At 43.6% G+C, this 286,543-nt stretch overlaps 4 protein-coding genes and 2 long non-coding RNA genes across 13 annotated transcripts; 4 read left to right on the top strand and 2 right to left on the bottom strand.

The window, feature by feature from the left end:
* The first annotated feature begins 41,914 nt into the window (after positions 1-41,914).
* PXDC1 (PX domain containing 1) lies at positions 41,915-66,284 on the top strand. The gene is made up of 5 exons (XM_040080889.1): positions 41,915-42,253; positions 55,202-55,293; positions 55,580-55,697; positions 58,437-58,548; positions 64,632-66,284. Exons 1-5 carry the CDS (start codon positions 41,998-42,000, stop codon positions 64,747-64,749), a joined length of 696 nt encoding a protein of 231 aa, XP_039936823.1. The 5' UTR covers positions 41,915-41,997; the 3' UTR covers positions 64,750-66,284.
* Positions 66,285-70,744: 4,460 nt separating this feature from the next.
* LOC120763779 (uncharacterized) lies at positions 70,745-96,103 on the top strand. Of its 3 annotated transcripts, XR_005704129.2 has the most exons (4): positions 70,745-70,887; positions 77,857-77,926; positions 79,971-80,611; positions 91,162-95,440. It is a non-coding gene; the product is annotated as an uncharacterized LOC120763779 (long non-coding RNA). The 3 variants fall into 3 exon arrangements; XR_005704130.2 differs by lacking the exon at positions 79,971-80,611 and having other exon boundaries at positions 91,162-96,103; XR_005704126.2 differs by lacking the exon at positions 91,162-95,440 and having other exon boundaries at positions 79,971-81,414.
* Positions 96,104-133,683: 37,580 nt separating this feature from the next.
* On the bottom strand, positions 133,684-137,149 carry LOC120755666 (uncharacterized). The gene is made up of 3 exons (XR_005701854.2): positions 137,037-137,149; positions 136,244-136,379; positions 133,684-136,157 (listed from the first exon to the last, which is right to left on the bottom strand). It is a non-coding gene; the product is annotated as an uncharacterized LOC120755666 (long non-coding RNA).
* An 11,921-nt stretch (positions 137,150-149,070) lies between these two features.
* Positions 149,071-259,165, top strand: SLC22A23 (solute carrier family 22 member 23). 6 transcript variants are annotated; one of them, XM_040090525.2, is made up of 11 exons: positions 149,071-149,112; positions 167,072-167,175; positions 172,933-173,087; positions 223,875-224,043; positions 229,398-229,525; positions 235,947-236,036; positions 241,539-241,641; positions 244,561-244,793; positions 247,425-247,457; positions 249,246-249,369; positions 254,762-259,165. In XM_040090525.2, the coding sequence occupies exons 3-11, from the start codon at positions 173,018-173,020 to the stop codon at positions 255,117-255,119; spliced, it is 1,308 nt and encodes a 435-aa protein (XP_039946459.1). In that variant the 5' UTR covers positions 149,071-149,112; positions 167,072-167,175; positions 172,933-173,017; the 3' UTR covers positions 255,120-259,165. The 6 variants fall into 6 exon arrangements, with proteins under 6 accessions (XP_039946459.1, XP_039946619.1, XP_039946291.1 ...); XM_040090357.2 differs by lacking the exon at positions 149,071-149,112 and adding an exon at positions 149,130-150,371; XM_040090442.2 differs by lacking the exons at positions 149,071-149,112; positions 235,947-236,036 and adding an exon at positions 149,132-150,371.
* Positions 259,166-260,145: 980 nt separating this feature from the next.
* On the bottom strand, positions 260,146-266,006 carry PSMG4 (proteasome assembly chaperone 4). The gene is made up of 3 exons (XM_040086474.2): positions 265,778-266,006; positions 265,608-265,683; positions 260,146-260,709 (listed from the first exon to the last, which is right to left on the bottom strand). Exons 1-3 carry the CDS (start codon positions 265,952-265,954, stop codon positions 260,588-260,590), a joined length of 375 nt encoding a protein of 124 aa, XP_039942408.1. The 5' UTR covers positions 265,955-266,006; the 3' UTR covers positions 260,146-260,587.
* A 13,805-nt stretch (positions 266,007-279,811) lies between these two features.
* On the top strand, positions 279,812-282,445 carry LOC120750287 (tubulin beta-2 chain). Its single transcript, XM_040058769.1, has 4 exons — positions 279,812-279,943; positions 280,449-280,557; positions 280,822-280,932; positions 281,153-282,445. The coding sequence occupies exons 1-4, from the start codon at positions 279,887-279,889 to the stop codon at positions 282,211-282,213; spliced, it is 1,338 nt and encodes a 445-aa protein (XP_039914703.1). The 5' UTR covers positions 279,812-279,886; the 3' UTR covers positions 282,214-282,445.
* The last annotated feature ends 4,098 nt before the right edge of the window (positions 282,446-286,543 follow it).

Genomic DNA, 286,543 nt, shown 5'->3' with positions numbered 1-286,543 from the left:
CACTTGCAAAATAGCACGCTATTAAAACCATATGTATAGCAGCTTTTCAGTGACAATTTGATTTGACTTTGTAATTTTGTTTAAAGGATGTGGGCTGGGTTTGTATCACTTATTAAACGTGCCTGGGAATGGTCCCAGCCAGTGAGGCCAGCTGGTGTGGAACAGCCTGCATCTACACTGGTGGACTGGCTCGGCCTGTGCTAGGTGCCTGCAAGCAAATTGCTGCTTGGGTGTGGTTTCTGGCAGAATCCCACTACCAAAACAGGTCCAGAAGCTGCTTGGGAAAGTTGGAGAAGGCTACATTCATGCCAAGGAACTCTCTCACAGTTTATTAGCATAGGTAACAGTGCTGGAACACATAAGCCCAGTGTAGGCATGCTTGAATTTACTTTATACTTGAAGGTAGATGAGTTTTTTTGCTGCAAACAATTTGTATATTTCAGATAGCTCCAAAGCAAAAGACCTGAAAAGAAACATTTCTTGTTGCTATTGTCATATGTACCAAACTGAGCATGAATCACAGAACTTAGAAAGGCTGAAAAGTACAATAGCAAAATCCATGGATGTTGTTCATCTTTGCAGTGCCTGAGTAGGGCAGTAACATATTTGTGCATAAATCTAAACTACAAACTATGTACAATGGGAATTAACCTTATCCAGTGAGGACAGTGACTATTCTTAAGGACTGCAGAACAGGAAATGCTGAAGTGAAGCAATTGCTTGAGTAAGCCATGAGGCATTTTTCTGTTCTGCACTGTATTTTTGTTACAAATAGGGAAGAATTCTGTTTCTGATGGCTTAAAAAAAGCCTACAGAGAAGATCTGGCCAATAGTCAGAGGATATTGCTGTGGTGTAAAGGACAAAAATCAGATGACGGGGGAAATCTCTTGGCTTTTCCTTCTTCCAGCTTGGAGAATACATCCATGCAAAACAGAATGTCATCAGGAGAAGACAAGCTTTTATCCTGGAAGGACTCCTAATATGGCAAATTGAGAGTGTCTGCTGTAGTTGCATTGTGCTACGTTCAAAATTGACGGAATCCTTCCTGGGGCTGTGGGAACAAAGTCACTGAAATTATTGCCAAGTAGACCCATTTTGCTTTTTGTTATGAGGTTGTTTCTACATCTGGACTGAAAAAATGTGTCCATGGTCTTTCACTGTCTTTGAGAGCTTCCATGCGTGTCCAAGGACTATTGAAGGACTGTACAAACTCTGCTCCAGGGAAACACTCTGTGGCCAGAAGGCTACAGAAAACAGTCTTGGCTGCTTGCAGGGGGTGCATCAGGGCTAATGTAGAATGCATCCTGGTCAGTGACAAACACCGGGGCTGCAAGGATGTACGGCCTGTTGTTTGGCAGGCCACACACCATACTCTGTTCCTGCCTAAAGAAGGGAAATTCTATGGACTTGCAAAGGTTGATTGTTTCTGAAATATGAAAATAACTCCTCTTGAGCTGTGAAAATAACTCCTCTGGAGCTGTTTTTCTGCCTGCTGAAATCAGTGCATAGGCTTTCATCTGAGATCTCCATCTTTGCCTCAAGCCCTTAATCCCAGGTTCAGGGTCAGAAGCTACGATACAATGGAAATCCCGAGAACCCTATAATTTGTTTTCTATCAAGCTCTTTATGAGACTGGTATCAAATTATGTTATATATAAGTTATACAAGATATAACTTGGACAGGAGAGCCACATAGTGCTGTTCTGAAAGTCTTTTTTCCTTTGACAAAAAGAGACACTTTAGTTACAATGTATACTATAACTCTTGTGGGTATCTTTACAAGTTTTAAGCTGGTCCTCAAAAGTGATCCTTTTTCTCTCTGTTTTGAAGTAGTTAAATTTGATTCCAATACCACATATAGTTGTGACTCCTGTCTCTGCAGAATGGTGAATTGAAGCTGGCAGATGCAGAAAAGGGCAGAGAAAGATCAGCAGAACAGGGATCCTGCTTTACAGTAGGAACTTGAAGGGAATGATTTGTTTAACCTTGCAAAACAAAAGCAGAAATGGGATATGTTTGCTGTCTGGAAATGTATCAGATGGGTAAATACCAGAGAGGAGAAAAGGAGCCATGGATGCCTTAGAATAAAGATGACCAGGAATAAATTTAAGCAAGAAATTACCAAATGGGTTTTAGGCATTTGAACAGGAGCTCCACAAGTGGGATTCATTACTGTTTTTAAGATGGATGTTGCTGAGGTGATGAATGGGAGAGGATGATGTGGGCATGTGTATTACCAGTGGCCTGGACTGAATGTCCTGGTAGGCGCCCGCTCGTTCTGACCTCCTGCCATTACTGCGCTGAAAAGTTGTCTTGGGGTGGCAGTGAGATAGGCATTCAGCAGATTTCTTCCTTCTTCATCTCGAGTTTCTCTTGCCAATTTTATATTCTCTTTTGAAATGCGTTGCAACATTTCCTGGTTTGAATGTTTGCCTTAGGGAAAATATCCTAATACTTCTAGAGATGGGCCTGATATGTTTTGGGTACAGCACATACCTGCTCCAGGGCAAGAAAAGCAGCAAGGACAAGCTGGGAAGGATTTCTTTTTGGCCCTGGCCCAGCTCAGTCATCCCACTGAAGTCAGATCCAGGACTTGCATCCCATAAAGAATTTTGGGGAAGAGAAACCCACAAAACTTTTCAGTTTACATTGCTTGTGTTAGATTTGCAGGAGCAGAGAATCTTCTCTTCCAAGGTGGTGGGCACTGTTCTAAAGAGAACTTCAGAATGTGAAGAATTCATGAATATTTGAACAGCTATTCCTACCTGCTCTAATGCTGATATTTGCCTGCCAGGTTTTCAGCAAGCAGAATTGCTAGAGGCAGTGGCATCTTCATGAGAGCAACTCTTCTGAAGACTTCCACACAAAAGAAGTCTGGGGCGGCTTTTTCCCCTCAGATTAAGCCATACTGGTGAAGGCCAAAGCAGATTATTTTATGCTGTGGAAGTAAAACAGAGCTGAAAGAGTAGGTTGACATAGGCTGAAAGAAGTGAGAACAAAAGAGACACACTACACTGGAGACTTAGGCTTCCCTAAAAGCCAGAAGAATGGGATCTGGTAAGTGACAGTCCAATTTCACTTCACATTCCCAGAAGATGGGGGAAGAAATTATTCTCCTACGCCAGAGTTGAGGTTCATTGAAGGGGAAGAGAAAATTGGCTCAATCGCAGCCAGAGGGTGTGAGTGCCACATGGCCACTTGGCCATGTTGGCAGAAAAACTAGCTTAGAAGAAGAAAAGGGTAGTGCCTTTGTGTAGGGAATGGAGCTGGTCTAACTCACTAGTGATGACCAAGCCATGAGCAGCTGAGGCACTAGAAAACTGCATGACAGATCCCCTGACCTATGAGGGGCTGGAAGGGAATGAGATGCCTTAGAACACTCAGGGGCAAAATAAATTAAAAAGAGCCCTCAGTGGTAAATGAACAGAAAGTGTAGAGAATTTTTACTTTTTTTTTTACTTGCTTCTTTATTATTTTGATATACATCTCTTTTTTTATTTTAACCACTTCAAGGAGAGGTCTTTGCTAGCAGACATTTTTTAGAAATACTCTTGACATCAACCCATTTTGTTTCAGAACCTGTAGCAATGGGCAGCAGAGCTGCAATCATGGATGAGTTAACAATCTTCAGGGTGACTTGAAGGTATTCAAAAGGAAATTTGTAGCTCAGGCACAGCCCTCCACATGCAGAGCTTCTTGGCACAGCATGCTCCCACTGTGACAATTCTGCTGTACAAATGGAGGCCTGCCAGTCTTTGAACTGTTTTCTGGGTTGCACATATCATAAACGTGCTATGGGTCAGCTAATCCAATTTGGCAACACAGACACTGGTAAGAGACCAGAGATTTAGAACAGCTTGTGTGAGATATCCAGAGGTGAATTCTCCAGAAGATACAGTGATCAGATGAATCTAAAATGCCCCAAGAAACCAGTACTGGCTCTGCATGTAACATCACTAATAAAACCTTCATGTTGTAAATGAATTGGAGGTTGGTTACGGCATGGGACAACTCAGAGCTCCCAGCTTGCCCCAAATACGTAGTAACTTCACATCTGTGCTCATATCTGCTGTGTCAATAGAGTCAGTCAAGTAGAGTAGGAAGTAAGCAGGCTAAATCTCTCCCACAGACTAAATGATTCTTGGTTTGGAGTGCAGCTTCCTATGTGGTTGGTGAGAAATTTGGCCCAGAATTCCACTTCTTTCCTTGCTCATTTGCTTCCTTGCTCATTTGCTTCCTTGCAATATTATTCCCACACTTTTTTATAGTCAAAACCCTGTGATACCTCTTCCTGCCCCTGGGGCTTAGATAACACAGTTTTGTGTGTAGTTGGTCCAACCCAACTAACCTATTCAGTTGAATATACATCATATGACAGATAAGAAAATGTACCATTACATTCTACTCATGTTTTGAGTGCAGATTTCTTGGCCATGTTGCGGTTAATATCTATTCTTGCCCTTGTCTTTTGTCTTCTTTTTAAAACAGAGAAAAATAGACAAAGTTTTGTAATGGTTTTAATTTAATAAAACCAGGCAGAAACACCAATTAATGTAGGGGTTTTAGTATTAATTTTTGTGGGAGGGAGAGATTAGGAGAAAAATACAAACAAAGCAGGCTTAAGCTTAAAAAAAAATGAACTAAAACAGTTTTATTAACATATATTAAAAGAATGAGGAGGAAAGAAAAAAATTGAGAAAAAGAAAACTTAAACTAAAACAGAATGATACTTTAAAACACACTTCTTACTCTTACAAGCTATTAACGTTCTTATTGAACAACATAGAAAGACATAACTTGGGATTTTCAGTCAGTTTCAGTATTTAGACATAACCACTCATTACTTTTAGGAGAAGAGTCTTTCTAAGATCTTTTATGAAGACGTTTGCCACAAGACAAAATAGTCCAGTGCTCCCAATGTCACACATCTGCTGCCGCCTGGAGTTTTCACAGAGTGTGATGTTCTATCAGCAAAGCTTCTCAGTGTATCTGGGGTACTATTTACGAATATTTCTTCTAGTCTAAAATCATATTTGTCTCAAAGGCTGAGACCTCTTTTTAACCCAAGAGCAGGGGCTTCAAAGTTCCTAAATACATCTCAATTACATTAGTCCTTAATTCTGATTAGAATAGCATTCTACCCAAATAATACTAAGATGCTGCAAAGAACAGTTCATTTCATCATAATTTACCTTAGAAAAGTCCAGTTAAAAATGTCCACTTCCTCTATCCTATTCTAATATTATTAGTTCTTTCACTTCTCATCTAACTGACTTCATGCAGTGTCTGTTCCAGTATTCTTTGTTTTCTGTAATAAATGATCAAGCCCAATTTCGTGAATCAAAATATAGAGTTTTATTTCAAGACTTAAACACAGTCTCTAACAGCCACAATTAAAAGGAACAGCGTCAAACCCGGGTTTCGGCACTGGGTGAACACAGAAACGGACTCTATTGCTCTGAACCTACCCTGTTCACGAAGTGTGTCTCGAGCTGCTGGTTTTTATACAGTCTTTCGCTAAGGATGAGGAGTTACTTTACTCCTCGTGTCCCTTCTGCTTCATCAGATATTCATGTCCATGTCTCCGCTCAGTTGAATAGATTTCCTGGGGTGGAACAACGTCTTGATTGCTTTCTCCCGAGTGGGGTTTAGAGATGTAAAACTCAGCTGGAGCAGATAAGATACCTATCTGGTGTTGATCACTGCATCATTAGCAGGTTCATCTCCAGGGGGGACACATCTTATCTGGTCACTCCTTCCATTCACTGGGTAAACGAGTGTTCTGATGGTTTCCCGGCAGAAACCCCCCCATTTCTCAATCCTCCGTGTCCCCCTCACATTCTGCTTTTTAAATCCCAAGTACATTTTATATTTTACAAAGTTTAATTCGGACTGAACGCGAATTAACTTTATATTACATATCACATTTTCTTTCTTTTTCTCTCAAGGAAGAATTGTGCTTTAAAAGTTCCGTGTTGCTAAGAAAGGATTACATCCACCCAGGCTTGCAAGGGCCACGTGCACACGCCGGGCTGCAGGGCTGAAGAAAAATGCAAGGCCATGCTGATGGAGGAAGCTGGTAGATGTCCTTTTTTCCACCCCTCGGTCTTATCCAGGGCAGTCCAGCTCAGAGCTACCACAGGCTGTAAAAGGGCTTCACCCAGGCCACTCCTATGCAGGCAGCAGCTCTCAGAGGCTCGGCCGGGCCCGGCCTGGGCGCCCAGAGGGCAGCAGGGCCCAGCCTGGGCCTCCCCCGCGCTGCGTGCGGGCAGCAGTTCTCAAAGGCCTGGCCGGGCCCGGCCCAGCCGCCCAGCCGGCAATGGGGGGCCCGACCTGGGCTCCCCCCGCTCTCTGTGCAGGCAGCAGCTTCTAGAGGCCTGGCCCAGCCGTCCAGAGGGGCAGCAGAGCCCGACCCGGGCCCGGCCCGGCCCGACCACGATGTTACCTCATGGCAGATCACCGAAGCAAGAGAGAGAGAGAGAGAGACTGATCTCCCGCAGTTAGTTTTTAAATGTCCCCTCCAAAGTCGCATCGACATTTTCCATTGGTTAACTTAGCTGCTAATATCCTGGCTAGCTTTTTGATAGGTCCTTGTTCTCCTCCTTGAACCACTCCATGGTTAGGGGCAGGGAAAAAAAAAAAAATCTCACATTTTCCCATAACTAGAAAACAAAATTGTGCCAACCCATGATGAGTTTCTACTTCATAGGATTTGGGATTGTGTGAAGGTTAATTAATTAATATTTGTTAAGTATTAATGGGAAGATGCATGGGGATTATTCTGTTCCAAGTGAAGTATTTGAATGAATACCTACAACAGTCTAACATGAAGCAATCAGAGCAACTTTATTTGTCTGGCTTGCATTCAGTCAAACCAGCATAGAATCCTCTCATCCCAACTTCAGTATAAGGTTTTGAAGAATATATGAAACTGGTGACATAAGCTTGGCCCACTGCAGGAAGCAAAGCATGCCCTTCTAACTCCTGCTAAATAAAATGGATAACTTTTCTTTTTTCCTTTGTAAAGAGTGGATTTCTTTATGGAAAATTTAAAAAAAAAGAACCAACAAAACCCCAAGGTAACCGATCTCATTGCAGGGCTCTCAGTTGTGTTTTTATTGCTCTTGGGTCCTTCCTGCTTCCAATTATTTATGGAAGCTGTCACATGGTGGAGCTGGAATGATTCAGGAGTTTGTTAAGTGAAGAGAAACAGGAAAAGAAGGGCCTGGCAGTTCAGGCAAATGACATCAGTGCTTCAGCATCTTGTCCCAGGCCTTGGAAAATGCCATGTCTCCCCGAGAAGGATTGCAGGGTGATGCTCAGCGCCAGGAGTGGTTTGGTTTCTTGGCCAGCATGCAAAATAGCACTAGTCATAGTCTGTTAAGATTTATGGGTAACAACAAGTCAAGTGGGAGATACAGCTGTGTAAATTGTAGCAAGGAAAATAGCTTATAGTAGTGAAAAAGAAGTTCATCCAAAAGGGTGATTGTGCATCTGCAGAAAGTAGAGAAACTGTAAGGAGTAGCTAATTTTCTTTATGTGTCTTAGCTGACTTCCGGTGCAGGTTTGCTTGGCTGGATTTTCTTTTTTTTTCACTTCTTAAAAATAGGAATTATACCTCTGTGATAATTCCTGTGGACTCCGCAAGCACAAAGCTAGCAAAGAAATTATCTGTTTCCTGGGATAATGAAAAGGAAGCTGCCAAGCACTGATCACAACCCAATATGCTTTAGCCATGGGTTCTTGAGACTGGGGTTCTGGTACCTCATGAGAGATTACCTGGAAAATCTTGAGATGCTAAGGCAGCATATTTGCATTGACATTTTTCCCTTTCGAAGTGGGGCTTTGGCTTAAGGACCACTCAACACAGAGCTGATAGGAGTCTCTGAAATCCTGCACATTTCCACAGCTCAGGAGACAGTGCCAAGGACAACGGTTGTCCCTTCAGGTACTACAAAACAAGAATAAAACAAAAACCAGCAAGAAGCATGAGCCAATGTAAAAGTGGCTGAAGTACACCAGTGAGGAAAAAAGTCAAGTACCTGCTGATTTCAGTTTTGTTTTTTAAACTTGATTTGTACTGTTACCCCTGTCCATTGTGTCCTCTTTTAAGGAATGTACATTCTTAATGTTAGTAATGACATTTTACTGACATAATATAGTGATCTGAAAAGTCACACCTTGTGGCAAGCTGGTAAAAAAAAATAAATTCTACATCAATAGGCTTGAAATATAGAAAATCATTGGCAGAATCACATTGCTGCCACTTGCTGCATTGTGGTATTCTTGCTGAAAGGACTGAAAAAGCCCAGCTGTAGCCTCTGCAGAGTGCCCCAGGTGTTCAGCTCCAGTCTAGAGAGGGAATCCAAAGCACAGACATTGTGCCAGTGCTGGGCAGAGGGGTTGTGTGCTCCCAGTGGCTGCTGCACCACGTCTGCTGTAATTCCTGTCCCTCTTCCAGCCTCTCTATAATGAGCTGGAAGAACATGGTGTAGGAAAAGCTACAGAAAAAGGAGGTGCAGGCAGTTAGGCTGCTCCTCTGGCACATTTCTCCCTAACTGCGCAGTAGGCACAAGCAGTGCTGGAAGTGAAGCAGCAGCAGGGCCAGGCAGGTCAGTGCGCAATGTCACCGGCAGAGCCCTGGGACTGAGCCAGCTGGAAGGCGAGAAGGTGGAAGCAGGCAGTGACAATCACAGCACAGGTGAAAAAAGCTCAGCAGCAGGAAAGTGCCAGCATTCCAGCCTGCTGGGAGATGTGTGTTTTGGGGTGAGGCTGTGACAGCTGGTGGATGGCACGCAGCAGCCGTGGTTTGCTAAAGTGAGCTTCCCTGGCAGCCGTGGTGGGCAGCAGGGCTTTGGTCACTGTCAGCAAACGGGAAGCTGGTTGTTGCTGGGCACCTTCTGCAGGTGCTCTCACAGAAGGAAACCCCAATGGGAAGTGACTGTTTTCCTCCTTTGCTTCCCACAGTTCCCTCATAGACCAACAGTGGTTTACAGAGGAGCTTTTTGCCAGAGAGCAGCCCCTGTGGTCTATTCAAAGCCACGACCAAGGGACCCTCTCTGCTCAGTGCCAGCCAGCAGCCCCAGGCTTCGCATTTCCTTTTTTCACCTTCAAGATGTGGTTCAGCAAGAGAAAAGGTGTGGCACAAAGAGGATAATGAATGTCATCTCTTTTGGAGGAGAGGTGACAATCCCCATGAATCCCTTTCCTGCTAGCAGATCCAGTGCCACTGCAGCAGGCATGGCTGGCAAGGGAATGAAAATAAACTCATGAAGCATGGGAGGAACCCTCAGGAATGAGAGTTTAAAATGTTTTAAACCAGCTTAATTAAAGCCTTATCTTGTGGCACTATAGACACATGTTCAGATTACAACAGTAGTGTTAGTGCAAGTCTAAGGCTGAGGGAAATGCTGCAACAATGGAGGGCTTTATGGGTGGGTGGAAAGTTATATTTTCCCTTAGGAGTTCAGGGAGTTAGCAGTGGGAACTAGTGAGCACTGTCATTGCAGCAGCAGCCAGTAAGAAACCACTAGACCTTATGTGAGTTAGTCATGTCAAGTCACAAGATGTGACATTGACTGGTGACTCCGGAACATGCTGCAAATTGCTTCTTTTCATTTGCTGAAAGCACAAATAGAAGCAATTAATTTCTTTTTTTCTTGGTAAAATAAATGGAGGAAACAAAACTGTTTTGACTGGATAAAATATTTTGGCAGCAACCAAGTTTTGTTAAGGCATTTACATTTCTTCAAAACTCATTTAATTCCTCGTTTAAATTATATTCAGGCAATTTTAAAAATAAAAAAAAAAATGCACATTTGAGGATGTAAACATAATTGTTTTGGCTACCCTAGCTTTTCCCCTGTTGGTTTTAACTTAAACTTAAGTTTTAAACTTTAACTTAAGTTTTAAACTTTAACTTAATCTTATTTGAAATTTGTAGGTCACTTTCCCCTTCCACAAAAGTTCATTTTCAGTGAAGTTTTATAGGATATTATTTTACATTTATTTATCTTAATATACTTTGGCTATTTTACCCCTGAAGCATGCCCAGATCCAGTGTGACCAAGCAGCATTGTTATTACCCTACTTTGGTCACTCTTTCCCAAAAAGGAATTCAGATTGCTATACATGCTTTTCTGCATAATTTGTCTTTACCAAAATCATCCATTCTGAAATTGTCAGGAACACCTGTCTTGCTTATTAATTTTAAAAGTTTGACACTGTGCCAACAAATGTCCACAGTCCTAGGCCTTTTTACTTCTCCATGAAGCGTAGTAAATAAGACTATTTCTAATTACGCCTGTGAGCTGGTACTGATACCAAATTTGGATCTGTCTTTAAAATCTGTTTCAAAGGAAGGGCTTCAAAAGCAAAGTGATGGCAATTATTGCTACTATGAAATTCATATGAACGCTTTGTTCTCACATGAGTTGAAAGTCCAACCTGTATTTAAGACCATGGGATGATGTAGATTCTGGACATTTTGAGTGGTGTTACATGTTACAGCTTTAAGGGGTTTGTCTAACAGCACTTTGTAAGGAGAGCCATAACTACAGGGAGAAAAAAAAGAGAAGCAAATAATTATTTTGCATTTGAATCTTGCCATCTGAAAGGAACGGGATTTTGCCTTGAATGCATACATTATTGGAGAAAGTCTGCTCTGAGTTAAAAGACTAAAATATCTTATGAAAACTGAAGAATATGTAGAATATTCTACATACTGTAGAATTTTCATACTGTCTACCACAGTATGAAAGAGAAGGATAGAAAATTAATAGTTCCTGTGTTTTCAGTCAGGGTTCTAATAGCTCAGAAAATAAATGGCTGATCTAGTGAAGGTGAGGCTGGTTGCAATGGGATAATAATTGCAATTACCGGTAGAACACAGAGTTTTCACACAATTAGAGATGTCTCATAGCACCACAACTATTTTTAATTAGCCATGTATGCGGGAGAGATAAAAAAATCTTCTATTTAGGTACATTGTCTGGCAGGAAAAATTCAAGACAAATTAGCTACATAGCCTTTAAGACAGATGAGTTGTTTTGATCCTTTCCCTCAGACAGCAGTAGGCTGTAATGAATTTCCTCTGGTCTGGGTTTTTACTTTGTAAAGGCATTATTGATTTTTTTCTTAGTGTCAGCTATTGGTAACTTCAGCTTCATCTCAACACATCCACATCCTTTAGGCATCCTCTGTGTTCCTGAAAAGCCCATATTTGCCTCTGATGGATGATGTGCAGCACCTGGTTGAACCTGGAAAGTGGACAACCAGCTCAGAACACCCCAGACACAAGATTCTTCCCTCTAATGAAAATGCCCACGTGAGAGCCTGGGGAAATTTTGTATTGGCAATCACTCAGAGGTATTTTTCTTTCTCATTTCATTGGTTCATGCTGCTTCTGCAACCTGCTCCTAGGAGTATTCAGGTGCCAATTTTACTGTCTTGTATGCCTATGCTGTAATGCTGTCAAAAGACACAATCAGGGCCATGAATAAAAACTATAGAGTATTATGGGTGTCAAAATAGCTTTGCCTGAAACAGTGGCCATTTAATGGTCTACATCAAGATCTGTCCACAACATTTTATCTTTCCTGACTGGCTTGAATTTATACATCCTTTTTGAACAGCTACATGAATATAGAGAAGCAGATGTTAAGAGCGTTTGAAGTCTTGTTTTAGGACGATTCCCAAGAAGTGAAAAGATGAATGCAACAAAATAATGCTCCAACCATTCTACTTGCAAAGTATTCCATAAACACTAGCTTGTTCTCCAAACACTTTGGTCAATTAGAGAAACTTCATCCACAGTTTACAAAAGAGGAATTTGGAAAGCAATGAGCTGGAAATTTCAGTGAAGCTTCCATACGAGTTCCTTGGCTCAATACAACCTAATTCCTTTCCAGGCACCAAAAGGTTTGGTGCTTCCTATGAAAACTACACTGTAGGCCTTTTGAGCCCATAAAACTGGTGTCTCCTCTGCAGCCTTGACCATTGTAACAATACTGACCTTTTATCAGGTGCTTGGCAGCTGCTTCAGAAATTACTCTTTACCATGTAGTGGTGCTTGATAGACTCTCTGCAAACAAGAAATATGTCATCTTTGCCATGTTGAAGATTCCCCCCGAATCTTTTTTGCCAGATGCAGAAATAACCTCTACACGGGCAGGGGCTTTCTGGGTCGATTATCTCCATCCCTTCTTGCCCAGTACTTATTGCCCAGTTCCCACCAAAGATCTTACTTTCCCTTGCATGCACTGGTATCCTTCAGCCTGTGATCATAAGCCTCTTGTCAAGTGAAAATGCATTTCATTTAAGTTACTGACATGGTTGGAGTTGGATTTCTGTTGTGAGACAGCCTTATCTGAGCCCTAGAAACGTGTGGGGTTTGCAAATGGAGCCATCTGCGAGTGGTAGGCCTCTATGGGAAAGTAGACATCCAGATTAATTTTGCCAGATCTGTTCAGGACCAGAGCAAAATTATGTGACTGCTTATTTTGGTCTGGCCCATGTGCCATATGGAAAATAACTGCTGTGGGTCTGGGAAAACACCTGGAACTTTCTAAGCATTCATGAAAAGTTCATTTCCTTGGGAAATGAAATATATTCTGGCAGCTTCCGATTTTATGGATATTGCGTGTTTTTTGTTATCGACTTCCTGATAAAATTACACTTTTCCAAGGCATACAGGACCTTTCTCATGTCACTGCCATTACCAGGGCCTGCATCATTGCCCCAGGTGGCCTTTATTTAGGGCTTCAGGCACGTGCTTAAAGAAGCAGGGTGCTTTGAAAAGGACCTGAGCCTTTATACCTGAAGCCGAAGCCAAATCATGTTGTCTGGCTCTTGTACTTCCCTGCAGTCCTGCCCTGTGTTTTCTCCGCTTATGGCCCTGTTAGGAAAATTAATCCACGAACACCAGAGGTTTATGTCCAAAAAGGAGACAGAGGAGTCCTTTTACTTTATTCAAATAAAGGGAGAGGCCATGGGGCATTTCCCTTGGGGTCTCTCAGATTTTTGGAGGATGCAGCCTCCTTTTTATCCTAATTTCCTGGCCACATTTCCCTCTCTCTTACCCCATTGGCTGAGGTACTTGAGAGGTACAGACTTCCCGAAATGCCTAAGACCTAAGATTCCCCTTTTAATGCATAACCCCCCCCTAATTTTTAATTCTTATGGGATTTATGGGTTTTCCCCATTGTTGCTTTCATCTTTCAATATTCAATTTCATTTACAAACAAACCTGTGGTTTGTTTGTAAAGGCAAGTATCTTCTTTTCCATTCATCAATCAATAGAATCCTTCCCATTGTTTTTCTTATCTCTCAGTGCTAGTTTAATCTACCAGCAGACGCAGGGCTTGTTTGTAAAGACAAATCTTGTCATTCCGCTCAGCCCCATCCTATTCCCTGTTGCATGACCTTGATTGGGGTGTTCCTCTTCGGCAACAGCCTGCATATCTCTGGGACTGACCTTTTGCAAAGGATATCTGTTCTAGCAGGGGCTTCATACAAAAGGCTTTCAGGGAGTCTGGCCTTCCTTCTACTGGAAAGCTATGTGCAGTTCTCCAACATTTCATGGTGTAATAAATATGATAGACCAAATTCAATACGATAGACCAAAATCAAAATTTCGAATTTTATTTTGAGAAAAAATAACAGTCTCTGATAGCCACAATTAAAAGGACAGTGTCGAACCCCAGGGTTTCGGCACTGGGTGAACACGGTAACCCCCTCTGTCAGTATGTCACCCCCCAAGTTCACATTTTTGGTCTGAGGCGGTCAATTTTTATACACTGGTTTGCTGAGGGAAAATCGGGACTCCAAGACTTCCCCTTCCGAGGCAGCTTCATTAGATATTCATGTTCGGGTTCTGGTGGGTTGAATGGATTTGTGCTGGAGAACAATGTCTTAATTGCTGTGTCCAGATACGGTGTAGAGATGTTCATGTCGGGCGGGGACGGATAAGATATCGATCTGATGTAATCATTCGGTTCTCCGGGTTCTCCTCTCCCTTTTCCGTCATTTTTGTTCTCTTCTAACGATTCCCAGCAGAAGTTTTCTCGTGTCCCTTTTCGTGTAATTCTTGGCATAGTTTTCTCATGTCCCTCCAGTGCAATCTTTTAGCAAAAGAATTCCTCGTGTCCCCCTTTGTGCTGTTTCAGTCCCAGTTAACCCGTTGTATACTCTATTAGAAATAAAACTTACATCTTACAGAGAATGAATTACATATTATAACATTTAACACGAATTAACTTTAGGACATATATGACAGTGGCATTGTTGTGAATCTTGAGGGATGCTGAGGAATCATTCCATCTTACTTCTTGCTCCTTATACATGACCCACAGTAGAAAACCCATGAAACTGCAACTCTTTTAAGATTCTCTTACTACAAATCTCGTATTATGGTCATATTTTGATGTTCCTATGACTGTTTTTTGATCTACAATCACTTTGTTAAAAGAGTCATGCTGTATGCTGCAGAGCTCTCCTGACATTAGTGAGGAGTTCACGTTCTATTGAATAACCTTATTGCCTGAGTGACTATGTTATTTCTCATGTACCCCATTTTTCCTTTGATCCAGACACACACAGGCATGCCCTCGAAGGGACCTTAGGAGATTACAGGGATATTTGAAAATACTTGAAGGTTATACAAAAATAAATTGCATTTCCTTCCCAAATAGTTTCAGCTCCAAGGTAAATACTTTGTATCATTACCAGTTGGCTCACTGTTTGGAAAGACCACTCTGCCTTTGTATTTTGAAACAGATCATTGGGCAATTAACAACAAGTTTATCTGAAGTACTGCCTGTACCCTCCTGCACCTAATCAGCTCTTTGCTCCCTCAGCTCTGGAAGAATAAAGAGGTGAATCCCTTGGGGGGAAAAAAAAAAAAAAAAAAAAAAAGAAAAAAAAAAAAAAAAAAAAAAAAAAAAAAAAAAAAAAAAAAAAAAGGCAGATTGCTAAATTTGGTAGTGCTGACATTGAATGGGGGCCCTGGCTCAGATTTTACAGGTTATTGTGTGTCCTCTCACTATTTGCATATGCTGCGTATTATGGAGGTCTGAAATTCACCTCAGGCTGTGACTTAACTGAAATCCCCTCACACATCATTGACATGTCACTTCACAGGCCTAAGATACTTTTGGAAATGCTTTTACTGCCCTCAGTGCAATGGAAATATCACGTAACTAACTTTAAAAATTTGAATTGTGATGCTTTTCTCTGCTTTGTGCTCAGCACTCCCTCCTGTAACTGTATCCACTAGAACTTAATTAAGTTCTCTGTGTAAGTCATGAAGCTACCTCAGAGTTTGTATTAGGCTCACAAATAGCAGCTGGAATAGGTAACATTTACTGATGACTCCTTTCTGCCAGAGGGAAAGTTGTGTTTACTACACCCTGGGAAGGCAGCTGAAGCCCCTCCAGGAGATAATGTCACTCAGCACTGCTCACCGAACTTGGCTCTCCCACCTCTCCCAAACAATTCCTGCGGTTACCTGTGCAGGCTCTCTCACTGTGTGCTTGCTTTGATGCTAAGAGACAGTGATAATTGCAGCATTATGAAATACTCAAAAGATTGGTTTGGCTGAAGGACATAAATCCAGGAGGGGAAATGCTGGGATGATGGATGAATTCACAGACCAAAGGATTCCCATGTTGATGTGGTAGCAATAAAACTTCTTAATTCTGAGCCCTGCAATCTCAAGTGAAAGGAAACCCTGGCAGTCCTCCATGAATGATGTGTTCAGACCACGTTGTTTTCCCTTTGCTTTGTGATCAGTGCAGAGGATGGAAACTGGGACTAACCCTCTTCCACATGAGTCAAAACAAGATCTTGTGGGGTGGCTAAACCAGTGAGATCACAGAAGGGCACAGGAGAAGCTTGGGGTTATTTTTTCACCCAGCTGGCAGATGCCATAAAGATGACATGATACAATTATCCCAGCCTCCAGGAAAGATGCAGACACCTTGACTCCCTGCTCTTGACTGTGTAGAAGTAACACTGGAGACAGTCTTCTCTAATTTCTTTTTTTTAATTATTCCTAAGAATTATGGTGTGAGTTCTGCATCCTGATGAAACTTCTGGACTAATTATTTCACACCGAGTTACTAAAGTTGATTGAAAACAGTGGGCAGAGAAAAATACCTATAGAACAGAAGATGTTCTTAACTTGAGAGCTACTTACCAAAATAGAGCAGCACGGTTTTCTGCTCACCTGCAAGCCTCAAGTGGGACTTGAGGTTCTTTGAAACTTGCATGAGCTGCTGAGACACAAGGCAAGCACCAAAAAAATTCACAGAGAAGATTTTAAGTGATCAGGTTAAAAAAATTGACCGTGCATCCTGTGGGTTTTCCAGCAGCTGTTGGCAGTGTAGCTAACTCCACAGAATCATAGAATGGTTTGGAAGGGACCTCAAACATCATCCAGTTCCATCCCCTCTGCCATGGGCAGAGATACCTTCCACTAGACCAGGTTGCTCAAGGCACTACCCAACCTGGCCTTGAATACTTCCAGGGATGGGGCATCCACAACTTCTCTTGGCAACATGTTACAGTGCCTCACCACCCTCTGAGTACAGAATTTCTTACTAATCTCTAATCTAAACTCACCCTCTTTCAGTGTAAAAAGCCACCACCCCTTGTCCTATCACTACATGTCCTTGTAAAAAGTCCCTCTCCATCTCTCTTGTAAGCTCCCTTTAGGTACTTCTGGGCAATGTGTAGAGAAGTTAAATTCAAATACACCCCAAAATTCTTCCTGGAGTGTATTCTGAAGTCCTTATAAGGTGAAAAAGTACAGTTTAGGCAATCCAGGAGTCTGTGCTGCCAGTTTTTATTATAGTTGTCCCTGGTGACTCTTTCAATTACAGGATTGCTGTTGCTACTCTAGCATTGTATTTATCACCATGATAGGGTGCTCTGTAGACATTGTACTAAATAATATAATGGTTGCCAACAAACTTCTTTTCCCAGAGGGTCAGTGGTTTTGAAAAAACAAACAAATTGGTTAAAGTGGGAAAAAAAATCAGCATATATAAAGATTAAGCCAAGGCAACTGTCCCAAACATCAGTCTTTCTCTCCCTTTCTATAGTGCAAACAAGTGATTCACATGTCTTCTGAGAAATGCAGGGCATGGTTAATCATATATTTTGTGTAGGAGAGAACAATTCTTATCAATGAACCATTCAAAGGAAGTGGCTGTGAGAACCTTTTCTACACTGGTGTGCCTGATTTAGGAAGCTGTGGGTGGCAGAATGAGAGGCTTCTTTTAGATTTCATTTAATTTGAGAAAAACTTTGGATGCTTTTTGTTCCTGGTACCCTTAAGTAGTAGTCAAAGTATGAATATAGACAATTATTTTTCCTCCCCTGTGGAAATACCAATCGATCTGTGTTGGAAAAGCAATGTTCAGGTTCTTGCAAACTATTCAGGAGCAGGAAATGGTTGTTCTTCTCCTATGAAGAAAGCATGGGATTTAGTGCTTCTATCTGGAACTGCACAGGAAGGGTCCTCAGAAGTTTAAAACGTTAGAAGTGGAGAAACAATAAAAACTCGGGACTGCCACACCTCACTTTTCCCCTGTGCAGATCACTCACTATAGAGAGCACAGCTCAAAACCAGTGTGGCTGTACAGAGCTGTGACTATGCAAGATGTCATTGCCAGCCCTACCCTGTGGGGTTCACTTTGGGCTGAGTCACTTCTGAAATTACAGTGGCCTCTGGACTGCCGGAGGAAGCACCTCCCTCTCACCACCCACGCTGGCTCTGCAAAACAGAAAAAACCATGAGGCTGGAGGGCAGGAGTCCAGGGTGAGAATGTTTCCATGAAATAAGAAAGAGTGTTGAAACCACACAGATCAAGAGAAAAAGCAGAGCATAATACAGGGGGAAAAAATGAAATCAAGGTTTCCCCTGAGTTTAGTTCTCAAGTATTTATTTCTAGATTTTTTTTTTTTTTTTTTTTTTTTTAGTTCTGAAATGTCATGTGAACAAGTTTGTATTGCCTGAATGTTAACTGTATTGATTTGAATGTGCTTATATAAATCATGAAGATATCAGCGTGCTGGTGTTTGGCTCTTATAGAGGAGTCCACAAGAGAAGAACCACCGCAGCAGGCCCAGAGCAAACAATCTGAGAAGGGTATAATCTTGACTGCCTCATCAGAGGTTCATGACAGAGGGTGTATGCCAAAGGCTGTTGGTTGCATGACTGTGTGATGAATGTTTCTTTTGGCTTTCTCTGTGGAACTTGATGAAGAGACATGTTGTAGCTCATGATCCAAGAGTTGATAACAGTGGAAGTATCCAAGTCAACTGGCTGCAAACCAGAGGAGGAGGGGAAAGGAAAAGATCCTGTAGTGATGTAAAACCTTCTCTTGGTTTTGGCTGGGATAGAATTAATTTTCTCCTAGACACAGTACCGTGGCTTGGATTTAGGATGAGAATAACGTTATTAACACACTGATTTTTAGTTGTTGGTGAGTAGATTTTACACTAAGTCAAGGAATCTTCAGCTTCTCAGCTGACACACACTGGCCAAAGAGATAATCCACACCATATAAAGTTGGGCTTGGTGTATACAAACAGAGAAAAACCAGTACAAGGTAGACAGCAAATGCTGTTTCACTGGCTTCAAACCAAGATTTCGAGCAAATGTAGAAGTTTTTCTTTCCTTTTCTGCCTCTGCAGGAAAGGTTCAGGGGAGCTATGCAAGAAATGTTTTTCAGATGGAGGTTTGTTCAAGAGATTACATTGCCTGGGATGGGATGAAAGAAATAAAATGAAATAAAGATATTTTAGACCATGGAGGACCGAAGTGAAATTGGCTGCAGAGACAGAGGGAAGCTTGTGGACCTTGCAGGTTGTCTTGAACAGCCCTTTTGGGTTGGATGTATGAACACATATGAGAGAAATGGGGTACTTGCTGTGGGTGAGAAGGCACAGCAGCAAAGAGAGTTTCAGAAGGGCAGTGGGACCAACCCAGTGGATGCTCCTTCCTTTTTTGTAAGATTCCTTCCTGAAGTGTAATGAATTAGACATAAGAGATGTCTGGAAATCAAACTTCAGCAGAGACCTGAGATTTCCAGGTAATACATTGCAGAAGAAACGAACTCTGTGAGGAACTGCCAACACAAGTGAGACATCCACTGAGGATATCAAGCCAAAGTTTACCCTGGTGTGCACACTGTTCCAGCAGATGCAGGGGAAGTTACACAAAAGCTGTGATTTACCCTGGCATATGCAAAGTCCTCATTGTGCCTTATTCAGTAAACTTAAAATGTCTCAGGGGAGAGGAAAGAGGAAATTCCACGCCTTACTTTGCAGTTCAAGGAAGTTACCATAGCTTGCCCTAAAGAAACCTGCAGCAGAGGCTTGGCTGCTCTGAAATTAGTGGCAAAACTGACGTGATTTTGTGCTGCTTCACATCTGATGATTTTTTCTTGGCAATTTACCTCTCTGACTTCTGCCACACCTTGAATCTTGCTCATGACTATGTCTGTTGCCTCCACACTGGAAAGTGTTTTTCATAGGCCAATACATTCATTGCAACCACCTCCTTCCTTCTCTCTTACTTATTCTTCTTGCCTCCTGTTACTTCCTTTTTCCCAGAGAGAAATTATAGTTGCACATTGTGCTTTTCCCCTTTTGCTTATATGCTTGTGTTTTCCAGATGAAAATCCCCAGGTGCACATGGTAGTTCTAGGTGGGATCTGAAACTTTAAGAAGGTGGTCCACCTCTTCTTGGAGTTGAGAGGTCTGACCTAAAAGAAGCCTTGAGGCAGCTCTGGGAGCCATTGTAGAGTGGCTGTTGCTGTCATGGAAGAATTTTCTGGAAGTTTTTGTAAAAGATGATCTAGAGCCACATTCAGATTTACTCCTTGGTTTCCAGCTCTACAGCTCTCTGGCCTTTGTGAGATGGGATGTAGTGCAAAAGCTCACCCTAAAAACCTGGTAATCTAAACCTCATCTGAAATAAATGCATTATTTTGAAAAGGCTTGTCATTTTACATCCAGTCACTGGTGCTGGCTCTTCCTTTGCACACAACTGTCTCATCTTGTTATGCATATATTCAAGAGGTCACCTACTAAGAAGTGGCATAATTTGGTTTTGCATTTGACCTACAAGGTTACATGCTTCGTTGCTCCCATAGGCTGTATTTCCTGGGATTTGGGAGGAATTTTGCAATAAAGTACTCATTGCAACTACAAACTTTCTGTTTTGTCTTACCATCTTCCTTTCCTGAGTGCCTGTCCCCCAGCTGCCTGGCAGGTGCTGCCCTTTGCCCTGCAGCACTTTTTCTCTGCCCTCACTCCAGGGACGCCTGTCTCACTGCTCCTTTTCTCCCTTCCCTCTTCTATTTTGCCAAGGAGGTCTGATGTGCTCCAAACGGTCCAGTTCTCCCCTATTCCAGTGGGTCTTTCAGGGTGCTTTTAAGGCTTGCCAGGAGACAAGTAGAACTCTGGTAGGTTGAGGAGATGAGGCAGACTGGAGTACTAAGGCCTGCTGTCGTGTGATCTCCAGGCTGCCAAAAAGGTACTGGCCATTCTTTATCTCACTGTCTTGTCAGGAGAGGACATCAAACCCACTCCAACTCAAATCAACAGATATCTCTGGCTTTTCTTACTGTGTTTGAACTCATTACACTCAGCAGTGATGGAAGTTACAGAGTGCCCAAGAACATCAGCTTGATCCTGGGAAAATTGTCTGTGAGCCTTTCTGCTTCAATAGTTCTCAGTCAGTCTCCATTACTTATGGTATCCAGGGCCTTCCCAGAGACCCTTTTGGTTTTAAAGAAGCAGTAAGAGCTCAATGCATATGGATGATAGGTCTCAAAAGGACATGCTGGATGTATCAGAATAAATACTTTCTGTTAGCAAAGTTTTCAGAGAAGGAATTCCTATGGTCTTCCTCTTGTATCCTACAACTAGACTGACCTATTTATGTTTGCAACAAAAGTGTAGGATGTTCAAGCACTAAGAATGCTTTTTCATTGGATTTGTTAACCTTCCATGTCTTGTTTCTAGGAGTCATCTTTTTCCTACATTTTAAGTTCTGATGCTTGCTGGCATTACTAAATTCACCAAGGCCAGGTTTGCAGTTGATGGGTTTGCCATTCTGCAGCTTGCAGAACTTCCCGAAAGCAGTAAGTCCATATACAGCAGTACAAAGGGATCCTTCTTATCTCTCCTCCTTGTTCCAATTCCCAAAAATATGCACCAGCAAGCCCGGTGCACATTGTCTGATATTTCCTAATAAAAAACCAGCTTAGGCTTATAACTGCAAATGGTCTTTACATGATGGTAATAGTCCTGGTATCCCCTTCCAAGCGGTAGTGTCTCCTACCATTAGACTTAGACTTTCAGAAGAGCTGACCTGTAAATAAGCTCTTTTATGGATGAGGTGTCCAGAGCTGAAAGCTAAGTCTGCCCCCCTTGTAAGCCCCAGAGCACCAAGTGTCTTTGGTGGCAGCAAGCTCAAGCTGAAATACTAAAAGTTGTTCTTAAAACCTCCAAACTTTCCGCATTATTTTATTATTATGCTGGTTTAAATTGTATGTTATGTGATGGCTGGCTAGGGATTATCTGAGTTGTGAGTATGAGTTTGTCAAAATGCATCAATTCATCTTTTGCTAGACAAGAAGGAAGTGACATAGCAGCTATCAAAAAAACTCATAAATCTGTCCTTGCAGAGTGTCCTTAAAAGAACCTTTTTCAAAATATAAAAATGAGGTTTGTATGCATGTGAAGAATTTCCTTTTTCTTTCCTCCTCACAGAGGTGTTCATTATGTTTCAGTGCACCCAGGTTGATTCTGTGCTGGGTTCATCTTGTACCCAAATACCTCTCTTGTAACCTCTCTTGTAACCAAGATGAAATTTGAGACTATTTTTATTGATGTACATGGACCAAATCCCATCACCCTACATGGGATGGTAATGTGATTACAGGGTTACATGGATTTTCTCTGTATTTGCATTCATGAAGTAAAGGCTGAGCCTGACTTGGAAGACACTCCAGATTAATTTCTGATGGCAACCACCACGGTTGGCGAGAGTGAAATTACTTCCTTGTTGATGAAGGCAGGTACCACCCACTAAACTTGAGGTATCACCCACTAATCTTGACTGAACACATACCAACCCATGAAATGTGACCCCTTCAGTAAATTTCATTGAAGAAAGAAACAAGGGAAAAAGTTGGATTTTTCTTTTCTTATGGATCTTCTTCAGAAGAGGGCTACACTGTGACTGAGAATGCCATGTCTAGCTCCTGTGGACAGGAGCAACTTCTCATAGTGTTCTGCCAAACAAACTCTTATAATGCTTTTGCTCTTTTAGAGTGCTGTCTGAAAATAGACTTAATTTTCTGCAAACATGAATAAAATCATGAAAGGAAATGAATGGGATAATGAGATGCTCTCAAAAGTCCCAGATTTCTAATGGAGAAGATAAAAGAGTCAGTGTATATATGGGTGTAAGGAGATCATAAAAGAGACCATTATTTAATTTTTTCCCCCCATATCTGTTATATTTCATGCTATTTTTATTCTGGAAAATATTTTGAATATGAAATTGAGGAGAAAAACTTTTGTCTAGTTTCAGAACAACCAGCCAAAAAGAGAAGCTTGTTTTTCTGCTTCTTTTTGTAACACATCTCAAAATGAAAATGTAAACAAATGAAAGTGAGAGAAGTTTAAACAAAAATTAATTTTTAAACATCTTCCTTTGGACCTACAAAGAGAGGGGAGGCTGCTTCTCTGTAAGGCAAATGCTGCTTTTATCCTCCTTTCAGTTTTTGAAGGGGAAGGTCTTTGTAGCATTTACCACACAGGAGGGATTTATTGCCCAGAGCTGAGCACAACTGAGAAAATAATTCTGACCTGGTACATAGAAGTAATGTCTAGACAGAGAGCATTGAAGTGCCCCAGGGGAAACTCAGAGTGGGAACCACTTATGACAAATTGAGCTTTTGAAGTGACAAATAGAAGCAAACATGTAAAAACCTACGGATTTCATAAAGTAAATGTGAGATTTGCTGCTGACCTAAATGAGACTGGAAGAGAGGACAAGCTAAATGAGAGAGTATTTGTTTCTGCTGCCCTCTTCTTCCAAACAGGAGCCAGAGCAATTGCTGGTGGGGCCATGCTATGCAACCAGAAAGGTGAAACCACCTTTTTCATTTGGGTTGGGTTTCTAAACAAAGCCAATGCTTTCTTTTACCTGGTCCAGTTGGAGGTCTGAATTGATCTCGTAAGAATTTTCGTTAGGATGACCTAGAGGTTAAGGAACTGCTTTGTGTGGGCAAGGATTGTAATTAACTAGACTGAGCTCTGTAGGCAGCTGAAGGAAGCTGCATTTATGAGGTCCTGAATATGTCATTTTTGGGGGCATTTTGCCTTAACAAAGGTAAATGCTTATTTGATTGTATTATGAGTTGTAAAGACACCAAGATAAGTGTCACCTGCTTCTGCAGGAACTGAACTGAAGAGTGATTACAGATTATCTGTACTTCTGAAATGTTAGAAGTAGAAATCTGATATTGGGATGAGAATTTTGATTGCAGAAAGAATTATTGAAGGGAAAGACCTACAGGGCAATTGTCTTTGCACCCCCCACAAAATATCCTGAGTTTTTGATCTGTGTCAAAGCATTCAGCCTTTCTCTCTGCTAATTCACTAAGGAGTCTGTGACATTGGAATTGACTCCAGAGTCACAAACTAAGGAAAGTTACTTAAGTAGTGGAGTTTTCTTGACTGGGAGAACATAAAAAATGAGGAAAGAGCAGGGGGTTGTTTATATTTAAATAAGCACATCAAATAAGAACTTTCTTTTCTTTCTTTCCCTAGATTCTCAGATTTTGTTGGTTTTTATTTTACTGGAACATCTGAATGTTTACCAAGGCAAATAATACATCCTCACAATCTTAATTAAAATGGCAACAAGAAGCATGCAATAGATGCTGTTCTTCTCTGATTTCTTTGATACCACATTTTTCCTGCTGCTGTGTGGTATAAAAACTGTTTAATTTTGAATGGCAATAAATTATTGAAGCTCTTGGGTTCTGATGTGTTCTCAGATACCAGCTTTAAGACTATGTGGATGTATTCTACATGGTGGAATATCTTGCACCTAACATTTTTGGTCCCTTTCCTTTGGAGGGAACTGGAGCAGCAAAGGGAGAGCATGTGTCTGGAAGTGTTAGGTGATCCAGTGCAACATCCTGTAATAATATCCTATTATGCTTGTCTGAAATTATTTGATCTCTCTTTTGGGGGGGAGGTGGGCGGAGTGAAATGGATGTCAAGAAATGATCTTCCTTCATTTATTAGGCCAAATGACTCTGGAAGAGTTAGCCTAGTCCAAAACCTGGATTGACTGACACTTAATGACTGCTTTGTTGCTCACAGTCGATGATCGTAAGAGTTACACTTCACTTAAAGCATGGCAATAGTTTTTACAGAACTTGTTTCCTGCTGATACTGTCCCATGCTGACTTTCAAGAGAATGACTCCATCATGTATCACAGGACAGGAAATGGCCACAAACATGGCAGAAGAGAAGATGATGTTATTGCAGGCTTTACATTTCTGATATGATTAATTTTCTTTGGCTGCAAGAAGGACATTTTAGGTCTAATCCATGAAAGTAGGTTAATAGAAAGTAGAAAATGGAGGTAATTTATGGGGCATGAGAACTACACAAGGGCAATGTCTGAGAATAAATCTAAAATGGAAATGTTTGCAATGGCTTGCTTAGGGCACAATCAACATAACCAGGACATGGTATTATTGTGTGTTGCAAGAGTACGTAAATTACTTGGCAAGTGCAATGCACTCTATTGATGTATTGGTGTCCTTGGGTTGTAGCTGGAGTCCTGTATCAGAAGTAACGAGGGATAAGAAGGAGTGATGTGAGAGACTTCTAAAAAGGCTTTTCTTAAAGTGTGTTACTTTTGGACAGGTCTAGGTAACAATCCATGTCAGATGATCTGATCCAACCAGAATTACAGGATTACAGGCATGATAAAACCACAATTTGTAACAAAGGTATGAATGCCTAACAAAATATATGTGATAAGGCTTGATAGCAGTTGAATTTATGTATTCCTTGCTTCCTTTTGAGCCAAGTGGTAAGTATTTATCATGTCTGGGCCGTATCACTGATCTTTATTGTACCACAGAGCATGCCCACACAGCCACATGATGCTGTGTAGGCATGACAATCCGTTGTCAGGAGGCATTGCTCGGGAAGTGTTCACTTCAAGTATAATGAAAGTGAAATTGCTCATAAATGCAGTTGTGAGCTGTTAGTACATCACTCTTTGTACTGTATGCAAGGGGTTGCCAGCAAATACACTGTAGGTTTTCTGCTTTCCACCAGGACAAGTAAACCATCACCTTTTTTGATTTGCTTTGTCCTCCTTTGTATGCAATATGGGGGTTTTGCAGAGAAACAAGATTTCACTTTTAAAATGTTCTTCTTTTTTTTCCTGTTGCTGATTGTTAGTAAGAACACCAAAAATTCACACCAAAAACATTACAAGAAAGGGAAAAATTAAGTTCTGCAAGCGCTAATAGTTCCTTCTTACATTTGTGAGGATGTATATACAATGTAAAAATACTGGGTTTAATTTTTGTCTTAGACAATTGTTCGTGATCATTTGCCTTCTTTCCCATTATAAACACTAGATTTGTTTCCGGCACATCTCTATTTCTTGCCACATCTTTCTCTGTCTAGAAGGATAAGTTGGAGACACACAGCACTCTCCTCAAAAGCATGCAGTACATATATGTAATAAATTCTTCATTAGCCCTATTTGTAACTTTAGTTATAGTGAATAATATCACATTCGCTCTGAAGCAAAAAGTTTAATTATCCTTCTGTTTGACAAGGAAAGCTTTGTAAACCTCTTGTAATTACAGGCTGCTAAATATTATCTAATGTTGAAATTTATTCTACTTGAACGTACAAAAATTATTTTCTCTTTATTGAAAAAATCTTGAATTATTTACTTAACTAAAGACTTGAATGCTTAAATATGAGTGAAGCAAAGGAAAAGAAGATTTTTTTCTACCCGAGATTTTCCTTTTAAATGTGGGAATTGTGTATAAATTCACACCAACATTAAAACAATGCCTAAACTAATATAAAGCCAGGTTCAAGCCCATGGAGTAGAATTCTAAGTGTGAAACCTTATAGTAGAGCCCTTGACAAATTCAGAAAAGCTGGAATTTCATCCTGAGACTTTACCATCTCCTTCATGGTCATGACTATTTCAGCTTTAAAACTCACAGAAGCTTGAGCTTTTTATTCCCCCTTATTTTGAATGATGGAGCATAATTACAGTCCCTATGCTGCACATTCAATTTTTTCTGTTTTGCAAAAATGCTAAGACTTCAAAGCAGAGAAGACTCATGGGCAGGTCTTTTTATTACAGAACTGCTGAAGAAAATGCCAATTTTTGAAAGGCTGGTTTCAGAAAAGGCATTCTAATACTTTAATATTTTGTTCTGCATTTTGGAGTTAAAGCTCTAATCCTCCTACAAATTCCCCAAAGCCTTTTTCTTGCAGGGTAGAGGGGGTTCATTCTGAAATGCTTTGTAAAATACAGATGTGTATGAAGGAGTGTTTAAACTTGCATGACCCAAGCAGGAATGGGAGTTAATTTGAAAACAGAGTGTAGCATTTCAAAGCATGGAATGAGGTAAGTTTCCAGCACTGAGCTTACTCATCAACCCTGTAAGTTGCCATATAGATGATCTTTCCAGATCCAAAACCTTTTGATGAGCCTAGGATCTAGTTAAAACTCTTCTTAATGTGGCTGTTGGTCCTGCACATCTTTCACAGGTCAGTGGTCAGCAGTCTGGGCCATTATGAAGAATAAAGCCAGGCCCATGGGTTTGGATGTTAAAGGAGCTAATGGAACAGTATGAGCTGCACGTGTTTTTCGACTCCATTCATTTAGGCAGGAAGGTGGTACCGTGTTTGGCTCTTTGAAGGGACATGGAGCAAGCACTCTGGATAGCTAATGCACATCTCCATACAGCTCAGAGGACTTTACGAGTCCTTCTGTAGGTGATGGAGAACAGCCTTCCCTGCTCAGGTTTCACAGCCCCCCTTGGTCACCTTACAGGACACATAAATCTAGGAGCTGAGAGTGTTATGCAGCTTCCCACAGATGCCAACAAAGGATGATTATACACAACCTGTCTTCTTTAGATGCCTTTTCTTTCTTCTTAGGCTATACCTAAGTTGACTGTTTGTTTTCCTCGTACAGTTGTTTAGGCAGAGATTCAGCTGGGCATGCATTTCTCAGCCCCTATAGTGTAGACTCAGAAGAATTTCTTTCTTGGGGAGTTGTTCAAACTTGGGCCAGTGTAAACAGGGTAAGAATCTCCCTGGATGACACTAGTGGATATAGTCTGGTTTTATATTTGTAGAGCAGATGTTTCCTTGTAAGAATTGGGCAAAAGTTCTATTTCAAAAGCTTCAACAGCAGTTAAGCTTCGATAATACACTCCCTTCTTTGTTATGAATACCTGCTGGAAAAGTAAAGGGTTTCTTTCCTCTGATTCCCAAGTATATTAATCTCTGAAGTGACTGGTCAGGACAAAGTTGAAGTATCAGATAATGATATCTGAAGTAGATTTTAGTGTAATTGCTCAATATTACATGTTGTTGAAGAAGAGGGGGGAGGGTTGGTTTTGGTTTTGTACGTGACGTCTGAAAAATTCTGCTCCCTAAACTTTTTCAGCTCTTCTGTGGCAAGGGGTGTGTTGGTTATTTTAAGCTTTTTTGGGGTGCATACCTTGCAAATGTTATTGCTTATTAATTTATTGCAAAAACCATTTGGCTTAGAAGGGATCTCAGGAGGTCTGTAGTTCAGCCTCCTGCCCAAAGCAGGATTAGCAATGAGATCAGACCACGTTGCCCAGGGCTTTATGCAGCCCAGGTCCTGAAATCCTCCAAGGATGGAGATTGCACAACCTTTTGGCAACTGAGCCACTGCCTGACTGTCCCAATGGGGGGTTTCCCCCTTCTATCCTTGTTTCAGTTTGTGGCCATTGCCTGCCTGCTATTCTTATCTCTTCTCAAAAGTGCAGGATGTCTACTCTCAGGTACCCAGAGCCACCCCTTCTTGAGCCTGAACAAGCCATGGTTCACCAAGGTCTCCTCACAGACCTGTGTGACAACCTTTGGACTCCTGGACTTGTCCTATCTGACTCTACATGTTCCCAACCTGGAGCCAGAACTGGATGCCATACTCTAGGTCCAGTCTCATGAATGCCAGGTAAAAGGAAAAAATTGGTGATCTTCTTCCCATGATGCTGCTGGCCACCTTAGTTATCAGGCAGGCTGTAGCTTGTGCCCAGGTCATTGTTCACCACCACTCCAAGGTTCTTCTCAGCAGCACTGCTCCCCAGCCAGCACTGAAATCAGGGATTTCTGCTCAGACTCTTCCTCCCTGGTGCAGAAGCAAGACCTTGAGCTTTCTGAAGATCATCTCCTAATGAATCAAAAGCTCAGGGACCCTTTCTGAGCACAAGAAACCTGTGAACTAATAACTGTGATGAATTCCTTCCTGTGGTGTTTCCTCTCCTTGGGAACAGAAAGTTTGTGATGATGCTTCTTTTAAGCTCATGTACCCTGGTAATTATCTCTGTGCAAGATGGACGTGCACAACAGGGGTTTCTACACCCCACTGTGTTTCTTGGATCCCATTAGGGAAAGCAAAGCAAAGCATTGCTTCTATTTCTAAAATCATCATTAGTTGTTAGAGCCACTGTTACTTTTCAGAAATACCATGGTGCTATTAATAAGGTAACAAGTACAGCAAAAAATGTCCTTTAATTAGTTACACAGATATGAACTCTTAATTCTATAACTGCTGTCTGTGCTTTACTTTGAAGGAGGAGGAAGGCTGCCTGAAAAGGAATAAAGAAGAATGAAAGTCTGAATTCTCAGTTTTGCCAGCTAGTATGCAGGATCCAAATCTGTTTTAGGAAGGACTTTAAGATTTAGCTTGTTAAATCTGTACAAAATGAATTACTGCAACAAAGGAAGAAAGCAAGCCTTGTGGTGGTAGGACAAAAAGGGTTTTATTCCTGTTTCTTCACAGAATTTCCTTGGTGATCTTGACATCTTTAGGCTGTGAGACTTGGTCAAGCTTGAGTGCCTGTGGGTGGGCACCAGACATCTGTATGCAGGGATGCTTCCAGTATGCAACCTGATTTTGAGATAATTTGGTAATCAAACCTTCTAGTTTGATGTGCTCTGCTTGGCCTCCCAATTTATCTGATGTGCTGTGGTCTGACTGGATGTCCTCAAGTAAGCAGCTGATGCTTTCACAACCACATCTGTGCTTCACGCTCTCTTGCAGGAAAAAAGGATTGATTCAGTGCATGGTTCTGCCTTAAATCCAGCCAAATGGGATTTGTGCCTCCAGTCCTGTTTGCTGTTTTCCAAATTGTTTTTTTTCAGTTTCTGAATCAGTGGACACAGCTGATATCTTGGATTATCCAAGTCCTGAGTGGGAGACTCAACTGCGTGTCAGCAATCTGAGAGAAAATAAAAGATGAGACTTTATATTTTCAAAGAGTTCGGCCTCAAATCTACTAATTTTTTTTTTAATGTCCTTTGGCATCTGAGGAAACTGAGCATGATTTGAAGAGGAAAACCTTTTTAGGGAAGGTCTGATCACATGAAAAGGAGCAGTCAGAAAAGCATTGTCTATTTTTAATAGTTTTATACTGACAGTGGTGGGAAGTAAGCTGGAGGCAGTGGCAATTTTATATGTTTTATGTATTCTGGTGTTTGTTTCCCTCAGTCATGTGTTGGGGTCTCTTGTTTGGTAGTGGCAACCGTGTGCCAGGGCAGATACTCGGGTTCAGTCGTTCATGCTGGACAACTTTGTCACTGCTCCTGTAGGCAAAGAGGTGTTGCTTTTTCTGGGAAAATTAAGCCAACTCATTAGAGTACCAAATATGGCTTTGGGAAACTACTTTGGGATAGATAGCTTTTGGGCTTACACTGGAAGAAACTGCTTATCAATTTTGAAGGTTGTGATAAGGCATTGAGAGGTATGTTAAGAGTCATTACTCTAGGGCCAGACAGTTTTACCCTCTTGGGTGTTACAGCATCACCAACCCTTGGAACTAAAAGGAGGATGAAAAAATGCAGTAGGAGAAAAATGAGTTCTTCTGTTTTAAAATGCACTGTTCTTGAGTTGTACTGCGGTAAATTTCTTTGTAGACCTTCTATCCATCTGGTTTGCTTTTAAAAGGAAGGTAAATCCTGCTAGCAGTTGTCAGAGAAGCTAAAAGATAAATTAGTGTGTGATTTTCAGCACTTAGCCTTACTAATACTACTCTGCTATAACTGTTGTGTGGCTGTTACATACTGGCACTTCTCAGTAGAAGACAGCAATGCCAACACGTATTTTAACAAGTCTCTGCTGCAGCACCATTGATTGTAGCCAGCTATTGTTCTCCTGAATCCTGCCTAGGACAGGGAGTGAGAAGTTTCCTGGGATTTTATGCCCAGACCTTTTTGATGGTGAAGTCGGGGGAAAATTAAGACGCATTGAGTCTCTTACCCTCCCCACATGCACTTTTTAAAATTGAAAACTGTGGAGAACAGGGTGCCAAAGGAGTTTCTCTTGTTTTACTTAGGTGCTGTGCAAGGAGCTGGATATCTATAACATATTTATATTCTGAACTGCTTTGCAGATAACGTTTTTTCTGGCATGGGGTGGTACCAAGCCACTCTAAAGGGAGAAGTTGCTCAACTTCTCACTCAAAAAAAGGTGACATTTGTAAGCTGTAGCAAGGCAGGAACAAAAACTTTCTGCTGCCCCACCTGCCGGGACAGGCTTAAATCCATCCATCACCTATTGGAAACCACAGGACAGGCAGCTCCCCACAGGCAGATGGCTGATACTTACGCTGTTTCGCCTTTGTGCTCTTTGCTTCCTTTCAGGACTGGAGGATACAAGGCCCTAGTATTGATTTTTCTGTGCAGCTAAAAAGACATGAAAGTTGCTGTGCTTTTGAGGGCTTAGACTGTCAGGTTTTTGTATTCCCGGTAGGTCTTCCCAAGGTCTCTCATCTCTTTTTCATCTCTGTAGATGCCTCTGTCTTCACTAGATCCTTCCTGGTGACTCCTTTTAGGGAGGAAGAGAAAGCTGAAATTCTGGTCCCATTGAAACATTTTGCTATAAAGCTCCAATAGTGTGCCTAATTCTGCAAGGGCATAATTGTCATCTGTGTTTAATTGTGCTGACACATAGTTGTACATGGGAGTGATGAGAGTTCCCTGGTGATTTGCACCAGTGAATCTGTGCTTGTGGAGCTACAGCACTCCAAAATTTTCAGAAAAACCTTCAAGTTTGTGGGGAATATCTTCAGGGATGAGTGAGAAGGTGTCCCCCATTGTCTTTAGTCCTCACAAAGACTGTTACCCCTCTATTCCCATCCAGCTCCCCAAGCTGAATTATTAGAAATTTCTTGGAGCAACCAACAAATCTTGCTTTGCATTTGGGACCCTGTCAACAGACAGTATCCATATAATATTAATAGTGCCTTTAATTACAGATCTTTTTGTTCATTGCACAACCACTATTATGAGGTTTTGATCACAAATGTTAAGAGAAAACAATTTAAAAACAAACAAACAAACAAATCCCCAAAACAGATCTTCACAAAACCATTACCTGTTTTATTTTTTTTAATAAACAGAAGATGCACTGGCAATATACATTGGCAAATGAGTTTCCAAAAACAAATACAAAGAAAATTGTGCATAATAATGGTATTTAGATAACTGTGCATACCTCCCATTTAATCTGAACTTATTTTTAGTAGCTCTAGCTGCAGTAGTTACTGTAAGATGACATACGATTGGGATTTAGATGGAGACCTTTTTGATGGAAAGGATAGGATCACCGTAACATAGGAAGTTCATTGAAGATTAGAGGAAAAAAAATAGTACTACTTTAGCAGTTACAAGTAACTATTTTAGGCAATTTTTGTCTCCTCATCTTGAGCTAGAGTGATAGGAAATAAGAAAACTGAGAAATCTAAGTGGTTGGAGTGGAAAAACAAGCCTTAATATTTGACAGGCAACAACTGAAGAGAAGTAGCTTGATCAACAAGCTGGTTCACAGATGCATATTTTACTATATGTTTAAGATAAGATTGTATTATCTTATCTCTTTGCCTTATATAATTAAATCATCGGATGTTAGTGATGGCACTGTTAAGTCTGGCATAAAAGAAGAGTTTGGCACCAAGACGGTGTTCCCACCACAAAGAACCCCTTGTTCATGCAGAGGTTCCCATCTGCAGAGTTTGTGAGAATATCTTTGATAATTAGGCCCTGAATTGAAGTAAAGTCAGGTTTTGAACCCTCATTGGCAAATTCCTTACTAACCTTCTTCAGAAACCCTTTTTTTTATATATTTAGATTCTTTCATCTTTTATTAAATTTTTATTCCAGTCAGATAATATTTATTTTCCATCACAAGTCTGTATTTCATAATTTGTTGCTTACTCATTGCATTGAATCTTCAATTTATGTATGTTAAATTGTTTTAAACTACTCCCATTAAAACTTAGTTCTCCTCCAGGAGGGCTCCTTGAACTCTCTTAATGTCCACTTGTTTTCTGGGATCACTGACTGTGTGTACAGCCGTCAACTTCTAATACAATTAATCTCTATTTGCAGAAGTTTCACTGAAGCAGCAGAAGAGATGGTCTTGGACTAAGATTGGTTGGGATCGTATAGTGATGACAAGGGGTAAATCTTTGCTGGGAAGGCCTAAAGAAAACATGCATTGCATTTACAGTGATCCTGTGATAGGATATGGCAGCACTTCCTGTCGTATAGCCTTTGCTTTCAGCAGAAATTGAGGATTTGTACTTTTGACATTTACGGTAAAGCCCCTCCCTCTCTCACAAGATAAGTTGGGTTGGTGCCCCGTGTTGCATTGTTTGTTGGCTCTGACCCATGGGATATCACAGCATTCTGAGCTGAAAACTGCAGGCTTCTGTAGATTTGTTTGTTTGTTTGTTTAATTTGGAGCCCACTGCACTTGAAAAGTAAGTTGGTGTCCAGGGGGATTAGCACTGGAATACGAGCTTTTACCTGCATGGTATGGAAACAAGAACAGGCATTGGCTTTGCATTCCATCTTTTCTCAAATAAAACAAAAAACATATCATTAATGCTGAACCTGATAGGCTTTTGTACCTGAAGCATCTATGCAGTCAAGTCCAGAGTCTTTTAAACATGCGTAGAAGTTGGTTTTCCAGCAATTTACACTACAACCACCTTTTGACTTTTGCTTCATTCTTTATGTTTATCTGAGGCTTCACAGTGGGTTCAGTTCAAAGTCCTTAGTTGATGTTACAGGAAGACTATCACTGTCCTATGCAAACACAAAAATTTTGTAGATGTTTTTATTAACCTCATTATATTGAATGTGACAGGAGTTGTCCATCAGATGTTGTCTTTATAAAGAGAAGGTGCTGTGCTACCTTTCATTACCTTTATCAGTGTGTGTTAAGTGTATGTGAACCCAAACCACATGAGTGTTTAAGGTCTCTGGCCTCTATACAGTGACAAATAGTAATAAGGACTTTAGGGAAAATATCTCTCATATGTCTGCTTGGAAGGGAAAAAAAACCCATAAGGCCAACACAGTAATTGACTTAGAATGCTATAAAGGGAAATATCTTTTCTCATAGAGATAAAAAGCCTCGATTCACACATGAGCTGCACCAAGTAGAACTGATGAATATAGCACAATAGTCCTAACAGATTCACTACAAGCCCTGTCCTGAATGATGAAAAAAAGAAACAAAGAGGAAGGGGGCAGGGAAATGGTTACCTTCTTGCTCTTGGGAAGAGTTAAAAAAAATAGAGTGCTAAGCAATATAAGGAAAAAAGGAAAAATAGTCACATACTATTCATGCTTCACTTGTGTTTGGTACATTCACACAGGCATATTAAGCATGAAAAGAACTCAAATGTAAATAGAGACATTCATTGTGTAGTTTTACTTTATTTTTTAAGGAGGAAGGGAACAGAACAAATGGACTCCCCATTCTGCTCTTTCTCAGAAGAAATCTCTTCTGAAGCCATTATGATGGTAGCATAATTAACCTTGTTTTCATTAATGGGTCTTTCCTTTGTGGCTCAGATGACAAAAAATGAGAGAAAGCATGGGCCTCCCTTGGTGATCAAGGAAACATCATAAAAATTAAGGTTGAGGTTGTTGAGCACAAACTGAACTATCAAAGGTATGATGGGTTTGAATTCAGTTCCTGTAATTATACTAATGATGCAGAACGTAGCCAGGCCAAAATAACTCAGGCAATCACTTAGCATATTGCTCTAGTTTCTGCAGTGGTAGTTATTGTTTACATCTCTAATTATGCTGTGTAGACACATCACATCACTCACACTTGTTTTGACTTGAAGTATTTGAAGCAGCAAACACCGATGAGCCATATCTTACGGATGCTGCTGTGTGAATGAATGCAGTTCAGCAATACTTGTTCATCAGGCTCAGGGTCCAATCCTGCGTGTCTGTCATACTCAGAATTCCTGTTGCTCTGACTCCCTTATGTATTTCTTTCATTGAGAACTTCTCCTTGCCTTAAGCAGACGTTGAAGGGCTCCTTGTTCACATAGCTGAGCGCTTTGTGTGCCCTTAATTTTAAGAGCATGAATAGCCTATTGCAGGTCAGCAGGACTGATGGGAGAGTTACCACTGGTTAAAATACAGAGTCTTCATGTAAAACAAGGGCAGTTTCTTCTCCTGGGGTAGTGTAGCAAGAGCAAAGAAAGAACTCATTTCAATTACTAACAACAGCAGAAGAAAAATACTCCATTTGAAGTTGTTATCCATTTTTAAAGTAAGGGATTTTTCTTCACAAGAGTGAGGAAAAAAAAATGAAAGAACATTAGAACAGTTTGTCCTTAAAAAACAAAACAAAACAAAACAAAACAAAACAAAAGATTTGTTAGTATGTGCGAATACCTCTGTTGGACATTTACACCTCTAGCAGTCATATGTAATGTGATTGGTTTCTTTCCCCTGCGAAACAGTATGTCCTCTAAGAGTTGTATACAAGTTCACATGCCAAATGCTACAAATACTTAAAACTTTGGGATGACCTCTTTCTGCAGTCCTAAGCAATCTGCATTCTCTGTTCTCTGTCTCAGTCTCCCCTTCTGCAGACACAGAATAATAATGCTCGTCTATTTTAACACTTTAGGGCTTCCTATTTCCAATGTAAATCTGCAGTCTTAGGCCATTCAGAGGATCATTACAAACCATACTGAATCAGGCCAGCTCTGTGGACTTTTTATTGCCCAGATGGCTGATTGCACTAGGCTAAGAGTCTGAAAACACAAATAAATTTTGTCTTGCATATTTTTATGTCAATGGTTTTCTTAGCAACCTGCAGGTAATATTTAATTTATTTTGCTCTGCTAAAAACATAGTGAAGATATACTTCTTACGTTGTCTTTGGGAAAAAGGCTCATAAAAGGTAAATTGTCCCACTAGAAATATTCTCCCGTTAGATCAAGTTAGTTTACCCTTTGGCAGGAATATACCTAGCTTTCAACTGCAGTTACAGCTCCTTGAGCATTTATAATACACTTTTCAATGGAAAGAATTTCAGGCTTTTCCATTAAATCCAATTCAATGTCGACTCTGAGGGAGAAGAAGGGGTCTTTCAAGCATTTTTTTACACAGAAAGCATGTCACAGGTTCTAAAAATAGGCTGTGCATACATTAATGTCTATATTATGATGTAGCCAAAACTGGAAAGATGTTGAGGACTTTTTAAACTCCTGTTGGCTCCAGGAGGGCTCTGTACTTCACAGAATCCGCCTGAGGGAGAGGGAAGGAGAACAAAGTGAGAATACACAGTCCCAAGCAGTGCTCTGGCTATGCATGCAAACTTTTTGCAGTCAAAACTCCCCACAGGAGCATGAAAGGATGTTTCAGTCTGTAGCTCCTTTAATCAAGGGCTCCCCCTCAACAGAGGTGTTCAGAAGGAATGGGTCTTATCATGTGAACTAGAGGCTAAAACAGGAGAGGCTGCTTTGACTTTGGCTTGTACATCAAAAAAAAGCCTTTTAGCAGAATAGTGCAGGGGGGGAGACGACAGAAAAAGAACAAACCATGTCCTCCCCATATCCCCATATTGTTTGCAGGTATTACAGAGGAGAGGGCTGCTTTGTAAAGCCCATTATTTCCTTCCACTGCTTGAGTAAGTGTATAAAGTTTGAATCCCTCTCACTTTAAAAATTATTTTGTTGAGCAGTTGATGAAGATTTTCGTTATTCCAACACTGCCCTGCCAACAGAGCCAAATGAGCTAACTGAGCTCCTTTGGAAAGACTCCAGTCCTGTGTTTCCAAATCTGATAGCTGAGGGAATGTTACCCTGTTCTTCACTGGAGTGTCCAGACTCATCCATATTCTCATGATAGAAGGATTCTAAAGAGGCAGCAGACAAGAGCTGACAGATGACTCCAGATCTGGGTGTTGTGGTGGCCTTTTGACTTAAGTGACTTCAGTTATTGAATAGTAAGGAGCAATTATTAATGGAGACAGGCACCCTGGATACAATTTTTGCTTCCTTGTGCAAAGGAAGCCTTACACAACCAGAGAGCCTCTCAGCCCATGGAAGGCATTGTCTCCTGCTGCTGGTGGACTCTTTCTAGGGTGATGCACCAAAGCTATTTATACTGAGTTTTTAGACCAGCATTTTCCAACCCTTGAGTTTTGATGGCAATATCAGCTAAGGTAAGTACTCCCTTGTTGGCCCCTGTCAGATTATTCCTGCTCTGTACCTCAGTAATGCGGTTTTAAGCCTGATCAACTGGCAAGGGTAATCACTGTGGTGCAGAAAACATAACTCTTGACAGTGCTGCCAGAGCCAGAATGCCTGCAGTTCACAGTCTGCCTCCATCCTCGAGTTCAAACATGGCTTTTCCATGAGAAGCCTCACCTTTAGGTGTCCCTGTCCCAGATACCCTCACCTTGGTTTCAGGTGGAAATGCATGTTGGCAGGTTAGTGGCTGCTGTTACAATAATCTGTTTCCTTTAAAGAGGTTAATGATCTAAACTGAAGTAGTGAAACCTGCCAGGTCATGCTCACAAAAGATACAGCTCATTTACTCTTCATGGTGAAAATTTTCTTTACCCCTTGTTTGCAGTGGTCACACTCTTTATTACTTAATATAAAGCCTACGGCCAAAAATGAGGACTTCAATTACAAAAACAGTAGAAAAGCCTCTTCCTCCTCTGAGAAGTATATAGTTCATGGATGTGGACAGAAAGAGGGTGAATCATAATGCCTCTGTGCCAAGGGTGTTGAAGCCACAATGGTAAAAGGAGTCCTAAAATTACTTTGAAACAATGACAGGGAGAGACCGTAGATATTTAGATGAAGTTCTTCCTAAATGTAGATGCTGTTTGGAAGACAGTAAATGTTGGGGACTATAACTGGTCAGGGAAGAAGAATGCGCTGCAGTAGACTGTAGGCTGTAGGACGTGTGAAGAAAAATGTAGATAGTATGGAAATAGGCTTTAGAAGTCTTCATAGCCTACTTTTACATGACAGAAGGCAAGTATCCCTATAATTTCCACTACACTGATGAAGAAACCTGAAAAAGCAGGGCTGACATGTCACAGCACAAGGTTAGAGCTACAAGCTCATTTGACTTAATTTGTGTTTCTAGCCACAGTTCATAACACAAATATAAGAGCCAAGACTTACCTGCCCTTGAGCTTCTTAAGCACTGTGATTTGGCCCTGGCCTCTTTTCAAATTCAGGCAATTTTGCTGCATCACTTTGATTGTGTCTGCTTCGGTTTGGCCAGAGCAACCTTCACATGGCCTGAGTCCTTTCAGCGAGGTTACTAACAGTATGTGGTAGGTACCCTGTGTGTATTTTAAATGAATTCAATCCGTTACAAGTTTGTGAAAGTAAAATGCAAGACCATAAAACTGATAGGTTAAAATCAATCTAATAAATGGCCAAGCAAATGCATTCATTCCCATAACATTTTATGACTCCAGTGAGACAGTAAGATCACAAAAATGCAAGTGGATAAAACATAGGCTGTTGGCATTTTTATTCTCTAAAATGCAATTGCCAGTAATGGCTTTTGTCGCAAAACTTAAATATGGAAAATAGTAAAACTGAATGTTACACAAGAAGGAATAAAATGTATTTTAATAAAGCACATCTTTCTACTTCAAATAAAGTCAAATACATTTTCCCATTTTCTGCTGAAGAGCAACAGTGGCACAGTGCCCCTGCCCATGCTGCATGCATGTAAAAAAACCTGTCAAATGTAAAGGCCCAGCCTCTCAGGATTTTTAAAAGCATATGAGAGATACAAGTTGTACTCTGACAATAAAAAGAGCTAATAATCATAGATATTTTCATCTGGAAGATGCGTCTGTCCTTTGGGACAATCTGGCCTTCCCAAACATCCATTTTACATTCCACGAAGCAGATAAGCTTGTGGATTCCAGTACACTTTTTAGCACACCACTAGCCTAAAACAAACTTTTCTGTGTGTAAGCATTTTCCAGGAAAACTTTTCGGGAGCCACACAGTAATAGATGTTTATTACTAACCCAACTTTCATGAATAGCCATTGCGCCCGTATTTAATGTCTGGTCAACATTAGAGTGCTTTAATAGGGGCTCTTCTGAGCCAGGGGGAGAGAGGACATATGTGTGTGTGTGTGTGTGTGTGTGTGTGTGTGTGTGTGTGTATATATATATATATATATATATATGCATGTCCTACCACCTGAGCTGAGAATGAGATTAGGTTGTGGTGAGCTACCAACTTGGCCCCAAACAATGGGTGCCAGAAGTGCTCAGTGGCAGGATTAAAGCTGTGCACAGTTCTACTTTTCACTCCAAAAAGAGGATGTTCTTCTGGACTTACTGGATTAAGGTTTTTCTGAAACAGGATCCTATTCATGGGGGAATAACAAACTGACCCTGCATGTTCAGCATTAGGCATAGAAGTACTTCTACCTTTCATACTCATAAAATTCAGCAGGATCTGGCATCATATTGGCAGTTTCAAGCCCTTTAGGTATAGAATTTTCAGTTTAGGTCCATTTCCCATGAGCATGCAGTGAGAGGCACACAGGGGTTTGTGTGATTTGAATACTTTAAGTAAGTTGGAAGCATGGCACCAGTCAGCCAGACTTAAAGAAGAAAATAGAACTAAATACTTAATGCTTAAACCTACAGGATGACACGCACCAACCTGAGGCCAAATTGAGAACCCTCAGGTAAGACTTTGCGGAGTCCAGCTGAAGCCAGAGCTCCTACTTGGCGCTGATAGCCTCAGAAGTTTATTCAGTGACACACAGGTCATGGGAAGGCCAACAACAGCAAAAATCATTCTATTGCAAAGGCAGAAAATGCCAGTCAGAATGAGTAGAAGTCAAGTGCTTTCATTGCTTCAACAGAGCAGTGCAAGGCTGACACCTTTTAAAAAGGGGGGTTACACTCGCAGTTCTCTTCCTAGAAGTTTCACTTCCTTAGGGCGTGTGGTTATTTCAGGTTTGCACAGCAAGTGCCAGAAGAGAAGGCATTTTATTTGTTTGTTTGTTTTTTTTGTATTGGAGAATGGGCAACACCACCACGTGCTGGAACAAGAGGAGAGATTACAGAAACCTACCTTGAACAAAAGCAGCTGTGTGGAGATCTTTCTACAATACAAATGTTCACAGTAATTCCTGTCCTGCGAAGCCACACTGAACTCTCTGAACAGCTAATATGTGGTACTTGGGACATGTCTAGCCCAATAGTGATGTGAAGACTTTTTGTGGTGATCCAAGGTGATTCTCTGTCACATGCTTTGCTCTGTGAAAGGCTACACACCTCTTCATGGGAAGGAAGTGCCTTCCAGTTGTTTGCTTTTTCTGGTTTTGTATCACAGCTCTGGACCTGGCACTGTTCTCTGTGAAGTTGGTTTAGCAGGAATAGAATCTGCTCTGTCATCTTGGGTATGGCCCACCTGTTCTCAAAACCACAGATTTCTCTAAAGAAAAGTCTGCAGGTGCTATAGAGCAAGGCTGCAGCAAAGCATCACGTGCCTTTCTGTTTGGATAGATGAGGCTCAGTTGTTTGTTTACATTCTTTATATAAGATTGTGCTTCAGAGAGAGCTAAACTCAATTTTATGATATAGAAGCAAAATAGAGAAAATATACAATTGGGACATCATTGTAGTTGTTGGAGTTGCTTTAACATAGAGGCACGAGGAACCTGAATGATGTAGGCAGCTACTTGCAATGTTATCTATTGAAAAGAGTATGGTTTAGTTTTTAAATTATGCATTTACAAAATACTATTATCTTTCACCTGTGTGCCACCCCATCATGCTTATTTGTGCTACCCCAATTGGATCCAGCCGTGATGCTCTTCAAGCACTGCTTTTTGGCTGATCCTTGTAACGGTGGTCTTGCCTATGGGCTCTACTGGTTTTTCTGAGAGGTTAAACAGCACCTGATTTTTTACCATGTGAATCGCTGGCCTCCTGAGCCACAGATGTCACTCTGGCAGAAACTGGCTTAAATTTTCTAAAACCTAGTGTGAGTGTAATGACCTCTGACCTCCCCAAATTGTACAAACAGGAAGGGTCTCTCCTGCCCCGGGCCATGGCATGACCCAGGGAAGTCACTCACTGCCTCCCTTAGCCCTGCCGAGCCCTTCTGCCTCAGAAAGCCTGGTGCCGGAGGCCACTGCCTTCCAGCAGGATCCCATTTTGGATGATGCATCCTACATCACTGCGCTGTCATTTGCTTCACCTTCAGTATGTATATCTTAACCCCGCAGCTCCAAGGCATTTGCAGGCATCCAGGCATCTCCCACACCCTTCCTTGCTCTACAGTGCTGCTCCGGTTTTGCCAGATGCCCGCTGCCGCCAGCTCTCCCGGTGCCCCGCTCTCTGGGCGTTCGGGCACAGCACGGAATGGGGTCCCGGTGGGAAGGAGGGGCTGTATTTGCAGCGCAGACCTCTCCATCTCCCTCCCGCAAGCGACGCTGCTGGAGGCTCGTTCAGGGGTGCCGTCCCGCCAGACTATTATTAAAAGGCCGAAGGAGTCCCAGGCACCAGATGGGTACTCCCTTCCTCCTGTTTTTCCTCTCTGCGCTGGCTCCCCTCCCCGCCGGAGGTGCAGGCTCTGTTGCCGGGGGTTCCATCGAGGTTTCCCTGGGCACAGCGGGGGCGCTGCTGGCACTGACAGCCTGGCAGCCTCGCTCTTCCTCCCCCAGCTGGCCGGGACGGAGCTTTAACGGGAAAAAAAAAAAAAAAACCCAAAACCCAAAAAAAACCCAAACACACCCCTCCCCCCCCCCCCCCAAAAAAAAAAAAAAAAAAAAAACACACAAAACCTTCTGGGGTCACTGGGGGGAGGGGAAAAAAAAAATCCTCGTCATGTCTGCGGTGTCTACGAAAACGTCCCGAGAAGGAAGAGGAGGATCCCGCCCCGCGGGGACCGCAGGGTTCGGCGGAGGGGCTGGGCGCTGGCTGCGGGGCCGGGGCGTCCCCCCGCCTTTGGACGGGAGGGGCTCTGCCTTCCTACGGAGCCGAGCAGAAGGGGCCGAGCCACCCTGCTCCCCGCCCCGGAGGGGGTCAGAGCCGCCCCGCTCGGCGCCGGGGGCTCGGCGGGGCAGGGTGCCCGGGCCGTCCCCTCGCTGCGGCCGCCGTCTATGAGGCACTAGCGAGCCTCCCTCCAGCGCCGGGAGGCGACACAGCCCCGGCGGGCAGGGCCAGGCGGGGGGGGGGGGGCGTGCGGCGGGTGGCACCCCCCTTCCCTCTTCCTCCTCCTCCTCTTCTTCCTCCTCCTCCTCTTAAGTTGGCCACGGCGGCGCGGGGCGGTGCGCTTCGCCCTGCGCCGGCGGCGGGGGATGTGCGGGCGGCGGCGGGATGGCTTCGGCCGTGTTTGAGGGCACCTCGCTGGTGAACATGTACGTGCGGGGCTGCTGGGTGAACGGCATCCGGCGGCTCATCATCAGCCGGCGGGGCGACGAGGAGGAGTTCTACGAGATCCGCACCGAGTGGTCGGACCGCAACATCCTCTACCTGCACCGCAGCTACTCCGACCTCGGCCGTCTCTTCAAGCGGCTCCTCGACTCCTTTCCCGAGGACCGGCCCGAGCTGTCCCGCTCCCCCTTGCTCCAAGGTTTGAGCAGCCTCCGCGGCCCTGGCGCTCTCCGCTCGGCGGCCGGGCGGGTTTCGGCCACCGCTTCCCCGGGGGTGGCGGTGGCCGGGGAGGACGGGCGGGCGGGCGAGCGGTCCCTCTCGGCGGGGGGAAGGGGGTGAGGAGCTGCAGCCGCTCAGAACCGGACGGGGCGGGGGGGCAGAGAAACTGCGGGGGCGTTTTGCGGTCGGAAACTCCTCCCGGGATGTTGGTTTGTGTTTCTCTTTTTTTTTTTTTTTTTTTTTTTTTTTTTTTTTTTTTTTCTTTGACTATACGCTTGGAGCCGAGGGCTCCCCGCACCAGTATCGTTGCCGCTGCCTCCAGCTGCGCGGCTCCGGGCTAGACTGAGCTGGGGAAACAGAGGGATCCCGGTTGGTGCTGCCCCTCTCCGGTGCCTCCGGGCTCACCGAGGAAGGGCTGGGGGAGGATGGTTGGGTTGGCTGGAAAAAGGGTGTAGCTGAAAAATCTCCGCATGTTGGTATGTTGTTTGCCACAAGGAGAGGGCATTAAAAAAAGGGCTGCGGCACTTGCCAGGGGATGGAGTAACTCTGGGAGCTGGCATAATTCCTCGCATAACTTCTGTGAAACGGGAATTGCAGCAGCGGTTAGTAGAGACGTCTGTTCTCTTCCAGTTTCTGAAGTGGATTAACCAAACTCAAGGGTTGTTGTCCGTGCCCAGGCCTTGCTGTGGAGAAGCAGGATGCACCCGAGCTGTCTTGCGGGTTGGGTTTAACTTGTTTAATGTTTGGGGTATTTTTTAGATAGAGTTAAGTACTCTACTCTGACGTATTTCAAGTATGTACAGTGGTGAGGAGAATCCAGTCATCTGAAAAATGGGTGGATGCCTAGCACTTCCAGTCTCCCCACTTATTTGAGTTACAGAGTAAATTATTTGATTGAACAGGAACGGGGAGGGAAACCGATATTCTCTGCATGCTTTTCTCTGCGAGAGGATGGGAAAGTTTTCTTCAGCTCTCACGTAGCCTCTCGCCTTGCTAGTGGGATCCCCTTGCAGAGGGTCTGCCTTTTGCTGTTCTTGGAACCGGATCTCCACCGCTCATACAGGTGTAAACCCACCGGACTTCATTCCTGGGCTGCCCTGTGTGACAGCGAGCTCTGTGCCCTGCCAGTGGCGATCTCCCCCGGGCTGCCTCCCCAGGGATGTTTTCTGACAAGTGTTTGTAGCGAGACAGGTCTTTTTCCACGTTCCTGCCGGATCCCTAACCAGTGGTGGTGGGGTAGGTTTGGGTTTTTTATGTGCCTCACATTAAAAGGCTCGTACCTTTCCCTCTCCGAGCTCCCTTGTGCCGCGGGAGCCGCAGCCCTGTCCCCGGCCTGTGTCCGCCGGCGCTGGGCTTTCCCGTGCCCGCTGCCGGGAGGCGGCAGCTCGGCCCCGCCGGCCCCGGGAGCTCCGCTCCGCTGGCGGGCCCCGAGTGCCCTCTGCAGACGGCGGGGATGGGAGCAAGGCGGCCCCGCCGCCCCTCCTCGCTCCGGGGTGCGAGCGGGAGATGCTCGCAGAGCCGGGTGCCGGAGCGGGGCTGTCTCCTCCCGCTTGGGTGCCGGCCGGGAATTGGGCTGTTCCTGCGGATGCCAGACCGCACCTCCGAGCCCTGGTGTGTGCCGGCACTAACAGTGCCTCAGTATCGGAAGTACTGCAAAAGCTTCTTGCCCACCCTGTGTGTCCTACCTAAAGAACTGCGGTGTGATTTTTACTAGTGCTGAGTGGCAGTAAATTCTCAGTACCATGGCCTTCAAGTGTATGGGGCAGGTGGGCCACGGCTTTTGAGGGTATTGGGTAGATTTGGAGCGAGCATGCCTGTGGTCTGCGTGGCACAGCACCTGCCAGAGTCACCATGACTGAAAATTGACGTCCCAGGGTGCCAGCAGTCCTTCTTGTTGGCTTTATGGGGCTCTGAAGAGTAGCTTGGCAGCTGGACTGGTGTGTGTGTTGTGCCTGTCTGCAAATGGACTCGATCCTTGGCCTCCTGCCCCTCCCAGTGCTCTTCCGTGTTGGTTGTGTGCAGGAGCTGCTGCTTCTCCTAAAGCTCTTCTCATTCCTCAGCTCCTGTCTCAAGTGAGCATGGTTCCTTTCCTGTCTCAGGGCCTGCCAGGGCTTTTGCAAAGTATTCAACTCTTTTCACTCCTCTCCAAAGCATTATTTGTGTGGTTTGAGCCAGATGGGATTATAGTCCCTTGCACTGGTTTTGCTTGACAGTCCCAGCTGGATACACCATTCATGCATGAACAACTGGGAAAGATTAACCATCCTCAGCCTGTGTTGCTCAATCTCTGCCTAAAACCTAGAGCCAACAACTTTGACTTACCTTTATCTCAGGAACAGGCGCACTGACTTCAGTAGAATGGGGAATGAGCAAAGAATCAGCTCAGGATTTGAAAAATCGAAACCTAATATAAGTTGATTGTGATCTGTTTAGCTTGTTGAGGGGATGAGGGTTAACTTTGCAGTAGAGACAGAATAAAAATCAGGAGTAGTTTCTAAGCAATTACAGCATGCGTCACAATTTCAGCAATACTCTGTTTAAAATTATGCTGCTCCTGCTCTAAAGAAAATTACTTTGCAGAGTATGCTTCTGTGCCTTAAGAACACTTCATCTACCATCATTTTAAATTGGCTGGCCACAGCCTCTGATAAGTTGACAAAGTTGAAACATGAAAATTTCATTTAACTAAGTGACAGTGTTGCAAAGCTTTGTATATAAGAAGAGATTGCATGGGGCATGTCCAGTCTCTACAAGATTCATGGGGTAAGCATGGTTTCTTAATGTCCTGTTTAAAAGCTGATGTCCTGCTGTCCACAGTGAAGCTCAATGTACTTAACCCAACAAAAACACCTGACAAAAGCCAATTCCTGTGTGTATTAGCATTTAGTTGTATACATTTGTGTGTATTTTTATATATATATATATACACAAATGTATGTGAGCTTGTATGTGTGTGTGTGTGTGTGTTTATCTTGGGCTTCCTGAAAGGTGAGTATCAGCTTGCCTTTTATCTGGAGGAAGTGATAAAGTGTTGCAAGCCAAATTTGCATTGCATTGAAGGACTCCAAAGTCCCTACAGATTTGCCTAGGCAGCATTAAAAGGACTAGCATTATCCTACAGCTCAGTCAAGCTGCAGTGTGTTACATTTAAGGAATACGACTGAGAGTGGAAGCTTGAGCTGTTTGATGTTATTAACTTTTTGAATGAAGGTTGTGATTATTTTAAAAACATCAGCAATTTTGGAAAGAGTTGGTTGTCACCTTTATTGCTGGCTTCAGCAGACAGTTCATGCTGTGCAAGAGTGTGCTCCTTTTCCTGCTCAGCACGAGGAAACCATCCTCTCCATTCCTTTCTTGACCCCTCATCCTCACGGACTGACTTCTTCAATGCTCTTCCCTTCCTTATTTGTTAGAGCTGTTGAGTTCTTCAAAGATTGCAGAGGAGAGGATGGGAGGTGTAGCTGTCTGAAGCGGCTGTTCATCTTACCCGTTCTTTGATATGAGAGAAGGGAGGTCCCGGGGGAGAGTAGGGCATTCCCACAGTTTGGCCTTGTCTTTGGTAACTGATAAGAACATGTGGCAGAGTGCACTCTCTGCATCTGGAGTGTACAATGATGCTAAAGGCCAAGGATGTTCAGCAACACAAGGCATCTCACTAGGAAGCTGGTAAACAAGGTTAGATATGTGCATACCTGCAGAGTGACTAAGTATGATTCACCAGCAATTTGCTAGTGTTTTATATGTCTTTGAAATCTGCCTGTCCCTTGCTCTAAGCAAATGTACAAAAGAGGATCACAGGGAAACGCAGGTTCATCCACTCCTGCAATGAGCACAGCCTAATGTTACTAAACTGTCTGTTTCTCTATGCAAAGTCTACTTTTGAATTTAATCAGTTTTCTTGAGAAAGGCAGAGCTGTGCACTTTGAAGCTGACTTAAAATTGATAGAAACAGAAATAGTTGCAACAGACCAAATAGACACCAAAACTGAGGCATAAATCTGGAAATGGACTCTTCTGTCCCCCCTCCCCGTGCCCCCCTCCCCCCCCAATTTTCTCTAAATACTACTTGTGAGGAGGTGTCATCTAAGATTTATTCTAGAACTTGAGCCAGCTTCAGTGCAGTCAGCAGTCACACACCTCCCTCGCCTCCGACTTCAGTTCGGGCAGAATCAACCCCTTAAGGAAGCCAAAAGAGCACATTAGCAGCCTTTCAAAACAGGGATTTGTTTTGCCTTTGGAGTGGCAGGGTGGTTTCTGGCAATCCTCTGCACTAGTTTGTTGCTTTTGTTGTCAGAACAGAGGCTCAGATGCTCATCCAGTGTAACTGCTCACATTGTATCTAAGCGTAGTGTCCCGGTCCTGCACTGGTACTCTGAGCTGCTAAATCAGAAACTCTCTGACAGATTTATTTTATTACTAGATGGGCCTCTCTTCCCAAAGTTCTCATTTTCCTCCTTTCCGTGCCTCATCTGAATCATTCTGCTTCGTCGTGGTCTTTTTTTTCCCCTTGCTCTTCTTTCTGTTATTTCCTCTCTGCTTCTCCAAGTTATTTTCCCTGAGCCGCTTTCTGTTCCTTTTCTTTGCCTCCAGATTTCCCTCACCGGTACGCTGCCATCCATGGTTATTTATGGCTCTGCAGGACTTCTCTGTGCGCTTCCACCTTGCAGGTGCTCAACCATCCATAGAAGTTTTCTAGTGGCGGTGGAGATTTCCTGTAGAAACCTTGCACCTTTATTTTGCCTCGTAGCGTAGAAGCAGTCGCTCCACCTGCGGCAGACCTGAGCAGCCCCTCACAGGGACTAGGCTGAGCTCCAGCTCCAAGCCTTGTGCCTGTCCCTGGGTGGCATCCTCCTGCAGGAAGGGGGTGATCAGCTGTTTTCCATGTCCAAGTGGCTGTGCAGCGGGAAGCTCCTCCAGGGCTGCCATTGGAAGGATGTGCACAACAGAGAAGGCAGTTCCCGAAGAGCCAGCCCAGGAACGTCGTTTGCTCGCAAATGCCGCGTTCATAACTTAGTTTTCTATATGCTGCGTTAGAGCATTGTTGTTGTTTACAAGACCATCTGGGTGTGTGATTTATGAGAAGAGGGAGCTCTACAGGAGCAGCATAGTGGTTTCCACAGACAGCAGCTGTTTCTCGGTGCTGTGACAATACAGATAAATACACTGCGTCTATTGTGCTCTTTTCATTGTTGACATTGTCAACAGTTCATTAGTGGAGCTTGCTCAGAGCTTCTGTCTGGCAGACAAAAGATGCAGCTCTTGGTTATCAGACTCTAGCAGAACTGTATAACCAAAATTAAGTTTGTGGCTTCTGGGTTTGTTTTTTTATCAGCTGAATTTCATGGTTCGTTTGTAATGATGGAGATAAATGGAGCTGACTGTGTTGTTATAAAGCTAGACACAAGTTGCCTTTTTGTGGTGAACCAAGGCAACGTGTCAGGCAATTTTTTGGTTGAAAGGAATGGAAATGAGGTGTGTTTTCCATGACAGTTCTCAACTGATAAGAAATCAGCACTAAAAAAAGTGGTAGGAGCTTGCATTTTTCATCAGGTTTTGACTGCTTTGTTCACTCCTGTCTCATGCTTCTTTGACATCTTTTTCTTTCTTGTGGCTCATCAGGCATCAAGACAGGCAACTGTGTGGGGAAAGCCTGTCTGCTGTGTTCTGCCACCAAAATGTGCCTTCTTCATTCCAGAGATCCTGGGAGATCCCATAACTAATCATACAATGTGTGGAAAACCCATCATCTTGATGGTCTGGGTTTCTCAGCTTTTAATTTGCCTCCTTTCTTTGCATGGGTATTTGAGTGTGCCAGGGTCCTCATGGTCACTTTTGCTCTGGGGGATTTCAGCCAGACAGTTGTTTGGACAGGACTTTTCCCCATCCTGCATCTACTTCAAATGAACTTCAGAAGAAGAAAGGTGTGGACAGGGTTTCAAAAGCTCTCTCACTTTCTGCATCAAACAGATTTATCTCAGTATCTTCAATATATTTGCTCCTACCTAGTGTATCTTCTGAAAATATGGAGTGACTCACATGCACTTTGTGTACTGATACCTCTTTAAAAATTTTTGGCCCTTGTCATCAAGTTTAAGAAGGGCAGTACAATGTGATAAATGTCAAAAGTCCAGCTCTCTACACCCACCCCTCTTCTCAGATCTGCTGTGTCCTTTTAGTTGCTCCCTCAGTAATGCCAGCAAGAGGGATCTTGTCAGTGATATTGCATCAATAGCAAATCATTTGTAAAGGCTGTAGTGACTCCTGGCACATGAGGGGGATGAACTTCCCCACAAGGGGAACGAGCAAGTGTGTCTGCCTCAAGAGAGAGGGGTTGTAGAATTAATCAAGAGGCATCAAAGAGGAGTTGCTATAGCTGCCAGACTTAAGTCAGACCAGTGCTGTAGCTAGCTCTAGGATCCTGTCTCTAGTGATGAGAACCAGATGCTGCAGAAGACAGCATAAATAACAGGCAGAGAACAGAAAAGTGACAGTCCTGGTCTCTAATAATTGAAGATCTGATATCCCTGATTGCCTGTAATTATCTGCCCTTCTCTGGGTCTTATCAAGTCTTTGGACTTAAGGAATCCCTGTGGTGTTTTTTTTGCAGTTATTAAAGAAAAGTTGTGTGAAACAAGCTTTCCCCTCAGCTGTTTTTTTTTTTTTTTTTTTTTTTTTTTTTTTTTCTTTTCTTTTTGACTCCTGCCTTTACATACTCCTGAGTATTCATTTGCCCTTCTAGCAATCTTTTATCCTCCTCTCCATCAGAGAGGAGGCAGCTGTTAATGAGAGCTGGCTCGGCCTTTTCAAAATCCAATCTGAGGTGGATAATTTCATTATTCCCAGGCATCAAAGTTAAGGAAACACATATTTGCAGTGAGGAGGGATCCTACCTGGGCAGCTGCTAGGAGGAGCGAGGTATAGTGGCCATGAAGCAGGGGAAAGTGACAGCTGAAATGGTATTGAGAAGACCCAGTTCAGCAGAGGGAGGAAGTAGGAAGCAGTGCAAAGGAGCAAAATGGCAGAAAAATGGGGCTGAGTTGTCTGCTATCTTCCAGCCCTGATCCATGTGCCAGCTGAGTAGCTTCAGTTTCTGCATGTTTCTGTGGAATATCTGTCTGTAGGTCTGTTGAGAAGTCAACTGGATATGGTCCCTAGCAGCCTGATCTGACTTTGGACCTGGCCCTTCTTCAGATGAACCAAATTAAACTCTTTTATTTAACATTATTCTCTAATGACTAGGAGCTTCCTTTTATTGTTCCGTCTACATCCTGGATTGTGTGTGTGCACAAGGCTTAGAACATATCTGAGAGAAAGGAGGAATGAGGGAAAAGGATAAAAAAGTTTCAGCACTGCAGTGATAATGAAGACTGGAACTGGGGAAAAGGGACACATCTCCCGTTGCAATCTGGTCAGGAGAGAGGGCAGAGTAGCAGTCTACCATGCAAGGCAACTTATATGTCTTCCCTAAGGGCCTGAAATCCCTAACTGCTGCTTGGGATCTTGTGCAAAGAGAGAAGGATGTATTCATGATTTAAATCTATAAGCTTCAAATCTTTCTTGCCCTGTAGATTAGCAGAACACAGTAGGATTTCTCTCTGGATTTATTTGTTAGTCCTTTTTTTTCCCTTTTGATACCTACTCCGCAGTCTTCCTGTAGGGAATGGAGAGAGAATTAGATAAGAGGGGCTCAATACAACTTTAATCTTCATGTGCATACTGAAGCACACAGCATTTAGGACTATTGGCGCTCCACCTTTCACGTATCTTCAGAAATGACACCTTGGCTTCTGCTCTTGCTCGTCTTCCTGTATGTATAAAACTGATTTTGAGATAGTAGGGTATTTCTTGGACATTCTTTACTCCTGTCCTGACCACAAAGGCGAAGCATAGTCCTTCAGATTGGAGAGACGGAGTTTGCCCACGGTTTGGTGCCGTGTGTACATAGTGACTTGTACATAGCAACACAACTCCAGAAAAACAGGCTTCTGCGTGTCATCATTGACATGACATTACAGTTGCATACTTGACTTGGGCATGAACTTACTCTTCCCTGGAAGGCACTAGAGGATTTTTGAGACAATGCTTATTGTGTACTCTGACTGTCAGGACTGCTGTGTGATTTCATTATGAGCCATGGAGCACATGCTGCAATTCCCGTCCCGCTTCCTGTGGGAGAAATGCGGGGTGCATTATCTGCGGTTTTCAGAATGCCATTAGTTGCAGATTTGGTGGCTCACGTAGCAGTAACAGGACAGCCCTACCAAGGCTTGTGTGTTTACATCAGGAATTGGCTCTCCGTTCGCTCTCCTCTGGCGCTGAGCTCGTTTCCTGCCTGTGTGCAGCTCCGGGCCCCTCTCCCACGCCGTGAGCCAGCGTGCCAGGTACGCAGCTGCTGGTCTGCTCTCCCAGCTCCTGCAGCTGCCCCGGCACCAGGGACCCAGGGCAGGAAGAAAGCTGCAGCCTTCTGGTGCTGCTTGTGCCGTACTTTTCTAGACACATGCTGCTCTGCCGAGTTGCTACCTACACTTGGTCTCAGGCTGAAAGCTTTTCAGTCCTAAGGACTCTGCCTGGGGCTCTTGGTCTGGAAAGGGGCAGAGAAAATGTCAGAAGGATTGAATGAAGTCACTGACAATGTAATAAAAATAATCTCCCAGGCACAGGTGAGTGCCACGCTGGGTTAGGCAGTATCCTCCCTCCTGTGACCCAGCCTCTTGGCTCCCCTGTGAGCAGAATGAAGGAATCTTAGAAGTTTGTGGTATTTGGGAGCAGGGTTTGTGGCAAAAAAAAAAAAAAAAAGGGGGGGGGAGCCAGCGGGACTCCAGTTTACCTCAAACCCTATAAACATAGAGGTTTATAGCATTTAAATCATTTGAAATAATAGCCGATTGTCCAAGTACAGGACAGGTAACAAGAAAAGAGAGCAAAGTTTTCCTGGGAGAAGTTTGTGCATGTTTTCCATTAGCAGTCCAGACAAGGGCCAGAGCTGAGAAAAAGGCATGAGAGCAGCCTTTCACCATGACCTCACTAATAAATTTCCCAGCTCTGAGTTTAGCTCTGTTGCATGACTGAACGACTGAAGAAAACATAACTGGTTCCAGGATACTGGTGGCTTTACTGGTATCTTATTTTTTATTTTATAGCAAATAGAGTAAAGGTTCTTGGGTAGTAAAAGCCCCAGAAGAAAATATAGGATGGACATGTATTTATGGCCCATGGGCACAGACAACAGCCTCGGGATATGTTGTACTTTCTGTATGGATGCTTCATATGTGGCCAGAGGGTCCCACATGCTCCAGATGCATTTTGGTTCATTTGTGTCAGGATTAATGAATGGTGGGAATTCTGGGCTCTGTCTGCAGTGTCAGCTGGCATGTCTGTGTGTCTGTTTGTTCAGGCATTTCCAGCATCTGGAGATCCTACATCAGTCTTTGGCTTTTTTTTTTCTCTTTCTTTCTGCCTTGATGAATCTTCCAAACAGGAGAAAGAAGACAGGCAAAGGAGAAACCCCCACGAAGTGAAGAACAGGCCTGGGAACTTGAGTGTGGTTCTGTGACCCTTCTTTATGCAAATTCTCATTCCTCCTCAAATTTAATATAGTGTCTGGGTGAGAAAGGAGCTTCGATGGGTCATCCTCACCTGCAGTCTCTTGCTTCTTGCATGGAGTCTGGGGTTTCCTGAGGTGAAGCTTTTGACAGGAGTGGTTTGAGGTATTTCCTGCTGCTCACCTAATTGTGCTGGCAAAGCAGAAGCAGCTCTGTGTTGTGGCGTGGCAGAGGAAATGAGGTGCAGGGGAGGCTGGGAGCACCTTAAGCCACTGTTGACACCAGAGACTTGACCTTGTGAAACCCCAGAGTTCCTCACGCACGTAGGTGCTGTGGTTGATGACAGCAGCCAGTTAGAGAGTGCCAAAAGGGATGGAAAGGAAGGACCAGGACCTCACTCCTCCAGGCTGCTTGGGCAGGCGGTGCCTCGCTCTGGTTAGCTTGGCTGTGGGGTTGGGAGCAGTCTCTCAGGCTGTGGGATCATGGTCTATGACTAACTGAAAACCACAAGAGCATCTGTTAACCTTTAAACACAGAGACTTGTAGAATTAAGGTAAATGAGGTCCTTACAAACTTCATGAAAATTGCAGAAGAAATTACAGGTTTAAATATATGTATATAATAAGGCCAGTGGTATTTGTCTGTTTGGGTTGCAGATCTATGAAAAGAAGGGCTTTAGCCTGGCCAAATTGAACTCCCTGTATGGGGAATTCATTTAAGGTGAGCAGCTTTAAGCCCCAAAGCTGTGCATCTGCAATCATTAAGCACGTACATAGGAAGCTGTCCAGGCTGATGCAGCACTCTCCTTCCTACACAGTCTGCTTTTTGGTTTTGATATTACTGAAAGCTTCAGTAAGAAACAGTTTTTATGGTGTCAGATGTTATGAGATTTCTGTGCCAGTTTCCAAGTTGGAATGTGGGTTTTCATGGCTGGTGTCTTTCCAAGAGGTGGAAGAAGATCATATACCAAGGCTGGAAATTCCATGTGAGTGCAAGAAGCTGTAAAACCTCCCACAGGGTGATCTGTGAGAGTGCAACAGGCTGACAGCCTTGTCTGACTTCTTGGTGAAGCATAAAAAGGCCGTGTGGAGCTGCAGATGCTTTCCCTGATTACTAATGAGTGAAATCCTGACCACTTGGCTGGTTTTCCTCATGGGATGAATGCTCAGGGTTGTTGCCGAGGTGGTTTCTTTTTTCTTTTTTTTTTTTTTTTTCCCTCCCAGTCTGAATATCTTCGTTTGTTTGAAAGTATCACTCTTCCTGGTAAAATGCTAGTTCCAACAGTGCATGCTTATCTGGGAAAGGGTCCGAGATTGGGGGCAGATTTGAGAGGAAGCAGTTGAATACTGAATCCCTGGTGGATCGGCAATGAGGTGGGAGCCACAGCTGGGCAGCCTCTGCTCTGACTGTATCAGTGTTTATGTAGAGTGGATCAAGACCAGCAGGAGAAGTGGAGGCACCCCAGGGCAGCTGACACCAGGGTGGCTGGCTCTCTTTTCTCTCTCTTTTCTGCAGCAGGGCCAGCAGCTTGTTTCTAACATCGTGGATGGGTGTCTGAGCTGTGGGGCCATTGGCAGCTTTTTCTTTCTCGTAGGGAAGATGAAAGCCTTTTCATTGAAAAATTTGAATTCGTTCCAAATGTGGGATGGGAACATATTTGTGGAGGGGCAAAGCAGATCCACCCAGGCTTGCACCCTGTAGTTAGCATGATGAAGGGTGCTGGTGTGCAATTCAGGTCTGTAATGACGAGCACAACCCAGCTAGTTTGCAGTCTGTGGACCCATGCAGATGAGTTTATTCACATTTACAGCCTTTCAGAGAACTTCCAAGCAAAGCTACCTGACTGTAGTGTACACCAGCCAAAGCAAGGCGCACGCCAGCTCCCTTATGTTCCTGCTGTCAGGAGATGGAGCGAGTTGTACTGGGGTGAGGTGATAGCCGTGCTGAGAAAAGAGCCCAAATGAAGGACTGTTGGGCAAGAGAAAAGCTTGGACAAACAGGGGACTTTTGTGGGACAGCTGTCAAGTAAACCCGGTTGCTTTGGAAACAATCTCTGTTTTAATTAGAACTGTAACTGGAGGAGAGCTGACAGTTTCCAAGTCACACTTTTGTCTGGAAAGTTTCTGTGGGATTGTATCTCGTTGGTAGCAAACAACGAGGACTGGTGCAGACTGAAACTGCGGGTGCTGTTCCCACACTCTGAGTGTTGGATGGCTTTACGTTTGTCTTTTGAATAGGAAGATGGAGATACACTTACTTTAACACAGTTGTAGTATACTGAAGTGCTTTCTCACAGACTGCTTTGCAGATTTTTAATTTTGGTGGTTTTGATTTATTGTGTCTTTTCCTGTTCCAGTTTTTGTTCAGTTTTTCATTTGCTTGTTTGTCTATTGTGGCTTGTTATATTTAATAATTTCTCTTATGTATTTCATTTTTGTGCATGTCTCCTGCTCTTTGGAGAAGATGTGCAACTACAGAAGTTAAATGATGACTTGATTAGTAAAAGTAGGTTGCAAATATCAGCAATAAAAGGCCCACTAGAGTGACGTGAGATTTTGAGGTTTACTTCTCCTCATATGCCCTGTACATGCATCTAACCTGTGTTGTATTTCCTTCAGTCTGCTAGAGGAAGGGAAAGTTACAGATGTCCTGCAGGTTAAACATACGAAATACGGTATCAGTGTTTAAGATGGCCAAACTGAGCAATTCAATATTGCATTGTAATGCATCATCATGGATATTGGGCTGTAAAATTTCTGTCTTAATCCCTTCTGCAGCACTGTGATAATTCAGTGACTAAATAGATTTAAAAAAACCCCAAACCTAACAGTTATCTTGCACTTGAAAAGCATGATACTGAGAAATTTTCTTTGGACCACTCAGTGAGGCTTACAGTCAGAGAAATACAAAATTGCTCTCAAAGCCTTTTGTTTGGCTTGTGGTTTGGTTTTTTTTTGTTTTTTTTTTACCCTCTTATCTGTAGGATGTGTCTTTTGGTATTCTTGGGTTTTCTTTTGCTTTTTATTTACAGGAAAAGAAAAAAAAAAGGATGAATAGTAGTTCTTGGAAGCAGAAAGTGGGCTATTTAACTATCAGTGCTGGGAATGCTGTGTAGTGGAACTGTGGGTGAGGGAGTAGGTGGTTCTACTTCTGCTTGTCTTGCAATTCCTACATATGGTCATAAACAGCTGAGTTTGTGTCAGGCTTGCAACTCTGCTTGTAAACTACACCCACCTCAGTTTGGGGTGCACACTTTATCATCTGTTAGTTTAAAATACATTTCTGGAAGGCATATTTGAAGTTGTTCCAATTCTTCCTGAGGGGCTGCTAAAATGTGTGTAAGTGTGCTTTTGTTTATGCTTGTGATGTGTTTACTTTGTTTCTAGGGCTCATCACAATAAAAGAAGCCCATGATATAGAAGCCAGACTTAATGAAGTGGAAAAGCTTCTGAAGACTATTATAAACATGCCCTGGAAGGTGAGTGAGCCAAGTTCCAATTTAGCCCAGCTTGACTCCTCCTTCATGGTGACATGCACTCTCATGCAGATTAGAATGTGATGGGCTTTGCCAAGCTCTAAAAGAAGCAGCAATTTATTGAGTAACTTGGAGAAATGCTGAGTGCCAGAACTGGGTAATGATGCCTCCAAGCTGTCACTTGTAATAAGTCTTTCTGTCATACTGTGAAGGGGTGGAAGTGGAGAAGAGGGACAGAGCAAACTACTGATTAAAAATCGATGTCTGTTTTTATTTCTCTCTCTTAAAGTATTCAAGGTCTGAAGTTGTCCTCACATTCTTTGAGAGATCTCCTTTGGACCAAGTTCTAAAAAATGACAATGTCCATAAAATTCAGCCAAGCTTTCAAAGTCCAGTTAAAATATCAGGTAAGTAAGAATTGTTAACTTCCTGCTGTTGACACAAGAACTGAAGAATAAAAATTACTTCATTTGCTGCTCCCATTATTATTGGTCTATCAACAATTCAAAATTTAGTACTCAGTAGTGCCTTATGGTGTATACATATAATTTTCCTTGATATACTGTGCAACAAGCATTCAGGCAATAAAGTGGCAGGTGAAATGGGAGGGTGACAAATGCAAAGCAGTGAATGTGAGGAAAATGCAGTCCTTACTGCATATCACCACGTATGATAGTGCTGGTACCACTTAGAAAGGAGATTTTCAGGCTATTGATACATACGGTGAAGATGTAAGCTTGGTGCCAAGCAATGGGCAATATCAGCAGGAGAATATTAGATATTATTAGAAAAGGAGGGGGAAATAGAGGAGAGGAGCATAATCCCGTCTTGAATACAATATGCACAATTTTGATTTCTCCAGCTCAGAATTTAAAACTATACAGATAAAGGGTGAGGATTCAAGTTGTTGAATAGCTTCTCTAAGTAAGGGGTTAATTAAAGAAGGAAACTTCACTTGTGGGAAGAGATGATGGACTGCTATGATGGAAGTCTACAAAGCTGTGAATAGAAGGAGGTCAATTACTCTGCATTTCTTACAAAACAAGAGCTATAGGTTATCCAGTGTCATTGACAGAAAACCGGCTTTAAACTAACAAAAGAAAAGTTATAGTATTGTTTTGTTTCCATACAAAGCATAGTTGAGTGGAGCTCACTGTCATAGGATATGGTGAAACTGAAAGCAGAAGTGACTTCATAAGGGAATTAAACAAGGAAGTGGAGGAAAAGTACATTGAAACCTGTCACAGGTGAAGACATAGGAAGTCCCTAAACCACAGATTGTTAGTGGGTAAAGTGGAGAGCCTATCCTTACCTATTCTTTTAGCCTTTCCCCTGTTCATCTGCTAGTGACCACCATCAAAAGATCAGTGAGCTTCTGGTGTGCCTGGTTTTGTATTTCGATACTGAAACACTTTGTTTCAGCCTAATGGCAACTCCTGGTTTTGTGTCACCAGAAGACCTTATTTACAGTTAATTGAAGTGAAATACTACATAGTCCTCCTAAGTTTATAGTGTCTGGCGAGGAACTGGTATCAATTTTCTTTGGCACTAACAAAACTATCTTGGCTGAATAATAGCATGTTTTGATTCTAAATTATTGTTGGTAGAGACGAGTCACACCTAATTAACTGGAGGAGGATTCTCCTACCTATGCAGCTATCCAAAAGCATCTTGTGGTAATTAAATTTTATCATTCAAGTGATTGCTGCCATTAATGCTAAGAACATAGGTGGAAATTTGATGTTAATCGATATTTGCCTCATCTGGATGTTGCACAATGGAAATGCTTCAGCGTTTGGAGGCTGTCAGTAGATGGCAGTAAACGATAATGGGTAAAGCAGCTCATGCAGCAGTGAAATGCTTGCTGGAACTCTTAGGTCAAGTCAAGGACACTAGGAAAATACTGACATTTCTGTTAGTCATAGTACAGCTTTCTACCTGCCTCTCAGTCTTGGAAAAGCAGGCAAAAATGTTTTTTATTCTCTGAGAAAGCAAACTGTCCCCCTCATGATCCTGCTCAGAGTGGTAGGTGATGGAGAAGAGAGAAAGGGTCACCCTCTAAGATGAAAGCTGAATTTGAATTTATGCTGTAAATCTTATTTTGCAATCATACAATGCCTGCTCAAGATGAGTCATGTGAAGTGTGATTCTGCTGGGGTTCAGTGTTTTTGCAACCCCCAAATGTATTCTGCTAGAATGAGTTGCAGTAAAATATCGAATGAAAGTCAAATTTGACTTTCAAGAAAAATATGGAAGTGAGTTTTGGTTTTACCTTAATGCAGAAGCATGTAATGTTAAACAAAATTATCTCTTCTATCCTGTCTCATCTCCTGTTCATTTCTTGAACTGTATATATAGCTGATATTTGTTGGTGCGTTTTCTGCCTAACATATTTTCTGGCACAGATTAATATTTTTTGTTGTGCTGATAACTCAAGGATGTCATAACACAGGGTCATGGTGTCTTGAGGCAGATCAAGAGTTATCCTACTTAAATCAGTGATGATTTTTTTTGACATGTGCATTTATTTTGTGTTGGTCCTAGCTTCATCTAAAATTGTGTGACCGAAAGAAATCCTTGTGACTTGCCTAGTTTGACTTTCCATAGAGCACAAGATGTGGATTAACTTCTCATTCACATCAAATATTGTTCTTTAGTTATCAATTCTCCCCATGGTAGCAAGTCAGTGGAATTAGTTGTAAGTTTTAGACATTCTGTATTGGAGGTTTCTAACACAGTTAGAAACTACTAAGCAGTATCAAGGGCAGTGTAAAACATAGTATTTCTTTACACAACTTAGAGTTGGTGGTTGAATTAACTTATAAGGTCACTTTTCATTTCCCTTTTTATGTCTTTTTTATTTTTGCTTGAGCCTAGGACTGCCTAAGAAAAATACAATTATGATTTGGTAGTGGTAGTTGCTTCAGATGCTCTGTGTCATGAATTGGTTAGGTGAATAAAATTCCTTGAGCACGGTCAGTGTGCATCAGATGTAAGAAGCTGTGAAACCAACTTTTCATTCCTGTTTTCCTGTGCAGATTTCCAATGTCATGGACACATCTCAGTTCATAGCCATGTCAATTACATATGATACACAGTTGTTTTCCAGCTTTTTTTAAAAAATCTTATCTTTCTTCTCCCAACAGAAATCATGCGATCAAATGGATTCTGTTTAGCTAACACTGAAACAATAGTCATTGACCACAGTATACCTAATGGAAAAGAGAAGCACCTGGATGTAGATTCAGCAGAACATTTGTAAGTGGAATTTGAGCAAGAGCAATGCTGTCACTGTCACTGTAGCTTTCCCACCCCCCTTGCAAAATGTTATTGTCTGTCGAAGAGCGAGACTGGTACAGCTGTTATCCTGACTGGTTAAAGGTTACTGGATCTGATTTCTAACACTCCACAGTAATTTCCTGTTAGAGTGGGTAAAATGGGGGAATGATTGACCCCAAAGTGATCAATTCTCTGTGTATGAAAAGAGAACTGAGGTTGTCGTAGAGGTGCTGCAAAGGGAGAACAGAATTATTTCTTTCTCTCATGCCTGTGATGAGAGTTGGTTTGAGCCCAAACTTGGGAACTCAAACAGCCTAACAAATGGCCTATCCTGCCACAAAGGGTAGTAGAATGCTTGGGAAGCAAAACACTGCCCTCAGAGGGGAGCACATCCCTGAATGTACTTGAACAAAGGTCAACATCTGCACAGCTGGAACTTGGTGCAGCATGTGTTTATCCTTAGGGAAAAGGCAAGTTAGACCAGTTTCATTGGAAAGGTCTGCTTCCTAATGCTTTTAGGTATTCTGGGGTCAGAAACCTGGTAGCAGGAGGGCTTCTGTGGCCATAATCTAAAGCACAAGCAGTTCCATCTCAACACGAGGAAGAACTTCTTTATGTTGAGGGCAGCAGAGCGCTGGAACAGGCTGCCCAGGGAGGTCGTGGGGTCTCCCTCTCCAGAGGCATTCCAAACCCTCCCGGACACGTTCCTGTGTCACCTGCTCTGGGTGACACTGCCTTGTCAGAGGGTTGGAGTGAATGATTTCCAGAGGTCTATTCCATTCCCCAACCATTCTGTGATTCCACGATTCATGTAGTTCTTACATCAGTGCATGTATTCACAGATGGGTATTGATGGAAATATGCTCCTACAGATTTCTTTCATACCAAGTGATTGATATTTCAATGAGCTTCAGGTAGTGAATAATTTAAATATTTTAGATGAGAAATATTGACCTACTTTTTCATTAGATCAGTCGAATGAAGGAAAGAGAATGCCAGAAGACTTACGGAGCCCTTTTCTTCAAATGCAGTGATTTGTCTTGTCATACTTGAAATGCCAGTCTGTAACAGGGTTTAGAGCTTGGCAACATTTTATCAGGGGCTCAAGAGTGTCTAGCTCTGGTGTAATTTCCTGAAGTCTTTTTATTAAGTTATCACTCGGTGTTTTAAACCTTGACCTCGCTAACAGCGTTTAAGCTTATAAGCTTGTAATAATGAAGCTGAAATGTCACACTAGAGGTAATTCTGTAAGGCCAATACCTGGAAATTAAAATTGTTACAGTTCACAGTGGATCACTCTTTGTACTGAGAGTGACAAATTATAGGAGGTAATTACCAAAGAAAGCTTTTTCCTGCCTTACTTTCATTATTAAAAATATATAAAGAATTAAATTTACAGATAGTTTTGTTTTTAAAAATGTGCTCCAGCCCGAGCAAAACTTACCAGCCTGGGATCAGAATCATCTAATTGTCATCCCATTGAAGTCAGAGATTGTTAAGGTCAGAAAATATTAATGTGATAAAAACTGAACGGTAGGCATAGTTTCCCATAAACTGTGGTGGAAGAAATGAATCTAGGGTAACAACCTGACTTTTTGCAGCCTGACTTAGTTTAACTTTCCAAAGGGCGTGAAGTCAAGAGTCAAGAAGTTAATAAATTTCAAATGTGTGTTTTATACAGTGCCCTAAATTTTCCCATCATGCAGCTGTATTTTATAGCCAAGACATAATAGCCAGGAGATAATGGAACCAGTGCAGCACAGCTGTTTTGTAAAAATTGAACCTTTTGCAAAAGCAGAGATTTTCTATACTGATGGTTTAAATGTATGTTATTAGCCCAGAAAGGAAACTTTAAAATTGTTCAAATCCTATTCTGTTCCATTTTGGTCTCTGTAAAATTTGATTTATGGTGTGTTCTACCCTGAAATCAGAGTTAATTCCTTGTGGACTTGGTATCCTCAGATGGGAATTTTTTCCTTTCATCTGCATTAAACACTTTATGACTTTTGGGCTTTGGCTGCTGATGGACTTGAATGAGACATTTTGCAGAGCAAACCTGTATTTTTTGGGAAAAAGTGCTTGAAGCTTCAGCAGGAAGTGCTCATTCCCTGTACTGGTTAGCTGGGTAGCCTGCAGTGCTACCTGCCCATCAGCTTCTTGTTGCAAAAGAAAACGCAGCACTTTTCCAAGCTGGAGTTGCTTATTCTGTTGTTCTGAAGTAGGTCTTTTCTGCTTCCTTCATTTTCTCTCTGATTTTAGCTGGCCGCACACCACACTGTTGCAAACTGTGGTGAAGCCAGTGTGCTCAGTATCCATGTGGTGTAACTAGGCCTTTTATTTGTGGTTCTTGGAGAGTAGTCTGAAGTCCTTTTGGAAGAAAAAGGGGGATAACAAATGCATTTGAAATTATGCTTTGATTTTGTCACAGAGGTACCTTTCTCTGCGAAGACTGATTGCACTTCTGCCTTCTAGGCCAGCAGCAGAGTCTGTGGCATTGGATAAGCTGCCTTTTGTCAAATTCACTCCAGTACCTGAAGAAGGCCTGCAAGAGAGATATAGAGGGGAATTTTTATGGGGGCATGTGATAGGATGAGGGGAGTGGCCCTGACATGAGAGAGAGTAGGTTTAGATTAGCTATTAGGAAGAAAATCTTAGATAAGGGTTGTGAGATACTGGAAAAAGTTCCCCAGGTTGCGGATTCCCCATCCATGGAGGCATTCAGAACCGGGCTAGATGGGGCTCTGAGTAAACTGACCTAGTGGAAGGTGTCCCTGCCCATGGCACGGGGGTTGGAACAAGATGATCTTTAAGGTTCCTTCCAAATCAAACCATTCTATGATTCTAGGACATGTACATCTTTTAAATACTTCCAGTGGTGGTGACAACCACTTCCCTGGGCAGCTTGTTCCAATGTTTAATAACCCTTTCAGTCAAGAAATTTTTCCTAATATCTAATCTAAACTTTCCCCAGTAGAACTTGAGGCCCTTACTTCTTGCGCTGCTACTTGTTACCTGGAGAAGGGTCCAACCTTGCGCCTGGGTCCCCTCCTTTCAGGCAATTGTACAGTGATAAGGTCTCCCCTGAGCCTCCTCTTCTCCAGGCTAAGCAACCTCAGCTCCCTCAGCTGCTTCTCATCAAGACTTGTGCTGCAGACTCCTCACCAGCCCTTCTCCAGACAGGCTCCAGCACGTCAATGTCCTTCTGGCTGTGAGGGGCCCAGAACTGGACACACGATTTGAAGTGTAGCCTCACCAGTGCTGAATAGAGGGGGTGTGGTTCTGGTCCTGCTGGCCACTATTTCTGATACAGGCCAGGATGCCATTGGCCTTCTTGGCCACCTGGCACACGCTGGTTGATGTTTAGCCACTGCTGACCAGCACCTCCTGTTCCTTTTCTGCCAAGCAATTTTACAGCCACTCTGCCCCAAGCCTGTAGCTTTGCATGGCGTCACTGGTGACGCAAGTGCAGGACCCGGCATTTGGGCTTGTTGAAGCTCATGCAATTGGCTTCAGCCAATCAATCCAGCCTGTCCAGATCCCTCTGGGAAAGCCTTCCTTACTCCAGCACATTGGCACTCCCTCTCAGCTCGGTGTCATCTGCAAATTGACAGAGGTTGCACTTGATGTCCGCGTTCAGACCATCAGTAAAGATATTCGACAGGACTGGCCCCAAAACCGAGCCCAGAAAAACATTACTTATGAAAGGCTGCCAAATAGATGTGACTCCATTCACCATCCATCATTCTGTGGGCCCAACCACCAATTTTTTACCTAGCAAGCCTGTCCAAACCATAAGCTTCTATGTTGTTCTCTCTTCTTCCTGGTGAATCTGACTAGCAAATCTAATGCATTAACAGAGATTAAAATGATAAAGAATTTTTTCTTACAACACAAGAAGTAGGCTCTTGTAAAAGACAGTGTGTCTGTCAAGGTACTTTGAGGGGAAAAGAAATTAAAGGCAGCAGTTTGGGCATTTAGGGAAGGTCCACAGCAGAGTTGCAGAATTTATTTTGGGAGAAAGACTTGTTGGTAACAGCCCAAAAGCATTTTCACTGTTGGTGTTCTACACTGCTGCTGACTTTGGTAAACAGTTCTGGTTTATTGAGTTTGGTTTTTTGTGAGTGCTCTAGAGCAGTGCTTTGCAGACTGCTGTGCACACACACCCTTTTTGGTGGCAAAGAAATCTGTCTGCTTAACCACAGCATCTGACTTCCACTGCTTTGCACCTCACATTCTGCTTGTAGTAACCTATCAGTGGGGCTGGAGAACCACAAAATCTGTAGAGCCTTTCAGATGTAATAATGTAGCTTTATGCTGATAAGAGAAAGAGCAGAATCTGAATAGCCTTCTTGACTCCTCTTCTGCTTTCTTCACTCTGTCTGCTCCACTGGTATTTCATAATCTGTTGTTTCTGGATCACTTGCAGTCCATAAGACAGCACAGTGTGATCTGTGAAGTGTTTGCAACAAACCAAGTCAACTCCCTTGTGCAGACGTTCCCACAAACTCAGGCAAGTAAACAGCCTGGAGGGACTAGAGGAATGAGGGTAATAAACATTCAAAGTTCAGTCTCATTGCTCTTTCCTTTAAGTTAAGAGCAAAGCAACAGCACCACGGGAGAAAATCCATGAGTTTCTGCTCAAAATAAAGCTCTCTATCTTGGCTCTCATAGTTTAAAAAAAAGAGATGAGAAGGACCAGGAAGGAGTATGGAAAAGACAGAACTGTGGCCATACATTACAGGATGTATAGACCCGGCTATCCAATAACCAATGACACTTCCAAATAAAGTTTTGGGAAGAGATGGGAGTGGGGGACTTATATGTTTGTTTATGCTACCACTCTTCTTCAAGTCTTCTGAAAGACCGAACTCTTAGGTCGTCCTCTAGGGTGAGGTTAGAGGGATGTCTGCAGTTGTTTTACTTATCTAAAGAGTCTAACTAGTTCATGTGTAGATGAGATGCAGTTTTAAATATTAATTATTTTAAAGCTCATCTGTTTATCTGCCATTCAGAGAGCTGCAGCAGGCCAGCTAGGTGCTGATAAAGGCATTAGAGACAAATGCTAAAAGTGGGAGCTAGGTTAGAATTTCTTTTTCCACCTTGTGCAATTTTTCCATTTTTACTTCCTTTTCTTTCTCACTCTGTCATAGTGAATGAAGTTTCTTTCAAAATATTAAAGAGAGAGTTTGAGAAAAAGAAACTTTACGGTTCTTCAAACCCCTTTTAGAACTGAGGTGAAATTTAGTCCTTGGCCTGCAGTGACTGCCTTTAACTGCTAGGTTATCCAGGAAGAAGATAATGTTTCTTAACGCAGAAATTCAAGCCTTCTTGGAACAGGAATGTGTGTAACTGAGAGAAGTGTAGGTTTTCACAGCTTGATGCCTTCTGGTTGAGAGTTGGTATGGAACAGTAGGTAATTCTTGCTAAAGTTCAGGTTACGAAACAGGTGTTGGAAAGTGGGGAGGAAAATACCAAAACAAGTGAAGCTGAATTGGGAATCTTTTTATATTTGGAGATTCTTTGATTGTCTAAATCTTGTACCACAGGAAGAACAGCCAGACTCTGGAGGAAGGACACTGTAGTCAACATTTTCCTACCTACGTTAGACACTTGGCCTTTTACAAAAGCCAAACCCAAAGAACGTGTCTGTGAAGTGAAACGCTGAGAGTCCAAGTTCAGATGGGAAACAAAGGCAGTTTCTTTTTCACTTTTATGTGAGAACTGAGGTGTTTTGTGTTGTTGACACATGCTGTGGGAACAAAATAGAAAGATGTGGACTTCAACTGTGTGATTCACTCTTCCAAGACTCACTTGCTGCTTTCTTTCTTCCTTCCTCACTAGTAGCTCTGAAAGTCAAGAGTGCCAAGATTACTTGCTTGCATGCACTATGGTTCTCATCGGCCCATGGCTAAATCATAATCACATGAGTATAGGAGAAGGAGGTGTGGATGAAATCTGCTCCAAGCGCTTCTCCCACTCCCTTAGTACTTTTTTCCCAATTCCTTTGATTTCTAAATGACTTAATGCCTTTTGGTGGTTTTTTTTTTTTCATCTCTCCTTAGGTTTGAAAGTGTTAGTGACTTTACCTCAGAGCTGGAAGACAGTGATGATCCAACAGCTTATGTCACCAATTTGACATACTATCACCTGGTCCCATTTGAGACTGACATTCTGGACTGAGGCTGCTCAGGGGCGCAGTCAGCCAGCATCCAGCCAACCTCTTCGTCCATAGGTTCTGCTATCTCCGCATTGCATCTCTGTGAATAAGGCTGCGCAGACAAGACCAACAGCAGGGAAGCTGCTGCAAGAGCACCACAAAGCTGGTTTTATAAGTGTGGTCCTCTGTTGTGCGTTATGGGGACATCTTGTAAGGAGGTGTCTGCTTTGCTGCTGACAACAAACTCACTTTCTGTGAAAGCAAGGCAGCAGAGGCTTCCTGGGGACCAAGGAAATCTCTGCTATGTCTGTGGGAATTGCCACCCCGACGCAGCTGTCAGAAGCTTGTGCTGTAGCAGGCACAAGTCACCCGTGCTCCTTGTGGCGCAAGCTGAGTTCCACTTTTAGGATACCACCGGAAACTTCCTCAGATGGCGTGACCACACTTTTTATGCTTTGTAAGCAAGAAGACAAGCAAACCAGCTGAACTTTGTCAGTTCCCTCTGCAGTTGCTTAATGGAGGTCTCGTGGGTCGCGTTTTGCTCGGCTACCGGATGATTGGTGCCTTACACGAGATGTCAGAAATACCACTGAGTGCCTCCAGGAAACAAGAACACATGAGCTGACAGCTTTACTTCTTTTAATCGTGGGCTTTTGTATAATCACTGAAAGGGCGACTGCTCTTTCCTGGAATAGTAAAGCAGACAGGAGCTGGCATTGCAATGAACTGTGCACGATGTTTGGTACCCGGATGGTTTCAGAAGTCTGGAAAGCCAATGGGAAAGCTGAGCTGCCCCACTAAGAAGGGTCCAGGCTATGGCAGGCACTTTGATAACATTTTTCCTTTTCTTGTGGACCAGCATATGTGAATGGTGCTTACAGATGTTTACATCAGAGAGACAGATAATTCCCTATGCATATTTCTTCCCAGAGGATGGGAAGGAAGACACTGAGATTTATGTTGTGCTTGGACTGAGAAAGAACGATAAGCTGCAGTGTGCCTACAGCAGTAGGAAAAACAGTCTCTCCACTGCCACCCTGTCTCAAGGAGTTTGTCCAGTTATTCCGAGATCTGCCTGGAGCAGTCAGGTGCAGGCCTCCTTGTGTAATGCCACGGATTTCAGCAGAGATAGGACAGTGGGAGCAAGAGTGGGATTGGACCCTGCAGCCTATTGACAATTGAGTAGTGCAATGTTGAAGTCTCCTCGGGGTCTCTCCCTTGCAAAGCACCCCGAAGTTCCAGCTCTCACCGTGAGTGCTCAACGCTTACCAACATGACCTTTCATTGAGCTTTTTGCCATCTGTTTGCAAATATTAATTTGAAAGGGACTGAAATGGAAAGAAATGCATTTTTGGACGTGTTTCTTGGAAAAGAGTCTTGCATGTCCTGAAGAAGCTGATACAACTCCCTTCTGCAGACTTTTCGTTTCTATCTATAGAATAACAGTCAAACAGAATTTGTTAATGTAAATAATAAATTATTGAGAATCCTAATTCTTTTACACAGTATGTTTTTAAAATATATTTTAATGAAATAAAATATAACTCACCTTCAGTACACTTCTGCAGCCTCAAACAGTGACTTCTTTTGTTTTTTGGTCTTGTTTTGAGTACACTTTCCCACTTTCCCATATCAAATCCTTTTTCTTTCCCCATAGTTTTTGAAACATGATGAGTAATAGCAATTTCTGAGCTCCACGTGTTACTCATACTGTAGACATGGCATGTATCCACAAGAAACCTCTGCCTAGCTGATGGTCTTGGGTCTAGGTGTATGTGATTTAATGCCACTCAGCTTAGTGGAGGATTTCTGTATTTTCACTATCATCAGTTAAATCAAATTTGGCCATTATTGTTTTTGAAGATGAAGCAGATTCTTACAAGGTAAACTTCTGCAGTAGAAGGGAACATGTTACCACTCACTCAAAACCTTCTGAGCAACCTTTTGAATTAGAATTATGAAGATTTTTTATTTTATTTGTTTTACTCTTGGTAGTTTTAATTCTTCTGCTAGTATTCTTAGTTAACCAAGGTGAAGTCGAAATTGGATCTGATAGACATCTGTGTTGGACTGGGTATTGGAATATTTTATTTCAATTCCTGACCTTGCTGTCAGCCTATCATGTTGCTTTGGGAAATTCTACTTCATCTCCCTATCACTGAGTTTTCCTTGACTGATAATTTGGAAAGCAGTGTCATTGGCTTTTGATGCAATGTTGTCCCCTAATTAATCTGAATTTCCCTATGAAGTATTGACCACATGGTAACTACTTATCTTTTAAAGCACTTTATAGATAAGTATTGCTAATTGTTTTTTAAATGTACAGCCACATTCCTCCAATGAAAGCCAACTAAGCCATGTGCATTTCCAGTTTTTCAAGCTGAATATCAGGGCCCCATGAGGGTCAGTGGAGCAGGGGCTCCCGTGGGGCTGTCAGAGCAGACCTGGGCAGCTGGGCCTTTTCACATCAGCCTGCCAGGAGCAGGATGCCAGGCACCAGGGTGGCACCAGGCACCTCCCTGAGGATGAGGGTGGGCCAAGGGCAGGCTAGGATGTGGCTCTGAAGAGCAGGAAAGCAGCCCAGCTATGGTGTTGCTGGGGCAGGTGCTGATGGGCTGTGGGACTGACATAGGATCCTGGGCCATGAGCAAGTGGCAGAAATCCAAGAGTCAGTAGGGACAGCCAGACCTGTGACTGCCCTTGTGGCCCAGAGACTGGATGGACAGGATTTTTGTCATGCATGGTTTGGAAGTACATTTATTTTTGCCAGGTACCCTGGTATTCTGGGGACATGAAATGGTGCAGACTTCAATTCTTGCTGCATTATTGTATTAAAAAAATCCCACATAAAACTAACCAACCAACAAACAAATTTTAAACAAACAAACAAAAAAAAAAAAAACACAAAACCAAACAAACAACAACAACAAAAAACCCTGAACACCAGTCTTTCATCATTTAAGGAAAATGTATCTGAAATAAAATTCCATGTTTTAGATTTCTTAACTGGACCTCTCCACTGTAGCTGGTAAAATCCCCCATACCCACATCTGCAGAACCCTGTGAGAAGTGTCTCAGGGGATGAAAAGTGCTACCAACCAGATGGGTGCTGTGTGTGGTCTTCCAGGAATGTAAAAAATTCAGCATCATTATTCATTAGTAAACCTATTGATGATTATAAAGGAGGTGAGTGGCGCAAGAATTTTATCCCCAAAAGCCTCTCCACACAATGCCAAGACACTTCCTATGTAAGGCTCATCCTTGAAAGGCTGGTCTGTGTTTTCTCTGCAACTTTGGCTTCTGCTCTTGGCACACAGCGTGGGGATCGTGTGTACCAGTCCTTGCTATGAGCTGCCTGAGCAGAGCAGAGCTGAAGTGTGCTGGTATCTAGGGAAGGAGCAGGAGGTATGTGTCTCTTGGCAGGCGCAGCAATGACAAAATCATTTGGTTTTTATTTCGAGAGTCATGAAATATGCTGACATTATAGAGTTGCCAAATCTTAGGAGAGTTAGGGAAGACAAAGAGTATCCCACTAGGCTGTGCTTTGTCCACCAGTCTCTTTTCTTTGTTTACATCAACTACTTTTTAAAAACTCGGTCTTGGATTCCAAATCCATTCTTCATAGCAGCAATAATCAATCTGTAGCTCAGTATCAAACTAAAACAAAAAAGGAGAAAAAAAAGGACTTTTTCTAATTGCTTCCTGCAATATCCATTCCTGCTCCAGTCAACTATCGCTGAACTCCCTTCCCCACACAGACACAAATTATATCTATTCAGGCTGTTTTACTGACCAGCTTTCATCAATGTAATTGCTTTCCTGTGGAAATATTCACACCCTGAAGTGCAGTTCTCAAGTTTTATAGCACACAGACCATTCCCATTATCAGTGCTGTCAGATAATTTCTTCTTGCTCTAAACATATTCTCATTCTAATTAACTCTGTTAGTAATACATACATTGGGGGATTTAGGTAAGGGCAAAATACCAAGGTAATAAGCATAATATATCTAGATCTAAGAAATGGAGAATTCCTATTTACCTAAAAGCAGCAGTGAAGATTGGTGGGATGCATTTACGATTGAGCTGCATGAATTCAGACTTTCCTGGGCTTTCTCAAACCCTGTTATCAAGCCTGTGTTTCTTACAATTAATGCATATAACCCTACTGTGCCCTGTTGAGAGAAAGAACAGCTTGAACTCTGGTATCACAGAAGGGAAGACGGAACACCAAGAGTTGGCTGAGACAGAATTTTGCATTGTTTAGGTTTTGTCCTAGCAGGACATCTAGCATGCGGATGCCTTGCACTGCAGGATAAGGAATAACTGCAGAGGCTTGGGTTGCCATTCTTCACAGACTGCTATAAAGGGAACCTTCTCAGGTAAGGATTTAGAGAAAAGCTCCTTATTTTCTGAAGAAGCTTTGTCTAGATTTTCAGAGTAGTAAAGTTAATTTTTTGTTGTCCTGTGAGGCTACCTACATGACTGAACTGAAGAACTGGCTGGTAGGAAATAATTTCTCAGCTGCACAAGTGCCCACTTCTGCCAGAAAGTACTGGATTAGAGCTCTAGCCCTGGCCCGGGCTGTGGAGAAGCCTTTAACCATCCTTTTAGTCCTCAAATTCTCCTAAACTATTTTCAGAAATTTTTAAAAAGAAACGACAGCTGCTATACTGGTGAGAAGAACACTCAAATGTGAACAGGGAATCTTGATTAAAAGCATCCCAGCTCTGTGTATGTGTTTCCAGTGAACTTCAAAAACTAGAAGGTTCTTCACTGAAATGTTTTACAGCACCTGTTGGCCTTGCATGTCCCTCTGGTACAGCTGTTGCTGACAACCTGGCAAAAATCGATGCTTGGCCACAGTTGCAGCGTGTGTGTTTGTAAGGTTTGTGAGGTACTGACCTTCCTTTGAATCTCCTGGCAAACTCACAGGAGGGTCCCAGTTCCTTGGAGGCACTGGTCCTCTCGACAAATCTGTGCAGTCACATTAAAATTCCTCCAGCATTCTGGGGGTTCCAAGCAGCTTTGATAATTTCCGTTAGTAAGTTAGCTCCATTTAGCATTGCTGTTCAGTTTAGATCTGCAAGTAATCTTGTTTAGCTGTATCACCTTGTACTGGACAGGCTGAAAATAGAAATAATTACATGCACCAGAAGCCAACTTTGTTATGTAAAATGGAAAAAAAAAGACACCATCAACACCACCACTAGCAAAACAGCCATTGCCCATTATTTTCCCTTGTAGCCATTAAAATTAAGTTGAACAGATTCCATGAGTTTTGAAAGAACATGGGCTAATTTCAGAAGAGAAATGTCCCAAATTTTGCCAAGTTTCCCTTTGTCTTGTGGGAGCTGGCTTGGGTGGTTGAGCACACTGGTAGCACATGGTGCATCCAGCCATCTCCAAGTGACCTTCAGACTGGAAAACAAGCAGTGGGTGTATGTCAAAGGGAGGGCAGGAGGCACAGGGATGACTTGGAACGAGAGGGAATGAGAAATAAGCAAAGCATTGCAATGCAAACAGAGATCTCCAGGGATAGTTTCAGTCTTGAAACTGAAATTAGTCATCTTTGTCAGAGAGCTCTGGTCTGGCGGTGTCAGGGTGCTGAATCATATGGGTCTTCATCTGGTATCCTGCAAGGAATGTTACCAGCCCTGGGTGGTTTTGTTGAAAGAAGGAGATGTCTGTGTCTGACCAGGTGCCTTTGTATAAAGTGAATATGCTGAACTTTCTGGAAACAGATATTTTGCAGCAACAAAATTGATTGTGGTTGCCACTTTAAAACTCCGCACGGCTCGTGTAAATGGTTTAGGAATTCAGCTTCTGTTTCAGTTATTCCCACATGTGCCTTACTCTGCATGTTTCATGCCCTTATGTGCAGGATTAAAAATGCAGATGGCTGCAGGTGATGGCCATGAGGGCTCTCACAGGCTTGGATTGCCCTGATCATCCACCCCACCTGGGACCTAACCAACACCCTCCAACCAGGGGCTCTTCTTCAGCTCCATCCAGGACCTTTAGCATTTTTGAGGTGGGCTGTAAAAGTGGCTGCCTGCAGTCCTGCTCCTGAGTTGTGGGGATTCCCTGGGCTGACTTCTGACATGAGATACGTTGTGCCTGGTGCTCCTTTGGGGGACTGACGACCCTGCTTCATTCACAGTGAGTCCCCCTGTTTTGCTTATCATGATAACCCTCAGCTTGACAAGCATTTCCTCATATTAGCATGATTTTTCCTGTTTTATAAAAAAGCTTTCCAGAAATGTGTAGAGAGACTATATGCCTGGGGATGTATTATTTGTATTATTTGTATTATGTGTGATTTAGGAGTATAGTTAGATTGTTCTGGAAAGTATAACTGCTTGATGACTCAGCTGCTAGAAAACACTGACGTGACCTTGGTATTTATGATAAATTCTTGTTGCCCTGGGTTTTAGAATGAAAAACCAACATTTTAATAACTACTATTTGCATGTATCTTCCAAAAATAATCAAGTTACAGGCTTTGATGGCTGGGGGATTTCCTTGTGTTTCTTCCCTGATTCCAACCATTTTGAGAAAGCAATAGGCAGTTCACTTGAAATGACTGGTTGGCACCCTCTCTCCATAGAGTCGGTAAATATCTAATCCAAGAAACAAGATAAAATTATAATAATCACAAATCTGAACCTATATTGGTCATATAACCTGTGGTTCTAGGTGGCAAATATGTTCATTGCCAGAGGAAGAGTGCAGATGTTCCCTGGGGGAGACCCAGAGAGGACATGGGTTTGATAGGTGTGGCATTACCCTGGAGCCTGCACAGTTGAATGTGCAAGTAATAAGTTTCTCAGAAAGAACACTTTTTATCTCCTTTCTACTTAATATCATAATATCCTTGGGTTTAGTTGTGGAGAGGTTAAGAGGGTTGGCACTCCCATTCCTCAAGCTGAGGAGACAACAGGGACATTTACCCAACCCGCACTGGAATGTGCAGAGCTGCAGCTTCTGAGCTGTGAGAAGACTTGCAATTCAATTTGTCTCCTTCGTGCTTAACAACCTGAGAAATGATGAACGTGGCAGGCCAGCTGTGGAGGATGGGTGATTAGATGACTGAGGGGAGAGAAGGCTGGCTGCTAATGGGCGCAAGCAGATACCAGAGCAACAGGAGCAAGAATGCCCGTCAAGGGATACAGTAACAGGTACTGCGGCAATATATTGTGAACCTACGGGGCTTTGGCTTAAGACATCTGAGGCATTTAAGTGGAAAACAGACATTATTTTCCATAGGGCTGCAGTGCCAGACAGGATTTTTATGGAGCATGGAACAGGGCAGAGAATGGTATGTGTCAATGAGTCAGAGGAAAGGTGCAAAGCAGTTACGTGGACATGATAAATAGAAAAGATGGAATTACCACTTTAGGCAGCTCTGAGACTGCAGATACAGACTTAGGTGTTTAGCCTGATCAGGGAGTATCAGGCACTGTAGTGCCTAGTAGAAGAATAGGTTTTCTTCACTAATAGAGTAGTTCAGGTTAATGAAGGAAGCAGGATGCTATTAGAATTTAATGTGCAAATGTATTAGGCATCTAAATGGTGATTCATTAATAGCTGCAAAGGAAGATATTCATCCTTCATTTTATATGCAGTTAGATGCTCTCACTTGGAAGCCTCCCCTAACACACTTAATTAGCCTGAAGAGGGAAATTATGCTCCCTGCCTGCAGTCCTGTTATTCTGGTCACTGAAGCAGCCTCCAACCTAACACACATCCTATGGGACTGCTGTGCTAAAAATAGCTGCCCACTGCTTAGAGCTGCAGCAGAGGGCATGGCTGCAGATTAGACACACAGACACCTACAGCACCCGTGGATGCCAAATTCCTGGTTAAAGCAGATGTGCACGGCACGCATCTCGAAGAAGTGTTAAACAATTAACAGTTGTACAATTAAAACCTGTAGCGAACTGTCTAGAGCATAGGAATGTTTTCCCCAGGTGGGAAAAGCAGCTTCCCACCTGACTGTTGCCACACTTCAGGAAGTGGTAAAATTGGATTTCTGCCTAGATCAGGACTCGAGATGACTCTGCTCTGCACAGTCCTGTGTGGTATTTATACACCAAGCTATTCCCAAGTAACCCACCTCTAAATTAGTGTCAGCACAAGCCCTGTAGTGGGATCACCCAATGTAAATGCATTGCCTTGCACGCCCCAGCCTGCAGATTTAAGGTGAGGATTTTGTATCACTCTTTGTATCCAGCACAACAATTTAAACCTTTTGAACGGCAGGGACCTGGGGAAAAGGATATGACTTGCAATGAAAAATACTGACTCCTTAGGCCCCCTTCATCTGACTGACTATGGCCTGGGTCCTAGGCTTATGTAGTCGGAGGCATTTATGTGGAAAAAGCCCTTTCTAGGAACCTTTTAGACCAGGACTCCAAATCCTTACTCCATTTAATATTCAGAGCTAAGGAGTGTCTTGTGATCCATTGTAATAATTATTATCAATAACCTTTCCCATACACTGGGTGGATACTCTATAAAATTCCCTGTTCAGAAGCCAAGTCAGGACATTCAAATATAGGATGAACACTAAAAGGTGAAAGTGAGACAATAACTATGTTTGTTTTCATTTTACCCTGTTAATACCAGTGCTGCTTAATCTTAGAGATGTCACTGGAATCTGATTTGGAGATAAATATTTTAGGCAACTGAGCTAAACAGTAGGCATGTCAACTTTTTTTAAGAGCCAAAAGTTGTAGAGGCTTAGGTTATATTAATAGGAAATTTTATGGATGGGAGGGAGAAAAGCAGAAACTTTCAGATACAGTCTTTCTTCATAAGATTTACTGTTCCTAAAATCATTACCAACATAATTTTTGTAAAACAAAACAAGCCACAAATATTGTTTCCGTCTCCAGGCCTGGTTTTCAATATATTTCTATACAGGCCATTATGGCAAGGCTTTTCTTAGGGCAAATTTTACCCTGAATAGTTTCATTATAAGAAGGCATCTTCTGATTTTTGTTTTCTTCCCCTCTGATGTTTGTATCACTGGTTTTTTCTCCCTGCTCCTTTTTTCTCCCTGCTCCTCTCTTGTCACTTTACCACCAAGAGGGCTGCAACAAAGGAGAGAGGAAGGTGAGAAGGGGAAGAAAACAAAATCTAAAATGCAGAGCACCATAAAACTGCATTAGTTTTCTTAAATAGAATCAGGAGAAATGATATTAAAATATCACAGGTGGATTTTATGCCAAAAAGGCCTGGTATTTTGAAAACCTGTCTTTCTAAGGTGCTCTTCTGCTTCTGCTCCCCTTGCTGTCCACTTATGTCTTGCTGAGACATGACTATGGGACTTAGATTGACTTTTAGTTTTTAACTTTTTATACTTCAGTTTGTGTTTTAACACAGTTATCAATACTGCATTAGCATTCTTTTTGAAGGCTATTTAGTAATTAGTATTGTAGAAGAGACTTTTCTAAAGCATAGTCAGCGAAAGACTATACGCCATCTCATTTGTCGGTTGGCATAGTAAAATTGTTGCCAAAATACAGATTTTCAAAAGGAAGATGCGCTAGCTGAGGCTGCAAGCCTGCTACAATGACACAATGTAATGTATTCTATGCATGAGTAAGTTTTAAGCGCTTCAGCATGAAAAACTGTTTTCTTCAAGTCTGAGTGTAACTTGGGAAGGCTTAGGGATATCTGATGCCCAACTATGTGCTAATTTGTTTATACATGTTGAACACAGAGGAGGACTATTATCTTTTCTGTAGATTTTCTGCAGAAAAGCTCATCGTGTTCCTGCTCTGTAAATGAAACCTCTTTCTTGACTCGCTAAAGTTAATGGCAACCTTCCAAGTTTTCCTAGCTCTAGTCAGGGCTGTTGCTGTTGACATTTGTTACAGGGAGGGAGGGAGGAAGGAGCATTCTTTTGTTCTCAGGAGAAAAGTTTAATCCGTTTTAAGAGCAAGAGGAACTGACAGCGAGCATTTAACCAGATCAAGGTCACACACAGGGATTGTGTGTGGTGCATGCAGCAGCTGAGCCTCCTCTGCTAACACCAGAGTAAACTGGAGGTCCCTTTTTTCTCCTCCCCCCCATCCCTTTCCTAACACATTCCTCAGCTTTGGTCATCATGGGTTTGAAATTTATGATGATAACATAAGACAAATATGACAATCAGATCGGAAAAGGACTTGGTCATCCTTCCAGCCCGTCTGTCAAGCAGTAATGGGGCTCAGGCTGCGTCATGGGGGATGGGAAACCAGGAGTGAAGGTGAAGCAGAGTAGGTAGGACAGTGCCCTCATGGTGGCTCCCAGGCAGAGGGAGCAGAGTGGGCAGGGTGATGGTGACCTGGAGCAGCCAGAAGTCCAGCTGGACATGAGTCTGTTGTGACAAGGAGGTCCAGGGTTGGGAAGTTGAACTGTTGGGTCAGACTTGGGTTTTTGACAGACAAGGCTGGGCTCAGGGCCACCTACATCACAGCTTGGGCTGGGACCAAGAGCAAGGGCTTGAGCTTAATACACCGGAAGATGCCAAGAGCCCCAGCAAGGCTTCTCCCAGCTCTGCTTCCAGCAGTCAGGTCACACTGTTGCACCATCTCAGAGCCAGCCTTGAGCAGTGGCCCTCGGAGGGGGAGGAGCAGCTGCAGGACCTAATACCAAGAACAAAACTTCCCCCAGAAGGTTGGTAGGGCCATCTGTTTGCCATGTGGATAAGGCTGCTGCAGCGGTGGTAATTATTTGTGTCTGCTTGCTGTAGAAGAAGCTGGGGAGATTCCCCATGCCATTCTTTTTAGCAATGATTCAGCAAAAGCTCAGCCTAAAATTTGAAGTGATTCTGGAACAGGTTGAGGTACAAGTAAACAATGTGAAAATTAGCAGATTGCTGGGGCTGGTACTAATCACCCAAGTGTTCTGGAGGAGCTCAAGGGAAGACTGAAGAATGATCTCCTGAATGTGAAAGATGGATAGTAAAATAGCAGATGGAATTCAGTGCATGTAAATGTAACTCCTGGCAAAATTTATCCCAACTTCATATATGATATTCTGAGCTAACATTTTTTTATTCTTATGTAAGTGTGAAACTGTGGGTTTGTAATAATTCCATGAAACCATCAGCTAGTACTCAGTAGCAATGGAATAAAAGAGTAAATACTATTCCTTTATGGAAAGAGAACAGGGATAAAAAAATGTGACTCCAAGGATTACCCTCCCTGCCCCGCCCCAGCCTGCATGCAGTTCTGGTCCTCTCTTCTGTAACAAATCGCAGTGGGAAGAAGTCTGAAGAAAAGTAATTCATTTGAGCACAGGTATGAGATTATCTCTTTCAAGAAACAGTTAAGTAGGCTGAAATTTACATTTTCCCTTTCCAAGGGTGGACTGATGGTGTGATAGAGATCTCCAAAATCATGAGTGACACAGAAGAGGGGACTAGAAATTGACTTCTTGTTATTTCTTCTTGCATGAGAACAGTGGTCCATCAAGCAACACTAGCAGGAGGCAGGCTCAATGCAAACAGGAGGTAGTTGTTCCTGTGGGGTGAATGAGGCTTATTGTACTGCCTGATAAAGGATGGTTTGGAAAGGAGACGGGAAAAGTGTTTGGAATAGAGCTTCTTTGAGTCTTACTATCTAGATAAATCACAAGAGGCTCAAGGAGTCCCTTAAGGTTGGGGAGAGTATTAGTGTGAAAGTGCCTTCCAAGTGGATCTTGTTTTTTTACTTCATTTACAGACTCTGTTGAAGGCGGAAAACTGAGCTAGGTGAGGTCTGCTCAGATATAACTCTACCTTTTGTGATTTTACTCATATCTTTGTTTTTTACTTTTGAAGACAAAAGTCTAAATTGATATTTTGAATTCAAAGTACAGCTGTCCTAGGCATGATGCAAGGTTGCCATATGCTGCCATGAAAATTCACTGTGGCGTCCTCTGATCTGTCAGAGCTTCAGAAAATCTTTGGCACTGTGCAAGTCTTCACAGAGTACAACATCAGTGCTAAAGGTGAAACAGAGCACTTTGTCTAATGCCGGCTGCCCAGTGAGGAAGGTCACAAATCCAATGACAAGCCCTCCAGCATGAGGATACTGTGGTTTTATCCTGTCTTGCATCTATGAAGACAGGATGCTGTCTTCCTCTTCATGTGCAGCCTTCTTAAAATATTTGTTCCTTTCCATCCTTCTGCTTTTGTGTTTTGAGGGAATTTGCCATGAGTGGTTTCCATGGTTACGAGGATACGGCTGCTCTTGGAGTGGGAAATCTGCAGAGAGCAAATAGAAAAACCATTGCATCTGGGACAGGGTAAATGTGCTTTGTATCCATAATGGTCATTCTGCCCCAGTTAGAAGCTGATATGTAATCGGAAAAAAGATTTTTATTCTTAACCCCCTTGTCTTACTGTGAAATGTAGCACTCTCCTTTACCATTAAGTCTCCTTAGATCGCTGAAAACTCTGATTTCTGTGGTCCCTTGAGCATTAAAGGGCAGGAAACAGGCTATGTTGCAAAATAAGCTACTAAACCAAGTTGTGCAATTTCCTTGTGTAAGAAGGAAAATGTGGGGTTTTTTCTTTCTTATTTAGTTGTACACTTCCATTTTGTACTTTCCTCCAAATAAAATGGAGGAAAAGAGAGGAGCAATGGTTCTCTCCTTGCCTTTGCACTCTTTGGTAGCATTGTCAGATACTTGTGCCTCCAAGCAGCTCTGCAGAGCGCTTGGTTGAACCCAGGAGTAATGCTGGGCACATCTTCAGTGGTGCAGGGCACGCACAAAAATATTTTTATTAAGTCGCTTCATTGAAACAAAGTTTGTCATGAACCTTGTACCATGATTGTCTCTGAACAGTCCACTGCCTCTGCTACAAAATTTGGGGAAGCCTTCACCACAAATGCAGAGTATGAATTAGCATGCCTTTCTGAAAAGGTCGGCACAGAGCCACTGCACATGGTTGTAGCCTGGTGGGAGGCGCTAAGGAGGTAACTGAGCCGCTCTTTACAGGAACTTTTTATTCTGGAGTGGTAGCTACCAATCAAGTAACCTTGGTTAAGGCTCTCCTGCAAGTCCTGACTGTAGGGGAGAGAAAAAGCAAAAAAGCAAAATCCTGTATTAGAAATTGAACTTGATGGCTTCTCTTGCTCTCTTCCTCCACAGATTTTAACTGTAGTTCTTTGCTACTTTAATGCAGAATCACTTATCTGAGCAAGCATCAACACATTTCAAGGTGAGTGCAGTTGCATCTTGTAGATGCTGATAGGAACACTCAGGACTAGCTGAAGTTCCAGGCAATACTATCAAAGGATTTATTCTCATTTGGTTTGTTTTCATTAATTGTTACAAATCCTTCAGTTAACGGCAGTAAAAAATGAGCCTTTTGGCTAAATACACAAAAAATCCACCCCATTTTTAAAATGTATTTTTTTCTTATAAAGCTCAAGTTGCAGATGTCTTTTTGTTTGTAACTTCTACAATAGATTTCTGCAGTACTTGAGGAAAATAAAATGTGTTTGTGATAGAAGAAGCAGCTAACCATTTAGGGAAGCTTACTAAGTAGTAGAACATTGCAAATGGCAACAAATATTCAAATCCCAGAACAAGATATTTCCAGGCTTCCATATTCCAATAAAATGATTAAGATGAATGCCTTGCTATTTATAGAGGGTGGCAGCTTAGCACCGTAAGATATTCATATTTAATAGCATGCTCTTGTACTGCTGCCAGCGCTGAAGAGTTGAGGGACTGCTTGTTGTGATGGATGGGTTTCAGCCAGGCAGAGCCTACTGCTGATGCTCGACCACCGCAACATCCACCTGCCAGCCACAAGGTTCTTCTGACAGGGCAGCAGCCCCTTGATGGGGGCAATTTGTGACTGATATTTACTGGTGTTCTTAATCACCTGACAGATATGCCTATGGTGTCACTTTTTAATGCAGCTGGCAGTCCTAGGGCACAACTGTAGCCACACCAAATTTGGAGCAAATTTTGAGATATGCAGTAATAATTGTGCGTGTGCCTCTGTCAGCTAGCATTTGCCTGGCTCTGTGGTGTTCTAACCCTTTTACTTCACAAAAGTAATCTCTTGCAGCTTTGCCTTCTTCTTTGATAGTCATGCAGCAGTCCTAGAAAAATGTGGGGCTCTTCTAGTTCCACAAAAATTAAGATGGACCTTCAGGAATTGGTGGTGGATGGTACAAAAAAAGAGAAAAAGAAACCCACAAAGAAAGAAACCAGCAAGCCAGAAACGCTTTTGCAAAGCCGAGTTTATTGTAGCTGGGGTTTTTTTTTTTCACCATAGTACTCTGTGAGGAGTTCTGCCAGCTGTGTGAGATGAGAATGAGTAACATCTGGCACATGCTCATTAAACATCACATATGATACCCTCTGCTGAATCTAGTGCTAATTATGATCTGTAATGAGAGTTATTCTCCTTTTAATTAATGTGAGCAGGGTAGATTTTCAGTAATATCTACGTAAGGAGCTTACATCTGCTTTTCCAAAAGCAGCTTGGAGAAGCGTTTCACTGGACTGAAATGTCATGCAAACAGCAGGAGCAGTGGCTACTTCTTTAAACTGAGCCACAGGCCTGGCTGCACTGGAACTGTTGACTTGCTTAAGTCTGGTAATTCTGCAGTAGGGAGTTTGGTTATCAATGGGCTGATGTGATGGAATTCTGTCACTTTCCTTCCTTTCTTCTGGCTTGCTTTTTCCCCTGAAACACAGGTCTTGGACAAAAGCCAAGGTCTTGATCCAGCTCTTAGTGCAGCAAGTGGAAAGATGTTCATTTATGTGAGAAAAGATTAAGATGGCCCATGACAAAAGATTTAATTGAACCTTTTTTAGTAGTTAGGTTTGCTCTGATTTCTTTGTCTGTGTAATAACTTACCTTCTAATGTGTCCAGTTCGGAGTCTGACACCAATGCCCTTTTGCAGGGGAAAGGAAAGAGGTGTTTTTAAAATAAATACAAATATGTGGAGATCAAGACTTCTGTACAACTCATAACAAACAGTCTTTAGGAGAAGTAGTAGAGACAGGCCTTCTAAAGGCAGCTCAAATGCAGGCTCACGGAGCAGTTATTAAATAATGAGAAAAAATTGCTCCATTAGAGCCACTAAGGATCTGTACCATCCATGTGGCAATCTATGGCCAAGGATGCAGCTCAGCATTGGGAAATACAAAGGTCTGTCTTTGCCAGTCAGAAACTTGCCCCCACTCCTCTGCCAAACACATCCCAGAACTCCATTTCTAATGCACATCCTCCTTGTCACAGGAGCTGGGGAGAATGCATGTGTTCTGGAAGCTGGGGACCCCCATGAGGTGTGACTTAGATCACTTAACTGTGAGCCAGGGAAGCAAAGACAAGCTCTAAGTCATAGCTGAGAAGCAAGATTGCATTTCTTGCCAGAGGTTGGCATCAGCAGGAAGAAAGATCCCAGCTCCTGCTGAACCCCTGCAAGAAGACATTCTCTTGCCTTACCCTGCTGCAAGCTTCTCCCGGGATCCTGCTGCTGCTGTGGATCAGGCTGCCTCCTCTGCACACCACTGCTCCAGGCAGCAGCACCTTGTCCCTGGGCAGGATGGTCAGAACCTGCTCCTGCAGCTCTCCTGAGTGCTCAGCAGCTCTCCTGCAGTGAGGGGGAGCCCAGCACATGAGCCTCACCTCAAAGTGCTCTGCTGGGGCTGCCTGATGGGAAGAACTCCTGGTCATCCCAGGATTGACACAGGTGGATACACTGTGTAGGCTATGGGCTGCTGCTGGGCAGTGGAAGCAAATAATCTTTTGCAATAGGTTAAAGGGCCAGAAGACTTTGAGCTGAAACCAGGTGCTGAAGCAGAGCTGAGCGTGTCTGGTGCTGAGCTGATTGGAGAAATCGCAAAGGCATTTCCTCCCTCTGGCTTCAGTTTTATCATGTAAGTTACTACATTTGGTGAGGCTTCAGGAGCAGCAAGCAAATCCACAAAGGTAGAGCAGGGGGTCAAATGTGTCAAAAATCAAATCTGCAGAGCTATTCCTATCTGCCTTTTACTCAGTATTGTGCAACATGTGGCTATTGTGTAAGAGATAGCAATTCAATTACTAGTAGAGATGCTCCAGCCTGTTTTGAGGAAAATAATGAGCTTTTGGTGCTGTATTAAGGATAACTAATTCTTAGTTTAAGGTAGGCTTAAACTAGCCTGGTGAAACAGATCTAGTGTTTCCATTTAGAAATAAATGCCAGCATAATCCCTGATGTGTTATGTTTCAAATGAAAAAGATGTATCTTTGTTTAAAGGAATCACATTTTGAGTTTTGATTTGATCTACCAGCATTAGCTGAGTCTACGTTCTCTAGAAAATAGGTCACAGCAAGAAAGGCAGTTAAATTTAAAGAAAAGAAATACGAGCAGAAGTGACTAGGGAGATTAAGGTGTTCAGTAGAGGAATGACACTAAGTGACAAACAGCCCTCTTTCAGTTGGGCATAAATATTAATGCCTTCCACATTCATGCTAGACAGAGCCTTTTATTAAAACCTACTAAATAAGAAAATTGCAATCTGCATTTCTTACGTTGGAGACCTTGAGCCTACTGTGACTGCCTTGTAGGAAAAATGCAAAGCTGCTCTTGTAAATGGTCACTCTTTTATCACATGTGAGGGTGGGGAATTCCAAATCTGATTTGACACAAGGCTTTTCAGGACAGTAGCTTATTAAATAAATATAAAATAAATGCTAACATAATTTCCTTGTTGCAGGTGTCGATTTTTTCAGTAATTGTATTCCCCAGTCCAGCTTGCTCTCCAGCTATGTTTCTGTGCCCATGTTGTGAGAGTAGCCAGGGCTCTTGCTTGAATGTTCCCCTTTCCTAGCTACAGTATCTCAGCTGCTTGAGAAATAGAGTTTTGAATGTTTTAGGTGAGGTACTCAACATCGTGATTACACATTGTTCTTGTTTGCTATTATACCATCATTTTTACAAAATGGCAGCCTGGAAAAAAAATCCACCATGTCATTCTTAGTGGTGTAGTGCTGTCACTAGGGGAATTTTGTTTAAGATTGTCCTTTTCTAGTGTGATTAAAGGGATTAAATTCTTCATAAAATCAGATACAAATATTTGAGTTAAATATATGTACACATGTGTACATTTGTGTGCGTGTACATACATACATTTATATACATATCTATGTGAATATTCACCAACATTCCCATATGCCGAAGAAGCTTTACACTTTAAATGAAGATTTTGAAAATTTGGATGTAATTTCTGGGCCAGGACTAAAATCGGCTGATTTCATTAACTCTGTCCCTGTTTGTTTCTTGGCTGCTTCTCACTTTTCCTTAACTTAAGTTTTTTCAAACGTGAGGCATATGGAGGCATGGGCCTGATGGAATTTCTCAAAGGTATTGCTTTTGCTGAGGTTGCTTGTGCTCTTAGATGAAGCGAGAGCAGTGTGCACTAGGGAACTTCACACGAGAGCTAGCCTGGAATTTAACAGGCAAATTTAAAGAAAAAATGTAACCTTTGATCAAGAAACAAGCCTGTTTCTGTAGTTTTCTGCTGGCTGATGGCTCTTTATTAGTTTAGATTGGTAATGTTGTTATTATGAAAGGAATTGGTCTTTGTGATAGCTTTAAGAGGCTGTGACTCTAATGGGAGTTGTAGGAGGAAAAGCAATGACCTCATTGATTGAAGAAATCAGTGAAATCATCTCATTCATTCCAGCTGTTTCATTGATAAATGTGACATTATTCTCTCCACGATCTACCAGAAACAGGTGTTTTTTGTGAGCATTACTCAGTCAGAGGCTTTGCAGTAGGTTATACTTCAGTGTTGATTACTGGTGCACTCCAAATTCTGGTGTGTCCGTGCAATAGCTGATCTGGCATGGCAAGGTACAGCCATGAGGAAATGCTTGCAGAAGGTTCCTGTTTACTCTGAGCGGGACAAGAGCTTTGGTGTTGAAAGTAATTTGAATAACAATGAACGTCAGTGTCAAACCAAGTGATGAAAAGGGGTTTACAGCCTCCAATAAGCATGATGGCCTCAGGATGAAGCAAAAAAGGAGACATGTCATGGGAAGCCTGCTTCCAGCTCTCCAGGCAGAGAAGTCAGTGGTAACCTCTGTATACCAGAATCTGGCCAACTGCTTGTCCCCAAAGCAGCTGTCCTGAAGGTGAGAGCAGGAATGGTGGTTTGGTATTCTGGTTTGCATCCAGCAGACAAGTGCTTTGTAAGGAAGGCATAGGAGTGCTACAAGAAATTGCTGTCTTCTTTCTCCAAAAATGCAAAGAAACCCCAGCAGATTCTGGAGATAAGCCACCCTCCTATAGTCATTGGATCATGTCAGAACAGTCCTTTAAGAACAGTCCTTTAGAAACAGTTTTCTCTCTTAATCTTGCCAGAATTTTAATTCATGCAGGCAAAAGAGTTGGCATTTGTTATTAATGTTAACAAGATATTTCCCATTTATTACACTGATTCTCAAAAGCAAAACCAAATAAGTCCCTTTCTTTGTGGCTTGGAGGTTTTGTTGTTATGGGGTTTATTTTGGTTTTCTTGGTAGCCTGTCCAACAATTTAATGTCTCATTAAGCCTCTTGGAGGCAGAAACCATCATATTGTACTAAAGCTAATACAAGTCAGTCCTTCCTCTTGGCCAGGATATCATAAAAACTGCAAAATGTATCATTTGGAATATGAGTTTCCAAAGAACAACTCTGACATTTTCTATATCCTCAGAATGACTCTTTTGTGCTAAGCAAAATGTTACAAACACTGAAATTGTCATTTCCTGACACCCACTTCTGAATGCTCTAAATACTTTCTCAGCTGTCCCTTCCACTTAGTTGTTCTTGTTTGCTGTTCCCTACTGAGTGGCAGGTTAACAATAGGAGAAATAAGATAAATTGTCATAGGCTATTGTCCAGAGAGTGTTTTTGAACAAAGCTCTGCTCAGAATTAAAATCCTCATATATCATGTCCACAGCTAGAGACTGTGTCCAGAAGGGCCGCTGCTGTAGTCTCTGAGGCCACTTGAATCTTTTGGACATAGGTAAAGTTGAAAACCACCTTTCAATCAATAGAACCTTCTCTTATTATGAGGAACCTGGATTCTTGAAGGATATGTTAAACTGCCAGTTTTGGGTGTCTTACAAGACAATGGAGAGACCAAAGTCAGATACTTCAAAATGCCAGTGGTTTTGAAATGGGGTAGTTTTCATGGAGTAAGTTAAACACCTGTGGCATCTTCTTGTTTTTTCCAAACTAAGATATGTGTGGGTTGTGTTTCACTGCTTTGCTGCCTTAGAAAACATTCCATTGATGCATTTAATGATGTTACCTGTACCTCTTGTTCCAAGATCAGTGCATAGAGTTAGAGACAGAGCTGAGGCATATGCTCACACTTACTGGGGCAGGCTTTTGCCATTTCAAACATGTTTCTAGATCATGAGGAAGAAAAGTTTTGAAAATAGAAGCTTCTAACTTTTTATGGCTATAAACAAATGATCATAGACCTAGGGTCTGAGTATGATGAAAAGTTATTGATGGTTTGGGGGGGGAAGGGTATTTGTAAATAAAAAGCTCCTAAAATGAGCTTGGCCTTCACCTATAGTTTCATTTTAATGTGGTTGACACTGAGCAAAAATAAGGATGTAGTAGCACTGTGCAGGTGAGCTTTCTGGTTGACAGCAGTCTGCTGAGAATTGTAATTGCTTGAGACTTGAAGCAGCTTTATTTTGACTAACTTCTAGCTGTTATAGAAATCAGTTTGGAAACCCCCCTCTCCTTCTGACCATTAACCCTGTATTTTTCACTTCGGAATGGCTGTGTTTGGAGTACTCTCAGCCACCACCAGGGTAAGGAGCTCACCGGGATCCAGGTGTGAATGGGAAGATAGGCTGAGGGGTGGGGAGGGTCCCTGAGACCCATGCAGCATGTTCTTCTTGCTGCACGGAGCAGATCAGACCTGCAGGTCCGAAAGGAATGCCCTCAGAGTGGGTTTAGCTAACAGAGCCCTGGCCAGAGGATATGAGGGGTAGTTTTCTTGAGGTGTCCTGATCCCTCAGTTCTGGTTTGGGAATAAACGTTTTTAACAGCAGCCGCTGCAGCGACTCTTCCCAATAGACCAAGCTGAACAGGAGGCATCCCTTCATACTGAAGAGGCTTGATCTTGTGGATTTCTTGGGCCAAATGAAACTCATGTATGCAGTCTGCTGTCTGCATGTCCAGCTGTCTAGTCAGAGCATGATGGTGTCTTGCCTGTCAAGGCCTGTTTAGAGAGAGGACGAGCCCACCAGCCCAGCTGTGTGTCTTATATGGCTCCGGGGTGAAGGCTGATGTCAATTTAGCAGCTTATGTGCCTGGACATGTTGTCCAGCATTACATGACTGGCTAGCAGAGTACATTCTCTGGATTTAATTTACAGTGAAACCAGAGCAACAGATTAAATAACAAAAATAGTTGGGTAAATATGGCTTTTATTTACCCAGATTTCCTTTCCCCCTCCCTCCAGGTTGTTTCCCCACACACTGAACCTTGGTGCTTTCATGGAGGTTTTTCTGCTTGGACTTGTATGTACCTAGATCTGGCTGCATGAGGCTCCCCATATTTCAGACCTCAGCTCATTCCCTTCATCTTCCTCATCAGGGTCATTTTGTCTCTCATCACTGAAGTCAGTCAGCCACTGATTTGCACCAGTTGTGGTTTTGATGCAATGGTGCATGTGGTTAAGTAGGCAACACCAAGGCAGGCTTGTTGCTGCTGCACATTCCATTCAGGGATTTACTTTTTTTATGGAAACTGTTTTAAAATTCTCTCACACAGCACTAGGAAGTGTCTTTTCTTCCAGAGGTATGATGAAAAGTTAAGTAGGTCATTTTTTATCTTGAAGATATAAGGCTTGCAAATGAAATCTTCTGAAATAGTATCCACTCGGTAAATCTAGCAAGGGGTATTTTCGTCATAGCTTGATGGTGCTATCAAACAGAGATAATGCTACTGCAATTTGGGATTACTCTGTGGCACTGGATCACTGTTGGCTCTTAGTTTGAAGTAGGTTTTCAGGGATGTGAGCTTTCAGTAGCAAAGTGAAAATATTGTGGAAGTACAGTTGGTGTTCAGTAACTTTGGGGAAGAGCTGAACATGTGTGTTCACCTCCTTCTCAGTGTTTGCTTCACCTTTCCTTATAAAAGTAGTAAAGGCAGGGCAAATTGGAAAGTGAGTTGAAAAGTAAACCTCTCATGTGACTAGGAATAGCCTGAGTTGCTGGCTGCTGAGGAGTCTCCCTTGAATCCTTTAAATCCCAAAGGTCACTTTTTATGTGCTACCTAGATCTGGATGCCTAGAAGATGTGTTTTGCAAATCCAGCTATTTAAGGAGAAAGTTAAAAGCTTATAGAAGTTGGGGTTTTTTTCTTACTGATGATTATCTTCTGCTGAGTACCCTTCAGGAGCATAGCAGAAGGCATGAAGCATTCCTCTTCTGAAAAACAACTTGTTTATATGTTTATCCTGACATTGTAATCTAGGTCACAGAAGACTGGGCTGTACTTGTTTTCTCAGAATCTCTGTCTCTTGTAAATATGACATTATTCGTAATCTTTCAAGCAACATACACACACACACATATATATATATATATGCAAAAGTGTATGCATGCATACACTTTGTCTTTAGAAATAAATGCCTCCTTCTTCCTTTACCTATTTCTTGGGGCCTTCCATACATCCCAGGGTATGGCATTTACCATCTCTCATCCCTGCTATGACAGAGCTGCAGCTCAGGGCTGTGTACCCTGCCTAGGAAGGGGAAGAAACATTCCAGCTACTCCTAATTTTCTTTCACTGAAATAATTCATAGAAACTTAAAGCTGATGTTAATTGTGGATGGGCAGAAGAGGGATTGTTGGACACCAGGACTCCCACAAGACCTGACAGGTGTCATGTTCCCCTTGCATGTAAGGTGGTCATAGCCTAACACAAGGATAATTTCTGTCTGCATTTTTTTTAGGACTGTGCCTGCCTCTGTGTAGCACTTCCTCTTTGTTCATAGTACCTCTGGCTTTCTGGCTGACTATTTATTTCCAGGAGCTGCACCTCCAGCTGTACAGACAGCTCTTTCACCTCTTACATCCTACCATGTGCCAAGGTTGCTGTTGCAATAACCAGAGCATGCTCTCCTAGAGTGAAAGATAACTCATGACAGCTTGCACAATCCCTGCAGACATCTCTTAAACCAGACTACTTGCTCATTTTAGTTTAAGCAAACACAAAAGAGCACAAAGAGAAGGGAACTGGTTGTCTATGTTAAAAGTGACAGGTTCAATCCCACCTCCAACTTCTACCATGTATTTGTCTCTTCCCCTTGCTAGACACTGTTGCCTCTGCTTCAAATCATGAACCCACAGGATCAGCAGCTGATGATCAGCCACATTTAGGACATCATCATGAAAGGCATGGTCTATCCCCAGCTTTGTTTCTGGCCTGCAGCATAACCAGGAAGATCACTTGGCTCTTGTGCCTCAGCTTCTCTTGTGCGAAATGGAAATGCTGATGTTTCTCTGAAGTGCTACGTGAATCTATGGACAGGAAACACTGCAGACAAATCAAGTCTTATTTTTGGTCACCAAAATCTTGTACACAAGCGATGAGGCAACAGTAGGAGCCGCTGGAATAATGCAGAGATTTCTAATTCCACTGGGTGGCAGCTGAGACTGGGCTTAGGTGAGGATTAATGCTTTCTCCTTTGGGTTGAATGTAGTGATTTTTTCTAGAAGAGAATAGATACAGAACCAAGTCTACTGCAAGATCCTGATGCCGTAACCCCCTAAGATGGCAATTTTCTTTTTTGCTTACATTATTTGAACCCCCTATTTAATACAGACAATAAAATCAAGATTTTTTGAACCAAAAACCCCATCAAACCTCCTGGGTTTGGATTGCCAGTCATTTACAGTACTTTTAAAGTCTTACAAACAAAAGTCGTATCAGCAGAAGTCCACCCATTTTTCATTTGATGTATGTCCCAATGCAATCTTGGTTTGAAAACCAGGCCATGAGAAATCATGTCTCAAAACTGCATTTGTTGAGAAGGCAGATAACCAAACATCTTCTGCTGTGCGGAGTGGCTCGTGTTGCCTACAGCCACCTTCCCCCAGCTGTGTCAGGCCCTGGCAGAAACCAACACTTGTATAAAGAGCCACTGGGCCTGAAATGGCATTTTGGCAATTCTGTAGTGCTGCTAACAGGGAGATGTGGTGGGCACAAGCTTGAAGGCACAACTCAAAGCGGTGTGCTGTAAGGGAAGGCGCTGTACTTCATCGTGTGGCATCTGGCGTTATCTACACCCTCCACCACTGCTGCCCCCATTGTGAAACAATCTTTCAGTGGCATCTCCCACTGCCCATCTCTGTGCTGGACCCCTGGGATGTAGCTCTTTGGTGTCTGTTTCTTTCTTGGTGCTTTATATTGTTTGGACCTAACAAATGGACACCAAGCAATGCAGGGGATTGAACCATTTAGTAGTTGGGTCTTGTTTTTCTGTTTAAAGAAAAGCGTCCTGTGAATGATGGCAGCCTTAACAATTAGGCTACAAAGCTTTTGCAAGAACTGGTTAAATGCTATATTAGCACTTCAGGAAGAACTGCTGTATCTCCAAAAGAAAATAAGTCTTATTATCCTTGCTTGCTGGCTTTCCTCCTATTTCTTGAGTACCTTGTCCTTTCAAGGAATTCTTCCACAAGCCCAAGAGTTCTTTGCATTTGGGCTTTTGGAAGAAAAAGAATCCTTTCCCTCTTTCTTTGTGCTGCCCCAAAGTGAATTACACCATGGACTTTGACATAGAGTTTCTCATTTTTTATTGTACACTTATCTGCAAGTGCCACACTTAAAGATTTTTCTATTCTTTCTTCTGTTCTTACCTCTCCAGTTCATTCTGGGAATGCTGTTAGTGGATAGAAACAGGACTGCAGAAGTGCTCCAGGAGGACTCCCTGTACAGCTGTGCAAGGCTGGCAAAGGCAGCTTTCATAGGAATTGCCTTCAGGGTGGGCAGAAGGCATGTCAGGAACAGTAAGGCCGTGTTTCACCTGCCCCTGGAGTATTACTTATTTATTCTTCTGCCATAGAAGAACCATTCTCAGCCTAGTCTTAACATCAGAGAGATCTGACACCTGGGTTCTTCTTTGTCCAGCAGATTTGAGCTGCAGAGGAGAAGCAGGCTGCTCTCAGCATGGATGCAGGAAGTCTCTGCAAAGCTGTGTAAGGCTGGCCTGGGTGTCAGTGCTAACCAACACGGGAGGGTTTGGATGTGAGAGGGGGCATGCCATGTATAATTAGAGAATGAGAGAGCATGGAGGCTCATTCTTGGGGATTGAGTGTTAATAAGGTTTGGCAAGAGTCACAGATGAAAGAAGAAATAGTTGCGAAGCTAAAACAAGGCTGGCTTCAACCCTGAGACATCTTGCACGTTCCTGCTAAGATATGCCAATGAGCATGCAAAATGAGGGCCCTCCTTGTTTGTGTCTGAATTGATTTTTGAAAGGCATTTGATGGCCAGTAAGGATGAGCACGGGACAGTCGATCAGGCCTCCAGCAGTGCAGCCACAAGAGCGTGGAGCTGTGGAGCGCAGTGCAGGAGCAGGTGCCCGAGAAAGGAGTGGCTTCAGCTGTAGTATCTCTCTCTTTACTGCTGTACATCATTAGCAAGAAGCAATGCAGGCTCCAGCAGCGCAGGCTGACATGGTGCAGGAGACAATGAGGACGGTTTTACGTTTAAACTTTATAGATCACTTATTGCTGCTAAGTGGCACACTAAAAGCTAAAGAGCAACAAAAGCAAGGTTGTTGGATTTGCATCTGTTGCACTCATGGAATTGTTGTGCCAAGCAGTACTAATACACTGGAAAGCAAACAATGAAACTGAATTCTCTGCCTGGACAGCATAGATTATCTGAAGGGAGCCCCAGAAAAAGGAATTAATCCAGGAAAATCTGAGACTAACTTCAGCTCTGTAAAGAAATCTAGCTGAAACAAAATAATTTGACGTCGCTTGGCATATAGTTCTGACACTTGATGCCTTCCCAAAATAGTAGAGGACTTTAAAAGCTTTTGTCTATCAAATGGAAAAATATCCTCTACTTGTGATGAAATTGAGAAAGAACCTTGTCACCTTGGTTTTTCTGAGTTTTTTATAGCCTTTTGAATTTTCATAAAATGGAGTCAGATCTTTAGTTACTGTACAATATTAGAAGCAGTTCTACCTTTTTCCCACATATGTAACATAAACAAATCCTTTGTTTTTCATTTTCTGTCCTTTGTTTGCATATTTCTAACTTGAAAACAATTGTAACTGAGAGTTCGTCTGGCCACTGAGGCTGAAGGGTGTTTAACCCCAGAAGCCAATCTTTAGCCAGACCCACAAATGTATAAGAAGTAAGAAATAAACAAAGTGGTCTCTCTCCGCCCTGAATCAGCCTTGAGCTGGCACGGAGGAACCTCTGCCCTGCGAAATTTCTCATCTACATGTGATTGCTTTGCGTGTCTCAGTGACAGAACCTACCACATGTTCACTGAGCTGAAATACAACAGAAGCACAGTATACAAACTCCCTCCAAGAAGCTGTCAAATCCAGCCCAGTGCCCCATGAGGAATAGAAAAAGCATGAAAACCTTTACAGGGAGAAGCAGAGCAGGTTGCAGTGGACAACAGGAGGAGACTTCACCCTGCCCAGCAGTGCTGGCCTAGGGCAGGTGCAATTTAAGTGTGATAGAAAAAGTGTGAGCAGAGCTATTCATGCCTTGAGAAGCTACTCAGTTTTCTTCTGAATGTCAGCATCTCCTGAGACTACAGACTGTCCCCTGCTTGGTGCAGCATCATGCCCTCTCTCAGCCCAGCTCAGACCCCTCCTCCTTGGTTTTTCCCTCTGCTAGCTAAGAACTGAGCAGTAAAGGAAAGCAGCTCAAAAAGGTCTTTGGCTCCCTGCCCTGACCCTGGCAACAGCTGTGCAGTGTCAGGAGCCCGAGGTGTACCAGCAGCAAGCTCTGCTCTGCCACCCTGGCAGCACAAGTTTGCCTGTCCCATGCACCCCAGCTTGACCTGAGGGCATCCTCCTCCCCAAACTGGTTTGGCAGTGAGTTCCAGGCTGCTTCCTGCTGCTGCTGATCTGATTAAACAATAGGTAGAGAGATAAGCAAAAGGGTTTGATGCCACCTGTTTTTACACTGGCAGAACTACCAGGTAAGAGCATAGGGTCTGTCTTCCCTGGTGCTCCTCTCCCATCTTAGAAATCTGAGAAGAAATATTTTTTCTTTAATTTTATTTAATTTTATTAAAATGAATTTTACTGGCTTATTAACTAGGTTTTCTATCTAATTAATTTCAAGTTTCTGGTTAGAAGTAAAACTAGTTTTACTAGTGAGATGATCATGCTACTAGAAGCACTAGTACATCTGAACTGTTTCTTTTTTTTTTTCAACTTGTTTTCAGCAATGCCAGCTCAAAGATTCTGGGAACAAGAACCTATTCCCTTGTGTGTCATAAGAGTAGCCACACCACACAGAAAAGGCATAATTAGTATCTGGAACAACCACAAGAGAGAAATATGTACATGAAACCCAAGACTTGGCAAATGCTCTGGACTTAAGCTGGGGGTCTTTGAGGAGCTGTGGGACGATGGACTGCAAGGCGTCGAATCCTTCACTGCTGTCATTTCACTCTGACTCCTCAACACATTTTCTGCCTGTTGAGCTGTTTGAAAAACAGGGTCAAGTACTGCCTGCCTTACCCTTTTGTTTACCACAGCAACAGATGGATCATTCACTTGTGCATTGCTCAACATTTGAAACCAAAACCCATGTAATTGGAGCAGGGGACTTTGGGCTGATCTGCACAAATAGTTGAACTGAACTTGACTGTGATCAGTTATGGAAAACATCACTTGGAAACACAGTGTTTTGACTGATAGCAATTGTGTCTTAGCTTGGTAGTTTATGAACCCAAAACAAAGTTTTAAATCGATATGACAACTTACCAACTGTAAATTGCTCTAAGTCATAACAGATATAAGTTATTACAACTGTGTCCCCAAAGGAGTTTCTGAGGGATTCACAGAATTAGTTTAATAACTGATTGTAGTTAAACTGGTGGGAACAATTTTGTGTAAACCAGTCCTTGGGGCTGGGAGGTTTCATGGTGAATCAGGTGAAGAGTGGCACAGCAGCGCCTGAGGAGAAACATCAAGGACTGTTTGGAGCTTCACACATAGGTCTGCTTTGCAAGGAGGTCAGTGTGTGTCAGCAAAGCACCTTTTCTTTTGCTGTTGTTGGAAAGACACAAAGATCTTCCAAAAACTAAATCAAGAATGCTTATAACCAAGTGACACAAACTGCTAGTACAGTGCAGTTAAATTATGTTGCTTCCAGTTTTCTAAAAATGTATTAGCGTGATACCTAATTTTCAGCAGGCTCTGGTAGAGCAATTATTGCTTATCTTTGTCATCTGGCAAGATGCTTCTGGATCTAGTTATCCTGCCAAGTGTATAAATTCTGCATTGTGTGCACCATCTCCTTCTGACAGAAATTTGTTTCTGTGAGCGTGTCTAATCTCTATCAGACTTGCTCTGGGCATGGATCAGTATTAATGATTTTTATTTCCTAGCTTAAGAAATAGCAGCCAGGGTATGCATTATACTATTCCACTGTCCCCTGACTGAGGTTGTGTAGACTGGGCCACACACATACTGTGGTGTGGTATAGTTTCCTTGGAAAGATAACAGGATATCAAAGGAAGATTTGAGTCAGTGATGTGGGAGAGAAAAATGCTCAGTGCTCCTGCTGTGTATGGGCAGGAAAAGTCAGCAAATATTTTAAGGTAGCGGCAGTGAGAGCACTGATCACACAATTTGCAGCATCTTTGGAGAGTATAGCTCAGATATCATTCCCTTAGGCATCCAGATGGATAGGGTTCAAAACTTCATCTTGAATATTGATGGCAATGGGAACAGCTGTTCACCACCATGTTAAGGTGTAAACAAGGTGTGGTTTAATGGGTGCAAAAGCATCTGTTTGCAAAGATCAACCCAACCTTCCCCACTAGATGCAAGCTCTTAGGGCGGGCTCCAGCTGAGCCTGTCCTGTGGGCCAGACCCAGACTCACCCTGACCCTGCACCCAGCCCTGTGCTTGGGAGGACCCAAAATGTGGCTCCAATGGGCCTGACTTCCATACCACAGGCTTGGGCTCTACAGCGCTGTCTGTGCACCTGAAGATGAGTTTACCATCACCTCAGCTAACACAAAGTGCCATAACCTCTTTTAGATCATGAAAGACAGATCATACACTGATCAGTGATATCTGCCACCTTTGACAGTCCTCTTGGCAGAGAGCTTTGTGAGGGATTCAACGTAAAGATTAATTTCTGTTGAGTCAGGGAAGGAGTAAGTGAGAATCTGGCTAACCCACACTCATTCTGTCTATGGTGAAAGGGTTTGGGCTCTTCTGGCCTTTTTTTGGTGTCATTGTTTTGGTGGTTGGTTGGGGTTTTTTTATACAGTTAGACAATTTCAATGAGCAGGATTAACTTCACTACAGTAAGTAAAAGACACCGTGCCCTTATTAACAGTCTGTCAGCCTGGACTTACTTCCTAAATTAATGTATGACAGGATGGGTGTCAGTTTCTGAGGAGTCAGTAATAGAGGGTGGGAAGCAGCGTGATGTACTCCCAGCTCACCCTCAGTAAATTCACTGAGCTGTGTACACATTGCACAGATAGAAACTGTTTGTTCAAGGATGGCATCAGGCTCCACTCTCACCACAGAACCAAGCTCATTAGGAGCTTGCAAGCCTCAAAAGATAGATCTTTATCTTCTCTACTTTAGGTATGAAATGCACAGGAAATACAAAACAATCCCTGGCTACAGAACACTGTCAGCATCTGGTGTTTCTGGGGGAAATGCCCTGGGTTTTTCTCCTGTCCCACTCGTGGTACTGCAAAGTTAATAATCTGAAGTAGTGTGCTCATGATGGCACAGAACAAAGAATTTTAATGACATCCTATTTATATCATAAAAGGCTCTGTGCATGTGTCACCCTTGTATTTTGATGTAGCTGTCTCTCAAATATCTTCTGATAGACATCTCTGCCAGTCATTGCGAGGCAGCAGTAGGAGTAAAATATGCTAGGGCATTTAACACAATACTGGGTATTTTTATTGGACCTGTATTCCTGGCTGTGTAGTACTCCAAGCTACACTTGGTTTGGAAGGGTTTTTCCTTGTAAAGAAAGGGCAGTGAGATTCTTATAGTTGTGTATTATCATGTGATGTGCTACAGCCCAGAGACCCCCACCCACATGCAGAATACCATTGTAGTCTGCTTGGACCAGGCATGACAAAGAAATACTAAAAATATGAGTGAGAGCTGGGGCAGAAGGACAAGGGTAAGAACAGCAAGGGAAAGGGGTGCTTGGCTGTGAACCCCTGCAGGGATATATGCTGCATGGGTCACCTCAAGCTGTCCTGTGGCTAATCTCAGCAGCTCCCACCGTGATTCAGGGCTTAGGAATGAGGATGCAAATGCAGGCAGCCAGTGTAGGCCCTGGTGGCTAGTGAGCAGTTATGTTCTCAAATCATCAAAACAGAGGAGAGACCTAGCCCTGCCATTAGTCTTTTGTTCCAGCTTCTAACCCAAACATAAATGAGGACAGGAGATGGTTGCTCTCAGCAGATCCCACCAAACTGGGAAAGCAGCAGATGAAATAGCTGCACAGGTATCCAGGATCTAAAAAGATAGTTCCTATCCCAGCAATTTTTAAGAAGGCCTCACTTTCCTCTTCCATATCTTGAGATTTCTTTCAGTGACCTCTCTCAGAGTATGAAATTAATTCTGGTGGATACAGACAATAGTTTAGTTTGCTGGTGCTGTAAATAATTTAATTTAAGAATTATATATTATATTTACGCTGAAACTTCCAGGATCAAAGTGACCTTGCTGTGATATGGAGATTCTACTTACAATAACCATCATCACACAGATGGAGAAATTACAGCTAACCCAGTATCACACAAAATCTCTCCATCACAGCTGAGAAGAAAATAACAATCTGTTGGTCCTTGGTTCCCAAAAAGAAGTATTTTTATAACTCTTACATGGCTAATAACCTTTGTACATCTTTGTGCATTAGTAGCTGTCTTCTACGCTGTATTTTTTTATAAATGAGCTTGTATCAGATGATGGATAATTGAGACTCTATCAGGTGCACTGTACTCTGACACAGTTTTCATTACTTTCATTACTGCCTTGTCCCAGCCTTCATTTTCATCACACTTTGGGTTTTTTTAGGTTTTATAAGAATGTGTGATCTGCCCTGGGAAGAAAAGACACAAATTAATCCAAATCTTCACTGTGCAAATAGTCTGAAATATCCCATCCAGTGTCCAGAAAGATAGTAATTTTAAAGAAAGGTATCTCTTTTCCTAACCCTTGGGTTTTTTTCAGTTTTTAATTGCAGCTAATGCTCTTTATTTTACATCTCAGTGGAGGCATTTAAAGCTGTGCAAAGTGAGCGTGTTTTTTTAAAAGCCTCCTATTTCACCCTGACAAAAATGACCATACACAGTGTGGAGCGATACAGAACTTTTTTTCTCCGAGCTGACTGGATCTATCAGTGTGGACGATTGAACACACTGGCATTCAGTTCTGTCAAAAGCAAAACCCCATAATGTGCCCTGTTCCAGCAAATACTGATCTCCTTTGTTGCAAGGCTTTCTGTATGCATCATTAGTCACTTGACATTCGGTGTACCCTAGAAACCCAGAAACAGCAGCATCAATGCTTATTTGTTTATATATTTTAAGAAACTTCATTTATGGTTTCACTTCAGTCACATCACTTCACAAATAATCTTTCATGAGCCTGTCTCATCAGAAAATAACTGGAGACTGGCCAACATGCCCATGGCCTTACCATTTTTATTCCTTACTCCAATGACTCAACTCACCCACCCACCCCACTAGGACCTCTGTAGTACTCCTGACCTCCCCGAGGGCTGCTAAAACTATTCATAGCTCAAATTCACGGACTGACTGACACAGAAGACCACATTCACGAGACATGGGTAGAGCTAAGCTGCTTTAGCTGTAGGCTTAATCCAGCAGATGGAGCAGCTGCCTGACACTGTGGAAACAGCCTGTATTTTTGTCCAGGGCAGAATGAGCTGGTGGCTTGCTGCACCTGGTAATTTTTAACTAAAATGTGGTCATTATTTTTTGCAAGCATCCACAGGTTCTTCCCCGCTGGATATTTTGGAAAACTTTTACTACTTCCTGTGCTTGTGTGCTCCCATTAAAATAGTTTCCAACTTCAGAGTTTGTCATTAGGCTCTTAGAGCTGGCAAGGCAAGTGGTGATCTCTGCTGTAAATCTAGAATGTCATCTGACACTGGCTTGACTGATGGAAACCTACCTTACATATAGCCTGCTGTAGGGCTCAAGAGAAACATGTTCATGCTCTGTAACTATTAGTGACTGCAATCAAAGGGAGCCTGATGCACCTCGTGGAGTTAAGGACCCCCAAGTAGCAATGGCGTGACATGTGGGTGCCCTTTAGCTTGCAAATAAGCTGTTCCACATCATCCTGTGGGAATGGGAGCACAAGACAAACCTAGCATTCCCAAGGTTTTGCGTGCTGCTATTACATTTCCCCTACTCCATCCTGGAACACTTTTCAGCCTTACCTATTTTTTCAGTCAACTTCTTTAGCTGGTGTCATGTTCTGTCAGCAGGGTAAAGTGCTGATACATTTATTTCAATCTTGACATTGTGACACGTACTTTAGAGATAATGACAACTTTAGACAAATCGTGGCATGACAGGGCCTCATTCTCATGCTGTTTAAATGTGGGCTTCTGTAGGAAGCCACAGAGGAGTAGATAATGATGCCATCTGTACCCCAACAATGAATCTGGGCCTCTGAATGCAAAACCTGTATCTGCCCTGAATGTGGGAGCTACTTTTTGTCGTGTCAGAGCTCCAGGCATGGGGACTGCCTCCTCACACGTAGCAGAAGGGACATAATCTTTGCATGCTTTCAAGCCCTGCTCAAGAAGCCCAAGCAGAGCTCGCGGGGCAGCTCAGGTGCTGAAGGCAATGTGCTGCCTTTCTCCACAGAGGCAAACTTGGACTACCCACTAATGTCTTGCCCACTCGTGGTGGTTAAAGCTGTTCCATAGACATGGAGGGTTGCTGCCAGGGCAGTAACCCCTTGCAGAGAGGCAAAATTACTCATTGTTTCTCCTTTATAGGGAGTTCTACCAGACAAACCATTCTGTTGTGGCATCTTTTCTACAAGCATTTGCCAATGCATTTATACCTCTGTCAGACATAAAGGTCACAGAGACATGGATTAGTTTTCAGTTACAAGTGATTGGTTGTAAATCTCCTCCTAACCTGGAAACTGCTTTTGGCAGAATCCTGGACCCATTTTCCACTTGGTTTTCTTGCCATGAATTAGTGAATGCTGTGGGATTGGTTGATCCTTCACCCACAGTATCCTTGCAGGAGTTCAGGCTAATGTCAGAAATGAGAGCACCTCCTGGGCTGCTTTTGCTCTTTCCAGGTTTGGACTTGAGATTTCCAATTTACCTGGAGGTGATGCCCATTTTCTCCTGCACAGAGCAGAGCTCTGCTTCCAGAGGCAGTCTGGCCCTTTGTGATTAATTCTTTGGTTAAAGTCTAGGTGCCTTTGATTTCGTTTTTTTTGCTTCTAAGACGTCTTCTCATGTTGCACTATTAAATATCTAAACCCCTCAGGGATTAATTAGCAATAAGTGTTACAGGATGTGGTATGAAAGCTGGGAAAGAGATCTATATTGACAATACACAGAAACTATGCTTGAGACAAGAGGCCAGTGTTTGATGGAGCCCTGGCTCCTACTTGGCATTCCTGAACATCAGGATAAATTCTTCTTTAAGCATGTCCTCCTTTCTGATTTTTTGTGGTCTTGCTGTACCTTGTCCTGACTGGTCATAATAGAGAGTCAGCTTATGTGCTGGCTTGAAGGCAAAACCAGCAAGACTCTCCAAGTCAGAAAAAACAATTTAATAGGAGAGAAAAAAAACCCAAAATAAAATAAAACACATGCGATGGTACAAAAGATCACTGTCAGAGTCAGAATACAACCTGACACCGTGGTGGTAGCAGTCCAGATGAAGTGGTCTTGTTGAAGCAGTGTTCCTGCAGAAAGGTCTGATAGCTCTTGTCCTCTGGGAATCCAGTGGGTAAGGCTGCTTGTGCTATCCCAAATCCCAGATTATATCCAGCTGGGAATGCTTGGCTCCTCCCCCAGGGTGGAGCATCTCACAATGGATTTATATCATTTTTTTCAGTCTTGCAATGGGTCCTTGATTGCCCATTAAACATAGATAGCTCCTGGAGGGAGTTATCTATGAGTCATGCAGCAGGGCATTGATGGGCCATTAACAGAAGATAGTCTGGAGGGAGGGGGCAAGGGAAACAGTGCACAACTTAGTTTCAACAGCTCATGTCGATGGTGATAAAATACATACTTTGGGCATATTTTACATTGTAACCTAGGACAGCTTTAAATCCTGATTTTCAAATCTCTTTAGTCTTCATAGAGTAATATCTTAGAAAAGCAAAACTGAAGGCTATATTCAAAACAAGTATTGTGCTTTGGCTGCATAACTTCTGTTCTGGTAATCTCAAAAAAATAAATTAATAGTAGATCTAATTTCTTGATTTTTATGATTAGCTACCTTCCTTGCATTTGGCAAAAGGAGTCTATCCCTAGTGGATATATCAGTGACGTTTCTCTGTGACTCTCTAAAATCTAAGCTTTAGTATGATAGCAGTGCAAGCAGTACTAAAATCCACTCTCGGAATTTTTTGGCCAGCTATTGTCTAAGATGCAGGGTCACGTTCAATACAGTGCACCGGAGTTCTCAGGGGGAGCCTGTCCTGCCTCTTCATGTCTTTACTCACTTTTCTGACCAGCCAAAGTACCAGTTAGTGCCAGCTGCCATTGGATGTTATGGGAACTTACCCAACCAGAACCAGATGGAGACTAGACCGCCATGAGGTGACACTGATTGCTTTAGTGAGCCAAGCAACCCCAGGAAAAGCTGTGTCAACCAGGCATGCATGTGTCTCCCAGCCTTTCTGTGTGGGTTCCCTCTTAAAACAGCTTTTCTTTTTGACTTCTGTCAAGTTAAGGAACCTGACTTTTCCCCACAGCCAAGGTGTAAAAGCATCAACTGTTTGTTTTCTTAAGACAACAACACTGACAAATGTCTTGTCTCCCCTTCTCCCAAATGATGCTCATAACATTAAAATTAGCCTCTGAGGTGCAGAGTGTTTGTGCCCAAGAGAAAGAGTGAAACCCTTCCCAAGTTGACAAGCCCTGACAAGCTCCATCTGACATTTTATATTGCTGTTTCTCTGTCCCTGTGCCAGGGTAAGCAGATACCTAGTGGATATTCCTGGGAAATGAGCCTGTCAAGCTGCACTGGAACTGCTTCAGAGAAGTTTGAGTAAACAGAGGAGATCGATGCCTTTTCCTACCCAAGTTGTGGCCTGGCAAAGTGAGCTGACTCATTGCAAGAGCAGTGTGATATATGACCTAAAGTTAATTCGCGCTGTGATGTGTAATTAATCCACGATAAAATGTAATAATATGCAATGTAAAATTGATCTGCATTCAGTCTAAGTTGATATCAGCAAACCTAAAAGTATGTTTAGGGTTCACTAAGACTAAAACTGCACGGAGGGACACGAGGGTTGGGGGACAGAAGGAATTTCTGCCAGGAACTGCTTCGGGATAACCCTACAGAAAGGCACAAAGAACGGAAAATGGGAGATGGGCGTGCTAACGATCGAATTATTAGATCAGATCGATATCTTATCTGTTCCAGCCCAATTTAACATTTCCAAACCTCCTCCAGACACAGCAGTCATGGCATTGTTCCACTTTGAGAATCCATTCAACAGACCCCGGACCTGAACATGAATACCTAATAAAGCTACCACGGAGGGGGAGTCCTACAGTCTCGGTCCACTCTCAGTGAAAGACTGTATAAAAACCAGCAGTATTGGACTCAATTTGTGAACAGAGTGGGTAACAGGCTGACAGAGTCCGTTACCACGTTCACCCAGTGCCGAAACCCCGGGATTCGACGCTGTCCCTTTTAATTGTGGCTATCGGAGACTGTGTTTAAGTCTCAAAATAAAATCCTAAAATTCGATTGACTGAATTTGGCTTGGCGATTTTATTACAGCAGGATGGCTAATTCTTTTGGAATGAGAAACAGGCATGCAGGTTTTCCCTCAGGATGAATGAGAGCGCTGTGGTGTATAGACAGATGTTTAGGATGAGCTAATTTCCAGCCTGGTTTTATAATCTCGTAGCGTACTTTGACACGCATCTGCCTGTGCAGTGGATTGTTGTATTTCACTGGTGAGTAGGCATTTCTGAGACCCTGATCCTTGCCAGCTGAGATGGCTGCTTACTGTGAGACATGAGTCTTGTCCTTTCTTCTGGGAAGGACATATCATTTTAATTCTGATTTCTTTTTGATTTAACATAAAGAAGACAAAACACTCCAACTTAATATAAAGGGTTTCCATAGCAGAAATTGCAAACAGTTTGGCTGGATAGTTTTGTTGTTGGAGGCTTTTTGGGGTTTGGCTTGCTGGGTTTTGGTTGTTTGGGGGTTTTTTTGGTACAATCCAAGCAGTGACATCTAGGTCTAGAAATACCAGGTTATGGAAAGCAGAAAGGCACATGGAGAGGTTCATTGGCTTAAATTCTGCGGTGACTTAATTCTGATACAGTTCTGCTGGCTTTTCTGGAGCTCTCCCATTAGGGCAGAATTTCTGATCACCCAAGACTTCTTCCATTCTCTGCAGGGGGTGGAAAAGTTACACAAAGGCACAGCGGAAACCAGGAGCTGGGGTGGACTATTTTTTGTGGTACCATGCATCTCTATGAGCTTCATGGCTATATTTATAAGTAACTCTCTATGTCAAGAGCCATTTTGTCTTTTGCATGTGACTTGAACCCAAAACTTCCACGGAGAAGAACAAATTCCAGGTGGATACTCTTTTGTACGTGCAGCAAGCTCAGATCAGACTGTGCTGTCTGTGAATAAGCTGAAGAAAAACCTATAGGGTAGAAAATAAAAAGGTTATTAAAAGCCTTGGCAGGAGTTTACAAGTTCACAGCTCAGGAAGGAAGCTGTTGAGAGAAGAGCCAGGACACACAAGCGGTAGAGCTTTTCTCCTGAAAGAAGGTGTAAGGCAGGAATGAAAGAGAACCATTTGCTCATGGAAGAGCTCTAAAGAGGAGGTGAACACGCTGACTGCTCCTTCAGCCACCCTTGATCTCTTGCAGTCAAGTGAAACCAGGTTAGAAGTGATCCTGAGGGAAAATCTGATGCCTTGTAATGCTTCACCAGCTAAGTCTTTGCTAGGCAGCTGATCGTGGTTGTTCATGATCAGGCAGATCTCTCAGCTGGGGAGAAAAGCCCCTGCTGCTGATTCTCACACTAATGGATGCTGTGCTTGTGGTGCCTGCCCTTTGACTTGGTGTTTGGAGAGAGTTTAGACTTGGTCAGTGGACTGACCTTCCTGCTGTGTTAGAGCCTGATGGATGGAGAGATGAGGTAGCTCCTGGGCGGACAGGAGCTGTGTCCTCTCCAGGGGTCTACTGACCTGCAGGCAAACTTTTATTAGATTTGATTAAGAGCTCTTCCTTTCTTGGATGATGAGCAGCAAATCTCTGAGTCCAGAGTCCCCTTTTAAATCAGTGTGTTCCAAATGCTCATAGACCAACAGAAGCCTCAGAAATAATGCCATCTTCCATTAAATATGGCTGAAGTTAAAGCAGGTGCTGGTTTGGGTCTATGATAGTAAACACATCCTTAATCAAAAAAATTGAAAGGAATCTTTCAGTTTAGGAGGAAAATGCTGATGGAAAGCAGCTAAGGTGAACAGCCAGAAACACGCCCTGTTTCCAGAAGGAAAATATTTTAGTCTTCTGCTGATTTTGAAGAACGTATTATCCAGATTGTTAGCATTACAGTAGTGGTCTTCAGATATACTTGCACACGCCATCAAGTTGGAAATTACTTTTCCTTGATACAAATGTGTCTACATGTAGGGCCTAGCCATAATCTGCTTCTTAAAAATCACTATTGCCTTACAGTAAACTGAAAATTAGATAAGTGAGTCTGGCTTTACAGTTTGAGCAAAGGCTCTTCCTGACTTCCCTATAATATAATGAACTATTAAGTACCTGGATCAATTTCACTGAACTAGTAAGTTCTGAAATATTTTCGTTTTATTGTGCTGCCTTAGAAACCTCTTGCTCCTGCATGAAACTCAAAGATGCTTTAATTTTCTGGGGTATCTTTAAGAGATACAGGCAGAGCAGATGGTAAAATATTTGTGTGCTTGACAGTGTTGTCAGCACTCTAAGAATGGTTGAATATCTAATACTCTATTAGGGCCTGCGAGAAATTACTCTCCAAGTAAATCTTAAATATGCAACTTTCTGTGTGAAAAAACCAAAATACATAATTAAGTTTTGGGATGTCCAAGGGCCAACCAATCATAGTTATCTTTTCCTTTCCGTTCTAGGTTTCTTTTCCAAAAGCTTTTGCTATACGTATTCCTTTGTAATTGCTTAAGAGATTTGCTGATAAGGAAGGGCAGCTGGTTTGAATCTTCCTGACCACTTCTTAGTTATTTTTCTTATCTTTGTAATACTGTGTGGCCAAGTGACATTCTTGACTCCTGGTGCAAAAAAACCACCAACATGTTTGGTTTTTTCCCTTCAGGTTTAGTTTCTAGTTTGATCAGTTATGGTGCCACTTGAATGTAGTTGTATATAATTAAATCTCTGTGTGTGTTTTTGATTTGTGTATTATGTGTAAGACCAGTGGATTTCTTTACTATGGTTTGGCTACACTGGTTCAGCAGCTTTGTAGCAGAACCCTGAGAGCCACTGACTCTGAGAAGAGGAAAAAGAAACCATGGAATTTGCAGTGTACCACACTACACGTGCTGTTAGAATCCTGCAACATCTTTCAGAACAAGGTAGCATCTAGAAGCCTTTCCCAGGATTAGCTGGCAATGTGAGAGTGGTCTAATGTGCCTAACACAGTGCAGTGATGATAGAAGCAAGTCAGGAATGAGGATGATGAAGTCTGGCTGTGATTATTGCCTTGGTTAGTGAGACAGTCTCTCAAGCAGAATCTGCTAGTTCAGGACTTAGCCTATGGCTTGAAGTCAAGGCTGCACAGAAAGCCTTGAGGTGCAGAAATCTCAGTCAAATGTGTAACAACACTGAAAAGATTTGTTTCCTTTTTGTTAGATTGGTCCCGAGAAAAGAAGTAATGCTGCAGCTGAGGTAAGCTATGAAGATGCTTGCAAGCTGTAGTGAGAGGCTGGAACATGCCATACTCCATACTAACACTTTTAATGGAAACTATTATAGGTTGATTTAAAAATTCTAAAATTGTTTATCAGAACAGATTGGAGTGGAACATTTTTCCAGGTAAAAAGAAAGTAACCGTCACTGAAAAAAGAAGGTGAAAAAGCTTCTCTGGATTGTAACTGAATAAGAATGGTCCAAGATCTGGATCTCAGCAAAGGAGTTGCTGTTGAAATGGTTAGTGTCAGACTGTAGTACAAGCAATTGCAGGGAGCTTGCTTGCTTGTTAGCTTTTACTGCTCTCCTGTCACTGGTTTGTAGGAATGGTGTTTTACTTATTTATGCCCAAGGTGATATAAGTGAATGAGAGCTGGCAGCAGCTGCTAAATAATGGATGAAATACCCGAATTCTGCTGGTGGCAATTTCCACAGAATGGGGAGTTGTGCTGAGGACTTGATGTTCAATGGCAATGGCAAGAAACTTCCAGCAAGTCCTGAGGTGTCTCAGTGAAGAATGTCTTTCTGCAGAGTGTACCTTGACATCTTACCTCACGGTCTGTTTCATTTTCTAGCTGATTGCTCCCATTTCTAATGAAGAGTCTGACTTGCACTGGTCTGCAAGAATAGCAATCTCTCCTTTCCACTACCTTTTGCAGAGCTTTCAAAGTGCATCTTTAAAGCCTTTATGCACAATTCCAAATGAATATGCTTTGCTAAGAAAGACAGCAGAAATATTCTAATTAGAGTAACCTAATTGGCTGACTGAGCTCTGAATACAACAGTGGCAGGAGATCATTGAAAAGCTTCTGCCCTTATCTGGCCTTGATCATATACCTTGGTTTCCAGGGCACTTGAAGGCTTTATTTTGAATGCTTCACAGATTACACTGACTAATATGAGAACAGGGTCATTAGTGTAATAAATCTCAGGCAAGTGTAGAGCTAACCTTAGGAAACCTTTCTATATTTGGCCTCTGATAGCTATTGTCGTAGAGGTCTATAAAAAATAAGTGTTGACACATGGTGTAGGGTACTGGTACACGTGGGTCAAACACCAATGCTGCCATTTTTCCAGCAAAATGAGGCCAGGCAGTCTTAGCTTTGACAACATGGCTCTGTAACACGCCTTGCTTGCCCTGGAGGATGCCAACTCCGCCTTGCCGGGCACTTGTCTATACAAGAGAGACAACACTGAAGGTCTGATTACAGTTCAGTGACTTGCTCACAAAATGCTGGATTTTTCTCTCCATTAACCTAAGGAACTTGAATCTATAGCACAGCTGACAAAACAGGTATTTATAACCTCATTTGTAGCAGGGACAGGAGTTGGTTGAGCTACAATAGCCTGGTTAAAAACATCTGACCATTGCACAAGCTGGGGTCAAGGATTCACCCTGCTTCCTGTTTTAGACAGGCAGGGCTTGGCTTCAGTGGGACTTCATTTGCCTCACCCATTCGATGACCCCTCGGCTTGCAGGGTGTGGGAGGGGTGCTGGCTGGCTCCTCTATCTGTGCTTTTCTCTTCAGTCCTGAGGGCTTATCTCAAAGTCCACACCGGACCGGAGGGGCTGGAAAATGTGTGGAGAGGAAGAAGAGGAACCAGCCTGTGGTGAGACTATCAAAGGCTCAACCCAGTGACATTTGCAGTAACCCAGCTGCCCTCTATCTGCAGCTGCTGTGCTAGGAGAACTGGTAGGAAGGGATTTTAATCCTTACCTGCCTAATCCCAAACTGCTGGCAATATCCTGTAGTACAACAATGATGGAGAAAGAGCTACTCTGCCTCAAATAAAACTATTAAATAATGCCCAAGGATGTCTGAAAGCACACCAGGAAGATTATTTAGTGGGCCTGTCCTTGAGCAGTGTGGTTAAACTGCATCTTAATGATTTTCTTGTTAATTCTACCCTGGTTTCCTCTGCTGCTGTAAACTGATGGCGATATCTCTGCTGGCTCCCTTGCTCTGGCACAAAAAGGCTTTTCTATGTATGTCCACAACAGTGTCACTATTCTTCTTCTTCTTCTTCTTCTTCTTCTTCTTTTTTTTTTTTTTTTTTTTTTTTTTTTTTTTTTTTTTTTAAATCTTTCACTCCCAAATGATTCTGGGCAGATTGTTTTCCCCTCTGTATAGCTTTGTAAGGATAATAAAGTGGCAGAAGCAGCAGGGGGCTGTGGGGGGAGAGAATTAACACTCTGTTCCTAGCTTTAGAATGACCAGATCCATGAGGGGGACCTGACTCAGGTTCCTGACCTGTTCCCCCTGCAGTCCCAGCTCCTGCTCTTAGGCTGGGACAGAGCTCTGCTTTGCCTAAAAACCAGAATGGCTAAAAAAAGCTGAAAAAGGGTGAAAGAGGCAGTGCTAAATTGTGCATGTGTACCATTGGGTAATCTCACAGGGACAAATTGACAAAATCCAGCACAATGATCCTACGACACAAGTGTTACCTGTTTATGGCTCTGTGTCTGTCACCTTTCACTTTACTTTTCATGGGTCTGGAGAAGTGACTAAGTTCATCTCTGGGTTTTGACTGCAGCTGCTCCCTTTTTTGGCTCTCTGGCACATGCCCAGCAGCTGAGGGGGATGAAGACAGTGGGGGTAGATCCTGTACGGAGTAGCAGCACCACACGGGTGCAGGGGGGTTCAGCACTGTGGCAGAAGGGTGGGGCCTTGGGAAGGCTTTCTGTAGGACAAGATGTAAAGGAGGGCATCAAAGGGACTGGGGAAAATATTAATTTTCTGCAGACCTGTGGTGATACCCCTCTGACCTGCGTAGCACTGCTGGGCAGGCAGGCAGTTTTGGTAGTGCAAAGTCATCTTCTGTGAAGGGGAAATGGGGCATAGGGTTTGGGGAGGGGTTCTCTGAGAAAATTGGCTTCCTTCTCCATTAAATTATAGCGTGAATGAGGAAGGTAAATGATGTTTGGTGACCTGGAACAAAACCTTTGGTGCTACAAATACCAGCTTCCTCAGAGCTTCCAGAGGCTTTCATTTGGTTGCAAAGATGTGTCTTTCTTACTTACTGTCTGAAATTTCTTAATGAATTTCTGACAGTTTTCAGAGCATCACAGACCCACTCTCTTCCCCCCTGCTGAGGAAAATTAGACTTCAGTGTCTTCTAGTCAAGACAAAACTAGTCAAAAGTTATAGGGAATAAAGCCTGCTTTCTAGTTCCTCTCTTGCATGTTGGATTTACTCTTCAAAACGTCTGCCTCTAATTATGCTCATCCTTCCTGTGGAGAAGGTGGTCGACCACCAGCCCCGGTGGAAGAGGCTGCTGTGCTCTAGAGAAGGAAGCTGGCTGCTCACAGATACCTGGCTCACACTAATAGGGCTGCTAGCAAATGCTGAGAAAAAAAAAAAAAATCTTTAAGTAAATATTTAGCAAAAGTCCAGTGCTACCAGGGAGAAGAAAGATATTCCTGAAGCAGTTTAAACTGTTTGGATGCATTACAAGGTAATGGTTGTAGGGGCTGGGGATATGTTCCAGCTCCTCCATTACAAAGTAATGCTTTCATTGTCATGCATTTTTCAGCAATATCCCGCCCTGTGTGGCTTTCCTCTACCTTTAAAATTGTCCTGCTCACCTTCAACCCACAGTGGAAGTACTGATTCAGCATGTGATATGTGTTGTGGTGTACCTTGCCCCCTTAAACGCAATTAGAGAATGAAGAGCTCTTTGGTGAGCTTTACCTTCTTAATCTCCCCAAACAATAATGTTGCCTTAATCTGGCTTTTCCTGTTACCCGAAACACTGACTTTTAACAGGAATTGGAGACTCCTACTTCTGAGTAAGAAGCTAGTTTTATTTATATTAAACATGATTGGAGTTTTATATTTTTGTATATATTTTTTGGCTTTTGTGTTTACTTCTGCTTGTACCCACTTGCTTCAGCTTTCTGGAGGGAACTAGACCACTTGTCCAGCAAGCAGTTTTCTGCAAAGCCCAGCTGCAGGCTTGTCAGGATGCATTTCTGTGGGACTTTCCTCCGTGGACTCCTTCCAAGTCTGCCCTTGCTGTTCTTCCCCAGTCTCATGTGTTTCACTGCAGAGTTTGCTTTTTATCTTTAGTATAAATGGTCATTGTTCAGCAGTAGAAAATAATCCGGCCAGAAAACCTGGCTTTGTTCCATCAAGTCAGGTGCTTTTTTTATCCTGCTTGGGAGTGGAGGAGGGGGGGTGAAAATGAACCCCTCTAGCTCTGTGTTCCAAACAGCTTTTTCAGCCTCTGTGGTGGTTCTTTTGCCTTATGGATGCTGATAGTTGCTGCTGGAGGAGAAAAACACCTTATCAGTGCTTCTCAGGGCTGCTCTGAGGGAGAGATGAGGCCAACCATGCTGGCAGCTGCCTGTGCACAAAGGTACAAAAATCTGCTGCAGCACTGTACACGTGCCACACCAACAAAGGATGGTTACATTTTCCCTTTGGGTAAGACACAGAAATGTTATTTCTGAAGTGAAGCGGGGGAGCTATGGCTATGGGGAAGGGTGATGTTTTCAAAAAAACAAACAGAACTAAATGCACTTACTTTTCTCCCTCCACCCTATTTGCTAATAATTACTTCTCCTAAGCTGTAAACAATATTTGAAAGTCTTCCAGCCTCTTAGCTTGAAAATGTCAAGAAAAAAAAAAAAAGGGGGGGGGGGAGGGGGACAGTTTGGCAGGAATTCTGTGGAGCTCTTCCCTTACTCTCTGAAAGAAGTTCAGGCAGCCCCAGGACACTCATGTTATAGTTATTAGTCACCCCGTGTGCCCAGTCTGTCAGAGGTTGTTTGCTCTTGGTAAGAAAGGGGAAAGTCCAGCAACAGTAAATCTGGAAACATGAACACACGCTTTCATTTTTGCTCGGGGTTTTATTCCTGGATTTGGCTTTTCTGATGACATAATAATTAGAATGAAGTGCTCTGCATAGTTAATCTCCTATTGTTTACTGATAGATAAGACCTTATTTATCAGAGATATTATTTTCTTCTTCCTTGTCCCTACAAGTATTTACCCTTTCCCTAGTTTCTTAAGTGCCTAGGGTTGTTTCCTAACAAAAAAGAGGTCTGAAAATCAGCATTTAGAACATAACAGAAACAAGGGAATTAGCAGTTGTTCTCATCAGAATTAGCTGCTGCTTTTTCAGTGTTCTCTTTCCCTTCTTTATTTAAAATTTAAATATTTGTTCATAATGTCTGTTTAATTGCCTAAACTACACAGGTGTCTGGAGGAGTGATACAGGTCTGAAGGAGTGATAGTCCCCCCTGTGGGACAAAAACTAATGCAAGCAAGGCAGGCACTGATGCCTCCCAGGGTTAGTCCTCTGGTGAGGGTTACTAGAGTACAGCTAAAAGCCCACTGAAAAGGAGCCAAGATCTTGACCCTGTCACTTCAGTGTCATGCCCAAGAGGAAGGTGCCGAGAGGATTGAGCTGTCCTTAAAATAGACGGTATCAGTATTTTTAGAGGATGAGGCTTTAGAGTTGTATCTGTTTTGCACATAAACTGACTTTGGTCTGATATTGGAGAAGCTTGACAGTAAATTTTCCCACAAAGCCACTCTGAACCTCTTCACCTTGTAAGGTTTTAAAGCATTGCTATGTTTGGACATGTAGTTCATGTCTGGGGCCAAGCTGAAGTCATGTTTCAGGCCGGATGAGTTTGACTATCCTGAAAGTCCAGAAGATGGGGTAAACAGGTGTCAGACTTGTATCGCCCTGATTCGGGATTTTCAGTAGCAATAAGGAGTTAATGGCAAAATGTGAAAGTTCGGACCTTTCAAATGCTTGTTTTAGCAATTCATTGATACTGTGTGGAAAATGCACAGTGAGCATTGCAGCTGCTAGGCTTTGTTTAAGTCTGTGCAACTGAGTTATCCAGCTGACAGGGAGAATGTCTTTTAGTGTAGTCCTTTATTTGTGCTTTGTAAGATACTAGCAGATGAATATTCAAATGAAGAGGAGGTAAAAACCAAGACCAGATCCTCACATGTCTCATTAGTCATGTGAGCAAACAAGTTACATTGAGGAGTAGGACTGGAACAAAAGCAGTAACTGAACACTAATGTTAACCTTGCTTTTATATGGTTGTTACTGAAAACAGTGTGATCCTTGCTATGTAAGACTTTTTCCAGATCCTTAAATTCTTCCACTTAAAAAAAAAAAAAAAAAAAGTTAGGAAATGCTGACCTAGCTTGTATCTATGAATAGTCTTCTCAGTAAGCATTCCAACTTGTGAGCAAAGGCTTTGAAATCTTCCCCGGCTTGTAATGGAGCTGAATGAGTTCAGCAGTAAATATGCAACAAGTGTAATGCCCGTTTCCGCTCTTTGTTCCCCCGAGAGTCATTTAAACCAAACAAATTCAGTGCACACTAATAAAGTGGGTAGGTAGCTATTGCAGCTTAATAGCTTGTGCTCGACCATTTTCCTTGGCAAAGAGCTTAAGGAATATTTCCAGCAAGGTCATGATATCTTCATCATGGACTGTTATCAGGAATTGCATTTCCTGGTGTCAAGTCCCTGTGCTGGAGATACACTGCCCTTTGGAGCCTTGGACTGCCCAGGAGACAGAGTTAAACACACAGCGTTTCCGCTGCTCCCAGCAGACCATTGTTATTGCTGCCGCCTTCTTCACTTACATTCAAAATGTTGTCCAAACAGAATATTTATAGGGAATTTTGCTGGGGTTTTTTGTGGCTTGGGAATTTTTGGTTGTGGGGGGGTTTTTTTGTTGTTTGGTTTTGGGTTTGGTTTTTTTGTTTGTTTGTTTTTGTGAGAGTTTTTTTGTGGGTTTTGTTTGATTTTTTTTTTTTTTTTTTTTTTTTTGGGGGGGGGTTGTGTTGTTGTGGGGGGTTTTTTTGTTGTTTTTTTTTTTTTTTAATTATAAGTGGCAGTTTCTTGCATCTTGCTAGACAATATTTTGGCATTTCTACCTCCTTTTTTCAGCTTCATTTTAATGAGGTGTAGGGTACAAATGTTCTGCTCATGGTACCTCCTGAATCTAGTGCTCCATCATGTCCAATGCAGCTACCTGAATAACATACCTGAGTGTTGAACAAATTTGCTGAGCTACAAAGAATGATGTTCCTTTGGGTCATCTCCTGCTCACTGGAACTTGCCCAGTGCTTCTGTAGGAAACCAGATCAGCAATGGGGATGTGGGAGTGGGGTAATGCAGGAAGGTCTAAAAGTCGTTCCTCACTGTCTGTAGGTAAAATAAGTGGGGACAGATTAGTGGGGGAAAAAATTGACAATACAATACTTGCATTGTATTCATGCACCTTGAGCCATGAGCCAGCTGGATGCTCCTCTGCAGAAGAGGAGCTGGACCACGTTTTGGCCTGACCTTGAGCCAGTGCTGCCCCAGCTGATCTGGGTATCCCCCCGGCCTAGAATTGCCATGTCCCCTGCACTGCTGAGGGACTCTTTGGTGGAAGGTCCCTGTGTGGGCAGGAGGTAGGGACAGCAACTCTCTGAGCCAGAAATTCTGCTGGGATTTACTCAGTGAGCTGTGCTCTGAGTTCCCCTACCCACCCCCTGAGCAGATCTTATGCTGAGTAAGTGTTAACAGTGTGAACCTCCTAAAAAAGGGAACAGAGCCATCCTTCATCTACAAATGCATGACTGCATGTTGTCTTTTTGGTCTTCTAGGGACTTCTGGCAAGTGGTGAAATAAACTAGAAATAAATACTGTGGACTAAGGAGCTGATAGTACTTTACCTTCTGGAGGATTTTCATTCATAGCTTGGCATCTCTGAGGTTTGTCCTCCTTTTGATGGTTCTCCATCCTCTACAAAAGTGGGAGTCTGCATGGCACCATTCTCCATGGTCAGGACATTCATGTGGGTCTGCTTAGGGCATCTCCACCAGTTTGGACCCTTACTCTGGTGTTATAAGTATAATAAGCATATTGAAATTATCTCAAGGAGTCCCTAACTACCAGAGGTTGAAAAGGAGATTAGATAATGTGACAATATATGCCCCTTGCTTAGGAAAACTATAATGCTGATAATTTGCTTAGTGTTCTCTGATGCTCTCTGTTTAGTTCTGCGTGATTTTCTTTCTAGCTTGGTATGAATGCATGCTCCTTCTCTAGAAGATTGATTATCTAGAAATCATGCCTGAAAGACTTTTAAAATTTAGCTTCAGCATCTAAAGGGAACTCAAGTTCAGACGCACTATATGATTAAGTGCAGTCCAGTTTCAATCAGAACCTGTCATTCTTGCCAGACAAACTCTAAAGTGAACAGGACCAGGGCATTTCTGATGAGCAGCAAACTAATTGAAAAATTTAGAACACAGTTATTTAGTACCCTGAGTCAAAGTCAGTCAAAGGCTGATCTGAATAAAAGGGTCTTGAACACTTATATTTAGAATATATTTTAGTGCTTAATTGCTTATTTTAGAAAGCTTCTAAAAATTGCTTAAGCTTAAGGAAATCAAGTTAAACCAATATAAAACTGGAATTTCTCCATTACTTTGCTCTTGGTTTTTGTTAAGAAAGAAACATTTACATCTGCAAGTTTGGGCACAGAGATCAAGCTGACAGGCCTGTAGTTCCCCAGATTTTCCTTCCAGCCCTTCTTGTGGATGGAAAATAATTAGCAAATAATTGTGCCTCTGATTAACCTCGTGGGGTATGACTCTGACCCCATGTTGTCCAATGCTGCTACTAGTAACCTGTTCAAATTTTTAGGCATGAGTGGCTATTATTTGTAAGAGTTTCTATAGCAGAACTCTCAAGAGGTACTTTTTTTGCCTCCCAGAACAACAGTATCTAAAATGCTCTGCATCAAATTCTGCTTTGGAGGTTGGTATTATGTGCCCTACCTTTAGGAGAAGACCGCTGATTAAGGAGTTCTGCCCAGTCCTTGCAGCTCCTGAAAACCTGTCCATTTTCATCAATGCTCACCTGTGGATGCAGGGCCTGATTTTTTTTAGCCAGATAACTTAAGTGCCAGCATCACATCTTACAGCATGTTTTGCATCAGCCCTGTACATCTGATGCATTCTCCAGGCCAACACATTCATTCTCTGGGCAAACACCGAGAGCCACCAAGTTCATAGTTAATGGTCTTCAGCCACCTCAGAGCCATGACAAGGGTTTCCCACTCTCTACATTTGCCCTGTAGGTAGCAAAGTACTGCCTCTGGAATGGCTGTCCACAGAAAGGGCTGTTTTTCCATCAGTGGGTGTACTGTGCTCCCTTTGTGGACCAGCTGGTCCCACCAAATTGTAGCAGAGCCAGAAGCGGTAGCGGGGTGTGGATCTGTGTGCTGCGCCCTAAGACCACACGTGGTCTGGGGTGAGCTAGGAGGAAACAGAAATGGGTACCCATGGTCTCAGCAGAGAAAAATGCTTCAGAGGTCTGTAGCACCTCCTGCAAGTTGCTGCAGTTGCCAGGACTCGCTGCAGTTGTGGGGCCTGCTGCCTGGTGGTCTTCTGTCCTGATAATGCAGGCATCAATGGGCTGCCTATTCCACGCTCATAAAGGAAGCCTGTTTTGTAGAGGACATGATGCAAAGAGCCTGCAAGCTTGAAATGTCTGGATGTCTTCCAGCTTCTATTCCCAGAAGTCTTGTTCTAGCAAATGCTGATGAATATACACACAGTACAAGGGGGTGCAGGGAGAGGCTCAGCAGGAGATGGGATCATACAAGACATCATCAGTCTTGGGCTGTAACAATTAAATTGTCTGCACTAGATGTTTTTAAGTCAAGCTGGAGTGATTCATTGTTTGTGGGATCCCATTACCTGACAAAGGTTCCAACCTGACTCAAATACACGATCAGCTACACTTCTGTATTTAGGGGCTTATTTTCCAGTCTTGCATTTGGATTTCAGGATGCACCTAAGCAGAAATACTCAACTTGTGTGACAGCTACTGGCAAAAATCCAGATGTTGGGAGAATCCTCACCCATTCCAGCAGATGGGTAGTCTTCATTTGTCAGTCTAGCACAAGGGAAAATGAACAAAACTTTCCCCCTTTCTCAAAAACCCAAAATTTCTGCTTCCACTAAGTTCACAGCAGTTGATAGTCCCTAGATTGTCCATGACTGTAATTGTTTCCTGTTTATTTAGACATTATTAGACATTATAGACATTCACAGACCCAGTTTGAAAAGTTACTGTACCAGAGCCAAGTAAAGAAGTTTGCTAAAGGAAGTCTTGTTGTCAAAGAAGAAACTGGAAAAAAATTTCCCTCTGCTTTCACCAGCCGGGGGTGAACCGTTGACAAGTACAACAGAGCCAGGCTCTCTCCAGCCACGTTTAATCTCGTTAAACCTTAACATGCAGAGCTAGGCTCCTTACCCATATGCTCCTGGGAACATGGGAACAAAAGCAAGTGTGAGGTACACCCGAGGAAGAGTTAATGAACTACCTTGAAAAGCAGGTAACTTGGAAAAAATAAACCACTGCAATATAAACGAGCAAAGGAAGAAGAGCAAAAATGTATTAGTCATGTTTTAACTGCTCTCAGAACTCAGATGCTGAACAGTTTGAGATAGAAACCCCAGCATTTCAGTTCTGAACATTAGCAATTTAAAAAGAAATGAAGTGAGGTCTCCTGAGAATGAAATCACATATATCTATTCATGGGTCAAACAAGTATTTTTCCTGCTTGCAGCCTCTCAGTTTACTCCTTCATGCTTTATTTTGTTCAACACTTCTAGGCAAATTCTTTTTCAGAACAGTGGAAAGTTTTGTCTGGGTTTCAAGAAAGCTTATTTCATAGTGCTTGACCTGAGTGTGCCAACATGTTTTTAATTTACAGAAACTTCTGAGTGAATAAACTTGAGAGCTGAAAAAGAGCTCTCAGGCTTGAATATTTTCTTGCTCCAAGAAGCCATACATCAGAGCTGAAGACACCTAGAGAGCCATTCAATCCAGCAAAGCCACCAGGTGTCCATCAACAGTTGGACTCTCATGTTGAAAGCATTTTCATTTCTCAGCTGTCAACAAAATCTGTAATTTTTCATGTCATCTCTTCACCACTTATCATCTCAACTCCCTTTCTCCCCACTATGCAGTAAACGTAAAGGAAATAGTCAGAGACTGTGTGGTTTGCATTTAATAGGTGTTGTGATCTGACCACGGGACCCCATTGTTCTCATTCCTTTGGCATATTGACCGTGCCAAAAAACATCATCCTCTGCTAACAAAGGACATTTCCTCCTCCCTTTCCTTCCTCCCACCAACTTCCTTTTTCTCTCATTCCTGCATTATGCTCTGGTAGTGTTTCAGCTTTCAGGAGTCTTCGATAGAATTTCTGGGCATCCACTTTGATGTGCTCATTCTTTGCGTCCAGCTCTGACTTGGAGACATCAGATCCCTTGTGTGCGATGTGCTGGGGCTTTTTTTTTTTTTTTGTGGTAGTCCTTTTAAAATTTATATCTGTGTGTATTAATTGCAGGCACAGTGACGACTGCAATTAATGCTGTGGGATCACAGGTGACCTTTAATTTTGCTCAGTGTTGCTTGCCTCACAGCCTGCAATTCTAATCAAGCAGGTTCACTGCCTTTGCTATGTTTCCTGTGAGGTGTTGCTTGCAATATTTTGATGATGGAGAAAGTTGGGGAAAACCTTTAGTGGTTTTAAATACACGGCTGAATTAAATGGTACTGCATGAGCAGCAGTTGCTATATGAAAATGACCAATAATGTTTTAAACTGAAGTGACATTTCTAACTATTCTCTTTGAAATTAATGGCTAGCACCTTATTTAGTTATTTCATTAAGAATGTGTGGAAGAAGGCATTTCTGTGAATTTTAAAAGTACTTTTTAGCAGTAGATTAAAATGTTATTCAAAAAGGGGCCAGAGTGATTGCCAAACCTTTCCGGTTCTGAATCACAAGTCTAGTCCTTCTGACAGTTGTTCAAGAGTCTCTCAAAGAGGAAAAAAATAGGTTTAGAATAAAATCTAAACTCAGAACTCGGTGACTGGCAATCTGAAATTGGCTTTGGGAGGTCAGACTGATATTTTGGTCAGAATCCAAGCTGTCCAGTGTCAGCACCACATTACCATCACAGATATCAATGTAGCTCATGATTTCAAGTGCTTGAACCAGCAGAACCTGAAGGAGATGTTCAGCCTCAGAAGTAGTGGTCTACGACCCAAAAAGCTTTCAAGTGAAGTGAACAAAACCAGTGAGAAGGTGGTCTAAAGGAAAGACAGAGACTTGTCAGCACTGGAAGCAGAGACCTTGAGACACGTGAACTCAGTTGTGCGAGTGCAGTGTAGTCCACATGGCAGAGGAGATAAGGAAGGGGATGAGATGGATCCATGCCGGCTGTATAGAGTTGGGTCTAGTTATGTGGAGCAACACGTGGAGAAGGCATGAAGATGCTTGTTCTACTCTCTAATTAAGAGGACTGTGAAGTGGCCTTTGCCGATAGGAAGCAGAAATTCAGACTGATATGCTCTTGTAAAGAGGCTGGTGTCTGCCAAAGACTAGTGGATTTGTCTCTGTACATTAATCACAGCTTGGAGAAAGCTTGAGTGAACAGTATGTTTTGCTATACTAATTCCAGAATGAAGCATAATTTCCTTCTGCAATGCTCCCAGTCTCAGTGCACTTCATCAGAGCCACCAGTCTCTCAGATGAGCTCAGTGGGAGCAGTGGCATTTCCAGCATCTGTTGAGCTGACTTTCAGCACTCTGCTGCCAGCAGATTCTGTAGGTAACAGCGGAGACAGCAGAAATATCAGCATCAAAGGGAAGAAATTCAAAGAAAAAGTATTTGAAATGAGGTTTTTAAATACAATTGGTTTCCATGTCTATACTATAATCCTGTGTTGTTGAGAGCTAACACTTAAACCAAGGGTCACAGAAGCAGAATAATGCGCAAAAAGTTTTTGAGCAACACCTGAAGAATAGAATCCCCACTCTCAACTTTGTTCAGTGGGACCAAAGGAAATTACTTGTGTGTAGCTGGTACTGTGGCCTGCAGTCCAGGCGCCTCTCATTGTTATGCCAGAGCATCGGCTCTCAAGTTTAGCTGGGAGCAAGGGAAGCTGGGGAAAAAATGTTTCTTTTAGAAACACAGTCCACAATGTGTTGGACTTGACTTCTAATCTTGGGACACGGTATTGGCAGCACCGACAAGCTACAGCTATGGGGAGGGAGTTTTGGCCTTTCCTCAGTAAGGGGAGAGGTGGGCAGAGCATCACAGGTAGGAGCATAAAAACATCCATTGGGCTTGAAAGGCTGAGATCTACGATCACTCTGAGCAAAGCTCCAGGCCCACGTAACATAAACTCTGTTTCGCAGTCAGTGACTGTGGAAAGCTTATGGGGTTTGGGTGGCTTTGGTGATTACCTGTGCCTCTTGAATGGCTCTGAAGCTGAATGACAAGACCACAGGACAAGCTAGCAGGGGAGAAAACTGACATTATTTCTGGTGGAATATCATGCTGAGACCCTGGCTTCATGTTGCAAAAACAGGAATTTATTTTTTCCTTTTCTGGAATGATGGATTAGTTTCAGTGTTGGGGAACATTCATAAAAGTCCCTGCACCTTTACAATTGGGCAGTTTTCTGTTCCCACTGTCCCTAGAAAAATAGCCAAAGAGAAAAACTTTTGAGTAGGTTCATTTTGTCTTGCCTGTAAAAGACTGAGACCATGGGGGTTTGTATGCTTTGGCATTTTGGCCAGTCCACTCCTAAATGACCCAGCTGGTTGGACTGCTACTAGCCGTTCAGAGACACCGCTCTATAGAGTGCTTCACTGTGATTTTTTTTTTTTTTTCAATATTGAGCTTAAATTTTTCTTTTGGATTTCCCCTGCCTTTTCCTGGAACACTTACAGCCAATCAGTAGCAACATTAGGAGTAGGGGTGGGCAGGTGTTCCTTTCCTAACTTCTCAGCGCTGAACTGTCAAATTACTTTTCTAGTTTTCTGTTGTGAACACCCCTAGGTGTGAATTGCTAAAGAGCTTTTTTATGAGCAGCAATGAAATGGATTGTTTCAGATAATTTGAAACAATTTACAATATATGTTGTTAGAAGGCATATGCTTTTTTCCCCCTGCTTTATGGTTTGTATTCTCAGTCTCTTTATTATTAACAGAATTTATCTGAACTGATAAAATTTGAATATTATCCCCTCTTCTAATTGAGGGAATTTGGAAAATCAGCTGTTTTGCATTAGTCATTTGCATTTGTGGGATGATGATGAAGTGGAAAGGTACTTTTGTAGGTATGTGCTGACAAGTTAAGTGTTTGGTACAACTCTTGGGCAATGAAATGACTGCTGCAAGTTTTTCAATCTGTATCACAGAACAGAAATACCTATGAAGATTGAATACACTATACACACAAGATCTAGGGGTTTTGTTTTATTTTTTAAGACACGCAAAACTTCAATTGAGCATAGTGAACGGCATAATTTATTTCTTTCTATACTATTAATTATTTTAAACTATTATCCCTATTCATCCTTAACATATATACACTCCTGTCTGAGAGGTGTTTTCAGTAAGTTGAAGTACACCCTCTTACAAGTAAGTGTGGTTCTCCAGGCAGAAGTCCAGCCCTCACAGTGAGCCTCATCCCAGGCAGGGTAAAGCAATCAACATCAAGATCTCCACTAAACAGAGACTCACAGAGGGAAACTTGTTGCTATTTCACTCTGCAGCTGAAGAAACATACAGTAGTGGCAGGGAGCCTTGGGGCAGCTGATTTAAGGGCTGATTTTGCAAGCTGTTCCTTACTATCTGACATTCATAAAATTCATCTTGAACAACTTTTGAACTCTTCAACTCTGACCAGAAGAACATCCTGCTGGGTGGACATGTTCAGATCATCTCTGGAGCTACACAAAAGGGTTCCAGGTGCACTGAGATCCATTGAGTAGAGTTTGAGGAGGTTTTTTCCTGTCAGTTGTGGGAATCTGCTCTACTCCTTTCCTGGAAACTTTGCTAATGAGAGCAGTAAAGGCTCCCCCCAGGGAGAGCCTCCCACAGCATTCAGCTCTGTACTGACAAAACGGGGCAGGATTAAAAGAGCACAATTGCTCCTGAGCGGTTGGTTTGTGGCCAGCCATGTGGTAGAATAGCTTGTACATAAATTTTAATTTAATGCAGAGTTGCTAATCAACATCAAACATGTGAATGTCAGTGGCTGATAAATTTAATTGGATGTTTGTTTAAGAGCATTAGAGGAAGTATGTGCTTGAAGCATCAAAGAGTAAGTCTTAGAACTTCAAACAATACTCTGGTTACATTTTTGGGAAGGGCTGTCACCAGATCTGTGCTCACTGGCTGCTGCAGTGATATCCTATTGCATCAGTTTCTGAATTTGCGTGGCACTTAGTAAAATACGCATGTACATAAATAGATTATGAAGAACAATGCGCACGTATGTAAATACACGACTGAAGAATGATGTTAAAAGAGCATTGTTGTGGTGGGCAGCAAAGACCTAGCTAAGCAATGCAATCATCGAGGATGCCTGTCAAATCCTGATTTGTTCCCCCTGTCATCCCACCACCATGTATCGTGGGCACAGTTCTCGTCTGATCACATGCGGCATTCCCAGCAGGACTGTGAACGCGGTGTGGCTCTGGTGAGAAGCTGGGACTGTGGGAAGAAGCCAGTTTCTCCAAAGGAGGACATATGTGCTCTTTCTGTTCACAGCGGGTAGGACAAAAGTTTTGAGGCAAGGCAAGGAAATGTAGACTAGGCTTCATGAAGAAAACAGTTCTGCAAACGGCAAAATGCTGACATAGAATTGCCTGGAAAGATGGAGGAATTGATGGTTCTGGAGCTCAAAGTAAGGCAGAGCTACCTCTTGCAGCATCACGGGAAGCAAGTGGACTAGATGGCTTCCACTTTCTTTCCACACATTTGCATCCCATTGGCTCTGAATCCTTGTTTTCTACCTCCCGTTACTAAGAACTAAAGTTAGAAAATATGTGACAAACGGGGTAGGCAGTGGTAGAAGGGGAAAGCAGCCTCTGGCAGCTGAATATGGTCCTAGAGAATGACATCCCTTCCCACCCTGCAAGGCACTGCAGAAGTTTTGGAGTTCTCTCTTGCTTCCAGTTAGCACTCTGTGTGTGCCCATCTGTAGTCTCATGTGAAGGATAAAACCCTGAGTGTTTGAACTGAAATAGCGGAATATGCAGTCTGAGTATGTGATATGGACCTTCCCAGAAAGCTGCATCCTTCTGTGCATGAGCAACCTTTCTGCAAGGTGAGAGTAATACAGCATTTTCAGTGGGATTGCATAAGTAGGTTTGTTATTACTTCAAAGCACTTGGATGCTGTAGGGATGTGTGGTGAGGATGAGGCCATAAGGAAAAAATGAATTTTGTCCCCACAGTGGGGGCTGAGCTGCACACCATAAAGAAAGCCAAGAGCAGCAAGCTGAGTGACAAGAAGACAAAATATTGAATGAGTTCTGATTAAGTGACAACCTTTCATTCCTTGTGTTGGATGAAGCAGGAACACCAGGGGAAAAGTAGCATGGAGTGTTTTACTGAGGACTGTATGATAATTCATATTTGCTGCCACATGAGTCTTAGAGTGGGTGATTTGCCTTTTTCTGAGGAATGTAAAGCATTCCTATGCTACACACAAGCATCTGCCTTAAACTAAGAAATACCAACAGCCCAAACTACAACAAAAAATTCAGCTCTGAAAATTTGATGTCTGTGGGGTTTGCCAAATAGTGGATCTCTCAGTCCAGCACACAGAGATGAGATGACAGCAATAGCAAGCTGATGTTCTCCAGGCTAGTAAGTGCTAGAGATCTGGAGCTCTTTTGTCAGCAGTTGGATAAATGTTGATGCATAGCAGGGGATTTGGGTAGCCTGACTTTGTCCCAGATTTGGGAAGGGATATACTGAAGAAGGCATAGACTTTTTTTGTTCCTTGTCCTATGCTTGTTTTCCCTGAAGAGATTTTAGTACCTTCTGTTACTGTCTCGGGCTGCCCAACTGCACTGGATCATCTTAGACATAAATTTAAAAAAAAAAAAAAATCTCATAACATCATCCTGCATAAACAGCCAAGTCATTGTGTGTTTTTTGTGAGAAGTGTTGGGCATCTTAAATGCAGTTCTGTCCACAATATCCTATCAGTCGGTTTGTACTTGCAGAAATGGCTTCAGACTGTGAGGCAGAAACTGTAGGAAGCTTTAAAATCTCTTACTGTAACAACCGTGGCAATCAGCAAACCTAAGTCATGCTTTGACTCACAGATTTTCTCTGAACTTCAGGAATAAATGTAGGGCTTCTGTCAATCATCTAAGAATTGCTATGCATGGTGTAACTACGTGCTAGAACAAGGGGCTATCAGCCTCTCCTACAAGATCATACTGCTCTATTTATTTTAATCACTCTATTAGTGATTAAAATTCAGGGATAAAATTGAGCCTCCTAGCAGTGTTCCTGTGAAAGTACCTCTTTCTAGGGAGAGCATGAGTGCCTTGTTCTTCATTCCAACAACTTGTTTCCGAAAACTCCCACATCTTTATTTTGCAGGCCATAATCTGGGATGACATAAAATGCCAGGTACTGCCGTAGCATGTGAGAAACACTGTGATTCCCCCCAAAAAATAGACTGTACACGAGACAGAGTGTAAGATGCAGGTTCCCATGTGGATGCAGCTGGCACACATGTATGACAAGAAAGAATAATGATGGTCTCCTGTCTGATCACAGATAAGCTTTTTTCAGTCTCTTCAGGAAAAACCTGAAAGAATGATGCAACCTCCAGTAAATCATCTCTCATTCCTTCTTGTTGTCCATCTCAGGAAAATGATGCAACACCTGAGGCTGTTGACACATTGAACTGATCTCACAGCTGACTAAGGAAGAGACAGTCAATAAAAAGTGAGACTATGCCCACAGCTCAATTCAATGGGCTTTATTCTCTGATATAGATTCTTATAATCAAAAATTATGAGATCAGCAGAAAAGAAGACCAAAAGAGATTATATTCCCCTGGGACTGCCTAATTTTACATTACAGAGTGAGTTAGTCAGATGAGAGATGCTTATAATGAATTGGATCTTTCTGTGTGTGCTTGGGAATTCCTTGCTTCAATCACAAAAACCCACTAATAGAGCATTAGCAAAGCAAATTCTCATTTCAGTCGATTTCTGCCCTCACTTAGCCCAGAGCAGGCACATTTCTGCCTGGTGCCCTGGCTTAGCTGCAGCCAAGGACACAAGCTCACGTCTGGAAGATCTTTATGGATGCTGTTGATGCTTGCGCTGCAGAGCACCCTACCCAATTAGAGATGGAAAAATCCCTATTTTAAATATTTTTTTAACTGAACATATTGCATCGAGTGCTTGAGACACTGTAATTACAACAATTTGTCACTGTAGTGTTGCTTCTCTGAAAAATAAACACAGATCCAACAGTCTTTCAATATGTGCTGACTTCAATCAGCTTTTTCGTGATTGTAACTACCATCCTCAGTTAATGGTCCCTCTTCCATTGTGAAGCTTGAAAAAATAATATTTGGAATACAATGCAGTTAATAGCAAGGTTTCTTGCTAAACATATTGGAACTCCTTTTGAGTTCAAACAACAATATTTATGAAACTTTGGAGGGAACATGGAATTCTTTGACATTGGACTCCAATGTTTCCTGGTTAACAGTAATAAAATATTTCTGCAGCATGATACTCACTAGGCCTCTTGCAGAACATCTTCAGGAGTGGATTATTGCTCCTCGGGGACCATAACTCCACCTCTGTCAGCAGGGCAGGGCAAAGCCAACACCTGCTCAGGGTGCTATCAAGGCAGCTTGCAGCACCATCAGCCTTCTGCGACTGCTGCACCACCAGTGAACAAGGAGTGAATCCTAAAGCCCTAGAATACATTCAAAAACAAAACCCCATAAATCAAGTAAGTGTCCACAGAAGAAGCAGGGAGGTATTGAGGCAAAGGTATTGAATTACCTCTGGGATATTGTCACCCAAATATTAATAGAAATCAAGAATTTCTAGGCCGGGTATCTTTATGAATAGCCCAGTCTCCAAAGCAAGCCCAAGAGTCACGTTGGTGTGGACATGAACTGCAAAAGCTTTTACAAAATCTCTCACCTGAAACAGACTGCACACACGCACACTCCAGCATCTCCTCCCCAAGGATGCTGTGAGGAAGGATGTACAAGAGACCCTTCCCATCTCAGTCCCACCCTGTTCTCTAATAACTGCAGAGTGGCTTAAGATCTGAAGCATAACATTTAATCTCTCTTTTTAAGTTTGTATAATTATTTGTAACTTTATTCCCGGTTGACACAGAAATGGTCTAGTCTCTGAATTCTGCTGTGATCACTGACACCCTGAGTCATCCTGAGAAGTGCTGAGACACCCTGAGAAGTTCTCACTCTTTGTGAAGTCTTAGCCCTCTCAGTTTTGTAGTCACCACCTTTTAGAGCCATCAGGTGCCTCCTTGCCATTGTGTCTTGAGTTAGAGAGAACAGAATTTCTACACCTTGGATCGTTCATAATTTATTGCACTTTTCCATCTCCCATTTCTAGCTCCTCCTTGGACCAAAAAATGCCAGGAGTTTGTTCACCCAAACTTGAGTTTTTCTAGGTCTTTGGCTGTCCCTGTTTTTCTTTTTTTGAAAAGTATTTGGTTGTTCAACAGCCATTATTTTAGGATAAGCAGCACTGAGCATGCTGTTGCAAGAAGCTAGCCCGTTCATTCACTCATTCATTCCTCTTACAGCAGTACGACCTTTTGGATGATAATCTTCATCTCATTGCTTATTCTTGTTTCCTTTCTACAGGAGTTGGAGATTGGGCATAAAACCTCACAGAACTATGTAGATTTTAAAAGTGTGTCCATATCCCCTAATTTATATGTAAGTTAAGGATTAAAAAAGAAAAATCTGGGTAGAGGAAGAAACCTGAATTTACTTCTCCCCCACCCACATGCCAGTTTTTCCTGTTCCATGCAAAGTTTAAGGAGTTGACCCACAGATGTGTTGTCTTGATCTGGGGTGTATGTTTGAGATAATTAGAAGCAGAAGTAGATCATTGGAAGACTTATGGGTTTTTATTTAAAATAAAATCCATACCAACATAAAAGGCTAAGATAAACAGAAATGCTAATATCGTTTTCTCTTCTCATAGTATTTTTCCCCAGACTTTTATTTCTGTAACTTGGCCATACAGCAACAAATAAGGAAATCACAGTTTGATTCAAGCGATGGCCAAATATATGAGATGCAGAATCCTGAAGGCATTTGATATCACAGCGTTATTAACCTTTAGTTTCATTAAGTTCATTAAGTTTCATTAAGTTCTACTGGATAACTGTACTTCCAGGCCTTTGCATATAGACATGAATTTGGACATGTGATCATAAATTTGTGCTTATACATGTGGGAAGATCGAGAGAGTGCTGAAGGCGATCTTGCCCCTGATACATTGCAGCTGTGTTAATTACGGAATGCTGGGAACAGCCTTGCCCTCACAGCTATGGGTGTGATGGAAGAGTGAGTGAGGTATCTGGTAGAGAATCACTCGGAGTCTGCTGGCTGTGCTGTGAGGAGGAGGGGATGGGAGGTTGTGTGAGCTGGAACTGCAGAAAGAAGAGAGAAGCGGGAAAGAAAGAGTCAGAGGTGTGTGGAGCTGCCCATGGGAGAGTACATAGAAAAGGTGTGAGAGACTTTTAGATAACAGCATGCCGAAACTTGAAGCCTTCTGAAGTTTTATTGCAGCGCTCTGAGTGTCGTGGCTGTCCCAGCTACGACATATGCAGATGCTTCCAGTGTATCAACCATCCCCTGGATGCTGTTTTATAGTGTCAGCAAGTTTAATGTTTATTAACCATGGGATGAAACAGAGATGTGAAAGCAATACTGCTTCCCGGTAGCTCCTCAGTTTACTGTGCAGCACCCACAGGCTAAAATCCACCTGAAAACAGAGGAAGGCTCATGCAGTATTCAGGATCCAGCACAGGTGAGAAATTACATGCACAACAAGCTTGATAGCCTGCCTGAGTTTTGCACGGTGAGGCTTGGCTCACAAGAGCAATGCCTGATGTAGGATTTAATAAGGCAAAGGAAAGGAAGGGGTGATGGAGAACCTCACCTAAAGCAGATTAGGATGCTGGGCTCATACTGCCCCGCAGACTGGCACAAAGCAGAGCACTGACCAGAGCCAGCAGAAACTTTTGTTTCGTTGGTGGTTGCCAGGTAGCGTAAGCCTTCTGAAGGGTTTATTATCCAAGTAACAAAAGAGGAGGGTGAGTTTCCACTGACACAGAAAGATTACATTGCTGAGGTTCATCTCTGCACAACAATTTTTTCCCTGTTGTTGCTTTTATTCTGTCTTCTTCCAAGTACAAAGAGACCGTGTCAGAAGTGGGAGAGGAAAAGCAAAGCTCAGCATGTAATAAGACTGGAAACTTGATTTTAGAGTGATTTTTAAGACATTTCAGAATTTTTCAGGGACCAGGAATCTGTAAGTTTGAGCTGCTGCCTCACCCCAGGACTGCATTTAATATTGATGAAGTCAGTGGAGTTGTGGACTGGTCTCTTATCTGTGGAGAAATATGCATCCCAGAGTAATTGCTTTAATGAAATAATGCTTGGCATGTGATCTCCAAGCTCAAAGTCCCAGTTTTCCAGGGTAGGGACATGGCCAGAGTCTATATGTTTAGCAACAGCAGGAAATACATTTTTCTGCTGGTGCCATCAGTGCTGACAAGGACATGAGCAAGTTCACCAGGGAAGGGAACAGATCAAAAGAGATTTCTCTGTTTTTTTATCAACTCCTTGCATGATCTCTTGGCCCATCTATCTCCATTAAGGATCACATTTACAGTTGCAGCAATTTATTTGAGCTGCCTGCTCTCAAAGTGCAGCCTCCGTCTCTCAGCTTTTTTCACCTTCACATGGCTCAAAACAAATATTGGAGGTGGTAGGGATGGGTATTTAAACCTTACAAAAGGCTGAAAAAAAACCCCAATTCTCTTTCAGCCTTGTTCCCCGCGAACACCAAAGTCTCAAACTGTAGCTGTTACACAGACAACCTTTATTCTGACTGTCCTTGCTGGAGTTACTGACCACAGCTGGACTCCTGTACTTCAGAAATGCTCACTCCAGAGCTCAGCTCTGTGTTGGGTGAAACAACTGTTGCAGGAAGCAGCAGGGCAGAACAAGGCAGACACAAATACTGGGCTCCTACCAAGGGCTGGAATGTAGAAATTGGTGTCATGTCTGGTCTAGGAATGTAAACAAGAACGTTATAGCAGGAGAAATTACTATAGCAAGCTAAGTAATTATGATGCAAATCAGAAAATAAAAATTAAAAAAAACCCCAAACATCACTGCTTTCCTCCACTAGTTACTTTTAGTTTCCTATCCTTCTCCTGTGCTACACAAGAGTTTCCCACAAAGAATTATTTTTACTGTTGTTATCGAAAATATTAACAAGGGGGAGCTTAACTTGCAAAAGAATTGTCACTTCCTGCAGTGTTTTTTGTTGTTGTTGGGGGGGGGTTGGGTTTTTTTGGTTTTGTTTTTTCTTTTTGTCCCTTTATGTAAAACATCCCAGCCTGGCCACAGACTCCAATATAAGCTTTCTGCTTCCAACAGGATTTACTCTGCCTGGTGGCTACTCCTTCTACCCCTCAGTACCAAGCCACAGGCACGGAATGGCCAAAAATGGCCCATGTTGAAATTCATTCTCCTGAATGGATTATACTTGTCCTTGAAATGGTCAAAGGACTTTTGTCTTCAAAGCCCTCAAACCAGCAAGTCCACTTTGACCACAAGGCTCTGAGGGCAAAGCTGCCTCTTGGCATTGCCAGATGGCATCCAGCGCTGTATGAGCACACCTGGCTGAGGGCTTTCCTTCAGCATTGTGAATGAGTCCTGGGAGGGGAAAGGCTTTTTGAGGGATGAGAGAAAGAACTTGGAATTGCTATTTTGCCTGCTAAGAATACTTCCTATGCCGGCTGCTTTTCACATTGTGTTTTTTTCCTCTCCTTTGGGACAAGCACTGTTTTTCTTTACCAAAGGAAGGATGTAGTTGCTTACAGACCTGGGGGAGAGGGAGCTTGCCTCTGCTGTCTTTGTCGTATTCATTTGTGGGTTTTGTAGCCTGTTTCTTAAGATAAGGAAACTTGAACAGTCATGTTTTCTGTCTGTCTTCCCACACAATTGTTCTTGAATTTGTTGACAAATTCAATTTTAACTTGATAAATGTTCTTGACATATCAATGATACTATATTTCTGTAAGTTTTCAGGAAATATGTGGTAGCTCAGCAGGAAAGATTATGTTAACATTCTAAAGCACAAGCTAATCAACCCATCCTTTATAGCAGAGGATCAGCATGGAAAAAACCAGGTGCCTGTAATTCTTCCATCTCTGGAGCCACTATAGGAAACAGGCTTACATGCCAGAGGGCATACAAAAATTAAATATTGTATTGTCAAGGCATGACCATCACTAAATTATACATATATATATATATATATATATGCAAGTGGAGCATACAGGTTATGCTTTGGAGATTGGGTGATGCTGCAGCCAGTTTACTCAATAAGCAAGAGGAAACAGGGAGCATTCTGCAGCCCCGCTTGTGCATGCCGTGGCCAACAATGCTTCCTGAAAACAGGAAACCTGCTGAGGAATTTGGGGAATGACTACTTACTAATCTTAATGAAGCGCCTTGGGGAGGACTCACCAGCTTTCTGGCTTAGTTTTCATATTTGAAAATGAGCTGTTCTGAGCTCTGGTGAAGGTGGTGCCAGTGCAGCATCCATTCTATTCCCACTCTCCGTGTCACAAATGTTAATCAAGAGCAACAGCATGAAGGGCAAAGGTACTAGTTGTAGGAAAGGACAGTGGGTCAAAATCACTTTTGTCATCCTCTATAAATCTCACAGTTCTACCTCTAGGACTGGAACCTAAAATTGTTGAATGTGCAACTTCTGTGTGTAAGAGCACAAAGCTTGAATTGTTAGCACTGCATTACCCTGCACTTGGAAAGCCACTGGCTGTATTTTTAACTACACTTAGGTTGCATGCTGTCAAGGGAAGTTAGAAATTCTATCTCTTTGAATTCAATGATATTGATGATCCTTTAAATATCAGAGAGGTAATTTCTCTGCAGTGTGGTGGTTTCTGGACTTTTGTGACTTTCCAGAACATGCAGATGAGGAAGCTTTCTGTGTTTGTCTATCATGGACTTATCACCAGTCACTACAGAATTATTTCTCAATATTATTACTCTAATTTGTGGCAGTTCAGCTAAGATAGCTGGAATGTTTTAAAATTATTTTTTTAAAGAAAAAGTCATTTTGGTAGAATAATCTACCAGATGCTTGTAAATAACAGACAGTTATGATGAAGCTGCTTGAGGGCTGAGAGCAAGTTCTCCACTGAGACAGGAGGAAAACAGGGGAACATCTGCCGCTGTCCATGCAAATGGCAGGTCCCAGCTGTGTGTGACAGGGGAGGGAAGGGAAAGGCAGCCTCAGAGGATGCACCTGGCTGAGGTGAAATACCATACTGTTTCAATTAATAAAAGAACAGGCACACTTGCCCTAGAGTAATTGTGCTGTGGTCTAAGATACCTTCTTTGGCAGAGTGAAATACCTGCCCTACACCAACACTCTTTGAATAAGACTATAAAAGCCACTGGTGTATCTTAAATCTAAAATTCAGGCCTCCTCAGTGGCTTAATGGGTTGGACCCCTTTGCTGGCTTACGGGGGGACTGACACAAACTTCCATTCCCACCCTAAATTCCTGATCTTATCCCCTCAGGGATATCAGCTCAAGACCCCATAGGTCACTTCAAATGAGATACTTGACCTGAGTGAGTGGAAAGGGACTTGGCCCCATGGAAAATGCTGCACAAGCAGCACAATGTCTGTCAGGGGAGGAAGTAAATCATGTTGTTTCTAGATGATCACTTTAGTCAATTTTAAGAGTGCTTATATCCTGAAAAGTAATTGACACCCAAATTTATTTTTTTTTTTCTTTCACCCATCTATGACCAAGCACTTTCTCTCTAGGAGCAGCAGTGCAGAGGAAGGGATTTCTTGTCATCAGACCTCCAGTGGGGAACTGGAAGACTTACAGAATAAATACCATCAAAAGCCTAATCAAAGTTGAATTTTTCCTAGTAACACTTCAGGATCCTACTTCATTTTTGCTGTTTCCAATAGCACACAATTAGTGATCAAACCTGCCAGCCTCTGAGAGCTGAACCCTTTGGATGGAATAAATGGGCTTTATTGGCTCTCTCCTGGGGACTCATTATTATGCTTACAAAAATGGTCAGTACAGCACAGTCTGTATTCTCAGTATATTTTACAGTAGTTCCACCATAATTCCACAGCCACTGCACCAATTACAGACTCTTCATGAGTGCTGTGTGAGTACTAAAGGGGACTGGGAGAAGGCTTTGCTCAAACACAATTCTTGGGTCTGGCATTCCTTGACTTTTAGAGGGGAAATTAAGTTAAGGAAGGCAGAAGAGTGAGGAGAGACTTGTCTGGTGTGCATTGCACCCCTAGTAGTGACAATCAGAATCTCAGCATCCTTGTGCCAGACTTGAAATCATCATGGTGTGGGATGTTTGCAAATCATCGCTCTCTGTGCCTCCCCCCTCACTCCCTCTGTGAAATGACCCTGGGGAATGTATTGACATGGCAAGCTGCAAAGAACAGGCTTTGAAAGCAGGTTCATTACCTTGGAATGAAACTTACAGTCCGTGTAACACGTAATAGTAAGCAGAGTGGTGGTGTGGGGTTTATTTTGTAGTTGTGTGTGTGATCTAACAGAGAAAGCTCTTATTAACGTGAGTTTTGCCTGCTGGTAATTTATCCGTGCACTTAACCTTGTTGTTGAAATTTCAAACCCGTAGCTGCTGTCTGTGTCAGACAACGGATGTCACCCAACTCTTCCCCAGCTCACTGCTATGCACTAATTAGCTCAGAATACAGCCCTGGTGAAACTAAAGCCTAGTCACATATGGAGATAGTAAAAAGTGAGCTGAGACAGAAGTCCAGGGGTGTGCCACAATGGGCTCTGCATCAAGGCACAAAACAGCCAGTATTTGTTTACAAAGGTCGAGCATTCAACTACTAATTTAAACTGTTGTGTGTTCTTTAACAAACTGGTGCTAACTGCTTACCTGAAAGAGCAAACAACAGAATTCAGGAGCACAGAGACATATGCAGTTTTCCTGCTCTACCTTAGAGAAAATAATTTAATGTTCCATTCATAAAAAAATTGTCTTGTAAAACGAGAACTTAGAGCCAGACCACCACTGGATCTACCATGTTACACTAATATTCACTTGACTGAAAATTCAAAACGTTACATGGGCCTTTTTTACCCTCTTGTTTCAAGAGCTTTTCTCCATCTCCCCAGTATCCCAATCGAAGATGACAGCAATATTCAAAGTCTAATCCATTGAGCCCAACTTATCAGTTTACTTGTGCTGAACTGATAAGCTGCACTTATTTTTTAAGATAAGTTCTTATGTTTCAAGGAAACAATACGAGCTCGCTCATACAATTGCATGAAATACCACTTGGCCTGTGGGAACACTCCTGCTGCTTCAACTCATATTGTTTTCATCTCATCTGTTTCAATGGTATCATCACCATTTGCAGACAGCTGATGACACCAGCTACTTATCAGTCCGTTTCTGCTCTTGCTGACAGCTCAGTGTAAATTGTCTAAAAAGGGATGTGCTGGTTTTCCTTGCACCTGCTGGAGAAGTTTAACGCAGCCGTACAATTACAACACACAGGTACAGGCAGCTATTCGGTGCATTTAAACATTGATAGCACATTCAGACTCAAATTCCAAAATGCATTTATATCCCTTCCTTAATTATTTCACAAAATGCCAGAAGCTTGAGCGAGCTATGAAAGTGTAAGCTTGGGATCTGTGGGAAGCATTCCTGGCTTTCTCTAAGTTTCAGCAAACAAACAGAACTTGGAGAGCAATTCACTCCTGCAGAGAGTATCGGCACAAAACATTTGCATCTTGAACACCTGCTTTGAGGACTCAGCTAGGACTTAACCAGTACATTTTGTGGTAGATCATTACTAGTCAGAAATTTTACTTCAAGCAAGTACAGCTCCAAACTCGGGATTTTGTTTGTTGCATTTACTTTGTTTTAAGGCTTTTACTTTTGCTTTCGAGGAGAAAAGGCTGAGCTCTTTTCTCTGGCATAGTAGGAGAAATGTTCGGAAATTCCCTGTGAATTATGCTATTCAAATCCTTTAGAAATCCCAAGGTTTCCATGGTGTCACTAAGAGGAAGGCATCATTAAAAGGAATATCATTGGTCTTGCATAAATGAGGGTAGAAATTACTTAAAGAAAATTCATTTCTACCCTCTTCCATGAGGAGTGAAAAAACCCAAGAAAGTCCTCACTTGAGTGCAGTGACCCCAGACTGTCTTTAGCAGTGACAATTAGAGAAATTATCTTTCAGTTTGCTGGGTTACATCATCCTGCTGCTATTTCTGCTGCAGAGTAGAATGATGCTTTCAGATACGAGTTCCAAAAAGAGAAGTAGACAAGGATCCAGGGCACACAGAACTTCTATCCAGCTAGCACAAACCCCAGGTGCCCCACCTGCCTCAGGACAGCTGAGCACACTTCTTTTTCCAGGCTATGAAGGTGTTGGTCCTCTACAGGTTGGCACTGAACATCAGGTGAGGTAACATAAGGAAAAGTGCCACTCCAGACCTTGTAGCTGAGTGGAGGTTGCACTCAGCAGGCCCCTGTGCCCAGCACAGCTCTTTGGAAAACCTGTGAATTCAGGCTTTGTTTTTTTTCCAAGGATGCCTGGAAGGCATCACTGCTAAAGGCAGTGGCTGTCATGACTCGTTTAATTAGTACTTTTGCACTCTGTTTCTACTAAATTTAGCACTTGTGTCTGCTAATCTACAGTGCAGCTTGAGGGCATTGGATATCGATGGAAAATAATGGCTCTGGCCTTGGGGACTAAGCATTATAATGATGACAGAAATTAGTAAATAGACACTTTTTTCCTCTCCCAGCAAAGAAAATGAAGACATGATCACAAATACCTGGAAACGCAACCAATGTGTTGAATAACTGCATCCCATATACAGCCAGTAGAATACACAGTATTTATTGAATTATTTTCAGATCTAGTCCCAAGTAGGATTATACAGACTGATCCTATTAACTATCACCTATTTGTTATCTGGAAGAAACAACAAGGTGGGTTTTGTATGTGGACTCCTGGAAAATGGAGGTCTTTCAGCCCTTATCTTCTCATGCTGTACACACAGGGACAGAAAATTCACTGCCAGAAGGTTCCTGTGAGTGGGAGGACAGATGTGTCCTCTTCCACTACTCTCAGGAAGGACAATAAGGTTAAATAGTTAAATGTTGTTTTTACATTCTCTCCAGAGACTCATAAAACTTGTCCTCTTCAGGCCCAAAGGAGCACAGTTTCCTAAAAGTCTCAGAGGAATTTCAGACAGATTGTCTCCCTCCAGATTATCAGCCAAGTCTTAGTACAGTCCAAGCTGAAGATTCCTGGGATGTGTTGTGATATTTCTCCTTGAAAACTGAAGAGGAGAAAAAGTTAAAAGCTGGAAGAGGCTGCCACATTAGTTCTCAAAAAGGGCTGGTTTCTCCTCGCTACATCCTCTCCTCCTGGACCAAGGCTCTAAGTGAGGATACATGGCCACTTTTCTCCCCACAGATCCAAGGCAATATGAAAGGACTCTGCTATTCTCAGCTCTCCTTCTGCTTGGTGGGAGCCCTCATCTCACTAAGGAGAGTGGGGGAGGAAGGTCAGGTGGGATTCCTGCTTCCCTGGAGCTCGGTTTTGCAGATCATTAGCTAAGACTCACGGTTCAAGACACAAGGGATGAAGGGTATCACCTCACTCTGCCTTCTTGGTCTTTGGGGAGTTCACTTTGCAAGGAACTACAGAAGTCACCTTTCCAGTATAATCCATAGCTAAGGAACATGATTTTTGTACCTCACTACATCTTAGACCTTGGGGGAAAAAATGGGGGCATGTGCACAAAGCCAACAAACAAGTCAAACTAGCTGGATATTGTGGGTGTTTTAGAAAATGCATTTTCCTTAAGATCCTGAAATTCTATGCTTACTGTTTAAAGAATACAGAGGAAAGCACATGCTTTAACATGCCCCATGCTAGCATGGCTGACTGAAAGGGTGCATGAACATGTAGCAACCACTGTAAGGTAGCTTTGTGTGCTCAGTGTAGCTCTCTGGAGGCATGCAACTCTTACCTTCAGGTGTAAAAGTATAGGCTCCTATACTTCCAAGTACCTACCTTCAGGCATCTGTACTGCATTTACACTAAATTGTGAAAAGGAAAGGGAGATTGGATCAAAATTTCCCCTACCACAAATACAAATCCCAATTGCCTATTGGGGACTTTGAGGTACTTCATGATACTTGGATAGTACTTTGTCAGCCATATGCTTCTCTTCATCTACAGCTCTGGAAAACAACTTTTCTCTGTTTGCTCGGGGGCTGGGTTTTTTTGGTTTTGATTGGGTTTGGTGTTTTTGGGTTTTTTTTTGTGTTTTTTTTTCTTTTTTTTTTTTTTTTTTTTTGTTGTTGTTGTTGTTTTTGGGTTTTGGTTTTTTTGGTTTTTTTTTGGTGGGGGTTTTTGTTTGTTTGTTTTGGGGGTTTTTCAGGTTTTTTTTCTCCCAGTAATGATTCCATGATTCAGAAGCTGGTGACAACAGATTTATTTTCCCCAACTGCAAATTTCAGGTGCAAATTTCTTGTAAATAAATGCCCAGGAAAAGCTTTTCTATTGTTTCCATATCTTCTTTGTTTGGGGGGATTGGGAATTGCTTGAGTCAAATTCTAGAGGTGTTGGGCTTTTGTATATCCCTACAAAATAGATGAGATTCTTCAGAGTAAACAAAAAAGTTGGTGATACATTAAGTTTTCTGAATTCCAGAAAGGAAAAGGGTAATGTCCTGATTGAAATACAGTACATTTTATCTTTGGGGGGGGGGGGGGGGGGGCAGGGAAATCTTACTGACATTGCCATTATACGCTGAACAAGGTGAAAAAACATCCTTAAGTGGAGTTGTAGACTTGAAACTGTTCAGCAGCCTTGTGTGCAAGCAGACTATGACCCTGCTGTTTCAGAGAGTCTCAACAAATACCCAACCTCATTTGTTTAAAATGAGATAATGGAAACCATGGCTCTTAAAACCACAAGGGAAGTTTTCCAAAAAAAGAGAAAGGACTAAACTGCCGTGGGCAAAATTATAGCACTTTATAAGAAAGTGCAAGGGGTTCTGTCCTGCTATATGAGGGTAACAGCATGAGTGCTCCCAGATCATGCACTGAGTGTAGAAGGTGTTTTCAGGATCTGGATTATTCCTGCAAGCACTAAGATTTAACAAATTATTGAAAATATAATTACAATAAAGTTTTTCAGTCAGGCTGTCAGGGAGGGCTGTAAGCTGGGAATTTGGCACACAAGGAAATTACACTGCAGAATGTATTTACCCAGTGGATACTTTTGAAATTGTTAATAAAATCTGAAAACAGAACAGGACTTAAACATTTCAAGGAGAGGCTAAAAATTGGGACATGAAATGTAAAACGCTACACGATTTATTCCTTTCTACACAATACAACATCCTGCCAGCAACAATGAGGTTCCTCTTCTGAAAATGTTGTGACATACTACCTAGTGTAGGAGGTTCAGAAGTTCAGTAAATACCTACAGTCAATTCAGTAATGGAGACCTTAGAGTCCCATCCTGGAAGAGCTTAAATTTCCCCAGGATATTTGATTAGAGTTAAAAAAGTAGGGTGGCAAGTACTACAGACTTCATCAAAACCATGTCATATACCCTGGAAGGAATAGACACATAAATAAAAGAGAGTGAATTCATTCATTTCCATCAACAATCTGATGGAGCACATCCACCAAAACAGTGGGAATCCTAGAATTTGCTTCCTTCTGAGGACCTGCAAAATTCCCAGGAAAATGCATACAGAGCAACAGATCCCCAAATACCCAGGCATTACAGAGTACAAGCCTAAATTCATCTCCTCCCAGAGATCCAATGAAAATCCGATCAGAGGTTCTCAAAGTTCTTTGAAGCCTGAGAACATCACAACATCAATTACACTGGCTATGCAAGATGTGCTACAGGTGTATGGGTTGGATTTCAACCCCATGCAACTGGTGACTCATCTTTGCCTGTTTCAGGCCAGCTATCAATTTGCAGAAGGTCACTGAGGTCCATTCCAAAGTATTTTTACTTCAGCCAAACTAAATGCTGACTGTTTTGCAGAAAGGTGAAGCTGACATTAATGTTTTCCGTGACAGTAGCAGCCAGCCCTTAAAACGGAAGGAATACAGATGCTTAGTATCAGTCACAACTCAGGAGCTGCACCTCATGCAATGAAAAGTTTGATTTAGAGCTCACTGGATTTTTAGGTAGATTCACTTACAGAAAACAACAGCCTCTGAACTTTGTCCAGCTTGGACTCTGTTCCTCTTTTTCTGCTTTTAAAGAAGTAATTATTAGCTTTGTACCATTCCTAATTTGTCCACTTCTAAGATAGTGAGAAAAACAAACCTTGTCTTAAATTTTAAAAATTACTATTTGTAATTTTCTTCACTTTTTAATAGAGGTCAATGCTCATTAAGCAGTGCACTAGTTTGCTTGGAGGTTTTGGAGCTGTGCATATGATGCTTCACTCCCAGCAGAGTGAACAACATCCTTTACATCTACATTCACCAGCTGGATAAAGGTCCTCAAATCTGAGAATAGGGGAAGGATGTGTTTAAGTATCTAAGAAGAAAACTTTAAAATAACTGACTCCAGAAGCATTTTCCCATAGCAACACGCTTTCAAAAATAATTGAGGGAGGTTAACAGAGAATTCCTGCATAATTACACAAATACAGCTTCATCTTTCACCAGAGGGTTCTTAATCACAAAAGGGTGTTGCAGAAGAGAGGCTGGATGGGGCACCAGTTAATTGCCTGCTCCAGGTAGGCTTATGAAACAAAGCAGGAGCCAGTGAGGTGCCTGGACAAGAAAACAGCGTGACACTAGATAAGGAGATTGTGAGTAGGTCAATACTACAGTGAAACTAGCCTAACAATCTCCCTCCTGCCTAAAGCCCAGGAATAGTGTTACAGCTAATAATCATACAGAGCCTTTTTCAAAACTCAAATGACCAGGAACACTTGAGCCCTATGGAAAAGAACAGGAGATAAGAAATGTCCTGCTTAAGACAGATGGCAAGACAGCTAAGCTGCACAACACAGAAGGCTTTTGCCAAGGTAGGTTTGGGCTCACTGCCTATCTCATTCCAAACAACCACAAAACTAATGGAAGCCTTTGATGTTTTCCCATGACACCGTCACAAGTAGGAACAATTTGCAACATCTGCGATCACCAGTACAGACTTCTTACTTCATAAATGCTAGCCAATTAAAACTCATTGCCCAGATGATGTCTTCTTGAGGAAGATGTCTGAACCCCTGGCATAGCTGAAAAGAATGTTTGCTTGACACCAAACATAGGTTTGCCAACAAGACTCAGCCTCCTGCTTGCTGATTGAGGCTGTCAGGATTTCTTGTTGGGCTGGCTGACTATCCATTGACCAGCAGAGTAGGTCAGGAAGCAGGGAAAGGTTACAGCAAAAGCTACTCATGAATAATCCTCTGTTACCTCTTAATTACAAACAGAAATTTTGCGTGGATGGAAGTCTAATTTCTTTTTCCAGCATCATCCTATACCAGGCTTGTTTCTTCATGCTATTGTTTATAATCTACTGTTTTCTTTGGGGTTTTTTAAGCCTGGGGTTTGGGGTTGTTTTCTGTTTGTTCATTTTTTAAGCCAAGCCTCTCCAAGCCAGGCCTTTATTTCCAGCTGACTCATCCCTTGTAACATTTTTTCTTGATCCAGGTGTAACATCTCATTCTCCACTTGCTGTTGGCAGGTTTTCCTTCCTAGCAAAACTTTTTAACTCAATGTCTGCAGCTGCAAAGGAACTTCAGTTTCCAGACTGTCTTCTGCATTTTCAGATTCCTCAGACTCAGCATCCTCACTGGGTAGCAGAAGGAAAAAAAGCTGGGCACAAGTCTGCAGTGGGTAATTTGTTGCAGTATACACGGTATGACTAATGCTCCTTACCTTTCCTCAGCTAGCTGGGTGTGTGCTGAGCAAAGATCCTGGCAAGCTGCATGTGTCAGCCAGATCCTACTGGTCCAGAACAAAACTTGCTGGAATTTCACCCTTCACTTCAGAGGCACCAGGTCCTGGGGCTCTACTAGTGTAAAATATAGAGCTCATTGGATGAGCAAAAGGGCCCACCTCTTTTCTTCTCTACCTCTTTCCTTTTTCTGTGTATATTTTTAAGTTTATTGCAGGAGTCCAGAGACTCCTTGATTTCAAGCAAGAAAACTCCATTATGACAGAAATGCTTGGTCTTTGCAGGGTAGTGGTTAACAGCTCAAGACATCATTGCTAGCATGCTGGAAAGTAGGTTTTGACCTTTATGGGGTAAGGTATAAATCAGTGGTTACACCTGAAGAGACAAAGTCTGCCAGGCTGACCACACTGCAGAGCTGTATTTGCACAAGCTGGCTTGGCATCCAGATAATTACAAACTATTTAACTGTAGCAGTGAAAGCCTCTTATCTCTCAAGTCTTCAAATATTTATAGAAAATACAACAAAAATATTAAATATTGTGTTATGATTTTTCCCCCAACTTTTTTTTCCTCTTTTATTCCTGAGATCATTATTTTGTTTAATAATAATTTTCTTGGGGAAAATCAACACACTCTTTCTGCAACTTGAACTAATTATTGCTCTTATTGCCCTCTTAAGCCTTATACGTGCTACCATAGCTGGTTTGTCTATAGACAAGAGAGAATATGCTCGTCTCGATGCTTTGGAAAGGAAGAGAGGTGCAAGTTTCTTACCTTCCATTGCAAACTGCTCCTCCTGCTCCACAAGAGAAAGAGGAGAGGTGCAGGTTTCTTACCTTCCCAAATTACTCTCCTTATTCCATAAGAGAAAGGCAAAGGGAAAGGGGAGGACCTTCCAACCTCCACCCCCTTTTATCCCACTTCTCTTTGTTACTCCCAGCTGAGAGCCATTAAGGGCAAGTCTTTCTTTCTGTCTTTGGTAATTAATGCACCTGTGACTTATCTAGGGCCAGGTCACCTCTTAAGATAATTACAGCTCAGCCTGTATTTTTTGGGTTTCTTCTTTTAAACAGTTTCCTAGCCACGTTCCATCAATAAAGGGCAACTCTGTGGAAAAGTATTGTTTTATTTAGGGAAGGTTTTCTTAGGTATATCTTACATTTTAGCCAAAAAAAATAAAGGGGAAGAATCAAATTCATTTTATTGGTAAACATGTATGGTAAACATGTATGGTGAACATGGTAAACAAACTTGGAACATGTGCTATGAAATAAATTCGCACAATGTGAGACGATCTGATTTATTTGGGTTGATGTCAGACAGCAAGATAGGTTTAACATATTTTTTCACAAAAATTCCAAGATTGTCTGACAGAAATGTTATTTTTGGTTCAAAACCAGTGTTTGCCTGCAGATCATTGAGGTGCAGCAGAGCAGTCTGGTACTACATCAATGTATGTTTATGTCTAGGCATGTGTCAGCAGTGTCCTGGCATACCAGGCTTTGTTAACAAAATTTCAGCCAACTGACAAAGGAAAATGATTACTCACCTTTATCTGATATTCATTAGATCAGATTTGAATACTCCAGTGTTTGTTCCCAGTGCAAGACATTGGTAAACTGGAGTGAGTTGAGTGAAGGCCAACAGAAGGGTCAGGGCTGGCATGTCTGCACTATGAGCAGAAGCTGCAAGAGAGAGGTTGTTCAACCTACAGACAAGATGGCTTTGGGAACTCCTTACAGCAGTCTGTCCATATCCACACGGAATTTAGCAAGAATGCAAATTCCTCTTATGTAGGGGCGTGGTAGATGAAGGAGGAACAACAGTCCCAGACTAAAAGAGAAGTTCCAACTGGAACAAATTGTCCAAAGATCTTTGTGAGGACAGCAAAGCACTGGGACAGGCTGCCAGGAAGTTGTGGATTTTTTGCCGTGGGGGTTTTAAACACCTGACTCAACAAAGCCCTGAGCAACTTGGTTTAAATGCTGAATTCACTCTGAGAGGGATGTTAGAGCAGATGCCTATCTGAGATCACTTCCAGCCTGAGAGATCCCATGGAAGTCCGTCTTCCAAATTCTCTCATGGATTATGCAAGCTACTTTATATATTCCCATTTTCTTAAGGAAGGTCTAAGTGCAGAACAAATCCATGAAAAGTATTACAGATTATAATGTGGGAAAATATGTAACAATCCTGACTGCAGAATGATAATTGTGAATGGAATTGGTAACAGGTTGTCCTGATTGCTAGCAGGAACATTTAAGACTGTGACTTTTAGAAAATCTCTAGCTCTTTTGACAGTTGGATCCCATTTTCTTTAGGAGCCAGTGTTGATTAAGATTTAAACAGGAAGGGTCCAAGTCTTACAGTCTTGGTCTTCATTTCACGTAGTCCATATTTTCATTTTAAAGGGCCGTATCTGATTAGTCCATTATGTATTTTTCTGTATTCTCATATGTTTAATCATAAGTGATGGAGGAAGCTGCAGGTCAGATTAATTAGTATTTCTGACTCTGTGTGTGCCCATTAACATTACTGAATGGTCTGTTAGTGCTTAATTAAGCCCACAACATAATTCTTTGTATTGATTAAGTACCATGTGGGTGCCTCAAGTTCAGCTATTCAAAATTATGGCAGACATCTAAGTCAGATGTTACTGCTACTGCTCCTACATGTTAGCAAATGCCCCAACTAGAACAGGCCAGGATTTTTCCAAGTAAATAGAATAGGCATGAGAAGTTTTGCTGGAAGAGTGCCATACACTCGATGAAATTCATCAGGCTGAATACTGTTTTTTATTTCCCCTGAAACATAGCAGGAAGCCTTTCTGCATAGGGCCTTGGTTGGTACACAACAAACCTGCTGAAGAGACAAAAGTCACGACTGTAGGCAAGGCGATTACACGGACTCCCTTACCGGAGGACAGACCTCTGCTGGAAGGTTGTGCACCCATAGCTTCCATCGCACCCAGAAGCCAATTCACGCTGATGGATTGTGCACATTTTCCACAAACACTGGAAGCGGGTTTCACGCCAAGTAGCTGTAGACACTTACAACATGTATGGGATATATCAGAACTGCTCTCTTAGATTCCCTTTACTGTCAGCAGGGAGAAGTAGGCACCAAGAAAAATTATTCTTCTGGCCTGCCTTAGAAATCTACTGAAGGATGAGATGACTCATACTTCAGCAAGCTGTATTACCTTCCACTGGTAGGAAAAGAAGTTCAGACAAGAAGCCTGACTGCAAGTAGATCCCACACAAGAAAACAACACTGATCCATAAACCTGGGTCCAGGAGAAGTCTTGTAGTAAAAGGGACAAACAACCTCAGTCCTACAAAAGAGCTGCATTTTCAGTGTACCTGCTTCAGACATTATTAAAACAAACCCAGATAAAGAATTATTACAGGTTTTATTTTTTTATTATTTGATAAGTATTATGATCAAAACTACAAGTCATACAAGTTTGAAAATAAAACTTTTTCAGGTATTGAAGGTTTTTAACATTGATAAAGTCATGGGAGATGAGAATGATTGTTTCTTTTTCAGAATCCTTTTATATCTGAATGGCATCACATTAGCTTTATGTAATGTATCTGAACCTTTATTTGGCCACCAATCAGTACAGTTCCTTCTGAGCATCATCAAGTGTAACTTGAAGCAAGTAGCAAAAAAAAAAAAAAAAAAAAAAAAAAAACAAAAAAAAAAAACACCAACTTCTTTGGAACTCCCCTTTTTTCTCTCTGTGTGGGTAAAGTTCCTTCAAATCTGCAATCTATAGGTTACCACTAACCAACAAAGAGTTCACAATTAGCTCATCACAAGTCTTTCTGTTCCTATTATTTCATCATTATTGACAACTATTTCCCAGAGTCTTATCTGAGGAATTTTTCTTTTTTTTTTTTTCTTTTCCCAAATGAAAAAACCCTCAGTTTTATTCTCCGATGGCTGCAGAAGAAAGTTAAAGAACTTGACTGGGAGAAAGTGCTCAGCCAGAGTCAAAGGAAACAGGGACAGAAGTTCCAGATCTGCCCTGGTGGCATGTAAGGCTGCCAGGCAGTCTCCCAGCCCCAGAGCTCAGCATCACACTTTGCCTAAGCCCTCTGTCCTCCCCCGGTAGTGCTCAGCTCTGCTGCAATTCCAGCTGCCCCGAGTGGCTCTCTGAGCCATCACAGTTCCAGCTCCACATAATCCTGAAAGGGATGTGAAAAGAGTTGAGGCTGCAGGGGGAAATTCACACCTGCCAAGAGAAATGGGAAGTTAAAATGGTAGGGACACAGTGAGTGTGGTCACTGAACAAAAACATGACACAACCAGAAAGCTGAGGAAAGGAAAAATTGTCCTGGGTGTCTCCACAATAACAATGCAGAGCCTGGTTTTGATCCTTTTTGCCTCGCTTCCCTAAGTTCCAACTCTTAAGGAGTATGTGCATGAAAAGAAACTGACTTCCTCCTAGGAACGAAGCTCTCAGTAACCCCTGCAGTGCTTGCTGTGCTAAGACAGCGTGCTCCTGATGGCACAGCACATCTGCATTACGACAGCTGACAGCGGCAGTCAAACAGCTTGTCTCCAAGCACAAGAGTCGTGGGTGGAGGCTGAGGAAGACAAACCTGCAGAAGTGATTTACTGGATGGAGAGACGGTGAAGGCTGCCCACTGATACTGCAGCTCTGGCACTGAGCATCAACTCATCCAAGGAGTTCTTTTCTCCCAAGTTCTATATATGGAACACCTTGCTCCTAGTCCTAGCCTTTGGTTTTATGCACTTCAGCATAAACCAGTTTACTTTGCAAATTATTTAAGATGAGGTATGCCCAATTATAGTCCTGTGTGAATGCAGTATGGTTACAGCTGGTTTGAAACATTTGTCTCTGACAGCCGAGCCAAAATTCAGCTTATCACTTTAAATTCAAATACTTTAAAAACAAGAGGAGAGGAGAGGAGAGAAGAGGAGAGGAGAGGAGAGGAGAGGAGAGGAGAGGAGAGGAGAGGAGAGGAGAGGAGAGGAGAGGAGAGGAGAGGAGAGGAGAGGAGAGGAGAGGAGAGGAGAGGAGAGGAGAGGAGAGGAGAGGAGAGGAGAGGAGAGGAGAGGAGAGGAGAGGCCAGCTAGTCTAAATCCAAACAGATCTTGCAGGGTGCAAGCAGCAGTGAGTGCCAGGTAACACAAAAACAGACAGGTGAATACATGTCAACATCATGTGGCTACACAGCCCAGTTTAATTGAGACTTTGCCCCTTCTCAGCCTCTCTATGTGTAGCATTCACTTTGGGCCTGCGTTGAAGGATAGAAGAGGCTAAAGTCTAGCTAGCTCCCAGCCCTTGTCTCAGCCCAGCATGGACTTGGGGAAAAAACCACTTGGATGCTAGGTGAGTCTGAGCTTTCATATGTGATATAGGAGCAAGCAGGGAAAGAAGAACTCCCCATCAAGAATGTTTCTTGACCAGGTGTAAAGGGAAGAAAAAATCAAAGGCAAATATTTGATGTGTAAATAAGGTTCTTGATCATAGGTTCCATTTTTATTAGATATTCCAGTTAGGTCCTGCAAGATTGGAAAACTTGGTTATTCATACCTTTTAGACAATTAGTCTTTGAGTTGCCATCCTTATGTTTGCTAAGTTACTTTCTGTAGCATATAGATGTGCTTGCACAGTTAATCTTCAAGCAAGGTGTAATTTATCTGTCTGAGGACTGCACTCTGAGTCACGGAGTTCCCTCAGGGTGTTCTGATTCTTTTCCTTCAATAATCCTTAAGGAATGTCCTAGGTGCTATTTGGTTTTTGCTTTCCCTTTAGAAACTGAGATATACAATGAAAGTGACGCTAGACATCTGCATTTCCCTTTATAGGTGAAAATGCAACCCATCTTGCTCCTGAAATAAGTATTACTATTTCAGCCTTGGTATTTCTGTTAAGAATCTGTCAGCAGCCTTAGAGGAGGATGCAGAAAATATGTAACATATATTTGCTCTAAGTGGTTTTTCAACATCAGACGTTCTGCTACCACGGTATGACCAAGGGAATGTAAAATAAATGTTGTTAGAGACTTTGGTCTTTTGAAGCAGAAATCCAGCTCAAAGCCTGTTTAAATTTAATTTAATTTAATTGTTCATTTAATTTTGTTTATTTATTTCTAGTATTTGAAGTCTGTTTAAAATAAAAAAGCCACTGGACTGACTTAATTCCTACTTGATTTCCCTGCATTGCATTGAGGCATTCAAACAAGCTATGTCTAAAAATTAGGTACACTGTAGAACTTGTCTTGTGTAAGCGCTCATTAGTTTTTTGCATTGTTTTAATATATACACACATTACAAAAAGCCCTACATTTAAACATCATGAAGAATGCAAAATTAGGCACTTGAAAGTCATAAATTAAATAAAGTAAAATAGTTTGTGTAAGTCTAATTTGGCTTCTCTGTGTGTTCACATAATGTCTGTGTGTTATACACATATATTTACATATAAAGTGTATAATACTTGCGTATATACAGTGAGAAAAGCCTTTAATTACATGACTACTTTTTTATCCACAGAGTGTTTGCTTTATTGAGTGAACAGGATAGACCTGCTTTACATGTGGGTCACCCTACTGGGATGGCAGCTGCTCCCTGTACACCACTGCCTCATTAATTGTAGGGGCAGATGAATCACAAGTGAGGTGGGAGACTGGATGAAGAGTCACTGCTTCTCCAGAAAATCAAATTCATAATTTAGAAAGTCAACTGGCGAGCTGATGACAGGTATAGAGGTGTCTGAGAGAGCTCCTGAACTGTCCTCAAGGAAAACTATCACTAGCACAAGGTTACGCAATTCAAGCTGCTGTTCTGAGTGAACTTCTCTGATTTACATGACTCTAAAGCAGGGGGTCCATGTAAGAATGGTCTTGAAGACAGGTTGGAAGGGGAACTAACTTCTAGCTAAGAAATAGTCAGAGCAGCTAGTGGAGGTGAATTTTTCCAGTGGCACCAGTAAGAACATCTTGGACCAGGTTGTGAATCTCTATCTTGCTGTACAGTCATTAAGGGTCCACATCAGTACCATTGTCTTCATTAGGCAAATTCATAAACTTATTTAAAAACAAAACAAAACAAAAACAAAACAAAACAAAACAAAACAAAAACAAAACAAAAAAAAAAAAAAAAAAAAAAAAAACCAAAAAAAAACCCCAACAAAAAAAAACCAAAAAAAAACCCAAAAAACCAAAAACAACAACAACAAAAAAACCCACAAAAAAACCAAAACACCAAGTAGTATAACAAAGTTTACCTTCCTTAAATCCAGGTTAACTGACTCTAATTAATCTTACCTAGTTTTAATTTGTTAATCCAGTGCTGCATCAGCTGCTCCATCACTTGGCCCAAGAGTGATCTCAGGCTTCTCTCTCCTCCTCAAAGTACCGTATGGTGCTATTCCAGTTGCATTTGTCTAATTTTGTGAGTGCGTGCCTTGAGACTCTGGAATTTGATTTGCAAAAACTTTGCACAATCACAGTTGCTAACAGGATCTGGGCTTCAAAAATGCAAAACGCTGCACCATACCCTACAATGTTAAACTGCTGTGAGCTGCAACTACCCAAAACATTGAAGTTTTACCTTAACCTATCAGCTGCTGAGATTACCAATATGAAAAGAAGGTAGTAAACCCTCCCCTTACAGAGACATCATGAAAATAAATGCTTTAGTATTTGTGAAACACCTGGATACTTCAAAGGGGACAATTATAAGAAGTCCCATGAGGACATTAATCATAAGTTTTTGAGAGCGAGGTGGAAGATAGCACATTAAATAAATCATGGGGCTCCATACCAAACAAGGAGAAAACAAAGTATTGAAATACGTCTTATTAAGACACAGATTCCCAAAGGTATTTCAAGTGCTGAGAATCAATCTTCTTAGGCATCTATTTTTTTAAAATTTATTTTTATTTTTAACTGAATAAAACAAGAGATTTGAAAGAAAAATTGTCAGCAATTATGTAACTATAGGTCATATAGCATAATACACTATTCATTAAAGTTTGCATCAGAATGCATGTGCACCAGATCTAGGGCACGAATTGACATTGCCCAAGCAATCTCAGTTACAGCATTTACCAATGTCAGATTGCTTGACTTTGCAACACGTACAATTTTTTCCAATAATTACTGTACAAATAATTTTCTTTGGTTTTAGGATAATACACAATGTCATCCACATTCCTCAGCGTGTTCACATCCACAGGAGTCAGGGGATGGCAATCCTTCTCCTGCTTCATCCCTCCCCATATGTGGTACATACCTCTGCCAGCAGAGTAAATGACAAAAATAATTGGTTGTCATCTTATATGATTCAGCAACAGGAAGAACAGAACACTTTGCCAGTGAGTTTCACTGGTGTTTGCTGACATCAGAACAATGGTGAAAGTCAGGTGTTGTTGGTTCAATCAGGATCATAGGAGAGCACACTGAAATAAGCACAGGCTTTTCTACCTGTTCCCCAGGTGGCTTAGCCCCTTTTACCACTTTCAACTCATTATTCTTTCTTTTGGTTCATCTAACTCACATCCAGATTTGACGGTACTTACCTGATCTTCCTGAACTGAAAAATCCCTTACAGTATTTTGATAAAGCACGGCACATCCAGATCCAACCCCACAGCCAATCCTGCTTCAAGAGGAGGGGAGACCAGAGACCTCCTGATCCTTTTCAACTTGAATTTTCCTATGATCCTATGAAGACACCACGCCTTTCTCCAGTATATAAATAGTCTTCATTCCAGTAGGTAAGTTTATTAATCAAACTGTGCACCAAGTGGCTTTGGTTTATTACACTGTCATAATTTCACCTCTACAGTACAGGATTCCTTCAGACAAAAAAGGCAATGAAGCATGCATCCCATAAAATAATAAAATATAGCTACAGTTGTTGCTGTGGAATGAAGTTGCCGCAAATTCCACATAAACCAGGAATTTATGCCAGGAGTTCTTCAAAGTGCTGTGCCTGGCCTTCCAAGAATGTGAGAATGTTAATACCAAGGCTAAGAGAGCTTGATTTTTTTTTCCTCTTCCTTTGTGTAAACATGATAATATTTCTCTGGGTCCTGGCTTGAAACCCTCTTGAGCTGCGATGGGTGCCAATGGACGGGACGTTTGTTCTGCTGCAGGAGGTTTGTTCTGCTACAGGGTGATCACACTGCTCCTGTCAGAGTAGGTCATAGTCACCTTCTCTGTTCCTCCACCCCGAACAGTTGAGGACCCAGGTCATAATGGTGCACAATTTTTCTAATATAACTCAATGAAGCTGGATAAAATAAATCAAAATAACTTGATTTGTTCACTTCTTGAATATAACTTGTCTTTTAAACTGTATCTTTTTGCATTTCTGCGAAGGATTACCCCAAATATCCTGTTACTTCTCTCTGAGGTCAAAGAGGAACTGCTGGAGAAAGCTTGCTTGATCACAAAATATAGCTCACAAAGCCTTGCTCAGGAGAAAGAGTCTTGATGCTTAACTTCAGCATTTGTTCATGTATAGGGTCTACCACACATCTGGAATACTCCTTTAAAACAATTTTCATTTCCTCATTTAAACCAAAACCAGTTTTCACGGGAATATGTAAAGGCATTTCTCATATTTGAAAGTTCTTTTCCATAATGTTTTGCTTCAGCAGTTGTTATTTCATCAAAAATTTATTTCTTAGCTCCTAGAAATGTGTTTTCTTTCCTCTTTTGTCTGCAACCTTATTTTACTCAGAAACACTCTTGAGGATCACTGTTTCAAGGGCAGAACTCCTACTATGTAAAAATATGTAACCCTCAGGAATACGCTACCTTTGAAATTTTTCAGTTCCAAACAAAAACTCAGGATGTAGAAGCAGCCCAGAAAAGGTGTTTGGGATGAAAATGTTTGATCAGTTTGAGTAAGGGTTGTAACATCTCATTACAGGCTTTTCATTGTACTGTATGACTTTGTTCTCTTTCTACAGATCTACTACATCTGCTTGCTTCTCTAAGGGCTCTTCCTTCCCTTTTCTCCCCAGTTTTCAGTTCTTTGCTTTCTTCAGTCAAATTTCTCTTTTCTCAGAACTTCAGCTTGAGACCTCCATTCCTAAAGTTCTCTTCGCCTCAACATTTCACTCTGGCAGACCCAAGCCATGATGAGGCCTTTTCCCCTTTGTGGTAAAAGACAATGAGTGGTAGCTGGAAGTTTCTAGAAGACCTGTCACAAATAATCCCGCTGCAGATGAAATTTAGGTATGTTAGGAAGCAGGCATTTGGGCTAATCGTGAGCTCACAAAAAGTAAGCACAGAGAAAGTAGATCTTTCCTTTGGACGAGTGCAGAAGCGCTGCTTGGCAAGAGTGGGTAAGGACGAACACAAAAAAAAGAAAGCCAACAAACACAACAAATAAAACTTAAATAGCAAGAGCATCCCAAGTAATGAGAAATCATTTAGTAAGTACATCAGTGGTAAGAGGAAGTCAAAAGCAGATTACGCATCAGAGAGAGAAAGCTATTGACTACTGAAAGCCCCCAGAGAGGGCTCAGACTGCCTCAGGACTTCTTTGCATCAGTCTTGGCTAAAAGAGGTCCCTTTTGATCAGGTGACTGACACAATACACATCAGTGACAAGGGAATAAGGCTCCAGCCCAGGCTGGGACAGAACCTGTTACAAGAGTACCTGGGTAACATAGAAATGTTCAAAGCAACAGTCTGGCTGCACTTTACGGCAGGGTAGGGAAGGAAGTGGCTCAAACAGCATTGGAAACACTAGTGTTGGCCTCTGAGAATCCTGGGAAGATAGCCAAGAAATAAGCAAACTGATGCCTGTCTTTAAAAGTGGCATTTGAAAATAAATAAATAAGCCAGATTTTCATCTCAGAAAGCATCTAGTACAAATAGACACACAATTTGTAAACAAGTAGAAGGAAACAATTGGATAAGCAACTATTAATATGAACTTGTCAGCTAGAAACTGGGACAATCTGGGCAAATGTCCCTTGGCAACGAGGAGCAGACCATGTTATGGAAGAGGGGAGAGTGGACTCCACTCATCTGTGCCTTGGTTAAGTTCTGTGCATGTGCTTACAAGGAAGGGAGTTCAGCTGATTCGAAAAATTTGGGCAGAGGGCACAGAAGTTTGGAAACAGCAGTTGTCAGTGATTTACAAGCAAGAGGGTGGATTATAAATGCAGTTCCAAAGGGAACTGCAGTTCCATTTTGTTCGCAGCCTTCTGAGCTGGCATTACCGGGGAGCAACTGCAAACATGTTGGAGGATGAAACAAGAATTCAAAATAACCCTAAGAAGTTGCCTGGAAAGCAAAGAACATGACTGAAAAACAATGAGAGGAATTGTTTTTGCAGGCAGGGCTACCCCCTGCATGCACAGAGGCTGGGGCACTGCTCAGCACAGGCTGCAGACACCAGCTGAGGAGACGCCAGAGAGCTGCTGGCCAAAGAGACTGCAGGAGAAGCGGACAGATGGCAGCTGGCTGTCTTTAAGAAAACACAGCACAGGGATGTGATAGCAGCCATCAGATGTAAAGGAACACTTCAACACAGAAAGAGGAGACTTCCTTTGGCAGGGACACCACATTCACATTTCAGCAAGGAATATTTAGAGAGGAGGATAAAGTGTCACCTGGAGGGGCTGGAGAGCCTCTGAAGTACTGAGTGTTCCTCAGAGCAGAACCCAGGGAAGCCCAACAAAAGGGACACAGAGACGGAGTGAAGTGGTGTAGACATGAAACCTTCCCAGTGTCCTCTGTAACACAAAGTGCTAAAGGGAGGAAGAGCTAAGGCATTAATGGTGTACAGTAATTTGCTAGCAATGACCAGATCGAGTACGTGAAATTCCATCAACAACTTGCTCTTCCATTTATATTTGGCAATGACACCCATCCTCTTCTAATGCACACAAGCATTTTCTGCTCACTAGCTGTATTCATGTGTACAAGCGTATATTGATCTGTTTTCTCTCCTTCCCTTCTTACAAAGGAAAAAATAACCACACAGTTCAGTAATGCTCAGGCTGTGCTCCACGATGAAAATAGTCTGAGGCACTTACACGCTGAAGTAAATTTAGCTTAACATAAAAATAACCTTCATAATTCTGAAACGCCTGTTTTACAATTAACGTCAGGTGCTAACAGGATATAATTTTCTTCAAAGTGTGCGCTAACGTGACAGGCTGATTGAAGCGACGCAGGCACGTCTCCTCGCGCCCTCTAGGTCTCAGAAATGCCCCCTTCACCTCTCGGTTCTCCCCTCCGAGTCTGGTCCTTTCTTCAGCCGCACAGGGTGCTCCTGCGGCTCGGCGATGCGGTGCGCTCCCGCCCAGCCCGCCGCAGCCGCGCTGCGTTATTAAAGGCGCACATACCGTGTAAATAATTGATACGGAGCTAGCGCGCTGCGGAGCCGGAGCGCCTCCTCCTCTTCGCCGGCCCTGTCCGCCCCGCCGCCCTACCTGCCCCGGCCCGCTGGAGCGCAGCGCGGCCGCGGGGCGGCGCGGAGCCCCCGCCAAGCCGCTCCGCTCCGCTCCGCTCCGCGCCCTGCCCGCCCCGCGGCGCCGGCCCGCCCCCGGCGGCGGCGGGTCCCTGGCGGGGGGGCCTGGCCGGGCCGGCGGCGCGGCGGGAGCAGGTGCGGCCGCCCGGCGCGGCGGGGGCGGAGCGGGGGGCGGTGGCGCCGGGCCGGCAGGTGGGGGCTGCCGGGAGGCGGAGGGCCAGGAGCCGGGCGGGTTTGCCCGCCCGCCTCTGGAGGTGCGGCCGGCGGCGCGGCGAGCGGGCTGCCGCGGGAGGCGCACGGCGGTGGCGGCGACCGCGTCCGCAGCTCGGGCCGCGGAGGGGCCGGCGGGGCCCCTAGCTGCGGAGCCAGATGTACGGGACGCGGGGCTGCGAGGGCTCGGCGGGGAGGTGCTGGGGGCTGCCGCCGCCGCTGCTGCCGCGGCCGGGGGGGAGCCCTTAGCTGTGCGGGAAGCGGGGAAGCCGCGTCGGGAGCTGTTATTTTCTTCTCCTCCTTCCTTTGCCTTCCCTCTTATCCCTCCTCCCCCTCCTCACCAAAACCGGGAGAGGAGGCGTGTTCGGTGCCTTGCTGCACCGGTTTTGCTTGGTTTGTTGTTGCAGGGTTTGGTTCGCAGGGCGGCCGGTTTTTTTTCTTTTTTTCTCTTTCCTTTTCCAACCTCTCCGCCTTCTCCTTTTCTCTCCTTTGGCCCGTCGCATGCTCGGATCCGGCTGGATCCTTCCTTTAATTTTCGGCAGTGCCTCTCGGAAGGGGGAAGGGAGAGCTGGGATGAGTGCAGCTTGACGCACAGGCGAGGAGAGGGGGGGCACCGCCGGCAGCTGCAGCGGTTCGTGGCCGCAGGGTGCGGGTGAGGAACGGAGCGAGCGAGGGGCTCCCTCGGTGCCTCCCCTTTTCTTCGCCCCTGCCCTTCCTCCCCTCCTCCCCCTCTCCCTCTCGCATCCGTCTCCTGCCGGGTCCGGCTGGGAGCGTGTGTGCAATATCTTACGTTGCAAGGTGTGCGTGTGTGTGCGCGGGGCAGAGGGAGGGAAGGACTCGCGAGGGAGCCGGGGCTGCCCCGGCCCCCCCTATGTGAGCCTCCCCGGGCGGCTGGATGGCGATAGACCGACGCCGTGAGGCGGGCGGCGGGGGCCGGCCGCTGCCGGAGGAGAACGGCTTGGTGCCGGGGGCCGTGGGGGGGGGCGCCGCCGCCCCCCCGGGGCCGCCCCCCGCCAACGCCGCCGGGGCCGAGATCCAGGCGCTGCCGGTGCCGCCGCCCGCCTGCAGCCCGCTGCTCCTCGACTACGACGGCTCGGTGCTACCCTTCCTGGGGGGGCTGGGCGGCCGGTACCAGCGGACCCTGGTGCTGCTCACCTGGGTCCCGGCGCTCGTCATCGGCTTCAGCAAGTTCTCGGACTCCTTCCTCCTGGACCAGCCCGACTTCTGGTGCCGGGAGGCGGACGGGCAGGGCAACTGGAGCGGGACCCTGGCGCCCATCCACGCCAACCACAGCGGCAACGGGAGCGTCTTCCTCCCGCCCGGGCTGCCCACCCCCGCGGGGGGCAACGCCAGCGAGTGCGGCTGCCGCGAGTGGCACTACCGCATCAGAGCCGGCCTCGTCCAAAACGTCGTGAGCAAGGTGAGAAAGGCGACTTCCCTCGGCCCCCCTCCCTGCCCAGCCCTCACGGACCCTCTCGGCACCCGCTCTTTCCAAGGCGAGGGGAGCGGCTGGACGCGATGCGGATCTGTCCTTGCGTGCTGCAGCTGGCTCGGTGAAGTCGCCGTGGCTTGGCCCCCCACCCGGAGAAAGTCAATGCCACATCCGAGCGGCCCTTCCCCTCCCGGGGTGTCACACCAGGTGCCCAGCCTGCGGACTCGTACCCGCGCGCTGGTGGCAGCGCTAAGCTGCAAAGTTATGTCCTGAAACGGGATCCTGGGTGTCTCCTCGGGTTCCTGGTACTGTCCTGCTGTCTCTGGGTGTCTGTGGGAAAGATGCTTTAGGCATGTGCCCCAGCTGGTAAGGGGAAGGGGTTGCGGAGAGGGCTCCAGTTGATCTTTGTGCAAGTATACTAAAACAGCCCTATTCGTCAAAAACCGGGTTGATTTTTGGGGAAGCTGAAGAAATGGTGACTGTTGTGAGTAAAAGAAGACAAAAGTTCTCCTGAATTCTTCTGGTTTTGTACTTATTCTCTTGAAAACTGTTTTGGCAGAGCAATTAAAGAAATGGCTCACACAAGTTGCTTTACTCCAGAAGTAGAAAGTGCATGCTGCTGTGTTTTGTGTTTCCCCTTGAAATAGCTACAGTGGAAAATTTCTAGTGAAGACACTGTGCCGCTTTCTGCTCTTGCTTCGTATTTGCTGAGTAGTGCATAACAAAAAATCGCCTTCCCTTTTCACCTGAAAGCTTTTGCTTGTTTATAGTATCGGCCCTGCAAAAGCCCTGCTGGCTGTAGATGGGCCTCATTGATGTTAACAAGCAGCTGGAGCTCCTGGAAATGTAAAATGAAATGGTTACACCAGGGAAGTAGTTCCCTTAATCTCAAGACCCCCTCCTAAGATCAGCAAAAATTACTTCCTGCCTGGGAGCAGTGTTTTGGTTTAACTGTGTTTATCTAGTTGGGATAAAGAAATGAGGCAACAATCAGATGAACAACATGTGGTCAGCCAGCACACACTTATATTGAATAACTGAAAATCATTTTGGTTTCTCTTTGTGTCCCTTGAAAGAGTGTGCAACAGGGAAAAAGCAAATCCCTCAATACCTTGAACCCAGAATGGATTAAAAAGGAAGGTAACCCAGCTCACACTCCTTTCATGAGAGAGCCATAGGCACATGTTGGATCTGAATGGTTTGTGACACAGAAATGTATAGGAAAATTAGACATTTAAGAAGGTCAGATTTTCTTCTGTTTATATCCAGAGGCTGAGCTATTCATGTTTGGGGGTTTAACACTGAAGTTTTAGCATGAAAAAATTATCGTGAAATATTTTCTTTAGTCTAAACTTTAAGAAAAAAATCTTTTGAAATATTTGGATCTTTTGAAGGTCATCGTGAAGTTGGCCACAAAAGGTCAAGGGAGAGTTAGTTTGCTGTCTTGTGTGCTTCTTTAGAGATAATAAAAAAAGTGTTCTTTGGAAGAACTTGCGGTAAAGGGCAGATCAATTTTAAGGGATAAACAAACATCTGTGGCCCCTGCTGTCTTGTTTTCTATTAGAAAGAATAATAATCATCTTTTGAGACTATGGGTTTTTCCAGTGTGGAGTTTTTATTTTTATTGTACGCTCACTTCCAAAAACCTGGCAGCTTTTTTGCTTTGATTTGTAGTCCCATGTAATTATAATTAGATTGTTTTCTCAGGGTCAGGATTCCTCCTTCGTTTGTGCTTTGGTTTTGTTTTGGGGGTTTTCTGGGTGTGGGTGTGCTGCCTGTTATTATTCTAATGAAGAAACAGAGGAAAAACCCAGACAGAACATCATGATAGCTTCATTTGGACTTCATTTCTTACCAATCCCCAGGAGCTCTGATACTGTGGGAGCAATTCTTGTAACTGCTGACTCCTCTTCCATGCATCTCACTGTCTTTTGTGAGAAAGAGGTGCTCTGGATGAATTCAAGAGACTGGATGTTCAGATCACCCTTAACTCTCCTCAAAAATACATTTATTTCTGTAATGTATTATGCAATGTTCTCATCTTTCTAAATAGAGTTTTATTAAATCTTAGTGTAATATATGCTCATCTGTGTAGTAGCCAGGGGTTATATTGAAATATCATAAAGAGAGCCAAAAGTGTATTAATAAAAATGTACTTTTGTTTGGCAAGTAAATCCACTTGTACTTACCTTCAGCAGTCCGAGCTAATAGCTGCTGGATGCTCCACCATTGCTTTGTATTCAGAAACAATGAAACAAATCTGGTTATTTAGCACAAAGCATATTTGACATATGTGCACGAGACATCACTCTTCCCCCCATTTCTCAGCAGTAGGATAACTGTCCTTAAACTGTGTTAAGTTCCACTGTCTCCACAGCTTCTCTTCTAATGGTACACCCTTCATCAGATCCTGTGTCCCGGTCCAGGCTTTCTCAGCTGTCCCTTCCCTCGTGCCCATTTTCTCCCAGCCCGTGCCATGCTTGGGATTGATGGAGTGGAGGTCTTGCTGTTTCCAGCCCTGCTCAGTGCTCTGTTTAGCCCCACTTCTCTGAGGTTTGCTGGAGCCAGGGGTGGCCTTGTGCCTTTCTTGAAGACTGGCATTGCCGTGTTAGATGCTGTCATTACCCTGACCTGCTTGACTGAGTCACTGGGAACGGTGCTTTTTATAGTGCTGCCAGTTATTAGAACTGGAAATGGTAATAAAGGACATAGTGCTTATTATTTAACACTGCTGAAATACACGTAGTGAAGGGGTCAGATGCATAATTTAACCACAGGGATTCCAGTGGCCATATTAAATCACCCTTCTGAGCTAATGTCCTGACTTGGCGCATAAATCATGGTCTTTAGCTTGGTTTGTACATAAATATCTCCCCTTAGCACAATTCACTTGCAAGACTTTTTCACTGCTAAATGATTCTTTGAAGATTTTCATCTGTTCTTTATCACAACATCAACATCACCATACTGTTATAAACAGACTGCATGAGTATTTCTTAAAAGGTACATCCTAAACCAGCCCTTAGGCAAAAGGCTACTTTAAAAAATAGTCTGTTTTAATTGTCCATGTATCATCTTACCAGTGTCCAAAGGAAGGATAATGAGAAACACTTCTATTTATTTTTTTTTTTCCTTGCGTGAAAACCTGAGATCTCCCTTTAGCCATTTACAAAGTGGTGCTTCCAGGTAAATTATTAGCATTAACACAATGAGCAACATAATGACAACTAAATTATGTAGCCATAAAGCTTAGCAGGAAGGTGCAATGTGTGCTCAGCTGGGATGTTTCTAACTCTCTCACTAACTCCTTTAGTGCTTGCATCTTCTGCCCATCTGCAAGGCCAGCTGTTATCTTGGGACAACATTTTCACGGAAGCTCTTAGTTACAGGATTGATGGTTGTTGGTTTTTTCACTCTGTTACTAGGATGACCTGTGCTCTGTGTTTGGTTGCGTTAAGTGGTGGTGCATGCTGATTTGTATAATGGGGACCAAAAGCTGGTGATGGGCAAGGACTGGACTTGATTAAATTGCAGAGGTTGATGGCACAGCGTCTCTTTGTGTGCACTTGCGAAGTTCCAGATCATTCTGCCTCTTGGGGTTGGTGTAAGAGAGAAGCGTTCTTAGTTGAAGGCTGCATTTTAATCACTTGGAGCAATTATGTAATAATATTTCATGTCTAGTCACAAGGGAATTCCTGTTGTGACTGCTTTTATGTTCCAGATGCCTTGTTTTCCTGCAATGCTGTTTGCTTGGCTCTCAACTTCCCACTTGATTTGGGTTGAGTCATCTTTCCAAAGTAACATGGCAATCATTTTACCTATTTGCCACTGGTTCAGACATTCTCATGCCAATTTGGCTGAGCCTCTAGCAAATTGTCCCTGCCAAAAAGAGTGGAACTGAAGTCAGAAGAGTCAAATGGTCCAGGGGCAAGGATGTCTGAACTTGGGTTGGTTTGGTCTGTGACTGGTGCTCTTTGCTCCTGCAATGGGGGATGTCTGTGCTTAACCGGTCTTCCTTCTCCTTGCTTTTATTGCAGTTCTGGCACTTTTCTGGGCACACCTTCATCTGATTTAGCTTGTAAGCCTGGTAGAAAACTTCCTCTTAAAAGATTTTTTTTCTCCTTTTCCTGGGTGTTCTGCTGGTTTAATTGAAGTTAAATTGTTCTCTGCAGTAACGTGTTTTAGTCTGTGGTGTTGTCTTGTGGGATTATTGCTGGTATCTGCAAGTAGCCAGAAATGATGAAACAAACAAATTTTTTTGTGATAATAGTGATGATGAATTTGGCACAGCTTGCAGAATAATACTTCTTGGGGTAGAGGATAGGTGTACATTTTAAATGGACTTTCAGAATATAGTTATTAATTACTTTGAAGGGATCACTCTGACAAGGTCCTTCCCAAAATAAGAACTGTGCCACCCGTATCTCCTCCCATTTGTGCCTGTAATCTCATTTGTTTCTGCATATTCTCCAGTTGGCTGGTCTCTGCAAAGAGACTTTGGAAATGCTGATACTTCTCTTTTTTTTTCCCTGCAGCTGACAGGATTTTTCTTATCAGTGTTAGTTTCTGGCTGACTGGCTTCGACCTAGTCCCAAATCAATGAAAACCTTGAGTTATTGTACCCACTGTGGTAGTTGGGTCAGAAATGGCAATATTGAAGCTGCTACATCACTTTGTTTCCACTGAACAGATTGAAGGACTGTAGGGACCTGCAAGGCAGAAACTTGCAACGGGCAGAAAGTCTGTCCTAAATTTCTTTTAGCCAAGGCTTTGGGGTGACTCTCAGCTTCTAATGGGTGCCGAAGGCCTCAACAAGTCCCTGTGGTCAGAGGTATCCATAAATACTGCCACACCAGAGCAAACATCTATTTTATTTCATGGCTTACTCAGCTACATGAAAGAGCCCAAACCTTTTTTTTTTTTTCCTTCTTTCCTTTCTGAGTTAGCTGATAAAGAGTCAGTGATTACAGCTCTGAGCCTTCACAGACTTGAAAAATCCTTTTGTTAAAGAGGAGGCAAAGGGGAGCTGTTGGCTTGTCCTGCTGCAGCTGCCCTGGCGCCTGCTTGCACACACTGAGTGTGATGACGGACTCTCCCGACCATCAGGGCGCAGGTGAGCAACACCCTGAAAAAACAGGGCAAGTTTCTGGCTGAGCGGCATCAAGGAAGGGGATGGTTGTTTCGGGAACAGCGCCTGCAACTTCCCACGTGAAGAACTGTCCCCTGCCTGCGAACAGTAAATAATCTGATGTTTGAAATAACCAGGTATGATATCACAAGGCTTCCTGTTTAGTGAGCCAAATACTGGTTTTACTTATTTGAGGGTGTTATGTACTGGCCAAAGCATTTTAAAGCAGTTGGTCTAGAAAACAGAGACTGGAATCAGACCGATACTGAAATCGGAACTCAGGTAGCTTTGTGCTTTTGTCTGGCGTGGATTCTTTTTCACTACAGGAAATGTACGTGCAGTTCATGTTTATTATCACCCTTAAGATAAAGCGTCTCAGTTACAGGAATCTGATTTCAGCTTACCATAAATAGGTTGTAGCATTGCTAGAACTAACAATGATCCTTCAGGAAAGTAATCCCATATTGAAATCTCTTTAAGACATTCTCAGCTTTCCAAGGCTTGCTATTAAACCTTTCATATCAGTCATTTTTTGTGTATATGTCAACCGTCCTTTTTATTTTTTTAAACCTCCTGGATGGATGTGATGTTTGAAATGCTTGGGGTTCTGTTTGTTTTTGTTTCCACTCCCTAATACATCCTGTATCTCTGACACATAATTTAAATATACCGACCCTGCCCATGTTGTGACAGAAATTGCTGGCCGTGGTGAGTGTTTATCAGCTGTGCAGACAGTCTAACCCCGAATTTCTGAGGTTCACTGACAGATTTACCTCTTCTTACCCTGGCTATAACTGCAGTTATATAAGGTGACCTCGTGTTTTTTTAAATCATTTGTCAAAGAAAGGAACTGGCACTCAGGAAGGCATGTAATTTGGAGCCAGTTCTGATGGTAACATTGAGATGAGGCTTACAGGACAGCCAGACTTCAGGGGTTCATTTCTTGATGAAACAACATCTGGAATAGCAGAAGATTTTCTTGAACTTCAAAATTTTGGCCATACTAGTGGTGAAAAGCCTTAACTTAAATCTCAAAAAATCAGTTCTAGAAAGCTGCTAAATTTAGAAAATACTGAAAGAGATACAGTGCTTTTATGTACGTCATCTTTTGTTTTTTCTGTCAGTCTGTTTGTTCCTGCCTACCTGGAATCCCTGCTCAGGACAGCTCCTCTCCCTCCCTTCCTTTCATATTCCTTCCTCTTCCCGCTCTTCTTCAGTGCAGCCAGGCTGGCGCTGCCTTACCCGCAAGTAACTGTGGAATTAATTAGGCTGAGATCTTGCTACAGAACAAAGGACTGGGATTTGCTGCAGACAATGTGTAGAAGATCAGAGTAGCCTGTTGGAGGAATATGCTGCAGCTTTGCAGCAGTGCTGAGTGTTCAGTTCTTGCACCCAATTCCATCCAACAGCTTCTCTCAGGTTTTGGTCACCTCATCTCAAACGTGTGCTTAGCTCTTGTAATGTAATTTCTTTTTTTTTTTTTTTTTTACCAGCTCGATTTTGACAGCAGATGACTTTGTGTGTGTTCTGAATTCCCTTTTAAAGTCAAAGGGGAAGGAAGTAACCTGAAGGAGGGAGAAAGGAGTTTCAACACCCTTTCAATCCATGTCATCAGGGTGTGTTGTAGAGGTTTCCAGGCAAACCCCATCTTAGTGTCTGATAACTGCTCAGCACTACTGAAGCTGCGCTGATCCACACCCAGTGTTGGTGCTGGGAAGCCTGCCCCCACGCCAGCCTGTAAAAACTGGCAGGCAGCAGGGATTAATGCATATGTTGAGTTTTCCTGCTGTCATACCTGCTAGGAACACGCGATAGGTTTGTAGCTATTCCCACAAAGAAGGATCAGTGCTGTGCTTGGGGTGACTGGCATGCTTGGGGTGCAACCTCCTGCCTGTCCCGTGAGCTGAGAGGGTAAACGTGCTCTGGGCATGATGGGCTGGGTAGGAAAGTTCAGTGTGCAGTACAAGGCTTCATTAACATTTTTTATTTTTTTCTTATAAACTGGGAGAGCCCCAATTACTGGTTGTTACACTGAAAAACAAGAACAAAAGATTAGGTAAGTGGATGTATCCTGATGCTCATTTCTGGAATGCCTATCTTGATCCCCCAGGACCGAAGCTGTGAGAATCAGGAATGCTGCTTGTGAGATGCAGGGAAATGATATGTTTGCCTTCTCCTGCAGCAAGTGATTTATAGCTACCCTTGTGCATTGTTTTCAGAGCAGGGTGGTCTGGTTCCCCAAAAAAGGCTCTTTGCCTCCGGACCGTGGAGGAGGAATTCATTTTGGCCCAAGTACTGTCTCTGTGCTACTCTGCAGCACTCTGGAGCTGCCTGCTTTCTTCCTGACCTTCAGGCCGAAGTCCATGATCATACAGACGGTGTTGCAATGTCCACCCTACAAATATTATTAAGGATAGGGACTGTAAACTAAACTGCAAGACCTTTCCCCTGCTGTGTCTTCCAGGGCTGTGTAAAATGATGTCTGCTTGAACAGTACAAGCTTGACAGACCAGTTTCACCTTCTGATTTGAAAACCAAGTAGAATATTTTTCTCCCTTCTTTCCTCCCTTAGCATTTATTTAGGTCTGAATTAATACCAGACCCTGGGAGTTTTTTCCCCTCTCCTTTTCGTCTTGCCTGAGTTGCAATAGCTGTAGTTTGTAAATGATGAGAGGGCAAGGTCATGGCAGCAATAATTGCATGTCAGAGTTAAGGTGTCTGATTTTTTATCTAAGGTGGGAAGTATTTCTCATGAGGAATGACTTTTTCCTCTTGTCTTCCACTTCACCCTTCTCCATTTCAGAGTTTGTTCCATGCTTAAGTTTATTTGGTTTTTTTTTTTTGCCCTATATTTAAAAAAGCCCAACAAGGTAGTAAACTAGGTTTTGCCATGTCGGCCCTGTCAAGCTTACAACATATTTTGTGCATGCATGTTTTGGCAGCCTGAAAAATACCAGTCCACAAAGCATTAACTTATTTTTGATAATGAGATGATAGTGAATGTTAATATTTAACTACAATGTTGCAGGGTTTTTTATGTGTTACTTCTGTTTACAGTGCTTAGACCAGTTCTAAATACAAATTTGATAGCTACTTTAACTTTTTTCTTTTGGCTGCACACCTCATCCAGAATAAAAGTGGCTGTCGTCTGAAAACTGAGGAATGGTGCTCAAATGCCACTTTTCAGTGTGTGTGTCTCCATCCTAGGGGTGGACGGGGTTGCTCATGGTCTTTTCCTGCAGCCAGAAGGAGGCAAAGAGCCACAAGGTCTTACAGCAAAGACTAGATAGAAAATTGAAGTCAGGTTTGTGGCGAAGTCTTCTAATCATGTCAGAATACATGTAGAAAAGTTACTTAGTTGCAGCAGAGATGTAAAAGAGATACTGAAATATCTTGATGCTGCTCTGTGGAAAATTATTAATATAGTATTATGAACACTGTGCAGGAAATCTGCAAGCAAGGTTTTGTATTTCCCAACTCTTTGATGTTAGATGACATTATGGAGTTGGGAAAAACTAAGAGATCACATCAGCTGAGAAACAAGTTAGTTGACTAATCTGTGGATGGCGAGGGCTGGAAAAGATCTAAACGTCTCAGAATAAAGAGAACTCCTACTGAAAATAAAAGAAGTAGTGAGGGAGAGGTGGGTGGTACATGGATGCTACTAAAGTTGATTTAATCATGTTGAGTATCCAAAAGATTGTCATATGATTAACAAATCCTATTTTAATTGTTGGCGTATTAGCGATTATTATTTACTTGACAAACTTCCTTCTTCCCTCTCCCATTGGGGAAAAGAAAGAGGTCTGTGATGAGAGCAAGATAGGGAATAGAAGAGCTAATTGCTCCTGACTAAAGTGTGAAGTTGAAGGGTAGATGAAATTTTTCAGCTCTGCCGTGTCTCAGGGGCATTATCTTGGGATTCTCTTGATGTGCTCAATGGAGAGTTTGGAGGGTCTTTTTTGTTTATGGCATAGACTGAAGAACAGTTTAGTGCAGAACACTAAATTTGAAATCTTTTCCAAGTTAGTTTACTGGCATTGAAATTGAGTCAATGCATGTCCTTTTGCATATTTGAAATTCTGAGCTTGTTTTGTGACTACAGTGTTGCTTGAGTCTTCTCTTCACATTGGGGCTAAATCCCTTAAAGGTGAGCCATGACTGAAAAGCTTTAGGAGAGCCCTTCATCTGCCTGGAGGGGAATGGAGCCATGCACCTACTGCTTGTGAGCAGGACAGCATCTCCCTGTGGAGCACAGTGGGCACAGCCTGCTTACTCTCAGGTAATTAATATAAGAAGCACTGTGTGTCTGCCTCTCCAGTTTCAAGCAGCTTGAGGGAACCTGTGCCTTAGGTTTCCCATGATGATGATGGAGTCATCAGTTTTCAGTTTTCACACCAGGAGGAAGTGCTGTATTCTGCATTGGTGTTCACACAGTAGTGCGCGGCGCCAGGCCTTTGTACTTTATCTTTATGGCTGAAATACCAGACTAAAAATATAGGCACTTGGATAATTAATGCAGAAATTACGCAGCTAAGACGTGCATATCAGAAAGTTGTGGTTTTGAAGGAGATGTATCTCAGCAACTTAAACTATGTTAAACTTCAGAAACTGTTAAGGAAATTTGTGAAATCAATGGTTATGCAGTCCTATTTTGTGGGGATAGAAGCTGTTTTCATAGGTTCATATTATGCTGCATCATCTAATTATATCTTTCTTGGAAGACAGCTAAGCACATGTCCCCTGGCTCATGTGCCACCCCCTCTTTTTCTCCCCATTCCTCTCCCTCCCCATGTCCTCAAAAACCTTTGTCCTTGTGGTAGTATCAAAAGTAGTTTCTTTGCCTTAGTTTTCAAATGGTGCATTGCCCAGGTGGTCAGTCATGTCCGCAATTAAAACAATCTAACAATTTCTGTGTACATGACCTTGTGTTCACTGTTCACAAGTCATTTTTCTGGACTGCAGTTTTCCTTGCCAGGTGTCTGCTGTGGTCAGAAATGGTTTACTGGTTTCTGAGAATGGAAAGTACAGAAAACATTGTTCCCACTGCAAGAAAATCAAACTGATTAGGAAGCCGAACCAAAGAAGCCCTCGCATCTGTTGAATTGCCAAGCTCCAATGTATGGGGATAGGGACCTCAGGTTTGTTAGGAATTGGAAGAAGGCAGATGTTGAGCCAAAGATCATACTGTGGTACCAGCAATATTTCCTCTTGACACCTGAGTGCAAGTTCTTGCAAATCTGGATGATTATAAACTTCTCAAAATACCAGTGTGTGCTTGCTCAGTAAAAATTTTGTTTTGAAGTATTGAGGTTCTAAGCGCTTAGGTACTGCTCAAAGATTTCAGCAAAAGCATCCACTTATGATAAAGCTGAACAATGTTAGATTACTTGGCTTGTAGAGGTCTAGCATCATACAGAGAGGAAGTAGCTTGAAAGTCAGGTGTTGACTGTGTTGGGTTGAGGCATTCCAGCATAGGTGTGGTGCAGGCTTATTTGAGTGGCTGTTCAAAGAAAACAAATTAAAAAACCTCTCAATAGCTGTTTTGTTGTTTTTCTTGTGTGTTGTGTTTTTAATGACTCTTCTGGTTTCCAGTCCACTCATGTCTGATTAAAAACATAAGGAAAGTTGCTCTTTGGAGAGGTTTGATTCTCAATGTGGCTGGTAAAAAAAAGATAAAATTATTACTTTTTATATCTTCTTCTCATTACTTTTATATCTTCATCTTCTTCCAGGATTAATTCTACTAGTTTTTAACTCTACTTAATGTTCTCATTTTCAGACGTCATCTTGGTATTTCCACGCAGCTGATTGTACTGGTGGTCACAAAAATGCCACGTGTTCTCAAGAACATTTTATTGACTCTTAAAATACAGATTGGGTGTACTTTGCCCAGCTGTGATCTCAGAGGAGAGGCACCCTTACTCTGAACCCTGAAGGTTAAATAATTTAAATGCTCTCATATTGCCATGGCTGAGAAGGAGATACAGAGATGCCTCTGGGCACTGAAATTCCCCCAGCTTTAAGTGTTGCAGTTGGGCCGGAGCATCCCCCCGGGAGGCTTCTTCTGCAACCTCCCTTGTGTGGTTTTACTGCACACTTATTTTCTGTAGAGTTGAGCATCACACCACTTTCTGGATCTCATGCACTTTCTTTAAGATTAAAAGTTGCCAGAGTGTCATTTTTTTTGCTGGGGGCTGAGAAAGGGAGGAGAGAAATTATGTCCTTCAGCAGTCTAGAGGGAAATCTTGGTACAGTGGTGTCCTGTGGCTGTAATTATGAGTATTGCTCAGATTATTCAGTTCTGTGAAAAGGAATTACTGGTAGGTTTATTGTATTAGAAGTACTGATTGCTTTGCATTCCTATTTGTTTTGGGATTTTTTTTTTTTTAATAGTGCTTGGTCTGCTGACGTGGAGCTTTTCCTCCAGGAGATTATTCTGCCTTTTTAATGTATATTTATGAGAAAGAAAACTGTATTTATTTTTATTATTTTATTCTTTTTAAAATAACTTTGGTTCAGGTTGCTGGGTTTTTTAGAAAAATATCCAACACTCTAAGATAATATAAAGGCATCATAAATTTAAAGTCTCACTGGATAAGGTGTTTGTAAAGAAGATGGATTCTAGCTCTGTGCAGGGTAGATTGACAGGGTTTGGTTATAAAAAGATGAAAGAGGACAGATAGGAAACAAAGAAGCTGAGACCCAGCATACCTCCATGATGAAGAATCTATTCTTATTTTCATTTATTGGTCCTAAAATCGTTCCCTAATGAGCAGACAAGCTGGTGGCTTTTCCCCAGGCAGGGTTTGATGCTGCTGTGGGGCATGCATGATACATAGAAGACAGGGCTTCCCAAGTGGGACCCTCACTCAAGGGATTGGGAGGGCGCAGGTGGCGTGTGAGGTGTCGAGATGGAGAGTGCAAAGGCTGACACAGCAGCCAGGTGCTGCCTGGCGGGGGGGGGACCAAGGCTGCAGCTTCATGCCTGGCTTAGGGCATTCCAAGGCTGCAGCTTTGGTGATCCTCTGGTCTTTTACTGCTGAAACCAGTGCAGAGAGCAGTCACAGCAGAGCTACAATCCACCTGCAGACTGTTTGGGGAAGGGGGTGCTTTCTTTCAGCAACAATCTGGGCATGGAGCATTGGAAGCAGACTGTGAAGCCGCAGTGTGGGAAGAGGGCACGTGTGTCCTGTTCCTCTCTCGTGGGCTTTTTATGCCAGACTCTTGGGTTAGCGTTGTACCAGAGAATCTCTCCTGCCTTCTCATTGCTCCTTTTTAGGACAGAAGGGTCTGCCTTGCATATCTCATGATATGGTGGCAAAGGTAGAGCCAGCCAAATCCTCAACAGGCATCTTGCCTTTTAGCGGTGGGCATTCAGCGTGCTTAAGTACCACAGACAGAATTATGGCCACTGGAGCACAAGGGCTTTTGAGACAAGAGCCCTTAATTCAGACAGCTTGTGTTTGTAGTTACAAACATGCAGCAGACTTTACTTTCATAACTTAGAGCGGTGCAAATACTGATGCGCCTTGTCCAGATTTTCACCCCTTGTAAAGAAGTTACCTGATGGTTACTATTTGGGTGTGTTACTTTTTGCCAGGTGTCTTCCCAAGTATCCCATGTTTTAAATAGCCCTCCATCTTGCCATGAATTATAGTGAGTCACAGCATGGGTGGTGACTCACTGATACCAGTTAAACATTAGGTTCCTGAAGGTGTGACTCCTTCAGCTTTGACCAAAATATCCTGTCACAACATGAAAATAAACACTTGCAGTATATTGCACATCTGCATTGGTGGCAAATTCTCTATGTTGCTGTACCACTGTGAAAAAGAAGCTTTTGCTCTTTAAAAAGAGCTTTTGCTCTTCCTTTTCCACCAGCATATTTTAAAAATAGTTTTTTTGGGGTTTTTGGCATAACAATACAGTTCTTCTTGTTTAGCAAGTGACTTTATCTGCTCTCTTTCTTGTGTTGGGAGGATAGATGGAGGGCAGAAAGACATACAAAACCCAGGGACACACAGAGAAATCCCAGGGAAAATTGAGAAGCATTCTTTCTTCAGGCTCGGTACTGTCAACTCCCAAGTGGGGTACCAGGGGATTCAGCCAGAGCAGTTATAGGATTTAGTGGTTTCCCTGCTTGTAACAGATTAATCTACCCTTTGCAAGAGGTGGTAGAGGATTACTGTCCAGTCTCCAGCCAAAACAATCTCCCACTGCAGATTTACTTGGAGTGCCACTTGAACTGTCATCAGCTCTGCCCACACGAGTGTTTTGTTCTGCAGGGCCATGGGAACTTGTCACTCCTTTCTCCTCGGAGCAAATCTGAGTGTGATCTTTGCAGGATGAAACTGCTGGAGCTGGACCTGCCCTGGCTCTGGGCACAGCTGTGCCGTGTGTGCACACGCCAGCTCTGTTCTGCTCTGCTGAGCCCAGCTGTATGTAAGGGGAGAGGCAGCATTGATGTTGTGTAAAGGTTCCTGCTTTATTTCTAGCTCTTCAAAGCTGAGGCTTTTCCGTGGGGAAGAGAAGGGGGAACACAGGTCTCTGGCAAAATCTCTGCGCATTCAGTATGACAAAGCTTTGCTGGTTTGCTCTGATGCTGTTAAGATATGTGGAGATGATATGGAGCTCGCTATTAAATATGTATTTTGTCCTATTAATGTCATCTTTACCTGAGGCTGCTTTTGACTCCAGCATCCATTTTTCTTCTCTCTCCTTATTCTCGTCTCCCTTTACAAGTTGAATGCTTTGGTGGCACCTACCACTGTCCTTCCAAATTTATTTTGGGTAACTGCTTCATGGTGACCTCTCTGGTTTGGGACAGCTGCCAGAGGAGAAACCAGGATATAATTCAGCTCTTAGTACTGAGCAAGCAATTTGGGGTCATGGCAGATTCTCCAGAATTGTGTGTTAAAGCAATTGTTGATATATCTCACTATTTATATATTTACAAATCTGGAGGGTTTTGCAGAGGGAGATATTTTGGGAAGGTCAGGGGCTGCCTGGTCTGTCAAGAGTCTCCCCATGTGGGCTTGCGTGGCTCTGATTTCTGCTGTCCTGCAGTGAGCGCTTAACAGAGGGCAGGAAAGGGCCAGATGCAGGCTTTGCAAGGAAATGCATGTTTTTATTTTCAGAGCAGCTGGGCAGTTGGACAATAGCCTCAAAAACAAACAAACAAAGGATGACTTGCAGATAAGTTATCGAAAGGAGTGGGTGTGTTTTGGGCACCACTGAAGGACAAGCTGATAGACTGACTTTTCTCCTGCTTTTAAACTCTTGCTCTCCGTGCCAGTGTGCCAGAGGGGTTTGACATCTGTTGTCCTGGACTGAAATTTCACAACAGCCCTTCATGAGATTTTGGCTCTTCCAGCCACGATGTAATCTGGTACTGCACGTTCCCTGCCTGGGGCTTGCGTGAGGGCCGGCTATCATTGGCTAGCAGCAGCAGGCTGCGAAAATGGAAAGGCACCAGGACATCTCCTTTTTCTTTTTGCACTTGGGGGACGCTACTGTTCTTCTGCCATCAATTCATATGAAAATGAATGATTGAATTTTTAAACCTGTTCTTGTATAAATAGGAATATTTTAATAAACTTAATTTTTTTATCTAAAACCAAAAATGATTTCTCAGTTCTAAGCAGCAGATGGACCTTCTGGATTGTGAAAATGAACCTGGAGAATTGTAAGGCCTCAGATGTATCTTCTGAATTTTGTTTTGTTTGCAGCTTGTCTGGGCAGATATTTTTGTTTGCTAGTTGGAGTTTGGTTCTAGAATTGCTAGTGTTAGTAATTGCATTTCCTCTACTTGCTTCTGAAGATTCAACACTTTTGGAAAGCAATCCACTTGCTGAGTTCTTTGCTGCAAATTATTCATAGTTATTTGATGGAAAAAAATCCTTGCTCATACTACTTGCTTATGGTTCTTTAGTGCCTCCAGTCTGTCGGGTGGAAGATGAGACATATATGTCCCAACTTCTACAAACTGGTGTAGTGGGAAACTCAAAATACATTTAGCTTAAACAAAAAGGCTGAGCCTGAGTGCTGGCACATTTCTTTCAGCCACAAAATTGCTATACCTCTTGGTGAGATGGTATATTGCAGCAAGGACATCTGTGGTCTTGGACCAGAGGGGTGAGTCTTGCCTTGTTTGTGGAAGGGCTGTGTGTCATGGAAATGCTTAAAAGTGCAGTGCACCTAATTGAACTCTTTTGAGGGAAGTGGGGTTTTTTTGTTTTTTGTTTTTTTTTTTGTTTTTTTTTTTTTTTTTTTTTTTTTTTTTTTTTGAAGTTGCAACTGACTTTTAAAAATAAATTGCTTACTTCTGCATACTTCTACTTTGTGTTTTTGGCTATGAAACTTCAGTTACTGGTGTCAGAAGGGCTGCTACTATTACATTACACACAAACAGGAATTTATTCTGCAAAGTTTCAATTCTGGAGTATCTGACTCTCCAAAGTTAGCTGTACTTACTTGTCATGAAAAGTGTGTGGCTGTCATTACCATCAATATTTGAGCGCTTCACAAGCCATGGGCAAGCGTATCCTCTTACGTTTATTTCAAGGGTATAATAGTAACTATCCACACTTTACACATAAGAAAGGTTACGTTGCATGTCTGAGGGCAATGAGGATGTTGGGCTGAAGCCAGGAATGCAGTCTGGTTCTTCTGGTTTCCTCTGCATCAGAGGAAAACGGCTTGGAGTTAGGGAAGCCTCACTAGAAACCTTGTTGTTCCTATCTTTCTCTCGGGAATGAGGCAGTCCCTAGTGACAGCTTGTCTGAAATGGTCATTTCCCCTTTCTTTGCACAGAAAAGTTAATTTCAGCATTAACATAGCTTTAATGTGGAGGTTCAGATCCCGTCCAGTCTCTGAGCTGTGAAAAGTCACTGTAGGGCTGCTGTCCCAAGAAGGTGCACGCCTGCACTGGGACTTCCAGATGCTCTGTCCAGCTCCATGCCAGGACTTGTCCTGACAAGCTGTGCCTTTATTCAGTCTCCATCTCCCTCCCACCACCTAGGGAAGATGCTTTTCTGACAATGAAAGCCTCTTGAGACTGTGAGAGCCTGGAGCAAATGGCCATTAGGGGTCTGTGGCAAAGGAGCTGCTTTTCCCCAGGTTTCCAAGCAGCCTTGAGGAAATTAACTGGAGCACTTGCTCTTAAATTGTTGGGCTTGCTGCTGGTGAGCTTCCCAGGGCTCTGGTAATAGGTGTCCGGGGCTGGGATGGTGAGATGCTCCAGCAGCAGCGGTGCTGCCAGTGCTTGATGGAGATTTCCCCTTAAGCTAACCTCCTGTGGCCTGGAGAGGGGCACTCTTAAGTGTGGGATATTTTCACCTTATAATTAATGATCTGATAAAACTCACTGAGGTAAATGAGTCTTTGCTTTTCTTCTTGGGGCCTGGGGTTTGACTTCAGGGGGAAAGCTTTCCTCTGCCATTTCCTTGCACTTGTGCTAGGATTGACCTTTGGAAGAAACTCTACACTGTATTGGTATGTTTGAACACATCTGAGATATTAATTTATTTCAATTTATCTGTCTCTTTTTTTCTTCCAGTGGGATCTTGTTTGTGATTCTGCCTGGAAAGTCCACATTGCTAAGTTCTCCCTGCTTGTAGGATTAATCTTCGGCCACTTGATAACAGGATGTATAGCCGACTGGTAAGTGAAAAACCTTTTAATGCAATGTAACTATAAATAAATAACAGTATTAAATTTTGTTTTGATTGCCTTCTACTTTATATTCATTGGGAACCTTTGCATAATGATTTTTAAGGTTCTGAAAGAATCATGATGGACAGACAGAGTAAAAGTGTGTTAATTGGATCTGAGTAATTTATATCAAGCTAAGTAGCACAAACTATTTGATATTTGGCTTACTTGTTTCCCACTGGCACAATTTATTGCAGCTGTAAAGCTAGTATAGAATTAAGTATTTTCTAATTATACAAGCAAAGCCTTTAGCTTAGGGTTGGTTTATGTTTTCTTAACTAAGTGAGAGGACCAAAAGAGATTGGAAGCGGCGTTGATTTCACTGAATACATGACTAACGTAATGTCAGCCCTGTGCTTACACAGTACCTTTTGGTGAGTCGAAGGCTGTTTTTTGCAAGCCTTTCAATTGTTCTTTTTTTAAAGTTCTTGTTAGGCATATGTTGTAATATAGTGTTAAGGATTTGCTGGCTTATGTGCTGCTTGTATCGGGGTGTTAAAAAGAATAGATCACAATTCCTTGAATTGAGGCAGTTAAAACATTATTGGATACCCCAATGATGCTGAGAGTTCAGCTTTAATTTAAAAAGATGGTCTTGTAATGCAGAAGAGGGGGGAAGTTACGTGGATGACTCAAGTGATTTCAGTGGAAAATTGAAGCATCTGAAACAATAGCTCTACAATGCTGTCCCAGTCATTTCAGCGCCTTCCAGCGCAGTTGCCAGTGCTGGTGCCCTAAATGGCCCCAAGTTAACTCTATTGCCATTCATTAAAACAGGAAAAGAAGAAGAGTTGCCTATTAGGGAAACCTTATAAAACCTCAGCAACTTGCTAGTCAGCTGGGAAAGAAAAGGCCCCCTGCAGCTCTCCAGTATTTTGAATCAAGCATTCCTAGCAAAAAATTGCATCTTAATTTCTGAATAGTCACTGAAAATTTTTGTGCAAGAGACGAATCGTGATTTTTCAGTCAAGCAGGGAACATGCATGAAATACAGTTGAATTTGATTAAAATACCACAGTAAGATGGGGCTCTAAGAACCCATAGAAAGTGTAGAGGGGAAATGAATGAGGGATCTTGCTTGGCTTACCTAAAATGGAGTCAGTGTGGAGAAAGCAGGCTTATTACCAAGTTAGGAAAGTGCTGCTATAATTGACAAATAAGCCACAAATAAGTGAACAACTTGTTGCCTAAGGCACTGGCTTTAAGAGGGAACTGCAGTAAGAGGAGTTAATAGTTCTCTGCCACCAAAACGAGCATCCTGCACTTCCATCCCTTTCTGTCCCCTGTGTGTACTTGGTGCTGCCACATGTGTTTGTTGAACCCCCTTAGCAAGCTGCTTAGCTGAGCTAATGCGGCATAAAATTACCCTGATTTTCAAATATCTAAAAACGTCTAGTGAATTTGGGAGAATTGGTTTCCAGCTGTGGCGCAAAGGAGAAAAAGGGTAACTTTGGTGGCTGGAGGGAACAGTGACCCTTTTGTGGGTGACTGGAATGGACATGGTTTGCTGCCGCTGAAATTGGTCCTCATACTCCAATGTGGACTGCATTGCCAGCTGATGCGCCTGACACAGCAGGACTCCTGTGCTCAATAGGTTTGTTTTTTTACCATTTAGCAGTATGATTTGGGGCTGGTAAAAGAAGGCCTAAATGGAATTTACTTTAAGTTTATTTAATCGCAGCTTGAATTTCTGCTAAGGTGTGGGGTTGTGTAAAGAGATGGATACAAAGGGGTTGTACAGATTGTACCTGGTAGAAAGAGAAAATGAAGAAAAAGTCCCAAGAAAGAGCCGGGAGACTAAACAGAGTAATGCATAAAAAGTGTTATAAAAATTCAAAATCTGTTTTCATTTCACTTATATACCACTCTCCAGTTCAGATAATTAGAAGATGCTTTGGGGTTTTTCTGCCATTAGGGGCTTTGCTTTTCCTCTTTGAAAGAAGCTTTTAAAGCTGAATTGAGGCAAAGGCATAGAGTATATTAAGGCAATTTGCTAAGTAAACGGAGTGCTCTACGTTCAAAACACAGTAGGTGTGCACACTGGGACAGCTCTGTGTGGAAAATCTCTAGGAGGAAGGTCAGCAAACATGCTCAGCTGTGGGAAGACCAGCTGTGTCCAGTGCCTGAATAAGTTACTTGTTCTACAGGCTGAGAGTGCTGCTGGCAATTCTGCCTGCTCTGGACAGAGCCTGTTGAGGTTTGTGTGGAAGGTTTCTTCCTGGAGCAGGTGGGCATGGTGTTCATGTAGCCCCGAGACAGCAGGTCTGTACCTCTCATTGCCCTGTAGTGCCCCTGCTTTGCACCTGCTCTGTTGCCTTTTGGAACTTTTGAGTCAGGTCCAGTCCCAAAAGCAAGAGAGAGCCTGCAAAGAATGGCATGGGAAGAGCAATTTGATCAGTTGCCAGACCAAGGCTTGGTTATCTCGGGGTGGCAAGGTACATGCCTAGGAGCGTGGGAAGAGCAGGTCTTGTCCTGAGCCCGTTCGCTCTCCCCCTGTGGAGCAGCTCTGACGTTAGGAATATCTTTTCGATGTATTTGCTTATCATACCGTGTGGGGGCTGCACATTCTTCAAAAGCCTGGGGTTGCTTGTATCCCTGGTTATTTACCTGTGCAGGCAGCATTTAGCATTTGATCTAGATAATAGCATGCAGTGTAGGCTGAGACTTCCGTGATACAGTAATCTCTCTCTGGAACGGTTTGGATAGCAGCAGATAGCATCCTGGGGCTGTTTTACCAGGGAAATTGTGTATGGTGTAATTTTGCACAAGCATTTCCATGTACTGTTAGACAGATAATTCTGTCTGCATATAAAAGGCTTTTTTTTTAATGCTCTATGACACCATCCTGTCAAAACACTGCTGGATCACCAAATATATGGCTGATAGCTGCCCTGAAGCTTTGTTTTTCTGAGAATTGTGCTGTATGCCTTGGTGAAGAAGATGACTAGTTTTGTGTTTGTGAGGAAATGCCTCTTACCAGAGGCCTTATCTGGCCTCAGTTGGTTTTTACAGGCTCAGGAGGCTCTTGGATTTCCTGATTTTTTTCATTATCAGCAACCATTCATTTGCGTAACTTGTATAATGGTAGAAGAAATTCTGTGTCCTAATGATGGATAACCTTGAGTACAGAGGGTGGGAGGAAGGGAACTGAAGTATGCTAAGCATGAGGTCTTTTTCAATCAACATCAGGGAATGGCAGGTCAGGCTTGTGATGAGAATTAAGTTCCTAATTCTAAGTGTTTGCATAATGCCTTTCATCTGCAAAACACTTCCACAAATACTAATTGGTATGAATTACGGCTTGGCATAACAAAAACGGGGCTGCAAAAGTCGGTGCAGATAGCTGATAACACTATAAAGTTCATAGGCCTTTTCTTTTTTTTTTTCTTTTTCTGTATTCAGGGTTTTACATGAGGTATTTCCCCTCCCTGCCCAAGTGCTGTGTTCCATAAATACAAAATCTGATGCACAGACAGCAGTCATTGCCCCCGTGTCCAGCATGTCCCCAGTGTGTTGTGCATTGCGGAGTCAGTGATGATGTGTTCCCACCCTCAGCCCCACTGCAGCTCATCTTCCAGTGGGTTGTGCTTGTACCCTGATGATAGAGAGCAAACTGCTTTGACCTTGCTTTCATCAGCTTGCATGTTGATTCTGTTTTAAAAGCTTTGAATGGCTAATGCTAACAAGCTAAACCTTTGAGGGGCCTCAGAGGTGATACTGTAGCTGAAAATAATAGTAAACCTGTTCTCATGCAAGGAGCCATGACAACACTTTCCTAGGTGCGACTTTGGAAAAGCCTGCGTGATGACTGGTACACTCTTCCAGTTCCCAAAAATGTAAAAAATTATAATGATGTCTTTTTTTCAACCCTTCACTCCCTATTTTATTTTAAGTACTGCAAAATCCCACGTTCTAATTGTGAATACATGTGTATAATGTATTTTATAACTGCTGGTGACAATCTGCTGAAATAATTGAATAGAAATGCTACAGCATGTGAAACTGGACTAAGTTGTGAGATTTAAATGCTCTTTATTGTGCTGACATTCGACCTGATGGCTGGCTTGCAGCTGACAGTCTGCTTTGAATGGGTCTGTGAAAGCTGCCTACGAAAAGCAAGTTCATGTATTCTTTGTGAAAATGGCATATGGAACTGACTAAAAGGGATCCTCAGTTCCACTGGAAAACTTGTGGGAGTTGACAAGTCGAAAAATTTTGGAAATCTCCACATAATGATCCAATTCTTGCTTAAAAATAGCCTTGTGCTCTGGTACTTCATATCGTTCTGCTTCCACAGAGAGAGGGGAGAGAAACACTAAACATATGATCGAGATGTTGAAAATCTCATGTTCCTTGGACGTTAAAGAGCCAAGCTCTGCAGTGGCTGCCCCCACATTCAGTGGTAGCATAACTCTTCCGCCTCGTCAGCACTGTCCAAATGCATACAACTACAGGTTGCAGCTGCAAAGGAGGGTCGCAAATCCCCTGCCCCTGTTTCCTGTAATGATTTTTGAAATGGTTTATTCCTCACCCAACCCTCCACTGAGGCTGATTTTGCGGGTCTCTTCAGCTGCTATGGGGTTACAAGGGGGAGGGACTTGGAGTTCACAATTTTTCTGTGAGTGTTATTATCAACTCTCTAAGGCTCCGTGAAGTGAACTGAGTCCCGCTTTGTGCTCAGTCGATGTTTGTTAGGCTTCTTCTCAACAAATGAGACCAAGAAAAGTAGATTCCTGAGCTGGCTGCTCTTGTAGCTGAGACTGAAAAGCACATGTCTCATGGGAAGAGGAGACCTCTGCAGCTAAAAATATATTATGCCATTCAGCATATAATACCATATGCAGGAGGAAACACAGGTGACCTCACCCCTGATAAGTAACAGCTGTGTTAATTAACCAGTACAGCCTTGCCCCTGATGAGTAACAGCTATATCCAATAAGGGTGAGTGAGATAAAAGAGGGGGTTGGCTGATGAGGAATCTTGAGAATCATGAAGTAGGGTACTGGGGCGAGAGAATCACTGCTGTGAGGTCAGTCTGGGTCTGCAGTCAGAGCCTGTTGTTGGAACCTGCAGTGACAGTCTAGCTGGGTAAAAGCCTGCAGTCAGAGTCTGCAAACTGATACACACAGTCAGAGCTTAGCAGGAAATAACCAGTAGTCAGAGGCTGCAAGGGAAACCTACAGTAGGAGCTTGCTGCAGCCAGAGTCACTGAATAGTTGGAGTGAAGATGACTAAGCCATGAAGAGGAATAAACCAGGACCCTTTTTATGCTGTGTTTAACAGAAAGTCTGTGCCTTGGATCATTTTCACCCTCTAGTAAGAGGGCTGCTGCAACACCATATATTCCCCTGTGCTACAATAAAAAGCTCTGAGACATTGATTTTAATTTCCACGGGACTTTTTTATGGCCTTACAGTAGTTCCTAGATGCTTCCTTGTTTATCTTTGTTGTTTTGAAAATGCTGGTTAAATCAAGCACCAATACAGTGTCCTGCTTCTGAGATGGACTTGCCTATGCAAAGCTGGCAGAGAAATCTGGGATTTAATAAAGGGAAAAAAAAAGAGAAGAATGGAACAAATGTTAAAAATGAGTGGCAATATTTGGAAGGGATGGCCTGACTTGTTCACTTCTTTGCCAGTTTTAATGACCCAGCATTATGTCTATCCTGGCTTTTAACACTGTTTCTCCGTACCTCCTTATTTTTAGGGTTGGTCGGCGGCCTGTACTGCTCTTCTCTGTCATATTCATTTTGATATTTGGACTGACTGTGGCACTCTCAGTGAATGTGACCATGTTCAGCACACTCAGGTTTTTCGAGGGATTTTGCCTGGCTGGAATAGTGCTCTCCCTGTATGCACTGCGTGAGTATTCCTTCATTGCCCATGCAAATGTGTTTTTATTGAGTATGTGGTTTGCTGTTCTCTGGCTTCCTGCTTTTGTTCAAACAGATTAAACCAGAATCATATTGATTGCAAAAGCTTTAGCGTGAATTTTGGTAAGGTGGATTTTGCAGCTGTCTCTTTATGTTACTACAAAGAAGTCTGTGAAGCTGTCTCAGAGTTAATTTTAAAAGTTAGGAAGTGCTTTGGGTTTGTCTGTTGTTTTTCAAACCTAGAAGTTACCTGGGTCATAGCCACAACGTGTAATGGGAGTAGATTTCACCCTGTGATATTGAGCTCAGTGGGAGACTTAACCACTTTGGCTGCCTCTAGCAGTTTGTACTCTGGCACTTTTTCAGAACTTCCTCTATTACTTGCAGAAATATCCTGTGTCCCTGCCTCAGGATTGTAAAGGTACATCAAAAATATGTTAGAAGAGCCTGGAGTCCTTTTATCAACTCTTGATTTTTTAGTTGGATAATTCTGAGTTTTTGTTTGGGTGTTGTGCTTTTGTCTATTTCATGAGGGGAAAAAAACTCTGAGAGAAACTTGAGGGAAAGTTTGTAAGGATTACCTACATGCTCCCATCTGGAGTGACTCAGAAACTTGTAGCCAGAACACTTGAAAACCCCCTGTGGAGGCCTTGCCTTTGGAAGGTGCATCCTTGATACCACGAGCCTAATCTGTGTCCCTTGGATATGTTCCAGAGAGCATCTTCCGCTTCCTTGGCTGTTTGTAATTAACAGGTAGCACCACACCAACCAAAGAAAACACAAAATTTCCTCTTATTATGGCTCTGGAAAAGTATTATCTAATTATATCCTGGAAGTTGCTGTACAGATCTTCATAAAATTTTATTTACTTGTGGATGGTATTCAAACCCATCAAGATTTAGCACAGTATCCTTACTTTGCACAGAGTATTTCATAGTATTAAGTTCCACAGTTTTTATTTTATTTTTGGTCTGTGCCAAGGGGAAAGAGGCCTGACTGCAATGGACAAGAGTTTGTTCTGTATTGCACCTCATTGTTATACCTGGTATGGTACCCAAGATACATGATTTTTAATTCTCTTTCCTTTGCTTGTGTAATCTCTAGTTACAATCTTTCACTAAAAAATTAAACTACCACTGATAATAATACACTTTTATTGGGAAGTAATTTAACCTGTGTGGTTCCCATGGGAGGGGGCTTCCAGCAATTACCAGTGTGTTGTTCAGCTGGATAGTAGGCTTGTCAGGATTTTTCACTGCCCAGTTGCAGCATGTTAGTTTTTCTTATATGATGAGGATTTTTTTTAATTTTTAAGAGATTGCAACTGATGATTTTCATGGGGAAATGCCAGCAAAGTAGAAGTTTGATTATTGACATTTTTATGATCAGAGTGAAAGAGCGTATATGTTGCTTTAGACCTGACAATAGCTTGTCAGCCCAGGCTTTCATTCAGAAAATAGCATATTCTGGTTGCTTCATGTACTACTTGGTCCAGAGCAAAGATTTGAGTCTTGATATTTTACTCCCATTCCCTCTAAAATTCAGGTGTTTACTATAACCACTGCTGTCTGAATAGGCAATGCCTAAACAGATCTAGTAGGTGTTAGGAGTGTGAAATTAGCTGCAGGCTGAACATCAGCACACTTCTGTGGAGGTGAGAAAATGTGAAAGATGCAGCACCTGCGCCTCTGATAAATCTCCTGACCTTCTGTCTCTAGAGATGAGGAGAATGGGTCTTCATTGTATTAAGTAATTTAAACAAAAAAGAAGTTGTAACCTTGGTATAGAGTACTCGAAGTAAGTCTCAAGAGAACAGGAGTTGTAGGATTTTCTGTTTGGTGGTGGTTTTGATTTTAGTCCTCATAATCTGTTAGGCTTCCTCTCAGTCTTTATTTGCTATCTTTTCTGCTGGAATCAGAAAAATGTGTGGAGTATTCTCGTGATTCATAGACTCTCTTCCCTTTCCCTTAATGACCTTGATTTCTTCCGCTGGAGATTTGTTGCCCCTGAACTCCCAGCTGGCTGCCCTGAACAGAACAATGGAAAGTGGAAAGTTTGACCCGTTAGTGGCAGCCATTAGCCAAAATTTCCAAAGCTACTGTTCAGAAGAAAACTGCATAGGCTTGCATAGCCTGCAAAGGTAATTAGTCTGCCTCTGGGATCCTTTTACGCTGTGTTGAGCTTGCTAGTTGCGCTTGGATTTATGGCCTGCCTGAGGGAAATTGTAAATAACGGTTCAGGGCGCTTTGGGAGTGAGAAGGGCACCAAAGTGCCGTCTTTAAAACACGGAGCTGCCAAGCTTGAGTTGCCTTCGTCCAAACCACACTCTTTGGCCAGTGCTGTTTTCTGAGCTGTGTGCCCTAAGGTGTGGAGCGCCCCAGGGATGAGCCCTGCCTGGTGTGGAGGGACAGCACGGAGCTGCCTGCGCTCCTCTGCGGGCTTTCCTCCGTGCTGTGGGGAGCTCGCTTCTTGTGGCCTCCAAGCACGGCCTCTGCCTGGAGCTGCTCAGGGCTTGTCTGAAGGAACCTCCTTGGGATGTTGGTTTTTTGAACTGAAAGTTTCTCCTGCAGCTGCCATGGTTTGTTGGAAGAGGTGTTTCAGGTGAAATTTTTGGTGAAGCTGCAGGAAGAGACAGATTTGTGCAGGTGATGGTGCTTGCAGGGAGGGAGGGATGCCGAGGACCAGTGAGCCCAGGACTTTCCCTTCCTGGCTATTATCTCTGCTGAGCAGATTTCTGCAGAAATGGGTCACCCCTTGTTGGAAGAGGGTCTGGGACCAGTGGTGAAATCTCCTGGAGAGAGAAATGGTGAAGGGATGCAAAGGAGCATTCTGGCCACGATGGTTGAAAGGGCATTTATGGCCTGCCCAGGAACTAAATATAAAAGAGAATAGTAGATTAGGGACTGGAGGAAGACCAGTCAAGAAAAGGCAGGGGGAAAGCTGGTTTTTTTTCATGGTGCCTTTTGTTTGGTATTTGTTGCTGTGTGCACATGCAGAGAGGAAGGATGGGCATTCTGCCCCTGTTAGCTCAGCACAGATGGATGCACGGTGCCGCAGCCTGCTGGCCAGCCGAAGGACAGGAGCTCTGAGTTTAACCATTGGGGTAGAAAGCCCTAAGGTGGCCCTGAGAAGAATTCTCCTTTGGACAGGCTGAGAGGAAGAGAAAGAGGTGTGGGAGCCCTGAGCAGGGTCATGGGTGCCTGAGTAATGGCCCTGCTGGTATTTGTGGATTTGCAGCAGCGGGCAAGGCGTGCCAGTCTTACTGCAGATATATCTGCTTGCTGTTGCAACTCACGTGGGACCAAGTACACTCAGCAAATGTGGAAGTCATGGGAGAGAGCAAATCTGATTACTTTGAGGGTGGGAAGGGTGTTGCATCTAGTTCATTTTTGTTTCACTGGGTCATTGCCTTGGCCCTGACCACAGAGCAGCCTTTTCCTGCATACTTGTGGAGAAGGGCACATGCTGTGGCAGACTCAGCACAGCTCCCTTCCTTCGGGCTCATTGCCATCAGCTGACACCAGAACTCTCATGGCTGAGGGCAGGAGTTCCCTCTTCACCTGCTCTCCTCTCACATGCTGCTGCTCAAGTCAGGCTGGTGCCAGCACCTGCCTGAGCCCTCTGCCAGGCAAGCCATCCACCTTCCCTCCAGAGACCACCAAGCGTGCTGTTGTCAGTGGGTTGTGCCCTCTGATCTTGTCCCCTGCTTCCTTTGGGAGATCTGCTGGGCACGAAGTCTCTTGTGCTGCCTGAGCCTGGGGGATAGAGAGGGAGTGGGGGCTCACACTGGGCATGGCCAGTAAATGGATGACAGGAAAAAGAAGCCTTCCCTTCCAGCTGTTCATGTCCTATGCTGTATCTGTTTTGCTGTCATGATCCCAGCTTTTGTCACTTTCTGGAGCCAAAGAGAGGACTTTGGTATTAATTAAACTATTTAAGGTGAAGGCGAGGAAGGGAAGAGATATTTTTCTGGCAAATGCTCCTGGCAGGTTTAAAGAGCTTCCCATTAAAATGCTATATGCTATTGCAAATGACTGTACCTGAGCTCAGGCCGCACAAGCCATGGTGTGGGTTTGTGCACAATTGCAGGCTGTTCGGCAGTTTCATGGGTGACTGAGCTACAGATTATGCTGCAGAATTAGAAAGTCTAGACTTGAATGAATTGGTAAATAAGCTCTGGAAATAGCTCTGCTGTAAAGAAGATGATATCTCAGGTTGGAGCAAGGAAGCAGGGGTGTCCCTCCAGTGCACAGTAGGAGAATGAGTGGGCATGTTGCTTCTCTGACTGTTGGGAGGAGAAAGGTAGAAACACTGTTGAAAATCATAGGTTGTGTTTCAAAGCCCTGTGGAAGTTTGGCAAAGGCTTTCAGACCAGTTAGGATGTCCAGCTGTGATGTATCTTTCTCATTTATAGCTAGGTCAGTCTAACCTGTTACTCCTGTGAATTACACAGGCAGTCGTCTGAGAGGCTAAATGTGGCTTAAGATTTTTATTTTTATTTTTTTTTAAACATGTGTCCTGGAAAGCTAGAGCAGAGTGATAGAAAGTTTGCTGCTGACTGAAGAAGGGGCAAGTGCCAAAATGGAGCACCTCTGGGTGTTGGGCTATAATGACGTCAGATTTGTAAAATAATTTTTCTTCCAGCCAGGTGTTAATAGAAAGGGTGAGATGTATCTCTTTTTTCTTTTCCTTCTTTATTTTTCAAAAGTGTATAGGCTCTGAAATCCTGAAGCATTTCAAGTTTATAATTGATTTCATTCTCCATTTTCGTCTCATGCCTCTTCAGTAGCAAGCATGGCCTTGGCAAGGCAGGTGAAGCACTGGAAACAGCAGGCTCTGGAGCTATTCTGTGTAATCTGAACTGGCTCAATAAATAAGCCTGCAAAGCATTCCCAAATCAGAGGATGTGGAAAACATCTGATTCCTTTCCAGTGCATTGACATGTGAGGTAGCTCTGCAGTAACCATGCAGTTCTCTCTGCTGACAGGTCTGTGATAAGATCAAGGCTGTTAAGACACCTACCTCGTGTTGATGTAACCAGCCTTCCTTTGTCTGAGTCGCTTGGCTTGGTGCAGATCTGGTAGGAGTGATCACAGAGGGATCCACTGAACAAAAAATCTTTAATACCTCACCTTAAAGTGACCATTGATTGTTAAATGATACGGGACCACTTTGTTTATAGAGCCACCAGGGGCTGTTCTATCATTGAGATGGGATGTGATTTTCTGGAAAGAGCTCTGCTACAGTTTTTGATAGCTTTGTGGGAGAACTGTTTAAAAAAAAAAATAGTACGCAGTAGGAGCTCTCCAGCTGCTCAGAAAAAGTGCTGTGCGTGCCTTTTATCAAGTGCCTGGGGGTTCAATTTATGCAAGAGTGGAAAAGGTTATTGGAATTGCAGTACTCTCCTTATAAGTATACATTTTCCTTGTTCTATGTTGCTTCCCTCACTACAGTCAAATCACAGCTCATAATAATGTTTGCCTTTTTTTCCACACTACTTCTGCTGAATTTCCTTCCCTTTTCTGATGGTCAGAGTTGGTATAGACCCTTCAAGGGGCACAATGTCTGCCATTAAGGCATGGACCCTCATCCTTATTTTAACCCCTACACACTGTCTTTGGAGCAGACGTGCCCTTGAGGCATTGCTAGCTTATTGTCCTGAATCCTGGAAAAACTGTACCATTGAAGGCAGCCTATTTGAAATTAATTTATACCAAGTCTTCAAGTATGCCAAAGGAGACTAAAAGTGAGCTCTTTCTAGAGCTCTTTGGAAAGTTAAAAAAAATGTTTGTTTGATGCAGATATTGCAGCAGAATATAATTTTAATAAAATTTTCCATTTAGGTTGCCGAAAATCTTATGTGTTGTCAATGTGACAAAAAGCCTAGGGAATTAATTTTATTTGAGGTACTTTTTGTATGACTGGTCAATCGTGAATGCAATTAAGATGGAACACTGCAGTTGTTACACACTTGTGGTGATGACAGTCAGATGAGATTAGAATGCACTTGCGATTTCCCCAGCTCAAAACACGGTTTGCATTTTTACCATTTAAAGCATCTGTCTTTTAATTGTTTCAGACCAGCTTCAACACTCTGGGTATGCTCAGTCTGCGAAATCTCACCTTCTGTCACGCAAATACTTGTAACTGTTCAAAACGGTAATTACACTTTTAGGGATTTTTTTAATTTTTTTTTTTTATTCTGAGCAATGTCTTAAGTCTGTTGCACAGCTGAAAGCTTGCTGCCACTGAAAGGAAATGAGAGGGACTTTTCTCTTCCTCTTCCAAATTCCTGTGCATTGTCTCAGCTGCTCATACAACTGATGACTTTAGACTATAAGTGAGTGTTTAAAACGGATAGTTAAATCCAAAATGTTGCCTTTCACTTGCAGCTCTCAGCTGAAGTGGTGTTACAGCCTCACTGTAAGAATAAATTGTGAAGTGTATGTTCCCTCTGCTGGTTTGTTGGTTGTTTTTTTTTTTTTTTTCCCTCTTCCTGTAAGACAGCTGCTAAATGGCTTTTTCTTGCTGGATAGATCCAGGCTAGTGTTCTGTGTTGTGTGGGGTGGCTGGTAGCAAAAGCTTCCCGTAACACACGTGCATGCATCCGTGCAGGCCACGTCCAAGTGACTTTGGGTTTTTAACTCTTTTTAAGTTTTCCCCAGCAGGAAGCTAGTTTTTTACGGAGAGTATCAGAGAGAAGTTGTGCATATAAAGCCCATTTTATATATAAAAGCCAAGAGACTGTCGGCTCACTGAGTTTTAGCTGCCCTGTTGCTCATCTGTGTCCCAGCACTTGGCAGCACGTGAAAACAGGATGGGCTAGGGTTGGAAATGAGACGAGCAGTCACATTCTCAGGAGTTGCACTTAAGACAGACAATATTCAGAGTTGGATTTGTTTTTCCCCCAGATGCTTCTTCCAGTGAAGGCACAGACATACACACATTTTTTTAATGTGTGTGTGTGCCAACTTTCTGCTGCAAAAGGAAGGACGCATAGGTTCATAAATCACCTAGGAATGAATAGTGCTTTACTTCCCTTTCCTGCCTATCCCTACAGGTTAGCTTGTCAGGAAAACAAGCCAAGTTACAGCAACAGGATGTGCACAGAGGAAAAGCCGTGTGTATGTAGAAGGTGCATTTAGAAGTTATTGGTAGTGACTTTGAATGTTCAAGTCCAGCAACAAATATCAGTGCACAAATTCACATAAATATTTATGTGCCTTTCAAGAGGAACCATAATTAAACAACGCTAGCCAAGTTCCCATCCCCGGTCACGCAGACATGACTCCTATTTTCTCACTTACAAATAATATAACCCTGTGGGATTTTTACTAGTTCAAGTTAATTAAATTTCACTCAAAGCATGAAATTTGCAGGCAGTGCTCATTGCAGTAGTTCTGCAAGTGTGTATTAGTCAGATACAATTAAAAAGTTCACTTTTGTTTTAATTCTTCATTTTAATTGTTGACAGTGTACAACATTTAATCATACACACTGTACCAGTGCTCATATCACTCATTTTTCATTTTTTTAAAACAAAACTCCTTGATGTAGCGTTGTGAGTGAATTTGTTCTGAAGTTATATGTTGCAATTACTGATGGACCTAAAAACGTGAGCTACGTTTTTGTCTTTTGAGAACATCTGGTCCCTTCTTGAATGACCTGTACAGCCACTTGTGTAGTTTTTAGAGATAAGTTGAGACCTAAGTGCTTGCTAATATCTTGGAAACTTGTTTGTTCACATTCTTTGAATTCTGGTTATGGTATGAATTGTGAGAGAAGAAATCAGTTTATTAAAATATAGTGAATGATGTGCAAATCTTTGCACTATTCTAGTTTCAGATATAGAAGCTGTATGTCTGCTTTAGTCACCTATACATTCAGTAAAGAATCTTTCAGCTTTTTTTGCAGCAGTTCTTGAATTTAGGCCTGGTAAAAAAACCCAGATAGTATGCTAGAGAAAAAGAATGTTTGAGGAAGGTTCAGTGGCTTGGAAATATAGCTGTCCCTTGATGATATGCCTGTGCTGAACGGTGGAAGAAAGCACGGTCCAGTACTTGCATTAGAAATTCTGGATCCATTTATTCACCTTTCTGTGTGATGTCCCCAGCTCCTGGATGTCTCAGCACTTCTCTCTAACTGGCTTGTGCTTGCAGGAATTCTTGGCAGGCTAACAAATCTTGTGGCCTCTCCTTCCAGCTTTCTGCCCTACTGCCATGGCAGAGACCACCCTCTTCTACAGCGATGCCACATCCCTCTCCCTTGCAATCAGGCATTTAAGTGCAAATACATCTCCATCAGCGGCTTAGCTCACATAATCAATGTACTAGGTTAAGGACAAACATTTCCTTCTGCTGTTGTTTATTCTCTGAGGAGAATAATCTCTGGCAGAAGCAGCAGGGGAGAGCAGTGTTTGCACATGCCTCGGCCGGACTAGGACCTGAGAAGTGTCGTGGAGGAGGGCAAGCTCTGCTGGAGCACTGTGCTCTGTAATTGTGATTTCGTTAAAAATGCAGACTGGAGAACCTGTGTGTCCTGGTATTAAGACTTAGGTAGGTTACTTTATGTTACTGTTATCCAGACACTTGAGATTAATTCCCTGGAGAAATGAGGAGGGCATTTTCTCTATGAAGCGCTGAGTTGAACGGATATTTAAGCACCCGGGTTGTTGTCCAAAATAAATAAATGAATCCCTGGTTTTCTGCTTGATGTGAAACTGCTGTCCAGAAGGTACACAGTGTCAGCTTGTCAGCTCTTCAGGGAGTTTTTCCAGTTCCACTGTTGCCTCCACTCAGATTTCAGTCCCCTACTTGTGGGCACTCTAGCTGTCTCCTGGATATGGAGCACTCGATTAACAGGGTCAGAAGAATTAAAAGTTACAAAAAAAGCACAGGAAGCAGAATCAATAATATGGTGAGGCAAAAAGCAGTATCAGGGAAGAATTTCTGTGGTTTTGTGGGTTTTTTTTACTATTATTATAGCAAAAAAAAATGGATTGAAGGCAGGAAGGAAAAATAAGAGCAACTTAAAGATTGGGTAATGCTGGAAGTAGCTTGTGTGGTGAAATTGCAACCAGTGTTCCTAATAACATTCTGGTTTTGTTTCATTTGTAGCTTTGACTTTGAAATGTTTGGTTGGGCTTCTTTGCCTAGAACTTGGCTGACTTGTTTTTCAATGCAGAAAGCCAGTTCTGTCTTTCTAGGAAGCTTGAGGAAAATTAATTAAAGAGCTTTTGAATTATAGATCCATTAAAAATGACTCTGCTTTGAAAGTTAAATAAATAAATAAAACTGTCAGTGTTTGTCATCTGTTGAAAAAAACCTGTTTCTCTTGTATCTGTACAACAGAGAAACCCAATTAGTGAACTCCAGTGCTTTGGAATTTGGGCAGGAGAAGCTCTGATTATATCAGCCTTGACTACTCATATGAGTCTTTTCAGATGTCATGTGAGTTTAGTATAGTGGATCAGCCATTGTCCCATTCTGTCCAGTCAGTTATCCCATTCTGCTTATTTTGTTTCTTTAGTATCTGTGCTAAGTCAGGAAGAAAATACGCAACATCCAATCCACATCTTGCAAACCTTTAACCTGATGGATTTGACTTTTTCAGGAGACAGACTTCATTCTTTTTAACTGAGTGTTGTATTTCAATAAAAAAGCACTGTGCAGGTGCCTTTCCTCTCTTCCTGACCTTTTCTTTAAAAGTGGTCTTTCCCTGAGGATAAGTGTTTTGTGTGGGTCTAGGGTTAGTAACATGTGCCAAAGCAGAGAAGAAGAATAGCTAATGCATGACCCAAAGAGGGGAAATAAAAAAACCCAGACTATAGTATGTACCACAGCTGCCTCCTTTCTCATGCTGTGATAAAAGACAATGTGACAGATATTTTTCTAAAATAAGAAATCTGCTCCAATCCAATGAAGAATAATAGCAGCAATTAAAGATTTTGTGTCCTAGTTGTTTTGGAAACAAAAAGATGGCCAGACAAAGCTGTCTGTAGCAGCACATCGTGCTAGCATGTGTGAGTAGCTCTGGTGCCTCGGTGCTGTCCCTTGCTGGGATCCTGGCTGCAAGGTTTTCAGTACCTGGTAGGACTTGCACTGGGCATAACTGGGCTTTTTCCTGCCAGGACAGCTTTGGATTTGACTTCTGGCTAGGATACTTTTATGAACCTATAACGTCTATCCCTCCTTCGGGCCACAGAAGCATGTCCTGCTTGCCCAGTGCTGCTCAGCTGCCAGCCACCAGCTGCAGAGTGGCTCTGCCCGTGGCAGCGCTGTGCAGGTGGAAAACCTCACAGGAGCGGGCTTCTGTGAGAAATAACCCACCTGCCTGTGCAAGCAGGACAAGGCCTTTTGTTTGTGTGTCTGACCCTTTCTGCCCTGATTCTGGGAGTAGTTTAAATCTCAAAATGATAGTGCAGGAGGAGCTGGCTGGGGCTTTTGCCCTGCAGGAGTATCTGGCAGCAGCTCAGGGACAGCCTAAGCTGACCTGGCTCTGCCTGTTCTGGGTATGATCATCCTGCCCTGGCTGGGGCTCCCACCTACCTCTGGCCCTACAGTGAACTGATTCAGCAGTGTAAACAAGCAGAAAACTGTTGATTTTGTTGTTTTCTTTGGTTTTAAGTCAGTTTTGCCCTGGTCTTTCTCTTCGCAAAAGCTCACTACAGGGTGGAATATGCATAGGCTGACAAAGGTGGAGAGGAGGAGCATGTGCCTGGCGAGTCAAGGAGAGAGGAGAGACTGCAAGGGGCATGATATAAATTTGCCTTGCCATAATGCCTTGCTGTAGAAGCAGTTTAAGAGACCTTGTGGCTTGCTTGCAGTGCAAATGGATCAATTCTTGCAAGCTTACTGCAGCAGCCTTGGGTCAGGAAATTCCCTTGGTGTAAACAGATTAGTCTGTTGCGAGTCGTGGAGAAGCCTTGTGTGGGTCATTCTTAAATGTGGGATTTAAAACTTACTTCTTGCAGGCTTTTTCAAGATTAGACAGTGTTTAATTGCATCTTGGCCGAGACAGCTGGTCTGATACAGTGGGAAACATTTGTCTTGGACAGGTTGATGCTTCTTTTCAGGATAGCTGTCTTTGAAGTAGTAGCAGATGGAAGTCCTTCCACCTTTTCTAGGCACTGATGAACTTTGAGAGGAGCAGATAAACTGGCAGCAGAGAAAAGCAATTCTTAAAAATAATTTACAGAGATCTGTATGGCTTAAACTTTATTTATTTAAGCTTTCAGAGTGAGAAGCCTGGCTTTGGATTTATTGAAAATTTCTGAAGCTCAGCTGGAGAACCAAATATGATCTGGTCCTAGTTATGAGATTTCCACTTTTCTGGCTGGCTTTTCTTAGCAACATCCAAATTAGTGAATAAATAAAACCCTTCAGTCTGCTGATGACAACAAAAAAATCTGTGATTCAGACCAAAACATCTTGATCATGAACTTGGCAGTGCTAACCTCGAAGAGCAGAAATGCAGACCATCAATCTGATATTTCAGTACTGAAAAGAATTGCTTTGAAAAGGTCATTTTGTTGCTGTCCCATCAGTTTTACTCAGTAAATTTTACCCTTTAATGAGACTAATTTTTATCTTTTGACTTTGGGATAAGAAGAGGTTAGGAGCAGAGATGACGATGTTTGTGTCTAGGAAGAAGATGCTGAAATATGTCCTCTGTGCTGAATTGTCTGTTGACCTCCTATAACTTTAGTCTTTTAATCAGAAAGTTTTCAAAGTCTTTGGGATTGTCTGTGTGCCTGTGTTTTTGTTTGGTTGGTTTGATTTTGGTGTTTGTGGTTTGGGGGTTTTGTTGTTTTCTTTTGTTTGTTTGTTTTTACTTTATTATTTCTGCTTTCTGAATTAATTTTTGATTGCTGATTAGGTGGCTGCCTGAGGATGTCTGACTTACAGCATGCCCATTTCTATTTTAAAATGTACTGTGTAAAATAGGCAATACAAAAGGAAATTTCTGGATTTGCATGTTTAGGCTTCAGCTGTGTCTCTTTTTTTTGTTATAAATGGCAGTATTGAAAACTCACTGAAAAGCGAGTTTCACTTTCTCAACAGTGGAATGATATAGTGCTTATTCTTTGGAGAAGACATCTATGAGAAAGATACACTACAACACTTGTTATAATATATTAGGAGTGTTCGCTAAGATTTATGTGAAAACAAGTTTTTCCTGATGATTCTGATTTGGAAGACTGGTGTGCAAAATGTTATGCAGAATTCTAATTTCAAACAGAATTTTAGTGACTTAAATTAAATCTACTGATGAAAGAAGGCTAAAGGCCAAAGCAAACAGTATTTAAGCTGATTTTTTTAATATACTGCAGGGCAGTTACTCTTCTGCAATTGGTATGAAATGGTACTTCTGGAATGTAAACCTTGAGACAATTTCAAGACAGGCATTCAGTGTAAAGTTCATTAGGTTTAATTTCATTTAACTGTAAATGTAAAATCATCACACATTTGAGTAACCTAAATGTACAATCTGTTGAAACTTCCATTTTCTGTTTGTTCTGCAAACCGGCGAATCCAGACAGGAATGGGATGTGGCTGGCAAAGCCATTCCATGTTGTCTGTACCGGGAGATCTTGGCAGCAGCAGAGGTACCTCTGAAACAGCCCCATCCTGCCCCAGTGCAGGTGCCTGTTGAGAGAGGCGCTGTCAGCCTGGTGTGGGTCTGGGGTGCAGCAGAACTGCTGCCTGTGCTGTCATTTGCCCATTCCTCAGAGTACTGGTGTTCCCCTGAAGGTCTTGAAGGAAAAGTCTTTCTGCATGGGAACTGTGCTGCAGCTGTGATCCTAGTAAGATCCTGGTGTTCTGTAATTTTTGGATATTGTGTTCCTGTTAATGTGGTCACCATGCAGGAGAAATGTGTTCGCATTCCTGTAACTGCTCCTTAACTCCCAGCTTGGGGGGATCCCAGCAGCTTCTGAGGCAGGGAGGAGCAGCCCTGCACACCTGCATTCCTCTCTGCATCTGCTTCCTCTCTGCTGCCTTTGTTCAGCCACATAATCCAGCCAACAAATTAACAAAAATTCATTTTGCTGAGCCGATTTTCTGCTCTTTTGTTGAAATATCCGTTTAGGGAGCAAACACGTGCAAATGTTGGAGGTAAATGTCAGGGTAGGTGAGAACAAAAGAAGGTGGATTTATGTGATGGAGTGACCAACTGCATCCTGACCAGCACAATCTCCTGAAGCTCTGAAAAGTGAGCAAAGGTGTGGCCATACATTGCAGGTCTCAAAAAACCACTGCCAGTGTCAGACTTTTCTTCTACGTATGGACAACTGAATTTTGCTAGTTTGGCTGGTTTTGTAGCAGCACTCAAAATCAACTGTGAGGTGATATGGCTTAAACAAAATAAATCAAAAATACTTCTTGAAATATTACTCCCACCACTGTCAGTTTCTCTGCTCTGTGTTTTTGACAGATCCACCCTAGGATTATTGTGTGTTTGCAACACCAGTGGAATTGGTGCAAATAAGGGAACCATAACCAGTAACATGTTCTTTCCTTTTTGTACCACGTTGTCTCTGTTTGTTCACAATTAACTATACTCAGATGAGTTTCTTGTGTACTACAGAGTACACTTACGATGTAGCAAAATCAAAAGGGAAAAAATCAGAGCATCGTTCCGTGAGGAAAATTGAATTCTTGAAGTGTAAAACTTTCTAATGGCATCACACAACCATGTCTGACATGGCTACAGCCTTTGGACCCCACTAAAGGAAGTTAAAGAAGTGATGGGTGAGGAATGGTGCGTGTATGGATTGCAGCTGGGCTGGCCACCCTCCCATGGAAAGGGAAGGGAAGAGGCTCTCACTCAACTGTTCTTAGTGAAAAGTTGTGGTCTTTCTCCATTTGGAATTCTGGAATACTAGCAGGAGACCTAGCAAAGATAAATAAGCTAGTGAATGGCAGCATACAGGTCAAAGGCAAATGATGAAGCAGTGAAATCAAAGTATGGCATATGGGAAGATGTGTCTTAAAGGAGGGGAAGATTGCCTAAAAATAAATACACGCAAATAAAAATAAATATATATTTATTTTATATGTATATAAAATATACATTTATATATACATTTATATATTTATTTATATTATATATACATATACACACATTTCTTCTTTGAAAACTGTACTGTATTGTGATAGGAACATTCATTTATATATTTTTTGTATATTTATATTTGGCTTCTCTGGCATTTTCCTGTGCTGGAGAAACCATGGACGTTTTGGGTCAAATTTAATATCTGTGGTCTCTGCAGATAATGTGTTACTTTCAAAGGCGATAATGTGTTACTTTTAAATGCTATGTGGGTTTTATTCCTCATGTCTGGATTCCTGGACCGCGTTTTCATTTCAGACTCTTTCCTTGCTAAACTAGTCCATTGTATCATGGGACTCCTTTAGCAATAAGGACAGATTAGGTGAGAGCAGATGTCAAAATATTAAAATTTCTCATGGGATAGAAACTCTCCATCCCACACAGACAGCATGTATAATATATTGTTGGCATAGTCTCCCACACAATTCCTTCGTACCTCTTCCTCTGCATTGGGTTCTTGGTGACCAGAGACTGGCTTTCAGAAAACACTGAATGCAGAATGGCCTGAAACAGGCACAGAGTCTGACTCTGGGACGTGTCCTGTACAGGGCTGAGTTGGGCTCGATCCTTGTGGGTCACTTCCAGCTCAGTATGTTGTGTTGATTTGGCGATACTCACGTGCAGCGTGGATGTTTCGTGGGAGAGGCAGTTTCTCCCCAAATCTACAGACATTACTCCTGGTGTCCTGCACGCTGTTGGAATTTACTGAAACAAATTCCCAAGTGCTGACGTCTGCGTCTTCTTCATTTCTATTGTATCCTTCTTGCAGGTTGGAAGTATTTAGTCTTTTTATGTACCTTATGGCCCAAGATTGGGTGGTGAAAAAGCACAGTGCAAACTTAGTTATTCATGTGATGATAAAATTGAAATGAGATCAGGTGGTTAATTGACAAGCAGGCTTTTTTAATTCTGGAATGCTTGAGTGCTTGGTTTCTTTTGTAATGTTAATGCAGTGCATGTGACATGAGAGGAGACTGTTGTGTATGTGCATGATCTCTTAGGCTTGTCTGGAGTGACGGAAATTCCTTACGGTGGCACCAAGCAGCTTCCCTGTGAACCTGGAGCCTTTGACACTAACGCCTTGGCAAACTGTCCGCTGTCACTTGCATTGCCTCAAGCACCCTGACGCTGCTCATGGAGCTGTGGTGAGGGACACAGAAGGAGCTAGCCATGCTTCTGGGAATGCCTCCTTTCCAGATAACTGCAAAAACGGGGCTGGCACCCCGAAAATGTGTGTAAAGGTGCATGCTGTGCAGTGCCTGGCCAGCGGGTACACAGGCATGTGTGACACAGGAAAGTTTCCTTGTATGATAGCCACAGACTAATGGGATGTGGCTGTGAAGCAAAGGGACCATGTGGGTGGGTTGTGGAGGTGGTGTTTTGACCACTGGTCCAGACTGTGGTGTGTCTTATGCCTTCCTAACGTAGCATAATTTTTTGTTTTCTGGTTTATTAGCAAAGGATCACATAAACTGTGCATGTGTGGGTGTTCTGTCATAAAATCGTAATAGAAAAACACAACAACAAAATCAAAAGTCCTGGATTCTCTGTTAATGCAGTCTTCAAATTCCCAAGTTAGAATGTAAAATTGAATTATTTTTCATCTTAGGGAAGTTTTCTTGTATAAGAAAGAAGATGGGGGAAAAAAAAGCGAAGTCCCAAGTGGTGCTATTGCCTTTAAGTGTTGGTATGGAAAAAGGTTATGGGATGCCCTGCAGTCAGCAAATCCGTTTTGATCTGGTTTGAATGCTCCTCTCCTGACCAAAAGCGCATAATGTGTGTGTGTATTACTATTGATCCTAATTTCCGGGCAGTGCCACTTAGAGGCTTTTGCTCATCTGGAGACAGGCCTGGGCTGACTTTCCCGGCCGTGCCAGTGTCATCTGTCCCTGAAACGTCCTGCACCCCAGCAGTCACCGCCTCTCCCCAGAGCACCGCGCCACTGGCGCTAGCGCTGCTCACCGCACTTGGTTTCTTCCCTGACACAGCTCCTTAATGAAACACCTGATGAGTCAGTGTTAACTAATCTCACTTGGGTGTATGGCTGTCACCTCCCTGGAGAAGCTCTGGCTGTGTCTTGAGAATGCCGCGAGCCAAAGAGAGACGGTTTGCATTCAGCTGCAGCTTCTTTCGCCGCGTAATTTTAGAATTCGGTACCTGTAGGGATAGCAAATTGGAAGTGAAACTGGCACAAGCAGGAGGAAATGTATGTGTCTCTTGGTCCCTCAGGCAGCACTTTTACATAAGAGGGACACTTTAGAGATGCATATTGAAATTGATTTCATCTTTCTGCCCCATTAAACAAGCAATTGGTTTTCAACAGCAGCTCGAAGATGAATCTGAGTCAAAGCAGGACGATTAACTGGAGGACAGCCAGCTTGGCCATTGTTTGTCCTCTCCTGTTTAATACTCAGTGTATAGTGATATACACATTAGAGACTTCAAACTCCTCCCTTCAAGGGACAATACAGTAAATTAATCTGTTGAGAAATTGGTGAGATTCCAGCCTCCCTACCAGCTTTTTAATTTAACCATGTTAAATACTGCTAGCTGAAGTTGCTCAACTCAGTGACTCACAGCCAAGCACTGTAAAACATTATTTTTGCTTTTTTGCATTTCCTGTCTATACATGGGTGGTTTGGAGTTCAGTTGGGTTGAATACACTGAGGTGAAACTTAATTCCTGTCAGCTGATAACAACAATTCTTCATTCAAACATAGAATACACTCTCACTCACAAAACTGGGTGATCTTTGCATGTATGTATCAGCAACCCCAAAACTGCAGTGACTTGAGGGCACATGCGCCCATCCCTAGTCTGAGTATCTGAGTTTCGGGTGTTCCAGTGACTAACCTGACTTTAGAAAGGCGAGGATGTTAAGGAGAGTCTCTTCAAACCCCAGCAGGCCTAATCTCTTACATCCCAGTATTTGCCATCCCAATTTTTTTAAAGGAAAAATAGATGTACTTAAAAGCCCTTAATCATTGCCGTGATCCCTCTTTTGGTTTGTTGGTCGGGGAAAAAAATATATTCTTATGGGTGCTGACAGGAGAGAAGATAGAAAGATGGAGGAAAATGCTACTGCTGTGTACACTGTGCCCTTAGCCAATTTAAACCACCATTTTCATCAATTTCCCTTTGTAAGAACAAATTAGAAAATGTAACTGTTGCTATCCACAGGGAAGGGGGAGTGAATCTATAAATTGAAGTTCAAGGTTATTGGAGCTTTTACCTGTCCATAAAATAGGTATATGTCTCTGAGCTGCTGAATATTTTTATTGCTGCTGGTTTAATAATTAATCTACCCTTTGGAAGCTGCAGGCTTTTTGCCTAGGATTAATGCACTCTTAACATCCCTGTGTCTACCACCTTGTCCTGAAAGCTAAGTGGTACCACAAGAATCTGCTGCAGGGGGCTTGTTCCACCTTTGATTGTGTGTTCGTGTGTCTTCATAGAAAGCATTTTTAATCCCTCTCTGCTGCCATGTTCAGACATAAAAATCCATAAAATCTCCAGTGCTGTTCTGCAAATCTCTTCTGCATTAGTTTGGAGGGCTGGTCCATTAAGAACTAGCAATGGTAAGTGGCAGGTTTCTCTGAGCCGGGCTTTGGAAGAAGGCGTGTGCGTGACTGAAGGGGCTGTTGCGTGTCTGTCTCCAGCTCGCTGCCTATGGGATAAACTCCATCCCCCATGTCAATGGCTGAGTCAGTCCAGGGCCTTTCCCCACTTTCCTGAGGGAGACCTTGTTTGGTGAGGTGTTACTCGGATCTGTCAGCAGTCACTGCAGCTTCTTGATGCCTGTGTGCTTTGTGTTTTTCCTGTCCTGTCTTGTTGGTGTAGAAAAGTGCTGAATTAGTATATGAAAATGTCTGCCACAGTGAAAGAGGGGTGAAGCAGGATGCTCAGCTGCTCCCATTTGCTTGTGAAGATCCCATTAGGTTTCCTGATGGCATTCTCTGAAATGAGGAGCTCTTGCTTTTGTCAGGTGAGGGAATCAATACTGTATGCCATGCTCTGCCCTGTTCACCCTTCTGGTTTCCGTTAAATGTAAGTGATGCCTGCCATGGATTGCACGTTGTGCATGTTCCAATGTGTCATTCAGGGGGAAGAATCTCCATCTCGACATCTCTGTGTTGAACATCATGCTATGAAAGATGGGATGGAGGAAAATGTCTTGTATCCTTTAAGGTATGTTTGGTGTATCTCTGATACATGTGATAAAGGGGAGAAGTGAGGCTGGGATGTGGGATAACAGGAGTATGGAGAGTGGCAGAGGCAACACCCTCAGGGGTCTCAAGGTAGCTTTTATGCTTCTAAGAAGGAAGTGTTTTGTTGAAGGCAGTTGCCTTGGGGCAGCCAGTTATGCAAGCCCTCCTAACTATGAATGGAGGGATACCTCTGTGGAAGAGTGGATGAAGCAGGAGGAATGAAATAAGAGCTGCTGGAGCTGCATCTGTGCACTGAGGAGAGGGAAGGACAAGGAAACTTAGGATAGTAGCAAGTAATAACAGGATTCTGACTCAATTATGTATTTCTGAGACACAAGGACCGGAAAGAGATGAAAACGTGGAGTCCTGATTTCTAGCAAAATTTGTTTCCAGCTTGTACAAAGAGTGACTTAGTGGCCAATATAAGCCTTTTGAATAGATCCCTTCCCTGTTGTGTTTGCTCTCGATTTTTTCATATATGCAGAGATTGAATTCTGAATCTCTTCAGCACCTCCAATTGCATCTGAGCAGAATCTTCCTTGGTGGGTGGTGGCTTTTTCCCTATTTGTAGCAGCAGTCCATGCAGTTAAGAGAACATTATGTTTACCTTCATGGCTGAAGCTTTGGTTTTAACCCGGGTTTCCAGAGGCAAAAAGTTGTGATTTTCTGCCTCATTGAACTGCTTTTAATGCAGTAAGGGCATTCTTCAGTCTCCAAATGACGTTGTACAGGTTGTCTAGAGGTAATGGAACAGCACGGTTGTACTGCCCAGTCTCGCTGGTGAGCGATTTTTCAGCCAAACCAGGCCTGTGCTGCTTTGTTCCCTGTGGAGCTCTGTAACTGTACTCACAAGAAGCACTGGCTACTCTGGCAGAAACACCAGTACCATTTTTCAATCTGAAGTGCTTCTTTCCTCTTTTCTGTCAGTCTGCAGCAGAATATCCGCCACTAATGCAAGGGTGCCCCATCAGAACAAAGTCATCGCCATTCCCACAGTGATCATAGAAATACAATATCCTTAATTTTATTTTAACTGTGGTTGAACACAGATTTGTAGATATGCAATGTTATACAATTTTGCTTGCTTGGTTGCTTTGCAGTGGCACTTTAAGTCATCAGAAATACTGCCTTTTTTGTTGTAAGGCTATATGGATTTTAAATTATAAACAGTGATTACTAATTTTATTCTCTGAAATTTAGCTTTCTGTAAGGAATAGCTGTATAACATCAGACCAAAGCCCTAATAGCTCACCATTTGGTTGTGTTGGTGATGTGAGTTGGTTAGCACAGGCTACTCTTCCTTGCAGGAGCTGAAGAAGATGACTTTGTGCTGGGGTTAGACACAGCTTCTCTTAGGGAGCCAGTTCTGTATACAGCATCCACGGATTCTCAAGAGGTTTGTTTTGAAACAAGAAACTGGTTTTTTTATACTGCCCTGGCTGTAGCCCATCTGCATTGTAGGGGTAATAAGGTGTCCCCTCTTGCTTCCCTTCACATTAGACACTATCCATTCTCTCTCCACATGCACCACACAACTTACCATGGCCTGTAATTACTATTTGAGCTGTTCTCAGCTTGTAGCTATTTGTTTGTCTTGGAAACTGGCCAGTGTTTTCCATGGGATTACTTCTCTTTGTTATAGTTGTTATAGTCAGGATGGTTTAAGCAAAACAATGCAATGGTTGGTTTTGGGGCACTAAAGGCTAATTCAGGTCTCAGAAACCTTGGTTTGCAGCCCAGAAGGGCACGGTGCCCCGTCCATGGCAGATAGTGAGTGCTATCTCTTGTACATATGCAACTAATCTTTAGTCTTCCTTGAAAACATGAGGGTTTTACTTGCAGGGATCAGTGTTGGTTTGTGATTAGAGTGTGCGGTAGGAGATGATCGTACCAGTTTTTGGTTAACTGAGAGCAGAACAGAGTAAAGCGAATTTTTGCCTGGTGGAAGGGCAAAGCTAGCATTGAAGGATTACCTTCAGTGGTGTGGAAATGCCTCCTTTATGCACATGGGTCAACATTTTCTCAGTAAGAGCGTGGGCAGACCTAATTAAGCAGTTTTTCCTGGACAGTGCTTGTTTCTCAGGTCACTGAAGTGGTTGTTTCGATCAGGTTTCTTACTTGTATTGAAACTGTCCTAGAGTGCCATGAGTGCAGGTGCCAGACTTTGTCCCTAGGCAATGATTTTGTTTATTTGAAGCCAAAGCAGCTCAGTCCAAGAGGCTGAGTTAACTAAATGCGGGCTTCACCCATGAGGTTTCTGTGGCTTTTATTTTTTTTTCCCCAATAGCAAAAGCTGGTGAAGTATAGAAAGACGTCTCTGTGACATCATAATTGAATAAAATGAGACTACTAATTTTGTCTGGGAGGATGCTTAGATTGTCATCAGTATTTCTCGTTGTGTTTAGGCCCACAGTCTTTCTTTTTTAAGAAGAGAAGAATTCAGGGTGGTTGTCACTGCAGTCTATGGACTTTTTTCGTTGTGTTCTTTCTTTGTGTGTGTCTACGTGGATTTATTTGGGAAGGTTAATTGCTGGGTGAAACTATCTGCCTTGACAATGAATGGTTCTGGGCAAACAAAAGGTTATAATTTTATTATCCCACAAATGAGACTTGGAGGGTTTGCCTTACCTGTGCTTCCCTTGCCCTTGGACAGAGGCAGGAAGAGATGCTGCCCTTTGGGTGGTGCCTGCTTGTTCCCTGCCCCCGGGGGAGTGGGAGATCTCTTAGGAGGAGCGCCACGGAGTCCATGGGGCCATGAAAGCCCCTCTTGCCGTGTTACGGCTGTTCAGCAACCCTGTTCAGGAATGCAGAGAGGGGAGGAAAGCGTTTTGTGGGTATTTCGCTCAAAGCTGGGGGGAGGAGGAGGCAGCTCGATCCGGATTGCCTGTTGTTCACCCTCGTCTGGCTGCGTTCCTCTGCTTTTCTACCCCCCTCATGCCTCTCCCTAACTTCCTGGCAGTCATATTCCATGGCATGCTCTTTCCACCCCATTTCAGGCCGTGCAGCAGTAGCACAAGAGAGCCTTTGTTTAGCTGGAGTGCTGTATCTGAGTGCTTTGAAAAGAATTGTGGCAGCTGCCTGTGTTTGAGACTGCGCTTGGGGACGATCTGTGTGGCCAGCACCCTGTGAGCTGAGTGTAGGGAGGCTTTAGGGGTACAGGAAGGATGCTGTAATGTGAACTGCATGGACACACACTGGCTGTCCATGCTGTGGAAGTGTTTCTGCAGAGCAGCTTCTCTGTGTTGGTGTTGCGCCAAATCGAGTCTAAGGATATCCACGACATGGAAAAACCTTCACATCTGACCAGTGGTACTGAGGCCGGAGAGAGCTGTGGTGGCAGCTGCAGTGTCCACTTGCAGAAGGAATTCCAGTTCTTGGGGAAATTCTCAGCTCTACCAGCAAGGTGTTTCCTTCACTGGCCATGCTGTGCCCTGCAGCCAGCCTGTGTCTGTGTTATTGTGGCCCGGCATTCAGTACCAATACCATCAAGAAGAGCTGTCCTGGGGAGGCCACGGGCACTACAAGAAGCCCTATTTTGAGTCAGCGTGTTGATGCTGTGCTGCAAGTGCATCTTGTTCAAAGGCTGTACTAATTATAAATTGGTCTTGGGAGATGAGGATAAAAATATCCTTAGTCAGCCTGTCTCTGTAAACAACCTGTGATGCTATTTGGAAATGTGGCGGTATAGTTTTCATGTAGCAGGGAATGTGTGTGCTGCCTGTGAAGGACTCCAGCAGCCACAGTGCAGAGCTTCCTTGTGGTCAGGCTGAAAAATAAAAAAGGGAAGGAATTATTTTGCGTGCTAGAGATGGCAAAGTGGATATTCATGACATTCTTTTCCACACAGCTATGGGAGAAATTCGAGTTTACTTCAGGATTGTAGGAGGAAGGGTGTTTATTATACCAAGCCTATGCTGTAATAGTACCTTCTTTTTTATAAATAAAAAAATGCCCTTGAGACACCTTCTCTGTCCTGGCCATATGAATTTGGGTGTAACCTCTCCCTGTACTTCGCAAGAGTGGATTTGCTTCTGTGGTGCAAGAAATCAGCTGGTTCACTGCTAAATCAAATGCTGATGTGTACTGTCATCTACAAGGTAAGTTTCCCTACTGGGAAGGGAGTGCCAGAGGCAAGAGGAAGAGCTGGGTGCCAATTGCCAGCGACAGACACACAGGGAGCACCCATGAGCAGAAATGATGCTGGATCTCCATAACAGGACCTGTCTGCACAGCTGGAAGCTGCTGCAAACTGGCGGGTGAGAGGAAACCCCACAGCCTCCTTTGGCTGCCTCGGGGCTGATCCTGACAGATCTGTCACTTGGCTCCTAGTGGAGCTGAGTCCCCTGTGAGCACCCCCTGACCATGTGTTAGGCAAACCTTCAAATGCATGCTGGGTGCTTGGGAAGATGAATTTTGCAAGCATGCTTTTCAGGGAGGTAAAAGCACTTTGCTTTTTCTTTGTTCTTCAGCTCCACTGTGATTTGAACTAGGGTGGTGCAATGCTTCCAGTTTCCTCAGGGTAATGCATCTTGCTGTAGGTCCCGGGCTGCCCTGTGTTCTGCATTCTGCTTTTTTACAGAACAGGGAAAATACTGGGAAAGGAGGGAGGAACAGATACAGCCCCTTTTGGGTGTCTTCCTGTTCAATACTTTGGAACAACATCGACAGGCTTGAGGGAAAAGTGCCTGAATGTGAAAGGGCTTGCCATCAGAACTAAATTATTCATCAGAATATTAAGAGAAGAGTGTGCAAAGATGTAAACTGAGCACACCCCAATGCAGGCTGTAATGAGCTAGAATTGTAGTTGTGGTCTTGGGAAAAGACCACACTCTCAATTAACTCAGTGCTGGCAGCTGCCTGAGTGCACACAGCACCTTCTGCACAAGGATGATGCCAGGCATTCATCAACTTTGTACTCGTTTTTCAGTAGCTTAAATAAAACAGGATTTAGTCTGTATCAGCAATAGATAATAGCACTGGCAGTTGATAGGGTGCTGTAAATCTGGAACCTCTTTGTACCTGTTGTGTTATAACTCCCCCAGGTTTTCTCATTTGTTTTTCTCCTTGCTGTTTGTCCTGTAAGCGTGTATATCAGGCTTTCCTGAAAAGTCAGCCTCTTCTGTGTCCCCTTGTTTCAGCTGTTAACCATATATGCTTGAATCTGTCTCCATCAGTGTTTTAAAAATTGATGGCTTCCTCTTTTAGTTCTCAGCCTCTCTCTTTTTGACCATCTCTATTCAGCAGTCTGTTTTCTGACACTGTTTTAAAGGAGGTGACCGCCTTGCCTCTCTTGCTGGAGTGTGATCATTGGCATGCATCTCCTGCATTTCAGAGCAAAGGTGAATGACATGTTGAGAGCTTTAGAATGACTGAGTGACAAGGTTTTCCTCCTGTTTATTTTGGTCTTTTTTTAATGCTCTTGTGGAAAGGATGGGTTTAAAAACCAGGTCTTGCAGGGTTTTTTAAATCCATTAAGTCTGTTTTCTCTGTTTGTCACTAGTAGTGCTTCAGGCAATATCTTTCTCCTCATGAACATGAAGGTCTTGCCCCAACTGATGACAAGCTCAGATGTTACAGCAGTGTGATTTAATTCTGAGAAATGCTAGGGCTTGAGTGGAAGTCAGTCTGCGTTCAGGGTAGTAGTTAATATGCTTGAAGCTATAAGGGACGTGTTTGCTAGGATGGCGATGTTCTTCTGTGCCTTTCTCTGTTCTCCCCTCCTCCTGACCCTGCTTGTTTCTCTCTTTGTCTCTTATATTAATTAATAATAATCACTGTGTGGTTGGGGATTTGTAGAACCAGAAATGGAATGAACTAGAAATGACCCGGGAAACTTCTGCCATTGTGGATGTATATATAGCTCCTAGACAGCCACAACAAAGAAGATACTGCTAATTATTTTCCAAGTGACTTTGACAGGGGCATGAATAGAAAAATGTACGTGAATATTTTTGGAAGATCATCTGAGCTTAAACTCTAAATTTAGAATTTGCTTGATCTGTTTTTAAAATATGTTTGAGAAGTCTTACACAGAAACTTTAAAACTTGAGAGGGGACTTTTCTCTGAGGAATGAAAATCAATTTCAGTTTTAAATGAAAAACTGAAAAATTTGGACAGGAATTGTATTAGATATACTTGGGAAGGTTTGGGGAAGTGTGAAAGAAGTCTGTTCCTGATAAGTTGTTCTGTGTGTACTTAGTACAAATATCTCAGATGCAGATGCATGATGCAGAGTTCATCTGAAGCAATAACAGGAAAAGGAAGCCATACAGGGAGCTGTAAAATACACTGATTCAGGGATAAGAAATTCTTATTTGGAACATTCAGGTTGTGATAGTATTTTAGGCTCCCTTCATTTTTGATAAATTCATTTATATTCAGTGATGCTTCTTGGCAGTATGTAGATTTCTACACTGCAGGAGGGTCTGATTCTCAACCGGAAAAATAACAGTGGAGGGACAGCAGGGAGGAGGTGTAGGTAGGTGTACAAATAAAGTGTGAATGGCTTTCTGCAAAAGAAGAAGACTATCATCCAGGGCCTACAGTGGAAGCCACTGTTTTTTCTGTATATTATATCTAGCCTGGGAGACATTGCAGAGGCTTCATGTGAAACTGGGAAAGCAAGTGCACTTTTTTTTCCCCAAAACGCTTGTCCCTACCTACCTCTTCTGAGAAATGTGCCTGACTCTTGTCAATAATTGAGTAGTTATCTTTGTCATCTTGTATTGCTGCAGCTCTGAAGTGTTCTGGTTTTGGTGGATGACCTTCTGTTTGTGTTCTTTGAACATCTTTCTTGTCCTTCTGCATTTTCCTATCATCTTGTATCCTGGGACAATACCCTAGTTTGGTTGCTCTAGCCTGTTCTATTTCTTGTCTCTTTCAAGTCGCAGGAGGCTCTGTTTACCTCTGTTCTCCATCTGCTGAGTTCAGCCCTTCCTTATCTGGTGTAGTTTCAGCTTCTTGCTCTTCGTTTGTGTTCCAGCTAATTTGGACATGCTCTGGGTTGTTGTCACATTTAGCTCTTCTGCACAGGAGCCCATTACTGTTCATGTGGCCCAAAGGAACAGGGTGAAAGGGAAGTGTCCAAATTCTCGGTGCTTGTGGCTGCATCCAGCAGGGCCAGAGCCCTCCGTGGGTGTAGGGCTGTGACGCTGTGACTGAAGAGGTGTATTCTCTGCCAGGATCTAAATTGCTGATGTCCTCTTCCTCTTGTAGGAGGATAATGTTCTTGATTGTAGTGTCACTCAGATCTTTCTTTTTAGAGAGAGAATCAGTGGGAGGTTGACCAAACTGATGTAGTTTTGCTTATTTTTTACCTGCTCTTTGGGGTTATTCCATTCCTCCTTCAGAAAAACTGAGATGGCCTTCTGAGGGAAGACTGTCATCTCAAACATAAAGCAATTCCTTAAGTTTATGGGCTTTTTTGTATGGACTGCCCTGGAGAAAAGGAAAGTTTTTTCTTCTTTTTTTTTTTTTCTTCCTTCAGTTTAAGCCGTAGTCCAAGATGATGTGGGCAGGTGGACTGTGGGAACAGTTAATAGCATCTATTCTTGTAACTTTAAAATTTACAGTCCAATTATACTAGAGTTTATCTATAATCTCTGCCTGTAAGCAGTGATCTTACTCCCAGCAGCTTGGGCACTCTTTGGCAAGTATGAGAGCCATCTGAAGTAACAATGCAAGCCGGCAGGTTGCTTCATGTAGAGCTGAGGTGCACATCAACTACAGTTTCATCATGCTCAGGGTGAGATTTTCTGCCCACTGGAATTTTTTTATGCATGGGAGGACAAGTAGCTCTGGATCAAAATTGAGAGGCATCAGCAAACTCTAATTTTCAAGTTTATTTACTTGCAAATGAGGGAAAAAAAAAAAAAACCAAAACCCAAACAAAAAGAAAATCTACAAAAAACTCTCATAAACCCCACGGGAACACAGAAAAGCTTCCCGAACAAAGCTTCCTGCTGCGTGTGTGTTGGCTGTGTGTTTGTGGGGTTTTCCCTTGCTTCTGCAATATATATTTCTCTGTGTTTATTGCCATACAGTTCGCCTTGTGAAAAACCAGCATGTTGCATACTGAGTCTCTGTTATTTAACAGAATTTCCCATGTCTTTTTTATTAGTAATCATCATGTACCTGTGAGCAGGGAGGTGACACGTTGGAATATTGAAGTAAAAGTAACTGCAGTGAAAACAGTTAATTGACAGCAAAGCAGGAGTGCAGGGAAGACAGCTTGCTTGGCTGCCAGCTTGACAAAGCATGTTAATTCACTGGAGTTTTCTTTTGTTTTATTGGTTCTTGATTTCGATTCCCTATTTGAGCTCTGTCTCCACGTGAAGTGTTCATTATTTATGTAAGGCAGCGCTGTTATTTCTTCAGGGTAAATGCTCATAGCCACTTGTAGCAGCCAAAGGACTGGGCCTGACAGAATTGATGCAGGAATACAGATTTCAGACTGGATTTGCCTTCTGCTATAGGTTCGCCATACTCTTTTGGGCCTTGTCACACCCAGCTTACTGCAAAGAGCACTGCTTCTCCAGTGTGTTATTGTAAGGTGTTCTATCTGAGCTGCTGCTCAGGGGCTGAAGTGAAATCCAGCTTGTTGGTTTACCTATACCACTTTGGAAAGAATGGGAATAGTACTTTGTTTCACTTTCTTTTTGCCCTGTGCCAGACAGAGCTGATAGACTGTGACAGTATTGAACAAACCCTGCAGAAGTGGGGAGGCAAGAAGCGTTCTTCCCAGTGTTGTGTTTGCAGTGCTAAGAGTGTTGAGCAAACATGCTTGCAGGGACTCCGCAGTTCGCAAGTACCTAAGCATAAACATATGGGGTTTTGCGTTGTTTTTCTGGGGGTTTTTTGTTTGTTTGTTTGGGGGGTTTTTTTTTGGGTGGGGGGGTGTTTGGTTGGTTGGTTGGTTGGTTGTGTTTTTTGGGTTTTTGGGGTTTTTTTTCCCCAGGCATTAAGTACTGCATAATTGAAACTTTGTTAAGTTGTTGAACCAATTTATGTATCCCTCTCAAAAGCAGGGGTCAAGCTTTCTTGGCGCAGGCAAACATTTTTATTTAATCCAAACAGTCTTTCCCGCTGTCAGCCAAATTGCCCATATCATTTCGTGTTCCATGCTGCCAATACATTATCCCTCCTTCATAGTATATATGATCTCATACTGTGTGTAACTCCAGGGTTTTTTCTGAAATATCAAACCAACCTGACCTGAAGGAAAAGCTATTTTCTTTTTGCTATATTGAGGCTTTCTATACATTTCCTGTATTAACTGATTCTATACTCCTAAGATTAAATCTGCCAGAAGAAAACAAATAGAGAATGAAAGGGAAGAATCATGAGAAGCTTATGGTAACAGCTAGGGCTAGGTGGACATCAGAGCATATCCACCCTTGCTGCACCAAGGCTACATTGGGGATATTTTTAATGGGTTGGTAGCTAATTTTAGCAGCACAGATCTTCAACTGAACCTTTTGCATGCGGTTCTTTCAGGCAGGTTTTGCAGCTTAGTAAAGCTGGTGACAGAGTAAATTAGTGTTAACCATAGCCAAGCCATTTTGAATGCTCTGACAGGTTTCTGTGTGTCACAAAGGGCAGAGCACTCAGTCACAAAGGTGTGACAGCTCCCGCAGAAGCAATGAGCATTTCTTCTAGCAGTATCCTTTCCCTGGTTTTGTAGTTTAAAAGCAGCTTTGTAACCTGCCTTCTGTGGCTGCATCAGGTGGGGACTTGCCTTGGAAAGTAAATATGCTGAATGAAGTCTTGCTGCATGTTTCTACCACACACCACAGTCAAAAACAGTACTCCAAATTTCCCAACTTTGCCTTAAATTTTCTGCATCTCTAAGCCAAGGTGCTTGTTGTTCCATTTAGCTTAACTTCCAAAAAAACCTGTTATTCTAAGAAAAATCAACTCATGTAGCCCTTTAAGTCACATTATATCCTCCTCCTTGCCCCTCTACTTTCTCCTTTTCCCTGTGTCTGCATCGCTTTTGAGCCTGTAGACCAGATTCAGTCACACAAAATCAAGCCAAAATCCTCAGGGTTTTTCCTCAGAGCAGAGGAGGGACCTGGCACGGTTCAGGCTTTGTTAGTGGCTCTGCTTACGGGAGGTTTCTTTGCTCAGCAGAAGCCATCCAGAGGCTTCTGGATGGACAGGACAAGAGAACCAGCACAGTTAGGAATATGATGCCTGCCTTCTTCTAAGCCCTCACTTGGAGTGAAAGCTGGGCTTACAGATGAGACAACATGGGCTGCCCCAAGTACCACATATACTGTGCTGAATCATGGATCCTTCCTGGGGATTTGGTCCAGCCTCCTTTATTTACAAGGCTCTCTGCCAGCAAGGCACCACAAACTTGGCATGCAGCTCCTCCTCATTACCTTGGCCTTCTTTCTGAAGCCAGGCTTGACAACTGGGGAAGTCAGAAGGAGAAATCAAAAAGGAGGTTCATCTGAAATTGGAGAGGTCAGGCGACTTACAGAGCAAGGTATGTTTGCCCAGCTTTGTGTTTTGTTTCAGGGCAATACCATCCCACCAAGTCCAGCACTTTTGACATTCAGCACCTTCAGTGGGCTCTCAGCTTCAGCTGAAGGGCAGGAGGAGACATTTGCATGTGCTTTCAAAGTAGCTAGGTAAATAAGTAAAAGCTCATAAGACATTTAAAAGCTTTGCTCACCATTGCCAAGTTTCCACATGTTTAGAACATTGAGTGCCCCTGTAAACAAGGTCCCAGCCCACGCCCTTCTCCTGTGTAGGTGGCCGCTGAGGTTTCACTTAGAACCCTGCACATGCCTGTGTGTAACCAAGGCAATGACTGACCTAATGACTCTCTGAACTAGACTCTGGTGATCAAGCCTTGTTACATGGCTGACAAGCCTGGGAAATGCTTGAGTGTCTCAGAGCTTCCTGGAGAAGCTGCTATGATGTGAAATATTTTCCACTCCTGGAGCTGAGGAGTCCCCTAAAGGCAAATGAATGAGAGAAGTAGCACAGCCTGGAGATGAAAGGAAGTGGCCTCTCCTTTAATGTTAAATAAGTAGGTGCAGAGCTCTGAGGCTGGTTGCTGTTCTGACTTGTTCACAGGAGACTGAAACCCATGCTGGGCAGGGCTTGGGGTACCTGGCTCTTATGAAGTCTTCTGGAGGTTTGGTGGGTGGTGCAGGTGGAGATAATCTCTTGGTCAGAGGTGGCTGGTGCCTGTTGAAAAAATGCATCCAAGCATGACAGTCACAGTGAGGTTTCTCCATCCTCCAAGCAAAGACCATTGTCTGGCAGCACTCCACAGTTTTCCAGCCTGAGCAGGCTGTTTGTGAGGGTTTGTAATCTTTGGACTTCCCCTTAAACAAGAGGATGAGAAGAATGAAGGATGTCACGATCATCAAACTGAGCTGAATTTGTGTGTGTGGCAGTAAGATCCTGTGTTGGGAAATGGCACGGATCTGCTTGGGGATGTATTTAAAGCGGGAGACTGTAGTGAACCCACATGCAAGTGAATCTAAATTTTATTTTGTGTATTTAAATACATTTGTCTAAGCTCTCTGACAAAAGTATAATTTGCTCTATAAATACATTTTACCTGTTAGCTTGGTTTTGCATGGTTTTATATGCATGCTGTTAGTTTTTGTGTCCAAGATATGGGCCTGCTGTTTTGGGGGGGGGTTTTTGTGTTGGTTTTTTTTTTTTTTTTTTTTTTTTCCTTTAATGCACATGTAAAGCTTCATACAGAGTTATACAGAGTTTTTTCTGAACATTGTCTTTCTTATATCTCTGAACATAAAATGTCAAAGCAGTAAAATAAACAGCCCCCCTCGTTCCCCTCTCCAAACTAATTGAGGGAGAGCTTTTCTCGTGGTAAAAAATTAAGAATTTACAGCAGTGGTCAGGCCTCCCCTCGCTACCCCATAGCTGCACAGCTCTTTTGTCTCAACAAAAATCACATCAGTAAAATATAGTTACAGTGGGCCAGAATATTAAAGCTGTGAGTTTATGATTCAGTAAATCTGGATTTAAGATGGCTTTTGTGGTATCAGAGGCACCCTGCAACCATGTGGGCTTGATAGGTTTATTCAGGACAGTTTCGCACTGACAAAAATCTCCTTTGCATGCAGTAGAACATATGAAGTCTATTTTAATTTTTTTAATATTCCGTCTCCTCTTCAGAAGATGATTTTGATCCATTCTCATCCGTCTACCATTGTGGCTCTACCTGTCAGATATTGCTGTCCTGCCTTGGACAATATTGTTCAGGCCTGTCCAGCACTGAATTTGGCTGGCTGTTGTAAGAGAACCCAGAGCAGTTTTGCATACCTGACTGTGATGCTGATGCTTTTTTAGTTTTGGGGGGGGTGGGTTTAACTTAGTGCTAAGACTAAGGCTTTGCTGGCTGTATGAGCGAGGTCTAAACCTGCACCTGATTGGTTTTTAACACGGCTGGTGATAACCATCAACATCTGAGTCAGAAAATCTTCTTTTGTCTGTAATGAAAGGATGGCCAGAGCAGTTTTAAAATGCAAAGGTCTTGAATGTTTTGTGTGTCAGCCAGAATTCAAGATGAAGTTGGTGGGAAAGGGAGGAAATGAAATAGGCAGAGTGTTTCATGTAATACCCGAAATTGCAGAGTGTCTGCTAGTCAGTGCATGAGGTGGTTCCTGTTCCTCTAAAGTCCCAGTTTTGGATCTTAAAGTAGACAAGGTATCTGGTATGCAGAAAGTCAAGGATTTGGCTATAGGTTTTATATTCTTACCTTCAGAGAAAGCAAGGCTGAAACTTTAAGGTAAAGTCAGAATTTCGTTATTTAAGATGCTTTTTGAGAGGAAGTAGTGGTCACTGGCTGGTAGTGATTCAAATGTGTTGACTTGTAATTAAATATGGTTGTCCCATTCATTTGGCGCTATTCCTGGAGAACTGGCTGGATGTGTACATGTGCTCACTGAAGTAGTTGTAAGGCTCAGCATACACTTGCTCAGATCCCTGATTAATGTGTTTGTTTTGTTTTGTTTTGTTTTTTTCCTTTGTGATCTTTGCCAAGATGAGCTGGGATGGAAAACGGAATTTAAAAGCACTTCGTTTAAGGACTAATTATTAGTGAAACAAAAGCTTGTTCAAATGATCTTGTCATTGAGCAAATAGAAGTTTACCAAAATATGGTTTTGCTCTTTCAAGTTAATATGTCATTAAACAAAGAAAGCATTGTGGTTTTTTGTTTCTGGTCATCATGTCCTTCAGAGTTTAGATAGAGTAGATAACATAGTGGGTACTGGAGGGAAGAGAAGCATAAGCTTTCCACATCCTGGAACTTCCCAATTTCCATAGCTTGCTCTTTCAGTGGCAAGTTCAAAGCCCACAGAAATACGATAATTTAAACAAACTTATATTTACAAACTGTGTTTTGGCCATTTGGGGAAAAGTTTACCCATCAGGAACTGAGTTAGACCTTCTGCAAACTCTTGTTTCAAAGCATTTGTCTGCGACTTTTGCAAGTTCAGTATCTGCCTTGCTTGACATCTTTGAGAAGCAAACCATTGTTTCCTTGAACGGTGTTTTGAATTAGTATAAATTTAATTATTTTAGAATTTATTTAATTTATGGTAAGGGTATTGTTTTTCAAATGTAGAATTTAAAGTATTTTATTTAGTCAAATAGAACTGATATAATCCCAGCTTTAAAAGTGCAGAAAAGTGTGGTTTGTATTCAAAGGGCTCTCCCTCACCCTCTAAACCCCCATCCACCCTAGCAGCTTGTGCCTTTGCTTGTTGACCCTTTCCTAAAATAAAAATCAGCCAGCTGTCATACCTGAGCTATCTCCAGATGAAAAGCCACACACCTGAATGAGTTTTTGGGAAAGGAAGACTCGTCCCACATAGCGCAGTGCAGCATTGGAGATAAAAAGTAAGTGTCAGGGGGTTATGTCTGAAGATAAGGTGAGGTTTTTCTTGGCTATCTGGTATCTCTGCAGTGCACTTAACTTGTCAGCAGGTTAAAACTGAAGCCTGTCATCACCTGCTGCTTGTGTAAGAAGGAGCATCGCTCACCCCATCTTGGGAATGCCCGGGTCACCTCAGGGTGCCGGAGGGCAACAACAAAAATGTCATTTGATGTATTTGACTTTCTAAATTTACCTTTGTACTTTATCTGACTCCTGTGGTGTGCGGTAGTTCTTCCATCAGGGAAGACTCTTTGAGTGGTGTTTGCAGGGGGATTGGCACAAATCCTCTGTCAGGAGTTTGGGAAGGTGAAAGGTCAGTGTTTATCTGTTTGGGTGGGTGTGGGCCCAGGGGGGAAAGGAGAAGCAGTGGTTTAAGAAGAAATTATAAGGATATTTTATTTTAAGCATTGAATTTCTCTGGGGGAAAAATCCCAGGTGCTCTCAGTCTTAAGTGTTGTTCCCATTCTCTAACTGTTCCTTGATTTTAAATTTTTAAGTTTTCTTTTGAGCTGTCTGAATGAAATTGCCAAGACAAAGGTCACCAGCTTACTTCAATGCACTTTAGGATTTCAGCAAGCTTTAGACCTGATTTAAAAGCATTTCTGTCAAAGTCTACCTTGAAGAGGCAATAGAATAGAAAATGTTCTCAGGTGCTGCTGCTCAACTTAGCCATAGCTATAAAATTGGTACAAAGGTTGGTAAGTCTGTGCTAGAAGCAAGGAATGTCTGGGGTGTTTGGTATCTGGCTGTGAGAAGGGGTTGAGTGCCAGGCTGCTTGGGATGCAGTTCTTCTGGAAGAGAGGACCAGGATCTCTCTTTGCTCGCTCCAGATCTCTACTCAGTGCAGAGACCCAATTTGCTGCCTGGTTTTGGAAATAAGCAGGACTGCACCAATGAAATGGGCAAATTTTGTATTTTGATAGTATTTCCAAGGAAGAGAAATGTCTTTATTCCTTCACTTGTGTACCTTGATTTTCCAGGCATCCTCCATCTTTTTTCCTGAGAAAGAGATTACTCTTTTCAAAATTCTCACTTTAGTCACTTGCATCTGTGTGCTTATGATATGTAAGAGAGGAAGATGTTACCCTTTGAAAAAGCTATCCCAGAGGGGAGACTGGCCTTTCTCAAAGAGGCATCTGATGGTGGCTGCTGAAACATTTGAAATGCATGCAATGGCAAGGCTAGATTTGGGGAAAAAAAACATCATCCAACATCTAACACAGAAGCAAATAGGAAGAGGTAAAGAGGGCAGGTCAGGCTGCTTGTTTTGGGGGATATTTATTAAGACTCAGATTTATGCCTTTGGATTAGGAGCAGATTTGGCCCACAACACTAAGTCTGTAACACCACAGATTGGTACGCCTTTGTTTTCTAATATAAGATGCAGAAGTCTGCTGTGTTGCCAGCATTGTAAATGTGCTAAGAAATTATTTCTTTATTGCCTCTCCTTATTTCGTTCCAAAGATGTTAAGCCCCTTAATGTCCCAGGCTGTTACGTTCACTCCAACAGACGTTTGCATTTGGAGCACTTTGTAGCGAACTTCTCATGGGGAATGCAGTCACAGAGAACTTAATTTTTTCAGCCGTGGCTTTGCTTTTTTTCTAATCCTATATAAAGTGCATTAGATCTTGGGCTTTGGATCTTCATACCCTTCAGTGGGTAACTTATTATAGGGATCATTTAGTTCAAGGAGTAGTATGTGTGGGAAATGCTGGTAATATTAGACTTCTGTGATTTCTTTTATGCAGTGCTTCATTGTGCAGTGCTTCATCTAAAAAATCTGTAACACTTGCAGACATTGCTGGTTATCTTAAGGCATTATGGAAACCAGACCTCATCCAGCCCATCTCATCTACATTTACACATGTATTTGGGAATTCGGTGCTTTGGTTGCCCACCTGACAAGGAATGTGGGGAGGATCATATTTCATGAACATAAGTGTCTCCTCTGCTCTGCCTGTGGCTCTTTGGTGACAATCCTCATTCCCCAGGGCTGCACAACCAGTAGTCTTTCTGACATTACAGCTTGCTGTTGAGACAGTAGTGACACGTGGCATGGCAGGGTCTTTTGTTTTTCTCTTTATATTTAGAGAAGGTGCCTCTGGTTGCTGCCACCCCTGCTCTCCCCGTTTCATCTCCTGCTCCCACTCTTGCTATGTTCCCTGTTCCCCACATGGCCTCCGTCATCGCCCCGGTGTCAAAGCAGCCCCAAGATCTGGGGTACGGATGAGAGCCCTGAGCGGGTTTGCATCTGTGCAAATGTCCAAAAACTGCCGTGAGAGAGGGATGCTGCTCATTGCACCATGGCTATGCATTCTTCCAGGCAACCTGTGGCCAGATCTAGCGTGCACAAGGTGTTCTCAGATATATGCATTTGCAGAAAGATCTGCCACCCCCTTGCTGGAGACTGCCCGCTCCTGCTCTTACTTATCACTGCTTAAAGCATGCAATAGTTTTGTGTTTGTTTTCATTTAAAAAAAGACAGCAACAAAACCAAACAAATAAAAACCCTTCTTTAATGACAAAATAATTTTCAGCTCTCACTGAAAAAAAAAAAAAAAAAATTCAGAAGAGGGGAGAAGTTCTCTTAAGTGGAAGAACTGTGGTCCATTCTCCAGAAAAGGAGATCAAATAGTACAAGTGTCCCAGCAGCAAACAGCACCCTGTTAATCACACCCCAGAGAATTTTGCAGTTAGCTGATTTCAGATATGTTTTTAATTAATACAGTATCTTAGTTCTGTTGAATTCAGAATGAAATCATGTCCCAAATATTGTTTGTTGCTCTCAACTTCTAACCATCTAAATTTTAGAAAACTTGATTCAGGGGTTGTGGAGCCCAGCTTGTTAATCTTCAGGAGACTGGATATTTTTAGTTAACCTGGTGTTTGGAGACTGCAATATAAGTCAGCTGCATTCTGATGCTTACTGATACTGAAGCAGGTGTAGTTTCCCCTTCTTCTGAAGTGTTATAAATCCACTAGCCAGTTGTATTTGCCCTACTTGAGTCAGAAAAGTCAGGATGTGAAGATGAAATACTCTTCCCTCAGCCTGCCACCTTTCTGGCAAGATGTGAAAGAGAAACCCAGACTGCTTCATAGTGAAGGCATGTTACAAACCACATTCATACCTAGGTAAATTCACCATCTCATTTCAGAGCGAGGATTTTTTTTTATTATTTTTTTTTATTATTATTATTATTTTTAAAATTTGCTGCTTTTCTGAGCTGGGAAGAAAGCATTGCAGGGGATTTGTGCAAAGCTGCTCTACTCTGTCCCAGGAGCTGGCAGCCCCTAAGCAAATAGGAAGAGACTGATGCATATTTTGAGAGTCAGTTGTTTTTGTGTTAGGCTCCATTGGTGATACAAGGTAGGTAGTGGAAGTGTGGATAAATATTAACTGACTGCATATGCTGTAGCACATGGTCGTTGAGTGGTTTATGTGTAAAACCATGACAGGAAGAGGCTGGAATGGAGACACTTTCACCTGTTTGATGTGAAATACCTGGTGGTGAGAGATATAATCAAGAAAAATGTATTCTTGGGGTTAGTGTACTCATTTTAATTAAGCCTTGTCTGTTGCACTTGGTGATGCCCGCAGTGGTACAAATGTCTGTTTGGCTCCTTTAATGTCCAGCAAGTTTTGTTAAAGCAGAAATAGTGTGGTCAGTCACTAAGTGGAAGCACAGCTGAAGAGCTGGGTCCAGGCTAACTTGTTTCACAGGCTGCAGGAGTGGTTTTAATGTAAGACTTCTGCTGGGCATACTTTCATTAGCTGAAAATGTTTGCAGATGCTGTGATCATATGGGTCTTTTCATATCAAAAATCACACCCAATGTTATTTTTCTGGAGCTCATACTGATGTTGGCCAGTTACGTGTCTTGTTGCCTCATGTTTTGTGTCTGTCATAAAAAAAAATTAAATCCGATACCTTTATAATTACAAATTCCTCTCTGTCTCTGAATTGTGCCTTCTTTGAATGTTTCTAGGAGGTTAGTGAATAATTGACTACTGAGTAAAAGGGAAGATTCTTTTAACAGGCAATTGAATCTGGAGTGATGTATGAAAATTAACAGTTAAGCTTAGAGCTTTAAATGTGATATAAATATTTTTAATATTTAGACATGAAGATGTCCTTATTATCAACAATTTCCAAGACTGATATTTATTTTGCATGTCTCTCAATGAATTCAGTTTCCCAAAAAATGAAGTTTAGAGTTTGGATGTTTAGAACCTCTACTTGAATGCAAGGACCCTTGTTACATTATTTTTGATTAGCTGAAGGAGAGCAAGTCCGGGTTTTAGGTTGCTTTTTGCCCTCCTCAACATTTTTTCCCTCTTTGTTATGCTTGTGCAGGTATTTGTTCAAATTGAAAAGTCAGCTCTGAGTCTTTGTACCTTCTAGAAAGGAAGAGTGTACAATGGTTTTTAAAACAGAAGATATTTTACATCTGTTGCTTTTATAGTTGGTCTTATATGTTAGCTACTGATAAGCCAGTAATAAATCAGTGCAAGCCCTGCACGCCTACACTTTTCCTTCTTTGAACACAGCTTGGATATTTTTTGCTCCCCGCTCTCCTCTGTGTGCTGAACTGCACGGGGAGTTTTCCTGTGTTGCAGAAGGATTTGGAAATGAAGTTGTCGCCACGCTTCAGATCTTAACCTTCCTTGCTGTTTGCAGATGATTCTTTGCCAGTCAGCTGGGTCAATATGAAAACCAAACTATGCTGCCTAAAACCTATCAGTGTCTCCAATTTCTCCTGTCTGGAGTTCCAAAATTGGCTATAGATTGAGTTCCCTCAGGGGGAAGAAGGCCACAAGTGACAAGGCTCAGCCATCTCCAGCCTGCCATTTTTGTTTACCAGTGTTTGTCTTCTCCTTTTAGGCGCTTGCATATTGCTTTCTGCTGGTCATGAGTGAATATGTTAACGTGGTTAAGTTGTCCCTGGGTGATGGTGGTGGTGTTATTATATGGATGTGTTGTTCTCAATTCCACACCTTCTAAAAAAATTAGTATTTTCTTTCTGCTGTGATTTTTCTTTATGTGATTGTGCAGAAGCGTTGCTGGTGACACCAGGACAGCGATGGAGATGGCAGCCTGACAATAAGCTCAGAAATTGTGTCTTTCAAATCCTCAGCCTTTCTGCATCCATTTGTTTCCATTTTAACAGTGGTCTGCCTTTTTGTTGACTTTATTTTAATCAAATGCCTGTGAATACAAGGCTGTGTTGTGGAGGTGTTATTTATAGTCCTACAACATCAGGTGCAAAGTGATCTGAGCAACAGCTTCTGGTCAGGTTAAAAGGAAAACCACCTCAGGATGGAGGTTATAGAAATTATTTAACTGTGTAGACAAAGGTGCAGGTGTGTGATGTCTGGATTTTGGGCTGAGAGAAACTCATCACTCGTAGCGAAACTGTTGGAGGCTGGTTGTGTGTTGTTGGAGCACTCATCCTCGTATTTACTGGCAATTTACCCTTGGGCAGTGAATGCTGGAAAACACAAGCAGGGGTGAGGGCAGGGGAGTGAGCTTTACTATATGACAGCACATCTCAGTGCCCCGGAAGCTGCGAGCTTCTAGCTGGAGCATGAAACTGAGGGAAAAAGCTAATTAGCTGCTTTGAAATTTTTTTCTTCATGAAAAGGTCACTTTTTATATCACCATCACTGCACTGGTTCTGCACAATGGGTGCAAGAAGCAGAGGGAGCAATATACCCCATTAGCTGCTCTGGGATACGGTGGTACCTGTGCCCTCTCCCAGCACTGTGCTGAGGTTGTGTACAAAGCTGGGCAGGTTCTGTATGGTTTGGGCTGCTCCCACATTTGTGATTTCTGATGCAGATGTCTGGCACCTTACTCAACTGGAGCAAGTCAGGGTGTTATGTCACCCAGCCTCTGTGAATGCCTGACATTTCCTCTCCTTTGGGCAGGAGCTGGAAAGGAAGTTGGCTTATTTAGAAAAGAGGTGGTTTTTTTGTTTACTTCTGTCTATTCATACTCTTGGTAGAAAAGACATTCCTACTTCCTTGTGAAACATCTGGCTGAATTATAAATATGAGAAAGTGGCTGAAGAAATGGCTTAACTGAATTGTTATTTAGTTTTTAATTTTGTAGCTCTGATTTCTAAATTCTGTATTTCATTGTGGCATAGCTATATATAGGCTCAGGTTGCTGCTAAAATAAGCAAATAGTGATAATAACAGAAGGCCCCATTCTTAAAAACCTGAGCTTAAATTTGGTGTTCTGCATTGAGGCAGGCAGTGCTGAAGGAAGGTGCTTCCCCTCAGCACAGCCCTCAGGAGTCGCCTGGAGCAGACCAAGTGCTCAGTGGTTCCAGCCTGAATTCCAAGTGTTCCAGTTCCTCCAGCTCTGGCCCTATTTTTAGACGAGAAATTGGTCATTAAAACTTCCCTGTGTCCAGGAATGTCATGCAGGTGGACAGGGATGTGTAAAGAGACCTGCTTACTGTCCAGTGCCAGACAGCCTTGGGCAGAGAAAACCTCAACTTTCTCTAAGGGTCTGGAGAAATTCTGATTTTGATTAGAATTAGAAACATCACTCAGCAAGACAGGGGAGCAGTTTTTTCTTCTCTGCTTCTGTAAACATATACAAATGCAAGTGAATGTTAATTTTAATTTTTCAAATTATGTGTCCACAGACTTTGTTTCAACAAAAACAGATCTTTCAGATTTAGTTATGCTTACTTCCCACATAACCCAGAATACCTTTTGGATATAATTCTTTAGTTGGTAACTTGGTAAAATCTGGATATGAGGTACAAGGTGGTTTTTCTAATTGGACTGTGTCACTTGTTAGCTAGGTTTGTAGAGAGGAATCAGTCCCTCCTTGTTCCCACAAGTGTTTGAGAAAATGGTTTGTGGTGTGAATGATCTGGCAAAGGGCTCTGCCCTTCTTTCCTGGGGTCTGCTTTGCCCTTGAGCCCTGTGCCTGGTGCTGCTCCGGAGTCTTGGAGTGTGTTTTGTGTTCTGTTGGATGTGTGGTTACCTGATCTGGGAAACAGCCAAGCCCCTGAGACACTCCTGTGTCACTTATGCCAGGAGGAACACATGCCCACAGTGTGCTCAGGTTTGCTGTTTTCCTGCAGGTACAGGGACCTGCCCTGGGAGGTGGTGGTGTCTGAGCCCTGCATGGGGTGCTGAGGATCCACTGTCACACCAGGAAAGACAGGATCAGCCACAAAGGCTCTTTTTCCTTCCATCTCTCAGCATTTTTCTCATGGATAGGAATTCTCATTCTCATAATTTACCCCATTCCTTTATGTGGTTGAATACAGTTAGGAAGCAAACCGGTGTTTGAGTTGAAAACTCTTTCTTAGTTCCTGTGCTTTTCCAGTTCAACCCTTTTTTATCCCCTTGCTGGCTCTGCAAGAAGACACAAAGGAAAATTTGGGAACAGTAACTGAATAATTTCTGTTGTGTGAAGCAGTGGAATGATTTAGTCAAAGCTGAGTGTGGGAAGGAAATCTGATATGATGAGCCAGGGGCAATCCTGTTAATTATCTCTCTCCCCCCTCCCATGACCACAATACTCTTTCTGTCATTCTTTCTCACTCTCCCATCTTCTATGTATTTTTCTCCTGCTACAAAAGGGTGGTAAATACAGGAGGTTTTTTTGAAGTACCTGAAACTGTTCCCTGAGAAGGATGATCTAACGCCGGCACACGATGCAACCCTTGCATAGGAAACAGCACGTACGCCTCATGTTGCCATGTATGTACCGTAAGCAATCTAAGTATTGACACAATACAAATAACGTACAAACAAAAATACAAATAACGGAGAAACCGCTTGCAGTGGGCGTTTGTCTTCAAAGGCAGTAGCAGAACTTGCTGCAGAGGGAACTCCCTAAGATCCTCTGACCTCAGGAGTACAGCTTGACTGAACCTGGCAAGGTGAAGTGTGCACCGGGCTCTGCTGGGTGGTCTCCTTGACAGCATTACCTCTACCCACAGCTCTTATCTTTGTCTTTGGACTGTGACAGGTACAGCGAAGCACCACTTCACAGGAGCTTGCATTGGAAACAGAAAACCACATAGAGAAATAGGTACTGCTAAGGGAAGGTTAGCAGTAATTCTTTTCTCAAGGTGTGGGTATGGGCATGGGCATGTATCTTCGCCGCAGCTGTAGCTGTGGTGTGTACAAAGTCTACTGCTGTTGTAATTGAAACAAGTGAAAATCGCTTTCATGAATTGCAGCTGGATTCTCTCCAAGGAGCTTGGTTTCCTTTTAATGTTGGGTTATTAATTAGCTCAGCAATTCATTCTAGTTTTATTTGGAGCAACTCAGCAAGTGTTGTCATATTTGAACTCTTCTGTAAGTGGCAGGAGTTTTCTTGAAAGAGGTCTTTCACCACAGAAAAGCAAACATACCCATGGGAGGATGGCTTCTACTCAGGAAGATCCATCTATTCCCAGCCTGCTTGCCAGCTTCCATGGAAGGAAGATGTGAAGAAACATGGTCTTTATCTTTTCCAAAGTTATTGCAAAGCAATAGGAGGCTTTCCATCCATTCAGCAGAAACATTTATCTCTTACCCCAGTTTTAACAGGATATATTATTATTTGAAACTGATGAAGCTGCATATTCGTCTTGGCTGTGAGAAACTCTTGAATAAACTCACACATTTCTCAGGGTCGATTCTGGATAAACTTTGAATCCCAGTGGATGTTTCTGGGTGGTCTGGTTTGATGTTGCACAGACATCCTTAGCACAGCAATTGACATGGAAATATGAGATGCTGGAGGCATTGTAATGCCAATTCCCTTTTTATTGTTCTTCACTGTCTAATAAGGTTTTACCAAATCAAAGAATTCTGGTACTTAACAGGAAAAAAGCTTTCACAGGTGTGATTTGCAAAGATAGCAAGGAAGAAATTTAAGGTATATTTAAGGTATATTTAAGCTTTAGCAATTATGAGGTCACTTTATGTTGTATGTGACAACAGCATGTGAGGAATGTTCCACTGTGCTCAACTCGGTGTGTCTGCACCTGCAGGTGTTAGCCTGCTGAGTTACCCTTGGCTGGAAACATATGTGCTTGGAGAGGGCTGGAAAGGGAATGCTCTTTCCCTGACAGGTTCTGTGCACTGTCCCTGAGCCCTTTGGATTACTCTCTTTGCTGCAGAACTGCCTACAAACCAGCCACAAGCAAACCCCACCGTAGAGAGCACTCTGTGTGGAAAGTGTTCTCTGCAGCATAGAAATGATGCCTTTAACATAAGGAATAAAAGCCTGTAACCAAATGCTTACTTGATTTTGAATGAAAAATAGAATTTTTATTGCTTCAGGAAGCAGGTTTTTTCCCAAGGTTGGATGTCATATAATTTTTTTGTTTTAAAATCAATTGACCAAAAGGAAATCCTCACTGGTCTTTCCTCTTTTTGCCCTAGAATATATATTTTTTTCTTTCCTTGTGAGAATCTTATTGGAAAATAAAAGCCCATTGGGAAATCGAAGAGGAAATGCAGTATCTGTACTACTTCTAACTGTGCACTGATTGCTTTTATATCAGTAGAAGTTTTCTCATCATCTATGCATTACCACTGTTAGGAAAATTAATCCACAAACACCAGAGGTTTATGTCCAAGAAGGAGACAGAGGAGTCCTTTTACTTTATTCAAATAAAGGGAGAGGCCATGGGACATTTCAGAGGATGCAGCCTCCTTTCTATCCTAATTTCCTGGCCACATTTCCCTCTCTCTTTCCCCATTGGCTGAAGTACTTGAGAGGTACAGACTTCCCGAAATGCCTAAGACCTAAGATTCCCCTTTTAATGCATACCCCCCCCCCTAATTTTTAATTCTTATGGAATTTATGGGTTTTCCCCATTGTTACTTTCATCTTTCGGTATCCAATTTCATTTATAAACAAACATGCATTTTACAAGCAAACATTTATAAACCTACGGTTTGTTTGTAAAGGCCAATATCTTTTTTTTCCCATTCATCAATCAGCAGAATCCTTCCCATTGTTTCTCTTCTCTCTCAGTGCTAGCTTTATCTACCAGTAGACCCAGGACTTGTGTGTAAAGACAAATCTTATCATTCCTCTCACCACAGCCTCATTTTTCTTTTTGTATCCTCATGGGCTTAAAATTAGAGGCGAACTGACCAGGGGCTGTCCTGCTTGTTCTTATTCAGGCACAGTGGTTGTGTGCAGTGTTTGGCATGGTTCTCTCCTGTTGGGTGGGTGTCCCAATTCTGCCTGCCTGTCTTTGCCCACACCTGTGTCAGGGTTAATGCTGAGCCCTGGAGACAGAATTATTAGTGCTAAAGTCGCCCCTTAGTCTGAGTGGCGCCTCCTCCTTTGGTGAATGCATGCGTTGCTTAAAGCGCCCAAAGTATAGCAGCTCATGGGCTCTGCACTTCGCCTTTCACAGTGTTCATTAAATATCTATCCAGAGTGTGTGGCATAAATCTTTAAAAAACGAGGGTGCCCTGGGGGCCAAATATGTGACAGGCTTTCACAGAGAGGCTCACTAATTGCCTTTGATAAAGTCGCCTGCACTCCTGCTGGCCCCCGGTGCGCGCTTTCGGCCAGCGCTGCGGAGTTCCGGGCTCTCTCCGACGTGGTGATGCCACCTGAGCAATTCGGGTCCCCTGAGATGGGGTGGGTTATTCAGGGCATCACCCTAATTTCCACTGATTGCTTCTGACACACAGGGGGATCAGGGGAGGAAAAGGAGCTAGAGGCTTTGGCCTTTACAGCTATGTTGGTGTGTGTATAAACGCATATCCATAAATATGTGTGTATGTTTTTATATATGCACATGTGCGGGGGGTTAAAATTGTATTTATGAGAGTCTGATAAACAGCACCCAATATTTGCTCACACCCTGTGTATGTAAGCCCAAGCAGGGCTTGTTATGAAGTTGGCACGTGTGAAAGGAGCAGTGTGCCTCTGGATGTGAGATGCTTCAGACAAGCTGTCTCCTTTTGATCTGAGGGAGCGGGGGCAGGGCAGGCAAAGCTTTATTATGACCTAATAAGTACTAAGTAAATTTCTTGGTCTTCTATTTAGTTTTCTTCCATGCTTGTCTTTTCTGTTTGATAAGCTAGTCTGCAACTAACTCAAGTCTCCCGTGTCAAATTCTTGTTAGTAATCTGCGATTCTGCTGACAATGTGCTCAAATCCAGGGCTCAGTGCATCTCTTCACTCATCCAACAGCATAATGGCAAAAAAAATCCTCCTTGGAGGAGCACCTCAAGTGGGATCAATGCTTGCAGAGAGAGGAGCTGCCTTGCTGTCTCAGTGAGCTGGGAAGAGTTTTATAAATGTGAAACAAGGTGTTAGGCTGTTCTTTGTTTGTTCTTGCTTCTTTGAGGACCACCATCCATCTGGGGGTTGCAAACTGAGCTTTTAAAACAGCTGCTGATGGAATATTGTTTCTCAGTTGGTAAATTAGGAGATGTGCAGACTTCCAGCTATTGAATTTCTTCTCTGTTTTTATTTTAAGTAGCTACAATATTGTTAAAAATTCACTAACAAATACAGATGCAGAATCCTTTCAACTAAAGCATCAAAGAAAATGAGCTCCTGTGTTACATCTCACATCAGTTTTTGTTTCAGCTCCTCTCATACACTCCTGTCAAAAAGATGTCAGTAATGATTTAGATCCTGCTAAGAGAAAAGGCACCAGCTGTTGTGAACAGCAGAGGTGTTAGGTTTGCAAAGCATTGTTGTGACCAATTGTGCATTTCCTTTAGAGAAAGCCACCTTTTTGGATCAAGAAATAGTAACGTATATTTCTGTGCAATATTAGTTTTTTGCAAAAATGAACAAATATTTTTATGGGTTTGGAGAGTATGTTAGGAGGGGTAGGAAATTTTAGACTGGAGGTGGATGAGAATTTTTGCTATAGGTGGCAATTATCATATATAAAAACGTATGCCATGGTAAAGCTTTTCCATCACTTTTAAATTGCATTTAAATTAAGTCATCTTTATACTGAAATTGGCGTGTTCTCTATCTACCCATTCCTCGTGGTCTTTGTCACTGCTTTTTAGGTTTCCAGGGACATTGTCCTTGTGTTGCTTCATAATGCTGTTATTCACGTACAGGAACTGTCACCACAAGTCAGTGCTGGCAGAGATGCTGCTGCAGCTCTCCTCTGGAAGTAGGAGAGATGGCAACTGCGGTACCTCAGATGAGGTTTAACATTTCTTTGGGCTTATTACTTTGTGAATGGCAGGCAGCGTGGTGTGTTAAAGGTTTCTTATGCGGTCAGCTGTCTGTTTTGTAAGATGTTGTTTGTCTTGTGTAATGTAAAACTTGGCAAATACAGATGCCATGGGATGAAGGGAGGAATGGCACGTGCTTCTTTCTCTGCCACTGATGCTGCTTGGCAGACTGCTTGCATCTGGGATGTGGTTGCAGACGTCTCTGCATCCCACACGCTGGTCAGGCAGCTTCTGCTCAGGGCCTCCTGTCCCTGGGGGAGCCGAGGTCAACCTTGCCCTGCCCTTGTGCATACACATTGTCCCTGGGAAGTCCACAGCTCCTGCAGCCCAGTTAATGAGGACTGAGTGAACACCCTGCACTGAATCCAACCTGGCTCCGTGCTTGTGGTCCAAACCCTCTACCTGTGGGTAGCTACAGACTGTCTGCAACTCAGAGGAGAGCTCCTCCTAAAATACTCTGACACAGCTGAGCCGTACCAGGCGTGAAATAGAGAGGGTGTGTTACTCATTTGTGCCTTACAGGAGCAAGTCATGCATGTGGAAAGTAAAGAGACGGAAGGTTGCACCTTGTGTTTTAGCTGGATTTTGCATGAGAGATGTAGCTACATCTACTTTTTTTATGCTTCTCTGTGAGGCTCCATGCTGTATCTAAAGGGTATTTTGCCTGGCTTCAGTTCTGGCACTGTCCTGGTCTTTGTACACCAAATGATCATCTGATCTAGTTTCGATAAGAAAGAAATCTGTTCTGATTAGATATTTCCCTATCAAGATAGCTCCATCCAGTTGATCCAGGCTACCTTTTGAGATCAGAAATTAAGTGTGCTGCTGCACATCTGGTGAGGTGTCATGCTGGCTGCCTGCCCTGGTGCCAGCCTGACAGCTCTGCTTATGTCAGTGCTCAGGGGACTGGTTTGACACATATGAAATGTGTTAATTAAATGGTGGGCTAGCATGTGTTTAAAAGAACTCTCACCAGATTGATGATGTGTAGAAAAGTACCTTTGAAGGAGCACGTGTGTCACTTCACGGGTGTATTTTAGAGTAACTTCTGTCCTGATGTGCTGTTGGAGGAAAATAATACCATTACTCGGCTGTTGGAAGTTCAGTCTATTACTGTTCTCTTTTCTTGGCAGTGGATTGGATTTCTCCAGAGAGGAAATTAGATTTTTCCTTCCCTTTCACTCTGTCTCTGTCCTGTGTTTACAACAATTGGTGGTTGTCTGTGCACTGCAGTGTGTGTGATAACCTTTACTTCCATGAGTTACTTCATTTGCTGTTCCCTAATAAACTGTATTTGAACGTGATGCTTCTTTCCTTCTGGTGACAGCAAAGGCAATCAAGATTATGTGGTCCTTGTCTAAATTCATGCAGAAGTGAGCCATTTCAGCCAGGACTGAATCAGAAGTGTGTGTAGCCCGTGGGTAGGGCTTGTAAGTCTTAGAAGATTGTGTCTAGTAACCAAGGGGAAATTTGTGTATGTAAGCAGATTTTATTTTCCCGTCCCCCTAGCAGCCAGCTGCAAACTTGTCTGGGAGTTACTGATAGTTTTTGCTGCAACTTTATCTGGTCAGATAGCCAAAAGCTTGCTTGAGGGCTGTGTTATTCTAGGAGTATCCAGTGAGATGATTTGTTTACAGCAGAGGGCAAATCCCACAGAGAGTGTCAGAGGAAGACAAGGTCCCAGAGGTTTGAGAGAGCTTGGTGGGAATTAGGAAACACAGCGGCAGCAGGGACGGGGTCATCTCCCAGCAGTCTTCAAGATCACTGTGGCAGAGGTGCCAGAGCTCATGGTGCCAAAAGGGTGACCTCAGGGAGCACAAAGGTGGTGGGATGTGCTGGAGGTGCTGAACAGCTTGGGAAACTAAATACTCTTAGAGATTTTTTTTCTTTCCTTTTGTGCTCTGATGAAAAGCAGAGTCCAAGTGCAAAGTTCTTTCCCAAGGTCACATCCTGCGCTTGAGTTTTGGCTGAGCAGAGCAGCTGCTGGGGCTGAGGCGAACACAGCCTTGGTGCTGTAGGCTGTTACTGCCACTAGGAATTTCTCGTGTCGCACATTTTACACCTAAAGCTATGTTGCCAGAGAATTCTTCTCAAATTATGACTATTTTTCATCTGAGTCTAATTTTTTTCCTCCCTTTTGAAGCAGAGGAACATCTCAGAGGAGTGCTTAGATGGAAGGAATTAGGAGTATTGGGTATGCAGTAATATGGGTGAAATTGACAGAAACTGGGGGATTTTGTTTGTTTGTTTGTTTTTTATATAATGTGCAACTGTGAGTGTGAATCAGACTCTGTCTCCTTGGGGATTTTTTTCAGTGTGAATGCTGTTGGCCAGACTTCAGGTGCTTTGTCTTGGCCATTTTCTCCAAGGGATACTCCTATGTAATTACAATCTTGGTGACTCACAGATGGAAACTGAGCAGGGAGAGAACACTGGGGAGGCACAAAAGGCTTTTACCTTGTGGTTTCAGATGGATCTAAAACTTGGGCTGCAGAACAAGAATTTCTTTAGGTTTTGGGTCTGGAGATGGGCAAGTGAACGCTACCGAGTTGTTCAAGCTGTGCAATGTAGCCTCTTTTTCCTCTTGATATTCTGTTTGCAAATGACTTAACTTCTTTATTTTTTTTTTAAATAGGAGTATTTGCCTTTCATCCTTGTGCAAATGTTCTGAGAATAAATGTCAGCCTTTTAAGACAAACGAGAGGGTCCTGAACTCAGAAACAGATTGTTACCAGTGTGCATGTGTGAGATCAAGTGAGAAAGGAGGGGAAGGATGCGGCTCTTAGTCCCTCCGTGGTAGTGACAGCTTGCCCGGTGGGGTTTGGAGGAGTTGCGCTATTCAGGCCCGTGTGCTGTGGCTACATGAGCTGATGGTAACCTCGTAATTCTGCAGTTCCTCCCGGTCTCCTGTCTGTATGTTCATAGAGTGCTTCTTCCAGAGCTGCAGGTGGAGAGGATGGGAGAGAAAAATCAGTTGAAAAGGGGAGAGGACAGCATTTCAGATGTCAGGCTGTGTCATACTTAACATGATTTTATCTCACTTCCCCATCTTTTCAGAAGAGGTTGCCTGAAAAACTGTTGTAAAGAATACCAGCCCAATTTGTCCATCCCAGTCCGGGGAGAGAAGCTGTTAGCAAAGACAAATTGCCCTTTCTGATGTAAAATCCTTGTACCTCTTGTCACCAGTGCCCGTTGCGTTAGCCTTGGTTAACCCGTTGTTTGACCTGTGGTTTTACCGCGCCTCCCTCTGCCGATGCCAGGGCAGTGGCCTCCTGCACACGGCAGTGGCGCTGAGCCCCCGGGGCGCCGCAGAGGTTCTTCAGCCGCTCCCTCGCTCGCACCCCAGCGAGCCCGAGCGCTCCTGAGCATAGCGTGCCCGGCCCCAGGAGCCGGCATTTCCCAGCCAGAGGTGCCATATGCTGCGCAAGGAGCCTCGTGTTCAGTGCCTTGTGCCTGGGGTGCCTGCGCGGCCCAGCTCCGGATCACACCCGCGGTAAGACGGCTGCCCTCGGGCCGGGCTGTGCTTGCGGCAGTTTTGCCTTAGGGGTTGTCTGCGTCCCGCTTGTTTGTCCGCTGCTGCTGGGCGCCTATTGACTGTGAGAGAGTGTGTCCCGTGTGTCCTGAGCGTGCCTGATTTCACTGCCCCAGTGCTGCAGGGCGGATTTGCACGCAGGTTTCAACTTGCCCACAGAATCATTTGCCTGGGACTTAGGGAAATTAGGTCTCTGAGTTGGATCTGCTGCTCTGAGCTGCATAGCGTAGAAATGCTGGGCAAGGAAGCAACATCCTTCACATACACGTCTCCTTGCCCACGCAAAATTTTCCAAGTAGAGCAAATGGATGTATCTGGAAGTTTTTGGTATTAAGGATAATTTCCGTGATTAGTGTGTATGACCGGGGTTTGCTCCATGCTCCACAAAGTAATTGAGATGGAAGCTTTTTCACTGATTTGGGGAGCTGGAGCTTGCTTACTCGATTTGCCGTGAGTGGGTAAAGCTCATCTCGGTCTTGTAGTGGTTTTGTCTGAGTCGGTAGCTTTGTCACGTGAACTGGGTGGAAATTGTTGGAGCCGCAGAGGCCTTGTGCCTGAGTGTATCGAGGCCCCGGTGTGAGCATCAGCTGGGCGCCTTTCCTGCTGCTGGGGCAAGGCTGCTGCAGAGGGTGGCTTTGCTGCAGGGGTGTGAAAGGGTTGACTGATAGATGCTTGCTAAAAACTGCGGTGCTGAATCTTTTATCATATGAAATTGAAGCCAGATATGTTGGAAAGTCATATTAGAGGCTGCCCTAATATGTAAAAGATTTCAACAGAGATGTGGTATTTCATATGCTGCTGGTGTTGCTTGAAAGTCACGCTCACCCAGCTACAGGGATTATTTTTTTGTCGTCTCCAGCTTTTTTAGAGGAAAGGGCAGAAACTGATCATATGCATGTGATAATCCAGAGAAGAAAATAGATGCTAAGCACTCTCTGAAGCTATTCCCTTTCTATACAATGAATAACTGCTGCGTGTGGAGTTTCTTACTGTGCAGCAGCGACTTAATAAAATATATTTTATTATTTGATCGCCTCTTCTTGACTTTATATGCAAGTTGATATCTCAGTTATTTTTATTTTTACCTGATACTAACTTGAGCAATGCAATTAAAATGCCAAAGCCTTACATATCTAATGCAGACTTCCTGTTTCTATAGCAACAAAACTCGACCTTGTACTTAATGAAGGAATATTGGAGTGTGAGCAACTGTGACTTTAAGGATTAGAAAAACAAACAGAAGCACTTTATATCTGGAGATTAGAGAAATAAAACGGAAGTGACCTCTTTGCATAGAAAAAAAGTTTCCTAGGATTGGGATACTTCATTAGTATGAATGAAACCATATTAATGTAATAAGGAGCTCTGTGTTTTAATCTTGTTTACCAAATTAAAATGTAAAAGCCTTTTATAGCATGTGAGAGTCTTTGAGGGCTTTTTCTCCCCCTTTCCTTTCCAAAGCTGCTGTGTTTGTGGTTAGGCTAATGAAAATTTGGGCTGCCTGACAACAGATACATTTTCCTTTTGTACTGGCAAAAATCCATTGTTAGTTTTTGTATTGGCTGAGAAGAAAGGGAGCAAAACGTGTGGTGTTTAATCCTACATTTGATCTACAAGCTAGTTCCCGGTCAGTTAGTTTAAATCTGTGTTACAGTGATAAATGCAAACTGCAGGTTAGAGAGTGAATGAAGAAGCAGCTGTCATCTCTTCCTATTTTCGTACATCTTTTCAGTTAAATTTTTAATAACCATTAAATTCTAATTTAAAACCACCATAGGAAATGCCCCATAGAAAAGCAACAATGCTGACAGCAACGTATCACGAATGTTTGCAGGCCTCTTTCTGGATCAGTGTTCCAATAACATTTGTGGCAGGTTCATTGAGCTCTAAAGTGTTAGTCTGTTCAAGTGCATGTGGGCAAATGGGAAATATGAAATAGAGGCTTCTATTGCAATCTTACTGGTGAAAAAATTTTCAGAACCCAGTCCAATTTTTGTGTTTGCTATTTCTTCTGTGACTTTCTAAAATTTTGTTGTTAGGCTGTGATTCTGATAAATTCGTCCTCTGATGGAATAAAGATAGCTGGAATTCAGGGTTTAAGGAAACATTTGATCTGGTGAACTGGGTTTTGTCTGCTCAATTGTCACAAGACAGCTGAGGCAACCAAAGATGCCAGTGATGGTGGTAAATCACCCCACAGCAAAAGGAAGGATGGGGAGGGCAGGATAAGACTGATGGGAGGTTGGCTTGTTTGAAAGTTGATCAAGATAAGCTATTGGGAAAAGCAAACCCAGAAACAACACACTCAGCAAAATCCAGCTTGGAAATTGGCTGAGTCGGAGCATATTAAGCTGTGGGCAGGTGGCACCCTGTTTGAGCTGGGAGCCTGCATCCTGCTGAGAGCTGTGCTCTTCCACCTCCCAGCAAACTGTTTGGAAAGGCAGGTGGTGTTTCTGAGAAGTGTGAAAAGGCATGACCCAAGATCTTTGGCTTGCGTTTAACTATACATTCGCCTTTAAAAATAAGCACCTTATTATTTGGTATTATTTGGTAAAATGCTTCTCTAGGCAGAAGCTGAAGGAAATCTGGCAATGAGGAAGTTGCAATGTTGGCACCACAGACACCTGTTAATGGGTTTCTCTAGAGCCTAAATATGGGAGCAGGCAAAATTTATTTGATTCTGCATAGCTTTAACCAAAGATCCTGAAGGACATGAACTCCCTCAAAGTTTCCTAGAGATGCTCTGTAGGGTGTCTTTGCTGGAGGGGGCTGATTGTCTGTGTGCTCTGTGTTTCAGGGATAGAGCTCTGTCCTCCCGGGCACCGGTTCATGATCACCATGGTGGCGAGCTTCATCGAGATGGCGGGGCAGTTCCTCATGCCAGGGCTGGCTGCCCTCTGCAGGGACTGGCAGGTCCTCCAGGCAGTCATCATCTGCCCCTTCCTGCTGATGCTGTTTTACTGGGTGTAAGTATTCCTTCCTCCTGCCAACGAGCTCCTGATGGTGGGGCTTGGGAGATGCTCCACTGTTCGGCGGTGTGTGTGCTTCACAATACCTATGAGCCTTTCTCTTTGTTCTTCCCTTTGCCATGTGCAAAGGCTTGACTTTGAAATAGGAAAGAATAGCTTCATAATCTGCTGTAGCACGCACATATACTACACCCTGTGACACGGTGGGCACTTGGGAGGTAATCCCCTTTCACTGAGGTGAAACTGTACTTTGTTATTATTCTGGCTGTCCCTTCCCTTTAAAAGACTAAAATAGTTCTTGAGAGAATGCATCCCAGCCTAGCTGTTGTCAGATCGTGACTGCATGGCTATATTTTCCCTTAAGATCTGTGTTGTGGTTCTGGACTGACACTCCTGGTTTCTTTGATCCAAGAAAAGTTACAAATAACATCTGTCAGCCCTGGAACAAGCACACTTGGATGTTTTGTGTGCGTGAGGTAGTCAGCCCTGAACTAGACTTGGTTTTGCCCAAATTAGCACATGCTATGCTGAAGTCTGGGTGGCTGGTCTGTCCAGGCAGTGGCTCGGGATTGTTCCTACAAGGAATTCCCCACTCCCGACCAGTCCCGCTCCTCTCTGTCTGTGGCACTGTGGTGTTGGTGTGGCTGTCCTGAGAAGAGTAGGATGGCTTTCACCTTGGGGTTAGTGCCAGGTCCAGCCCCACCATGACTTTATAAACATTCCAAAAAATCTGTCTTTGTTGCTCTGTCTTAATAGTGACACGCAGTGGCGGCATAAGACAGCAGAGGCTTATGAGAGCAGTGTTGTAGAAAACCATGACAATAAGAAAACTAACAAATCTAAAATATTTTGTTATTGTACACTGAGAAGAATGAGGAGAAAGGCCACTACTCTGTGCAGGAAGGACCAAGCTTGTTATGCACCATGGCAAGCTAGGCTGCTAGTTGTAATGCGCGACAAGTTACAACATGTAAAAACTTGTTACAGTATGTAACAGTTGCATTTTTGTATTAATTTCTTACAGAGCCCTCCTATGTTGACGGTGGTAACCCCCAGTGGGGACTTCACTGCTTATTCCCAAGGTAGACATGCCTCAGCATGGGCAAAACAGGCACTCAGGAGAGTTACCAGTCCCATGCAAAATAGTGGAGGCGGAGGCGCTACCCCTGTGTTCCAACATACAACATTTAAATAGCCTCATCTTGACAGTGTTAGTCTTGATAAATAATGAAGGGTGCTTTTGTTCGTCCATGATGCTGTTCTTCCCTTCCTTACCTGCTGTATATTATACATGTGCTGGCCTGCTCCAAAGCTGCATGTAGCAATAACTGAAACACCTGATGTTCACCACTGGATAAAACACTGTCTCAAACAGTATATTTACAGACATTTGTGTCCAGAAGGATGGTATGGAGATGCCTAATTAGCATGGGTGATGGCATGGAGAACAGGCATCCCTCAGCAGTGTTCTGGAGGCCGCACATTTTCCAGGTGGCTTTGGCAGGGTCTCTCACATTCCTGCTGAGAGGTCATTCCCAAGTGACATTGAAAGGGACAGGAAATGCTAACAATTACTCTGTAATCTGCAAGAGCTCTGTGGCTTTTTAGCTGGGCAGGGCAGGCTGGCTAAGGTATTAAGTCCCCCTTATATATTTTGGAATATAGCAGCTTGATAAGTAGCGGTAATAGCCCTAGGATCAGGATTTTTGTTGCCCAGGGTTTTTTGCATTTGTAGAAATGAACCTTGGTTGGGATGCCTCTTTAATTATATTGTCGGCACAGTATGTACTTTTCTCTTAGGCTTTTTGCTTCCATCTGTTGCGCATTCTCCGTGAAGTGTTACCATTTTATTACCTCTTTCGTTCCTTCCGAACGGAACGTGGACCCGCAGCATGTGTTACAGATGAAGGAAGAAAACTGATTGGTAATAAAAGAACTGGAAAACTGCACTGCTTGTTAATTCCCCATCATGTACCCAAAGCAGTGAGTCCAATAACAGATGCTGCAAATAGCCCCTGCACTGCCTCCTCCTTCCTCTGTACTCTCCTTACTTCCATCTCCTGCTGTGAGAGTGCTGTTTGCCCCTCCAGGCTGGGGCTTAGCTGAGGCTCTTCCCACCTATGGTTTTGCTCTTCTGTTGGCCACATGCACATGGCAGGCTAGGCCATGCTCAGGAGGTGCATGGCTGAGTGCGTTGGGAAGCTGGGTGTGGATGGGGGAAAAGGGAGAGGCAGCAGATTTGTCTTAGGAGGGGTGGGCAGATGGGCTTGGGTACAAAAGTAGGGAGCTGATGTCCCTACTGGGCTCTTAAGTCATTCTGGAAGGGCAGAAGGGCACCCACCTAAGCAAGACATGGGCAGTAGAAGTTAGACTCCTTTCAGGTGTGTGTATATTAGAGCCATAAGGGAAGGGGAGTTCCAGTTATGCAGAGGCCTTATTTCTTCTCCCTGGTACAAAGAAGCTCCAGACAGGATGGTGCCATGAATGTCAGTAAAGGTATCAATAATTTGAAATAAACTCCTGCTTCACTCTAACCAAAACTAAAAGGAATTGGAAGAGGTGGCTGCTTCTTTTCAGGTGCTTTAAGGTAGGGTTTACTTGCACCAAGACACAAAGTTGCAATAACTGGGGTTTGTTGACCTGAGGCAGATCCCCAACTGACAACACATTACAACCTTTTCCCTGGGCATCCATTTTCCATCCATCTGCACAGAATCACAGTTCTCCTTCCTTTGTCAAGGATTCTTCTCTTCTCTCAGGATTTCTTGAACTTAAGATCTTTTTTTCTCCAGTGTGCCTTCCAGTCACCCCCGCCTCCTCTCCTGAGCAGCAGCAGCTGTGGAACAGGAGATGAAAGTTTAACCCCGCCTCACCTCCTGTTCTTTTCCTTGACTAAGAGCATGGCCCTTTCCTTGCTGGTGGAGGAGGTAGCAGACTATCAACCAGCTATGCACAGAAAATACTGAAAAGCAAAGTTCGAGAGTGCATGCATTGGCTGTGGTTCACCAGGGACAAGCTGTCTGCACACCTTGGAGCAAGAACACTGAGGGAGCTTGGTGTACTGCCCTAAGGGAGACAGAAAACAAAGGATGGAGTGGCACAGAGGGGTTGTGGTCATTCTCTGTTTAAAACAATGCAGCTGATGGGAACTCTAGGCCCAATGGAATGACCCAAAAGGTGCCGAAAAACTGAACTTCCTCACATTAGCTCAGAAATGTATTACTTTTCACACCCCCACGTATGCTAATGACTGAAATCACCCAAATTCCAACCTAATCATGAAATGACATCACCTGTAAGTATACCTTTTCCCTTCCCTCAAAGAAAACATTATAAACGTAGCTTAATTGCAGAAGGAGGCTGGAGATTTCACCTTTGTATCCTGGGACCGTCGATGGGCTGTACCTGTCTCCTCTCTCACCACCTGTTGGGCAAGACTCGAACACTCAGCAATACCAAGTGCTTCCTCAGGAAATTCAAAATGCAAGCCTGTGTTTGTGGTCATACTTTCAGTGCTACTTAGTCATCTCACAATTTAATGCATTTGTCAATGGCTGTCTTATTCATACTTTAAGTATTTTTGGTGTGGGCTTCCACAGTCAGTGTATTTATCACCAGCAACCCAAAAGCCTGCATTTCTGTTGCTCAATAAGCAACGCTCCTGCAACTGGCCGTGAGATTTTTTTGAATGTAGCAGGACTTTTGCTCTGTCAGTGAGAGTCCATTGGGTGCAACCAGATTTTGTGTCACACTGTTGGAGAATTTCTGGCCATGGGAGTTCTTGCTGTTTGTGACTGGACTGATGACCTTGGACTCAAGGCAGCCCACGGATTTTTAAGTGTCCCTAAGGAACGTCTCTCTGCTCACACTGAGTGATGGAGCATCTGAAAGATGCTAGACTTCAGCGCTTCCAGTTTGAGAAACCTGCAGGAGCCAGAAAATAAGAGATATGTGTCCCCAACCTGTGATGCCCATCCTTTCTTTTCTCTGCATGTGGGTGGTTCCTTTCCTTTCCCTACACGTGGGTGGTCATTACAGGACTTGCTATTTGGAACCTGTAAGCAGAATGTTGACAATCTGAAACTTATAGGCTGGTGGCTGTACCCTTTCCAGGGCTAAGTATGCAGAGGTTTTGCATTCAAAAACTTCTTAATACTTTTAAAAAATGCTTTTTTTAACAAGGCTTTCTGCTGGAAGATGTGCCAAATCATCTGTGCAGGACGAGGGGTAGTAAATAGGCTGTCAAGCTGAATGGCTGTCATCACAGTTGTTATGTATTTTTATTGGCTGGTATAATTTAGATTACAGTCTGCCTGATTTCTCTCTTTTTTATTTCTTCTTCCAAAAATACTTTCTCTGTCTCAGTTGGAGGCTTTGCTAAGGTGTCTTCCAAATTGTATCAGTGCTAAGTGATGCCTTAAGATAGTACGATAGTAGTACAATTAACTGCTTAGAAGTACAAGAACCAGGCAGCATCCACAGCAAAGATCAGTGCTTTGTGAAGGAAACTTGAGGTTTTATGGCATATTTGAAGTTAAAATTAGTTGTTAAATTTATTTTTAGTAAGGTCTTTTGGAAGAGTAGTAAAAATGAGGTCTTAACATGAAAAAAAATATACTTAGAGTGAGATCTGAAGTTTTTCATGTCTCCAGAAGTATGGGAGGTTTTGGGGGTTTGTTCTAAGAGCTACGTATTTCTTTTGGTTTTGTATTAAAGTAAACTAATTTGGAACAAAAGGGAGAGTGACCAGTTAAGCTAATTAATCTGGTTAATATCAGCACTTGAAAGAAACAACTGGATGGAAAATGGACTTTCTTAACTGTATGCAAGTATATATTTTTAAGGCAACTAACAAAATATTATCATTAGTAGGGGAAGCTTATCATTTTAAGAAGTGATTCTTCTCTTTCATCTGTCTTTAAAAGAGAACCCAGATTACTTCTGTCAGCTGTTTTCTTTCTTTGGTCTGAATTACCATGTGTGAACTGTGCATCTCATTCACGCCCTTCTTGGCAGCAAATATCTATTGCAGACAGCCCTGCCTCTTCCTCTCACTTCTTTCATGTTATATTAATGGACAGAGCACCTGTAATATGTTATAAAATTCCAATGTGTCATAGTTCCATGTGATAGGATACTTCCTCTATGATTTGTGAATCAGGGTAAAAGAAAATATCATAAATTTGCACATTCTGAATCTGGTTTCCCTCTGTTTTGTTTCATAAGCTATTCTGATGTATTTTGAAATAATTACATAGCTTCTGAGTGGTTAAATGAGCAGCTAAAACTCTACCAGTTCATCCTCTGACAGAAACTTGGAAGGAGCCTTAACCTGTTTTTCCTCTTTAAAGTATTTTTCCAGAGTCTCTTCGGTGGTTGATGGCTACACAACAGTTTGAGGCATCCAAGGAACTGATCCTTCAGTTCTCACACAAGAACAGGATGAGCACAGAAAGCGACATCAAAGGAGTGGTGCCCGGTGAGTTGGACAGACAACTGCAAATCCCCCACCTCTTCTCCAAAGGCTGCACGTAGCATTACTGCCCAGAATTAAATTATCTGTTTATTGCCTGTAAATCATCTCATTCATTCATTCATTCATTCATTCTGCTTTTCTTGAAAATCCATTCCAAACTCCAGCACTGTGTTAAAAACTACATGGCCTGTTGAACAGTCCTAGTAATTATAGTCTTGTCTTGCAGTGCCATGTGTCTTTAGAGACATCTCTTGAAGAATTTTACCACGGCTACAAGAGTCCATCTTCAGCTCTGTGAGCCTCTGGAAACTGTGTTTTAAGGAAGCTGCTTGCTGGGATCCTGCCCATCACCCAACACTTACTCTGTTGGTTTGGAGAAGCAGCAGCGCTCAAACCCCCTATTCTAAAGTGTCCCATGGGAAACTTAAATCACATTAGAGTTTCTCTTTAAAGCTTTGCTCCAAGAGCTGTTTTGCTTTCCTCTCCTGCATCATCTGAGTGGTGCTGCTTTGGGGATGGGGGTTTGATGCAAGCGACAGTGGTAGGATGCAGTTTTTGCTTGAGAGTAAAAAGTATCAATTCCTTGGTTTACTGATGCTTTAAGAAAGAGTTGGCTCCCCTCATCACCAAAATTGTCACTGAAATAGCCAAGATCCTGTCTTGCAGGTTGCTGTGCAGAAGAGACTCTGTGCATGTGTGTATGTGTGTTTGTCTAATTACAGCGAAGGCAAAGATATTCTGGATCGTTATCTCACCTGTGCACCTGTCAGATTCGGTTCAGGCTTCCCTTTTCCTTCTCACAGGCTTGATTCTGCCCATAAACACCCATTTTGCACTGCCATTTGCAATCGGTGTCAGACTACCTGCTTGTTGGAAAATGGTGGAAACATTATCCCCACTTTTCCAACACTACCTTCTCTGACCCCAGGGGCTGCAGGGGAACCTCAGCCAGTAGCTCTGCCAGTGGGTAGAAGTGATACTTCTGCATTTGTCTGATCCTCGCCAAAGGTTATCTATCTGGGATAACTGTAGTTTCCATCAGTTAGTGTTAAAGGCATCAGTCAGCACTGAAACAGGCTTAATCCAGGATAGGAAACTGTCACCATTAACATCAGTGCCTAATGAATAAAGCAGTCTCCATCAGTGAGGGATGAAAGGCCCAGTTCAGGATCTCTGGTGTACATACCCAGGTCATTGGTGTGGTTTTTGTTGCAGTGGGCACACTGGTGTTAATTAGCTAGCTTGCATGTAGTTGTGTGTCTGGGGTGCCAGTCCCTGGATCTGCGTCATACAACGTGGCTTTGCAGTGTAAGTGCCATTTCTCTGGTGAAGTTCTCAAAAGCATGAGGGCTGTGTGAGCCGTTATTAACCTGTTGATCTGCATCCCCACCCCCCTGCCCCAGCTCATTTTTGCAGGTCTTCCTCAGAAGAAATGATGGATCTTGAGAAACGATGAGTCCCTGAGCCAACAATTGGTCTTGGATTTTCCCAACCAATTCCTAAATTTGTCTTTTGTCATCAGCTTCTTGAATTTGCAGATGAAATCAAATGTATTTTAGGGGGGAGAAAAAATAAATTACCTGAGTTTCTTTTAAGGAAAATAATAATGACACAACTGTGTGCTGGAGGGATTTATTTAAGCCATGTATAATGATATTTCCCATGGAGGAATGCTAAATGTCAAAATGGCTTTTATGACTGTTATTTGTGACTGATTACTTTTCTCAGTAGTTTCCTGGTAGGAGTCCACTTCTGTTTAAGGAGGGTGAAAAAAGCAGAGCATAATTTCACACCTTGATACTATGGGTCCTCTGACTGCAAATACATTTAGACATAGCAGTTCTCAGTACAACACCATGGGCAATTTATAGATTATTCAGAACATGGTCATTTCTGCCTCTTTGTTGATGATGAGGTTGTCGGGGTTTTTTATTATTTCTTCCCTCACTTTTTATCTTTAAACTCTTTCTGCAGACTCACACTTACAGGCTTTTCTGCTGCAGCCCTGGAGAGAAGCTGTGTTTCTGTAGGAAGAGTAAGAGAGGAGCAGTATCAAAAGGATGAAATAAGATTAATTGCAAACTACTAAACCACCTCTCCCATTCTGGGTGCATGGGGGTGTTGATGGTCTGAGTGATGGCAGGAGCATAGTAGGATTCTTGAATTAAGAATGTGATCAACCTGCAGGCCTTGTATCTTGCAGTGGGTCAGGAAGGAGGAGGAACCCTTTCTCTGCTCTTGTGTGGTCTGTAATAACATGCCCATAGTTGCTCTGGCATGGAATGGGTAAAAAACTGGTACTTGTCTGGGAGAAAGGATGCCATTGAGCCTGATGCAGATATCCCTTGTTTTCCCTTGATTCCATTGTTGAGCTTTCCTATCTGTGTGGAGGGATTTTTGTTTGTGATTTGTTTTATTCTTTGTTTTTCATCTGAAAGGGCTGGAAACTGTTTTGCTCTAGTTAGGGGCCATTGTGTTGCTGTTTATTATTCCGTGCTGCATTGTTCTAACAGCCTCCTGTGATTGAATTACTCTCAATGCATTTAAATGATAAACTGCTCACTTGCAGTCCTTTCCAGCTGAAAATCCCGCTGTAACTTTACTCATACATACCAATCAAATTAGTGTATCCAATATAACAGATCATTACAGGAGTTACAGGAATTTCATATTGGCACTTGATATGAGTTCCACAGCAAAAAGAAGCAGCATTCAAGAGGACAAAGTATTTCTGGGATGCAAGAAAATTTAATTTTGAATTGCTCCCCAAGCAGTGAGCAGGCTGATTTTCCTTTCTAAAGAATCACACTGTTTCCTCTGCCTCTTGAAAGCTTTTGCCCGTCTATTTGGCTACAGTGCCTGTAGTGGAGAGTGCCACTAACCATCTGTAGGGCCGCTTCGCTCCGTGGGGAGGTGGACCATAAAGTGCAGGGGGGAAGGAAGCAAAATTTATCTGCTGTTTTTGAGAGTCTTTGGGTTGGAGTGGTTGCCTGTGCTCTCCTGGGAGATGTCTCTAAAGACAACAACTCTAAGCCCAGACAGTGATGCAGCTGCAGCTGAAAGGTCCAGCAGCTGCTGTGACAACCCGTGCCAGGAGAAAATGAGGGTGGGCAGCTGATGGGCAGTGCCCAGCCGGCAAGGTGGAGTGGGAGTGTGCTTACATGGGAAACAAATTAAAGTGAGACAAGAGATGCTGGTAGGAGTCTAGAGTGTTGTAAATTTACATTGCCCATATCTTCAGTAGCCTGTCCCAGGGCTGATGTTGGTTGCATAAAGGGACCTTTTCCCTTAGCAGCTTAAAGTGGCTTTATGTTTGAGTGCTTGGTGCACCTTGTGATTTTGGGCAGGAGTAATTTGCCTTTATAATGAGATTTTTGGGTTTATGTGGTTGTGTATTCTTCTTAAATGCTTAAGAAACATAGGTGAATTAGACCTGGTTAAATTACCTCTAGTATGTTTTGACTCAAAATTTCACCAGCTGGCTTCAAATTTTATCCTCTTTTAGAAATAAAAGTTTAAATCTGTTTTTGCATCAAGGAAATTATTTTTATTCAACTGTGTATTGAAATGTCATTTTTAAAACAGGCTTGCTGAGTTTTGTTGACAAATATTTCAAAACATTACCCAGAAAAGTCAGCCTCAATCATGAACAAATTAAACAATTTGGTATTATTAATTCAGTACATATTTTTCACTACCAGTCTCTTCAGAAACTTTACCGTCTCTTCCTTGATCCCCTGTAGAAGGAGAACCAAACATATATTTCAGTGCAGTTTGCAGTCATTTTGACCTTAGTGTCATAAGTACTAAGGAAGTAAGAAGATTGTTTAACAAACAGGGGAGGGAAAGAGTGCTTAGGGGAATTGGAAATCCTAAAGCACCAACCATCCTTACACCATTTTAAGGTGTGTTACTCTTCAGGTGGCTCTCATTTTTATAGAATGCATTCTTTTTCTTTGTGTGGGGTTGAAGGGTCTGACTGATGCCTGGAACAGATTGTCTGCTGCCAGCTGACCTTGGCTGCACCAGCACCCAGCCCTGCCGTGTTTGGGTGTCCCGGGAAATGTTCCACTTGGAAATGCTCCACTTGAGACACTGCTGTATCAGCAGCTGCCCAGGTGTCACAGGCGATGCTTCCATGGAAACCCATCCCTGTGCAGTTCTCTTGGGCTTCCCCTGTGTGGGGAGACATTCCAGGTGCTCCTTAACATGAAAATGACTGCCTGGCCAGGCTGAAAAACAAAGCTCTCTTTCTGCTCTTCTCTGGATGGAAACCCAAACCAGTGGTGCTCCTGTGGGCAGAGAGGTTATAGCTGTTCCTTCCCAAAAGTCCCTTGGTGTTAATCAATATTGGTGTAATCACAAAAGGTGGACAGCAAAGGTGAAGCACCCAAACAGCTGCCAGTACTTCAGCATGCAGGACACAACATGGAGAGGATGAAGGGGAACGGTGGTGATAAGTACTCTGTGTGTGGATTGCAGTTAGGAAAGCTGTTGTTTTCAAGGAGTTTCCCTCTGAAGAAAAAAAATTAATTGTCTTTCACCTTTCTTGCTGCTGAACAACATGCTGCCATTACTTTTCTTTAAACATAAGCTATTTTTCTCTTTTGTTTGGCTATATATATTTTTTTCCTAAGCATGGGGCTTGAATCTATGTAATTACATATATCTATGTAATTACATCATATGCATTTTCCTTTTCCACTGGGTGAATAGCAGAAGGAAGGGTGAAAATGCCTTGTGTCTGAAAGTCAGTCTCTTCCCCTAACAAGCTTTACTCATAGCCTTAGACCATCACACCTATCACTACTGGTTTAAAGCTTGTCATAGGTGAAAAGTGTATTAGCTGGAGAAGAAAAGGGATTTTCCTGGCTCCATAATACAGGTGATTCCATGTGACAGCAAAGTAGAAACCAGCCTGATGTCCTCTTTTGTCAGATCCAGTTTCTTGGGTGTTTAGTGGTGCTAAACTTAAATGTTCCGTGCAGGGGGTGGTCAGGTAAATGTGGGAAATGTAGTTAAAACTATTCAAGGTCCTGCTTGAAGGCTGTGTGTCAGCCACAGATATTTCTAACTCAAAATTAAAAAAAAAAAAAAAAAAAAAAACCAAAACCAAAAAAACTACCCAGCCAGTGATTTCTGTTGTCCTCTCATATATTCAGTCAGTTCCAGGAGCGTCTGGGTTTCTCCTGCTGGGCCCCTGTTGTCCAGCAGCAGGAATTGTGCAACTTTCAGGATGTGCTGTACATGATTAACAAGATTAACAAGAGATTAACAAGAATAAAACTGGTCAGGTCCTCTTCTCCTGGCTGGGCCTACAGTAATGGAAGAGGAGAGCCCATGCATGCCCTGACTGTATCCTTAGCAAAGGTAGTAGTGATATCTGACAGTATCAGATTTTGGAGGGATCAGAGGGAAAAGGGTGCACTCTACTGAGAAATGTGCCTTTTGATGCCAGTGAGAAAAGCCAAATATGCTAGAAAATTTAAAGGGGGCAGGGGGGGAGAAAGAAGAGGGAGCTGTCAGCCCCTGTTTCAGTTTGAATGACTCTCTCACTAGTTGAGTCCTCTGCAGACTCTCGCTGGCTGCACTCCAGCCTGTTGATTTGTGCCCCCCCTGGCACAGTGGCTCTTTGTGCACAGTGCTACCTCTCCTCCCAGAGGAGCCAGCTTTACAGGGCAGGAGCCATGTGCAGAGGGCTGGCAGCAAGCCCGGTGCTGCCAGCACTTCTTCAGCCCACAGGCACCAGAGGAGAGAGGACTGGTGAATCCAGATGTGGATGTGAAGGGTAGGGGGGGAGACCTAGAGAACCAAGTGGAAGTGGAGAGCAGTGAGAGGAGACCAGTGGCCAGAGAAGAGAGGAAATAAGAGACTTTAAAAAGTTGTAGGAGCGAAAAATAAAGTTGATTGGAGAGGACTTGGAGAGGCAAGGGCAACCAGGGACTGGGGGGAAGTAATGGAGGGAGAACAGAGGAGAGCTAGAACATGGAGACCAAAGGGTCTGCAGTCATTTGCTTTCCCCTCCTTCCAGAGCAAGCTGTCAAGCCCATGGATTCAGTCTCAGAACTCTTCTTTTGCAAAATCCACTCCTAAAATGTTTGCTTCACCCCCCCCTGCTGCCCAACTCGCTCACTCAGCTTGCTGATGTTCCCTCCATAGCTCCCACAACAGAGAGCAGCAGTGCATGTGTGGGTACCTGCAACCTCCTGATGGCCACAGCTCCACACAAGGACATTGGAGGTGCTCTTCGTGTTGTTGTTGGGGTTTTTTTTAACACTGATGATGCTAGAAGAATGTAAGCATTGACAAGTTGTGCTCTGGGAAATACAAGAAGTCAGGATGCCTGGGCAAGCCCCTACTTGGCCTCTTGGCATGAAGGCATGATGATACAGCCTTTAATGATTACGACCTATTTTTTCCACAGGGCATAGGATGGACGAATCAGTGCATAGAATGGACGATGATGTGGGAATGAAGCTGTTGTCTGTCCCTCATTTGTTGCAGAATTTGGAAGGTGTGTAGTGAATGAGGCAGAGGGTTGCAGAAGGAAAGAGGACAGTGTTGGGGAAATGAAGCTGAGTACCTCCCAAAGAGCTGTACTCATTCTCGGGGTCTGTCAGGGATGTTCTTGTACAATGATGGAGATTTCCCTGGAATCAGGCCCTTTCAGTGCTGTCACTAATCACAATTTCTTCAGTGTCTGTCTCTAGCGTGTAATTCTGAGGCTTGATTTACAGAAAGATGGGAGTATTTATATCGACACCTACAAGGGGTATTGCTGCATGATTTTTGCTCATTCTGGACTCAAATCCTCTCTATTTTATCTCCCGGCCAGCAAAACAGGAGTAATCTTTGTCCTTACTCTTACAAGAAGGTGGTAGAGATTATTTCATTTGCATTGATGAAATACATGTGTATTCTGACAGCACTGTAGGAATGTCTCTAAGGAAATCTATGATTTTTTTGTACTCACTGGGAAATTTGGATAATGAGGCTGGATTTGGATAAAGGCTGAATTTGGATAAAGGGGTACGTGTTGAATGGGAAAGGCAGCGACCTCTTTAACGCCTGACCTTTGGATGACTGCAGCAAACATTCTGGAGGGAAAACTAATGTGTGATCACCTAAATGCTGTATGAGCAACTGAAGATTTCAACAGCAACCTTATGTCTGGCTTTTTGATCTTTTTTTGAATGTAATTAGAAATACAGGATTGAAATAAATCATTGCTTAGCTGTTATGGTCCAAGACTTAGAGTTGCTCTCATGAAAGGAGGTTCATTTTAAATGCTGTTAGTATTTGCATCCAGTGGTTTTGTTAGAAGGCCATTCCAGTCTCCATATTCGTCTTGTACTGCAGGAACATTTTAGCATTCAATTCAAATACACTATAGCTGTCTGGGTTTGTTCTTTCTTCCCTTTCCCATTTGCTCCTGTGCCTATCTTAAATCTATTTTTCCTCATGCTATATGAGAAGAGAGCAGCCCTAATCCTGTACTGAGATTAAGTTCTCCTCTACCTCCTCTCCTTCTATAAATGAGTTTGCCAGAGCTTTTGTTTCTCAAATATTGATGACCAGAATTGTAAAAGAATTCCAGTATTTCATTGTCTGAATTGTAAATACCTCATGGCTTCATTAAACTGCTGCCATGTAGTCACTTGTGTTCAAGAAGTACATAGCCAAGTCCAACACAGGTTTTGCTTATCTTCCACCGGAAACATTTCGCCTTAACTACTGAGAATTTTGCCTTATATTTCACATTTTCACTTGTCTTTGCCACACACTGGATCTCAAGCTCACCCAGTTCCCTCTGACAGCTCATTTGCATTGTACTTACCTTTGACAGTAAGGCAGTGCCTCATTTTGTCACCAGCAGACCTTATTGGTATATTTCTGAGGTCTTTGCCAAGCTCCCTACACAGGTTATTAAACAAGATTTATTTTTTTAAAATAAGACGAGTCATGCCACGACTAATGTCCCGCCACCCACTTATGATTTCTATTTTTCTATCCTTTATTGCTCCCTGCTCATCAGTCAGTATTTTAGCTACCTCATAATTTCTGTATATGGCTTGAGAGCTGGACAAAAGTCCTGGAAAGTATAAATAAAACTGTGTACCAGTAACTCTACCTGCCTGAGAGTAGATTGCTTCATCTCTGTGTTTTGGACTGGTCCACCTCCTGCCGCATAGCTGTCATGCTCTAAGGATTGATTGAGTCTCTGTGCTAGGCTTCCATAGATCTTTTCATGTTCAAAGAGCTACTGACACTATCTTTTGGCAGCCAGAAAAATCCAGCAGAGGTCCATCACCACAGGACACTTGTCATTTTGGACATAATTTTTCAGTGGCTTGATTTGGGCTTTTGTCTGTTTTGTCTGTGCCAAGTGATGCAGAGATGGGTGACTTCATCTGAAGGCTTGAAAGATACTGATTTTGAAAGGCGTGCTCCTGAAATGCAGAGGGTCCCATGAGCTGTCAGCAGCGTTGCGAGTTGGAAGCTTGTAGGGCTCTCCTTCCCATGAGACTTTTAAAGCCTGCCAGTGAATAGTTCTAATTTCCACTGAGATATAAAGAGCTTGTTGACAGTTTTCCTACCGAGTCCCCGAATAGGAAGCCTAGAGTGTGTGTGGGCATCGGAGTATGGGAAAACTTATTAGGGGCCTCTGAATAAATGGATAGAAATATTTTTATATTCCACACTCTCCCTTTTGGTAAACCAAAACTGAAACATTTAATGCAAATTCCTTCCGTACTGGTGACTTTGGTGTAAAATCAAAGAGTAAGTTGGATGTACAGGGAGTTTTTCTGGTGTTAGTCCTGAGAGAGCAATAGTTTGCTCCCACGAGGTTTTAATAGTCTTTGGCTTGACTTTTAATATCTTAACTTTGACCTATGAAGTCAGTCAGCCTGAGAGCTGTCACTCTCCTGATGCTCATCAAAGTCAGTCAGAGCAGGTCCTTTCATGCAGACAGGCTCCCTCCAAAGTGAGCAGGGCACTTACACGAGCGCTGGTACCGTAGCTGATGACTTTTTTGCAAGTCACAGAGCTTATTTGTTCCTATTGAAATTATACTTTGGTTATTGCAAGTCGTTTGCAGGTTTTGCAGGGCAGTGGGGATTTTTTGGTGAATATCTCAGTAGTCTTCATAGGAACAAAGGAGGGAGAAAGCCATCAAAAGGATTGATTCTGTTGGAGACTTGGAGACAAGTCATTCATCTAAAGCAGGTGACTTGAGTTTGGAGTTTTAACATCGTAGAAGGATAGAGGCATAAATAGCTGGTAGAGTCGCAAGGCTCTCAATAAAAATCCAGGTTCTGTTTGCATTCTTTACAAGGTTTGAGGCCAGATTCTTTCTTCCTTGTTTTTGGTTGTTTTTTTGGTTTTTTTCCTTCTTTTATTTACCCATCTGGGGTTTTCCCCCCCTTTTTAACGCTTGTAATGCTGTTACATCTGTAATCGAGACATTTTTGTATAGTGCTGTGATGTATCCATGGAGTTTAACCCCCATGAGAGCAGAAACAAGCGTCCACTGCAGAAAGACTGCTGCCTGAGTAGGGTAGAGAAGGGATGGGCTCCCCTGTCATGTGTGATCCTCACTGCAGCTGACAAAGGAGGTGTTTGACAGTTCACATAACCAAGTGAGCCTTTGCTTGAGGGCAGAAGAACAGTTCAGTGAAAACACTGATAGGGACTGGTTCAGAAGTTGGGGGGAGTCCCGAGTGCACGTGAGAATGATGCATGACAATAGACAAAGAACATATGGATTATTGGAACCCCTGATGTATTAACAAAGCAGAATTGGAGGGCAAAATAATGTTTGGTTCCAAAGAAAAGTGTAGCCAAGTTGTGTTGCTTCTCTTAGTTTTATTAAGTTGTGGCTCAATAGTTTGTATTTACAAGTCTGCTCTCTGTCGTAAGAGAAAAAAAGTAAAAAATTTCTCTGAGAAACAGACAAACAAAAAAACCTATCAGATTAAGAAAATCTGAAGAATATGGCATATGTACCCTACTGCTGACAGGGGATGAGATGTTTTACTTTATAAGCCAGAACTGGTCATTCTTAGTTTGAGAGTGTGAACCCTTTTGTCCACATGAAATCTGTGCAGTATGTGTTGTTCAGGTAGTGATTTTCATTGTTGCCCTTCAGCTGAAATAGTAAACACCCACCAACAGCCTTTCAAAACCCTTGTGCTTCTTCTAGTGCTTGCTTTGACTTTTTTTGCTGCAGAACGTTTGGCCTGGGCTCAATCATGGGTTTTACAATTATGTTTTATCTAAATGCTTTCATTGTTCTGAATTATTTTGTTCCCACTTATTCCTTCCTAGAATCTCGCTACAAAAATTATTTTGACCTTGTTCTTTGAGATTAGGTTCCTTTTTTTTATTGCTTATATTTTAATATGGCTCCAATCCATTGCTGAGCCTGAAGAGGGCTTTTGTAATACAAATATTAATTTAACCGATTTCTTCTTTCACTCTACCTTAGTTTTTCTGCTTTTGTGAACTTCATGCCGCATAGATTCTGGGCAGAAATGGCCATTATCAGGTTGTTAGGAAAGTAGCATAACAATATTCTGCTCAAGTACAATCACTAACATAAAATAGCCTTTGCTGCTTTTGTTGGAAGCCTTCTCAGCAGTTACCCTGGAGAGAAGGCCAGGAGTGACCTGTGAGCAGTTAATAGCTCAATCATTTGCATGGAAATAGTGTTTGATTTATTATTTTTGTGATGCACTTTTCAAATAATAGCTGGCAAATGCAGTTTTTGTTTCGTTTGTAAATTCAGATGATTTTTTTTTTTAAACCCCATCCCCCCCCCTCACTCCCCCCAGCTTGTTTTGATTTTTTTTTCCTCCTGTCTTGCATCTCTTTAGGAGGTTGCTATTCAGCCCTGTAAGGCAGAGGTCAGGGCAGGCCAGTGTGGGCGGCTGAGGACGCCCGAACTCATGGCGTATGCAGGAAGGGAACACGTGCACCCTTCACAGCAGGGCCACGCTGCTGCCTTTGAAACACACTCAGGCTAGAAAGCAGCAGTGAAAGCCTCTGCTCCAAAAAACAGACCTAGTCTGTGCTCCTGGAGAGCATTATTTTTGCGATGATTCTTTATAGTTACAGCTTCTCCTGTTTTTATTGGACTTGTTGCTCACTGATCTGGTAGCTTGGAAACAGTGGCTGCTTTGGTGCTCTTAGGTAGGTGTTCAAGCTCCAACTTAATGAAAACTGGGAAATAAACTGCACCCTTCATTATTGTCCCGTGCCAGCAAGGGTGTCAAGTGCAACATTTGTAAGGTTTGTGTGTTATTTCAGCATTGCAAAGAAAAGTTCACTTGAAGCTGCCCAGCGCTGGAAGGACATGGTGGGGCCTTAGTTCTGAAAGGCAGAGACACCACTGTCTGCTGATGCCCCATGGTCTAAGGAAATGTCTTAACGTTTAGGACATCCATCAGAAAAAATTTAAATATTTGAAAAGGGAATGGAGTGGAAGATAGATGAGCTGACATAATGTCCTAGCCACTTCATTCAGAAACTTGCATTTGAGCAAACTTCAAAAGATTACCCGTGAAAAATGAGTTTGAGCTCCAGTCCTTTCCATGGCTTTTTTACGTATGCATTGCACAAAGGGAGCAGAGCCTGTAGTTGCACGAGTGCAGTCCTCCCTATGCAGGGGTTTAAAAATTAATCCTGAAGTTCTTCAAGGAATTTGCTGTCATGCTTGTTGGGGTCAAGCTCCATACTGCTCCCACTTTACATACACATTTTTAACTGGGAGAAGGTTTGGAGTATGGAGGAGTTCTTAGTTCTTCTGTCCCAAGAAGATGAAGGGAAGCCTAAAAGAAAAGCAGGAACCTGTGCTGAGCTTTAGCCAGGCAGAGCAGCATTTTTATATTTCCTGTTAATGCAATCAATAGTGTTTTGCTCTCCAGAATATCCCTCAGAATGTCTTAGTTCACAAGTAATCTTCTCCTTCTCATTCTCCTCAGAAAAGTGATAATTCTAATTTGGTTTGTTTCAGAACTGGAAAAGGAAATCACCAGGAGACCGAAGAAAGTCTGCATTGTTAAAGTGGTGGGAACAAGGAACCTGTGGAAAAACATCGTAGTGTTGTGCGTGAACTCGTAAGTCCAATCTCTTTGTTTAAATAGTTGTGTGGTCAGTGAACTGGAGCAGCAATGGGAAGCGATGAGGGACCTCCACTATTTCCTACTGTGGGACCCTTCGCTGACATCTCTGACAAATGATCCTGGAAAAACACCAGCTGTTGCAGGGAGCTGTATTTTTTATGGCACACGTGGAGGAGCTCGTTGGCTCTTCCAGGCAGCAGAGCCACATCTTCTCAGGCGCCGTGCTGCAACTGCGTTGCTGTCACCAGCGGTCTCGTGTGGCCACGTGCTGATAGGTGCTCGTGCATGCAGGCATCTGCTTGGCATCCCAGGTGGGAGCTGGGAAACCCTTCATGCCCCAGGAGTGCAGGTTCAAGTTGTCTACGTCTGACAGGGCTGTGGTGCAGGGCAAGATGCTGCTTGCCAGTAAATACGAGCTGCTCCCTCGTCTAACAGCTGTGCTTGGTGGGTCTTCAAAGGCAGATTATGAGGTGCCTCTGCACTCCCAAATTATGTGTAGGGGGTCACAGGGAGAGTGTGCAGTCTCCAACAGAACAATAGGATGCTTGCCTCCTAAGGCTCAGGACGTGCTCATATTGGCAAAAACAAGCATCAGCTTGAGGGTTTTGCAGGTTACAGGCTCTGAGACCTTCTGTCAGGAACTGAACACCTTATAAAGAGGAAATACATTGCTTGCAAATTCTGGAAGGGCAACAGCAGTGCATTTTCTAATTTTTCCATCTTGTAAAATGCCCATTTGAATTTTTCATGATTTTTTTTTTTTTTTTTCCAAATGGGAGATGGGGATGGAGAAGACTGGTAATCTTCTTTCTCTGCTAGGTTTCAAACTATGTAGCTCTCTTGTGGCTTTTTCTTCCTCACTTCAGGGCACTAGTCTGCAACCCTCACTCCTTTTAGCAGACTTGTGGATCAGTCATCACCCAGAGGGGACAGCCCCGGTGCTGGGCAAATAGTCACCCAGAAGCACACAGGCTTCAGGGGTCAGTCTCCAGTGTTATTGGCTGCAGAAACAACTCTGGTTTTATGAGGTTTGTGTCTCTTCCACCCACCAGTGAGGGACTCCCTCCATTCTTGAAAGAGAGCTTTCTCCTTAGGCTCACCAAGTACATTTAATAGACAGTGATAAATGTATTTGTGAAAACTATTTTCATGGGGAATTCTCCCCTTCTCCCTCACCCACATTAATTTGCGTATTTGGGAATTCCCTAAATCAGAACAAGGCAGCCCAAAGAATAACTTCTGGCATTAGCACACGGAGGCTGTTTGCCATTCAAGCAGAGCTTGAAGCAGATGTACATCTGAGGAAATAGATTTCATGTTTGTTTTTAAGGGGTGAAAAAAAATATTTAATTTTACTTCTGTTATTCCTGTTAGCCAGGGCCGTGCTGAATTTTTAGTATGTGGAGAAGGAACCTTTTGCAAGGAACAAAAAGAAATTAAGGGAGACAAGGATTTAGTTTTAAAAGTAACTTTTCTGAGCTCTCACAAAGTTAAGAGAATAGAGCAATTCTTAGGGAACAGGCTGGAAAGCAAAGTCCAGATGATACAATAATTTAGTCTATAGGTCATGGCCTCAATAAGAAATTCTGCAACTGTGTTTGCATGCATAGAAGAGAAAGAAGAAAAGCTGGTTAACTCTTCCCTTTTATTACTACTGTTGCTGATTAATATTTCTCTTATAGGAAGAGCCAGCTATAATCTAGTTATGCAGAGAAAATGTCATTTTTGTGTAACAGCAAGCGCTTGTATTAGGTTATCAGGGGCAATGTGTTTGGTATTGAGGGTGGGGTTTTGAACTAGAGCATTGATTCACAGGTTTGCAAGAGAAGCTCCTCAGGCCTCAGCCTGTCATGCACTCAGTGACTGCATATCTCCCCCAGCTTTTTCTGTGCTTGTTTTGATATCCAGTTTACACTGACAGAGCTTCAAATTCCTGACCCTCGGGAGGATAGAAGTGTATCAGTGTAATGTACTTGCTTTTTTTTTTTTTTTTTTTTTTTTTTTTTTTTTTTTTTTTTTTTTTTTTGGAGGCTTGGATCTGTGCCCCACACTCTCTCAGGCACTGTTTATTTGTGCCATGAGATTTGTAAGTGCCAGGGACAGGAGGTTCTTCCTGGCAGAGGTAGTTGAGCTTTGATGGGTGCAGTTCAGAGCATTGACCTCTCCTGTTGCACCCTGCTGCTCTTTTGTACTACATCAGAGGTGATGCTGCCCCCTGCTCTTTCTTCCTTTTTTTTTTTTTCTTTTCTATTTTTTGGAGGCACATGGTAAGACAGGAGAAATAGGTGTGAAATGTGATGGTAAGATGTTGATCAGTGGCATCTCAAAGGAACCTTTTAAAGAGGAGGAGACACATTGCTATCAAGGGTGGTTTAAGTGTGTAGATTGAATTAAAGCTTATTGCAATTGTAATAATCATTGCAGCACATACAACTTCAGATACTCCTTTCTTGGGGACTTTCAATTTTAACAGGCTAGCTTGGGAAGTGAGGTGTAATGCTTGTATTTGTATGACCAAATGCCACAGGCAGGTGAGCATTCCTGGTGTTTTGCTGTCCAAGCACAGAGGCTACTTCGTCACAGCAGTGCTCCTCTGGGAATGGGATTTCTCAAATACAGCGGGAAAGCCTATCATGCACTAGGAGTCCTTCTAAAGTTCCTCATGCCTAGGTCATACCATGAGCAGCAGCTATATGAATAAAGTCAGCAAATATTTGGTTGAATGGAGATTTTTTTTTAATTATTATTTTGCTTCTTTTTATCAATGCTTCTTTCCACAGTAGCTCCCAGAGATAAGTTTCTTAACTTAAGGTGTTGTATTCCTGCATTAATGCCCCCACACACGGAATTCCACTGCAGTGTGCGTTCAGCGCTCTCTGCAATGGTCTCTCTTGCCCTCCCCTGTTCCCCCAGGCTGACTGGTTACGGCATACACCACTGTTTCGCAAAAAGCATGATGGGGCACGAAGCGAAGATGGCGATTACCCACAACTTCTACGCGGACTACTACACCATGGCTGGGATTGCGCTGGCATCCTGCCTGGCCATGTGCCCCGTGGTCGGGTTTCTGGGGAGGAGAGGAGGGCTCCTGCTCTTCATGATACTTACAGCTCTGGCATCGCTTCTGCAGCTGGGCCTTCTCAACTGTAAGTTGGAGATGAGAGCTCTTCGGGACCACACAAGCTTGACATGCAAATAAGGGACCAAGAAATACTAGCATTTCCTTTGCCTTTCCCAGATATGTCGTGTTATACACCTGTGTAGTTTTAGAGTCTGAATTTGTTTGAAGGTTTCCCCAAACACTTGTTTCTCATGCTCATTAACAAAAGGCATTGTATTCTGTATGATTCCCATGGTGAAGTTTATTGAGCATTGGTGCTGTATCCGGGGTAGTCACCAAGAAAACAAACTAGGAAATGAGAAATGCTTTCAATTTTATTTTAGTGGAAAACCCCCCAGGGAAAGAGCTGTATAGAGATTGGGAAGGGAAAACTTTCCCACTCAAGTCTGCTTCTCAAGTGGCTTCTAAACCATGCAGGAGTAAGAGCAGAAGGTGTTATGTCCTCTGCCTGCTCTTAGCATCTTGCTTATGAACAAGTAATATGCAGGTAGCATGGAAATCATGCAGCTGAAAGGCCCCGCTTTTAACATACTGTTTATGTATGCTCCATGGGAATGTATAAACATGATTTTGGGAAGTGACACAGCATTTCAGATGTTCCTGTGAAAAATGAGTGTCCCACCTCTTCCTTTGCAGGCAGTAACTTTTGTCTGGCCCTTTTGAGCTGCTTCAGCTATTAAAACTGCTATAGAAATATTCCCTTTCCTTTTTTGATTTTATTTCATTCTGTTCATTTTTTGTTGGTTGAGGAGGCTGAACTTGATTCGGAGAGGTTGAAGCAGAGAGAATGTGAGATGTGCTTTGCCACTCACAGTTGCCAATCATTAGACCCCTGTCCCATAAAACCCCACCCCGAGGAAGGGGGAAGAGGGTTGAGACATACTTTGGACAAAGTGGATGTGAGACAAAACACCAGAACACTACTTACTGCTGGTTTTAATTTCTAAGTTTAGAAATAATTGAGGGCCTTAATAAGAAAGAGCTTTTTGCATTGAGGATGGAAAGTTTTCACATTCTTACACACTGAAGGCAGCTCTGAGCCAACAGGAATTGTTCATATTTACAGACTGTGTTTCCCGGAGGCCTTTACCAAGCCAACCTTTAGCAAACAAGCTATTTGTGGGAGTGTAGGAGGCAAACAGGGAACCTCTTTCATGACATGGAGGAAGCTCCAGCATTGTGTGTGTTTGCTCCCAGGCTGGCACAGATGCTTACATTCCCTTTGAGCACATATTTACCATGTCCAGCAATCCCAGCTGAGAGTGGGAGCAGTCCCGTGGCTGCACCTCATCATGTCTGTTGATGGACTGAGACCATTCACGTGCAGATTCGCGCTGTGCACTTGTGCAACCTCCCAAAACTCCGTGTTCTTCTGGGGATGTCCATCAGGGTCTCTCTACACTGAATTTGCCCATTTAAAATTTTCTTTTAAGGATGGGAGAAGTTTTTTGAGGCGATAAACACACTTGCTTAGTTGAGCGAGGGTGTGTCAGAGCCCTTAGTCTGCTCCAGAGCCATGAAAATCTGGTTGCACTTTTACAAAAAACAATGGATGGGGGCAGTGGGAAGCAACACCCTGTAGGATTCATTACAACCTTTTCCATAACAGGTTTAGGTGAGTTTGTGAGCCAAGTTGCCAAAACTAAGTTCAGGCAAGGCTTTAGGTGCTTTGTGTTACATGGGTACTCTCAGTGCAGTGCCCTTGTCAGCCTTTCTGACTCCACTCTTTTCTTTGTGAGAAGAGGAGGGAAAGGCAGCCTCAAACTTCAGAGCAGCTCCCCCTAGTCTTCACCATGGCCACCTCTTCCTCGGAAGAACTAGAGCTGTTTGGAGAGAAGCAGTGACCTTCTCTATTATGGAATCTGTCACAGCATCTTGCATGTTTAAATTTACCATAATTTGGCTGTAATTGGAAAATTAAATCAGAATTTGAGAATGGTGAGAGAGAGAGAGGGGGATATTCTCCACCAGCCACAAACCTGCAGCAGACCTTAAACCTCTCCTTTTTTGACCCCTCCTATGAACTCTGGAGTGTCACCTGGGAAGTCACAGAATCCTGGTGGGGGATGACCAGCAGAGTTGTGCCCAGCTTGTGCTGATGCCCTTCCCCTTGCTGCCCAGTGCTGCTGTGTGCTCCTGTGTGGTTAGGATCTGTGGCTAGTGTGACACATGGACCATCAGCTCGTGGTTTTGGAGAGGAATAGATCTCCCACCGGTCTGACAGCACTGATGCCCAGATTTTGTTCTCTAACCCAAGCTTCTCTTGGCCATTCCCTCAGGGCTGCAGCAGGAGGGCATTTGCTGCCCTTCTCCCCCTTCATTAACAACAAAGAGACCTTTGTGTTAATCCCAGTGGTAATTCTGGGTCTTTTAAATACTCTTTACTGCTGGTTTGTTATCACTGTCTCATTAGCATGCTGTCCTCCAGCTGAGATGTGCCTGGGAACTGCATATCCTGTCTGGTGGCCAAGGAAAGATGTGACAGTTTTGGCATGGGACAGAATTGGGAGTCAGAGGGTGGGGCTAGGGTGGCATGTGGGATTTACCCTTTTTTTTTTTTTTTTTTCTCTTCAGATAAATAAACATATAAAAAACATTTGTTCTTGTTTTCTTTCTGTTTTTTATCTTTCTCTGACTTCCGTGGTCTTGGATCCAGTGATTGGAAAATACAGTCAACTTCCAGACTCAGGTATGGTTTACAGACAAATCTGCATCATGTGGGAAGCACTCCCCCAGGAATGGGTAGATACAAAAGGCCTGGGCCAAAGCACCCAGAGCAGAGCTGCTGCCACAAAGGGGTGCAGGGGGAAAATCCTCTTCTGTGCAATGCCTTGAGACCCCACTCACAGGCAGTCCTGCTCATTTGTGTGCAGCCTCTTCGTGTAGCACCCCTTTCACAGAGGCTCACCTCTGCATGTAAAGAGAGGGTGCAGGGGTCCCCCAGGGTTTGACATACAGGGTAAGGCTTTCTCAGAAAGTCTCCTTCTGAGAAGCAGCATTCCCAGGTCAGGAATCTCAGATTTATTATTTTTTTTTCCCCCAAGAAAAGGGAACTAAAACACCTTAAGGACGCTTTTGATAACAGGACTTAAACACCTTAAAAAATGCTTTCCCAAGCTAAAGTACTGTAAGAGCAATGCAGTGACAAACTACAGGGGAACAAAATCTACCTTTGTGTATTCAATTTGATGGACCTGTCCTTGCCCAGCTCTTCCAAGGTCTGTTCAGCTGAGCAGCCGTGTCTCCCAGAGGGGGTCAATGGTGTAGCCTCACCTTCTGTGCAAGAGTGGCTAGAGTAGCTTGTGTCTAACCCATGGTTTGCAAGGTGCTGTGCTCACATCCTCATCAGCTGGCAGAATTTTCTCTCTCCCCCAGACCTGGAGTGCATTGCACAAAGGGCTTAGCCCTGAGCAGGCTGCACCACCTTTCAGAAGATGTAGCCAAAGAGCTCCCAAATACCTTTTCCTCTCCTGACAGCTGATATATTGAGCAAGAACAAAAGCAGGTGTTAATTTTCACTGGATCCAATCCAGACAGTGCAGTGCTTGGGACTGTACACAGCAGTTCTTTCTTCAGGCAGGCCTTGGGACGTGTGGAGAAAGGTGAGGGAGCGTTGGCCGCAAAGTTCCAACGTCCTTTCCCCGGTGCTGCTGTCAGGCTGATGTGCTCCCCTTGTACGGTGCAGTAGTGTCTGGGAGTGATGTGGCCAGGACAGGCCACGTGAGCTGGTACAGCCCTGGCCACAGACGCCTCCCTGCCCACAGAAGGTGGCAGGCAGGGATCAAGTGAGAGATGTACTGTCATCGTGGCCAGAGACAGTTTCCTTGAGCTTTGTTTAGATTTACTGGGGTTTCTGCAAGTGCTTGATAGGCGCTGTTTGCTCCGGAAACCTTGCTGCCATCCAGCCATGAAATGATTGAGCAAACAGCCCTGACCTAAGGGAGTGCTTCACCGTCCTTGGAATCAGCTCTTCTCGCCCAGAGTTGTCAAGCTGGGAGCTACAACAGAGTTTGCAGGCTGAGTACATGCAGAGGCTTAGCAAAGAGATGGGAGCACTTCTAGTTCTTTCCCCTCCTGTCCTGGAAGCCTCTCCAGTACCCGAGCCCCACTCTACAAGATATTTGGCAGCTTGAGGAATGCTGCCTGCCTCCATTTGTCTGACAAACATGAAAGAGAAGAGGCTGGTGCCTAAAAGACTGCCCAGAGATTTGTTTTTTCATGGGCTTTACCTGTTCTGTAGTGGCTGAGCATAAAAAAAATTCAGAGATCATGCCACTTTTTGGCATGATTTTTTGGTTTTTTTATGTGTGTTTGTATCTCAGGTGCTTGGATTTTATAAATACCAGTTTTAAATTAGTATTACAAAATCAGTCACATTCTTGTCGAGGGAGAAGAGTAGTATAAACTTCTTTAATTGTTTTCTTCCTTAGAAGTTTGACCTCATTCTTACTTTTTATGAACACCCTTGTCGTGCCAGGTATGAGTGACAGCGTCAAAGACAAATTCTCTGTTGCGTTTTCCATCGTGGGTATGTTTTCTTCGCATGCCGTTGGAAGCCTCAGCGTGTTCTTCTGTGCTGAAATTACACCCACAGTAATCAGGTGAGACTTTGGAGCCCCCCTCAAAAGATGGGGACAACATTATCCTCATTTAATTGATAATGGGCTGGTAACTTAACACATTGTATGGGAGGGGAAGCCCCACGTAACTGGAGACCTCGCAGCAACTTAAGGGCCGCTTTTCACACTCGCTGCAGTCAGTCTGCGCCTGTAAATGCGGGTCTGTGTACAGAGAGGCTTTGTTTTCCGTGGCTCCACCTTGTGTCCCATCGTGGTGATGATCAGCAGGCCTGGCAGCACGTGAATTGCAGCTTGGTAGGGTCTTAAATACTCGACCGAACCAGTTTGTGTGGTTGAAAGTTGTCATTGCTTCACCCACTCTGCAAGATTTGTTCAAGCAGCAGTCGGGTGAGTCTGCATCTTGTTATTAAAGGAGAAATTCCATGACTGTGCAGAGGAGGACATAGGTGCCAGCAGTCCCTGCCTCCATGGGGTGGGTTAACCAGGACAGCTGCAGGGGTGCTTCAGTGGAAGGGAGGTGTTCAAAGCTGTGGTGTAAATGCTTGTGGTGCATAGGGGTCCTCTGCAAGCCTGCCTCTCTGCCTTTATTGCAGATAAATCTGTCTTTCTCTTCACACACAGACCTAGCTTAGCAGAGGCTCAAAGTTTTTCTAAAGAGGAGCACTTTCATCCTGGGAAATAGGAGAAATCAGACAAATTATCTTTGGAGAGTTTCCCTTAACACATCTTTGTATGGTCAGGGGTTTGTATCATTTTATACATGCACTGTTGTCTTTCACAGCACTAAGGTTGTACTTCTGTGTTCTGGATTATGCTTTCAGCAATGCCACAGCAATTCAGGAGTTTGCTCTGACTTCACTGAATTTCCCAGGAATGTAGGTCATGTGGATGGGAGGGAGAGAGTGGAGGTTTTTATTTGTCCCCTCCAAATTATATGCCTTTTCAATAACTTTGCAGAAGTGTTATTGCAAAACTGTCATATGAGTAGCCAGAGTCCTCTTGCTTCATGGTCTTTTTTTTCAGGATGTCTACATTTGTGAATGTATTCTAGGGATAACATTATTTACACAGGAAAAGACAGTGTGAGGAGTGAGATTGTACAGCAGCCTGAGACACTAACAGCTATTTGTTTATGCATGTGTCAATCAGTTTGGTGTTTTTATGCCTTTTTAATTTTCTCCTTGTCTCTGTTTGAAAGACACACAGATAAGGAATTGACCATGTCAGCCAGAAGAGAATCTGCCAAGTAGGGTCAGATGTGCAGTCTGAATGTAGCAAGCGTTTTGCCCTTAAATAACTTTTCTTGCTACCGGGAGGGAGAAAAAATCCTGGCTGGGAGCCGAAATTCTGCTTCCCCTGACTCTGCTGGGTGACGCCAGGCGAGTGACAACAGCTAGATATGCCCCAGGGTCCCTGTTTATTTACAGAAATGATGACACTCTGCACTGCCTTGCGATCCTACCAGCACCATGAGATCCACTCAGGATTGTAACTGGAGGTGTAGCTCAGGACAGCGCATAAATCTGTCTCACGCAGAGGTGTGCTTAAGCTGCCTTCTGTCTTGCCTTTTGGTGGGATCTGGCTACTCCCTCGTAACCTGCTCTCCAAAATGCCACCCTGGATGCCCTTTGGGAGTTGGAACTAGATGATCTTTAAGGTCTTTTCCAAACCAAGCCATTCTATGGTACTCATATGCTTTTGGTTGGATCTCAAGGAACCTTAAGGAGAAGAAAGGTAAAGAGAGCACTGGGGTTTTCTCTGGGCTTTCCCGGATCCAATCCGTTATCTGCAAATCCCTGAGAGCGGGAAGCAGCAGTGCCATTACCTGGGGTAGCAGTGGCATGATAGCAAACCCACAGCACCCATCCATCTCTGCTGCTGTGGTGTTGAGATGAACAGTTCCAGGAGGAGAACAGCCCGATCTTCATCACCAAGAGGTGACACCTACTCCAGCAACAGGTGTTCCACGCTGTCATGTGTCACAGAGGGGCCCTTTGGACCTGTGCACTGCACCCCAGTCTCCTGGCAGTAGGCCAGGAGGTCTTCATCAGGAGCTACACTTCTTTGTACCCAGGACTTTAGTGCAGATCTCCATCCAAATGCTGAATTGAAGCACCAAGCGTCACTGATAATCCATATGGAATAATTTTCACACCACTAGAGCCTGCATGTCTACTAAATAGGAATAGGCTGAACAGAATACAGCCTGCCCTCTTCTCATCCTCCACATACCCAGTTACTGTCAAGTGGAAGATGATTCTGGCTTTTTCTCTCAGTGTCCTGCTTTTGTGCCCACACAGCCAGAGTGGACAGCGATGACTGAATTAGTCTTTTTCCATCAATAACTGCCTCAAGCCAAACTTCCAGTTGTTGAGGAAACTTTCCTGTCTGACCGCCCAGGAGCCACTCAGCAGTCACATTCACACAGAGGGTCTGCACCAGTTCACAGCCCCTCATCTTGGGGTCCTGCCCCCCAGAGCTCAATCTGCAGCTGACACCACACCTTGCCCACCCAGCTTCCTGCGTTGAATATATTCCTCAACACAGTGGGATGCAGGGCTGGGACCTGAATAAGACCTGGCTTCTTCTCAAAGGATGTGCTTGCTCCATGAGGCCAAGGGTATCCTGGTGTATTACTTGAATCTCTGGCCTAGGACTGAGTGCACAAAATGTCCCTTATGTGCAGGCAGGGAAATCTGTGGTGCTTTTCAGGGACTGAGTTTGAGAAATGGCTGAGCTAGAAAACCTGGTCTGATTTCAGTGCTGTCCCTGCCTTGTGCAGGAGGCTGGACCAGATGCTCTCCCAAAGCCTCCTTTAGCCTGGGCATCTCTCTGGCTTGCTTGTACTCTGAGCCGTGTTGCGTGTTGACCCCTTTGCTCGATGCAGACGTGGCTGCCTGAAGACAGAATTAACAAATCTCTGCTCTCCTGAGGAGTGTGAGAAGGACAAGACCCTTCCCTTAGGATGTCAGTGAGGATGTCTTGCTGCTCTCTGGCACACACTGAGGTAGCAAGCAAGGAAATTCTACCCCATGAACAAGCAGTACCTTTCTGAGGACCAAATTTTGAACCAAGGTGCCTTTGCGATTTGCCCACGTTAGGACAATAACCCTCACGCAAACCATCCCTCTCCAGCATCCATGGGTGAGCAGGGGTTGGGAAAGTGGCCCTGATGGATCAATCCATGGGGTCATGGCATAGGAAAGCCCCCCAAAGCCGCCACTGGCAGGCAGAGGTGCGAGGGAGAAAGCTGGGGCTCGCTGTGGTTGCCAGCAGCCCTCGCGCTCCCTCTCCAGGCTCCACTCTGCATCTGGAGAGTGTTTGAAGTACAGACGCTGGCCCCTGCCATGGAATCCCCCTTGCTGAGGAGGAGCAATGCCCCAAAGCACTCAGAATGCTTTTCTTTTCCACCTGCTGCCCCTTGTCCCTGCAAAAAGCAATGTGAATCATGAGGGTGCTGCCTCTCTTGCACTGTAGCTGGTTTCCTGATGTGCATGGAAACGACAAAAAATTCCTGACAGTATTTTCAGCTTTCTCCTTTTTTCTTACCTTCACGTTTTCACATCTGCAGTGTAGTTAAACCTTAAAGAAACCCCTTTTAGGACACACACCATAATGTACTTTCAAGCCTTCTGCCAGGTTTTGATGGCACTGGAAAAAGTAATGCCTACTCTAATTACTGACGTCACATGGAAAAAGGTTTTTTTCCTCCCTGCAAATCTGAAGCCACTTGACCCATAAATGACAGAGCCGTCTTTGTTGTTGCCTTTTCCCGTTTTCTTTCAGCTTGCTTGATGTCCTTGTACAGCAGCATTTAAAACTCACCTCAGGTCCTTCTCAGGGGGGTTGAGATACAATTTAGCCATTGCAATCACTGAAGTAAATGAGCCGGGCTTTTGTTGCACCAGAGCCGGCTTGGAGGGAGATTTGCCATGCATTTGGGACTGGTTGTGTCGATTACTCATGTGAGTGTATTAATGAAGTTGCAGGGAGGCCAGTTGCACAATAGTTGCATTCAGCTGGGTTTCTAAATTGCCATTGGAAAGCTGGCAGGTTTTTAAAAAGGACTTTTGCAGCATTTGGGGAAGTCACTGTTGTCTGTGAAAGATGCTCTGCTGAGTCTGAAGAACTGGAACATACATACGTGAATTTTTGGTCCAGTCAGTGTCCCAAGAGCATCTTTTGAAACCTATGTTTGCTGTCCTTCAGCTGTCGAGTAAGCAGCAGTGGATTTTGGAAAGGATTGAATGAAGATTAGCTTTAATACTGTGGTTGGCTGAGTGAATTTGGTATTTGTAGGTTTATTTGTACAGTGATTTCTAGGATGCTTAATAGTCAGGGAAACTGGTTTTTTACCCCAAGTATTTGACATAAAGCAGTCCATTTGCCTTCTGCGAATCATTTTCTCTAAGGGCCCGTTTTTGTTGATAGCGACAGTTCCGCATTGGGCCAGGAGCCAAATACCTGAGCCCCTCTGATCTCCAGAGGGTTTGGGAATAGATGACATCTCCCAGAGGAAGTGTAGGAAGTGTGTTACCCTCACAGGCTTGCTAGGGAAGCAGGGTGCCAGTGATTAAGCTCACAGGGAGGTCTCCCTCTGCAGGCAGCAGGGTCTTTGGAAAACCAAGGACGAGCTGCCACTCTCACAGATTTTGTTAAAATGAGTCATTTAAGGGTGACACTCTGCTGGCAGGAGACCTCAGTCATGTCACAGCAGGAGGGAATGGCCTGCCCCAAAGAAACACCCGCAGTGCCACTTCTGTGTGGGGGCACCCAGCAGACACAGACACAGGACTGTGAGCTGTGCCAGGCCTCCTGCACCAGGGCCTGGAGAGATGCTGATGAACAAGACGAGGAACTGCAAGAGAGTTTGCTTGTGTAGCCAAGCGTCAGGAGGGCGCTGAACTGGCCTTTCACAAGCAGCTTCTGTGCCTCTAGCTGGAGGAAGATGAGTCTATTTTCACACTTTGTTTGTTTGTTTGTTTGTTTGTTTTTCTGAAAATTATGTATTTTCTTACAACTCCAATGTGGTGAGAAGTTCCAGCCATAATATGATTTTATGTAGGAAATATTCCAGCGCTCAGTGTTTGGTATAATGGATCAAGGCAGTGGCTTGTAAAGTCTTATCTCCTGCCTCCACTGCTGAATGGTGCCAGATACTTCAGAGGCAGCCAAAATTGACTTCTGCACTTACTGCTCCTTAGTGCATCTTGTCTAAGTGGAGAAGGGTGGCATGCTAAGCAAAATCTGGTTTTCTTTCACTGAATGTGGGAATACTTGGAACTGGAAGTACTTCAGGGTGCTGTCTAGACGCTTGCACGGTAAAGCTTCTCTTCTTCTTATGTGGGGCCAGTTAAATGGGTGTGAAATGATACTTGAGGGTCATTATCTCCCCCTCCGCTTGTGTTTTTAGGGGAGGAGGGCTGGGGCTGGTCCTGGCCAGCGCGGGCTTCGGCCGCCTCACCGCCCCCATCATGGAGCTCCACAACCAGAAAGGCTACTTCCTCCACCACGTCATCTTCGCCTGCTGCACGCTCATCTGCATCATCTGCATCCTGCTGCTGCCCGAGAGCAAGAACCAGAACCTGCCCGAGAACATCCCGGATGGGGAGCATTACACCCGGCAGCCCCTCCTGCCGCACAAGAAGGGGGAGCAGCCCCTGCTCCTGACAAACTCTGAACTCAAGGATTACTCTGGCCTCCACGACTCAGCAGCTGTGAGTGACGGGATCTCGGAGAACACCACTGCCAACGGGATGAAGTTGATGTAACTGGGTGGATTTTTTTTCCTTCTCCCCTTTTTTTTTTTTAATTATTTTATTTCCCCTTCTTATATTTCTTCTTTTCCTTTTGTATTTTATTTGATGCTGTCGTGCGGGAGGAGTAGCACTTTGGGCAAAGGTGTTTTGCACAGATTTTACAAACCGGTGATGGAGCAGACACAAACTCAAAAGAATTCAACTCTGCTACTGAAGCAAATTTTGGCATCTTCAACGGTTGTGCAGATTACTCTTGAAAAGTTTTGGGGGAAAAGACTCTGGCTGGCGGTAGCCCTTCAGAACTCTTTTTTTTCCTGCCATTAAATATGTATATTTATTTTGATTTATTCTCAAGAAGCACTTTATTTCCTTTTCCTTTCATAGATCACAAAAATGAAGCCATCTTATAAGAGGTGCAGCCATTCCAAGAAAGAAACCATTGGGGGGAGGGGGTGTGTTGTTTTCTGTTTTGTTTTTGTGTTTCTTTAAAGGAAAGAGGGATTTACTGCAAAGTTGAATTGACTTAAACTTAGACTTGTGCAACATTCTTCTGCCTGTCTAGGAAGTCCAAGTGCCCCGATTGCCTGCTGTGTTTGTATACACTAAAAAAAAGGAAAAAAAAAAAAAAAAAGAAAAAGCAAAGCAAAACCTGTTGTGACTCAAACTCTGACTGCATTTTATGCAGCTTATATTTGTCTTTATAGCCCATGTGCACTTAAAAGTTACTTTCTAAATTAGTCCTTTTTTGTTTTCACTGAATGCATTGGAGAAAATCCTACCCAGACAAGCTGATTTTTCAATGAGAATCAGCTTTCTGCATTTTAAGAGTATATTAATCTATTTTAGGTGGTTGCCACTGGTCCTTAACAGTAATGTAGATGATGCAAATGATTTGACTAATGATGCAAAAATGAATTTTGCCTAGAATGGCTATAATTATCAGAGTGAAAGGCACAGGATCTCTGACTGCTCCAGGAAAAAAGCATAGACCAGCAGTGATAAATAGTAAGGAGCATGGGCAATGATCTATACCTTTATTCCAAAAGGCAGCATAGCTGGGATTTCTGTTCCTGGGAAATGAGTGTCCTGGTGTTGTCTTAAGTGATTTTAGAACCAGGGTTTGGGTTTTCAATTTAAGTGGAAAAACTGCTTAAATGACTGTTGGAAAGGAATTAATCGATACCCTGTGAATAATGACATACTGAGCTGTCTTGAGTTCTTAAAGATGTGTTCTGGTTCTGACCCAAGAATATACAATTAACTCACACTTATTTCCCCACTTTCCCGACTGCTCTTGTAAGATTTTAGTTCAGGAAAAAAAGTTTACTTAAACTGGATTAATTCTAAACAAAATGTACATCCAGTTTACCTCCTGCTGTGCAGATGGCACTTTGATAGCGGCCACTTGGCTTCTCTCCTCCAGCCCCCAAAACAACTATTTCCTTTGGCCACAGGCTTTCGGTTCTCACTCAAGAGAATCTAGTGAGGATCTAGTTCAATGCAAGGACTTTGTAAGCAGCTTTCTTGCATTGTAGTTTACCTTCCCCTCTGTCCCTCCCTCTTCTCCTTTCTCACTCAGGCCATCCATTAGTGATGGCAGTGCAGACGTTCAAACAGAGCAGCAGGATGTCAATGTTGTACTGAGTGTCCGTATGATTGCCACTTTGTTTGATGTTCACATGCAGGGGGAAGTGCACACTTGCATTTTCCTCCTCTACTTTCCCTCCCCTTCCTCCCTTGCTGTATATATTGTCGATTAACTACTGTACCTAACGATTTCCATCCTCCATTAGGCTGCCGATGTCCTCTTACAGTCCCCAGTAAACCAGGGATCCGTGCTCCCCGGCAGGCCATGCAGTAAAGTAGCACAGCCCCAGACACTAATGGATGCAAGGGGACAGGTAGACCTGCAGAAGCAACAGAGGTGGTTGTGTTCAGAGTAACAATGTTGTCCTAAAGCTGCTAATTTTTACAGAGGATGATGTGGACGTTTTGATTCATCTTGAGCCTGGTAAGAAACACTGGACCAGTTGATGGTAGTTTCGCCCAGAGATACACTGCTGGTTTGTTTTCACCTTTTGTTAGACTTGCTGTGACGGCAAGAGCCTGATCTTCCTCACACTCAAGTTTTATTGTCAGGCTTGAGTGCGGATGCTTCTTTTTGTTCTGTGCCGAGACCCTTGCTGTCTGTGTTCACCTGAGGAAAGAACCCAGCCCTTCCCCACTCGTGCAGTATTCACATGCCAGATTTGTGCAATACCTTTTACCTCGCACGCGAGATGCTCATTGCAAGCCACGCACATTCGGGGACGAAAGAAATGGGTTCACAAAAAGCTGAAGAAGCAAAGCAAGGCTTCAGGGAAGAGCAAAAGGGCTTGAGAGAGGAGGAGGTGCGAGCACAAAGGCAGAAGGGAGCGTCCTGCCATCCGTCGTGCCGTGGAGCCAGTGGCTCCTTCCTTCGTGGTCGTCCTCGTGGCCCGCGTGCTCAAGCTGCGGTACAGCTCTTGTAGACCATCCACAAGCCTCTAAAACCGGCTGCTTCCAGCACTGTCAGTGGTCCTGGTGAGCTCACCGCTGTGGTCCACAGCGCTTTACCATTTCCTGTTCTGGTGGTTGCTCTCCAATGACAGACAGGCACAGGGAAAAGAACACTTGCTTAAACATATCAACATTTAGATAGTAAATACACTAGGTGACAGGAACATGCAGCAATTTTTTTTTTTTTTTTTTTTTTAAGAAAAATATCTTATGAAGTTGATTTGATTTGCTGCTCTTTCCATTTTTTGCTTGAAACCAGGTAGTCGGTACTGATCTGCAATGAAGGGAGCCCCAGCTTCTCTAGTTGGTCTGGTCCTCTGCCTCTGTCACAACAATAAAGCAAAAACTAATTTCCTGCCTCAGCAGTTCCAGTTTTGCCCCTTTTCTTGAAAATATGAACACTTCTGTGATGATTATGTTCTTCCACACGTGCTCACAAAGTTGGAAAGCTTTCACTTAAACCTGTCTTGTGTGGAGGAGCCAGGCACCAGGTGATGCAGCAGGGCAGAAAGGAAGCGTGGGGATGCTTGCCCTGCCTTGTCTAGTCCTGCAGCAGGACAGGGCTCTCTGCCGGGGTCCCAGCCTGCTGCACCATTGGCTCCTTGGCCATGTCTCCTCTGCAGCCATCACCAGGAAAGGCTTTTCTCAGGCGGCTCTTTCTGGCCACTACAACAGGGGAAGCAGTCCAAACTGTCTTGTCCAGTTTTGGCCTTTTTCTGTGAACCTTTCTGTAGCGTCTAAGCCTATCAGTAGATTTTTCTTTGGGTTTACCATTTAAGGGCTTTCTCCACCTTTGCAAGTACAAACAAAAATGTGAAGTGACATTATGCTTGATCATTGGGGGTTTTGTCCCCCTTTTAAGGTTTCAGTACTGCTTTTGTTGCCAGACACTCTGCAAATGGATAATGACAGTCACCTGTCTGCAAGTGTCTTGTGGCCACTCTAAAAGGGGGTTGTGTGGTTTACTTGTGGGTTTCACTGAGCAGGCTTCTTTTGTTGTCGTTCTTTTTAGCAGAGGTATTTTACTTAACTGTTGCCACTTCCTGGAGCCACACACTTTACTGGTCACCAAATTGGAAGCAGAAGTGCCATTAACTGAACTCTGTGAATGTCAAATCAAGTTGCGCCTCTAGCTGGCACATAAGACAACACTATTAAGTGGGGGGATGATCTCCCCTACTGTATCTTTTTTTTAATTTTATTTTTTAAGAAAAAAAAATGAAATTGCAAACCTCATTTTAAATGTATTGTGTAAAATGTTTCGGGAAAGGAGTACGGTGTGTTTTGTCTAGTGGGCGAGATCTCCCTCCCCATTTCAGTTTCTGATGAAGTTTTAAAGAATCGTGTTACTGTATGTTTTGATCATGAATAGTCTGGTGGTGCTTCCTCATAGCACAAGCTTAAATCAAGTACTGAAAACAGTCTTACAAGCTAAATGTCTGCATGATGTTACATCTGTTGTACCTACTGAGAAGAACTTTGTATGTAAATGTACAGAATAAAATGACGTTGTCCCATCACTTTGCTCTCCCTGGTCTGGCTCCCTTGCAGGGACTTCTCAAACACCCAGCAGCAGCAGCTGCCTCAGCAAATAGCCCTACCCTGCTCTACAAACAGAATGAGCTGTTTGTAAATCAGGCTAATTAAAACACCACATTGATTTGCAACTAATTATCCTTTATAGTCAATTAAAGAAGCATAGTTGACTCTTGTTTCCTGGGTGGTGTAAATCAAAAAGAAAATACCCTTCAGCAGTTGCTTTTTGCTATTCTGATCTTGAACTGTGGCCAAGGACAGGCAGCTGCTCCCACCAGGTAAGGAGGGGCCCTCTGTACCCACACCAAATCTGAGACACTGAAGCTTCTGGCTGTTCAAACACTTTGGACAAGAGACTCAGCAGTTGTGCCTTCTACAGCAGCAGCCTCTCACAGTTTTTAATTGCTGATTGTGGCACCAATTGTGGCAAGGTAAATTCATCATTTTTCTGTAGGTGCTTAACAGTTGTCTAGAAGCAGCACCAGTAGTTTAGTTTTTGGTTTGTGTCAGAAGCTGATGCTTGAGCTCGAGTCAGGTCTCAGCTTGGAATGGAAAAAAAACAAACCAAAAGCCACCAAAACCTGTGTGGTTAACTCCTAGCTGCCATCTCATTAAACAAAACAGTCCCTGGATCTGCCTCTGAAAGGATACCCATCCTACCTGAAAGCAAGTCCAGAGATGTAGCAGCAGGATGCTTTTCACTGATGGTCATGGTAATAGACCTCTCTGATTTTATATATATGCTCAATTTACCTGTGATGCTCTTCTAGCAGCCTGACAGATTTGCTCCAGAACTTGGCTTGTGCTTTTTCCTTCTATGTAGTCCTCAGGGGTACGTAAATAACCCTTTGTGAAATCCTTCCAGTGTTCTTTGTACCCAAGGGATGGAAGGAAATCCATTGTTCAGCACCAGTACTACAACCAACAGGGGCTAAAAGGACAAAAGTACCACTCACGTCACAGCTTTACCATACAAAAATGTGGGGGTTTCTTTATTTGAACGCTAAAATCTGCTATACTAAGTTCAGTGCTACTACACAGCAGATTAATTGTACAGATAGCATTTGGAATGGATTTGCCCTCAGATCCCAGTACTGTGTGGAGGCTAGACACCACATGCACTTTTTCAATGATGTTCATCCATTTCAGCATCCATTTGCTATCCTACTTGGCAGGGTAGCAAAAAAAAAAAAAAAAAAAAAAAAAAAAAAAAAAAAAAAAAAAAAGCTTTGAAAATTCAAATTCTATTTGAGAAAAAGGAAATCCAAGTCAAGTGTATCTCTATTTAATAGCAACCACAAATTCAATCAAAATAACACAAAAGAAACATACTAACTTAATGTCAGTGTGAAAATTGCAATCAGTTTTTCTGAAACAAAACCATCTTCTTTTACAACGGTGCACAATCAGAACTTCTCTGGAAAAGCTGTCATTTCTTCTTTGATCCTGTTTTCTATGAGTAAGGTGAAATTGCTGTCTGTGTTTTGAAGGTTGTAGCTGACAAATATCTGCTTTTTGGTCTTGCTGGCTAAAACACAAAACAGAGTAGTCAGCCAGATTTTTATTCTTTTATAAAAGTGAGGATGGTATTTGAGCAAGCCTCTTAAAAAGCCACATCATGCAGATTTCTAAGACGTTCTCCACTCCTGCTGTGCTGGGTGCAGTTATAAAGGAACAGCAGAACATGTCCCTGACCACTGGGGCACTGCACAGGATTTTGCACATCACAGAAGTGAACAATATGAGACTTGTGGCTGTCAACTAGTTTTTTACCTGACACGAGACACCATTAGTCACTGGAAAGCCTTGCAGTGCCTGCAGTGGATTTTTGGACACTTCTTAAATATCTTACATTGTAAGTGAAACCACAGACTGTACTGGACTCTTAGCACTGAAATTCAGCCTTAAAAGACCCCAAGAAGCTATGCACCAGTTTTGTCTAAGCTTGCTGTTGATTTTGTTTCCTTTAACCTTTTTTCATACAGTGTCCATGGATGCTCCAAGAAGCTGGAGAGCTTTGCTGAACATGATGAAACCAAGCAAAAGTTCCAGGCTACTGTAATGACAAGTACCTAGAGAGAGGTGCTACAAAATTAAGAGCTGCCTTCCATGACAGAGCTAATTAACAGTGACAAAAAAACCTGTCCAGTGGGACAAGAAGACTTAATTATCAAAGCAGAAGAGATAACACCAAGAAGTGTTTTATAAATAAAATGCCATCCTACTTAGATTTTACCATGGTAATACAGCAAATCTGTGGCATTTTTTATATATTACTGAAGCTAAACTTTGTGAAAAATGTAAGCACCATATAGGAAAAGTGGGCACTGAATTTAAATTGAGTTGCGTAAAATAGAAGACAAAAAAATAGTATTTGGGTCATGAGGTATTCTTGTCCAGGAATGCGCTGGGAGCTAATGATCCTAGACACAAATCAGACTGTTCTGCTGAATATTCAAAAAAAAAAAAAAAAAAAAAAAAAAAAAAATCATCTGAAGTTTTAAAACTTCAAAATAGAAACACTAAGACTCATAAGATGTCAATCCTTTCTAAACAGGAAACTAAACAGTTAAATACAGAAAACCCATATATAGGTACTATAAAATGTAGTTACACAACTGCTTCCTGTCTCAGTAAGTAGAGCTGCTTTTGAAATGCAAGGACTCGTTTGCCTTGCATTTCAAAAGCAGCTTGGCACTACAAAGACTTGGCACTACAAAATGCTGATATAATGCAGCATGGTGCTCTGATTGCAAAAATTAGCACCTGGCACTAGGTTTTTGTGGTGTAAAGCAGCATGTTTTGTAAGCACTAGTGCTTCATCATCATGCCCTAAATGAATGCAATGCTAATTCTGAAGTAATTAATTATCCTAGCTAACAAAACTATATAGTGCACTGCAGTGTCAAAACTCAGCTTCTTAATTATGTTTGCCTAGAGAGTCTGGGATGCTGTTCCAGTTCCCAGGAATGGTGTGAACCTGGGAGTCCCTCTGGGCTGCCTGTGCCAAGGACCTCTGCTCCCAGGGCTCTGCCCCAGCTCCGAGGGACAGGGGGACCTTCTCTGTCCCTGCTCCCTGAGGATCCAGCTGGACGTGTGCACTCCTGCGGAAAGGACAAAAGAGGGCAGATCTTCCGCCTCCGTGGAAGACCATCTGCAACTTCAGAGTAAAGCAGAACCCTGCAAAGGACAAGGCTTAGCTAAAAAGCCCTGTGGCAGGCCTGCTTCTCGTGCAGCCTGGTTAATAACCCCTGTTCCACTGGCTCTTCAAAGTGAAGGAAAAACATCCCTGACAGCCATTGTTTGGGATGTGCTGAGTACCAGGAGAGACTACAGTAGCACAGATCTGCTCCTGCAACTTCATGTACGGGAGCAAAGGCCCAAGCCAAAGCTTGAAGAGGAGCCCAGCAGGAGCAGAAGAGGCAGGACAAATGTTAGACATGAGTTTATAGACTATTTGTGCTGGAAAAAAGGTGATGAAAGTGACCAGTGCCCAGCTGAGAAACACTCAAAGAAAAGCTTGAGGTGATCTTTACCAAGAGCCTGCCAGTCCCTACAGAAGGAAGATTGAAGACATGGCACTAATCAGTACTGCAGCCCAAGGCACCGTGATTCCAGGCTATGCACCTGAGGGAGGCACTAATGGATAAGGACTTTCTCAAGAATTGGCTTTCAGTATCGTATAGGAAACATTCTTAGAATTTGAGTTTATTGACTAGTGAGACACATCAAAGCAATCACGGAGGATGGTGGGAAACAGTCTCTGCCCCTCATACAAGCAGATATAGATAGATATATGCAGAAAGAGGAATAGCATGTGTGTCTTCAGCAGCAGCAAAAAAATCAGAACTAAGGAAGGAGATAGGCAATACATGAAATGCAGCTGTTGTGGCTGGGACCCCTACCAAACTATAAATAAAACAAAAGGAGAATGTGTGCACTGTGATGCACTGCAGCATTGAAGCTCCTGCTCCAGGGCAGGAAACCTGACACTGCAGGAACACACAGCAGATGATGGAATGTGACTGGCAAGTATAAGAAATGGAAACAGTTATGTGCAAATGGCATGGCATGCTACCCCTGCTACTGCCTGTGGAGACAAGAAATTGCATGGAAAAAATGGTGACAAGTCAGACCTGGCTGTGAATAGCATCTCCACCATTACAGATTTTGTGGGAGAAATGAGGATTTAAATTCCCAGAGTAAATCTAATCACCAATAACAGCAAAGCTGGGTATTTCTAGCTGAGGTGGAACACAGATTTCCTTACCAAGCATTTTGTGAAACAAAGATACAGGGATGCTTGTTGATGATCTTGCAGATCATCAGATCCAGATAAATAAATAAATTTGGACTAAGTGACCATGAGTTGACCTAAATTTCTGGACTGTCAAAAGCCAGCCGAAAGACTATGGTGTGAGATTTCAAAAAGAGGTATTTTTTTTCCCAGAAGCTCAGGTAAAGAGCAAGCACATAATTACTCAAACCCATAAGTGTATTATTGGCTTTCCCCTTTGAACCAAAGGTGAAAAAGGTCTACAGACCTTCCTCAAAATAACATACCTTAATCAGGATCACACAAGCAAGAACAGTATATAAAAATAATATCAAAGGAGCCGACTGGCAAGGAAACCTGCAACCCAGTGGACAGATGTCAAGGATGGAGAGGAACATGGACCAAAATCCCAGCTGGGCCACAGCTGGCTCAGAAGATTAAGATGAAATAACAAAAGACACCTAAAGCACACAAAGAAAAACAAAATAGGAAGGTGCATTATACTCCAAGGATAAAAAGTAACCTATAGACCAGTACCAAGCAACAGTATCAGTTCTCAGTAACAAAGTATGGGAAATTAGTGATGGAAGCGATAAAAGCACCTTAAGGGGAAAAAAAAAAAAAAAAAAAAAAAAAAAAAAAAAAAAAAAGGCAGCAAAATTGAGACAACTCACAAGGAGAAAGAAAAGTCAGGTAACTCAGGCAGCCTCTGTCCTAGAACACTGAAAGAACTAATGGAAGAAATGGCAAGTTATTGTGAACTTCAGCTATGAAACATGTAATAAATCTTTTAAGAGTGAAGATAGCAAGCACATGTAGGGAAAAAAAAAAGAAAAAAAAAAAAAAAGGAGTATGGGAATCACTAAGATAACTTAGAGCTGTCAGCTGGGCTGCAATGCTACACAGAAGATTAGAGCAAGATTAAGAAGAAACAAGTGACAAGGAGACCAAATGGAAAGTGGAATAAACTGTTATACTTTATCGAAAGTAAATCCTCTCTGACTACATTTTTACTGACTTCCTAAGGATAAGGCACTAATTACATATAAAGAAGTCGTGTTATACACGGATTGAACTCGATGTGTAGAGAAAATTGTGCCGCCTGGGTCGACTAAAACAGTGTGTATTAAAAGAGAAATTACTGTGAAGAAGAAAAGATGCTAATGCTTTTTTTCAGAGATCAGTCTTGTGAGCAACCCTTTTTAATATGTGGCCATGGAAGAGAAGCGGGCTTAGATTCATGGAAGTGCCTGACAATACAAACTCAGGACATACTATCTGAAACACACAGATGAGCACACAGATCATTAATAATTCTGTGGCCTCTCCATCTGAAAGAAACAGAGGAAGTAAAGTGAGACTGAGCAGCTCAGCATATTGCTTTTAAAACCTGGTAGCAAGCACATCAGTTGGATGTGGATGTTGGAGCTGCATCGGCCACTGGTGGGTGATGAGGAGTAACCAGCGTGATACAGCTGTCAGAGCTGTGAAGGTGCTAGGATTCATTAGGCCGTTATGTTTAATCTTTTTTACTATGGACACGAGAGTTTGCAAGCTGTCATTAAGATTGAGGATTTCAGCTACTGAGGTAGCTGTAGCACTGATGAAAAAGGAAGCATCCCGAGCGGTGCCCATCTGGGTCACTCAGATCAAGCCCAGGCATCCATGAGACTACTATGGACTTCCTAGGCCAGAACTTCTTGGAATGTGGGGGCTAAAAGGTGCGAGATGTGCTGAGGGTTGGCTTCATCTTCTGGTAACGGCCTGGCATGACGGCCACCTCGCCCACCAGCACAGCAGCGTCACTTGAAACCCCACTCGACGGGTGCTGCATGTGTTGCCCCTGCCTCGCGCCCATCTCCAGGATAAGGATATCAAATAATTCACTTCTGATAGCGCACAGCGTGCCCGAGGCCGCTGACTCAGGCGCCGCAGACTCGTCTGCGGATGGGGGAAAAAACGCGAATCGGCGGATCGGATGGAAGCTGTCGCACCCCGCAGCAGCCGAGGCTCTGCGGCCGGGGCAGCGCTCACCGCATCGCCCCGCACCCACCCAGCCCGGGCTGCCGGCCCAGGGCCACGGAGAGGCACGGCCCGGTCCCGACCGCGGCGGTCCCGGCGGGAGGCGGCTCCCGCACCCCCGCACCTACCCAAGCGCTGCGCCAGGCAGGAGGAGGCGGTGTCCGAGGGGTCCCCCAGGAGCGAGGCGGCCACCGGGATGCTGTCCTGCAAGCGGAGCACAGCACAGGGCACGGCTTAGTCCCGGCAGGGCGGGCTAGGGGCTGCGGGGCGCGGGCGGGACCCCGGCAGCGACACTCACACGGGGGCTGCACATGGCCACGGCCAGGCTGGCGAGGGCGGGCGCGGCGCCCACCCAGAGGAAGAGCGAGTCCCGCAGCCGCATGGCGTGGAAGTGCACCCGCTGCTCGCCCAGCTGCCCGCTGAAGTCGTGCAGGGCGATGCCGCCCGCCGCTCCGCCGCCGCCCGCCGCCTCCATCGCCGCTCCCGCAGGCGCGGCCGGGCCCGAGCTCGCAAGGCCCGAGCGGAGGCCGAGCCCGGCCCGCCCCGCGGCCCCGGGGAGGCGGCGCTCGCTCCGCCGCGCCCGCCCCGCCGGAGGCACCGCCCCGGCCGGATCCCGGGGCTGCGCGCTTCCCGCTCCCCGGGGAGCGGCGCCGCTCGCCCACGGACGCGCACGCCGGCGTCCGCACCGCGCTCCGTGCGCGCCCCTCGCCGGGGCTCCCCTCCGTCCGCGCACACGCCCCGCCAGCACGAACACGCTGCAGCCCCGGGGAGCCTCCGCCGTGCCCCCTGCCTCCTGGGCTCGCACTCCCCCCGGTCGGGAAGCACCCCATCCCGCTATCCCCATCCAGAAAGACACAGCCCCGTCCCGGTACGCAGGCACCCCGCCGGTGCACACACACACACACACCCCGTGTGGGAACGCACCCGCAGCCCCGGTGAGCGCCGTGCACGGCTTCTCGGGGCTCACGCCGCCCCGGGCTTTGCCCCGCTGCCCGCCGGGGACGCGGGTGGGGCGGAGGCAGCCGCAGGGATGGGGAAACCCCACTAGGTGGCAGGGGAACCTAGTGCGGAAGGCGCCTGGCACACCGGTGGCTCCGGAGAGTCACCCGAGAGGGAACCCCGCGGTTTCAGACGAAAGAGAAAGGGACAGAGTGGTGCTGTGCAGCCTCGGGAAGGGGGAGGAAGGTCACCGCGACCTTGGCTTCATTCTGCTGTGGAGGTTTTCAGCATTGGGGATCTACAAAGCAAGCGATTCTGGTTTGCGTAGCTCTGGAGAATATGGAGCCGTGAATAATTAAAAGCCCTACTTTGGGTGTGAATTTTGTGCTCGCCGCTCTTTCCACCGGAGCACAGCAAAGTCGGTCATTACTGGAGAGGATTTTCGGTAGCTGTGCCGTCTGTTGCTGATAAGAATATTGTCGGCTCCCTGATGGCCGCTGGCCCTTAACAATTTGAAACACGTATCTTCACGCCACCGGCAGGGCAATGGTCGCTGCACAAAGAACAAACGCGTTAAGGGTGCGGATTGGCTTTTTAATCAGCATTTCCTCTGCCTCCAGTTTCCTACATACCACTAGAAATCAAAATTTCCATTCCTAAATGGTGAGATTTCGTTTTCCCATTGAAAAAATGGGTGGAGGGAAAGGAGCCCTTCATCACTTTTCTTCCCTGAGCCCCTCCAGTTCTCCTGGCATCTGCCAAAAGAAAATCCTCAGCCCTGCTAATTTCTGCCCATGCTTCCGCGCTGACACTAAATCCCGGGACGCAGCTAAGCCCGGTTAAGCTTACACCATACCCCGACGTCCCATGGCGCAGAATGAGCTTGGAGAGAGAGGGGGAGTCGCACGCCACCTCCCCTGCCCTACATTTGTCGCTCGCTTCTTGCACAAAGCGTTATGGGATCTATGGTGCCAGCCCCGCACTATGTCTGTCCCCTGCCTCGCAGCTGAAACAGCATCAGGCTCGTGGTGGTCCTCCCATGCCCCCCACTCTGCAGCCAGTCCCAGCTCTTTCCCTCGACATGGGTTGGCCTCCCACAAGGTGAGGTACTGCAGGAGCTGAGTCTCGTGTTAGGGCTTAAAAATCAGCTTTCCCCTGTCCCCAGCCTGTTGCAAACTGACACTTTGCCTGTGGCAACTGTGAAAACAGACAGGCAAACAGGTGACAAAAGCCACCTTGGAAGGGAGAGAGTGTTGGTTGCACGCACCAAACACTTCCCCCTCTCTGCCTGCTGCAGCTGCAGGTTCACTCTGCAGCTGGGTAGGTAGACCTGCCAGCTAAAACTGCCAGGAGCCAAGAGCATTGCAGGAATAAATATCTAGGAACTTTTTATCTAGGATAAAATGTCTGGTGGGAGCCACACAGGTGGTGGTGGTGAGATTCCTGTGGTTAGACACCTGCAGGTGATGGAGGAATTTGCCCCAGGCTTGCTTGATCAGTGGAGAGAAGAGGAAATAGTAGGGCACAGTTCACCTGAGCTGCTTTAGGTCTCTTTTGAGAGAGAAGGAACCCCTCTTGTCTGGCTTCCATGGACTTGAAAGGAGGTGAAGGGTAACAGGTAAGGCATTGCACAGCTTTGCAGACCGATCTATACACGCAGGCAAATCCTTCTCTAAGTGTTCAGAGCCAGTTTCTTTGCTATGGTGCATCAGAGTTGGCTTCTGAAATGGAGTCCTAGTGGAGGACCTGTTCTAACAAAATTTCAGCTCAGAGTGTCTTCCCACAAAATAGAAGTTTGGGCCTCCTTGTGTGCTAAACCTTTGTTAAAGTCATCTGCTGGACTGAAGAGTTTTCTTCACTGGTCTTTCCACATCAGGTGCAAATGTCTGGTGTTGCTTCCAAGGCTGTCTCCAGGCTTACCTCTCCCTATAGGGAACTGCCCCCATTTCATCACACTGTGATCTGTTCCTCTTCTCACCAGGAGTCTTCTCCAAAGGGCTCGTAACTTCCCTTATTCTAAATCCCACAGACCTCTAAAAGTGAGTCACAGGGCTCCTCTGCACATTGGCAGTTCTGTGTATTCAGTGCTTTTCTGTGAAATGCAGCTGCTCTCTGTAAATCATGCTAAATCCTTGTTTAAGCTCAGAAAAGGAAAAACATTCATCTAGTGACTAAAATGCTGATTAAGCACTTTTATTTGCAGTGCAGGTGTGTGAGTAGAGCTGTGCAGAACCAGACCATCAAGTGTGAAATTAATTTCTTGATTTCAGCATTGCAAGGTCATGAGAATCCCTACAAAATGAGAGGGGAAACCACTCTATATGTATATGGATCCTCTTGCATTTCCCTTAAAATGCTCATCTTTTTTTTCCTGTGGCATTGAAAGCAGCACCAGTAAGTCCACCTTGTTTGTTAGGTATGAGGCTGGAATGAGCCTCAGCTGTAGTGAGACACTGGAGAGAAAAATAACAATAAAGCAAGCACAGCTTAGCAAAAGCACTGCATGTTTATATGGATGTGTATGTACAGCTGCTCAGGTGAGATCCAAGCTCTGGGAGAGGTGATTTAAAGGTATGTACGCTTATCTACCTTGTTCTCCTCCAAAAGTTAGGTTGCCCATAAGAGTCACTAGATCCTAAACCTTGATTTTTACTGATCATCATCTCCCCTCCAGTACAGTTTGAAGTGAGGAATAAACCCTCTTCCTGGTAACTCTGGAGTCAAGAGCCATAAAACACAATTATTAACTGGGATGTCACTGAGAACAGCAAATTTTTTTCTCATTCCAAAATGTATTCTGTGCTTTGGCTCCTGCATGAACAAAGAGTGAATCTGACACATGAGAAGGCAGGTAACCATTAGTGTATGTCAGTGAACCTCCTTTTGATGCCTAGGATATTCTAGTTTTCTTGATTTGTCATTCTTCTGCAGAGGAGTAAGTGACTCTTCATAAAGCCAAGCAAAATCTTCCAGCTGCTCTGCTAAGACTCCATGAGACCGGGCTAGTGCTGTGGTAGCTGTGCTCCAGTCCCAGGCTTCCAGAAATCTACTTTGAGGCTTGGATGTTCATTGTATGTAAACTTTCATCAGTGGCTGAGAGGGCCTTTTTCTCTCCCTCTGTGTCAAGGCACCTGAGGATCTGAAAAAAATACTCCCCCCCCCCCAAATGTTTTTTTCTCATCTGGATCCATCTTCTGACACAGATTGTTGTGCCACTGCTCAAAAACTTGTGCTAGCATCATGGAGGGCAGAATCAAGCAAGCAAGAAAGGGAGAAGCGTCCCTGCTTACACTTTAGAGTTGCCATGGTTGTGATGCTGTGGCCATCTAAACCAGTTGCTGTGGCCATCTAAACCAGTTTAAGGTGGGGCTGGCCCAGTCTTTCTTTCTTGTGCTCATCTATTTTCATGATAAGTCAGTCTGGGGAATCAAACTGGTCAAAACCTTTTCCTGGGATCCTGGCATGGGTTGTTGGTTAGATGTGATAGGAAGCTTCTCCTCAATCATCTAGCCATGGCCATAGGCGTAACATGAATACTCAAAACACTTCATCAAGTGTTGATCAGCCTGAGTTGTGGTCTCAGAAAAAGAGATGGAAAGAGATTCCCGACTGGAACATATTAAAAAGTTGCAGAGGACTTTTGGAATGGAGGAATCGGACTTGTGAACTTGTATGAAAATCAGTTTAAGAGACCTGCAAGGGGACTGCAACAAGTTCATGCTATGAATCTTGCAATCAAAAACAATGTCAAAGCCAGAGCTCTCTGGAAAAAAGTCTGAAAACCATTAGTAAACAAATGCAAAATATAGATGAACAAGAAATTCCACATCTGCAGTTGGTGCCATGACGGTGTTAGCAGAACTCCTACAACACCTCCTCAGAGTACATGTTGGTACCTAGGCAGGTATTGCTACAAGGAAAATCAGTTCCCATTTTCCAAAAGACTTAAGGTGACAGGTTTTTTTGTTTGTTTAGGGTTTTGGTTTGGTTTTTTTGAGGGGGGAAGGGGTGGCCTTGGGTGGGGCTTGTAACCTCAGCTGTTAGGATTTCTGTATGGGTGTGATGAAGCCTGGAATGCAGGTGGCACAGCAATTCTCTGTCAGAGTAATCCTCTGCACAGTGTGTTTAATTAGAAATCGTGTCTGATAGGTTTTGTGCCCAAATGACCCAGTGGCCTCTTGCAAATCCCTTCTACACTGCTTTATTGCACTTCTCTGCGGACTGGAAGACTGCAATAACTGTTGCCTATCTCCCTGCAGCTGAGCACAACTCAGTGTGACACACAGCCTGTAAGGACCTTTGTGAGCCCAGCCTAAATTTCTGCTGTTATCAAATCAGTTTCCTTTCACTGTCATATGAGTCACAGGAGGACCTTGTCTCAGATCTGTTGGAGCATTTGAGACGTGTGGTTTGGACGGGAGGCACTAACACGGAGTGACTCACTGCTCCCCTCGGGGACAAGAGGTTTGTTCAGTCAACTGGAAATCATATTTTGTGTGCAGATACACCACTTCATGGGGGAGAATCCCAAAGTATCTTACCAACACCAGCTCTCCTGTGCAAATGTCAGCCGTGTAGAGAGATCTACAGGAGCAATGGGTTATTACACACCTCTGACCTGACAGGGAAGGGCACAGGTGTGAAAGCCTAATGGAGCTGACTTTTTGAAATGCTAAGAAGGGAAAGGAAAAACCCCCACATATTGAAAAATGCTTTCCTTTATATTGCTCAATGTGATTCCTAGATCTTATATGGCATACATAAGATCAGTTCAATTCCTAGATCTTATGTGACATACCTGGTGGACCCTGACAGTTTTCTGTCCCTGGGTCACCTAGCACGGTGTAAGGCCAGTGTACAGAACATGCAGAGGGGATGTGGTATCCTTGAACGAGGGGGAATATCAGTCTGCTCCAGACTGAAGGGCTCTGTTGTCTGCTCAGGCTGCAGAGGGTCACGTTCATAGCCATGGAAATTACTGATTCAACATGCAGCACTGGCAGCCACATAAACAAAGGTTTGACCGAGATTCAGGCTGCTTTGGGAGTGGAAAGAAATTCCTTTTTTTGACAGATAGTTTGCTGTTGCCATGGTTATGGAACTTGCTGCGCTTCTGGTCTCTTCCCCACCCCTCTGGGTACTTTCCTTCTGCTGATGCCAGGATTTCCATGAATCTTCTTTTGCTCTTTACACTGAGCCTTGGACTTATTAGTCTCTGCCACAAGACCCTTAAGCTGCAGGTCCAACTGGATGTGCCTGCATATGGCTTGTCCTGTTCTCCAGCATGCCAGCAAGGGCCTGCCTCTCAATCTGGTTCTCCAAACAGCCACTCTCTTTCATTACTTTTTAAAGTGATGCCATGGCCTTTTCATTTTTCCATTTGCAAGCAAAATCAGCTTTGATTGTTTTGCATCCTCTTCCCTGGGCAAGGCAGGGAGCTGACAAGCCTGGCATTGTCCCTTAGCAGTCTTCCAGTCTTCACTCAGAAGTTCCTCAGCTCAATCCATTTTTTTCTCTTGGATTTTCCTTCCGGCTCTGTGGAACATTGTGGTGTAGCAGAAAGATTGAATATCTGAAAAAATAGTTTGTAAGTACTCGAGAGCAACAAATGTCACCTGATCCATAAGGATATGGCTGCTTTGGCCAGGATCTCCCAGTTCCTAGTACAGTTCTTGAAAAGCATGATTTAGGCCTGGTGTGGATTTTATTTCCTATCATAAGTCTGTCAAGCAGCTACTGCTTGACACCTCATCGGTGTATCTGATGCTGTTGGTGATTACATGGAATATTACTTTTGCAAACACTGCTTCAGTCACCTGTTTCCAAATTCCTGAGCTAAAAAACATTTAAAATAATGATTCACACCAATAGCCAAAGATGAGAGTGTTCCCTATCTGCTTGACAACAGAACAGACAGAATAGTTTCGCGGTCAGAACACATCACCCTAGGAAAATGTTATCAGTCCCTTTACTGCGTTCCCAAAGTATCATCCCAAGAGGCTGAAACTGCGTCTTCAAAAAGTCTGTGTCCCACCCTTGAACAGCAGCTGAGAAATATCCTCCTCTGCTGCCTCTCAGAAAGCATGAGATATTATCTCCCTTTTCTGCTTTTGTGTTTGAAAAACTGGTGCCAGACACTGTTGCCACTATCACGGTGTCCTGGGGTGGATGGTGGCCTTCCTCAGGACTGAAAGATTTGTGTGCATGAAGTTACATGTTTCTCACGAGGCAAACACAAATCAGTGAAAAGTATCCCTAAATCCTGTGAAGACCAGTGGGAGGAGAGAGCAGGACAAAGGAATTAATGCCATTTGGAAGTGATATCTTTTTTTTTTAATGCGTTCAGAATCTGAGCCAGCCTCTACACAAATAAATTGAAAAAATACCTGCTCATGTGGGCAGAAGATAAACCTTGTAATGATGAACCTCACTAAGCCTTTGTGTAAAATGCTGCAGCGTGTGCTCAGAGGTGGTGCTGGATGGATTGCTTACCTGCCTGCATCCCCACCTGTGCCAAGGTGAGGCCTCAGCCCATAAAACCCTGCAGGCACAGTCAGCTCTCTCCCGTGCTACAAGCGCCTATCAATCACTACACTGATGTCCCCGGGTGACAATGTCAGAGCCGGAGCTGTCGTCCTCTGCCACCACGCCCCAATTTTGTGGCCTTTTCCTCAGCGCTGCAACTCCAGCGCAGGGATTCCTTAAAGCACGAGGAGAAGGACGGGGTGGAAATGGTGCTTTCAGCTGTGCCCTTGGGTCTATCCTGGTGAGGATGCTTCCGGCTTTAATAAACCAGGCGATCAAAGCCTTTGTGTAAATCCTGCCGTCAGGAGAGCGGGAGTAGTGCCGCGCTGACAGCCCAGCCCTGCGCAGCTGCCCCAGGCCCGGCTTTGCTCAGCCGCAAGCTCCTCACACCCGGATCCTCTCCCTCCGGGCCATCACGGGGCGGCAACTGGTGCCGAGGAGAAGGAAATCTTTCAGTCGTTTTCTTTGCCAGCAAGGCAGATATTTAATACACATGTGAGTGATCTGGGACCGGGTTTTTTCAGCCTTCAAAATCGTATTTCTCCTCTTTCCACTCTTCCGAAAATGCGTATCAGAGGCACCTGAGAGGCCAACGCAGCTGCTTGATAAGGTCTTTAGAATTAATTTGCACGATCGTGCCTTTAGCAAAGGGAAAAAGAGAGTGTTAACGAGTTGACAAGCGCAGTCTTTCTTGCAGCGAGCAGCGCTACCAGCCGCAATGTAACTGCAGGGAGGAGAGAGCAGGGTGGTGGCAGAAGACCTTGAAAAAAAATTCTTTGTTCAAACCGGTTACAAAGACTCCTGCTTCCCTAACACACCAAATCCGAGCTGGTGGAGGGAGGCAGCGGATTCAGTAGAAATTAGACTTAATACTGATGCAGGGCAGTGTGTTGCTATTGGGGTTTCAAGGATGAGTCGTTCATGTGGAATTTTTTTTTTTTTTTTTTTAATTTTTTTTTTTAAGGAGAATAGAAATAAAAAGGGAGTGGCTCCTGTAGCGCTGGGGTTCCAGATTCTGACCTGACGGCAGCAAATGAGGATCTTGCCAGCGTTTCTACCCTCTGACACTGCCATTTGCAAGAAGATCCTCAAACCGTAAATTTGTCCCATTGTACTTGCCCGAATATACACACACACCCCCCCAAAAAAATCCTGCTCATGAAAGAAAGGAGCAAGACCAGATTTCAAGAATAACTCAGACAAGCAAGTGAACATTTTCTTTCATGCCTTGCTCTTTTGCATTTACTGAATTTGTTCCACATGAATGTAGAAACAGCTGCATCAGCAACAGTACTGAGGCTGGAACCTTATTAATATTTATGCCTGGCAAGCAGAGCACACAGGAATCAAAATGCTTTTCTATGATTGGTTCAGGGACCCTAGTGTCCATTCAACATCTTGCCACGTTTGGTGGCCAGGCAAGAGAATTTATTAGAGAGCAGATCAATTTTTCATCAACACTCTCACCGTGTAGCAGGTAAACTGCCCTTTGCCTCTTCTTACCTGCTCTTTGCTTCTTGTCATTTAGAAATTTCCTAATTAGAGAAACCATTTTTCATCTCTCTTTTGCACTTCTGTGGCTTATATTCCCACGTGTTATATATTCTTGAAGACTTTACAGATGCGTGAACTATTATTATTATTGTTTGCTTGTTCACACAGCCTTAGTGTGAACGAGATGAACCAGGAAATAACGGTGTCACAGGTCCATTATGTGCTATGGGAGACCAAGTGCACAATATGTGGCACTATGCACATGAAAGGTGTCATGTGGTCCTGGGATGCCCCTTAGAGCCTCCTTTGGGGCTTCTTTCTGCTGTCATTTTTGCTGACAAAGTGCTGCAGTGAGGGTCTTTAGGCTGGGGCCTGGGGGTTTCCTCTCTGAGTGTACTGAGTGGGGTTCTGGCTGACAGCCTTGCTCCAGCTTTTGTTTTGTGAAAGCACTCCTTACTGTTGTGTAATAAAGAGGAATTGGTGAGCAGGCAGGTGCTCTCAGAAAAAAATTGAACAGTCACAGAGTTTTAACTATTCACTAGGAACAATGACTTATAGCAGCAGTAAAAGAGAAAAAAAATATTGCCATCTGGCTGAAGCCCATTGTGGGGAGGATGCACCAGAAGCTCCTGGCCTCAGCAGGGATGAGGCCAGGGATGGCCCAGGATGGGCAGCACTGGCAGAGGCTACAGGGCAGCTGCCCTGGTCCTGGGCCCTGCTGGCAAGCGTGGAAGCACTGTAGGAATGAACCTGCTCCCCTGGGGTGCTGCCTGGGAGGACGTGGGGGCTGTGAATACAGTGGGTCCATGGCCCAGACCTCGCCCACTGGGGCTTGTTGGGTGACCAGAGCCCCTCCAGCAGACAGGATGGTGTGGGGCCACTGCTGACACTGTAACCACCCCTCACTCTCCAGTCCTGGATCACCCTGTACATGTCTCAGCGGGCACACGTTGGCATTAACCCTGGGAGCTGCGGCCTGAAGGCAGCTTGGCCTTGATGAGCTGGGGGTTTAAGCCTTGCACTGATGGGCAGAGACAGACTCTGGTGTGCTGGCTGGACAGCTGCAGGCAGGGGGAGGGGGGCTGGACTTTGCTGCTCCCATGAACGTGCCCTCAGAGCTGATGCATTGCAGTTTTCTGCTGCCTGTCTGTTTTCTTTCTTTAGGACCTCACAGTTTCCATGATGGTGTTGATTCTACTCTGCCCTTCAGCCACTGATGATCACGTTCCTATAATCTTCTCTCTGCCTGCATTTGTACCTTTCCTCGCTAGGCAGGGGGCTGTGCTGCTGGCTTTCCCACAGCTTAGCAATTTTCTCAGGAGTCTGGGTCTGGGCAGTGCAGCGGGGCTGTGTTACAGCCAGGGGTTTTGTTGGGAGCAAGGGTAATGAGGGTCACAGCACACAGCTGTGGCTACTACCAGCCTTGTCCTTTCCCAGCAGCTGGCACAGGCGGCTCCAGCCGCTGACACAGACTGCAAGCAACCTGTACATAAAACCATGAAGGCACATGGAAATGGAGAATACTCGACAAAATTTTGTTTGCAAAATGTTCCTTCTCCACCTGCACCACCCTGAGCTCCTCTCAAATGTCCACAGGGACCTCTCAGCCCACCCCTCACTGATGCTCTGCTGAGTTACCATGATTCATGCTGAGGAGCAAAATATTGGTTTGCCCTAAATGACCTAATGAGCCGCCCTGGACTTCCAGCTTGGTCTATGGTCTAAGACCTCAATTCGTGAGGATCCAAACTTCTTTCTAATTTTTGTATAATACAGCATCCTTTCCCTAAACATACAGAAGGTCTAGCTGCTTCTCTTGAGGGATTGGGCATAACTTCAAGGTCTGTAAGGAATTTCCATCCTTCTGAGAGGAGCCACAGTGGAGTGGGGTCTCTGTGAAATGTGATGCTAAGCCATGGGATGGGTGCAAGTTTCCTTTTAGAAAAATCATTCTAATGACCCACAAACTATGCTGCAGCACATCCCACAAAAGCACATATTTTCTATGATAAATTAAAATGACTAAGTCTTTCCCTTGGGTTTTGTTAGCTGGCTTTTGCAACCTTCTGCATCTAGCAAGGAAACCAGGACTTTTCTTTCATCAGTGCTCACTTCAACAGCGTTAAGACAGAAGCTCTGATGGTGATCACACCCAACCTTGAAGCGGGAGGATGGGAACCACAAAAGGGAGCGGGGAGAGGACGCGTTAGATAAAACTGGGTTGATCCTCTGAGCTTCATTAAACTCTTGACTGTGGCTGCGCTGTTTCTCCTCTCTAGTATCGAGAACGCCTGCGAACAACCTTGCAAGCTGGCATTTCACCCGCCCTGCCGCCTTTCCGCAGTCCCCTACCCACAGTGGTTTTACACCCTGGGAAATCAGCCTGACGAGTGAAAATGTTGCAGGTTTTTTGTTGTTGTTGTTCCTTTCTTTCTCCCTCCCTCCCTCTTTTTTTTTTTTTTTTTTTTTTTTTCTTTTTTTTTTTCTCTCTCTTTTTTCCCCTTCTCTCCCTTGTGCATCTCGTTTCTGCCGGGCGGGGGGGCGGTTGCCGGGGAGATGGGGATGGAGGAGCCCAGCCAGGGCCGGCTCCGGGGCTGGGGCTGGGGCTGCACTGACAGACACTGCAGTGTGAGGCAGATCCAGAGAGGGGGGAGAGAGACACGGGCAGCCAACAGCTGAACACTTAATTTCCCTGCAAGTAATTCGCAAGATGTGCCGAACCTTTGAGGAACCCTCAGTCCCAAACACTCCCCTTCGAGTTAAAATGGACTTTGTCTGAAGTCTCCTGAAGTGATTTGAAAGGCTGCCGCTCACCTCTAAGGAGCCTGGTCTAGGGGCTGCAGAAAAACCAGACCTGGGTTTCCTCACTCATCCCTCTGAAATGCCACTGTTTATTTTAAAAATAAACATTTCACCTATTTTATTTTTCTTACAGTCTCAACAATTTCTATACAGCAGATATACTTGAATCCTCCCTGCTTCAAAAATGTGCATTAGTTTATTTTAAGGCAAGGCGGTTGGGGTGGGTTTCTTTCTTCCACTGTTAATAATCTGTTTTCCTTGAATTGGATTTTAAAATGGCTTCCTTTGAAGCCTCAAGCTGTTAGGAATGAGCTTAGCGTAGGTATGGAGGATGTGTAAAATCAGCTACTCCCCTTCACATCGAAATGTCAGTCATTCTCCTCCTAAAAAACTAATTTGCAGTGTACAACAGGAAGGATACTTGGAAATAATAGTAGCAAATAGTAGTCACAGTACCTGTATTTTGCACCAGCTCTGCTGTCACCGAGTTTTGCTGTGACAGGGTTTTCAGCAGCACACCCGCCGCAGCCATGGGAAAGGCTGGCATTACTTTGAATCATTACCTGGAGCAGTCAGTGGTCCCCTGGAGCTACTAATCTGCGAGCTCTTCTTGAACAAATAATTATGGATGAGGACGTTGATTATGCGGTTAACATGCCACAAAAAAAAATGTTCGTTTGGAATTACAGCTACACTTTGTTTGCGTAGCGTAGTCAACCAAATAATTAAATTGCACCTGGTTTAGGCCAGGGACTGCAAATGATCGGATTAATTTTTCTCAAAATCACTACCGATGAGACAAACGTGAGGGTGTATTGTCTAGCACGCCTTTTGGAGGTGGGAAGACTTCTCACTGTAAGGCAAACAAAAGAAAGGTGGGGATGCCTTGGCATATCAATCAGAGGAAAGCGGGTTGTGCTGAGGATTGCCTTGGAAGAAGGTAAAATCAGATCTGGAGTAATCCATAGGCAAGGTTATCGATCTGCATAAACCGCGTTGGGGGAGATTAGGGACATCGGCACGTGGATAGAACAAAGGAGGGAGAAAGGAGAATAAATACATCGAAGAAATATGGGTTGAAAATGGTGATGTGCTTTAATCCGCACCTCTAGAGCAGATGAAGTGTCGGGTAGATGAAGCAGCCTTTATCTAGCGGGTCATTTAAACGGGATTTAGCGGAGTCCCACCCGGCGCTGGCTGCGGGGAGCCAGCCTGCCTGCCTTGTGCGGGGCTCGGAGCAGCCTCCCGAGGGAGCCGCACCCTCCCCCCTCTGCACACGCACACCGAGACCGTGGTGAGAAACAGGCGATGCCGAGGAGGAGCCGCCACGCCGCGCTGACCGCCCCGAAGGGCACCGGGCACCGCGGGAACCGTGCCGCCCTGCCCATGCTCTTCCTCCCCGCGACGTCCTCCTCCTCCGGCGGCGTGGGCAAGTGCCGTGCCCTGCCCGCCACCGCCGCCCCCTTCTGCCCTCCCTGCCGCCGCTGTAATGCCCGCGGTGACATACGGGGCTGCTCGAAAATGAAGTGGGGGACCAGAAATCATCTCTGTGGACTACATTTTGAACCCTCTCCTGCTCCCCCACTTTCCTTTCTTCATCCCTCAGCATCTGTAAATCCGCAACGAGGGGACGAAGAGCAAGACCCGCTTGCTGCAGAGCTGAGGGAACCACCCCCCTCAAGCCCCTGACCCTGTGCAGCAGCACCCGCGCTATTGTCTGCCCGCGGGTCGCTGGTGGCTGCGGCCGGACGGGGGACAGCCCGAGCAGGGCGCTTGGTTGGGGAGCGGCTCCCTGCTCAGCTTCGGGGACCAAATCCGACCTTTTTAGATACAGAAAGAGGAGCCGAGCTCGGCGCCGAGGAGAGGCAGGCGGGGACCGCTCTAGGGCAGGGCTGGCGGACAGGATCACCGCACAGCCCGTGCTGGAGGGAAGCCCGACCGCGTCGTGCCGGTGGGAGATAACCCGAGTCAGGGCGCGGGGCTCCCGACCGTCGGCGCGGGTTTATGCGGGCAGACGAGCGGCGATCACGGGCGCACGGTGATGCCGGCGGGTGCGCGGTGCTCCCACCGGGGCAGGAGTCTCCCGCCGGCACCGTGTGAACGGAGACACCGGCGGGGGGCGGGGGCAGCCGCGGGGTTCCCCCTCCCACCCCCCCGACGGCAACGCCCGCTGCTGCGGCAGGGAAGGCTGCGCCTCACGGGGAACAAAAGGCTGCGGCGGCCGCGGAGGGGCGAAGGGTGGGACGGCGGCAGCAGGGAGGTTCCGCGGTTCCCACGTGGGTGGCCCTGCCCGGCCCGGCCCGGCCAGACAGCCCCATGGCGGCGCTCGGCGCCTTTGTCCCCGCTGTCAGCGCAGAACCGGGGCGGCGGCGGCGCGCCCCGACCGCTCCCGCCGGCCGCGCCCCGGGCCACGCCCCCCGACCCGGGCCACGCCCCCCGCGGGACACAATGCCGCGGCCGCGCCCCGCCCCCGCGCGCCTATTGGCTCCGCGCCGCACCCGTATGACGTCACCGGCGGGGCGGGGCGCGGCGCCCGATTTAAGGGAAGGCGAGGGGCGCGGCCGCCGCAGCAGCCAGTGCAGGAGCGGCAGGAGCGCGCGGTGAGGGCGGCAGGAGCAGCGGGGCGGCACCTTCGGACACCGGCACCATGCGTGAGATCGTGCATATCCAAGCCGGGCAATGCGGTAACCAGATCGGCGCCAAGGTACGGACCGGAGACCCGCTCGTCCGCCCGGAACTCCGCGCGTGGGGCGGTGCCCGCTCAGCCGGGCTCCGCGTGTCTCGGGGAGAGCGGTGTCGGGAGGGAGCGACCCCGACTTCCCGCTACGGAGCGCCATCGGGCTCGCCCGTCCTTGGCAGGGTCCGCGCGGGACGGTTCCTGGCTTTTCCATCTTAGGGTGAAGCGCGGTGGGGCTTCCGCGCCGTGGGTGCGACACGTCTTGGGGAAGAAAGGTAGGGCGGGGGCATCAGCCGCTATCCATCAGCCCCTCGCGAGCTGCAGCGGTCCCGGGCGGCGGTGGGGGACGAGGCGCCGAGGCTGTGCCACACCCCTCTTGTCGGTGGGGGGGATGTGCGGGGCGCGGTAGCGGCTCCGTCTGGCCGGGGGGCCGCACCCACGCGCCGCGAATCCCAGCCCGCCACGTGGCGGGGATTTGGCCGGGGGGCGAGAGAGGGGCGTGGCGGCACTGACCACCCTTCGGTCCCCTCAGTTCTGGGAGGTCATCAGCGACGAGCACGGCATCGACCCCACGGGCAGCTACCACGGAGACAGTGACCTGCAGCTGGAGAGGATCAACGTCTACTACAATGAAGCCACCGGTAACGCCCCTCTATAATGAGCTTCTCGTGGGAGGGGGCATGGGGTGTGCAGGCAGGGGTCCCCCCGCCCTCCCTGCAGTGGGCGATGCCCCAGCACAGCTTAAATGGCTGCTTTGTTTTCCCATTCCTGGATCTTTCCAAATTCCCACACCCTCCATGCCCTCAGCCACAAATCGTGGGGAAGCGGAAGGGAGCACAGCAGGGCTCCTGTGACACTGGCTGCCGACTATGGGGCTCTAACGCTGCCGCTGGATCCCCCCACAGGTAACAAGTATGTCCCCCGTGCCATCCTCGTGGACCTGGAACCCGGCACCATGGACTCTGTGCGCTCCGGCCCCTTTGGACAGATCTTCCGTCCCGACAACTTTGTCTTTGGTGAGTGGTGGCGGGATGGAGGAGTTCCCAGAGTAGGAACTCCACACACACAGAAAAGACTTGGAGCGAGCATGCAAGTGACCCTGGGGAACCTGAGTCCCCGTAGCAGAGCGGGGATGGAAGAGAGGGGAGGAGCCCGTAGGGAAGGGGCAGCGGCATCCCCGTGTGTGTTTGTCCCTGGGGCGCTAACGTGGCACCCGGCTTGTGGTCTGCCCCGTAGGTCAGAGCGGGGCTGGCAACAACTGGGCCAAGGGGCACTACACGGAAGGCGCCGAGCTGGTGGACTCCGTGCTGGACGTGGTGAGGAAGGAGTCGGAGAGCTGTGACTGCCTCCAGGGCTTCCAGTTGACCCACTCGCTGGGCGGAGGCACGGGCTCCGGCATGGGCACCCTCCTGATCAGCAAGATCCGGGAGGAGTACCCCGACCGCATCATGAACACCTTCAGCGTCATGCCCTCGCCCAAGGTGTCGGACACGGTGGTGGAGCCCTACAATGCCACCCTCTCTGTGCACCAGCTGGTGGAGAACACGGACGAGACCTACTGCATCGACAACGAGGCCCTGTACGACATTTGCTTCCGCACCCTGAAGCTGACCACTCCCACCTACGGGGACCTCAACCACCTGGTGTCGGCCACCATGAGCGGCGTGACCACCTGCCTTCGCTTCCCCGGCCAGCTGAACGCCGACCTGCGCAAGCTGGCGGTCAACATGGTGCCTTTCCCGCGGCTGCACTTCTTCATGCCGGGCTTTGCCCCGCTGACCAGCCGCGGCAGCCAGCAGTACCGCGCCCTGACGGTGCCCGAGCTGACGCAGCAGATGTTCGACTCCAAGAACATGATGGCCGCCTGCGACCCCCGCCACGGCCGCTACCTGACGGTGGCCGCCATCTTCCGGGGCCGCATGTCCATGAAGGAGGTGGACGAGCAGATGCTCAACGTGCAGAACAAGAACAGCAGCTACTTTGTGGAGTGGATCCCCAACAACGTGAAGACGGCCGTCTGCGACATCCCCCCGCGCGGCCTCAAGATGTCGGCCACCTTCATCGGCAACAGCACGGCCATCCAGGAGCTCTTCAAGAGGATCTCCGAGCAGTTCACGGCCATGTTCCGCCGCAAGGCTTTCTTGCACTGGTACACCGGCGAGGGCATGGATGAAATGGAGTTCACCGAGGCCGAGAGCAACATGAACGACCTGGTCTCCGAATACCAGCAATACCAGGATGCCACTGCTGATGAGCAGGGCGAGTTTGAAGAGGAAGGAGAGGAGGATGAGGCGTAAAGTTGAGATGGGTAGGAGTTAAGTATAGTCTGAGCAGGCAAGTATTCATTGAGAGAAGGAATCTGTGCAGTTGTGCTGAAGCATGCATTTTTTAATTTGGTGCTCTCCACTGTTGCTTCTGTCAGCAGTTTTGTATCCTTGACTGTCCAATGTAACAGTAGTTGCAAAATACTTCAGAGTCTTCTGTTGAAATGGTTAACTTCTCAAACATAAAGGCTTTTTGTGTCCTAAACTGTCTCCTCTACTTTATTTCTCTCTAGATTAAGCAAGTAGTTTTTGTGTAGTTTTCTGTAGCTTCACCTCTCAGTTTTTTCCTGAATCTCATTGAAAGGTTAAGCTCAATTAAACAAGAATTCTCAGGCTGTGAATTTAGCAGAAAGTGGATACTGTAGTAGCTCAGCTAAAGATTCCAGGTAATATATGGAACCCTCTGTGTTTAACAGCTTAGCTAATTGAGGCAAAAGCTGCTTTAGCTGATAAAAACAAGACACTGCACTTGAATCGTGCAATTCCTCTTTGTGGACAGACATGGTAGAAAGGTCAAAGAGAAGGTATTGAATTCCACATTATAGGCTGTCAAATTTGATTTGACAGGATAGCTGCAGGCTTCCCTACTGCCATTCAGCAGCTTATTTGGCTTGTTCCAGGGACTATAGTACAGGCATATGGGTGGCTGACTGCGGTTTGGCTTGATGCTGTGCTCGCTTATCTTCCCCTCAACTCTCCTCTCTAAATGCAAAAATTCCATACAAAGAAGCATAAGTCTGTACTAGCAGGCAACTTGAGAGCTCAGGCAAAAGCCCAAGGCTTTTCTCTTCAAGAATAAAATTTGTGTTTCCCAAAGATAGCCACTAACCCGCCTTTAACTGTAAAGGGATTGATTCTACAGGGCAGTCAATTCCCTTTAGGAGATATGAGGTGATGGACAGATTTCTAGACTCAAAAGGCTATCCAGTGTGTAACATGATCTTAGTCACCTGTAGATATCCTGACAATAGCTGTCTCCAAGTTACATGTTTACAGGGCAATTGTTTGCTCCCTGGTCCCTGCAACAGGAGATGAACCTCTACCCAGGCAGGGGAGAGCAGTGCAGCTGCACCCTGCTGTGTGTCTTGGCAAAGGTAAGTGTCGTTTCTTTACAGTGAGAGGGAGAATGGATGTTTCTATGTTCTTATAGGATGCAAGAACCCTGAATAAACCTACAACGTTCTTAACAGTAGTTAGCAAGTTTTCATAGATCCTAATCCTCCTACAAAGCAAGAATGAAATTCCTTGTAGAGTTTAGCAGTTACCCAATCAGTAAGCTTAGCCCTTAGTTCATCCAAACACCACTTTAGGGAAGTGGTCCTGCACTAAAAAAAGTGTTGCTAAGAGAACTGCTACCGATGCTACAATTACTGCAGTCCTTACTGCTCTGAAAGAGCTGGTATTCACATGTGTGCAGTCTCTATTGTGATCCTTTACTGAAATGCTTGCAAGGCATTACTGGAATAAAGAATTAAAAGGGAGCTGCTGTGCATAACTAATATCTTGCCTGTTTTGAGTCCTCTGCCTGTGGACACTGCTCTGAATATACGCTGTTCTTTGCTGATGGGCCTAGCTATGCTGGTGTGGCGGGGGGCGGGGACAACAGGCACTTTCTAAAGCTTTTCTCTCATCTGTAGGTTTGGTTTCTGGTGTACAGAGGAGTGAGAAGCTCTTAAACTGCCTGGACTGTCAGTAAACAGATACAGCTGCGTATACCCACAACAGTACTTGTATTTCTTAACACTTGAGCAGTTCTAGGATTAAACATTAGACAAATTGAGGTTGTTTTACTGAGTTAATACATGCTGCCTCGGGCCCTTCGGGGAAATAATACTGTATCTGGTTGCCAGAGTAACCTTGCCTTGAAATTACCTTGCTGGGTTGCACTTGAAACTGTTGATCATGCAGCGTTAAGTCAGCAAATGAATCTAAACAGTTTCACTAAAAGAGGAGAGCTTGGTCTTTGATAGTAAAGATCTTCCTTTCAGCTGTGACACTCTAGCAGGTTTTGCTAGTATTCAACATGTCTAGCATCTAATTCTTAGTGTAATTACACTCTGTCTCTAGCTAATCCTTAAATATAGCCACCCAAGTGACACATTTCACTAGAGCTCCCTTACTAGAAAGTAGGACACCATCCTACATATCTTGCTGTTGTTTGTAGTCTGGCTTTTTTTGTTCTAGAGGAAGAAAACCCAGAAATAGAAATACTCTAGAAAAAAAACATGTTTCATAAATCCTACATGTCTTATTTGCCAGTCATAATCATTAAAAAAAAAAAAAAAAAAAAAAAAAAAAATTAAAATCCAACCATCATTTCGGTAGGAGTTGGGAAATATAGAAAAAGGGGATACGGAAAGATTTGAAGGGAAGGTTCAAAGCCTGGAAGGAACAGTAAGTCAAATATAAGAGAGGTGGAGTCTTGCCCTGTGCCTGGGACTGCAGTACCTATTTTTGTCTATCTTTGATCTTCAGCTGAATTTATTTCCCAGGAGATCTTTCATTGTAAAAACTGGAGCTGACTGCTATATGCCAAACAACACAGGTCTTTGTGGTTGCAATTTTTCTGTTTCACAAAGAAAGCAGAACCACTGGGAGGATTTCAGATTAAGTTATCTGACTGCCTTAACCTCTCCTGGGTATAGATTTTTATTTGTTCATGTGATGAACAATACATTTAGGGCTAAAGGTCTTGCATGAGGCATCCTGTTTGGAAAAAAATGGGGATAGATAATACAAATTTAGTCGTCTGCAGATCAAGCCCCTTATAATGACTGATTTGTGTTGAGATACAAGTTAATAATATAAAGCAATCTATTTTCATTTCAATAGATCAGTTGTGGCCTGAAGGGAAGAATTCTCCTCTGTTGACAATTAGAGCTGACGGTGTTAGGGAGGGAACAATCTCTTTTTATTCAATTTGTTAGATGTATGGAATTTTTAAGCATGTTAGTAGAGTGTCTTGACCAAGACAAACAATCAGTGCTTGACTGCTGTTAAGTGCAAGAGGGTAAAGATAAATAAGGTTGTAAAAACAACGAGGCAGCAAGCAGGTTTAATTTAAATAAAAATGGCATGAGGTGTGGTAGCACTGGGATGCCCTCTCCTAATTTCTCTTCCCTGTTTATTTCTCAAACACCAGTCCAAACCATTGTAGCAACAGTGTTGTGGAAATATAATCCAGTATGTGGAATGATAGGTCAAAACTCTTAATGGGATTGTAAGCTTACATCTGTTTTCCAACAGATGTTTTCCAGTCTTTCAAGTGGGAGCAATAATGATTCTCATTTTCTCAAGATGCATGAAGTGCCGGTATAAATCAGAAATTGGGTTGCATTCAGCATACAATGGTCCTGGTGACATGACATCTAAGAACCAGACCTGAGCTCCATCCTATTGACAGGTGTATCTTTCCAGAAGCTATGAGGTGAAGACCAGAGTAAACCAATAGGATTTACAACCTGAAGAAAGAAGAGAATCCAGATGTTTGGGTCTCTTGTCCAGTGAATTCCCTGCAAAAATAGGGCAAACCTCTAATCTCTGCAGGGAAACCTGCTCATGGATGGTGATATCATGTGCTACATAGCTCAAAAGTGTGTGGTGCTAGTAGGTTTTTCTATATATGCAAGTTCTGTGTACCTAAAGAAACCATGATGGACTGACACCCTCCTTATGGGATGGTGCTGCAATGCACTACTGCAGAGCTACTACAGCTCTGGTGTCCAGAGCAACTCTGGCAAAGTGGTGCAAGAGGGACAAGTTTTCTTGCCTCACTTGAAAAAGTTGGGGCCTCTAAGCAATACTCTCCTCATTAGAAAGAGTTCTCTTGTTTCCTTTTTCCTTTGCCCTCCCTGTAATCCCCATAGCCAAGTTATGAGTAAGATCAGGATGAAACCCAGTAGTGGCTTTCAGCAGGGCAAGTTTCATGGTTGTTGCACTGAAATATCTTTCCAAACACCCCCCTCCCTGACGCAAAAGAAACTGACCCCCACTTTTTTTTTTTTTTTTTTTTTTTTTTTTTTTTTTTTTTTTTTTTTTTTAGGAAGGGCTGTTAATCTATATAAGATTCTGCCTCACAGTGGGAGGTGCTTTAACTACTGCTTTCTGTTTAATGAAGCCTAATATTTAATATTTTTGTTTGCTATAGCTATGAGGAGGTAAAATCTTTTTTGGAGAAATCATGTGACTACCCCTATTATTATACACAACTTTTTTCCCAAAGGATGCTATTCTACTTTTCCTCTGCACAATAAAGCACCATGAACAAATCCTTTTAGGGACTGCTTAGAAATGGTAGCCTGCA

The sequence above is a fragment of the Hirundo rustica genome, chromosome 1, assembly GCF_015227805.2.
Source record: "Hirundo rustica isolate bHirRus1 chromosome 1, bHirRus1.pri.v3, whole genome shotgun sequence".
Classification (NCBI taxonomy): Eukaryota; Metazoa; Chordata; class Aves; order Passeriformes; family Hirundinidae; genus Hirundo; species Hirundo rustica.
Note: the sequence above shows the minus strand (reverse complement) of the source record. Positions and strands in the feature narration are given on the sequence as shown.

Excerpts from the sequence above, each read along its gene's own strand:
- LOC120750287 (XM_040058769.1), top strand. The coding sequence starts at position 279,887 with ATGCGTGAGATCGTGCATATCCAAGCCGGGCAATGCGGTAACCAGATC. Across the intron at positions 279,944-280,448 it reads GTAACCAGATCGGCGCCAAG|TTCTGGGAGGTCATCAGCGA; the intron begins GTACGGACCGGA and ends CGGTCCCCTCAG. Across the intron at positions 280,558-280,821 it reads CTACTACAATGAAGCCACCG|GTAACAAGTATGTCCCCCGT; the intron begins GTAACGCCCCTC and ends ATCCCCCCACAG.
- PSMG4 (XM_040086474.2), bottom strand. The coding sequence starts at position 265,954 with ATGGAGGCGGCGGGCGGCGGCGGAGCGGCGGGCGGCATCGCCCTGCAC. Across the intron at positions 265,684-265,777 it reads TGGCCATGTGCAGCCCCCGT|GACAGCATCCCGGTGGCCGC; the intron begins GTGAGTGTCGCT and ends CTCCGCTTGCAG. Across the intron at positions 260,710-265,607 it reads CTGCCTGGCGCAGCGCTTGG|CCAGCAAGACCAAAAAGCAG; the intron begins GTAGGTGCGGGG and ends TTTGTGTTTTAG.
- SLC22A23 (XM_040090357.2), top strand. The coding sequence starts at position 149,847 with ATGGCGATAGACCGACGCCGTGAGGCGGGCGGCGGGGGCCGGCCGCTG. Across the intron at positions 167,176-172,932 it reads ACAGGATGTATAGCCGACTG|GGTTGGTCGGCGGCCTGTAC; the intron begins GTAAGTGAAAAA and ends CCTTATTTTTAG. Across the intron at positions 244,794-247,424 it reads GCAGCTGGGCCTTCTCAACT|TGATTGGAAAATACAGTCAA; the intron begins GTAAGTTGGAGA and ends TCTTGGATCCAG.
- PXDC1 (XM_040080889.1), top strand. The coding sequence starts at position 41,998 with ATGGCTTCGGCCGTGTTTGAGGGCACCTCGCTGGTGAACATGTACGTG. Across the intron at positions 42,254-55,201 it reads CCGCTCCCCCTTGCTCCAAG|GGCTCATCACAATAAAAGAA; the intron begins GTTTGAGCAGCC and ends CTTTGTTTCTAG. Across the intron at positions 55,698-58,436 it reads AAGTCCAGTTAAAATATCAG|AAATCATGCGATCAAATGGA; the intron begins GTAAGTAAGAAT and ends TTCTCCCAACAG.